This window comes from Lacerta agilis, chromosome 2 (assembly GCF_009819535.1).
Source record: "Lacerta agilis isolate rLacAgi1 chromosome 2, rLacAgi1.pri, whole genome shotgun sequence".
Classification (NCBI taxonomy): Eukaryota; Metazoa; Chordata; class Lepidosauria; order Squamata; family Lacertidae; genus Lacerta; species Lacerta agilis.
This window is the reverse complement of record NC_046313.1, coordinates 17,470,666-17,759,023: the sequence shown is the minus strand read 5'-3', so window position 1 is coordinate 17,759,023 and position 288,358 is coordinate 17,470,666. Positions and strand designations below refer to the sequence as shown.

The following is a 288,358-nucleotide window of genomic DNA, read 5'->3' as shown; positions in this document are numbered from 1 at the left end:
AAACACCACACACTTTTAACGGCATGCGCAGCAGCAGGACGTGGCTAGACTCAGATACTCAAGTAAATGGGATGCCACAGCTGCAATTGCATCTTTTGGCTTCCATCATTGTTCCTTTCCTGGCCACATTCTTTTAAAACACCCACCACATCCCCTGCTGCCATGATTCTCACCACTATTCCTCACTTATATTGTTTCTGGTAAGAGAGGAAACCGTCCTTAAAAGTGCCACGACAGGGCAATATAATGCTTGTAAAAAATAAATAAATGATTGTAGTAGCAATATTTAATTATCACAGCAATCATGGAATTGTTTAGATATACTTTACTGCCGTGCAGAACCACTAGAAAGATACAAATAAGAGTTATATAGTTGTATTAATTTGTGGTGGTGTAAATTTCCTACAGGGACGCGTGTGGCACTGTGGGTTAAACCACAGAGCCTAGGGCTTGCCGATCAGAAGGTCGGCGGTTCGAATCCCCACAACGGGGTGAGCTTCCATTGCTCGGTCCCAGCTCCTGCCCACCTAGCAGTTTGAAAGCACGTCAAAGTGCAATTATAGATAAATAGGTACCGCTCCGGTGGGAAGCGGCTTAGTCATGCTGGCCACATGATCCGGAAGCTGTACGCCGGCTCCCTGGGCCAGTAAAGCGAGAGGAGCGCCACAACCCCAGAGTCGGACACGACTGGTCCCTTTACCTTTAAATGATGAACTTCAGTCTGAGCCATGCACTGTGGAATATTATCTTCCTCTTTTTTTTTTTAAAGGCCATATGAAGAGAAGCAATACAATATGCTGTCATCTACCAGAATAACCGGATTCATAAAAAATGAAACTTTGGTTCAGATCAGACTTAACAAATTGTCAGCCTGGCTAGCTCAGTTGGTTAGACCGTGATGCTGATAACGCCAAAGTTGCAGGTTCGATCCCCTTTTGGGGCAGCTGCATATTCCTGCATTGCAGGGGGTTGGACTAGATGATCCTCAGGGTCCCTTCCAATTCTACAATTCTATGAATACAGTCCAACAAACTACGGTTTAGTGGACCAGGAATGAACCATGTGATGTGTGTAGGCTTCATACTCTTCCCTCCCTTCCCTGCCTACTTTCTCTTCTGCACCTTAACACAGTACAGTGGTATCTCCGGTTACAAACTTAATCCATTCCGGAGGTCCGTTTGTAACCCAAAATCGCTCGTAACATGAGTTGCACTTTTGCTAATGGCGCCTCCTGCTGTTGCCACGCTGCCGGCACGCGACTTCCGCTCACATCCCGGGGCAAAGTTCGCAACAAGGGGCATTTACTTCCGGGTTAGCGGAGCTCGTAACCCGCAGCGTTCGGAAGGAGGATGGTACGTAACACGAGGTTCCACTATACTTCTAAGGTTTGTAAAACCCCTTTCTCCTGTGACAACCAGGAAACTGTTAGATTTAACTAATACTTACAAACCCAGCAATCAAATTATTGTTTGCTGTCCTGGATTAGGGATTGGTTAAAACTCAGGCACAGGCAAACTCTGCCCTCCAGATGTTTTGGGACCACTGGTCCTGTTAGCTAGAGATGATGGGAGTTGTAGTCCCAAAACATCTGGAGGGCAGAGTTTGCCTATGCCTGGTTAAACTTAACACTGTTTCCTGGTTTAGATTTACGGGAGCGGGTAGGATGTTCTGAACACATGAGGAATTCCCTAAAATAGGAGGTGGCCCCAAAACTGAGGGCAAGCAATTCTCCCTGGCTTGCAAAAACAGTGACTGCAGAAAGAGCTGCTATCAAACAATTTTGTAGCATTCTGAATGCACAAAGGGTATTAGGCCATAACTGCTTCCTGGATCAGTCTGAAACCATCCAATCCACATTGTTTCCAACCGTGCCTTGCCAGATGTTTCTGGGAAGCTTAGAAGCAGAAAATCATGTGACTGTCCCACTTCTTCTGAACACAGAGGTCCTATTTCACTACCAAGCCACTGTTTGACCTACCCTCTGTAGATGTATCCAATCCTTTTTTCTTTTTTTTTTTGAAGCCAACCCAATCTGCAGCTTTATCACATTTTCGAAACAAACATGCATTATGGCTCGGCTCGAAAGAATTCTAGGCACATGATGGGACGTTCTTGCCTTTCCTCCCCACTGAAGCTCCTCGCAGCTACCATAATGTAGCTGCTGAGGGTTGAGAAGCCCTTTAGAGCAGGATTGGAAAGTGACATGAAAGGCTGTACTTGGAATGCAAAATTGGGAATCCTTCCACCCATAAGCAGAAGCTGCCACCGAGGTATGAGGTTCTTTGGGTCCTGGGACCTGGTCTCTCTGTTGTTTCCAGGGACAGGAAACCAGATAATGTTGAACCCCCAACTCTGGTCAGCCCCCAACCAGCATGACTCACAGTTAGGATAGATGGGAGTTGTAGCAACATCTAGAAGGCCAAAGTTCCTCCTATCCCATTGTATACAGTACAGCATGCAAAAGGGCTTCCTTTTGTCTGATCTGAAGCTACTGATCATTAACCTAATTGTCTCATGCAAGTAAACTGGTGCTATAGCAAAAGGATATTTGTCTCCATCTAGTCTATGCACATCTTTCATGATATTATGCGTTTCTATTACAGCCGAGGATGTAAAATCCAAGCACCCAACAGCCATTAAAAAAAATCTGGGTTTGGCCATTAGCAGCTGTGGGAGGCAAAATTTCTTCTCCCGTCTGATTCCTAACATTTGCAAAATGAAAATTGCACATTCCGATTATATCCCATGTGTATTTATATACTAGATTCACAAGCTCTAAGGCTGACCGCCGAAGAATTGATGCTTTTGAATTAGGGTGCCGGAGGAGACTCTTGAGAGTCCCATGGACTGCAAGAAGATCAAACCTATCCATTCTGAAGGAAATCAGCCTTGAGTGCTCACTGGAAGGACAGATCCTGAAGCTGAGGCTCCAGTACTTGGGCCACCTCATGAGAAGAGAAGACTCCCTGGAAAAGACCCTGATGTTGGGAAAGATTGAGGGCACAAGGAGAAAGGGACAACAGAAGACGAGATGGTTGGACAGTGTTCTCGAAGCTACCAACATGAGTCTGACCAAACTGCGGGAGGCAGTGGAAGACAGGAGTGCCTGGCGTGTTCTGGTCCATGGGGCACGACTAAATGACTAAACGACAACAACAATAGGGAAGGCAGTCCAGCTCATTGATAATGGCACAGTGCCTTGGGAATCTATTTTAATGATGGGTTGTCAATGCCTATGATAAATAAATAAGAGCAAAAAAATAAAAAAATTTAACCTGTCCTTTTCTGTAATACAACTTTAAGATACCCGTTTTCAAATGGGGTGATCACAAGTGAACAGAGCATTCTACATTTGGGGTGTACCATATATATAAAGAACTGAATTATACAGAATACAGTGGTACCTTGGTTCTCGAACGGCTTAGTTGTCGAACAAATCGGCTCCCGGATGCTGCAAACCTGGAAGTAAGTGTTCTGGTTTGTGAACGTTTTTCGGAAGCCGAACGTCCGACGTGGCTTCTGCTTGAGTGCAGGAAGTTCTTGCAGCCAATCGGAAGCCACGCCTTGGTTTTCGAATGGTTTTGGGAGTCGAACGGACTCCCGGAACGGATTAAGTTTGAAAACCAAGGTACCAATGTATAATCAAAACCGTGTGGTTGTGCACACGCATGCACACACGTAAAGGAAGAATCCGTGCAGGTTTCTGCTCACAGAGTTCTTGCGTCTATTCTGAGAGGCAGTGGTGAAGCAGGCATTCCAAAATCAGTTAGTTATGGTATTTATCCTCTGGAAGAACATACTATCTTTTATGAATAGAGCCTTGTCTCAGATTTGTTCCTTAAAAACTCCATCAGGCTCATCATCTTAAAAATTATACTGCACATCTCCAAGGAAACATTAAAACCAGCATTCAGTCTAAAGAAGAGCATTGCCCAGCTAGCTCTGGTCTGCGGCAGCCACGGCTTATGGGGCGAGTAGAGCAGGCACAGCCAACATGGTGCCCCCCAGATGTTGTTGCATGGCCAGCAGTCAGGGATGGCTCCAACATCTGGCGTGCACCTTGTTGGCTACCACTGCACTAGAGGCTGTTGCACCAAATACACAGCAAGAGGAAGAGTATTCAATGCCCAGTTCCTGAGCTGAACCATTTTAGGGGTGGGTTTGGGGAAGGAGGAACATCAGCAAACAATCCCTTCATGATTTGTCAAAGTAAAAGCAAGCAAGCAAGCGACATTTTCACACTAAGCAAAAGAGTAGCTTCTAGTGGCAGAATGAACAAGCTGATCTGCCAACAAGCCCTGCCTGGGGTGGGGGATAACATAGCAACATCCAGTGGATTTTTTTTTCCTGCTCTCCAGACCAGTTGCCAGAATTCATTGTGCAAAAGCCAGAGCTTTGCTTTGGATTCCAGAATTGTTTTGATTCGAAGCGAGCGGTATGTTTTTCACTCGGCGTGCATGTTCGGCTGGTTGGTAGCCCACATATTTACACCAGAGCCCCCAGCCCAGGTTGTCAGGCTTAGCCCCAGTACTACGGTCGTACCTCGGAAGTCGATCAGCCTTGCGAGACGAACGTTTTGGCTCCCAAACGCCGCAAACCCGGAAGCAAATGTTCCGGTTTGCGAATGTTCTTTGGAACACAAACGTCTGTCGTGGCTTTTGTGGCTTCCGATTGGCTGCAGGAGCTTCCTGCAGCCAATCAGAAGCCGCGCCTTGGTTCCTGAATGTTTTGGAAGTCAAACAGACTTCCGGAATGGATTCCATCCGACTTCCGAGGTACGAGTGTATTCCAAAAGCTGCTGCATGTGAGAGATGCTCCACGGCTGCTTCCCACCATCCACAAGTCCCTCACATGCTCATCTGACCCTCTCCCCAAACCTTCAACTTGTCATCTTGTCCTTCCTCATTCAACATTTTCTTCCAAACAAACAGGAAGTAGCCGTTGAAGAAGAAGAAGAAGAAGAGTTTGGATTTGATATCCCGCTTTTCACTACCCGAAGGAGTCTCAAAGCGGCTAACATTCTCCTTTCCCTTCCTCCCCCACAACAAACACTCTGTGAGGTGAGTGGGGCTGAGAGACTTCAGAGAAGTGTGACTAGCCCAAGGTCACCCAGCAGCTGCATGTGGAGGAGTGGAGACGCGAACCCGGTTCCCCAGATAACAAGTCTACCGCTCTTAACCACTACACCACACTGGCTCTTTGCAACTCCTGGTTGGAAGGAAAGTCAAGTGAGCACACTCGTATATATCATTCCCTTGAACAGTTCTCCAATGAAATTAGCGACGTCTGGAGAGGCATAGCATCCTTCCAGCTGAAAGTTGCTTGGGATGCTGCAAGACACGATCACTGCTAGAAAGGCTATGGCTCCCATTAAGGAGGGCCGAAACCAAATTCTCAAGGCCAAATTAATAATCATATCCAACCCAAGTGCTCCTCGCAAATTGGCCAATGCTTCACATTTCATCATAGGTGATGAATTCACCTGTCTCCATAAAACATGTTAGATTTGAAATCACATTTTTAAGCCACTTGGGTGCAGGAAAAAACCATTAACTATGCTTAAAACCTAACAGATTTTTTAAAAAAGGGAACGGGGAATAACTCATGATTTGGAAGTAATCTTTCAGTTTCATGGCATTCTCAGCAAACCGCTTGGACACTGTAGTTGTTGAACATTTTCAATCGTGAAACTTGCATTCACACACACACACACACACACACACAGTGGAAGCTGTTTAGATTTTTGAAATAAAAACCTAATATTTGGTGTTATTTTGTTGTTGTTTTCTGCAACAAAATACTTAAACAGTAAAAATAAAACAAAACAAAAAAGTTGCGTTTTGATTGTAGAACAAGTCAACATTTTCAACTACCAGTAGACTTTGGACATCCATATGTAACTGAGAATTGTTACTAAAACTTGTTTTTGGTAAGCCAACCTTTTAAGGGGTGAAATGTTCCCCCCCCCAGAAGTATTTTAGAACAAAATATAGTAGTTTCAACAACATAGAAAAGACTTTACAACCCGAGAAAAGTGTCAATGCAGTATTTTGTAAACTAAGAAAATTAAACAAATTAAACAACAACAACAAAGCCTGTGAAACGAATTTAAAATTTCAGATTCAATAGATTCACATTTGCCCAGCACTGGCAAAGCTTTCAAGCCCTAATTATTGATTTTTTTTGGGGGGGGGAAGCAATTTCTATCTTTGGGGCTGATTTTATCCTTCAGAGTATATGTCTGAACTTGGAAGGAATGGCTAATCAAACACACTACACAGATTTTCCATGTAGCTGTAAAAACAATGCCGGAGCCAGTGATTCAAATAGCCACTTTCAACCCCTTTGTGATTATCTCACCGTTATTTATGTGCAAGGGGGATTCGCAGACCAAGAGAGGGGAGACAAATCAAGGAGAGACTGTACCTGTGTGACTCAGATTACATCAAACAAAACAGAGCCCATTAATTGTCCAGGGGAAGTCACTGTGTCCTCCTGCCCTTCAGAATGAACAGCAAAGCTATTGAAGGACCAAATTAAGGATGGGAGAGACATTCCCTCTGTTTAAACACGGAAATGCCCAATCCTACAGAAAGAGGCTCTCTGCGTGTCTCTCCCAGTCTTTAACACAAAATGAGGCGCTGGCACTCATTTATCCATTTATCCCCTCCTTCCAAGGGGCATTTCACCCAAGTGAGGTCATTCACACTGCCAGAGTTCAGCCAATGAGAAATGTTTGTGGTGAGTTCCGAAACTTCATTTTTCTAGAAAAATAGCACTGGCTGTGGTATGTATGGGTAATTCACTTTTGCAATTAAAAACAGAGGGCTTCCATCTCTCCCTCATGCCTCTGGGAACAGTGCTACCTCATAACAATAACAATAACAATAACAATTATTATTATTATTTATTTATACTCCGCCCATCTGGCTGGGTTTCCCCAGCCTCTCTGGGCGGCTCCCAACAGAATATTAACAACAACAACAACAACAACAACAACAAAGAAAAAGTGATAAAACTTCAAACATTAAAAATTTCCCTAAACAGGGCTGCCTTCAGATGTCTTCTAAAAGTCAGGTGGTTGTTTATTTCCTTGACATCTGATAGGAGGGCGTTCCACAGGGTGGGCGCCACCACCAAGTAGGCCCTCTGCCTAGTTCCCTGTAACTTCGCTTCTCGCAGTGAGGGGACCACCAGAAGGTCCTTGGAGCTGGACCTCAGTGTCTGGGCTGAACCATGGGGGTGGAGACACTCCTTCAGGTATACTGGGCCGAGGCCATTTAGGGCTTTAAAGGTCAGCACCAGCACTTTGAATTGTGCTCGGAAATGTACTGGGAGCCAATGCAGGTCCTTTCAGGACCGGTGTTATATGGTCTCATGACATTACATTGATCCCATGGAATGCCAACAGGCTGCTGAAGTAGTCACAGAATCATAGAATTGCAGAGTTGGAAGGAACCATGGCTGCCACCGACCCCCTGAAATGCAGGAATCTTTTCCCCAACATGGGGTTTGAACCCACAATCCTGAGCTTCAGAGTCTGATGCTTTACCAACTGAGCTATCCCAGGTCAATAGCATTTACAGTGGTACCTCGGTTTATGAACTTAATCTGTTCAGGAAGTCTGTTCTTAAACCGAAACCGTTCTTAAACCGAGGCGCGCTTTCCCTAATGAGGCCTCCCGCCACCGGTGCCCTTCCACCATTTGGATTCCGTTCTTAGACCAAGGTTAAGTTCTCAAACCAACCGGGATACTATTTCCAGTTTTGCGGAGTTTGTAAACCGAATACTTCATAAACAGGACTGTTCTTAAACTGAGGTAACATTGTATTTAATGAATTGCCCCCCATATTATAATTCAACCACCCCCCTAAAAAGGGAGGGCGAATGTCCCACGGAAGTGGCGGCAGGGACAGTTAACCCCATTTTACTTAAAACAAGTCTACCCCCCCTCTTTCTCCACGATAGTGGCAGCTGTACATTCAAACAGACGAAACTCCCACCATCCTCTCTATTTGCAAAAATTGCTTTTAAACCACTAATAGATTTCTATTCCGCAGATGGCTGGCTGCGCTTCCAAATTCCCCAGCCGCAGAGTCGTGAAATGTGCTTAAGGTCGGCTCAAATAAATGGGCTTAAGGGAAGTTAACGCTTTAATGGGTCGTGGCCCCACGCTTTCTAAACACCACCCCGCAGTTGTGCGAAGGGGTTGGGCATTGGGGGGGTTCCTGTAAAAGGGTGGCAGGGAAGTTTATGGGGATACCACATAACTAGACGGCCTAGTTTTAAATGCAAAGCAAAAAGCTTTTGCAAAACTTCACTGGCTCTTTGTAGTCATTCCACAAACACCCAGCAGAACAGCCAGTTGGTGGGAGGCAAAGCTTCCTTTGATTCCTGCCTGGGTGTTAACTTCACTGCTACCAGCAAAAAGAAAAGTGAAACCAACTAAAACAACTGCTTTGCCCCTTAAGGGGCTGTGTGTGTGTGTGTGTGTGTGTGTGTACACAAACACACACACATATAGGGATGTGGGTGGCGCTGTGGTTTAAACCACAGAGCCTTGGGCTTGCTGATCAGAAGGTCGGCGGTTCGAATCCCCGCGACGGAGTGAGCTAGTTCCCAGCTCCTGCCCACCTAGCAGTTCGAAAGCACGCCAAAAGTGCAGGCAGATAAATAGGTACCGCTCCTGCGGGAAGGTAAATGGCATTTCCGTGCACTGCTCTGGTTCGCCAGAAGTGGCTTAGTCATGCTGGCTACGTGACCTGGAAGCTGTTCCGGCGGCTCCCTCGGCCAGTAACACAAGATGAGCGCTGCAACCCCAGAGTTGGACACGACTGGACCTAATGGTCAGGGGTCCCTTTACACACACACACACACACACACACGTGTGTGTGTGTGTGTGTGTGTGTGTGGTGGTACCTATTTATCTACTTGCACTTTGACATGCTTTCGAACTGCTAGGTGGGCAGGAGCATTGGCCGAACAACAGGAGCTCACCCCATCGTTCTGATCGGCAAGCCCTAGGCTCTGTGGAAAGCAAATACAAAAAAAAAATATAATTCCAATTATCCAAATGTATAATAAGGCACATTATGATATCATATATCATGATATTACGTATTCAAATTAGGATTCAAAATATATTTGTATTTGTAAATCATAACTGAATCTAAAAAAATTATGCGTGTAAAAACAGTGCAACTTTTTTCTGATCCTAGTTTGTGTCCACTAATTCTGACCGCTCACACATTAACTATTAATTTTAGAAATGTATTTTCAGGGAAATTTACAATTGGAATCCCTGTGCAGAAGCTCAATTTCAAATTTGAAACAGATCATTACTGAAGGCTCCATGAGTCTCCAGGGCTCTTTCTCCTCCAACATGCGCTGGCCCTAAGCGGGCTGCCTTGAATTTTTATGTTATTATTTTTTTAAATGTAGAAATCACCTTTTCACTTTCCTAAAACTCCCAAGTTGTTGTACGAGGTAGAGCACATGCACATGCGTGCACAAACCAAGCAATAACCATTGTATTTTTTAAAAAAGCATTTGAATGTAACTCATAAAATGAGATCAGCAGCGGGATTAAAACTGTAGCAAAATATTAAAAAGCAAAAACAGCAAACAGAAGAAGGGTAAGAGCAACACTATAAAGAAGCGGGATAATGCCATTCAAAATAAACACCAGCTTGACGCCATGGAACAAAGCCAACTGAAATCCTTGGGTAAATTAAAAAGATGGAAGTCCTAAAGTAACATCTGAACCTAAAATTCAAATCTCACTAGGGAGAACGCCTCTCCTCCTAAGGGGTACATGGAGAAGGCCCTCTTTTGCTGCTCTCAGTTCTCTGGAAGACAGAAGACTAGACCACATTTTTACTGGCTCTCGCTTCTGCACCTTAGCAACAGAAAGCATCTTGATCTGCATGCAAAGACAGGCTCTGGTGGATTGAGCAGACAAGACCAAGACTGAATCCAACCGTCAAGAAAGCGGTTACTGCACGTGCTGTAGAGAGAAGTGAGGGGCAGATGGGGCTCGTCCACCTGAGAAGGGAGGACATCTAGGAGAAGGAAAATGCTGATCTTAAACCTCTGCTGCCTTGTGCCTACACTCAAGAAAGGCTTCAGGAGTAAACCCCAAGGAAAAATCTGTATCCTCTGCCTTGTGGGACATCTTTGAGAGAGGAAAAGGCTAAGGAGTAAACAAGGTAAAGGACCCTTGTACAGTTAAATCCAGTCAAAGGCGACTATGGGTTTGTGGCGCTCATCTCGCTTTTCAGGCCAAGGGAGCCGCCGTTTGTCCACAGACAGCTTTCTGGGTCATGTGGCCAGCATGACTAAACCGCTTCTAGCACAACAGGACACCGTGGCAGAAGCCAGAACGCATGGAAACGCCGTTTGCCTTCCCGCCACAGAGGTACCTATTTATCTACTTGCACTGGTGTGCTTTCGAACTGTAGGTTGGCAGGAGCTGGGACAGAGCAGCGGGAGCTCACCCCGTCGTGGAGATTCGAACCACCGACCTTCTGATCGGCAACCCCAAGAGGTTCAGTGGTTTAGAGCACAGCGCCACCCGTGTCCCTAAGAAGTAAAACCCTACACACATCCAGAGTGGAGTTCCTAAAACGCTTGGATTGCACCTTGTACACTTCCTTCCAGCAACTCCTGCAGCCTAGCTCGTGCCAAATGTATTGCTCTGCTTTCCTTCAGGCCACATCAATGAGGCTGAGAATCTTGTCGTCTGGGCAGCCCAGGACCTCCATGCACACTGCCCAGGCTGGTAAGGAGCATCTCTTAATACAATTGGCTGTTGTGAATGAAAATAATTGATAAATTGTGGCAGCTCCTCAAACAACCATCCCCCAAGCAATCACATGTTGTTTGTTGCCAATAAATTCATGAAAAGGCACATTTTAGTCATGGAAGGAAATAAAGGCCAAGAAAGCGGGGGGGGGGGGGATCACATTGCCAGAGAGATTGCTCACTGTAGCCTAATGTTTCTCCTAATTTCTAAATTGCTTATTATATGACCAACCATCTCTCTTCAAAGCAGAATAACCTCGTGGCCACAGTCTCTCTCCAAAAGCCTATGTCTGCTTCCACAAGACCTCTTGTTATATACAATAAATATTTCTACCAAAGTAGCCTCTTGTTGGGTTATCAGCAGAGTTCTAATTACTGCAGTGGTCCAAGCCTTGGGCAATGTCCTTGGTCTAGAAGACACAGAAGTAGCAATCCCCAGCTCTTTTTCCATAACCCCACTCTAACTCAGGGGTAGGCAACCTAAGGCCCTTGGGCCGGATGCAGCCCAATCGCCTTCTCAATCCAGCCCACGGACGGTCCGGGAATCAGCGTGTTTTTACATGAGTAGAATGTGTCCTTTTATTTAAAATGCATCTCTGGCTATTTGTGGGGCCTGCCTGGGGTTTTTACACGAGTAGAATGTGTGCTTTCATTTAAAATGCATCTCTGGGTTATTTGTAGGGCATAGGAATTCGTTCATTTCCACCACCACCACCACCCCCAAAATATAGTCCGGCCCACCACATGGTCTGAGGGGCGGTGGATCGGCCCACGGCTGAAAAAGTTTGCTGACCCCTGCACTAACTGATTTGAGCTACTGCGGTTCATATAACTCCAAGGGAAACAAAAAGTGCAACTATTTTTGAACCACCTCCAAGTTTCTAGTCCTTATGACCAGAAACACCATAGAGAAACGATGGGCAATTTTTGATGGATAACAAAAAGGTATAGCTGTTGCCTCAACCCCCTGCTTGTAGGCTTTCCAATCCCAGAAACAACAGGCTGCTCACTGTTGCAACCAACAGCCGGAAGGCACCAACGCTTTCATCCATGATGTGACCTAAAAGTGGTGAAGTCCATTAAAATAACTTTGCCACTTGGTGTTTCCAAATATAATGGCAGCCCACGTTATAGTCCTATGGGGGTCTAGGGGGTTTCACTAGACAATCCTCAGGGACCCACCTGACTCTACAATTCCATGATTCCTTCAAAATTCGCTGCACTAAAAGGCAACCAAGAAGAATAAAGTAATTAAGAATGTTGTTTTACATTGCCTGTATCTGCAACCCCAACCGAAACCTTGTACACTGGATTTAGAATGGGGTTTTGCGCTTTCTGTCTCCCTGAAATGACAAATCACTGCCTAAGAGCTGGCCTTGCGGAAATATTTCCATTGTTTTTCTATTCTTACAAATTCTGTTAAGATTCTACCACGGCTGAGTCACATTTTCAGGGCAACATTTTCGTACAGGTTATACAAACAGAGGCCAAATACGACGTCTATCAATGGCAGGATGTCGCCTGCCAAACTCACAAAAAAATTACACAAAGCAGCTCAATTTCTTGCAAATAATATGAAAATGAGCTTTGGTCCACTAACTCTCGCAATTTGTTTCCTGTGCTGCCCGTGGGGCTGAGTCAGGGTGTTGGTGGAAGGCAACAGCTATGGAAGGAGACAGGAAAGTTAAAGGAAGCACCCCATTTTTAGAAGTTATATTACTACACTCCAGTAAATTCTGAAGCGATCCATTTGTTTCAGCAGATTATTCCTTCTTTGCAGTCGGCCACCTACAAACACACACACACAGCAGGTTTTTTTTTTCCTATTTACTTCAGTTTTATATTAAATGGAAACAGTGTAACACACCACTCTAATAAATCTGGGATGATGAAGTTCCTACCGGACCTCCTGAAACAATCTGTTAAGAAAATATAAAATAGATGATGCTGCATTACTAAAATAAAACAGCAAAAAAAAAGGAAACTCCTCAATATGTTCTCTGACAAAAACCCGTCATTTGTCTCCATGTTTGGCTTGCTAAGGCTTTAATAAGTGAAACAGCTGCTCCTACAGTTCCTGAGATGGATAGAGAAGTTTGCTCCTCCAGAGAAAGACCACAGTGGGTGGACCACCGACAAATGGAAATAGACTTCAGCCCTCATCACTTAAGCTGCTACTTTGGCAAAACTGAAGCAGAGAGCAAAGGTGGTTGTGTCGGTCTGATGTCGCAACTCGTGCCTCCCAGAAAGGTATGTTTGTACGGTGCTCTATACTTACTAGGTTTGGGGAGAAAGTGTCAGATTGTATAATTACAGCTGTCCAGCAAATATTCGTCTGAACTATATGTCTGTTGTATGGAAGTTAATAATGGGGCAGCGAAAATGAGAGACGGTAACCTGCCCAAGGTCACAGCTGTCCATGGAGGCACAGGTAAATTCTGTGTCCAGGGCAGCTCCATCTGGTACGCAGGCTGAGACCCTACCTGCCCATGGACTGTCTCACCAGAGTGGTGCATGCTCTGGTTATCTCCCGCTTGGACTACTGCAATGCGCTCTACGTGGGACTACCTTTGAAGGTGACTACAACTAATCCAGAATGCGGCAGCTAGACTAGTGATTGCAAGCGGCCGCCGAGACCACGTAACACCGGTCCTGAAAGACCTAAATTGGCTCCCAATATGTTTCCAAGCACAATTCAAAGTGTTGGTGCTGACCTTTAAAGCCCTAAACAGCCTCGGTCCTGTATACCTGAAGGAGCGTCTCCACCCCCATCGTTCCACCCAGACACTGAGGTCCAGCTCCGAGGGCCTTCTGGCGGTTCCCTCCCTGCGAGAAGTGAAGTTACAGGGAACCAGGCAGAGGGCCTTCTCAGTAGTGGCACCCGCCCTGTGAAACGCCCTCCCATCAGATGTAAAGGAAATAAACAACTATCTGACTTTTAGAAGACATCTGAAGGCAGCCCTGTTTGATGTTTTATCATGTTTTTAATATTCTGTTGGGAGCTGTCCAGGGTGGCAGCTCCCAACAGATGGGTGGGGTATAAATAATACATTATTATTATTATTATTATTATTATTATTATTATTATTATTATTACTTTGGATTTGAACTCTGGTCTCCCAGGTCCTAGCCCAACACTCTAGCCACTAAACCACACTAATTCTCATTGTGTACATCCAGTTATTTTTCCTTTAGCTTTTTTTGGGGGGGGGCAAGAGAGTGGATCCCTAAGCTATAGTTTGTTTATCTTATCTGTAAATCTGGCACTGGGCAGGGCTAACCTGCCCCCCCTCCCCAATATTGTATTCAAGTTGGCACCCCTGCCACAGGGCAAGTTTTATTATTCTTGCATCAGTGCTTTCATTAGGCCAGTGGACGATTTGGAAAAGGGCAATGCAACCGAAATTAGTGAAACTTTAGGTTTCGGACTGCTGAACTGTGAGTCATGGAACTACCTTCCTTTCGGCTGCTACGTCTGAACGTATCCTGGAATCTACCGATGCTACCGAAGAGACTTTATGCGCCAATTAATTTTGTTCTGATTCAGAGACTTGTGAGTTACGCTCTCTGCCAAATTGGTGTCTTGGCAATGTGCAATAATAATAATACCGGTAATAATAATTATTATTATTATTTGTACCCCGCCCATCTGGCTGGATTTCCCCATCCACTCTGGGCGGCTTCCAACAGAAATCAAATACAAAAATATCACACATTAAAAACTTCCCTAAAAAGGGCTGCCTTCAGGTTTTTTCTGAATGTCAGGCAGTTGTTTATTTCCTTGACCTGTGATGGGAGGGCATTCCACAGGGCGGGCGCCACTACCGAGAAGGCCCTCTGCCTGGTTCCCTGTAGCTTTGCTTCTTGCAGTGAGGGAACCGCCAGAAGGCCCTCGGTGCAACACATATTTAATAACACAAAATAGCGTTCCTGAGCATTTTATCAGACCGTCACTATTGTGCAATACTTGATAGCATGTAAGAGGTTTTCCCTAACTCCTAGATCATCCCACAGCCTTAATTAAGAAGAAATACTTGGGATTCCCCCCACCACCACCACCACCACCACGACACAGACAATGGCATCAGCTCCGTGTTAATTTAGCCAGGTTTAATTGTTCTGGAATAACTACTGTTCCCTTTCACAACTATTTAAGCATCACCAGGATTGTTAATACAAACGGGTGATGAAGATGTGCTAAAATGAAACTAACGAATGCAAGGGTGGGCTAGAGAATATACCCTTAATCCGATTAAATTGAAGTACTTCAGTTTAAAAGGGTAATAAATCAGGATTTCTTATCCCTCAAATCTCAGCCTATCGTTGCTCTTTTTGAAGAAAATTCCGCTTGGTGGAAATGCAATATTATTCCAGATGTTCCCGCACAAGGCAAACCCATCACAGTTCTGTAACAATGCCGAGGGTTTAGCAGTTTCTGGAATTTATTCCTTTCATTATTGCACTTGCATACTTGAATTTAACCCTGTAGTTAACTTTGAATTTAATAAAGCTTTTTTCTATCTTAGAAATCCTCTGAATTTGAAATCCTATATTCAAAGGAAGCTTGTTCTATGGGGAGGGAAAATTAACATTGAAATCTAACTTACGGTATATGTGGTATATTGTGTTATTTTAAAGCTGTGTAATCTCATTGTTGAACTTCCAAAAACTTTTTGAACTCTGCTACAATTACATTTTAAGGCAGAAGATGAATATGAATTGCTAGCATTTGGATAAATGACATTTTTGGGTTGTTGCTTTTTTAAGCAAAGAAACATTACAGAAATTCTTTAAAGAATTCATTAATCCAATTTACGATTTTCCAGCAGTGAGATTTTTAACGCTGGGCTCAAGAACTATCATCTTCAATGTTGTGAAAATCTGAGATTTTGGATTCTCAGGGCCTATTATCACTTTGGGGCATATTCTACATAACATTCCCCTCACTTTTTTAAAAAAATTATTGAACAAAATAAACCAAAGATAAAGAAATGCTATTATAGCAGTTTGAAAGCAGCATAAGGTTAGACATTATCACTGAACTTGTTATTCCAAAACATTACAATAAATACCCATTTCCCCTAAACCTGTTAGGTTGTTTTTTACATGGTTGTTTTTTAATAACAAGTTAATTTAATTGTCCTCCCTAATATTTCACCAGTGGAAATTGGGATAAAATTTTGTACTTACAACACTTCCACTCACATACAAAGGATCAATGTCCAAAGGCTTCACTCTCTAATAAATAATAATAATAATAATAATAATAATAATAATAATAATGTAATAATAACAACAACAACAACAACATCTTCTCCCTCCCTCCTATTTTCGGGATTCATTTTGCATAAATGTGTGCTGCATCAGCTTCCAAAGTGAGGTGTGTGTTAATCAATTGACTCTCACAGTTTCATTATTATTATTATTATTATTATTATTATTATTATTAATTTACTTCTGCAATTATATAAATTTACATCTGCCTTTTGGTCTTCTAGACATTCCTGGCATCGCTTAGTAGGGAGAAAACCCCACCGAGGCCGAGGAAATCTGCTGAGGGTTTTGCTGCATGTCTTTTAAAAATTAAGTCAGTGTTTTTTTGGCTGCAAATTTAAAGAATTCATACCTTTAAATGTGAGCCGGTCCATTCTTTTTTTCTGGTTCAGAAACACTGTTTTATTGTTCATTCTCATGGGGGAAATAGAAATGTATGCAAAATATGAAGCTGTACGTTTTTTAAAATAAAAAAGGGTGGAGAAAGGAAGGTGAAGGAGAGATGACAAAGGCCACATGAACATAAGAGAGATATGCCAGAGCCACAGAATTTACAATATAGAACTGCCCTTTTGTTTCTGCACGTCATTAGGGAAAGTGACGTTTGGTAGATAAAGGGACCGAAAGTGCTGTCATATCCACCTTTGCTGAAATCATTTTTTAACACATACCCCCCCCCCAAAAAAAAAATCCAAGCATTGATGCAGCTTCAAATAGTGCCATAGGTGCTACTGGCAATGACATGTGTTTCTGGGACAGAATTGCCTAATATATTATTATTATTATTATTATTATTATTATTATTATTATTATTATTATTATTATTTTCATGCTGCCCATCGGGCTGGATTGCCCCAGCCACTCTGGATAGCTTCCAACAAATTAATACATCAATGAGAGTAAAACATCAAACATTAAAAACTTCCCTATACTGTACAGAGCTGCATTCCCTTGGCTGATAAGGGAGCGGGTAGCACTGTGGTCTAAACCGCTGAGCCTCTGGGCTTGCCATTCAGAAGGCTGGCGGTTTGAATCCACACAACGGGTGAGCGCAATGGGAAGGCAAACTAGGGTTGCCATATTTTAAAAAATAATAAAATAAAAACCAGCACACCCCAAAAAGTTGTCGAGCTTTTTTTCAGGAAGACCCCAAAGTTGTTGAGTTGTTGAAAGCATGCACACGAAAGCTCATACCAAGAACAAACTTAGTTGGTCTCTAAGGTGCTACTGGAAGGATTTTATTTTATTTTATTCCAGTTAGTTTTGTTTCAGCTCTTATCGCAGATAAGATACAACCCTTCCCCGTACCCCACCCCACCTTCTGCATCCCGTGAACCAGGCCTGCCAAATATTTACCAATCCTTTCAGAATGTTGGGAATGTCACCTTTGCAGCACAGTAAAACTTCACAGGATTTATGTTTTGGAGGTGGGGAGAAGAGGACGAACTGACCCCCCACCCCAACCCACCCCCGAAGTCTACCATTATGATGTGGCAGCTGTCTGTCCCGGCTTCTGAAGGGAGCCTGCCTCCCTGTTCATTTGCAAAAGCAATGTCATGTTTTGAAGAGAAAACAAAGCACAACTCCTTTATGGACAGCAAAAGGCAAAGAAGATTGCGAGCTTGCTGAATAAAGGCCGCCTGAAGTGCAAATAACAGTGTACCATCTGTTTAAGGGGCAAAACAAAAAAAAAAAAAAAAAAAAACATTCAAGTACAGATGTGAATTGGTAGGGAGGTCATCTTGCCAATCCTATAACTGTCAGGCAACATTTAAGCCAGCCTGCGTGACTTAGAATCACAGAATTGCAGAGTTTCTGCCCAATGTGGGGCTCGAACCCACAACCTTGAAATTAAGAGTCTCGTGCTCTACTGACTGAGCTGTGTCCTATCATGCCAGGTCCTTCACACCAGTCATATACCGAGGCCTGCCAGGTGTTTGTTGCAGACAGCAAATGAGGGAGAGTGATTCGGTCCCTTGAGGGCTATGCTGCAAGGCTGGTGGACTCGAGGGCATCGCAGGGGGGGTGCGGGGTGTGTGGTTCGCCCTGGGTGTCATGCCTGGGAGGTGACAAAATTCCCCCTGGCGGATCGGCATGGTGGTGCTCACACCCCCGGCGGGTGGCGCTTGCACCCTCCAGCGGGTGGTTTTATGCGATCAGCAGTTGGATGTCTTTTAGGGTACCTTCCCTTTAAAAAGGCTCAACAACTCTGACAAAAAAATTATTTGCACTGGGTACCACCTGACCTTGCTACTACGCCTCTTGGTGGACTGCATTTCCCTTTTTGAGTGACAATTTGTGCAGCTCATAAGAACGTAAGATGAGTCAACGTCCCGTCTAGTCTAACCTGCAAGATAGCTCCATTGGTAGACTCTTAATCTCAGGGTCTGGGTTCGAGCCTCACGTTGGGCAAAAAGATTTATGCATTGCAGGAGGTTAGACCATGTGATCCCTTCCAACTCTACACTTCTGTGATTCTATGATAGTCCAGCATCCTCTTCTCACTGTGGACAACCAGATGTCCACGGGAAGCCCACAAGCAGCAGGACACGAGCTCAAGAGCACTGGTTGTGATTCTGCTTGTGATTCCCAGCAGTGGATATACACCTATATATAATACAAACATAGCCATAATGATTAGTAGCTATTGATAATCTTATCCTCCATGGGTCTAATTTAACCTATTTTAATCTTATTGTTTGCACTGCATCCTGTTTTACTGAGGGTCTTCTGGCGGTTCCCTCACTGCGAGAAGCAAAGTTACAGGGAACCAGGCAGAGGGCCTCCTTGGTGGTGGCGCCCACCCTGTGGAACGCCCTCCCAGCCATATGTCAAGGAAATAAACAACTATCTGGCTTTTAGAAGACATCTGAAGGCAGCCCTGTTTAGGGAATTTTTTAATGTTTGATGTTTTATTGTGTTCTTAATATCCTGTTGGAAGCTGCCCAGAGTGGCTGGGGAGGCTCGGCCACATAGGCAGGGTATTATTATTAATAATAATAATAATAATAATAATAATATCTGTAGATCAGGATAAAGCCATTTCATTGATTGGTTATTCCCCGCATTTGGTAACCCTACATAATTTGAGGAATGTGCAAAGTGTCCTGCATATCCCCTAAGCGAGTATTACATGTGCTTGAGAAATAAATTGTGTGAAGTGGGTGGTCATCACAAATACACATTGAGGAAGCTGGAAAAAAATGACATGGAAATTGTTGCTGAACAGCCCTCATCTAGCTAAAGTTTGCTGTGACTGAGTCTACTGAAAGCCGTGGGAAAAGTTAATCAGGAGGACTCATTTAAGTCCCACTGGTTTCAACGGGATTTTAGGGATCGCTAACTTTAGCTAGGTTGTGGCTACTTCACAATACAATTCCCCACGTAAAAAAACTGGCTTGCCCAGGGCTGCTCACAAGATCCAGAAATGAATTCCATGAATCGCCCTTTCCAGGGAAGCTGGAAGATGATTTGTAATCATGCATTGCAGGGGCGTACCCAGGATCAAAACTGGGGGGGTGGGGGAGCCATGGTCATTCAGGTTCAAAAACAGCTTCAAAAAACAGAAAAACTTCCCTCCCCCACAGAAAGCCCCAAATGGCTGAAAAACTCAAGTTTCCCAGGATCCTCAGTCCTCGCAAAGGAACTACTCACCATGCAAGGGAACTCAGTTTCCCAAGCTCCCTTGCAACGATGAATCCCGGCAAATTCAGAAACGGTTCCTCTCTTGCCAGCACGATGTAGCGTGGATACAAAAAGCAGGCAGACGAGGAAGGATGAGAACCCAGGCTAAGACCGTGGTCAGCCCTCGGATTCGCCCCCCTGACACTGCCCCAAGTCTCAGCCTGCATCCCCATTTGACCAAGCAGGGTGTAGGCTAGGATCCGGTCTCTGATAGGCACGCCAGCTCTTTGTTGGCATGAGGGAGGGGGAAACAGCCGGTGCAACACACACACACACACACACACACACACACACACAGTGACCAGCCGTTGAGCTTTTTTTCAGGAAGACAGCTTTTTTTCCCTTTTAGGCTGCCGATAACCATTTATTTATTTTTTGCCCATCATTCATTATACGAACTAGATTTTAAGCTGCTGTCAATGGATGGATAGGTTGCCTTTATTTTATGGTACCGTTCATGGATAAAATGGCGAAACTGAGTATTCAGTTCTGCAAACGCTAAGCATCAGTAAAATATGTGTTTTTCCTACACTAAGGTTGCCTACGTCTAGGAAAAACGGTCATGAGAGGAGGTTACCCTTTGAGACTCAGTTGGGAACTATAAGCATGAAGAAATTAATGCTTATGCATCTATTTGCAAATGCCATGCATTCACACTGCTTCTCTCCATTTCTACCTGGATGCGCATAGCCTCGGGCCAATAATCAGCAGCAGCACCAATCAGATGCTCAGAACGGGACGGGGTGGGGAAGGGCTAGTTTTAGATACTCCATCAAAGGTGATCAGCACTTTCGTCCCGCCTGCAGCACATAAGCACAATTCAACCAGAGCCACTGGCATCGGACACTGTAGAACCACAGAAGGCCAATTTCGCAAGCAACATTCAGCTGCGTAGGCTTTGCATTCCCTGCACCTGCAGTTCCACTGTACAGTGGTACCTTGGTTCTCAAACTTAATCCATTCTGGAAGTCCGTTCCAAGACCAAAGCATTCCAAAACCAAGGCGCTCTTTCCCATAGAAAGTAATGCAAAACGGATTAATCCATTCCAGACTTTTAAAAACAAGCCCCTAAAACAGCATTTTAACATGAATTTTACCATCTAACAAGACCATTGATCCATAAAATGAAAGCAATAATCAATGTAAAGGTAAAAGGTAAACGGACCCCTGACCATTAGGTCTAGTTGCGAACGTCTCTGGGGTTGCGGTGCTCATCTCGCTTTATTGGTTGAGGGAGCCAGCGTACAGCTTCCGGGTCATGTGACCAGCATGACTAAGCCGCTTCTGGCGAACCAGAGCAGTGCACGGAAACGCCATTGTATTGACTTGTTATTTCCTTTATATTTTCCCAATAAAAAGTATTATCGTTTCGTAGTTGTTACCACTTTTCTCCATTGTCTCTTACATATAGTGTCGGTGTATTTTAATTGTATCTATCAACCATACATTGTGTTTTTTCTTTCATTGTTCATTCCCAATAAAGAATTTTAAAGTTTAGTTATGAGTTTCAATTCAGCCTACGCCTGCCCTGCTTATCAGTGAGACCTACTTCTTTGAGTAAATATGCTTAGGATTGTTCCCTTTGTGAAACACTTGACATAGCCAATAGCCTGATTCTCCTGGTTGTTGTTTAGAGAGCCAAGCGGCATTAATTCTGCTACTGGGTCCACATTGCTACTAGGACCGGGTTGCGTAAGGGCTCTAACGTGGGGAGAACTGCAGCATCACAAGGTTATTTGTTTATTTAGATTTCATTCCGGGTCCAATCCAAGGACTCAGGGTTGCATCTTTATCTCAAGAGAAAGAATCCCTTGTTGTATGAGCTAGATGACAGGGATTAATCTGAGATAGGAGGCTGAAGTCTGGAATCTGTTTAACAAGTGGAGAAATGAAAAGGCCGGGCATGTTTGCAAACAAGCGAGGCCTGCAAGGGAAATTTCCTAACGGGTTGGTCTGGGACGCCCAGCTTGCCCAAGAAGGCCAAAGTGGTGTTGCACCACGGGGGGGGGGGGGAAGAGATGCTGTCTGGGATGTTTGTGGCCTCTCCTTCTGCCCTGCAACAACCCCAAAATCCCCAGCTCAACACCAAGTAGGGCCAATACCCCAGTTGTCTAGTCCGAATGCCAACCCAGGAGGATAAAGAACCAGGGGGAAGTTTGGTTAGTGGTTTTATTCCCCACCACCACCACAAGATGCATTTAAAGCAAAGAGAAATGTGGTACATTCAGGATGCACTCTGCACATGCTCGAATGCATCATGCGCTAAGCTGCTTCTTGTCAGAAGGAAAAGATGCCCTGCACAAGCTCCCAGGCACTTGCCCTCCGATGTTGGTTTGCTTGTTTAATAATCACAAAGAGGACAAGGCAACTTAGAAAAATGCAACTGTAGAGCTGGAAGGGACCCGGAGGATCATCTAGTCCAACCCCCTGCAATGCTGGAATATGCAGCTGTCCCATACGAGGATCGAACCCGCAACCTTGGCGTTATCAGCACCATGCTCCAACCAACTGAAATATGCAGTGTTCCACATTCGCCGAGGCATTCAAGCTAAACGGCTGAGGTTCTGGAAACAGAAGACGGCAGCCTCATCAGATGACAGGAAGTCACTCTGAGCATGTGCAGACTGCATTCCCTGGAGGATGACACATTTTGTATTTGAAAGCACCATACTGGGAGGAGGAGAGGAGGATCATCATTCTGTTCTGACGCAGCCAAGTTTCAAAGGGCACCGCCACCCAAAAGCCGCGCTTGCATGAGCTGAAACAGCCCATATATTGGCCACGTCTTGTGTCCTGATCCCCACTCCTCTCGATATTCATGCACTGCGTCAGAGCTTTGTGGCTCTGCTCAGCCAGCTATCTCTGAAGGAGTTTTCTAATCTATCTGAACTGGTGCTGACTGAGTCAAAGGGTTGGCCATTTTTCAGCTGGCCCTCGCAACTTCTGCTTTTAACAGCAACTTGGCGTGCAGACGTCGGTCGCTGATAATGTGTGTCTCCGTGCTGTGAAAAGCTTCCCCTCCCCCTGCTGAGTTCTGCACATCAAGACGCAGTCAAGAGGCACAGTAAAAGGTAAAGGGACCACTGACCATTCAGTCCAGTTGTGGACGACTCTGGGGTTGCGACGTTCGTCTCGCATTACTGACCGAGGGAGCTGGCGTACAGCTTCCGGGGCATGTGGCCAGCATGGCTAAGCCGCTTCTGGCAAACCAGAAGCACAGAAACACCGTTTACCTTCCCGCTGGAGCGGTACCTATTTATCTACTTGCACTTTGACGTGCTTTCGAACTGCTAGGTGGGCAGAAGCAGGGACCGAGCAACGGGAGCTCACCCCGTCACGGGGATTCGAACTGCCGACCTTCTGATCGGCAAGCCCTAGGCTCAGTGGTTTAACCCACAGCGCCACCTGCGTCCCAAGTTGGTAGCCCTGCCAAATAACCACAACTGGGGCTGAGGGCAGGCCCGTCTTACCCATTGAGGCCCATCGTGTTTGACGTAGGCAAAGTTGGACATCCCAAAGATGGAAAAGATGAACATAACTAGGAAGAGCAGGAGACCAATGTTGAACAAGACAGGCAAAGACATCATTAAGGCAAAAAGCAGGGTACGGATCCCTTTGGCTCCTTTGATTAGGCGCAGGATGCGGCCAATACGGGCCAGGCGGATGACTCTGAAGAGAGTAGGTGACACAAAGTTCTGGAGGGCGCCAGGCGAGAGTCCGGGGAACACCGAACAAGCGTGCTGAGTGAGCAAGGGTGAGTGCGCCACTCCTGCTGAGCATCGGCTCGGTTTTTTCCCTTTTAGCTTGCAGGCGCCAAATTCTGCAGGGCGCCAGAATGCTAAAAGGGAAAAAACTGAGCAGACGCTTGGCGGGAGCAGCGCACTCGCCCTCGCTCACTCGGCGCAGGCCTGCACACTCGGTGTGCTGCCTGCCATGGCCACCGTGGCACGAAGCAGACAGCTGAGCCAGGAGGTGCCGCATCCAGCCTCCGCCTCTTCCCTGCCCTCCAGCCACTGCCCGCCTCCTCCAGCCCTAAAAAAATGTCAACTCTGGGAAACGGGGGGCGCCGGAGGGATCTTTGCACCACGGCGCCGGATATGCTTAAGACGGCCCTGGCTTGTGACGTCCTTTACAAAAGACCGTCCTCTACCTGCAGGACTGTTTGGTCCCTGTCTGCTCTTAAAAGAACCACCAGAAGCAAGGAAGCAGAGGACGTCTTTATGTTACCCAACCACGGTTAGCAGCGGAATAAAGAGCAGATTGAGCAGACACATGGGTCACTGCATCACAGCAAGAGACTCATTTCTATTCAGTTATAGTAATTATTACTAATAAAGTGTCATCTGTGCTTACGAACGAGCACGCTCAAATTCCAGACAAATCGGCGTCCTCTTTTTCCCCTGCTCATGCATCAAAGTGCCCATCCTAAATCGCAACCAGCCCCTACCTGCAAAACATCGTCTCAATTAAAGCCTTAGGCAGAAAGGCATTCAGATCAGAAGGTGCAACTTCCACCATCCTAGAGTCATAATATGCTTCATTTTAAATGAAACCCTGGTGATAGGGCTTGATTGACTCCAATGAATTATTTTTTTTAAAAGGCTGCTGCTTCTCCAGAGACCTTGCCGATCTATGCCTGCTGCATAGCTGAGCAGGACTGTCGCCACCATTCCCCTCTGCTTTTGGAGCTCCCCCTTTCAAAAGCATGCAACCTGAGGAAGAGCCCTGTGTGACTCAAAAGCCTGCATCTAGCATGCTGAGATAGGGTTGCCATATTTCAAGAAGTAAAAATCAGGACACATAAGTTGTTGGGCTTTTGGTGGGGGAAATCACCCAAAAACTTGTTGATCATTTTTTTTGGGGGGGGAGAAATTGCCCCCAAAAGGCAAAGAGCGATACTCAAACACCTGGTTCTGTTGGCAAAAACCCAGGCATTTTACCAATTTTTCAACACACACACACACCTCAGACGCAAATTCCGGATATAAGGAAACCCTAAGTAAAGCTATCTCTGCAGAATGGCTCCGCCGTTTACAAGGCAGATATGACTGCTGCGTGCTTGCTGGTGTTATACTGATATTTCTCAGAGATAATATAGAAATCGTGAGGGACATGCCTAGGCAAACCCCTCTTGCATGCAGATCTGGGAAGCCTGGCCGGATCTGTGTTTGCCTCGTAAAGTCCAAAGACATATTAACTGCTACACCAACTTTAACTGGGGCTTGCTTCAATGATATGGAGACGAGAAGCCATTTGGCAGACCTTTTGTCTATGTAGCCCAATGTTCTCCCAACCTGGTGCCCACAAGATAGTGGTGGACCTTGCATTCACATTGTCTCTGACCAGTGTTCAAAATTAGCCAGGTGCCAAGCACATTTTGTCCCAGCTCCTGCCAACCTAGCAGTTCGAAAGCACGTCAAAGTGCAAGTAGATAAATAGGTACCGCTCCAAGCGGGAAGGTAAACGGCGTTTCCGTGCGCTGCTCTGGTTCGCCAGAAGCGGCTTAGTCATGCTGGCCACATGACCCGGAAGCTGTACGCCGGCTCCCTTGGCCAGTAACGCAAGATGAGCGCCACAACCCCAGAGTCGGACACGACTGGACCTAATAGTCAGGGGTCCCTTTACCTTTTTTTATCAGCCACTTGCAAGCAAGTGAAGATGCCCAGGTGCAGAGCCGTCTTAAGGAGATCTGCCGCCCTGGCGCGGCTATCCCTCCGGCGCCCCCGCCTTGCCGCCTCTCCGCCGCCTCCCTCCCGCGCTTGCCGCCCCTTGGGAGGGGGGTGGGCGAGCGGGGGATGAGGGGCGTGGCGCTGGAGTGGCGCGGGGCTCTGCGCGCCCTTCCAGCGCTTCCGGGATGGGAGGCGAGGGCGGCCGGCTCGCGCTCCGCGCGCAGCCGAACGGCGCGGCGCGGCTGGGCAGCTCGCGCTGCATCGGGCGGCCGGGCGGCTGCGCGCAGAGCGCGAGCTGCCCGGCTGCGCCGCGCCATCCGGCTGCGCGCGGGAGCGCGAGCCGGCTGCCCTCGCCTCCCGTCCCGGAAGCGCTGGAAGGGCGGCTGGGCAGCTCGCGCTGCATCGGCTGAGCTGCCCGGCTGCGCGCGGGAGCGCAAGCCGGCTGCCCTCGCCTCCCGTCCCGGAAGCGCTGGAAGGGCGCGCAGAGCTCCTGTGCTCTGCTGGGCAGCCAGAGGGCGTGGCGTGGCCGGCCAGCTCCCTTGCCGGGAGTCAGAGGGCGCTGCCGGCAGGCGCTGCCAGCGGGGCTGGAGGGCGGAGGCGCCCTCCAGGCCATTGCGCCCTGGTGCGCCGCGCCACCAACGCCAATGGATGAGACGGCTCTGCCCAGGTGCCAGGATGCTGCCTGACATCTCCACCATCTGGGGATCCTTGGATCACGGTTATTTTTACACACTAATAACCCATCCTGTAGAATCCTATCAGTTATATTTTATCTGCACAATCAGAAAGAATTTCAGGAACCAAAATACTTTTTCTGTGCAGCCGGAGCAGGAGAAGTGAATAATATTATAGTTAATTGTTGTCGCTTGTCTTCACTTCCCCCACCCCACCGCCCTGCTCACAGTCGCGAAGAATATTCTCACGTTGTGAACGATCCGTGTCACCCTTAAGAAAAAGATGTCGGAAGAGGCCAATATATATGTGGACCGTGGATCGAACAACTTTTCTCCATTAAGTTCTCAAAGCTCTTAATCTAGCGCAAGGTTGTCATTTGAACTAGCCAGATGCTTAACTGAGAATCAATCACAGTCAGCTGAAAAATAAGACATTAGAGCCATCTTAAAGGTAAAAAAGGTGAAGGAGCCCTGGGTGGTTAAGTCCAGTCAAAGGTGACTATGGGGTTGCGTTGCTCATCTGGCTTTCAGGCCAAGGGAGCCAGTGTTTGACCACAGACAGCTTTCTGGGTCATGTGGCCAGCATGACTAAACCTCTTCTGGCGCAGCAGAACACCGGGACGGATACCAGAGCGCATGGAAACTCTGTTGACCTTCCCACCGCAGCGGTGCCTATTTATCTACTTGCGCTGGCGTACTTTCGAACTGCTAGGTTGGCAGGAGCTGGGGCACAGCAATGGGAGCTCACCACCGTCGCGGGGATTCGAACTGCCGACCTTCTGATCGGCAAGCCCAAGAGGCTCAGTGGTTTAGACCACAGCCATTTGGCACCTGGCTTATATATCTGAGTTCCTAAAACTGTCCCTGACCACCGGCCATGCTGGCTGGAGCTGACGGGCCCCGGAGTCCAATGTCACCCAGAGGACACAGTCACTTTCCGGAAAGCAGATCTAGCCTACAATTGCTAGCTGCAGGGTTCAGGATCCCATAGCCCTCTAGTTTGAGCTGAACTCTGTCTCATGTCCAATAGTCGTTCAGAAACACACTCCTCCCTTTCACACTTTGCCGGCTGGCTGCAGAAAATGCTCATTTGACCCCTGTTCAGCTACAACAAGCACTGTTGCTGCAGAGTGTGTGGAACGTGCCCCCCGTTGTATGTCCACAGATTTCCTTTGGCACCTTCCCCCCATGCAAAGCTCGCCTAATAGAAAGAGCCTTCTCTTTTGTCCAAACATTCACAGTCCGCGAAGACAAGTCAGCTTGTGATATAGAACACATGTAAGCCCATGATATAAAAATACTTCTTAAAAAGTATTTTGGCCTTGGCAACTCCAAAATGCCACAAGCAATCAAAGTATACCGAGGAAAACTACACGGCGAACAAAAATAGTTTGACTATCCCCAGAAATCTGAATCAAAAGGAATATTGTGTATGAAATAGAAAGAAACGTCGTGAATCGAAAGATAGGTCAGAACCGTACATTTCAGCCTCCCGTCCTGTAACAGATCTTAAAATGGCTAAACTGGAACAGCAAAACTTCAAAAGGAGGCTACTTTATGAAACTACCGCGCTATAACTTGTGAAGCAGTTCAGTTCTGTCAATTGTGGACAGAATTGTGACAAAGGTTGCTTTTTGTTTGTTTTTAAATCACATACTGCATGTGTCAATAGACATACCGATGCCGGAATACCTATGTTATCCATAGCAACTGGCTTTTGTGAATGACTATTGATAATGACATAAATATCACCTTCTGTCCTTTTCCGCATTTAATTTCCTTCAAACCTTACTCTGTACAACCCCCCTTTCCTGCGACCACATACAGTGGCACCTTGGTTCTCAAACTTCATCCGTTCCGGAAGTCCGTTCCAAAACCAAAGCGTTCCAAAACCAAGGCGCGCTTTCCCATAGAGAGTCATGCAAAATGGATTAATCCGGTCCAGACTTTTAAAAACAACCCCCTAAAACAGCAGTTTAACATGAATGTTACTATCTAACGAGACCACTGTTCCATAAAATGAAAGCAATAAACAATGTACTGCAGTCACACAATCAATCCAACAGTAGCTGAGCTGCGTCCACAAAGCCACAAAAACAACAAAAAAGAGCCACAAAAGCAAAAACACAGAATAAAAAGTAAAAACAGACAGACCTCAGCGTACCACTCAAAACGGAAGTGTGTCACTCAAATCGGAAGCACGTTCGGTTTCCGGAAAAGTTTCACAAACCAGAACACTTACTTCCGGGTTTGCAGTGTTTGGGTTCCAAGTTGTTTGAGTACCAAGGCGTTTGAGAACCGAGGTACCGCTGTACTTGCAAACAAGTATAACCCTACCTGTATCTGATGAAATGGACCATAGTCCACAAAACTCATGCTACATTAAAATGTGTTAAGGTAATGTCCATTTGTAGTGTCTCACTTGCACAAAAACAGACTTACGCTCCCAAAATCTGGTCCAGAGAGTTGGGGGCCACCCTTCACGGCAGATTTTTTTTTTGGGGGGGGGGGGGTCACAAGGGATTGATGAAGGGGAGGGGGATCAACTAGCGCAACATTGGATCTCACCCTTAGTCTTTAAAGTGCCACCAGGTTCACCAGCCTGTTTTAGTTACAACCAATGACTATGACAACAATGACACGGAGAACGTCAAAGCAGAACTTACATACAGTTCGTCGGAAAGAGAATGAAGCCCAACAGCATTAGCAGACAAAAGGCAATGCCTCCCCCCCACCCCCGTAAAGAAAGTGTTTGGCCTGTCTGTCTGAAGTTAAAAAAAAAAAGTTTTTTAAAAAGAAAGAAAGTAAAACCCCCTACCAGAGTCCAGTTAAGAGTCTTGTGTGAAACTGATAGAGGGAGAAATCTGCCATGCAGGGATTCCAACACTGAAGAGCAGCCTGGAGCAAGACAGTGTTATTGATTTCATGTAAGCTGCTCCAGAGAGACTTTTTGGCTGGAGGGGAGAAAAGAAATAATGTTTCAAAGAAATAATTGAGATGGGGGGGGGGGAGAACCCTCTTCTATTCTATGGGAGACGATGATCTGAGGAAGGAGAAATCTTCTGTAATTTTGACCATCGGAGAGTCTCCCGTTAATTGCAGTGGTGGTTATAATTATGTTTGTGTGTACCGGTATGTGTGAGATCTATTGATCTATTGATCATTCATCTACCTAAATGCCCTGATCCAGTGATAGTATGTGCATGAAGTCCTCTCATTCTCAGGGACTTCACTCCAAAGGAATATGTTTATTTTTTCCACAGTGAGGAATCTATATACGCTCCCTGTATTTTTATTTAATAATAAAAATTGGGGGAGGGGGTGTGATCTATACTGGGGAAACAACATATGTGGGAAAGGTATAAACACCAGAGGCTACTTTAAAGTTTAGCATGGGCCACATACGGAGTGAGCACACAACTGCTCCCCTCCTCCACTGCTGGACTCCTGTGGTGACTTCAAGGAAAGGCACTTTTCACATACAAATTATAACTGACTCATAAACTGGAAATGAAAATAAGGCTGCAAACCTAAGCATGCTTAGTTCATTCCATCAAAACCAATGGGACCAGCTTCCGAGAAAAATAGGACTGGAATGAAATGCCATTATTTCTCTTTCAGAAATCTAATAAATAGGCGGAGCAAAACTTCTCCTGACTCTTCTAGAAATGCAAGTTCTGTGCCTATATATATATATATATATGGCACAGAACTTGCATTTCCAGATATATATATATATATATATATATATATATATATATATATATATGCCACTGAAGTTAATACAGTGGTACCTCAGATTACAGACGCTTCAGGTTACAGACGCTTCAGGTTACAGACTCCGCTAAACCGGAAGTAGTACCTCGGGTTAAGAACTTTACCTCAGGATGAGAACAGAAATCGTGCAGCAGCAGCGGGAGGCCCCATTAGCTAAAGTGGTACCTCAGGTTAAGAACAGTTTCAGGTTAAGAACAGACCTCCGGAACGAATTAAGTTCTTAACCCGAGGTACCACTGTAATAATAAAGAGGTGCATAGTTAAATCCTGTTCATGCTTGTTCCAAAGTTAAGCCCCACTGGACTCAAAAGGGTTTACTCCCAAGAAAATGTGCCTCCCTCAGGCTGCAATCCTAGACGTACTTACCTGGGAGAAAGTCAATGGCGCTTACTTCTGAGTTAGGCATGTATAGGATTGCTGTGTTAGTTGCAGATTCCCCCCCCCCAATGCCTGTTTTGGGCCTAAACCCCACACCAGTGGGCCTGCATGTAAACAGGCAGCCAGTGAATGAAACAGAACTCTGGTCTGGTGTCCGTCATGCGCTTAGGAAATTTTCGACTCTGGGTGTCAGGATTCCCTCTCTTCAGATGGTAATGTTCATAAATGACTTGTTTCATATGTGATGGGAGGGGAGGGGGGTGTCTCCTGCTCATTCCACTACCCAATTATTTGTTACTTTCGAAAACCGGAACACTCACTTCCGGGTTCTGATCGTTCGGGAGCCAAAACGTACAAGTTCCAAGGTGTTCTGCAACCAAAGTACGACTGTATTCTGTATTAAATGTATGTACCTCACAGAGTGGTTTGCAGTACCCTTGCCTTGGTGATCCTACTGTTTGGTGCAGATGATTTTAACAGAAACTTAAACACAGGTAATTGTGTGCTGCATCATGCCCTTATTTTGTTGAGGAGTAATAATCATCATCATCATCATCATAATCAATAGCCCAATCCATGGCACATTTCCCTTTTCTGTGACCACAGCATGAACCAAACAGAATTCCTAATGTAATAAACGCTGCCCATTCTTATAGATTTAAAGAGGATTTATAATCCACACTTTGGGAAGTGTTTCAGAAAAGTGTCCCAAGTTCGTGTTGTTTTCTCTCTCTCACACACACACACCCTGCCGCCTTTCTGCACATCTGCGACACTTACGCGTTAAGCAACAAAACTTAATTCAGGGGGAAAGAAAGGAAGAGAAACAGATTTTTAAAGTTGAAATTATTATTATGATTTTTGCTACAAGGCTGTCTGGCTATTTTGGACAGCAGCAAAAGTCCCTGTCATTTTCCTGTATGCCTAGTCCATACAACGGGAAGAGTCTGGGGGGCCTATGAATGGAAATAGTCGACATTTCATACACATTGGAATTTATCCTTGTATAGGCCATATTAGGCGACTCTTTTGCAATAAGTTTGCGGTATGCAGCTCTGCACATTGACACTCTGCGCGAACACACATGATTTCAATCAGATTGATCATGTCGCTAAAGTGTGCCGATAACGGCTTTGAAAATAAGTTTTGGTTGCAGTTTGTAAGATGACTTGCGTGAAATAATTTAAGTCTGGGACATCCTAAGATACAGATTTCCAGACCACTCTGGAACCGAGTAGCTTTAGCTTTGGTATATAAGTCAGATTTTTTTTTTTTAAAAAAAGTAATTCGTTTATTTAAGTAATTTCACACGCTAGTTTCAATCCAGTGATGTCCAAGACAGGCAATCAAACAGGAACAAACCTACATCACTGGGTCTGGACGAAAACATATATTAGCTAGCAAAATAACTGTTTTTAATGTCGTTCCAGCCTTTTAGCTTCTGAAGTAATTCAGTGGGTCTCATTCCAAAGGAATAGCACGATCTTAACCATGTCTACTCAAGTCCTGTTGAATTTTTAGGTGGTTTACTTCAAGGCAAGAGGGTTAGAACTGCAGCCTAAATGCAGCCGACAGCATCTTGCCCTACAGAACTTCTGAGTAAAAATGCATAGAACTGGGCTTCACGCCTGCCGTTCTGTGGCAGTTTACTCAGAATCAAGTCTCATTGACTAAAGTGGGATTTCTCTTCCAAGCATGTATCTGCCACATCTAGCTGCCAGGCACACGGCAATTTTTACAAGCCATTTGGCATTCCTGATCTGGAAAAGGTAATGATAGGCAAGTTATACTGTAAAAGGTTTGTATCTTAGTAGAAGTTACTTGAAACAAACAGTTGCAAAATAATAATAATAATGGAGCTGTTTGGAAGCCAAAAGAAACAGCATAGAAATTGTATCCAAGTCAGTTATCTGAAGAAGTGTGCATGCACACGAAAGCTTATACCAAGAACAAACTTAGTTGGTCTCTAAGGTGCTACTGGACAATTTTTATTATTATTATTTTAAAATATATATTTCGACTGCGTCAGACCAACACTACCTGAATCTAGAGCTTTTGAATCGTTTGGCATAATTTCGTTACAAGAATGTTAAATTCCAGCCTGTGGATCAAAAACTGGCACCTCGATCCTAAAGGCGATGTGTCACTTGGAAATAAATTGCTGTGATTTCAATGGCCTAGTCTTCCAAACGTGTCCACTTAAGGTCACATTGGTGGTCTCTTCATTAAGATGGGACACTCTTAATATCATATCCCAAGCTCCCAGCGGGTTTTAAAAGCCTTTGCAAACTAACTTATTCATATTATTTATTATTTACATTTATTTATAAACTGTTTCCTAGCAAAATAATAATAATAACAACAACAATAAATGGCTCTCTTGAACTGCGTAGGACTTGAAATATATATACATATATTTACCCAAAGATATGTGTGACTGCAATAGATTTAACAGCTGCACACACACACACACACACACACACGGTAAGCGAAGGCCAAACACAAGGACTAGTTTTGAAGAAGCTGTGGAAACATTAATTTTGTTTTATTCGTGAATTGGGGTGCGAATGAATTCATAACACACCGGTTTAAATCTAATTAGCAAAGGCTGGATACAAATTTCATCGGTTGCGTAATCTGAACATGTGAGTTCAGATCTAGGGGGATTGGGCCAGGATTTCCCCCCCCCCCCCATTGCTCATAAAGACATAGGAGAAAATGAAAAAATCATCAAGATTGTTTTAGGATAAATTGCAGGAATTTGAAATATTTAACTGAAGAGGGGGATGGAGTGAGGGAATACTCCCAGGCTGAGGGAATATATATATATATATATATATATATATATATATATATATATGTATATGTATATGTATATGTATATATATGTAATCTGCCAATCTATCTACCTGTTTTTGTACAAAAGAGCAAGCTATAATTTAAGTTACATGTCATGGGACTTTGGATAAGTATACCATAATGGCCACATTAGTTATGGTAAGAACAATTAATCGTGCTGATTTAAAGCTTTTGCTTCAGGGTTTGAATTTGGAGAGACTTTTAAATGCTACTGTCGTACGCACAATTACTTATTCTCTACTGAACTCGGAGAGGCTTACTTCTGCGTAACACACATGGACTCAGGCTTTCTCTTTCCTCCCTAGCAAGGAACTGTTGCCTGTAGCTTCATTTCAGTGAAAAGATTTTCCAGATTGCACCAGATACACAAACATACATAAACGAAACAGCCACCTTCATTATGAATACAGGCCGCATATTTTTTTTAAAAAAGTTGTCTTCATGTTATTAATAGAAATGATAAAAGATAACCTTAAAGAAAAGTAGACAATCTTTAAAATAAGCAATTTAACTATTTTAAGGAGCGGACGTTAGGTTGTTGTTTTTTAAAAAAAATACTTACGTTATACAGTATGTATGTAAGCAAAAAGATATTCATTGTCGCAGGCAGTATATAAAGTTACGATGGCCTAATTTTTCTGGGCGTAAAAGTGCAGATCATCAGCTCATTTGTGCTTTTAGCCAAAAAACTATATGGAAACAACATGTGCAGTAATTAATCTCTATTTTCATATATATATATAGTATATGAAGAAGAGTTTCTTTAAAAGAGAGAGTAAAAAAGCATAGGTAAAGAGATGAAGGCCTTGAACCAGATTTGATTAGCATGACTTGCAGATTGAGGAAACATAAATATATTTCCTCGTGGGCTCGCGAAATCAGTTTCAGCAGAAAACAACGTGGAACTTTCAATTGACAGCGACACCCTGTTGGTTCTGCACTTAATATTTTGAATAGCAAATTACAGGGCAAAAAATAAGTCTGGTCTCTGACCAAGTTTAATTTAATATATATATTTTTTTAAAAAAATTTTTTAAGTGTAACCTCTGAAATGTTGGCATCTGTTCTTATACTTTCTTTGATTTCAGTGTTGGTTTGGAGCTACAGCTACGGCCATTTGCTAAAACTAGAGTCAAAACGAAGGGCAGTGGAAACCCACTGAGCATCAGGCAGCTTAGCTTCCTCACTCAAACCAAAGTGCTGTTAAAAGTGCTCCACGGTGGCTGGATCGTGTCCTTGATCAATATGCCCTGCCCCAAACTGTGTTAGGGTGATTGGAGAAGAAGCACGGCCAAGCCATTGCCAGCTTTGGAGGGGAAGCAAGGGGAGATCTCGTTTGGGGATCTGCATTTGCAAAGAGGCATTAGATCTCTCCCCCCCGCACACACACACCTCTCACCCCGGCCCGTAATATTAGGAACCTCCCCACGTTTAAAACTTTCAGCCGCAGAGGGAAGAGGACCTCAGGTTGGCAGCAGACAAGAGCGCAGACTTGGGAGCCGAGAAATGGGACTTTGTAGGCCAGTTGAAGGCAGAAACTTCTCATCTCGCCCGCAAAGACCCAGCCCCAAACTCCCCATTTCACCCGCCGCTCGATCGTTCACACGTGACGCACCTTCAGGAGGGCTTGAAATCTTTTTGTTGTTGTTCTTTTTTTTTAATGATTGAAAGATAGTCAAGCCAGAAAAACAAATAGGCCAACTCCAGATATTTCGATCAGGAAGTTCTGGAGAACTTGAGTCAAACTCCAGCCGCGCGCAGCTCACTGATGTTCTTGGGGGGGGGGGGTCAACTCTGTTTTCGTTTCGGTTTGTTTCAAACGCGTGCTAATTTTTAACTAGCTATCTCCCTTTTTAGGAAACGCGTTTGGGGCAAAAATTGAATTGGCACGGGCAGCGCTCCAAAGCAGAGCACTATTGCGACAGAGTCAGAGAGGGGGCGTGCGTTGGTGTCCTTTTAATTCTGAAAGGAGGACCTGCGTCCGCGCCAGGTTCGCCGAGCACGCCCCGAGCATTCCGACGAGACACCGGTCCTCGATCGCGTCTCGTCACGTCCCGGTCGTCAGAACGTGCGCACGCTTGGTCGCCCAACCCTTCGCAAGGGACCCGGTCTCCCTAATCGCCGTCTGCTGCGAGGAAAGGGACCGACGGGGCGGTGACAGCAGCGACCGCCTAGTCTCGAAGCGAACGCAGCTGAAAAGTTGACATGCGCACGCAAAACACGCTGGCGGAGTTGCTCTCTTCTCCCTCCACCCCAGCCCTCGCCGCTTACCTTAGGTCCGGGGGGGTGGAAGCAAATGGGTCTCCTGGGCGTCAATAGCATGGCCTTTCAGATCTTCTCGAAACTATGAAACGGACCGCAGAAGGAACTAAGGGAGGGAGGCGCATGGAGGGCGAGGTTCACCACTCGGGAGTAAAAAGAAACAACAGCAGCAAAACCCCAACACCCAGAGCCCATTCCTTCCAAAGACACGCATGCCACATTTCCCACACGTGAAGAAGAGGGCAAGGGAGGAGGAAGCGGGTTGGCGTGTCCAGACGTGGTTTCAAGACGCGGGAGCGCAATTCCAAGCGCGAGCAGAAAGGGAAGGCAGCGAGGCGATCACGTCAAGGAAAGTGGCGTCTGCATCGGTGCAGTAGGTCGAAGAGCTCTCCCTCTCTCTCCCCCGCGCCTCCCCATTCCGATGTCACCGTGCGCGACTCCCAAGTTGGAAGCAAGTATCCCTCGAAAGTTTCCGCGGCGCAAAAAGAGCCCCCACGTGTTCGATGACACATGCAGAGAAGCCCGAGCTGCAGCTGGGCTGGGCAGGGCTGGGCGACAGCAGCAAATCCAGCAGCAGCAGCAGCAGCGACGGCAGCCGCCCAGGAGGAAGGAGGATCGCGGCGTGCCTGGCCTGCCTCCGCCCGCTCCTTCTGGTGCCTGTTTAAGGAAGCGCCCTCGGGTCCCCACCCCCTGCAGGGAGACCGCTCCGATGGTGCAATTCCGCCTGGCACATTTGCAAAAGTGGAGCCGCCGCCCGCCATCCAAAAGAAGGGAGCGCCTCTTTGCGCTCACGCCCTGCGCGCCGCGCTCCATGAGACGCACGGCTGGGTCCTCGCGAGGAATCCGGCGGGACCGTCGCGTCGGAATGCCGCGCTCCCTCGGGCGGAATCTTGACACCACCTTCGTGTTTCCAGTACTGTACAGTATTCCCCGCTCGCTCGCTTCTCGCCCGCCCCCCTTTGCTGCCATCTGAGCATTCAAGAGCAGGGTGATTCTCTCTCCATACACCCTCCCCACCCGCGCTTCGGTCTCGCTGCCTTTCGGCTGCAAGGAAGGGGAGAGGTTGCCTCCTAGTGGTTATAGCTGCGGAGATCTCGGGTTCTCCTCGGAATCGCGTGCCCCGCCCTCTGAGCAGCAGCAAAGTCGATCTATATCGTGCGATTGATTAATGCACCGTGTTTTTAAAGCACAGACAACCACGGGAACCTTAGCGCAATATGACACTTTCCCCCTTCTCTTTTGTTTATGGCGTGCACAAAGGTTGTATATTACTGCATTCTAAAATATCTTCAAAAAGAAGGCGGACTCAAGTGGTGGAGTCTTATTCATCTGGGATTTTGATCGTCAATCAAGCCAACCCAGAATTCATTTATTTTCAGTTACCCCCTCTTCCTATATAAATCATCCCGGACCCAGACTCTGCCTTCATCATCTGAAGCCCTTCTTCATGTGCCTCCTCCACACGTGGTCCAGAGGGTGGCAACACGGGAATGGGCCTACTCTGTAGTGGCACCCCATTTGTTGCATTTATTACTTGCCTTTCAGCAGCAAGGTCCCACAGAGTGTTACAATTCATAATTCAATATTAAAAAATAAAAATAAAACAGATTGCAATGGTAGAGTAGGGTGGCCCCTGAAAACACACATCTCAGGTGTCAATGACCAGGGTCAAGAGGTGTGTTTGTGGGAGCCAGTGTTGATGTGGTCTAAACCACAGGGCCTCTTGGGCTTGCTGATCTGAAGGTCGGCGGTTCGAATCCCCATGACAGAGTGAGCTCCCGTTGCTCTGTCCCAGCTCCTGCCAACCTAGCAGTTTGAAAGCTCTGGCACTTGTCATGGGTCCCGTTGTGCCAGATGCTGTTTAGTCATGCTGGCCACATAACTCGGAAAGCTGTCTGTGGACAAACGCCAGCTCCCTCGGCCTGAAAGCGAGACGAGCGCCACAACCCCATAGTTGCCTTTGACTGAACTGAACCATCCAGGGGTCCTTTACCTTTAACCCCCCCCCCCCACACCACTCTTATTACCCTGGTGCCAGTTGTTTTAATTCTTGCAGTTGTTTTCCATTGATTCCTTCCATTTTCACTGTTGGCCACCTTAAACTGGGGACAGCTCCAATCCGATTAGAAACTGAGTTGAAGTCAGTGCTCAATGGAACCAGTCTGGGAATGCTTTCACCTATTAAAATGCTAACACAAGCAGATGTGATTGCCTAGCCTTGAAATGGAAATAAGGTTTAAAATGACCAGTGGACACATCTATCCGCTTTTATTTGTCACTGCCCCTTCTCTCCAACTCAAATTGTTTTAGATAGATTTCAGCAGCTATACATAGATGAGCCAGGTATTGAAGAAGAAGAAGAAGAAGAAGAAGAAGAAGAAGAAGAAGAAGAAGAAGCCATCAGTTTACATAAGAATATTAGAATGATAGAATCATAGAGTTGGAGGGGACCCTGAGGATCATCTATTCCAACCCCCTGCAATGTAAGAATATGCAACTGGATCAAACCTGCGGCCTTGGTATTATCAGCACCGTGCTCTAACCCAGTGTTTCCCAACCTTGGGCCTCCAGCTGTTTTTGGCCTACAACTCCCATCATCCCTGACCACTGGCCTTGCTAGCTAGGGATGATGGGAGCTGTAGTCCAAAAACAGCTGGAGGCCCAAGGTTGGGGAACACTGCTCTAACCAACTGAGCTGTCCAGCAGGTACAAATTAACATGGTTTGATTCTATTCAGTTAGACCTGAATTGAGACAATGGTTTGCTCTTCCACATTGTGTGTGTGTGTGTGTGTGTGTGTGTGTGTAAGAGAGAGAGAGAGATCTGTTGACTGAAGGGACAACACATCATGCATCTGATATAGTGGCCAATAATCCCTGACACTTTGTGCCACAATAAATTTGATAATAATTTAAGGTGGCACATGACCTATTGGTGTTTTGGGTACAATGGTCAGAAAAACATGGCTGCCCCTCTGAAAGTTTTCATAGCTACTTCTTTACCATGTATAAACCCTTCCTTTAAATAAAACATTATGGGCTACATACTCAAAAGTGTTTTCTGGATTATATATCTTTTAGTGAGCATAATAAGGTGACTTAGTACTTAATATATGTCTGCTGAAGTCCCATTGATGTTAGTTTTTGGAGTGTTTAGAAGCTACTTCTTCACATTTGAACTTAATTTGTTTTTCTTTTCTTTTCTAAACTTGACTACTGTGCTGCCATCTTAGCATGTGAGCTGGCATTTACCGTAATTGGAAATCATTGTGCCTAAGGTGATGCTCAGTGATGCAACAATTCTTCAAACTCCTTTGTTCAATTCATTTTTCATAGTTGTACAGGGTTATTTCTTTCAAACATATTTACAATGAGAGGGGAAAGTATTTGATCCTCTGCTAAATTTGCCTATTTGCCCCCTGACAAAGAAATGACCTTCCATAATTTTAATGGTAGGTTTATTGTAGCTGTGAGAGACAGAATAACAACAGGGAAAACCCCCAGAAACCCAGAAGACAAAAGTCAGAGATTGATGTTTGTTTTGAGAGATTGGAAGCTCCAAGCCCAGGTCAGAGTTCAGTGGAATCTGGAGAACCTACTCTGCAGCCAATGTACTTTAAACTGCCATTTATTCTAGTGGGAGAGATCAAAACATGTAATTTACTCCTCCGTGGAAATGAATGGGACAGACCCTCCAAGTGTCCCTATTTTCCAGGGACAGTCCTGGATTTACAGATGCTGTCCCGGTTCTGATTTGATCCTGGAATGTCCCACTTTTTCTCAGGACGTCCCTATTTTCATCAGATAAATTTTGGAGGGCATGGAGTTGTACGACCCCCCCAAGCCAAGGAGAAAAAGAACTGTACAACCTTTAGAAGACATCTGAAGGCAGCCCTGTATAGCAGGCATAGGCAAACTCAGCCCTCCAGATGTTTTGGGACTACAATTCCCATCATCCCTAGCTAACAGGACCAGTGGTCAGGGATGATGGGAACTGTAGTCTCAAAACATCTGGCTGGCCAAGTTTGCCTATGCCTGCTGTATAGGGAAGTTGTTCAATGTTCAATGTTTTATTATGTTTTTATATCTGTTGGAAGCCACTCAGATGGGCAGGGAATAATAATAATAATAATAATAATAATAATAATAATAATAATTGAATAGGACACCCTTATTTCCAGCAGAGAAATCTTTGCACCCTGTAGGCTGGATAATGCCCACATTGTGTGAATACTTTCCTCTTATTGCCCTTAGCTCAGCCAAGGTTGAGACTTGATAGGCATTGGCTTGAGAATGAAAAAGAGAAGATCTTTTAAACATACACACAGATGGCAAAACTCATTAGGGTGTTTTTCTCCGCATCCCTATGGACATGACCGTGGGGTGCCCAAGAGTCCTACTGCTCTTCTGTAGAGCTACAATTGTTCACAAATGGTGGCGTAGCCTCAGGATTAAGCTGCTTATAAGGATGTGATGGTGCTGGAAGCTTTGCATTCAGCCAACAGCTAATCCAGGGGTCAGCAAACTTTTTCCGCAGGGGACCGGTCCACTGTCCCTTATACCTTGAGGGGGACCGGACTATGTTTTGAAGGGAAAAAAAGAACGAATTTCTATGCCCCTCAAATAACCCAGAGATGCATTTTAAATAAAACTACACATTCTACTCATGTAAATCCTGTTTTGTCTTAGATATATCCAGACAAATAATACTATAGAGTCAGCAAACATTTTCAGCAGGGGCCGGTCCAAATAATACTATAGAGTCAGCAAACATTTTCAGCAGGGGCCAGTCCACTGCCCTCCAACCTTGTGGGGGACCAGACTATATTTTTTTTGGGGGGGGGGAAATATGAATGAATTTCTATGCCCCTCAAATAACCCAGAGGTGCATTTTAAATAAAACTACACATTCTACTCATGTAAAAACACCAGGCAGGCTCCACAAATAACCCAGAAATGCATTTTAAATAAAAGGACACATTCTATTCATGTAAAAACACTGATTCCTGGACCTTCCGCAGGCTGGATTTAGAAGGTGATTGGGCCGGATCCGTCCCCCGGACCTTAGTTTGCCTACCCATGAGCTAACCTATTGGAGATGTACGAATATGCTCCCCATATTCTGCTTGTTGGTGTGGTACATGTGCATATGTGCGATCATTGGAGAAAGGGGAGCATGGAGGAGGTGATGATAGACAGGATTAATTGCACATTCACTTCAGATGCAATCACAACCACAGCAAGTTGTGACACATCCTCACTGTCACGTCTCTAAAAATAAAACCAAAAATATGTCATTCGTGCCAAATTGACAGTCCAAAGGCTAACGCATGAGCAACTTGCTTGACACCCAGGGACAGGGAACAATGGATTAGCCAGCTACTGAAAATAGCAGCTTGACAGGCGTGGACGGGGAACACACCTAAGCCCAGGAATCCGAGGACGGGAGGCTGGCTCTGGTTAGATCTTCACCAGGAACTCCTTTCCCACCTAGATGTCAATGCAGTGTCAAAGGTGGGTTGGCTTGCATGAGTCGGTGGCTGAAATGAGCTTGCAGCAAGGGAAAGGAACCCTGTCTCTTATCTGCACCTTTCGAGTTTGCAAAGATAGTGCAAGTCCATGCCAATTGTTGTAAGAATTTTAAGGTATTTTATTTATATATAATACTTGTTATTAATGTACCAAAACAAATAAGGCCACATGTCTGGAAAACAGCACAGGAAGACAGGCCTCACTTCATTTTTGACTCCCAACTGACCAAGTATTGCTTTGTCTTAGGAACAAAGGGGGGGGGGTTGCCCCTCCAGCTACTCAGCAGCCCTCTGCCTGAGTGATAATCTCTGGCATCCTGATACCTGAGTGCCAGACAAAAGGCTGTGATTAACTTGGCTGGGAAATAGAGAAATGTAAATATCTTTTGTTTCACTTGATGGGTTTTTGGTGGAGGGCAAGAGGAGACATGGGGGCAGGGTCCAAGATGCTCAGATCACTGCTACCAGACCCTCCCAATTTGTGATGTAATTCTAATGTATGGAGGGGTGGTCTTGAGCTGGAGGGGGGCAATTTCAAAAGTCTCCATCCCTGAGATCCACATCACAGGGCAAAGAGAGGTGTGCAGGTCAACCTGGAAGCCTCTCTGGCCTAAATAGTATATTTAGGGCTTTGTTCAGCCGGAACTTGCTGGCGGCAGCTGCTGTGACAGACACCCGCAGGGCTCGAACTTCCGCCTAGAGCACGGCCATCTGTGTGTGTAGAATCTGGAGCACCACGGGGAGGTCTGCTGCCCAAGCACCACCCATCATGAACCCAGGTCAGGATGTAGAGTTTGGGCCACAGCAAGCTGTCCCAATCCGGGGAAGGAGAGCCCACAACCTCCCGAGGGAGACCGTTCCACTTTCAAACAGCTCTTCCTGTCAGAAAGTTCTTCCTGATTTTTAGTCGGAACAGACCTGAGACCTTAGGGCAAAGGATAGGTAACAAACAAATTAACTAACAACAGCAGCAGCAGCAACAATTATTATTATTATTTATTATTTATACCCTGCCCATCTGGCTGGGTTTCCCCAGCCACTCTGGGCAGCTCCCAACAGAATATTAAAAACACAATAAAACCACAAACATTACAAACTTCGCTAAACAGGGCTGCCTTCAGATGTCTTCTAAAAGTCAGGTGGTTGTTTATTTCCTTGACATCTGATAGGAGGGCGTTCCACAGAGTGGGCGCCACCACCAAGAAGGCCCTCTGCCTGGTTCCCTGTAACCTCACTTCTTGCAGTGAGGGAACCGCCAGAAGGCCCTCGGAGCTGGACCTCAGTGTCTGGGCTGAACCATGGGGGTGGAGACACTCCTTCAGGTATACTGGGCCGAGGCCGTTTAGGGCTTTAACACTTTGAATTGTGCTCGGAAATGTACCGGGAGCCAATGTAGGTCCTTTCAGGACTGGTGTTATATGGTCTCATGACATTACATTGATCCCATGGAATGCTGAAGTAGTCACAGAATCATAGAATTGCAGAGTTGGAAGGAACCATGGCGGCCACCGACCCCTTGAAATGCAGGAATCTTTTCCCCAACATGGGGTTTGAACCCACAATCCTGAGCTTCAGAGTCTGATGCTTTACCAACTGAGCTATCCCAGGTCAATAGCTTTTACAGTGGTACCTCGGTTTATGAACTTAATATGTTCAGAAAGTCTGTTCTTAAACCGAAACCGTTGTTAAACCAAGGCGCGCTTTCCCTAATGAGGCCTCCCGCCACCGGTGCCCTTCCACCATTCGGATTCCGTTCAGGGAGGGAACCGCCAGAAGGCCCTCGGAGCTAGACCTCAATGTCCGGGCTGAACGATGGGGGGGGGGTGGAGATGCTCCTTCACGTATAACAAACATGTCTACTCAGAGGTGAGCCTTATTGAATTATGAGGCTTGTGTGGGTAAGCTTCCAGGATATGTGGGTTTAGGATTGCAACCTAACTCCACTTACCTGGGAGTAATGCCCAGCAGGACCTTTTTTTCTGAGCAGATATCATTAGGATTCTGTAACGAACGAACCAACTAACTAACACAAGTGGGGGTGGGGAGTCCCCGGTGTATTTCATTCTGCCCCACTGTGAAGCTATAGGTCTCTCATCCTGAGTTGTGGCTATTCACAGCGATTGCTTCGAAGGGCAGACATGCTCAGCCAGATGCTCTTACGATTGACACATTGGCCATGGTTGACGTGGTCCTGTGTGCTGTTGAAATTATTATAGCTTGAGCAACAATTTACATATACAAATAACGTTGCACAGACGCGAACAGCTGTTGGTGGTGGAAATGCCCTTTATCCCATGGTAATCCCACATCCTGGAGATTAACTCAACATGCTCATGTTATTCACACTCAAATTTTCTCCGTTGGGGATTTGAAGTCTGTGACATCTTTCCCCTGTCGTTATTAGCTTCAGTCTCTCCAAAATCAGCCCTGCGCATTTCATATATTTGGTCATTTGCAAGCGTGACATTGTTAAGTGCTTGGGCAGTGAAAGGGGTTTTAAGTCAATTAAGACTTTAATGAGAAATGTACCCAGATTTAGGAGGTGAAAGTCTGCGCGCGTTTGCCAAAAGATTTGTATAACAGATCTGGGTGTCTGTTGACATATTATGAGAAAGGACTAGCGGCTTGAAGGATTTATCAAGCTCTTTTCTCATGTGCAAAGCAATGCTAAGTCCTTCCCCAGTTCATCATCGTCCCTCTGTGAATCAAAGCCACCCCCATTTTACAGCTTGTGACTTGGCTACTCCAGTGGGTTTGCAGCTGAGAAAAGAGATGAATTTTGGGGGGTTATCCACAACCAGGGGCGTAGCAAGGGGGGCGAGGGGGGCGGGCCGCCCCGGGTTCCATAATGGAGGGGGTGACAAATTAGCAATATTTTTTTTTGAATTTTTTTTTTTTAATGCCTGCTCCGAAGGTCTTATCTTACTATACTAGGGATTATATAGCTATATATGAAATTTCATGCACATCGGTTAATATCTGGACCCTCATCCACCAAAATAGCTGTTCACTTGGCTGTTTTCCTATGTCATGAAGGCTGAAATTTCAGTTCAGAGAACACTTACTGTTCCCAACCCTAACCCTGTGGAAAGCCATCTAATTAGACTTTGAGAGGTTTTTTAGGAGGTAATTTAATTATTGTTTGATTTTATACCAATGTTATGTATCTGGTGTTAGCCACCCTGAGCCCGACTTTGGCCGGGGAGGGCGGGATATAAATAAAAGTTTTTTATTATTATTACTTGTTATTATTCCTTTGTAAGAAAATATGAAATAACGTAAAACCATTTTTGCGGGGTGTGTGTGTGTGTGTGTCAATGGTGGGGTTGACAAGAAATTTTCCGCACTGGGTACCACCTGACCTTCCCATGCCTTGGGGGGGGGGGTTGACAATTTTTTTTTTGCCCCCGGGTACCAATTTACCTAGCTATGCCCCTGTCCACAACAGAGCAAAGGGTGTGTTGTGTGACCTCTCTGTTCATGTAGCGGTGTCCACGGGACTCTCCCCCTATCCCAGTGTCATCCTAGATCTTTCTCCCTTTAAATTTGGGTTTAAAAAAAACACCAAAAAAAAAAACCACAACCTCTGGGCAGTCTAAATTGGAAATACCTCACACTTAGTGGGAAAGGTCCAGAAAAAATACTGGGAACATTCCACATGTTGGTCTGGTTCCACGGCGCACCATTTAATCCAGCAGTTTACACACCTGCCCTATTCTATGCATTATCACATTTTAAGGCATAGGTGAGTCATCTGTGGCCCTCTAGATAACTGTTTCCCGAACTTGGTCTCCAGCTGTTTTGGGACCACAACTCCCATCATCCCTAACTAGCAGGACCAGTAGTCAGGGATGATGGGAACTGTGGTCCGAAAACAGCTGGGGACCCAAGTTTGGGAAACACTACTCTAGATGTTCCTGGACTCCGGCTCCCATAAACGACAGCCAACTTGGTTTATGGTCAGGGATGATGGGAGTTGTAGTTCAAGGACATCTGGAAGGTTACATGTTCTCTATCCCTGGCTGAAGGATACATTCCACCCAGTCAAAAGCCCTGGAGATGAGGAGTATGTGGGGTTTGTGAGCAACACAAGCAGCAGCCCCTATACTGCTTAAGAGTTTGTTTTATTAAGAAGAAGAGTGGGGCACCATTTTTACATAACTTATGGCTGAAATCGTGAACCTTGTTAGTAGGGAGTAAGTTCCGTGGAACTGAATGGAGCTGGGTAAAGGTGTACAGGATTGCACTGTTAATAACTAAATAAAACAGATTAAAAACACAAACTCTTGGTCTTGTCTGGAAGCTGTGGGAGAATGATAGAGGGCAAGAGGGATTCCCTTCTCTTTGCCTCCAGGTGCGGAGGGAAAGAGTAACAGGGTTTGTAAGTGAGTTACTTTGTTGGATGTTGGTTAGCCCATTCGTCCATTTCTAAAATAGGCAACTGATATTGCTAAAACAGGAATTTTTTAAAGATAAACCTCTCAGCTAATGGTAAAGCAGATAGCAGGCAAGTTGTTGTTGTTGTTAATCCTCAGGGTCTCTTCTACTCTACAATCCTATGAGTCTATGTGTCTGTTATAGAATAGGACATCCCTATTTTCATCAGAGAAATGTTGGAAAGTATGCAGTTGGTTGAGTCACCCATGTAAAAACAGTGACTGGGTTATTAAAAGCAAACTCCTACTCAAAAGTTAAGTCCAGACCCCACTGAGTTAAATGGGGCTTTCTCCAAAGGCTGTGTGTATAGTCAAAAATACCACTGAGTTTTTAAAATCGTCTATCTATCTATCTATCTATCTATCTATCTATCATCTATCTATCTATCATCTATCTAATCTATTGCATTAAAAATATAAGAAAATAATTAAAACATTCTGGGGTCAATCCACCCAATGTTAAGGGCGGCCTCGTTTTATTGGTTTAAATGGGAAAATTAAGCATGTACCAAGATCTTTTCACACCGAAATCAACAGAAACTTCAGTGGTGCCCCATGCCTGTTGGTGAGTTGGCCATAAATGAGTTGGAAACTTAGGAAGCTGGCTTATCCTGAGAGAAGCCACTGATCCATGCAGCTCAGAATTGTCCACACAACCTGCTGGGCAGTGGGCAACATATAAATCTTTTAAACAATAAGAGTAGCCTGCATACTCATATACATGATGGCAATTTCCTCAGGAGTTCCAGAACTTTGGCTTGCTGCCAGCCCCACTGATTAACTGGGGGAAGAATTTTGATTTGCAACGAGAGCTTAGCTGATTAGCTGCCCCCACTTAATCGATTCAAGCTTTGTCGGTGGGCCTAAGATTAAGAAATGTGGCATCGCATGATCTCTAGGCCCTTCCCGCAAGCCTGATTCCTGCTGTCTAAGTGTGACAGCAAAAGTGAACCTGCACTGATCCTTCACCTGTCTTTGCCAATCCACCCTGTGGACAGCAGCAGCTGGAGGAGGAGAAAGGGAAGCACTGGCTGAGGGCACAATCTGGCCACAGTCGAGCACTCTTGAGAGCCCATTGATTTAGAAAAAGGGAGAATTAACAGCTCGGCCCCATGTGGTTTTCATTCCTAAGTATGTCCCGTTGCATTCAGTAGACCTTACGCCCAAGTAACGCTGCACAGAATTGAGATCTGGTCTGCACAAGGCGAAGCAGAATGAGGTAGCAGCATACCCTGCAACATTTCTCTGCTGAAAATTGAAACATTGTATTCCATTATTATTATTATTATTATTTATTATCATCAGCGCTTTTTCGTCTTCTTCCAGGGGGTACTCAAAGGTACGCAGTACCGGCACCCCTTAAAAAAATGTTGTTAAAATGTGTGACACTTACTGTAACAACTTCATGGTAAGTACTGGCACCTACCGTATTTTTTGCTCCATAAGACGCACTTTTTTCCTCCTGAAAAGTAAGGGGAAATGTCTGTGCGTCTTATGGGGCGAATGCATGGTCCCTGGAGCCAAGTTGCCCAGGGGCTAAAGGCAGATCCTGCTTTTTCTGTTTTAGAAAGAGGTAAAGGCTAACAAGAGGGAAAGAGAGTGTTGAAAGGAACCAGTTCAACAGCTGATTGTAAGAGATCGGGGAGGGAGATAAGGGAGCTAGCTCCCTTCCTGCCCCGCCCAGGCCCCTTGCACAGTAGTTCCTTTGCGAGGGCTGAGGATCCTGGGAAATTGAGTTTTTCAGCCATTTGGGGCTTTCTATTACTTTTCCTTACTGGCTTACTGGCTTACTGGTCTGTACTGGTTTGTACTGGTGCTTACTGGCTTGTCAGCAATGTTTTTCCCCCTTTGCAAAAGCTGCACAAATCTGAACTGATCCTCAAAAAAGCAGGGCTTTTCCCTTTGCAAAAAAGCTGCAAAACTTTGAGCTGATTCTAAAAACAACAACATGGGTTTTAGAGGAGGAAAACCAGAAAAAAATTTTTTTCTTGTTTCCTCCTTTAAAAACGCGGTGCGCCCAATGGTCCGGAGAGTCCTATGGAGCGAAAAATACAGTAAGTTTGCGTAAGTTAGTAAGTTTGCGTAAGTTAGTATGTTTGCGTAAGTTAGTAAGTTTGCGTAAGTTAGTATGTTTGCGTAAGTTAGTAAGTTTGCGTAAGTTAGTAAGTTTGTGTAAGTTAGTAAGTTTGCGTAAGTTAGTAAGTTTGCGTAAGTTAGTATGTTTGCGTAAGTTTGCGTAAGTTAGTAAGTTTGCGTAAGTTAGTAAGTTTGCGTAAGTTAGTATGTTTGCGTAAGTTAGTAAGTTTGCGTAAGTTAGTATGTTTGCGTAAGTTTGCGTAAGTTAGTAAGTTTGCGTAAGTTAGTAAGTTTGCGTAAGTTAGTATGTTTGCGTAAGTTAGTAAGTTTGCGTAAGTTAGTATGTTTGCGTAAGTTAGTAAGTTTGCGTAAGTTAGTATGTTTGCGTAAGTTAGTAAGTTTGCGTAAGCTAGTAAGTTTGCGTAAGTCAGTATGTTTGTGTAAGTTAGTAAGTTTGCGTAAGTTAGTATGTTTGCGTAAGTTAGTAAGTTTGCGTAAGTTAGTATGTTTGCGTAAGTTAGTAAGTTTGCGTAAGTTAGTATGTTTGCGTAAGTTAGTGAGTTTGAGTAAGTTAGAGTAAGTTAGAGTAAGTTAGTAAGTTTGAGTAAGTTAGAGTAAGTTAGTATGTTTGCGTAAGTTAGTAAGTTTGCGTAAGTTAGTAAGTTAGAGTAAGTTAGCAAGTTTGAGTAAGTTAGTAAGTTTGAGTAAGTTAGAGTAAGTTAGAGTAAGTTTGCGTAAGTTAGTAAGTTTGCGTAAGTAAGTAAGTTAGTAAGTTTGAGTAAGTTAGTAAGTTTGAGTAAGTTAGTAAGTTTGCGTAAGTTTGCATAAGTTTGAGTAAGTTAGTATGTTTGCGTAAGTTAGTAAGTTTGCGTAAGTTTTAGTAAGTTAGTAAGTTTTAGTAAGTTTTAGTAAGTCTAGTAATTTTCTGCTTGAAGAGACCATCGAGGCGCTCTATAATGCCTGCAGCTTGCGGGTGATGTGGGATATGGTAGACCCATTGGATGCCCCTCTCATTGGCCCAGTCCCTCACCTTGTGAACCTTGATCACTTTGGATGTGTAAAGGAGCTCCAAAATGCCTAACTAGCATTTCCAAACCTTTCAGGGTACTCTGCTGAGTCACTCTACTGCATGGGTAGGTCCAAAGATATCCTGAATAGGTGTCTACCATAGTCAAGACATATTGCCATCGTCCACTTTGAGTTAAGGATCCTATATAGTCTACTTGCCAGATCTGTCCTGGACCACTTCCCCTGTACAATTTCCCCATCGGGTTTTCACCAGAGGTAGTTGTTTCACACGAGAGCAGACTTGACAGTTGGCAGCCGCAGTGGCAGCTGCATCCACCAAACAAGGAATACCTCTACTTAGTGCCCATTCCCGTGTAGCTTTGGCACCTAAGTGCCCAGATTTCTCATGAGCCCATCGAGCTAGGATCAACAGCTCTTCGTCCTCCAGCTCTTGATCGGGTCTAGCTGCTCTTATTTTAGCCAAGTGATCTGCTGCTTGGTTATACAAAGCCTCAGGCGTCCCGGATACATGGCTATCCACATGGCCAACATGAACTTGTATTTGTGGAAGCAGCTGATTCAACTGCTCCCAAAGCTCTTGGCCCCATAAAGGCTGGACCTCAGTCGGGATATTGACATGCAATGCCCCTTCCGCCCTAGAAAGGAGGGGGGGTTGCAGTTATCACGAGCCCGACGCGTGCTCTGGGGATGTCCCCATCCCCCAGCACTATTGGCGCGGTGCCCTGCACGACTGGCCAACCGGCGCAGTCGGCTAGGGCGTGCCCACTGCATTTAAGTGGGCACGCGGCCAGAGCTCGTCCTCTTTGCTCGTGCTTCCAGCTGATCCGGTTTTCCCTTCCCACCCTCCCCTTTTTTAGGCTAGGTGCTTCATGACCTTGCTATGGACCTCGGTTGGTCGCCGTTGAGGGGCCTGGTAGGAATTTTCCCACTTGGCAAATTGGCTCCGCCTGGTGGTTTTCGCCTACCTCGTAGCAAATCGTCACAACTTTGGTTTGGCGGTTAGGCATTGGATTATCTCGGGAAGGCTAGGAGGTGGGGGGGGGGAGGTGGCACCATCACCTCCCCCAAATGCTGAAGGGTACTTTGATAAAGGAGTCCGGGCGGCGTGTCCGTGTCCGGAGCCGTGGAAGGTGAGGGCCTAAGGCATGCCCCATTTCGGTGATCACAGGGTGAGCTCCTAGCTGATGTGCAGCAGCAGGGCTCACCCATCTGTGGTTATCCCTTCCCAGACTGCCAGCACGACGGACTGGAGTCGGATATAGTTAGTTAGGTCCAATGCCTAAAGCCAATACCACTCAACATCCGTAACCAATAAAAGTTGTGGCCCTTTCTTGCCCATTTAACCTTATTCACGGTGTCTTGTGTCTTATTTACCACGGGAGGGGTCCGGATATTGACATGCAACCAATTCCCTTTTGAGACAAGGATGAAGTTGCTATCTGGATCAAACATGCCAATCTATGTTGTTTCACTGATTGGAACACCACATGACCTTGTAAGAATGCTAATGAAATACATATTTCACAAACAAATATATTAGTTATATATATAACTCAGTTACAGGTAGGTAGCCGTGTTGGTTTGCCATAGTCAAAACAAAATAAAAAATAAAAAAATAAAAAAATCCTTCCAGTAGCACCTTAGAGACCAACCTAAGTTTGTTCTTGGTATGAGCTTTTGTGTGCATGCATACTTCTTCAGATCCTTATCTGAAGAAGTGTGCATGCACACAAAAGCTCATACCAAGAACAAACTTACTGGTAGTTGGTCTCTAAGGTGCTACTGGAAGGATATATTACTCAGATAGTAGCTAGAGCTGAAATTTGTTGGTGGGGCAGGTTGAAGAAATAGCTTGAACAAATTTAGCAAATTCTGCATGTGATCATGCTTCGGTGACGATCAGATGTGGATGAAAACTCATAATTGGGAGACTTTCAGAGACCCATTTGCAGAATGTCTTGCAAAGTCTTTAAAAAAAGAGTATAAAGCCATTAAGCAAAGACTCAAGTAGATACAACTATTGCTATTATATCTCAAAAGAATGGAAATTGTAGGATTGAGAGTTCATGGATAATGATGCAGTTTAAATGGATTCTGTGTTTCGTAGTTTTAGTTAGTAAGTTTGAGTAAGTTAGTAAGTAAGTAAGTTTTAGAAAGTTAGCAAGTTTTAGTAAGTTAGCAAGTTTGCGTAAGTTAGCAAGTTTGAGTAAGTTAGTAAGTTTGAGTAAGTTAGTAAGTTTGAGTAAGTCTGTGTAAGTTAGTACAGTGTTTTTCAACCTTTTTTGGGCAAAGGCACACTTGTTTCATGAAAAAAATCACGAGGCACACCACCATTAGAAAATGTTAAAAAAATTAACGCTGTGCCTATATTGACTATATATAAAGTAATTTTTCAATTTTTCCCACGGCACACCAGGCAACATCTCGCGGCACACTAGTGTGCTGCGGAACAGTGGTTGAAAAACACTGAGTTAGTAAGTTTGTGTAAGTTAGTAAGTTTGTGTAAGTTAGTAAGTTTGAGTAAGTTTGCGTAAGTTAGTAAGTTTGCGTAAGTTAGTAAGTTTGCGTAAGTTTGTAAGTTTGAGTAAGTTAGTAAGTAAGTTAGTAAGTTTGTGTAAGTTAGTAAGTTTGCGTAAGTTAGTAAGTTTGAGTAAGTTTGCGTAAGTTAGTAAGTTTGCGTAAGTTAGTAAGTTTGCGTAAGTTAGTATGTTTGCGTAAGTTAGTAAGTTTGCGTAAGTTTGTGTAAGTTAGTATGTTTGCGTAAGTTAGTAAGTTTGCGTAAGTTAGTACGTCTGCGTAAGTTAGTAAGTAAGTTAGTAAGTTTGCGTAAGTTTGTAAGTTTGCGTAAGTTAGTAAGTTTGCGTAAGTTAGTAAGTTTGAGTAAGTTAGTAGAGCATCTGCCTTGCATGCAGAAGTTTCCAGGTTCAATCCCCCATTTCTCCAAGTAGGGTTGTGAAAGGTTTTCTGCCTGAAACCCTGGTACTCAAACGTCTTGGCTCCCGAACAGATTGGCTCCCGAACGCTGCAAAGCCGGAAGTAGGTATTCTGGTTTGTGAAAATTTTTCAGAAGCCGAATGTCCGATGTGGCTTCCTCGGCTTCCGATCGAGTGCAGGAAGCTCCTGCAGCCAATCGGAAGCCGCGCCTTGGTTTTCGAATGGTTTCAGAAGTTGTACAGACTCCTGGAACGGATTAAGTTCGAGAACCAAGGTACGACTGTATACAGTAAAGAGCTAGGTGGACCAGTAGTTGGACTCTGTCTTAAGCAGCTTCCCAGTGCAGAATTGTGATACAAGTAGCCCCTTTGGGAAGGCAGCGGGTGAACAGGCGGGCGAGCGAGGGAAGGGGGGGTTTGGGATCTCCTTACAACCGACGCTTTGTTAAGAGCCGTTCTGAGTGGAATTAAAACTGATGCCTTGTTTGAGCTCTGTCGCTACTGTACAGAAGGCAAAAGCATGCTTTGCTTCCTCCCTGATCTTGTGCAAAACCAAGGAGGTCAAATTCCAGAAGTTCCCTGGGCCTCATGTGTCATAAAAGTCAGAGAAACCATGTGCTGAAATCAGAGGCTTATTTCACCCATTTCCAGCACTTGCTCTGCACACAAGGGATTTATGGCAGCAGACGATGATGGATTTTTGTCCTTCTTTCCAATAGGCAAAACAGTCCGGGACTCCCACCTCGTTTTGTAAAAAGAAAAGAAAGAAAAGCTATCCTCTAGGGCAGGCACCCCGAAACTCAGCCCTCCAGATGTTTTGGGACTACAACTCCCATCATCCCTAGCTAACAGGACCAGGGTTCCATTTTTTAAAAAAAGGCAATTTCTGGGAAAGTGCAGAAATTGGATAACTGGCAAGATTAACAGCAAAATTAAGAGAATCTAATGATGAGTGTTTTATAGAATGGATGCCTTTCTCAGACTATTTAAATAAATATTATAGTATGATGAACTTGCGAGCAGGATTTGAGCTATGAGCAACAGAAGTAATTAGGTTACCATATTGTAAAGTTGCAATATTTAATATAATATTACAAATAGGTTGCAGCAGAACAGGAGGAACAACAACTCCATGGAAAGCATGGTGGAAAGTTGATAAAAACAAAGAGAAAAAATGGAATTGTGTTTTGGCTGTATATGTTAGAAATGTTGAAACTTAGTAGAATATAACTGAAAAAAGGGAAAGTATAGAAACTGGGACTGCAAGATTGAACTGAATAGTCTGCTTGCAGTGGAACTCTATGTGGCTATCCATAAGTAAGTCTGACTGAATTCAAGTAATCTTTCTCCTTGGTAGAAGGTCCCAGTATAGAATAATAGTCTTACAGCACAACCCCTAAACATGTTTACTCAGAAGTAAGTCCTATTGAATGAAATGGGGCTTGCTCCCCAGTAAGTGGGGATAGGTTTGTAGTGTAGTGTAGTGTAGAGCCAGTGTGGTGTAGTGGTTAAGAGTGGTAGACTCGTTATCTGGGGAACCGGGTTCATGTCTCCACTCCCCCACATGCAGCTGCTGGGTGACCTTGGGCTAGTCACACTTCTCTGAAGTCTCTCAGCCCCACTCACCTCACAGAGTGTTTGTTGTGGGGGAGGAAGGGAAAGGAGAATGTTAGCCGCTTTGAGACTCCTTCAGGTAGTGAAAAGCGGGATATCAAATCCAAACTCTTCTTCTTCTTCTTCTTCTTCTTCTTCATCTAGCAGTTTGAAAGCACATCAAAGTGCAAGTAGATAAATAGGTACCACTCCGGCAGGAAGGTAAATGGCGTTTCCGTGCACTGCTCTGGTTCGCCATAAGCGGCTTTGTCATGCTGGCCACATGACCCTGAAAAACTGTCTGCGGACAACGTCAGCTCCCTCGGCCAGTAAAGCGAGATGAGTGCTGCAACCCCAGAGTCGTCCGTGACTGGACTTAACTGTCAGGGGTACCTTTACCTTTACTTTTTAAAAAAGAGAATAGGAAAAATTTCACATTCTTTGCTATAATAATAATAATAATAATAATAATAATAATAATAATAATAATAAATACCTAGCCCCCTCTGATTTTAAATCATATTATAAATGATTTTTATTATTTGATAAACTATGGAAGTCTGTTCTTACTTCAGCTCCAGTTGTTTGTTCATGCATAAATCTCAAAAAAAAATATTATGAAACTTTGCACGAGTGCTGTTTGTCCCTGGCTAAAGTACAAAGGATACACTTACTAATTCAAAATGCTGGAGACGTGGGCTGGATTATGCTGGTTTTAAACAAACATTGTATGGCTCACTGCATATTAAGAAACATCAGATAAATGTAATTGAATATGGTAAGATCATTACAGAGCATTTTATCATATTGGGTAATACAAGATCATGTAGATATAGCAAATATGCAATTAGTTGGTAATATGTTGTTATCAGCCAGAATCTTAGCAGCCTCTAAAATGGAAACCTGTTGGCGTTCCTTCTGTGACAGAATGGCTCAGTAAAATACAGTATATGGCTAAAGCAGTAAATTAACAACTATGTCTGACTAGGATTCGTATTGCTATCCTAAATGTACTTACTAGGGAGCAACATGGTGACATTACTTCTGAGTAAACATACACAGCACTACCTTTTTAATCTACGTGGGGGGGGGGAATGTATGTCAAATGGGGTTCTTTTGTTAAAGTTCTGAAAAGCTCGTCTTAAGGGACACAGGGATCTATTTCAATATTTCCACGAATGTTATTGTGTCTGTTTGGCATGTTTTTCTTTATTGTTTGCTGAATGTACACATGCCTCGTGTTTAATGTATTTTAAAATATTTAAATATTTAAGGAAGCACTATAAACAAATTGACAGCTGCATGAGAAACCAAGAATTCAGCATAAAATTGTGTGCGACCCCCTCATCACCTAGTATGTTTTTAAACTATGTTTACTTAATGTTCTTTCTTATACATGGAGATAGCAACTGTAAAGTCCCCCCCCCCCAATAGTTCTGCCTTGACTTCCCACAACGGGGCATGTTTATAAGAGTACGGTAAGTATCCCTGGAAGGTTGACTGGGTATTGTGCACCTTGGAACGATAATTTCTCCCTCACACTTAATTTAATACGGTCATTCTAAATTCTCTAAAATCCTGGATCTGAATGATTTGGGGATATACTTGCTCTAGGCTGGGAGAATTGCCCCCCCCCCATTTTTTTTTTACTCTTTCCACATTCAGTGGTTAGAATGTTGGACTAGGACCTGGGGGTGGGGGTGGGGGCTAAGGTTCAAATCCTCACTCATTCATGAAGCTCACTGGGTAATTGTGCAACATTTGCTCTTAGTTTAACCCACCCCATAGGGTCATTGTGAGGACAAGATGGTGAGAATACCTTGAGATATTTAGGGGAATGATGGTGAAGTCAAAATGCTGCATTAGCAGTCCCCCTGGGGTACAAACTTGGGCAGCGTGGATGGAGGTCCTGGGCTGCCCAGACGGTAAGACCCCCCTCTCAGCCTCACTGATGTGGTCCAAAGGAAAGCAGAGCAATAGGTTTGGTGCTAGCATGGCTGCAGGAGTTGCCAGAAGATATCCTGCAAGGCAGCGGAAGTTTAGGACCAGAGTTTTCCTCCTCTTAGGGTTGGCAGAATGCTCCTGGGAGGGACGGCAGACCCCCAGTACCTCCGAGCGTCTCCCAGTAGGCACGTCTCTGTAATGGCATGTCCCTTCACTCCAGAGTGCCTCTCTGCGACCTTTCTCGTATGAAAAGAGCACACAAGTCTTCTAGCATCACGCAGCAAGAAGAAGGAAACATCCATAGATCTAAACTACATTTTATTTACAATATATACAGAGACTCCATGTTTCACGTCTGTGTTCTCCAAGTTCTGGCAGAACAACCAGCGTACAGCAAAAGTGAAAGTACAGTACAATAACACTCCCAACGGAAGAGATAAGGCAGTCTTCCGTTCCCACACTCTCTCAGACAGACTCATGAGATTTATAGTAATCACACTAGCACAGCATTGGGTACGTAAAATCCCAACAGTTAGATGGGTTCCTTTCCCAAGTTGACATGCCCCATCTACCCCTCACTTCCCTCTACAGAATGTGCAAAAACTGCCTTCTTGACCATTGGACCCACTGTTGGTCTTGTCTGCCCAATCTGCCAGAGCCTGTTTTCACATGCAGGGGAAGTCTCTAACTCACCAAGGGTTTGAAGACCCATTGGCTAACCTCACCTGGTTTAGCCAGCCAGTCGAAGGCATTTCCTAGGGTGGGGCTCCTGTTGCATGCTGACTGCTTCTAGGAGCCACAGGTGAGGGCTGAGTGCAGGGTGGGGACCAAAGGTGGAAAAACTATCCCAGAAGGAGCATGACGTGTGCTCCATCAGAGGTACTACTCCTCTGACAACAAGTAATAAACAGTAGCACTAAAGAATATAATTTTACTTTTCTCAGTTTGCTTTGCTTAAGCCAAAAAAATTCTACAGTGGTACCTTGGAAGCCGAATGCCTTGGCTCCCGAACAAAATGTCTCCTGAACAATCGAAACCTGGAAGTGAGTGTTCTTGTTTTCAAATGATTTTCAGAAGCTGAACATCTAGTGCAGCTTCCCATTGGCTGCAGGAAGCTCCTGCAGCCAATCAGAAGCCGTGCTTTGGTTTTCGAACGGGTCTGGGAGTCGAACGGACTCCCGGTGTGCATTCTGTTCGAGAACTAAGGTACGGCTGTACTATGTTTGCCCAGTAGTGGGCAAGCCTGGAGATGCATGAAGGATTAACCTAAGGTGGCATATAATACTTCAAGTTTCAAATCAAGTGGGCTCTCATCCCCGAAAGCTGATACCGCAATAACAGTGCAGTGAGACAAACTCCCTGATAAGGGAGTACAGCATAACATTGCAGCCTAATACTGCTAATCTTTAAGGTGCCGCAATTCACTGTTGTGTTTGCTGCGATAGATTAACACAGCTGCCCCTCTGGAATTTGAAGCCATTTTCCAGCAAACATTGGATGAAAACAAAACAAAACACCAAAGGCTACCAGGGAGGCTTCTCACGACCTCCAACATTTCTCTGATTAAAATAGGGGCGTCCTATTTCATTTAACAACAACAACAACTTTATTGTTTATCCCCCCCATCTGATTGGGTTGCCCCAGCCAGGGCCGGTGCTAGGGTTTTTTGCGCCCTAGGCGAGATCACCTTCTGGCGCCCTCCCGGCCAATCCCTAGCACCGACCCTGCGTAGAAGCCCAATTTTGGGCTGCTCCCCCCTCCCCTGCCAGCCGCCACTCTGCTGCTGGCGGAGCGGCACCGGGCGGTGGGGGGCAGGCTGGCCAGCGCCCCCTCCATTTTGGCGCACTAGGCAACTGCCTAGTTCGCCTAAAATGGACATGCCAGCCCTGGCCCCCGCCACTGTGGGCAGCTTCCTACATATACGGTAAAACATAATAAAATGTTAAACGGGGGGGGGGGGGGGTTCCTTATACAGGGCAGCCTTCAGGTGTCTTCCAAAGGTTGTATAGTTAACTTATCTCCTTGGCTGGGGGGGGGGGGTGTCGCATAACTCCATACCCTCCAACATTTCTCCAATGAAAACAGGGATGTCCTAAGGAAAAGCGGGACATTCTGGGATCAAATCAGAAACTAGGACGGCTTCTGTAAATCTGGAACTGTCCCTGGAAAACACGGACACTTGGAGGGTCTGGGTTTTGTTATTACTACTACTGGGTTTTTTAAAACAAGAATAACGTTATACAAATAAGTAGATCAAGTTTTCTCATGTCATTTGTGTATCACAAAAATAGCATAATAAATGTGGAAAAATATCTACAACATACGTTTCATTATTAGTGGTCAATGTATAAGTTCTTGGTTCATGGTTTAAACAATTAGGAAGAAGGAGGGGGGAAGGGGAAATGGTGAGTGGGATTGGGGGGGGGATGTAACAATTCATCAAAGAGTACCGGTAGTTCATCCAAGGAACCAGTTACCTCGAAGGGATGGGTTGGTGATGTCAAGCCAAGGCTGGAAATCCATCTGTTGGGGGACACACTAACTCCATACTCCCTGAATCTGAAGTAGTAGAGTAGACTTCAAGGCTACTTCAAGGCCTACTCTGATTCCATGATTTTGTGAAAATCTCAGGGCTGCTTCTAGGACTACATTAACTTTCACCACCTCTCCTGCTGTTGGGCGCCTCTAAGCTTTGAGTTTGCTCAGTGCTCAGTTCTGCAGGCAAAACTGTTGTCCAGTAGCCAACGGTGGAGGAGGAGGAGGGAAAGGCTAGAGTCATTTGACGTGAAATCATAGACAAGTTCTGGGCTTCCGTCCAGAAAGTCTGTGTTGCCTGCTCTTTGGGTCGATCTGTTTGCCTGCTGAGTCACCCTTTTGAACTGCAAGTTTGCATTTTGCGGGGAGAAATGCAGCGCGGGGACAGCCTTTGGCCTAAACATTAGCTTGTAAACAAAAAACGAAAAAAGGAGCTGGTGAGCTTGTGGTCAAACGCAGTCACGGGTGGTGGAGGGGGTGGGAATTCCTTGCTTGGTTAATTTAAATGTGGATATACCGCCACACCTGAAAGGATAAAGCATGTTTCCCGCTGATGTAGCATAAATGCTTCTGGCACAAACACTTTCAGCATTGGCCAATGAAACTGGTCCATGTGTTGGAGAAACATCATGCACCCAGCAATACCATTGAATACAGAGCCAATAGGTGAAGAGATGCTCTTAGGGCAGCACTGGGGAGCGGGAAATATATTGTTACAAACGCTGGGTGCCTCTTACTCCCAGTGTGGTGTAGTGGTTAAGAGCAGTGGACTCGTAATCTGGTGAACCGGGTTCACTTCCCCACTCCTCCACACGCAGCTGCTGGGTGACCTTGGGCTAGTCACACTTCTCTGAAGACTTTCAGGCTCACTCACCTCACAGTGTTTGTTGGGGGGGGGGGAAGGAAGGGAAAATAGATTGTTACCCGCTTTGAGACTCCTTAGGGTAGTGATAAAGCAGGATATCAAATCCAAACTCCTCCTCCTCCTCTTCTTCTCCTTCTCTGCCAAGTGGCAGCAAGAACCCATGGCGTTCCAGGTGCTCACCCAGGGTCTGTGTTCCTTTGGAGAACTGAGACAAGGCAGTGACTGCCATAGCTTTTATAAATATAGTTTATTCACCTATTTACACCTTCAGCCAGACTGCCCAAGATGGATCCCAGTCTTTCCTTCTCCTCCTCCTCCTCCTCTTTTGCTCAAAGACTCCATTTTCCAGTCACTTCAAACACACACCCCATCACCATGGCAACATCCATCTCCCCAGGCCAAAGGATTCCTCTGGAAAGGCCCATCAAAGACCTTTTGTCATTTTAACAGATTTCCTCTTCGCTAGGCCAGCTAGGTTGGTTTGCATAAGCCAGCCCGGGGATTCCCTGCCTGGCACAGCTCTGCAGTTTGTACTTTCCTTTCATCCATGTCCCAATTAATCCAAATCTTAACATTTATTAATTTCTAGGGTTTAGGGGAAGGACGCGGGTTGCACTGTGGTCTAAACCACAGAGCCTAGGGCTTGCCAATCCGACGGTTGGCGGTTCGAATCCCCGTGACAGGGTGAGCTTCCGTTGCTCGGTCCCTGCTCCTGCCAACCTAGCAGTTCGAAAGCACGTCAAAAGTACAAGTAGATAAATAAGTACCGCTCCGGCGGGAAGGTAAACGGCATTTCCGTGCGCTGCTCTGGTTCGCCAGAAGTGGCTAAGTCATGCTGGCCACATGACCTGGAAGCTGTCTGTGGACAAATACCCGGCTCCTTGGCCTATAGTGCGAGATGTGTGCTGCAACCCCAGAGTTGTCCGTGACTAGACCTAACAGTCAGGGGTACCTTTACCTTTAGGGTTTATGGGAATCTTCCCCCCCCCCATCAGTAACATCAAGAAAGTACGAAATGGTGTTTGAAATGTGCAACAAACGGGGGAGGGGGGAGAGACACCATTCGTGCTCTGCTTTAGGCAGAATCAGGCTAATAATAATTAATCTGGCATGTGTCTCATGTCCTAAACATTACTGGGGAGATGGCGTCGGAAGCGGTCGATGCTCAGTCAGAGAGCATGTGGTTGTTAGGCCTTTAAACAACCCTGACAATAGTGTCCACAATTATTTTGTGTCCTCCCCCTCCTTTTTTGGTTCGGATACCGGCAGCCCATGCCTCTCTCTGGAAACCAGTCTTTCAAGTCAAATGGAAAACCCCACCGGGCCCTTGTATCATCTGCAAGAAATGTTACATAACTTCTACGTTTGATCTAAGGGCATGCCACAACATGTGGAAGCGCCCTTCCCTGCCCCCTTCCAATTCATAAGGGAAGAGAAAAGTCAAGGAGGGGGGGGGGAAATCCAGGGTGAAATAACACCTAATTATGTCAAGCAAATCGGTAGGGCTGCCAACTCCCCCCCCCCCCCGCTGAATGGGACTTTAATAGCGACTTGAACCACAGACATTAGCTGGTGGTGGAGCTTGGCTCTGTGCTAGGGGTTCCCAAACATTCTTCCCCAGGGACCATTCAGAAATTGCTGAGGGTCTTTACAAACCACTCTGTGATTCTTCTGCCTGTTGTAGCAATTGTAACATGCTGTGCTAAATGCTGCATGGTGTCAAATTGTATTTTTAAAAATTATTTCTTCTATTGTATTTTATTATACTGTATTGGAAATAAAAGTGACAATAATACAATTTAAAATAAATATAAAAATGTCATGCGAGGGATTATTTATTACTATTATATTATATTATAATATATTATATTGTGAATTTTATTACTATTATATTATAATATATTATATTGTGATTTTATCTTGTGAACCACCCTGAAACCTGTGGGTATAGCGTGGCATGCCAATTTATACCTGTATACCTGAAGGAGTGTCTCTGCCCCATCATTCAAGCTTCTTCTCAGTAGTCTTGCTTGCATTGTGGAACGCCCTCCTATCATATGTCAAAGAAATAAACAACTATCTGACTTTCAGAAGATATCTGAAGGCAGCCCTGTTTAGGGAAGTTTTTAATGTTTGAGATGGTGCTTAACGCGTTTAATTTGATGGAAGCTGCACCGAGTGCCTGGGGCAAACCAGTCAGATGGCCAGCATTTTTTTTTTTTTATTATTATCATCATCATCATCATCATCATCATCATCATCATCCACCCATCTGGCTTGGTTTCCTGGTACAGTAATTCCTGATTCCATTTTTGCAGCATCCATGCAGAGGCCAGTTCTTGGAAACCAATTTTATTTTATTTTTTAAAATCAGGCTAAACAAGGTCTCTTACAACTAACAGTCGCTGGATGGGAGTTCCCATCCCTCCCTTCTCCCACCCCCAAAAAGAGGGTTCCAGGTGAATGCGAGGCGAAAAATTCCGGCTCCCACTTCCTGCCTTGGACCGATTGCGGATCCTAATTTAAGGATGCTCCCCATCGTGCGGGGGCGGGCGGGCGGACGGGGTCCTATTCAGCGAAAACCCGCCCGCCCTCTTAACGCCCTCCTCCTCCTCTGCGCGAGGTTTTCCTCCCCCTTTCAAGAGCGAGCCATCCCCACACATCCAAGGATTTCCCCCACCGCAAATAAATCCATGCGTCACATAGACAAGTGCGCATGACGTCAAGAGGACGGGGGCGCTCTCCCCCCTTCTCTTGACGTCGGGTTTCTTGCAAAAGGATTGCGTCGCATGCATGCACTTTCTGTGCAGGACCGAGCCTGAAGCGGCAGACGCAGCGGTTGAAGTATTATTATTTGTTCTGGTGGGAATGCTGCACGCGGTTGTTGTTTTTTTAAAGAAAAGATCCCGGTGCCACCCGTGTCGGGGAAATCCACGGGGTGGTGGTAGTTGTTTTTATTGCAACGCCCCTCGAGGGAGTTGCATGGCCTCTCTCTCTCCTTTGCTGCGGGAAGAGATCTGTCTGTCTGTCTGCATGTATGTGGTTCCGCGCGTGGGTCTCTCCTCCGCGACGCCACTTCCCATTCCCTCTCCGTCGTGCGTGGGCTGCAGCAAAGGTTCCTAACGTTTGGCTTCCTAACTAGCCTTCCTAACATGCCACGCCGCAGCAATCTCTTGCAGTTGCAGCACTCTTTTGCAGCCCTGCTTTCCCGTGCAATGGAGGGGGGCCTGCAGCACCTTTCGCTCCAAGATCCGCTGGTCTCGCAGGGACAAATCCGACCCGCTCGCGCGCGTGCCTGAGCCCCTCCCCAGGGAGGAGCAGCCAAGGGGGAGAACAGGGTGGCAAAGCCCTTCCCCTCCGCCGCCACTTCAAAAGCGAGAATGGGGGGGGGGGCGGAGGAAATTCAATGGAAGGAAACAGCGAGGCTGGCAAAACAAAAAGCGGCTCGCGAAAGGGACTCCCGTTTCCATCGCCCTCCTTTTGCGAGCCGTGACGCAGTTTAAAGTCCCAGTTACGAGGCACGGACGGGGTTCGAACCCGCGATCTTCGGTTTACGAGACCGACGCCTTACCACTTGGCCACCGCGCCTGACGGGCTAGCAGCAGGGAAAAGCAGCCAGTGGAAGGGAGGTTCCGGGTTCACGTTCTGCCTCCGCGGCCGAACGTTCCCATCCGCCTCGCGCGCCCGGTTCCAGCGTCTGCTGCTGCTGCAAAAAAAGCAAGGATAGGGTCCGTTCGCCTTGCCAAAACGAAAAGGGTTTTGCAAGCGCCGCGCCCGGGCGCCTTCGGCGGGCGAGCTTCGCGGTGTTTATGCACGCGCAGCTCAACACACACACACTCACCCCACGATTTGCAACACTCCTCCCCATTCATTTCCAAGCGCTCGCGGAGGCGCACCAGTTGCTCCAAAATGGGCTGCACGCGAACAGGCCTGCAAAGGGGAGCAGCTCCGGTGCATCTTTCTCTTTCTGCTCCTTTCCCTTCTCATGCAAAAATAAAATAAGTGTGCAATTCATGTTTTAAGGGCAATTAGATGGTATGCAAGCTGCACCCTCCAGGTCTTAGTCAACAAACTGCTGCTTTTTTATTTCTTGTTGGGTTTTTTTGTGCGCTCGGAATTTCGAATCCAGCCAACATCAGACCAAAGTTTCAGGATGGACCCGGCGGGGAAGGAATGGAAATCAGCCATTTTTAAACCCCAGCACCGCTTGGAGGAAGGCAGACTGTTCTGTTTTTTTGCCTCCCGTTGGGAGGAAAGGCTCTGCTCAAACGGGAGACGAAAAGAGGGTGTCCGCGGCTCCTGAAGGGTCTGACGGGCTTGAAAACAAGCGAGTGGAGAAATCGGCTCAGACGCCGGATTAATGGTGCCTGTGCTCCGATTCCTCGTCCGCTCCAGAAGCCATTTTGGCTGGGCTATAGCGCTGCTGCTGGGCTAGGCAAAAAGCAGACACCGCTTCCCAAACTAACGCGAAAATAGAAGGTTAAAGATGGCCTCTGCTTGTAATAGTTAACAGGAGCTTTTGTTCTTTGAACTGAGAAACTTGCCCCCCCACCCTCTGAATTTCTTTAAACATGCTCCCAAACTGAGGGTTTATATATATACAAACTGCTTTATCTGCAGAGTGGCCTTTCCCCTAAGGGAAACGCATTATTTTGGGGGCGGAAAATGGGACTCTGCAAATGGACAGTTGTGATGAGAATCAGCTTGTTCTTAAAAAAAAAAAAGAAAAAGAAAGAAATAGTGACTCAGGATACAGTGCCTCTGAGCACGTGCAGAAACTCTGTTTTCTTTCTAGAAGTGACTGGAATCACAGGATGTTTTTGATTATGCACAGTTGCATATGGTGAAAACAATATTCTCTCCCCAACCCCATCACTCACGGTTTTACATCATACCCCCGTTTTTCTTCCCAGCAGTTCTAGGTACACGTGTGTCTTGTTTTCCCACTTCCCTTTTCATCGTCATTACAGGCTTTGGCTGAAAGAGACTGATTTGCCCCCAAACCACCCTCTGCACTTCATGGTTGAGAATGGATCTGAACTGTGGTCTCCCCGGTGCAGAACTCCACCCCAATTGGCTCCGAGACCCATTTTTAACTCTGGCAGCAGAGCAGAATGCAAATTTCAGGGTGTGCCAGCGTCATTCTGGTTAGCTGCCCTGTGTTGCAATAGGGCTAAAGACGACCATAATAGTCTGACTGTTCTTCATATGAAGGAGATGCCCTGGGAGGTATGCATCATGAGGGCACTTCAGAGGCTGACAGAAGGCCTGGATACCCAGTGGGGGGGGGGGGGGCCCACACGCACACACACTTTACAGAAGACATCCCTCTGTTCAAAGGGCCGCCTGGTCCAAGTCTGGTTTAAAGATAACAAATCAGGAAAATAAAAAATAAAAAAATTCCTTCCGGTAGCACCTTAGAGACCAACTACGGTAAGTTTGTTCTTGGTATGAGCTTTCGTGTGCATGCACACTTCTTCAGATAAACTTAAACGGAAGTCACCAGACCCTTAAATATAGTGAGGGAGTGGGAAGGGTTTCACCTGGCAGTATATTGCAGGTGGTGCTGTGGTCTCAACCACGGAGCCTCTTGGGCTTGCTGATCGGAAGGTCGTTGGTTCGATTTCCCGCGACGGGGTGAGCTCCTGTTGTCCCGTCCCATCTCCTTTTTTTTTTAAATGCTTTTTATTTTCAAATAACAAAACAAAAAACACAAACATACAACAAAATAGAAATAAATACATATTTGTTAACTATAATTATTACATTATAACCTAAACTCCGCCGAGTTTTCAGACTTCCTTCCTTCTCTACTTTAGTTTTCTAACCTTCATCATTCTTACACTTTCCCTCAATTTCATATGTTTATTAACCTCTTCGTACTGCCACTATCCATCGTTATTTTTCTATTACTCTGCAAGTATTTCATCACACCTGTAAGTGATTTACAAATTTTTACAGTCTTTTAAATATTCCAAAAAATTACTCCACTCTAATTGAAACTGCTGATCTTTTAGGTTTCTTATTCTCCCTGTTAATCTCGCTAGTCCCGAATATTCTAATAATTTCTTTCTCCATTCTTCCACCGTTGGCATATCCGTCGATTTCCATTTCTGTGCTAGCAGGATTCTCGCTGCTGTGGTGGGATAAAATAAAAAATCTTCTGGTCTTTCCCGTCCCATCTCCTAGCAGTTTGAAAGCACACCAGTGCAAGTCAATAAATAGGTACCGCCACGGCGGGAAGGTAAACGGCGTTTCCATGCGCTCAGGCTTCCGCCATGGTGTCCCGTTGCGCCAGAAGCGATTTAGTCCCGCTGGCCACATGACCCGGCAAGCTGTCTGTGGACAAACGCCGGCTCCCACAGCCTGAACACAAGATGAGTGCAGCAACCCCAGAGTTGCCTTTGACTGGACTTAACCGTCCAGGGGTCCTTTACCTTTTCAAAAAAATATTGCGGGTGAAACTGCCCCTTCTCTCAAGTCCCTCTGCTACCAGTGGATTGACATTGAAAGCGGCGCTGATAGCAGAGGGACTCAGGAGCGGTGTTGCTTTCACCTGAGGTATACCCCCAGGTAAAGCTGCCATTGCGGTCTGCTCCTCCTACCAGTCCTGGGCGATGTATCAATACATCGCTCGGGCCTGTTACTAAGTTAGGTCCATTAATTTCAACAGGTCTGCACAAACCAAAACTTAGTTTTAGTGGTGCCACTGCCACCACTTCACATATTTCAAATCGTCTCCCAGGGAGGCCTCTTGTTAGATGGTAATGTTTGTTACTTCACTTACCTCAAAATGCTGTAAGCCAGCTCTGCTGCAATGCTTGGGGTGGGTTTTCCCCCCCCTCTCCTCCTGATGAGTGGGGGCCCCTAGGCTTCTGTTCCCCAAAATTCTGCCCCGATAGCACTGGTTTGCTAGGGTGAGCTGACGCAGGCAATGAACAGCTGCGGGAACCAACTCATCTGAGTCTTTGCCTGGGAACTCCAGTTGAAGGGACGTCTAAACATAGAATAAATAATAAAGTCCTCGGCAAATACAAATAACTATCCATTATCTGCCAGTTACACAGCATGGTTGCTTGTGACGCTCATTAAAAAGGCAGGTTTTTTTAAAGCTTTCTAGGTTCCTGCCTAGCTTCCTCACTTTTCTGGTCCCTGTTAAAAGAATTGAGCAAAGATCTTAGAGCACCATCTACTGTCCTCACTTGTTAACGCGATATTAAAACACACACACACACACAGAGAGATGTTAACTTCTAAAATGTCATGCTGCTAGGACTGAAGCTTGCCATTTGGGGGGAAGGAAAAGGTTTTGGGGGGTTGTACTCATTGACTTGGTGATCCCCAGAATCGCATTGATACTTGGCGGAGGATTGTAATGAAGAAGTCATCCATGAACCACAATTTTCAAAACTCAGAAAGGAATCCCTTTCACTTGCTTTCTCACCTTTACAACGTGGCAGAAATATAGTTGTGACCCCCCCCCCCCCAAAAAAGTGGGGCAGGTCAACTATAAGCACCCGTCCATTCCCTGCCCCCCCATCTCTCTCACCGCCAACAAAAACTAATAAATGAATAGAAACAGAACCTACCCATGTGGCGCTGACACAAAAACCTTACACATACACTATGTCAGGGGTCAGGAAACTTTTTCAGCAGGGAGCCGGTCCACTGTCCCTCAGACCTTGTGGGGGGCTGGACTATATTTTGAAGAAGAAAAAACAAATGAGTTTCTATGCCCCACAAATAACCCAGAGATGCATTTTAAATAAAAGCACACGTTCTACTCATGTAAAAACACCAGGCAGGCCCCACAAATAACCCAGAGATGCATTTTAAATAAACACGCTGGTTCCGTGGGCCAGGTTTAGATTGGGCCGGATCCAACCCCCGGGCCTTAGTTTGCCTACCCATGCACCATGTAGAAGAATGAAAGTTTACTATCTTATTTTCTCCTCCCACCTCTTTTCTCCCGTAATTTTATACTGTCTTATAACAGTGTCTCACATCGAATATGAATAATCTGTAGAAGGAACTCCCTGAACTGAAAGCAGAGACGCTGTATGTACTTTTGTAACCCAAGAAAATCTTCAGTAAAAACATTTCCCCCCCCAAAAAATGTGGCAGGTGAAAAGGGGCAACTGCTGCGACATCTTTGCAGCTTCCATCCAGTTCAGAGTGCCTTGCCTGAACTCCAGGATCATGACTCTCGAACTCTGAGCTTGCTGCCAAGCCTAGACTGTTGCCTGCTTGGATAAACATTTCTTACACATAAGAGCCTATGTGTGTGTTGGGCATAAGGCAGGGCAAAGGGCATATCTGACCGTAACAGGACTTTGGGAACAGGCAAATCCCATCAGTTAATAACTTGGGCAGCTATGAAACCCTATTAATATATTTGTGATCTTGCCTGTTTGGCATCCCGAGGAATTCAGTGTGAAGCTAGCTATAATCCCCTAGCTGTAATCTCAAAGCAATGTGCAGTTAACAGAACTTCCAAGCGCCCATATTTTCCAGGGAAAGTCCTGGATTTACATAAGCCATCCTGGTTTCTTATTTGATCCCAGACTGTACCGTTTTTCCTTACGACGTCCTTATTTTCATTGGCAAAATGTTGGAGGGTATGGAGTTATGTGACCCCCCCCTGCCCGAACCAGAAACCTTTAGAAAACATCTGAAGGCAGCCCTGCATAGTGTAGTTTTTAATGTTAAATGCTTTATAATTTTTTAAAATGTATGTTGGAAGCCACCCAGAGAAGCTGAGGCAACTCAGTCAAATAATATTAATTATTATGGAACAGGATGTCCTATTTTCATCGGAAAAAATCTTGGAGCGTATGGATTAATGCGAAATATAAAGAGGTGCGATCTTGCATGGGTAGCCAAATATATTGAGGAGAAGGGGGGATTGGCGCAGCATTTTTCAGCTCATTTGAGGAAATCTTCTAAATGCTAATGTTGCCCATTAAAATAAGAAGTCTGTCCGGCAGGTGACACATTTCACTATTGACTTTATTTCCTCTTAGTGACCTTTAGCATTTTAAACACAAATCTAATCACACTGTAAAAGGGCAGGTTACTTTAGAGGGAGGAAAACATTCACACCGGCTGACCTGCTGGGTGTTGGTAGTTACCCTAATCTCTGCAAAAAAACGAAAAACCACCAACAGCAGCACAGCAATCAATTCTACCTGCCTGATAAGGATATATATTGTTAAGGTGTGTTGCTATTAGTATCGGCTTGTCTTTTAACTATATAGCTTAATGTTTTGATGCTGCTTGTTGGAGCGCTGTTACCTTCAGGGGGAAAGGGTGCAATCCAAATTTATTATCTTGGGAAAAGACATGCAAACATCCAACAGAGCCTTGCAGGTCCAACAGAGCCTTGCAGCCATCTAGTCCATGTTCCTGTTCTCACAGTGGCAAACCAGATAATAATAATAATAATAATAATAATAATAATAATAATAATAATAATAATAATAATAATAATAATAATAATAATTTATTTATACCCCGCCCATCTGGCTAGGTCTCCCCGGCCGCTCTGGGCGGCCTCCAACAAATATTAAAATACAATACAAAGTCACAAATTAAAAACTTCCCTTAACAGGGCTGCCTTCAGTTATTTTCTAAATGGCAGGTAGTTGTTTATCTCTCTGACCCCTGATGGGAGGGCGTTCCACAGGGCGGGCGCCACTACCGAGAAGGCCCTCTGCCTGTTTCCCTGTAGCTTTGCTTCTCGCAGTGAGGGAACCGCCAGAAGGCCCTCGGTGCTGGATCTCAGATGCCTGCAGGAAGCCTACAAGCAGGACCCGAGTTATTGTTATTCCCAGCCGTTGGTTTTCAGAGGCACGTCTCCTCCAATGCCACAATTTTTTGTGTGTGCAAGGCTCCCTCAAATATTTGTTTTACTTCTGTTTATATGTTTTGATACTGCTGTTTGGTTAGTTTTAGGTGGTGTTTTTCTTTTGATGGACGTTGTTTGGAAATAGCATATAGTGTGCACCACATAAGAGGCTTTTAAAACATTAAGCAATTTGGAAATGCTTTAAAATAGAGTGGTACCTTGGTTCCCAAACGCCTTGGTACTCAAGCAACTTGGAACCCAAACACTGCAAACCCGGAAGCAAGTGTTCCGGTTTGCGAACTTTTTTCGGAAGCTGAACGTGCTCCAGTTTGAGTGTTACGCTTCCGATTTGAGTGACACACTTCCGTTTTGAGTGTTACGCTGAGGTCTGTCTGTTTTTGTGGCTCCTTTCGTTTTGTTTTTTTGTGACTGTGTGGAACCCAGTTCAGCTACTGATTGCGTGACTGCAGTACATTGTTTATTGCTTTCATTTTATGGATCAATAGTCTCGTTAGATAGTAAAATTCATGTTAAATGGCTGTTTTAGGGGTTGTTTTTAGAAGTCTGGAACAGATTAATCCATTTTGCGTGACTTTCTATGGGAAAGCGCGCCTTGGTTTTGGAACGCTTTGGTTTTGGAACGGACTTCCGGAACGGATTAAGTTTGAGAACCAAGGTACCACTGTAAAATAAAATGCACTGTTTGTAAAATATAGCCATTGTGGCTCGTAGACCTTGATAGTCACTGAGCACAGCTGAAGAGCGATGCGAAAAGGAAACCCACTAAAATTACTGTATTGGAGAGGAAAAAATGGACAGATTTTTAATTATGGTAAAATCTGTGTTGCTTACCTCAGTGTTTTTCAACCTTTTTTGGGCAAAGGCACACTTGTTTCATGAAAAAAATCACGAGGCACACCACCATTAGAAAATGTTAAAAAATTTAACTCTGTGCCTATATTGACTATATATAAAGTAATTCTCTTGAATTTTTCAATTTTTCCCACGGCACACCAGGCAACATCTCGCGGCACACTAGTGTGCCGCGGAACAGTGGTTGAAAAACACTGGCTTACCTATACTGTATCATGCAGTGATTTCAGCCTGTTTGTAGTTTCTTCCTCCATGGATCTGCAGCTTTTGCTGCATATGCAGTAAGTACCTGTACATTTTTGAAACCACATCCACCCTTTCCACAGGGTGTAGGGATAAAGTGGAGGAGGGAGTGAGGAGACACCCTCTGGCACCATGCCCAATGTCAGTGAGCCCGCTGACTCAGCCTCCCAACTACGGTACATTCGGTGTAAGGTCTAAACAGGACGCCTACATGCACACAGCTGTAGGCTTCTCTGCAAAACCAGGAACCTTACAGCTTTTGATCAAGAGCTTTTCATACAGCTGCTTGTCACAAAACTAAATAAATTTGGCTACAAAGCCAAATCAAAGTGAGGGCAGAAAGCGTTGCTCTCACTCTGAGTAGTCTTAATGGTATAGCTTCTCCGATCTATAGAACTTCGTTAGATGCAAATAAATCAAATCAGAATGAGGGCAATACTCACCACCCTCATTCTGTAAGGTGAGGGGGGGGGGAAGACTTTTTTTTTGCTAGAATGTGGTGCAGGTACGCAATTTCCAGGAGGCAAAGTTTTCCACAAAATGTGTCTCCCATTTTAGCTCACACGTGTTTTACTAACTATAATGAGAGCAAAGGAACTCTTAGCTGTACAGGACCTGCAGAGGTGAGGTAAGGTGAGGTGATGTTCATTGAGAAGTAGGTCGCTGGAAAAGATCTCCGTCGAACCTTATGTCTTTCTCTCTTGAGAGATCTCTTGGAATGCCATTATCTCGTGAACTCGATTTCCCGTGCTCACCATGGGCAAGCTGGGAAGACAGCCCACCCTAACCCAGGCAGGGGGCAGGTCCGGCAAACTCACAGCTTATGGTCTCAGTCCAGAACAAGGTGGGCTCTGAGGCATAGGCAGCAGCAGGAGGTAAGCTCTAGGACAGGCGGCTCCAAACTCGGCCCTCCAGATGTTTCGGGACTACAATTCCCATCATCCCTGACCACCGGTCCTGTTAGCTAGGGATGATGGGAGTTGTAGTCCCAAAACATCTGGAGGGCCGAGTTTGGGGGTGCCTGCTCTAGGAGGCTAAGGCAGGCAAGGGCCCACAGCCAAAGGTTGGGCTTGCTTGCTTGCTTGCTTGGGGAGGAGGTGTGTCATTCTTCAGCTGCCGTAGGCTCAGGACAGGTGAGGGTCACCTGCAGGCTTAAAAGGGAAGCAGGGCTGAGGTGCTGTGTCTGCCCATGTTGATGGCTCTTGGCTTGGATGTTCTTGGATCTCTACAGGACTGTGCTTTGGGTTTGGCTCTGGTCTGTGTTTCCTGACTGCTGGACCTTGGACTTGACATACTGTATACAGTGGAACCTCAACTAACGTACGGCTCTACTTACGTTCGATTCCAGTTACGACCTTCAGTAGGTGCTTCGACTTATGAACTTTCCTTTAGTTGCAACAGAGGCCTTGCCAGCAGCCCGGAGCTCACCCGGCCGGCTGCGGGGCAGTGCTGGGGCCTCCGTCGCTGGGGAGAGGCCTCCGGTTTGCCAGAGCTCATTCCGCCGGCTGCAGAGCAGCGCTGAGGCCTCTGCTGCTGGCGAGAGGGCCCCCATCCCACCCCCAAAGCTGTGGAAGAGGTGCCGCCTGCAAGGGGCACAGCAGGGCGCACTGCAGCCCCAAACCCCACCGAGGAACTAACCTGAGGAAGTCCTGGCCTGGCAAGGAAAAAAAGTGACCCTGGCCGAAGTGAATCAGCTCTTTACTGACCCTTACCCCACCCACCCTCAGTGCATGTAAGAAAAAAAAAATGTTAATTTCTTTCATCTACAATACTGTCTTATTTATTTTATAGTACAGTACGTTGATTATTGCCTTCATTTTATGGATCTATGGTCTCGTTATGACAGTAAAATCCGTGTTAAATTGCTGTTTTAGGGGGCGTTTTTCGTTGTCTAGAACGGATCAATTCACTTTTCCATTGCTTTCTATGGAAAAGTGCGCCTCTACTTATGTACGTTTCTAGTTATGACTGGACCTCCGGAACGGATTATGGTTGTAAGTACAGGTTCCACTATACGCCACCAGATAGAACAAATAAGCCCCTTTTTGGTTGCTGCTTCACACTGTCAACTCATGTTAAGCTTGTGGTTTACTGAGACCCCTAGATCCTTTTCACTTGGTGAAGACAGGTGTCCCCCAGTACCAAACTGGGGTGAGGGATTTTGCGGCGAGGGATTTTGTAAGGTCTTGAAGTAACATTTTCCATAATGTTGATATCCCTTTGCAACTGGGCGAACTGGGCATCCCTGACCACTGGTCCTGGTAGCTAGGGATGATGGGAGTTGTAATCCCCAAACAGCTGGAGACCCAAGTTTGGGAAACAAAGGGCTGGCCTATAGCGCAAGAGCAGAGTCTATGCTTAATGTACCGAAGGGCTCTCATTCATTCCTGTCCTCTGCAGTTAAAAGGTTCAGGTAGCAGGGGATGAGAATGCCTCTTTCTATCTGAGGCTCCAGAAAGCCACAACCACAATGATGGGCTTGGATAGATAATCTGAGCAGGCATAAGGCAACTTCTTATGTTCCACTAAGTGCGGATGGAATTAATGCAGCCATTAATGCTGATGGAGTGGTATTCTTCTGTCAAGGGTGTATTTCCTTGGGAATAATCTGCCTGGGCTACATGCCAGCGGCAGGGAGAGCTGGAGACAAAGTGAGTGCAGAGGAAATGCGGAAGACCATAGTAATTTTGAGGAGTTAGGTGACATGTCTCTTTCCCTTTAACATCCCTGGTGAGTTATAGTATAATTTGTGTTTCACACACCTGTCAGGAGTTTCTTGGGTCTCCTGTGTTGTAAGTTCCGATTGGTTACCCAGTTGCAATGAGTGGGAGACTCTCAGCTGCTCCGCATTAGTCGCACCCGGGATCCTGGGCTGACCATGCAGGAGTGATGCCTGTTAACCAGGTGCACTCAATTACGTCAAAGTTGGCTATAAAAGCTATGGGCGGAAGGAGTTCAGTGAGCTTCTTCACAGATTTAGGTACCCGATGCTGTGAGATGATGGCTGCTGGGATCTCTCTCACTGCTCTACCTGGGACTCCAGGCAGCTGAAGGGGAGATTGTGTAGCTCCTGTCTGGTATGTTTTACCTTGTGTTTTGCATAAAGGTAAAGGGACCCCTGACCATTAGGTCCAGTCGTGTCCGACTCTGGGGTTGCGGCGCTCATCTCGCATTACTGGCCAAGGGAGCCGGCGTACAGCTTCCGGGTCATGTGGCCAGCATGACTAAGCCGCTTCTGGCGAACCAGAGCAGTGCATGGAAACGCCGTTTACCTTCCCGCCGGAGTGCTACCTATTTATCTACTTGCACTTTGCCGTGCTTTCAAACTGCTAGGTGGGCAGGAGCTGGGACCGAGCAACAGGAGCTCACCCTGTCGCGGGGATTCGAACCGCCGACCTTCTGATCAGCAAGCCCTAGGCTCTGTGGTTTAACCCACAGCACCACCCGCGTCCCTGTGTTTTGCATACCTGCTGTTTATTTGTTGGCCTTATGCAAATAAAATATTTCTTTCACCCACTGGTGTGCTAATTGACTCCGGATCCAGAAAGAGCCTTGCCCTTGGCAGAACAGCGAGTGGAGGTTGCAGCAGTAATTTTCTCTCTCTATTTCGGCACCATCCTTCTTAAGAACCATCCCTTGCACCATCCCTCGGCACCATCCTTCTTAAGAACCATCCCTGCGCCATCCCATCTACTTCCTTCTGTGCTACCCCATCTCCTTCGCTCCCCAACTCTTTTCACACATGCAAACACAGAGGTGGAAGAGATTCTCGGAGAGGTGGTTCTGCAGCGTGCCATTACGGGCCACATAATATTAGGCTATGGGCTACAAGCACACATCAAGCTCTCGGGAGCACTTCACATATTATCATTTAGCAATTCTTTCAAGTTAGGTGAGTGTTGTCAACCCCCATATTGCAGGCCAAGGGTGTGGAACAGGATAAGGTTGAGGATAAGCGGCCTGGAATATGAAGCATCTCTGCCGAAGTGTCCACTCCAGTTCATTTGAAACGAGGAAGGTGCAAGCCCTTCTTAGAAGCGAAGGAACAGCATGTTTGCGTAAGCCGTCAATTTAATTTGTTCCAGACTCTTAGAATGGACAAAATAGATGTAACTCATTATACCGTAAATAGCAGCAAACCAGGAAGGATTACAACGTGTGTGTGTGTGTGTTTGTGTGGCAAGCACACACTGCTTTTTCAAAAAGACGAGAGATAATTACTCCTTCCGTTCAACACAACAATTCAGAAATAAGACAGGTCAGCCAAGTTACTTTTAAGTTGCTAAATACTCGGGACAAGAATTAGTGCTTCTAAGAGAAGAGAGAAAGAAAAATCTGTACAAAATGAATCAATTTTTTTTTCTTTTTTTTTACATCCTATTGAGGCACGTGAAATACAAATCCAGTTCTATTTTATATATACACATTTACAATAGATTTGTGGGGGGGGGGGGGAGAGGGCAGGTGCCAGGAGGAATAAGAATGAGCAGAAACAAACAAAAGACCATCAAAATATATAAAAGTCATTGCAAACAGATGATCAAAGAGGGGACGGGGGAAAGTTATCTGTACACAGTCATGACAGGCAAGTTAAAGGCACAAATACTAAAAACTATAGTCATGCAAAACAATTTTTTTCTTTTAAACCCCAACCCTTAACTCGTAAGTACAATCTGTGCAACAAAGCAAAACTAATGGCTCCCACAATAAAAAAGTTTACAGTAATTCTCAGTATATTATCCGTACTGAAACATACTGGAAGTGCAACATAGGTACTGCCTTGTAGCATACTAGCATGTCGAAGCTATTTCCCCCTGTCTTGCTAGCTTCGGATGGGCAGAACGTTAATTTTTACAAGGAAGAGTGAGCAGTGGTAAAAGCCAAGGGATTTACACAGGTGATAGGCGTGGTTATGAGTCCAGTTGGTTGAATGGAGGCATTGCAGCATCCCACCCCCCACCCCCATTCTCCCTTTCCGGCTTGGCCTTTGTGTAAGTGCTTGGCTGCCTTTATGGTCCCTCTCCAGAGTGCGCAAGTGATGTCGTGCCGCTCACATCTTCACGAGAACCAGAATAGAAGTTTGCACAATCTGATGGGATTCCCCAACATCTGTTGGTCTGGAAGCGCAGCAATTTTCACGCGAATGACATGCCTTAAAATTCTTGAAAAGCAAAAGGGGTAGCTCTGCTGGCCCATAATTGAGAACTCACAAATCTGTCGTTGGGCAGTAAACCCTTATCGGGACCAAAAGAATGGTGCACGAATTATCGCCAAACTTTCCAAGTTCTCCAGAACACTTAGCCGATGGAGGAGTTTTGAAGAACTCAAAAGCTTGCTACTCTTTTACAAAATTATGGCTGGACCGAATGAAGACCTACTGCTAAACTCTGGATTTCGGACTTAAATACAGTACTTATTACTGTACTACAATTTGACCTTTGCTGCCCAGGTCCCAAAACTCTGATGCAACGTTGGCTTCCAGCTGTCAAGTTTCCCCATTAATATTTGAAAACTAAAATCTGCATTTTGAATTTTAGAATGCAACATTCATACTTAAAATTCACATTTTGACATTTGTAGTTTATATGCACGCACGCACATTCAAAATACGTTAGTAAGTGTTTTAGTACCAGCTCAACTTGTCCCACTAGACAGAGGAATATCAATGAGCTTGTTTGGCCACACAAATGCATTACACGAATATCTGCTGCCTGAGATGAATAGGGTTGCCGTATTTCAAAAAGTAAAAACCAGGAAACCCTGAAAGACCCCAAATTTTAAAAATCCCACAATTTTTCATGGTCCAGGACAAAGTGCCACCTTTCAAAAATCCCCCCCTGGATGCATGGCAGCCCCAGAGATTAATATTGCTTCCTGGGGTTCCCAACAGCTGTATATTATGCATGCAGAAAAGCTTGCTAGACATCCTGTGTTCCAGAGTTCCAACTTGCATCTGAAATTGTTGCCTTACAACCCTGTGACATCCATAATATTCATACCAAGTCAACAATAGGACTCCCATGGAAATTCCAATATGATGGATGTGTCTCAAACCCCTGGCAGAGACTTCTGCTGGGTTGCAAACTGTTGTTGTACCAGTGGCAACGTTTTGCTGCTCACAGGTGTAGCTATTCTTTGTGCAGTTTACAAGCTCTTAGGTCTTGAAGGTCAGTTGCACCTGGGTTTGGTTGGGGAGATTAAGTCAAGGATTAAGAGTTTGAGAAAAGCAAAAAGCACAGCTTTGGCCAGCTGCATTTGTTAAGTAAATGCAGAATTCCTTCAACACATTAGAGAAAGTCATTCCATTATTTTATTTTTTTGTGGGGACAGGTTCTCCCTCCTCCTCCTCCTCCTCCCCCCTCCTTAACGTTTTTAGTAATGGCAGGACCACAACTGGATAATGGTATGGCCCAGTAGTGATACCCAGGCTTTCAACTGGACTGCATACTTAGGTTTGTAAGTAGATTATACTGACAGGTTCACTGCAAACTGGCTTGTGGATTGCACCACACAATGATAAGCCAAGTGAGCAGGGAGAGCCCCTTGCCATCGTTTTGGATCAGTTGGTTCATGCCAATGATTGGAAAAACGACATAGGCAACTATGGCTTCTCCTTTCTGAGATTAGAAGCAATATGCCGACAACGGAGGCTCTCAGACAGATCCGTTCCTTTGATGTGACAGGGCTGATGTGGGCGTGTGCAATTATATGCAAGGGCTTAATCCGTGCCGATTCACAAGTACAGCCAAGGGGATGGGGACTTGACAGGTTAACATTCAGCCAGCAACTGGAATACTACCTAACAGTGCAATCCTATAAATGCCTACTCAGAAGTAAGTCCAGCTGAATTCAGTGGGGCTTACTCTAAGCTAAGTAGAGGTAGGATTACAGTCTAAGGCAGGCATGGCCAAACTTGGCCCTCCAGCTGTTCTGGGACTACAATTCCCATCATCCCTGACCACTGGTCCTGTTAGCTAGGGATGATGGAAGTTGTAGTCCCAAAACAGCTGGAGGGCCAAGTTTGGCCATGCCTGGCCTAAGGCATCCTATACGGGTGGGGGATGACAAAACACACTAGCCAACCCTACTCTCCCTTGGTAAAAGGGCTGGAACAGATTACAACAGATTATCCAATTACTCCTCCTGCTTTCTGGACTCTACATTTATCAACATTTGCCTTTCAGATGTTTTGTACATACATTAGCACATCTCAAACCTTTTTTTTTTTTGAAAGCTCCCACACAAACAATAATATTCTCTCTTTTTTCAGGTGTCGCCACCCCAAGGATGTGGAACCTGTGGTCTTCCAGAGGCAATGGTCAGAGATGATGCAGCAACATCTGGAAGGTCCAAAGTGCCCCATCCTTGCTGTATCTACTCTTTCAAAATGGCTGCACTAAGGCAAAGGCACTAGAATATAACAAAGACGGTCGGTTTAAGAAATTCAGATAGCCACGTGAAAAACAAACGTACGTATTTCTGTGCAACATCATATACATCAATAGCTATAAACAAACACAACAGCATTGGCACATCACTTACAAAGTTTCATTTAAAGATTGACTCAAATATAAAGTATTTGGGCTGAGGACCCAAATAAGTAATCATCCATCACCTTGTTAGGAATCGCGTATCCTCTAACCCGGGGTTTCCCAAAATTGGGTCTCCAGCTGCTTTTGGACTACAATCCCCATCATCCCTGACCACTGGTCCTGCTGGCTAAGGATGATGGGAGTTGTAGTCCAAAAACAGCTGGAGACCCTGCTCTAACCCAAGCCTGCCCCCAACACATGCTTATCCAAACTACTGTAGTTTATAATATTTCCAGCAATACAGCATTCCCGGTGCTAGAATTAATCTAGCAGTTTCCAACCTGTCGCTTTCTGCCCTAGCCAAAAAATTGGCACTTTCTCTCGGTGTCCTTTCAACTTCTCCTTCTCTGTCTCACAAATCTCAACATGCCTGGTTCTTCCATCTTTTAAAACAAAGCGTAAATGACCCATTGCTCAAACCCGTGCGGAATCAAAACGTTCAGATTCACTCTACCTCCATCCTGTAAAAGCTATGTCAATGAAATCGGCGACCCTGCGCTATCAGAGTCCGATCGCTGGAAACGTTGGGGAATAAGACAGAAGAAATTTTGCAGGCGTTGTTAGAACGAATGACTCGCAAAGGCGAAAGCTTTGGTAACATTCAAATTAATGCACACCTGCACTACTCCGCCATTACTTTTAGCTTCCCTTGAATGGCAATTTAAAAGGTGAAAGGTCAAAAGACAATGCAATACTTAAAACAAACCCCTTTTTGCTGTTCACACATGGTGGCTAATTACTTCTGTTCTTTCCAAGAGCCTTCAAAAGGATATTAACAGGGGTTGCAGTCGATGCTAATGATTTTGTAAATCCCCTTAACACACACCGGGGAGCGGGGAGATGTAGTTTAGCAATCTTTTTTTGCTTTCTGCCCTGACCGCGACTAAAAAGGCAGCAGTGGCATGGCGGAAGTAAAGTTACACATGCCAAATGGAGAGGTGATGTTAGAAGTTCAGCCGGCAGTGCAATTAAAAAGAGCTGGCGTAATTATTATCCCATTATTATTACTCTCTCTGCGGTGGGAACCACCATAAATATCCACTAAGACTTTTAAGAATTTCTTGCTCTGTTGTCACCAATATTACCGTGGCCCATCCTGTTCCTTCTTCCAGTGCTACGGATAATTTCGGTGGCTTCCTGGTTTGATTCTGCTAATACTCCCCTTGGTCTCTCACGATTCCCGTCCCATTCATCCACCTCACCATCTCTTCAATCAACTGCAACTGATCCCTTACATTTACAGGTAGGTAGCCGTGTTGGTCTGCCATAGTCAAAACAAAATAAAAATTTCCTTCCAGTAGCACCTTAGAGACCAACTAAGTTTGTTCTTGGTATGAGCTTTCGTGTGCATGCACACTTCTTCAGATACATTGAAACAGAAGTCACCAGACCCTTAAATATAGTGAGGGAGTGGGGAGGGGTATTACTCAGAGGTTTTCCACACCTATCAGCTGATCACCCATTCCCACCACCCTTCTGAGTAATACCCCTCCCCACTCCCTCACTATATTTAAGGATCTGTTGACGTTTCAGTGTATCTGAAGAAGTGTGCATGCACACGAAAGCTCATACCAAGAACAAACTTAGTTGGTCTCTAAGGTGCTACTGGAAGGAATTTCTTGATTTTGTTTTGATCCCTTACATGTTGGACATGAAATAGGAAGCCGCTGTGTGGAGCACTCTTGTTCAGGGTTCCAGTCAGCCATGCTTTTCCCCAGGAAACTCCCCATTTTCATCCCTGACCGTAAATCAACATTCAGTGCCCTCTGCGCATGCTCAGTCCTCACTTGAGATGCACTGGACATTCTCCTCAGAGTTTGTTTCCTGAAGATCTTTGTAAATGTCTGTAAACTTTGGGGTTCCCTCAAGCCTGCCCCTGCCCCTGCCCCTTGTGTTTAGATGGTGCTGTTTTGCCTTCATAAGGATGGAGACTCAGGTAGCTTGCTATTGGCGTATATGATCACTACATCAAGTGGGAGAAATCTGTAGGCAACCCATTGGCAGGAGTATCATATTCCCTGTAAGGGAGCTACAGAAGCATACATAATTTTGATTGGTTAGCCCATTTCAGAGGAAACCACCGAATCTCCTTTCTGCCCTTTTGCGAAGGGCATCCTGTTTTGTCTTAGATATATCCAGACAAATAATACTATAGAGCAGGGGTCGGCAAATTTTTTCAGCAGGGGGCCGGTCCACTGCCCTCAGAGCTTGTGGGGGGCCGAACTATATTTTGAAAAAATAAATAAATGAACGAATTCCTATGCCCCACAAATAAACCGAGATGCATTTTAAATAAAGGACATATTCTACTCATGTAAAAACACGCTGATTCCCGGACCGTCGCGTGCTGCATTTAGAAGGTGATTGGGCCACATCCAGCCCCCGGGCCTTAGTTTGGGGACCCCTGCTATAGAGTCATATTTTCAGAGGAGACAACCTGGTTTGTTTTCTAGATTACTTCGTATCACTACTCTGGCTGGATTTGTCCTGGATGTTTGGCAAGATTTGCTTGATGTTAAGGAGATTCGATACTGAATAGCTCTGGGATGTAGTTGTAATAAAATCCTTCAGGGGAAAAAAATAGATTACTCTAGGGCACCCCTAAACTTAGGTCTCAGATGCAATGAACCTACAGGGAAGATCATAGGTGGCAATGGAAGGAGGTGAGGGAGTTTTCCAAGGCACCAAAATACCACCCTACTCTTTGAGGTGTGTCAATTACCCCAATGCAGCATTTGGATCATGAGTCTTCTACAGGCGCAGTCAAACACGTTTCCAAGCATTTCTCTTCAGCTGCCTTCCCCAACCCGGTGCCCTCCAAAATGTTGTTTGCCTCCAGTTACCATCATCTTCAGCCAGCATAGCCAGCAGTCAGGGATGATGAGAGGTGTAGTTCAAAACATCTGGGAGGACATCAAATATAGAAAGAAGGCTGCTTCACAAGGCGTAGGGAGAGACGTACGATTTCACATGGGCAAAATAAACACCATGGGGCATGTCGAACGCATGCAGACTGCTAACTCTCAGATAGCTCACCCCCTATTCTGTTTATGAATTGCCTTCCCATCTCTTTCCCAAAAGAAAGGAAGAGATACCGTTGGTTGCCAAATATATGGTTGCCCAAAAAGCTAATGCTTGTTCGGACATGAAATGCGAGACCACAGAAGAATTTTGATAATGATTTCCACAGAACCATTTTATATCTAGGAATCAAAGTGAGGGTTGAGGGTTGAGAGTGTTTTATTGCAAAACACTTTTGCTGGGTATAGATCAGTGGTTTTCAAAATGATTAATACCCAAGAAATTCTGTCTTCCAGTTTATTTTTTGGTAGCTACAGCCTCTAGAAGTCTACACACCCAACTTCCTTTTTAAAAACAAAACACCTCCACCAAGTCTGTTTTTTTTAAATTTGGAACTGTAGGCTGTGGTCAGTTAGGGAATGAATATGCAACAGGTGCTAACAGATATAAGCATCACCAAAGTCTTGCAGATGTTTTTGCACACTATGTATTTTCTGCACTATCAAGTAGGAAAGAGCAGGAAAAACCCATGTGACTGAGTTCCCACCCCACCCCACCCCTCTGAATACATGCGTGTGCCTGATTGTCAAATTCAACAGCAGACATGCCGCTTCCATGCAGCTAATGTGTCATCTGTGAAGCAGCTGTCACAAGGCATCTTTGAGTTGGACAAGCCCAAACTGATACCCACCATGGTCTGGGAACATGGTATCGTTTCGCTACCAATTTCCCCCACAGCCCGAAGGTAAAATTTGTACGGGTTTACTTTGGATATGGAATGGAAAAAAAATGGATGACCACGTGGCAAAGCCGTGGTTTTAAATTACGAATGGAGAACCCCCAGATGTTGTTGCACTCTACCCCACATCGTCCCTCGCCATTGGCCATGCTGACTATGGCTGATGGGAAATGGAATCCAATGACAACTGGAGGGTGCCAGGTTCCCTACCCCAGATTAAATAGTGAAAAAAAGGAAAGGAAAATCCAGAGTGAGCTTGAGAATGCTTTTAGGTGGCACACAATGGAGGCGTAGGTGATCAATCCTGATTTTTCCAGAATCAATAGCACAACTGTCTGCATGTCTGGTGACTCACAAAAAGCTGAGCTCAAGAGCCATCAAGCTGGATAAATGTTGTGTATAAACAAAGGATGTTCCTGAAGTTTCAGAGAATTAAAAAGCAACAACTTTGTTCTTCAGTGAAGCACATGGTTCAATTGCAGCCACGGGTCTTTTCTGCAAGGCTTTGGATGCCTGTTAAAGGAAGCACCTGTAGGTTTGCCCCCCCCCCCATTCCTTAAAATTAATTTGCGCCTTGAATGGCTTTGTAAATAGGCACAAATCAGCAGGGAAAGGTTTGCCCAGATCTAAAGCAGCAACAGCAACAAAATCTCCCGTTCGTGGATTTCTGTTTGCAGAGCATGCAGCCTCACCCCACCCTCGGAAAACTTACTAGCCTCAAGTGGGTGGCCAAGCCCACTTTTTAATACGGCGGCTGCTAAGGCTATGAAAGCACAGTGAGTTTCACGTGACCAAAAAGTCAGCTTGGATTTGTTGCCTGGTGCAGCAAACAGTTTAATCTCCAGTAGCAGCTCTTGATGCAGCCCAGTGATAATTTCGATGCCAAAAAAAGCTTTGCAGGTGTGAAGCTCAGAACAACATTGGCAAAACCCCAGCCCTATTACATGCTTGGACACATGGTTCTGTGTAATACTATCAGCTGCCCTAGAGGATTCATAACCATGTACATGGAGCATTTTTAAAGTGAGAGGAGGCAAATGTGTGTGTCTTTTAAAAAATAAAAATTCTATACTCTTTCCCCTTCTGTATCATACATACATTCTTTTTGACAGCACTGACCTTCCTGTAGCTTAAGTAGCACAACACTGGCGAAAAGGGGAATCAGTCAGTGCTTGTGAATCCAACCTGGGGCTGCTACACATTTCTGGCAAGAGGAAGGAGTGAAAACTGATAAAATATGGAACTCGGCATTGTTTTTTTGGGGGGGGGGATAGGGAGGATTGGCACTAGATATGTTCACATTGTCTTTTTCTCCTTGCATCTAGAGGTAGTGTCATTTGTGTGTGTGTCCAGTATCTAAAAACAGTGCAAATCCAGTTACGTACATGGTTATTTCATCACAATCCCGTAACAGTCTCTTCTCTCTTCCGCCTCCCCCCCACCAGTAGTAGTGAAAGTGCATGGAAAAAAACGGACCGAGCCAAATTATGATTCACAGACAAGGTGTACCATTCCTCATATAAACACGTCCTGTGCATCCACACGAGAGAATGAAATTCATATATATATATATATATATATATATATATATATATATATATGGTGTGTGTGTGTATATATATATATATATTTATATATAGGTTCATTTACAGTAGCAGAGTGATATTTGGATCCAACAGCATCTCATCAGATGCAAGGCTCTACTTGCTTCTCCTTCCATGCTCCAAGTCTTCAGTTTTTTATTTCCAGGATGGATGGGTTGTGGTCTAAGATGGCGAGGATTATCTTGTCCATGTATTGGCGCAGTCTGTAGTTGATCTCTTCCTGTTCTTTGAGGGCTTCCATGAGCTGAAACGAGGAAGGACTACGTCAAAAACCTCCATTGCGACATGACATGAAGACTCCGAGCTACTGAGCGATCAGGCACACTTTGGCCTCCAGCTTATTTTAATGGAGGTTATTTTAATGGACCAGGCAGGGGAGGGGATGGTGTGGAGATTTCCCGGTCTCTCCCCTCCACCCCCACCCCCACCTATCAGTGAATCAAACAGGTCAGGTGGTTAAGTTGAGGCTCATCTTTCCAAACCCAACTCTTGTTTCCCGCATGTATTTTTGCCCGCCAATGAGAACCAAACCAAACCAACCTTTACCTAGCTCTGCCACGGGTTCCTCTCTTTCTTGCTGTGCATTTGAAGAGAAAGGGAGACCACAAAGTAGCAGAAAGGCACACAAGTTTCGAGGGGGGTGGGCATGAACGTAAAGTCAAAAGCCAGCTAGTCAAAAGCCAGATCTGTCCTCTTTCCCAAAGCATCCAAGCCCTAAAGGGCGAAGCGCTTCCCCTTCCAAATGAGGAGCTGCGCCCTCTCCCTCCTCAACCCGAAACCTTTTTGTTGTTTTTTGAAGGGTGGGAGGATGAGGGAAAGTGTCGAGGCTTTTTTCCAGCCGGAACTCTCCGGAACTCAGTTCTGGCACCTCTCAGGTGGACACCATTGCCATTCTAAGAGAACACTACATCTTTTGAGAAGTTGATTCCCGGTTTAACCATGTGTATAGTATGAAGAAGGACACAAATTTAACTACCTGTTCGGATACTTTAACCCAGGCAGCAGACAGACAAGAACAACCATATTAAGTCCAGTTAAAGGTGACTATGGGGTTGCGGCGCTCATCTCGCTTTCAGGCCGAGGGAGCCGGCGTTTGTCTACAGACAGCTTTCCAGGTCATGTGGCCAGCCTGACTAAATCACTTCTGGCGAAACCAGAGCAGTGCATGGAAACGCTGTTTACCTTCCTGCCGCAGCAGTACCTATTTATCTATCTGCACTGGTGTGCTTTCGAACTGCTAGGTTGGCAGGAGCTGGGACAGAGCAATGGGAGCTCACCCCGTCATGGGGATTTGAACCGCTGACCTTCTGATCGGGAAGCCCAAGAGGCTCAGTGGTTTAGACCACAGCGCCACCCATGTCCCGCCACATAGTTTGGAAGACACTGAAATATACAGGAAAGAAAATTCTATCTTGATTTTCTTTCTTTCTTTCTTTCTAAGTACACTATTGCATGTCTGTATCATCTATTGCATTTTACCTTTAGAGACTCTGGGAGTTCATAAGCCTTAGAAATCTCTCGAATCTTCAGCTTTTGATCCCTGTCCCCTTGCAAAAGCTCCTTTACCATAACTCCCTAAATGTCAAATCATATTCTCACTTGAATAAAATACAACTGGAAAAAGTTTAATTTTTTTAAATAAATAAATAAAAAGCTTTGGATTTATCTTTACAGATATTTCAGTTTCTCTTAGAAGTCAAAGCTTAGTTTAGCAAAGGTTTTTCGTGGTACAGAACTATTAATACAGTTGCTCTATATAGCAAAGGAGAAGACAGATCATGGTCCATCGTGGTTATTTCCTAGCAGACCAATTGATGCCTGCTGGTAGCCAGGAATTCTTGCAAGGGCTGCTGGGGCAGGTATTGATACTATTACTGTTACTAATTATAGTTTGCTCTGACCCATCAAAAACTCATTGTGCATTCTTGCTTTATAAATTTAATCCGTACCAATGGACCATAAGGAGTCTAGCAAAAGGCTGTTCCGAGCTGGTGTCAGTTGCTGCTAACTCTGTATTCACATGGGCCAGTGTGTCTGGCTGTTAAACAGAAGGTTGGTGGTTCGAGTCCACCCAGGGGCGGCTGCGGGCAGGATTCCTGCTTTGCAGGGAGTTGGACTAGATGACCCAAGTCAACGATTCTACATCGCCCAGTGACTACAGAGCTGAAAGCAGCACACTCTGCACTCGGGGCCACGAGGAGGCTGTTCCCCCAGGCATCCGGGAAGAATATAACGACAAAGGGGAGACTAAGAAGGCTGCTCCATCTGTTGGCTAGAGAAGGGGCAGCTGCAAGGCTCTTCCTCCCCCTGTCCCCCAAACACTCTGCTCCAACAACCAGTTGACTGCATAAATGAGGGGGAAAGACACTCTGGCCCCATCTATTGGCCAAAGGAATAGGAGTGACCAAATGCTATTCAACCCACGCAGATCATCTGCCTGGACCCCAGCTGGGTATAAATGCCCACTTCTGCTCACCGCTTTGTCGTGGTCTTAAAGACTGATCTCCCTCCTCTACCTTTTCCCACCAATTCCCAGCCCTTGTGTACATTTGTAAGGTCAGGTGGCAGGACCCCCCCCTCCCTTATTAATTTAGGTGAACAGCTCTGGAAGAATTCTGCCCACCTTTCATGATAAGGAGCCGCCCCCTTTTTTTAATTGCACCAACCAATGTTTCAAAGCAAGCCTCCCAACAGAAATCTGGGCAGTGCTTAGAAAACTGGTTTCAAAATTATTTCGGTCTCTTGTCTGCTCGAGATTTTGCAATCCTACCACTAATATCGCTCAGCCCGGACACTGAGGTCCAGCTCCGAGGGCCTTCTGGTGCTTCCCTCTCTGTGAGAAGTGAGGTTACAGGGAAGCAGGCAGAGGGCCTTCTCGGTAGTGGCACCCGCCCTGTGGAACGGCCTCCCATCAGATGTCAAGGAAATAAACAACTATCTGGCTTTTAGAAGATATATGAAGGCAGCCCTGTTTCGGGAAGTTTTGAATGTTTGATGTTTTATCGTGTTTTTAATATTCTGTTGGGAGCCGCCCAGAGTGGCTGGGGAAACCCAGCCAGATGGGTGGGGTATAAATAAATTGTGATGTTGATTAAACAGACAGGTATATGTGTGTGTACACGCGCACACATGCTCTGCCTGCGCCCTCACTTAATCAGCGGCGCAAACTATTTCTTTTCCACACTTTACCTCATCTCTGGAGGCAGAATCGATTTCAGCGGCCAACGACTGGGCTTTTGTTTGTGTCGCAAAAAGGTTCTTGGCTTCGTAAAGACTAAGACTAAGAATCTGCCCGTTAAGGTCATCGTTCTGGTCACGAAGCTTCTGGTTCTCCTATCGAGAGAGGAAGGAGAGGAGAAAGGAAGTAAATTTCGCATCAGGCTGAATAAAGAAAGCATCAGTCAGCATACCATTGTGGATATTTCTGCATTGCGACAATAAAAAAGGTTGCTTTCTCCTGCTCCTCCTGAAAGAGGCATGACGGGTCTTCCTTACTCTCCATCACTCCAGCTGCAACGATACCTCACCTGCTTTAGCCTTTTAATTTCGTGTTCCATTTCCACCTCTCTCGTCTTCGCATTGAATTCGCTCAAGCTGGACGAAGAGCTTCTCCCTCGGCCAGGCCGCTCACATTCTAGCTTGTACAACTGCAAATGTTCCAGCTCCTTCCGCAAATCCTCAATAAGCTGTGTGGGGAGAAGAAAAGGGAAACCGAGGTTACAATTTGTTAAGCCAACGTACAGAATGGAATCTGGCGGTACACAGCCAACTGACAACTTAGGTGAGAAGAAAATGTACCGGACAGGACTAAGCAACAACATACCCAGAAGAGAAAAAAAAAACAAACTCATTTCCTGATTTCCTGCTATAGAGATAATGCATGTGCCTGGATTCAATCAATTCACTTGTCTGAATTGGGCCTGTTTCAAACGGAGCCTTTGGAGGGGAGGTGGTGGCTCACCCATAACTAGGCAGTCAAGCTTTGCCTCTCTTGCAAATGACTATCGCAATCAAATACAGGTGAAACTCGAAAAATTAGAATATCGTGGAAAAGTCCATTTATGTAAGCAATTGTTTTTATTAGCTACTGGAGATATGAGATAGACTCGTGACATGCAAAGTGAGTGAGATATGTCAAGCCTTTGCTTGTTATAATTGTGATGATTATAGCGCACAGCTGATGAAAACCCCAAAGTTGAAATTGTTAATTTGGGGTTCTCATCAGCTGTACGCCATAATCATCACAATTATAACAAATAAAGGCTTGACATATCTCGCTTTGCATGTCATGAGTCTATCTCATATATTAGTTTCACCTTTTAAGTTGAATTACTGAAAGAAATGAACCTTTCCACAATATTCTAATTTTTCGAGTTTCACCTGTAAATTAGTGGGGATGTTCTAGGGCTCACTGTGGACTGCAAGGCCAAAAAGATGCTGGACCAAGCCGCTTCCAAATGGGACCCAGACCTCAAACCTTTGAGTCTGTCCTTCTGAAGCCCAAGTGGCGTTATTAGCTCCAATCCATGAACTGTAAAATCCCTCATAAGATCTTGAAGAACCATGACAGTTTTTTGAAAACTGCTGCTAACCAACAACTGGTTAACTTCTTTCCCCAAGCAATTCTGCTGTGCAATTTCGAAAGGACCTCTGGGGGGAGTGTAGAGAGAAGCAACGCCATGGTGCATCTGCAGTAGCACAACTGGGTGCCTCCCTCTCGCCAGCTGCAACAAAACATGTCTGTCCTGTATCTCTCTCAGCAGATGCTGCAACCTTCCAACAGTTTGACTTCATCCCCAAAGGCACACGCTTCCATTGTCTCCGGAGACAGAAATTGGAGGCCAACCAACCAATTTCGATTTAAAAAGTTCCGGTCTTTACTCTATCAACTGCACATGGGCAATATTAGCCCCGTACCATTAAAAATGGTTACCTACCTCCTGAGTAGCTTCCCTCTCCTTGTTAAATGCCAGCCTGTTCTGTCTCAGTTTGTCCATCATCCTTTTATACAAATCCATCTCATCCTTGAGCCGCAGACTGGTGTCTTCCAATCGGTCTGACATTCGCTGCCTCTCCTGAGGAAAACGAAGAACGAAGTTACAAGCTGCCTACAACCCAAGAGTCACTCTGCATATTCAGAAGAAATATTTTTTTCTTTGGCCTCCTGGAATGGTGTCATTTCAGAGGGGAGAAGACTTGATTCTTTGAATGCCCCCAATGTAAACAAACAAACAAACACCAAATCAAACTAAAAGCCCTCCTTGTGTACAGAAAACTGTTGCGGAAAATGCTAGAAGTTTTCTAGGGCAGAGTTGTTGTTTTTAACACAGGTGAGCATTCAAAAAATGCAATTTCCTACAAATGAAGAGACCGCCTCATTCCATATGAACCTACCCGGACCCTGAGATCATCTTCTGAGGCCCTCCTTCGTGTGCCTCCTCCTCAGGAGGTCCAGAGGGTGGCAACACGAGAACGGGGCCTTCTCTGCAGTGGCTCCCTGCCTGTGGAATGCTCTCCCCAAGGAAGTTCGCCTGGCGCCTTCATTGTACACCTTTAGGCGCCAGGCAAAAATGTTCCTTTTTAACCAGGCCTTTGGTTGAATTGATTGACATCCTTTTAAAATGTGGCTCTTTTTGGGGTGTGTGTGTGTGTGTTATTGGGTTATTGTTTTTATTTTGATTTCATATATTGTGATCTTCTCTGTGAACCGCCCTGAGACCTCCAGGTATAGGGTGGCATAAAAATTCAAACAAACAAACAAAATAAGAGGCACTGTTGACATAGGGCTCTGCCATGCAATTCTTTGAAAGGCATTTATCAGTTCTCAGTTGTCCCCCCCCCTTTATTTGTCCTAGAGGTTTGCATATGGTAGACTGGGATGTAGTGGCATATCACTTTGTGATGTGCAGTAGATGCCAGGGTTTTCCAATTCCCAAATGCTTAATAAGAAGGCTTCTTGATCCACTGAAGCTAATAGGAGCTTTATCCAATGGCAGGTGTGTATGCTGTCATGATATTATTGTTGACAGGAGCATCCTACTCTCGTGTAGGACCCTGGCAGAGACACATGCCCGGCTGGCATGTTCTCTCCCTCCTGGTTGGTCGTTCGGGAGCTCCAAAAGCTTTCGTCTGCCCGAACATCACAGCGACTGATACCAAGAAGCATCAGCACACTTAGGGATCCGCAGAGTCTTCGCAGCATGCGTAAACAGACCTCAGCAACTCAGCGTTTTGGCTAATCTACTTTATTTACATATAAACACACACGGAGCACTGCAACATGGCTCCCCCCCTCTCTCTAGCATCAGACAACAAAGAGAAAGAACAAAGGACAATAGTCCCACTTCACGGAACACAGTAATACAAACATCCTGTCTCCATCACTTCCCATTCTGTGGAATGAAAACATACACCATCAAGTGATAGACAACAATCCCATGACTGCAGACACGGGGAATGAATCTCCAACAATTATATTGGGCGCTTCCAGTTTATAAATACCTTTAGGAATAAAACGACATAAAGGCAAAACTTGTGCTACAGACCCGCCAGGACTTAAGAGGTGACAGACCTACCGCGATTGAAAGTTGAGGTGGCAAAATAAAAATAAAAATCCAAGAGCTCCATTACCTCATCCAGTTTCTCGCTTTGCGATTTCAGCCGCAAAACGGTGGTTTTGAGTTCACAGTTTTCCTCTTCGAGCTGTTGAACCCTGAAATTGAAGAAGAAAAATAATAAATGACTGCACACAAAAACGTTGTCCATCTGTACAGGCACAATGGAAGTATCTTATGCTGCCAACTGGCAACGTACAACTAAACATCAGCTATTGAGGAGTCCGATTTTCAGAGCACAATGCTCAACATCAGGTCTGTTCGTACCAGTTTTTCTAATCAGTATTTTCCTTGGCCCAAGAAATTGTTCTAAAATTCTCTTGCCTGCTTGCCCCCCCACCCCAAATGTGACTTAATACCCATAATATTCTCAGCTATGGTCAGTTTTGTACACGATATCAAGTTAAAGAAGGACACTTTGCTCAGGAGACACTTCATCAAAAATTGATCCACCCAAAGTTTGTTTCCTTCTAAACTAGTAACAAGAAACAGAGTCGCCATTTGTCTATTGTATTCATTTAAATCCTGCTTTTCCATTCCAATGAGTTTCCAACAGACTTAAAATAAAAAACTAAACTAAAAACAGAGTGTACAGTATTACCAAAACCAAATCCAAGCCAGAATACACCAGTAAGGAGCATAAAAACAGGAATAAAAGAGCAATGCCAATGTTCATTAAAAGCCATGGGAAATAAAACAGTTTGCAGCAGATGCCTAATTAGGGCTGTGTGGATGCAGCGATTTTGCAGGAGCCAAATGTGGTATTGAGAATTCAGCTTCCTGAGCTTTTCAGGTTTTGTTTTTGAAAAAGCGTGCAAGTTTCTAGCCCTTATAGCTGAAAAATATGTCTTGAAATATATGAGTTGATCATGCATAGTTCCAGATAGCAACCACAGAGAAGCATCTTGTATTAACAGCAGCTTCTGGAAAGTTTCAGGAAGTTGCAAATACAGTTTTTCTTGGCATGGGATTTTAAATGCCTAGATGCAGAATTTCTCCCCCAGCACAAAAAGATATGTTATATTACAACTAATCCAGAATGCAGGAGCTGGACTGTGACTGGGAGAGGCTGCCAGGACCATACAACAGCAATCCTGAAACACCTACATTGACTCCAGGTATGTTTCTGAGCACAATTCAAAGTGTTTGTGTTGACCTTTAAAGCCCTAAACGGCCTTGGCCCAGTATACCTGAAGGAGCGTCTCCACCACCATCATTCATCAGGTGTCATGGAGATGGGTAACTATACAACCTTTAGAAGACACCTGAAGGCAGTGCTGTATAGGGAAGTTTTTTGATGTTTTGTTATGTTTTTATGTATAATAATGGGCATAATAATAATGGGCATAATAAATAATAATAATAATAACAACAACAACAACAACAACAACAACAACAACAATAATAATAATAAATGGTAGACTCTCCTTCACTGGAGGTTTTTAAACAGGTTGGATGTCCATCTGTCAGGGATTATTTAGCTGTGATTCCTGCACTGCAAAGGGCAGGACTAAGTAACCATTGGAGTCCTTTTCCAACTCCACAATCCTATGATATCCATGTTTCTCCCAGGCATGCATTCTCTAACTGAATACACAAAATCAATTAATGACCACAAAATTTCAGAGTCTTGATACCACAAGCTACTGCATGTAAAAGGTAAAAGGACCCCAAAGGCGACTATGGGGTTACGGCGCTCATCTCGCTTCTCAGGCCGAGGGTGCCGGCGTTTATCCACAGACAGCTTTCCGGCTCATGTGGCCAGCATGACTAAACCGCTTCTGGCGCAATGGAACACTGTGACGGAAACCAGAGCGCATGGAAACGCCGTTTACCTTCCCGTCGCAGCCATACCTATTTATCTACTTGCACTGGCGTGCTTTCGAACTGCTAGGTTGGCAGAGTTGCGACAGAGCAATGGGAGCTCACCCCGTCATGGGGATTCGAACCAACAGCCTTCTGACTGGCAAGCCCTAGAGGCTTGGTGGTTTAGACCACAGCGGCACCCGTGTCCCTGCATGTAAAGAAACCTTGATAGTCCACATTTCAGAAAACAGCTGGTCTTGGGGCTTATGTTCACATCTGCACATTTTGTTCCCTAGGTATTCATCCCTGTTGCAACTTGGAGAAGAAGCCGTTCGTAGAGGCAAGCATGGCTGAGGAAATCCAGCAGGGTAACCATGAATATTACCTTGTGTTCAGCAGTTCGATTTCCGTGCTCTTCTCTTTCTCATACTTGCTGTATGCTTCTCTGTGCCTCTTTATCTCTTCTTCCAGAGTCTGCTCAGCTGACGTCTCTTGGTCTTTCAAGAGTTCTTCGAGTTCGTGAACTCTTAAGCAAAAAAGAAAAAGAAAAAGAAGGGTCGCCCATTTATTTATTTGATTTATATTCCGCCCTTCGTCATAAGATCTCAGGGCGGTTCACAGGATAAAATACAGGATTAAAAACAAATGAATAAGTTAAGAGTACAGCTGTTGACTAAGGGATAGTTTTGCAAAACGGAATGTAACTAGAAGTAAATCAGAATTTGTAAACGCAGTGCCACCAGATGTTAAGGACACATCGAGAATGGTGTGTGGAAAGTCACTTAAACAAACTTTTATTAATTTGGAAATAATTTTTATAATTGTGATAAAATTTGGAAAATTGTTTAATTTTTTTATTTTTATTTTTGCAGAAAACAAAACAGCAAACAGAAGTAAATCCTGCCTGCGATTTCATTTGGTTGTTATATTTTCTCAAACAATAAAAAAGGCTTCAACTCTTCCATAAATTGTCCATTGTGCTGATCATAGCTGTCAACTTTTCCCCTTTTTAAAGGGAAATTCCCTTATTCCGAATAGGATTCCTCACAAGAAAAGGGAAAATTTGACAGCTATGGTGCTGATCTCTTATTCTATTAAAATTATTATTTAATAATAATAATTTATCGTTTATACCCCACCCACCTGGCTGGGTTCCCCCAGCCATTCTGGGCGGCTTCCAACAAACGATTAAAAATATATTAAAATGAAAATAAATACATAAAAATGTAATAAAAAGACATAGTTGCTAATAATACATTGAGTATCACATCTAGTCTGACCCTGAATCTTAGGCCAAAGATACTCCTTTTTTAAAGAGACTTTCCTGCCCACCCTCAAATCACAGCTCTTGCAAATATTCTAAACATCTCTGTTTTGAGGGAAATCCTTTTGAAAGCAAGCAGAGCCAGCAGTTCCAAGTGATCATTATCACTTCCATTGTTGCTGGAGTCTTTATCTGCCTAAGGTTCTCATTATAGCTCTGTGAAGACTGCAGAAAGGAAACAGCAGGCAGTATACTAGATTACCTGTGGACCAGGTGTGTGTTCTCCTGTTTCAATTTGCTCTTCAGGTCACCGTTGGTCATGCTATCATTTTCCAGTTCTGTCACTTTTTTCTCTAAAGAAGTAACCTGTAAAAACAAATGGGGATGTAAGCTTCTGCCCAGCAGTGATGGCCAATCTTGACCATCCAGCTGTTTTGGGACTACAACTCCCCTCATCCCTGGCTAACGGGACCAGTGGTCAGGGATGATGGGAATTATAGTCCCAAAACAGCTGGAGGGCCGAGTTTGGCCATCACTGCTAGTGGGTTTACAGAAAATATAGACTGGAGGAAAGAGCAAGTTAGACCCTTAAAGGTTTATTAGAATCATAGAGCTGGAAGAGACCATGAGGGTCATTTAGTCCAAATCCCTACTATGAAGGAATCTTTTGCCCAATGTGGGGCTCGAACCCACAACCCTGAGATTAAGAGACTCATGCTCTACTGAGTGAGATAATCTTAATGGTTTATAATGGTAACAGCTTGGGAAATGTTGGGAGAGTGTCAGAATGCAGTTTGCTTCTTCCAGCATGCTCTGATCTGCTTGCACCCCATTCAGCACCAATTTGGGTCCCAGAAAGAATTTCACCACTGCTGGGGGCTGGTGGGCCACCAGAAATGTGCCTTATTTGGCCTGCAGGCTGTGAGTTCACTACCCTTGGTGTGGGGGGCATGGGGTTTATTGCTTTGTAGTTTTTTCTATATATTTTTTTACAGTGGAACTTTGGTTTTCAAATGTAATCCGTTCCAGAAGACCACTCGGCTTCCGAAATGTTCAAAAACCGAGGATCAATGGGCTGACTGCAAACTCGATGGAGAAAACTGAAGAAAGCGCCTCGGAAGCCGTTCGGCTTCCAAAAATCGTTCAAAAACGTAAGTATTCACTTCTGGGTTGTCGGTGTTTTGGTTCCGAATTGTTTGGCTTCCGAAGCGTTCAGCAAACCAAGGTTCCACTGTATTAAATTTTCTGTTTTACATTTTGGAACATTCATTTAAGCAACCTTAAAATACCAATGACTTCCTTTCTTCTCTTTCCATGGTTCATTTTGCATAACAAAAATCCCTGCATATTTCACATGAAGGAAACCATTCAGTATTCCGTTATTACATCCAACAAAACCTATTTACACTGTTGAATTTATCTTAATGCTGCCCACATTTTCAAATGTACACAATTCCCCCCCCCCCAGTGTATATTCAATAAACATTTCCCAATCTTCTTTAAACGTATGCTCTTCTTGTTCTCTTATTCTACAGTTTGTATTCTTTGTAGTTTTCCTCTTGTTGTTTTTATTATGTATTTTGTGTTTTTATCTTGTATTTTTACGTTGTGAGCCGCCCTGAGATGAAGGGTGCTATACAAATTTAATAAAAAATAAATAAATAAAATAGAGAGATTATGCTAAGAGCTTGGCACTCTTTCCTCAACCACACTTTGCCTAATTTAAAATTGCTCCCCAGTTTCTGTCTATATCACACTCACACTGCCAGTTACAGGTAGGTAGCCGTGTTGGTCTGCCATAGTCAAAACAAAATAAAAAAATAAAAAAAATCCTTCCAGTAGCACCTTAGAGACCAACTAAGTTTGTTCTTGGTATGAGCTTTTGTGTGCATCTGAAGACGTGTGCGTGCACACAAAAGCTCATACCAAGAACAAACTTAGTTGGTCTCTAAGGTGCTACTGGAAACACTCATACTGCATGAGAGTTCAGGAATGCCTCAGGTCTATAAACTGACAGATCGGGAAAAAAAGCAGCTTTGGCACGTTAGCAAATCCCCAGGGTGGGGAACCTATGGCCCTCCAGATGTTGTTGGACTCCACCTCCCATCAGCCTCAGCCAGAGGTCAGGGATGATGGGAGTTGTGGTGGTTCCCCAACCATTCCACATGACTCCTTTTCACTGGGACAGGATGGGAGAACACCTCACCTTTTCTGTGATATCGTTATCGCACGAGTCTATGCTGTCTCTGAACAAGTCCTCTGTGCTGCCATTGCTGCTGCTGAAGTTGCTGTTATGGAAAAGCTGCCTGGTGGGAAGACAAGAGGACAGCTGCTTTGAACCTTTGAAGTAAGGAAGGGGGCTCTGTGGGCCACTTTAGTGGAGAACCCTCCAATGTCAGTGGTACCTTGGTTCTCAAACTTAATCCGTTCCGGAAGTCCGTTCCAAAACCAAAGCGTTCCAAAACCAAGGCACGCTTTCCCATAGAGAGTCATGCAAAATGGATTAATCCGTTCCAGACTTTTAAAAACAACCCTGAAAACAGCCATTTATCATGAATTTTTTTACTATCTAACAAGACCACTGATCCATAAAATGAAAGCAATAAACAATGTACTGCATTTTGTGACTGTTCCAGTCACAAAAACAAAACAAATGGAGCCGCCAAAACAAAAATGCAAAATAAATAGCAAAAAACAGACAGACCTCAGCGTAACACTCAAAACGGAAGGGTGGCACTCAAACTGGAGCACGTTCAGCTTCCAAAAAAAGTTCGCAAACCAGAACACTTACTTCCAGGCTTGCAGTGTTTGGATTCCAACTTGTTTGAGTACCAAGGCGTTTGAGAACCAGGGTAGCACTGTATTTAAGGGGGGCAGGGTGTTCATTGTAAACAGCCAAGTCTCAGGTAGAAATGTGCGCTGCTTCTTACCTGCCAAAAGCCGTGCTTGTTATTTTTCTGTTTGGGCTGGAAGAAACAAAAAAGAAACAACACAGGATGCATTAAGGTTAACCCAAAGCTGCAGTTTTCTGCATTATGGCAGCCCGAATGCGCAAGAGTCTCGGGACATACCCAAGGCTGCAATCCTAAAAATATTTACTAGCCAACAAGTCGCACTGAACTCAGTGGGACGGGCTTTTGGGCCACCGCGCTCAGGGCGGTTCTGCTGCGTGGTTGGTCTCACTGTCCCCTGCCACTGAAAGAGTGGTCACCGCTGCTACGAGGAAAAGCACAAGCCATGGGCAGGTCCATTTTTCAAATGGGATGCCACAAATCTTTATGGGAGATTGGTAGTGTGTAATGTAATTATTACATCCTTTGCCAGTGGCTTGTGCGCACACCCACCCACGCCTTATTAAACTCAATTTCAAAGTAGCCATGCATAGGACTGCACAATAAAGCTTTAGTGCAGAGGTTTTCAAACTTTTTGAGTCAATGGCTCCCCCTTGACATTCTTTCTGCGGTACCCCTGTGGGGCTCAGGAGCCTGATTATGTCACCCCTTGCCTGCAGATCTGGCAGCCTCTCACCCTTTTTTGAGCACCCTCCCTTGTAGAGTGTTCCCTCAGCCTCCTCTCCCCTCTCCTTGGGAGTCCTCTGGGCAGCCGCTACTGCAGCCCCGGTCTCTGAGCTGCCCCAAAGAGAGATGCCTCCTCACACTGCCCCACAGGGGCCTGGGAAGCCTCCCCCCCTGGCCAGCCCCAGAGGCACTATTCACCTGGGGAGGTTGTAGCCAGGGCTGCTGCAACAGACAGCTGTGCAAGCCTTTGGGAGGGAGAAACGCGAGAGGGCTTCAGAGGAGGGAGGGAACGAAAGAGGGACAGAGGCCAGGGTTGCCTGCGGCACCCCTGACCATCATTCAAGGCACCCCAGGGCACACTGGTTGAAAGCCACTGCCTTAGTATATTTATCAGCAAGAGCAAATTTCAGTTGTCTGGTTTGCCACTTAAAGGCACACTAAGTTTATTTCTAGAAGTTGCTGTGAAATAGGGAATGGAAGCAAAATCAATCCCAGATGCCCTTTCCTCCTATACCTTAGCGAACAAAATTTATCCTATACTTCTTTCAGAATTTCACAATGACACAGATATAGAGGTCTCAGTAATGTGCAACTTTATTTAATCAATGAATTAAGTCAACTAAAAGGCAATCCTGTGCAGGTCTACTCAGAAGCAAGCCCTACTGACCTATTCAGTGTGTACAGAATTGCAGCCCGCAACCATAATGAAACCATATTCTTCCTCATTTACTACTAAAGTTAATATAACATCACTATCAGTGCCCAGGGTGGCTTGAGGCCTCTTGAAATGTTCCTGCAAGTCCACTGTGTTTACTCACCTGTTTGCTTTCAGGTTTTTCAGCCGGGCTTCCAAGTCATTCAGCAGGTTGATTTTTTTACAGCACTGCGTGCAGTAGACATCCAGCAGCTCGCTATTGTAAATATGCCTCATTTTTCTTGGTGTCTGGCCGGCACTGTTGGCAGAAAGGCAAAGAGGTGTTAAAATATTTGATCTATACCAGGGTTTCCCAAACTTGGATCTCCAGCTGCTGTTGGGAGTACAACTCCCATCTTCCCTAGCTAGCAGGGCCAGTGGTCTGGAATGATGGGAATTGTAGTCCAAAAACAGCTAGAAACCCAAGTTTGGGAAACCTCAATCTACACACATTCCAATCCTTCTCCTTCTCTTGACTGTTGACTTTTGACCAGGATAGATTATGGATATATAGCCATTACTGGTGCACATGGTTCAGTCAATTAAGGCTACAATCCTATACCCATTCACCTGGAAGGAAGGCCATTGAACTTACTCCTTTGCACCACGGTAGACTTCTAGAGGATTGTGCTCAGTCATGACCCAGTGAGCTGAGTTACAAGACCTGCCATCCTCTGGTAACAACTCACTGATCCTTCAACATCTACATGAAGGTGGCAAGAGGAATAAGAGGCCTTGGCCGATGGCACCCCACTTCCATAGGTGAAATTCAACATTGGACAATGTTGACAGCCTGGCTTGATGGATAGGATTGCCTCTACACTTAGGTAAACAAGTATGGGGAGGGCTTGGCCTAGGTTCCTCTGGCCTTACTGAAACACCACCAGTTTCTACTTTTCTCTTATAATATGTTATCATATGCATAGTTGTTAACTCAGGGATTCATGCATGCCATGTGGATGAAAGGCCTCTACAGCAGCCTTCCCCCTCCTAATGCCGTCAAGATGTTGTTCTATATTGTTCAATGGCAATGGAGTCCAGAACATCTAGAGAACACAGGCTTGGAGAAAGCTGCTCTAGAAAACACTGGATTGGGGAAATATGCTTCCTGATCACATAAACCACCTGATATTTAAACAAGCATCATGATTTAGTACAGCTAGGGCTGCCATACGTCTGGAATTTCATGGACATAGCTAGGATTCATCTGTCAAAACTGCCGCCTGGGTGGAATTTTTGAAAATTCCAGCCCATATCGAAAATGTTTAAAACTTCATATTTATTTATTTATTTGAGATTTTGAAAAAACAACAACAGAAACAACAACTTTGCCCACAAAAAAACCACAACAAAAACTCAATAACTTTTCCAAAAAAAAGTCAACAACATTTGTGTCTGGATTTTCACTTTTTGAAATATGGCAACCCTAGTACAGAATTATTTTGCTATCCGGGCTTCCTAAATTCTTTTCCAATAGCGTCTTCAGCAATGATATTAAAAACCCCCAGCATGCACACAAAAATTGAAGGAACCAAAAGTTCCCACCAAAGAAGAATGGTGATGGAATATGCAGAACTGGCAAAGTTAACAACCAAACTAAGAGAACCTAAAGATGCAGGTTTTTTGGACGAATGGAAGCCTTTCCCGGACTATTTAAAGAAATATTGTTATATGATGGATATGTGAGCAGGATTTAAACTACGAGCAACAGAAGAACTTAAAAGATTATAGTAATGTTGTTAAGATATAAGAGACAGGGTGCAGCAAAGAGAGAGAAATGAAAACACCATGGGGAAGGAGGTGGGAAATAGACAAAAAGAACAAAGGAAAAACGTTTTGCTATGTATTGAAATGTATGTGTTAATTTTTTTGAAAACTTAATAAAAAGTGTGATAAAAAAACAGCATACACAAGGAAACCTTTGTAAATCTGAGATTACATGGTGCGCCATTGTTGTGTATTGATTCAAGGGTTATAATATCTGTATTACTATTGTCTGTATTCACATTAGGGGAAAGTAACTGCCTTCCTGTTCCAGAAGGAACAGCTACTATTGGTTCATTCAAGTTGCTGCATTTGGATCCTCGGTCTTATTGGTTTCCACTTTGTGATTGCTTGAGATTGTTCCCTCCAAAATGTATCCTTTCTAGCCAGTCTTTCTGTCCCTATAAATGTAGCATCCCTCTCCTCAGTTCCCCAGTCTTGTTTGTCTGAATAAAGAGTGTTACATGAAGAAGCTGTCTCCTGCCTGCTATGTCAGAGCTGAAATCACTTGCTGAATCATGATCCCCATGTTACAACTGCCATGCCTCCATAAATTTGTCTTAGGGTTTGGAAAAGACAGTTGCAAGGTTCTCTCCAAAACAAAAAACAAAGGAGAAAGCAGAGGTGAAAGCTGGATTTTATACTCATGAAAAATGAAGCAACCGCACACACAAAAAATGTCTCTGGGATATATTAAGTAGGCAGTTTCTCTAACCCCCAAGAAGGGGGCAACGGGCAGACGGAAAGATGTGGTTTAAGGGACACAAATTACCAACCTGGAAGAAACAGATGAGCCAAGGTCCGAGTAGGCATTTGTTCGGCTCTCGTCGTCGGGGCAAGGGCTGCTGGGAGTGTAGTCCACATCGTCGCCTTCTCCGTAGTCTTCAAACTGTTCTTCGTTACTGATCAAGGAGGCAGTGGAATAGGTGGAGAGGTCAGATGCCGCGGAAGGGTTGAGGGGGCTGGACCTCAGGGCGAGAAAAGGAACGTCAGAACACATGCAAAGAGGCAGTTCTAATGGGACGCCTTCCGTATTCAAGACCAAATGGTGCCTTTAGGTCACGCCCATTGCCCACTTTGAGAAAACAGGGATAAATGGGGCAGAGAAGTGTTCAGACAGCCACCCTAAGGTTTATGGGGAAATCCAGTTTGGGGCCGTAAGTGGGGAAGGGGAAGGACAGAACTCCACCCCCAGGTTTTGGACAACACGCAATTATTCCACAGGATTGTCTTCACTCCTTTTCTATGACTCTTTCATTGTATTTGTGTGTTTTTGAAACATGTAATAAAAATAATCTTGCAGAGAAATTATTCCACAAGAGCCCCTATTTCTCTCATCGGTTCACCCGTTTTACGCTACCTTTTGTTCTGTACATCTTGTTGATGTAGATGCATGCATATAATAAACCCCTTCGGGGAGGGGGGAATTATTGGGTTGTTCTTGGTTTTATTTTCATTATGTATTTTGTGTTTGTATATTGTGATTTTATGTTGAGAACCGCCATGAGATCTGTGAGTATAGGGCGATATAGTAGTAGTGGTTGCAGGGCCGGCTTACCCATAGGCGCTAGGGGTGCGGGGCACCCGGGCGCCGGGCTCTCAGGGGCGCCGGGCCGAGATTCCGGGGCCGAGATTTGGAGTCCGGGGATTGAAGAGCCAGGCCAGCCAACAGCCGCTGCTGAACGGAGCAGAGCCCGGCAGAGCGCCTCAGGCTTTTATGCTGTGGGCACTGAGGCAGCTGGCCGGCTCCGCCCAGTGCTGTCAAGTATCCCGTTTTCCCCGGGATTCTCCCTTATTTTAAGCAGTTTTCCATTGCTCTCCCTTATTTTTTATTTCCCTTAAATTTCCCGTTTTTAATGGAAGCAGCTCCTCCCCTGCTGGTCAGGGACTGGGTGGGAAGACCTCGCCTACTTGGAGAGAAAAGCCTCAGCGTTCCTTGGTTTTGGAACGCTTTGGTTTTGGAATGGACTTCCGGAACAAATTAAGCATGGGTAGGCAAACTAAGGCTCGCAGGCTGGATCCGGCCCAATCACCTTCCAAATCCAGCCCGCGGACGGTCCGGGAATCAGCGTGTTTTTACATGAGTAGAATGTGTCCTTTTATTTAAAATGCATCTCTGGGTTATTTGTGGGGCATAGGAATTTCTTTTCTTTTTTTCCAAAATATAGTCTGGCCCACCACAAGGTCTGAGGGACAAGTGGAGCGGCCCCCTGCTGAAAAAGTTTGCTGACCCCTGGGATTAAGTTTGAGAACCAAGGTGTTATGTATTGAAGTTCTCACCCTAGGCCACTAGGGGTGTGTGTATATAGTTCATTCTGCTGCAGTTTTCACTCAGGTCCGCATATGCAAAAGAGGGATTGTAAAGTGACGTTCAGGGATTGGTTAACTACAGAAAGTTGTTACTGTTGCTTTGTAGCCGAGTTCTATATAAGCAGGCTGCTGAGGCCTTCAGCTCACTTCTGTTCCAGCCTGAGAATAAACAAGAGCTGCTTGGAAATCACTGTGTCGTCTGCTGTGTCCACCCACAACTTAACACAAGGTACCACTGTATAGGAAAGGCAATATAGGAAACACTCAAGAGTTTTCTACTCACTTATCTCCAGGCAGGAAGAGGCCACCCAGCATGCCATCCTTCTCCTCACTCCGACACACATCCGACGCCTCTGAGCTGTGGGCGCTTTCAATGGCACTGTCCATGTCGGACTCATGGTGGACTTCCTGCTGAGCCAGGGTCATGTTGTCTTCATCGGGAAAGAGATCCGATTCACTGTACGCACCTTCACTGTCCAAATAGCTGCCGTCTTGAATTTCAGGACCCTGGGACAGAGGGAAAGAGAGCCTTTAGGGTCGGAGGAAGATTAAAAAACAAACAAACACCTTGATGATGGATGTGATGGGGAGAAGTGAGTACAGCCCTTTCCCGTTAAGTCTGCTAGCAGCCCCGGTCGGCTGGGCAGGCCTGATGCTGAGCTCCAGCTCCCTTTGAAAACTGTAATGTTGACTTTGCCTCGGACAGCTGAGCGGGTTCAAACAGGTTGCCCAGAAGCTGAGCAAAGCTTGCCAAATTAGACCTAAGCAAACTAATTTAAATTCCATCTGCTGTATACCCTTTGCCAGACAGCAGAGCTTGGCCTTGGAGCTTCAAAATCGGGAGCCCAGATCTCTGTCTTTTCCAGTGTTGGAAAGTATACAGTAATGGATGACAGTCATATCAAAGAGTGGAATTCAGCCCCACTGAATTCAACATGACTTATTCCCAGGTTAAGTGGGTATGGTATAAAATCGCACCTGGAGTCCCAAGTAAAATAATATAGTACGCTAAATAGGAAAAGCAGCTGTAAGCACTTGTAACACAGTACAAAGCTAACATACAAGCCTGCAGTTTTAAGTTCCACATGCTCCAGTGAAGCACAATGTCCACTTTTGACCTAGTGCTTTTCCCCTGCAACTTCAAATCTGATAAGAAGAATGACTGTACCTTAAGTTTCAAAATTTACCAAACAAGTACGTACCAGAAAGACAAGTTCTTATCTACTAGTTTTTCCCTAGAAGATAAGTCAACAAAATCAACAGGGGGAGTTTGGAATCAGAAATACTGAAGTAAGCAAAATGCCATGGGGAAGAACACGTTTTTTATTCACCCGTTGAGCACTAAAATCTTACTCAAAGCTTTCTGTCAGAGAAGAGTCCTCTGCGCTCGGGGGTAATTCTCCTTTCCGTGTCTGTGTGGTGTAAACACGGGCGATTACAGACCTCTGAATTCAAGTTTCTATAACGCAAATTTTGACCCATTGAGTCTATGACACCGATTGACAGGCTGCACTTTTAAAACTTGCGCAACACCTTGTTGCTGTACTAGTGATAGGTCTTGCCCAATCCTATGAGTGGCTGCTCATGAGACCATTAGACAAACTAGGAACACAGTATGCCCTCCTTGCAAGATGGTTAACTTCCAGACGAAGTGAAGAAACCACAATATAAAAGTAGGCCAATTGCAGGAAGTTACTGAGATGGTTTTACATAAACACATACCCTCCAACTTTTTTCGATGAAAATAGGGACACCCTAAGGAAAGGTGGGACATTCTGAGATCAAATCAGAAACCGGGACAGCTTCTGTAAATTTGGAACTGTCCTTGGAAAATAGGGACACTTAGGGGGTCTGTAAACATTTTATTGGAAGTGCTACGTGTCTGCTAGCATCAGGCATGGAAAAACCTTTAAGCCAGCAAAACTTTCCAGGAGCCAGATTGAAGAGAAGGAGAAGTGGAAAGCTGATAACTACAGTTGTGTAGTGGGAGCAGGACCGGTGCTAGGGCTTCTTGCGCCCTAGGCGAACCACCTTCTGGTGCCCCCCCCCAAAGCCTGCTTTAGCAGGAGGTGGGGGTGGTGGAGAGGCAAGCAGCAGTTTCTCCGCTGTAGCGGAGAAGCTGCTGCTCGCCCGTCCTGCCGCCCGCCCCCCACCAAAGCCTGCTTTAGCGGGAGGTGGGGGGTGGTGTAGGGGGCAAGCAGCACCTCTCCGCTACAGTGGAGAAGCTACTGCTAGCCCGTCCCACCCAAGCCTGGCCAGCGCCCCCTCCATTTTGGCGCCCTAGGCAATTGCCTAGCTCGCCTAAATGGATGCACTGGCCCTGGGTGGGAGGTTGGCACGAGCAGACACCTTATCGCAGAAGTAAGCAGAATCAAAGCTTATGAGGTCTACTTTGGTTCCCCCTCCCCCAGAACCTCAAGGTCTACCATCAGGGGCAAAGTGCAAAACAGAATTAAGTGCACCTTAGCCCAAGAATTTGCTTTCAGTACATTGGACGCTCGGGTTGCGAACGTGATCCGTGTGGGAGGCACGTTCGCAACCTGCAGCGTTTGCAACCCACAGCGCTGCTTCTGCACACACACGGGCCGCGATTCGGTGCTTCTGCACATGCGTGAAGCACGATTTAGCGCTTCTGCGCATGCGCGAGTGCTGGAACCCGGAAGTAACCTGTTCCGGTACTTCTGGGTTTGGCGTGAGTGCAACCTGGAAAAACATAACCTGCAACATTCGCAACATGAGGTATGATTGTACTAGAACTGAGCTCGCAGTCCTTTCACACAAAAATCTATTCCTTCTCCCCCCTGCCCACACACACAAAATCTTTGTTAATGCAAACAATCAATTGAAAACGCCTCATAATATCTGTAAAAAACACAACAACACTGTGAGATGAAGAGGCCAATATAACAGCAATTCAAGTTGGCTGTTAATATAAAAATTAACAGATCGTGACTTCTCTGGAGAAAATAAAATCAGCAAAAACATTTATTTCAACTAGCGTGTCCTTTGGGGGAGGCTTTCTACAAAACAGGGCTAAGTAAGTCTTTTTTAGAAAACGCATTTCATTGGCAATTACGCACACAGAGAAAACATGAGGTAGGACCATCTGATAACAACTCCTATTCCGAGGCCTGTTTATTTTGCTAATAACCATTTTCAATTAGTCACTCTAAAATAGACCTGTTAGCAACCAGGCACGTAGCAACATCTCCAGAGTCTAGGGTGCTTATTAAAAATTCTCAGAAGCTAGTAAGGTTTCGTTTCAACTCATTCCAGGAGGGATAGTTTGAGGTCACAGTATAAAAGCACACCTTAGTGCCAAATATTTGGTAGATGTGACAAAACTGAAGGTCGCAATTGAACGCAAAGTTGAGCGTGCTTCAACGGGCTTTGACACAATTAACTCTCAGTGTGTATGACAATACCCTCCAACATTTCTCCAATGAAAATAGGGACATTCAACTGGCTTTGATACAATGGTACTGTACCTTGGTTCTCAAACTTAATCCCTTCCGGAAGTCCGTTCCAAAACCAAGGCGTGCTTTCCCATAGAAAGTAATGCCAAATGGATTAATCCATTCCAGACTTTTAACCCCCAAAACAACAATTCAACATGAATTTTACTATCCAATGAGACCATTGATCCATAAAATGAAAGCAATAAACAATGTACTGCAGTCACACAATCAATCAATCAGTAGCTGAACTGGGTCCCACACAGTCACAAAAACAAAACAGAGCCACAAAAATGCAAAATAAATAGCAAAAACAGACAGACCTCAGCGTAACACTCCAAACAGAAGTGTGGCACTCAAAAATGAGCACGTTCAACACTTACTTCCGGTTTGCAGTTTTTGGGTTCCAAGTTGTTTGAGTACAAGTTGTTTGAGAACCGAGGTACCACTGTATTTTTAAATTACATTTCTATCCTAACTTTCCTCAAAGGAGCTCGATGTGACGGACACAGCTCTCCCTCACCTCATTTAACCACCACAACGACCTTATGAGGTAGGTTAGGCTGAGAGGCAGTGATTGGCTCGAGGTCAGCCAGTGAGCTTCATGGCTGAGGAAGGATATGAGCTCTGGCTTCCCAGCAGTGGCGGAGGAAGCCGCTTGGTCACCCGGGGCGGTAAACCAGGGGCCCCTGTGGCGTGCATGTGCAGCATAGCTGCATACGCCGCTTGTGCCATGTGCCGTACGCAGTGACGCATGTGTTGTGCGTACCACGCATGGCACTTGCGTCGCTATGTGTAGCACGCTGCGCATGCATGCCGTGCCGCTCCATAGTGGCGGCGGCAGGCGGACCCCGAGCAAGCCGCGGAGCGAGGCAGCCTCACCCTCATGGCAGATTAGGTTAATGGACTATGCAGAATTGGATAAGATGACAGGAAGAATTCAAAACTGGTGGGACCAGGAATTCCTGAAGGATTGGACTAAATTTGAGAAATATTTGAAAGACAATTGTAAACAACAAATTACGCCAATAGGTTTACAAGAAGTTTTGTAAGGTTAATTTTAGGAAATATTACGGAGATAATTCTAGAAGGTAACAATTAATTACTGTGATAAAAAGTAATAGTGAAGTTGGAAATACAAGAAGAAATTAGGAAATTTGAAAATCTTGAGAAGTGGTTGATGGAAGTAAAAAATATGTATAAGAGATGAATACTATTGGATGTTTAAACGAATGTATGTAAAATTTAATTAAAAATGATTAAAAAAAGAAAGAATAACATAAGGACCTGATGCCCTGGTGGAGCTTTGCCACCTGAAACAGTCGCCCCACCTTGCCTCATGGTTGGGCCAGCCCTGAATAAATACTACACCAGGATCTTCTGTCCCTATGGATCTTGCCACCTGAGGCAGTCACCCCATCTTACCTCATGGGTAGCATGCTCAGAACATTCTAAAAATTACAATCAACTATCCTTTACCCTCTCTGTTATGCTATTTGCTTCTGTTTTGTTTATGGTGAGATATTTATTTATCTCTTTGTCTTTGTAATATGTTGCGTTATAGAAGTATGGCAACTAATCCTCATTGTACGTTAGCTCAAATGGATTTGAGTGCAGTAAGATATGTTACAATGTTGTGTTTCCCAGAATCGTTTAAAATGTGTAGAGAAGTGCGAAGAAAGAGCTGTCCCGATTCCAGAATTAGAATTTTGGACACTGAGGATTTGTCCTAGTCTGGTGCAGGCGACGTATTTAGTTTTGTAAGTTGTGCGATTTGTACTGCTACTGTATTGTGACGGTCATTGGCTATAAACAATAAAACTTACTAGATTCCGAAATTCAGCCCTGTATAAATACATCTCGCCGTTGCAACCGCAAGCCCGTCCTATATGAATTGCCTGCATCTGTTCACATCTAACACTGTAAGATGGACAAAATAATGCTAGGTGCTGAAAACCTCCACTGACGCTATTCAAGTCCAGAGGCTGGAGCAGAAGAAAAATAAATAAATTCGGGGGGAAGGACGTCACTTTAAAGAGCCGTAATCTAGAGGCGCCCCTGAAAATAAACTCATTTGTGCTCTCACTGCTCCTCACACTAGAGACATGATTCGGGCAGAAGGCGAAAGGGGAAAACACATGAAAAGCAGCTTTGTGCTCCAGTGAGTATCCACTGTGTTGTTGTTTTTCTGGGGAGGTAAAAGCCAAAGAAAAACTGGCCTGGAATATGGAAAAAGGGCCAGGAGCTGCAGACGTGTTTGCATTTACACTACCTGTCATTTAAATGTGTCAGTTTGCAGAAGAGCTAGGCTGCTTAACATGAGAGGACCCATTCAAAGCACTGATTTATTTATTTATTTTAAATCAGAAAACCTGGTAGCTTTTTGCTGTGAATTCATTTTGAATGCGCTCTCCAAAGGATGGTCAGTAGAAGAAAACAGCAACGCTAAAGTGGAGCTGACCAAAGCTGACAACATGTAAATCCCATGTATGAAGTTACAGGTAGGTAGCCGTGTTGGTCTGCTATAGTCAAAACAAAATAAAAAATAAAAAAATTCCTTCCAGTAGCACCTTAGAGACCAACTAAGTTTGTTCTTGGTATGAGCTTTCGTGTGCATGCACACTTCTTCAGATACCTTGTATGAAGGAAGATTTAATATTTCTATGGCACCTTTGCTGTCAAAAGCCTTTTAGACATACGAGTACAATGCAAACTCAAGACGTACCCAAATCAGTGCTCTTTTTCTAGAAAAGGAGGTACTCACCATGAACACCTCCCTTGTTCTCTTACAATGGCAGTGGATCTTAGCTCAATTAGGCAAAACAGTTCAGACCCTGGCACCACCAGTTAACAGGGCCAGGCAGCAGACAATGGAAAATACAAACTACCGTATTTTTCGCTCCATAAGACACACTTTTTTTTCTTCCTAAAAAGTATGGGGAAAATATCTGTGCGTCTTATGGAGCGAATGCTGGTCCCTGGAGCTGAATTGCGCAGGGGCCAAAAGAGGATCAGGCCTTTTATTTTACAAAGAGAAAAGGGGGGGTTGAAAGGACCCCGCTCAGCAGCTGATCAACAAGAGATCGGGAGAGAGATAAGTCCTGGCTCCCTTTCAGCCCCGCCCTCCATTGTTGAATGTGCTGCAGAGGGAGGTTGTTTGTTTCCCCAGTGACATTAGATTATCTGTCTGGAAACTGTAGAAAAGGCTCCCTTTCCTTTAGAAGCTGCAGAAATGTGAGTTGAACCCCATAAAAAATGGAGCTTTTCCTCTTTGCTTTTCCCCCTTTGCAAAAGGAGCTTTGCTTTTCCCCCTTTGCAAAAAAAGCTGCAAAACTTTTAGCTGATCCTCAAAAAACCAGGGCTTTCCCCTTTGCAAAAAAGCTACAAAACTTTTAGTTGATCCTCAAAAAAACAGAGCTTTTAGAGGAGGAAAACCAGAAAAAAATTGTTTCCTCCTCTAAAAACGAGGTGCGCCCAGACTTTGGGGGATTGAGTGTGAAAACTGTAGAGCCTGCAACTGCAAGACACACAGAACCGATAGCCTCAGTATTTTCCTAAAGGTTTGCAGAAGTGCAAAGAAATAGGGGAAAGGAAAGGTAGAGACACCCCCCCCCCCCGTTATGTACTGAGCTTGGATCATAGAACAACAGGCAGGTAGGATCCTAGAATGCAACAACTGATTGGCCTGCAGGAGCAGCCCAATCAGGCTCCAGGAGGGGAGCAGAGTCAGCCAATCACACGGGACCCATTGTGTAAATAATGTATATAAAGCCTGAGGTTTGGGAGGAAATTCATTCACTGTTACGAGCTGAAATAAAGAGCCCGAAATCACTACGTGACTCCGAGTATATTTCACCACCCCCTCAAAACAACCTGACCCAACGAGGTTGAGACTGTTCACCGGGCACAGAATGCTAATTGTTGGGGAGTGGGGGTGGTGGAATGGAGTATCCTGGGAAAGGGGGTGGCTGGAGGAATAGAACCCTAAGCAAGAGGACTCTTCCACTTTGCCACATTTTTGTTGCAGATCCTATTTGTACAGGTGACTCCTAACTTACATGGGGGTTACGTTCCCACAACAGAACTGGCTGGATTTATAGTACAGCTACCACTCCTGAATTCAATAGGGTATTGTTGCCTGGATAGTGAAGGGGAATCAACACACAGGTATCTTGTGTGCCTACAAATACATATTCACTCAAGAGGCATTTACACACACAGCCCAATTAGCGATTTCTCAAAACCCAGGGGACAGAGGTGAAGACTGGAGAACTCTAGGGTATGTTGACACACTTGAACACTCTTTAAAAGCACCTCCAAGTATCTTGTCAGAAGGCAATAATTAGAACAGCGCTAACGCCAAGTCCCTGAAAATAAAGAGAAAGTAATGAAATATTCCTGTTCTCCCAGGCAGAAAGAAAAGACAGAAGCACCTTACAACATTTTTATCAGGTTGCTGAAAATGGGACTGATATACACTAAAATGATGATACTTCAAGTGAAGAAAAGGAGAAAATATTTTGCAAACTGGCTTGCTCATCTGCCATACTGGACCCTATTTTCCACCTGATCCCTTACGCGCCAAACCTTGATCTTGCAAGAAACAAAACGAAACAAAACCTTCACACCTGGATATATATTTGGAAATGAGTCACCATGCACCTCTCTCAACTCAAGAGTCACATGCTAGTAGCGGTGGGCGGGGCCAGAGGCAAAAGTAGGCAGGGCAATGGATGCAACACTTATCGCTTTACATTCCCAGCCATGGAAAAGGCATCCACAACAAACACTCGCTTCAGGCAAGCAAGAGGTGTTGCCACCGTTCAAAGACTAATACCAGCCAGGCAATAACATGGTTACAAAAGTTGGGTGCCACCCCCACTCTCTGCTGTGAAATAGCAAGATCTCTGGGGGTTCCAAGCACTCACTCGGGAGCTGTGTTCCTTTGGAGAATTGAGACATGGCGGAGACTGCTGTACCTTTAAGAAATATTGTTTATTCACCTATCTGCACCTTCAGTCCAGACACATCAAATGCCACAATTTAATTGGGAGATCACAAATACTAATATAAAGATAAAGGGACCCCTGACCATTAGGTCCAGTCGTGTCCGACTCAGGGGTTGCGGTGCTCATCTCGCTTTACTGGCCGAGGGAGCCGGCGTACAGCTTCTGGGTCATGTGGCCAGCATGACTAAGCCGCTTCTGGCGAACCAGAGCAGCGCACGGAAACGCCGTTTACCTTCCCACTGGAGCGGTACCTATTTATCTACTTGCACTTTGACATGCTTTCGAACTGCAAAGGTTGGCAGGAGCAGGGACCGAGCAACGGGAGCTCACCCCGTCACGGGGATATGAACCGCCGACCTTCTGATCGGCAAGCCCTAGGCTCTGTAGTTTAAGCCACAGCGCCACCCAATTTTCCCAGAGGCTGCTCTAGGCTGCACAGCATTTGGAGACGCAGTAACTCGTGCGCAGGAGGCCAAAGACTGCAAAGGTAAGAGAGGGGGGGAAAGGAGGGGGCAAGCGGGCAGTCAAGGAAGGGGTCAGCAGCAGGGAGGGAGGGAGCGACAGAGATGGGGGTGGCAGGGGGTGCCCCCATTTTTTCTCACAAAATGTTGGAGCAGGGCTTTTTTTCCAGCCAGAACTCACCGGAACCCAGTTCCAGAATCTCTCAGGTGGGCGCCATTGTAAGAGAACAAGGGAGGCGTTCATGGTGAGTTCCGGCACCTCTTTTTTTGTTGAAGAGGACAAGTGAACAGGAAGGTGCGGCAGTTGTCAAGGGGCTCCAGAGGTTTGCTGAGGTCCTCCTAATAGCCAACTCAGGACTACAGTCCTGCCTGATCACATGCAGATGCAAAACACAATGAAGGGCACCAACCAGTCTTCTTCCCTACCTAAAATTTCACCCCTGGTATATCCTCTTTGAATCGTAAACACAATAACTCACACTTAGCATGCTTTAACACCCACACCAAACCTGTTGTATTTTTCCTTCCAGCATGCAGCAGAAGTAACCTTAGTAACAGCCACGGAAAAAGCACCCTAAGTGCTGGAAAACAACCATCACCATGGCACAGAACAAATCTTACCACTGTGGTAGAAATGTGAGCCTAAAAATACCCCTATTTCAAGGAGATCAAGCCTTACCAGTACCAAGCTTTGGGTAGCATTTGCACTATAAGATCTTGGCTCCAACCTGCATTGAGCTGAAGCACTTTGAGGAAGTGCATTTCTGAGAAGCCTCAAGGTTGAAGAAGTGGATACAGAGTTACAACATATCTGCTTGTGGAAGGAACATATCGGTAGTAGAAACAACAACAGACAGTCACGGTATCTGTACCTCAGATAAAATTCAAAACCGTGTATATCACTGGATGGAAATGTATTAATATGGAACTAAACTGACAATATCATCATACAAAAAGCATTCATAGATATTTCCTCAAAGCCTATATATGCTTTAAAACATCAAAGTGCTGATACAAAGTGCAATATAATGTTCAATATAATGTTAAAGATGGTTATGCAAAAGTCTATAAGACGCATGGGTCCATCCTCCCAATGTTGGAGAAGGTTACACAAAGTCACTCAAACATATGGGTATGTCCTCCCGACGGGTGGCCAGCTTCAAAACTTCCCGTTTCACCAGCAGTTTCTTCAAGGTCTGGACTTTACCATCAAATCAGAACTAGGATATTAAACATAGCTAAGCTATTCAAAGTGCCTCAGACTCCCATCATTCCAATATACCTAATGCGGACTCAAACCTGCACACTACACGAAAGCTCATACCACCAAGAACAAACTTAGTTGGTCTCTAAGGTGCTACTGGAAGGAATTTTTTTTTATTTTGTTTTGACTATGGCAGACGAACACGGCTACCTACCTGTAACTGGGGAAAAAACAGTTCAGCTTTTTGGGGTGGCACATTTTCAAGGAAAAGAGGCCCTTGTAGATAGATGGCAGTCAAGGCACCACATCCAGCGGTACAACACTACATGATCATTCATATTTCATCACCTGTTTTTTAAAACCAAGAGTAAGCTGCCTTTAAGGAGATACAAATTATTTGGGATATTTTTCTGCCTCCACACAAAGGATATTGCGGAAAGATGGGTTGCCAATACTCAGAGGGGCCTTAAAATGTAACGCAATTAACCCACTCGCAAAAACAATTAACATCTCATTTACAAGCTTCAAGTTCATGCTTGTAAAAGCCTCCTTTTTTTGTCTTTCTTGTGACACCACAGATAAGTGTGGAAATCGACAAAAGCATGCTAAGCAGGGAAGAGGGACCTTCTAGGTTAAAAGGGAAGGAGTGCCAATTTAAAACAAAACTAAAAATGAAAGAGAAGTTCTCTGCTAAGTATAAATTAGGAGAACTCTGACTAACACAGGCTCCAGCTTAAAAACCAAAAGAGACTGGCGGGTGTTTCCAAAATGTGATAAGATAGAAGGTCATATGTCCAAAGAGGGTGGTTTGTTATAAGCAGCAGAAATTAAATAACTTGATGGCAAAGCTGCCCAAGCTGCCCGCACTTCTGTCTTGATCTGCCACGCCGTTCAGCCTAGAATATGTATTTCACGATTAAAAGCTTCCCTAAAGCACATATCCTCTCTTGGGAAGTCTTGCTGCTTCCAAATGATTTGCTTAGTAATAATGATCCACACTCAATGTTTCCAATGTTCCATGATCAGGAGTGCAGGACGGGAAGAATTAGTTACTCCAACAACTGTTCACCGAGATCCTTTTAACTCTTTGAGATAAAGAATATGCATCGGAAAGAGGCTTTAAAAATGAAGTTTAAGGCTGCAGTGCAGTAACCAGTCAGTCAAATTGATTGGAAGCATTTTGATTGACAGCGTTTTTTTCAGGTCTACCCCATGTAAGAAGAAAAGAGTAAGAACGTCCCATGTGAAAGGTCTGTTGAAACAAATGTGTATCTCGTAGCAAAGCAACAGAAACACACTTTCCCCTTTAGCACTATTCATGCACGTATATCCTATTAGTTAAAACCTCATGCAATGAACCAACTCGATTTTTGCTAATTGGGTGTCATAGTGTAACACTATGCATGAGCCTCTGTCCTGCACCCCCACCCCCAGGAAAGGAGCGGTACCCAGACCAACTGCAAACCTTTGCTATCATCTTCCGGTTTGCTCCTGCAGCCAATCGGAAGCCGCGCCTGGTTTTGGGAGTCAAATGGACTTCCAAAAGAGATTAAGTTCGAGAACCAAGGTTCCACTGTACAGTTAACATTGATTTTTTAATGGCAGGTATGTTGTGTGGGACGTGGGTGGCGCTGTGGGTTAAAAACCACAGAGCCATGGGCTTGCCGATCAGAAGGTCGGTGGTTCGAATCCCCGCGACGGGGTGAGCTCCCGTTGCTCGGTCCCAGCTCCTGCCCACCTAGCAGTTCGAAAGCACGTCAAAGTGCAAGTAGATAAATAGGTACCGCTCCGGCGGGAAGGTAAACGGTGTTTCTGTGCGCTGCTCTGTTTCGCCAGAAGCGGCTTTGTCATGCTGGCCACATGACCCGGAAGCTCCCTCGGCCAGTAACGCGAGATGAGCGCCGCAACCCCAGAGTCAGACACGACTGGACCTAATGGTCAGGGGTCCCTTTACCTTTACGTTGTGTTTATTTTTTCATAAATGTTATATTAGATGATATATTGATATACTGTAGACACTCCCCCCCCCCCGTTTTCCTTCCGTTACGGTATTATGTGTGTATTGCTGTAGGTCACTTTGAAACCTTCAGGAAACATGCATCCAGTAAATTTAATTAATTAGTAAAAGCTCAGTTGCAAGCTCCACAAAGTTCAATGGGGCTTCCCCTGTTGACTGTGGGAGTTTGGGACTGCAGTCAGTTACTGTTGTGATTTTTATTTTAAGTGATGCCTTAAATTTGTCTTGCGCTTACCAAACACATGAAGATTTCTGCAAATAGCTCTCACACTGATAAACTTTAGCAGCCTGCCATGCTGCGCTTCTGAGAGACCAATTGCAAAGGCTTCCCTTAATACCAGAGCAGAACAAGGCTATCCTTTTCAAAACAAAGGCTGCCATTTCCAAATTTAAAACAGCCAGACAGCTAAAGATGGCTCAATGTTTGGACAGAAAACTGTTTAGATCATACTTAGCTCTGCAGTGACCCATGTCAAATTATGTAACTGAGTCAATATTCTATCGGGAGTCAGGACTGTGCATTGTTATTCAGAAAATGGGGTTGGGGTGGGGGAGTCGATTCCACCGGTTAATTTAGCTGCTAATTAGCACGATGAATGAATGGGCAATTTAACATTATAGCACATTTCAGTTGCTGTTAGAAGGAGCAATGCATTATGTCCTCCGCTCTCAAACGAGAAAAAAACATAAAGAAAACATTACGGTAAACAAAGACGATTATAGCTTGTCAGGAAACAGGAGCTCTCTTTGCGCCACAACAAAGAGACAGAGCAAATAAATAGATATCTTGAATAGTTCAGGGAAACAAACAGAAAGAAGTCGAAAAGCACATGCAAAAGATTGCTTACACCTGGCAAGGTAAATTGGTATACCTGGGGCCATTTTTTTTTGTCACACCCCCCCCCCCGAGGCCCTCAGTCGGGCTCAGGGTGGCTAACATCAGATACATAACATTGGTATAAAATCAAACAATAATTAAATTACTTCCTAAAAACATCTCAAAATCAAATTAAAGTCTAATTAGATGGCTTTCCACAGGGTTAGGGTTGGGAACAGTAAGTGCTCCACTGAACTGAAATTTCAGCCTTCACGACATAGGAAAACAGCCAAGTAAACAGCTATTTTGGTGGAGGAGGCTCAAGATATTCATATATGGCTATATAATCCCTAGTATAGTAAGATAAGACCTTCGGAGCAGGCGGTTTGTTTTTTTTAAAACAGTTTTTAATGAACCGCCCTAGTAGGGCAGTAATTGTTCCTTGATAATTTGTCACCCACTCCATTATGGAAACTGGGGCGGACTGCCCCCTATGCCCCCCTTGCTACGTCCCTGCACCTGGTGCCAAGTTGTGAGCAACTAGAAGCCATGCAACTAGTTGGATTTGCTACAGTTGGTTGTGGTAGCACATGCAACTGCTCTGAAATCCAATGCATGCTTTCCAGTGAGGCCACATCTTGTGACTTGTACTGTACGGTTAAGAACATATGGTGATCACACGCCAGGAAGTTGCAATGGAAGTAAACTTAACTGAGTGTGTCTACTACTCGGCCCCTATAGAGACATAATGCTTAGCCATGGATTGTTTCCTTTAAGTGTGGCTGAAACATGTCACAGTAGCTAAGCCACAGCTAAAGATTGGCTGCAAAGCAGGATATAAAACCATGGTTTGAAATGATCTGACCAAACCATGGTTGGCATTAACCATGGTTCAGGGTTTCTGTCTCCTCAGGCTCTTTGGTTGCAATTTGACAAGAAGGTAGTATTACTGAGTGCTGCCTTCCTGGACGTGACTTCTGGCGAACACAGTCACCACAGCAAAAGTGCAACATGATTTATGTCTCCGTGGCACAGCATCTGCCTTGCTAGCAGAAGCTCCCAGGTTCAACCCTCAGCATCTCCAAGTAGGAGTTGTGGGACCCTGTCAGTCAGTGTAGACAATACTGAGCTTGATGACTATGGGTCCGATTTGAGAAAAGGCATTTTTCAAAGTTCCTATTGCACTGCAAATTGGGGATCCTAACCAGGATTGAGGCTGCAATATACAAGGTGTGACCAGAAAGTTCGGTGAATGGTCACAGAAATCAGACAACAAGAAATATTCGAACATACAGGCCTTATGAGAGAGCCAGCATGGTGTAGTGGTTAAGAGCAGTAGACTCATAATCTGGTGAACCAGATTCGCATCTCCACTCCTCCACATGCTGCTGCTGGGTAACCTTGGGCTAGTCACACTTTGAAGTCTCTCAGCCCCACTCACCCCACAGAGTGTTTGTTGTGGGGGAGGAAGGGAAAGGAGAATGTTAGCCGCTTTGAGTCTCCTTCGGGTAGTGATAAAGCAGGATATCAAATCCAAACTCCTCCTCCTCCTCCTCCTCCTCCTCCTCCTCCTTCGCCTTCAAAGTAGGCCCCCTCTGATACAATGCACCATTGACAACGTTTGTAGAACTGTTGGAAACTTCTGGAGAAGTCCTCTTTTTGTACTGCTTTCAGTTCCCTCATCACAGCAGCTTGGACGTGTGCAATGTTGGGAAATCTGTGCCCTTTCAGGGCAGATTTCAGTTCTGGAAAAAGAAAGAAATCCAGTGGGGCCAGATTGGGAGAATAATGGAGGGTGGGACAACTCAGTAACCTCAGTAACGATTTCACGCAGAATATGCAATTCTTCCGCCATCATTTGGATGGACAAACGCCGATTCTGCATCAATAACTCACAAACTCTGTCGACATATGCCGCTGTTCTGCCAGTCGACGGTCTGCCAGACTGAGGGTCATCTTTGATGGTTTGCCGCCCTTCATGGAAATGCTTAAACCACTCATACGCTGTCTTTCGAGTTACAGCTTCATCTCTGTATACAATTGTGAGCATTTTGTGGGTCGATTGTATGTTCAAACATTTCTCGCTGTCTGATTTCTGTGACCATTCACTGAACATTCTGGTCACACCTTGTTACTATTCACATTCACCTGTGAATAAGTCTCACTGAACTCAGTGGGACTGTCTTCTGAGTAGATATGCCTAGGGTTGCACTGCAAGGCAACAAACCATGGTTAAAACTACTCATAGGTAAGTATGCTGTCTGCATACTTCAAATATGCATAATTATTGGAGCAAACAACAGGGCAAGAGCATTTCACCACAAGATTCTCTCTGTTCAAAAGTGGGATACAATGATTTGTTGGGGAATTTTTGTTACTTTGCACAAGCTTGTTCTACCACTATTTTGGACTTTCTTGAAATATGTATCCACTATGATACTTCTCTCAGGTGTCTCATAGCTCTAGTAATTGTGAATGTTGAATCAAGGGTCAGTGTTGGCGTAACACCAGCAGTTAAATTATAAGTGACCAAAGAAGACAGCTGCAGTGATGTGGAGAGTTAGATTTAAAGAGATCCAAGTCTTTCTCCGTCTTAGAATCATAGAGTTGGAAGAGACCACAGGGGCCATCCAGTCCAACCCCCTGCCAAGCAGGAAACACCATCAAAGCATTCCTGACAGATGGCTGTCAAGCCTCTGCTTAAAGACCTCCAAAGAAGGAGACTCCACCACACTCCTTGGCAGCAAATTGCACTGTCAAACAGCTCTTACTGTCAGGAAGTTCTTCCTAATGCTTAGGTGGAATCTTCTTTCTTGTAGTTTGAATCCATTGCCCCGTGTCCGCTTCTCTGGAGCAGCAGAAAACAACCTTTCACCCTCCTCTATATAATATATCTCTCTGTGGTCTCTGCTGCTCAAACTCTTTCTCCAAGCCTGGATCCAGTGTCATAAATCAGCACAGCTGGGACAGAAGACCCTGAAAGCAAGTGAAGTCAAAGGTTTTGGTTCCCTTCAATTGGATATAAAGACTCAGATCCCACTATACATGATTCAGGCAGAAATGTTTCCGAACATAGGTTGCCACCCTCACGTCTAATTTGATCTGTCATGACTATAAGAGCAGATATACAGGAAAGATCACATAAGGGGAGAGACTGAAGCAGTCAGAGAAATATCTGCAATTCAACTGACCTCCCAGGTCTTACCTCAGCTTAATAATTAGCTCAACTAACTTTTTGCCCCGGGTACCAATTTACCTTGCTACGCCCCTGCCTTTTGCGAATCTTTGCACTTTTGTCCATTTGCTGTATTTATTTTTCCCAATTTGATTTTCCCCAGATGGTGATTTTCTTGAATCAAAATGAGAGTACCCCTAAACACTTTTTTTTGGGGGGGGGGAGAACTGCATATGTCACTAGAGAAGGTAAAAACTCGCTGCGGTCATGGTGAGCCAATCTGATCTGGCAGAATGTGAGCGAAGGTTGTTAATTCTAGACCCCAAATCTGAGCAACAGTGGCACAAGCAAGCGAAAAACCAAAAAACAAAACAAAAGCCTCCTGAGCCTCTCTAGGGGAAAGTACTGCAATTCCACCTTCAACAATAGGCCCAGGTTTTTTGCAAAAAGAAGAAAAAAGAGCAGAAACATAACACGCTCGCAGCCTCTCGCGAAATGTGATATTTCCACTAAAAAAGAGAGAGGAAGACGGGGGGAACAAAAGTGTCTCATTTCAACGCTCAATCTCTGATGTGTTTCGTTTGAATTGCGAGTGCAACAGGAAGCTGAACCACAGACATGGGGTTAACATCTAACAACTACTGCCAAGGTAGGAAGTTCCCAAGGTACCTGAGCAGCAACAGATAACCTTTCATTCATCAACACCATTGATTCTTCAAGCCTCCTCGTTCCGGAGAATCCATCTCCTACTGAGTTTCATGCAAGGTATCTCTGCACAACACAGAGGATTCTGGGACCAGTGGAGCACCCTGGCTGCCGATACAAATGCTGGTCACCTGTGATGGGCTCGATTCATTAGATTTATGTCCTGCTTGTTAACTAGTGACTTACAACATACACAAAATGCCAATAGATAAAGGCAGGAACCACACACTCAAACAACCACATGAGTCACTGCCAGATCTTCTTGTCAGTAGTAATGGAAGGTCCTTGGGGTTGTTTTTTCCCCCGGTGGGAGTGGTGAGAGGCAAGTTGGTGCACAGTTCTGCCTGTTCCTTCTCACAAGGCAGTTGATGGCTGGTTGTCCTGTGATGGGCAGGGAGCAGTCTCGCTCAGCTTTCCCCAACCTGGTGCCTTCCTAGTTTTGGTGGACTATAACTCACCTTATCGCAGACCATTGGTCATGGTGGCAGGCACTATGGGGAACTGTAGTCTAACAACACCTGGAGAGCACCAGGCTAAGAAAGTCTATGTTAGCTGAAGCAAGTAAAGGTAAGGGTAAAGGGACCCCTGACCATTAGGTCCAGTCGCGGATGACTCTGGGGTTGCGGCGCTCATCTTGCTTTACTGGTCCAGGGAGCTGGCATACAGCTTCCGGGTCAAGTGACCAGCATGACTAAGCTGCTTCTGGCGAACCAGAGCAATGCACGGAAACGCCGTTTACCTTCCCGCCGGAGTGGTACCTATTTATCTACTTGCACTTTGACGTGCTTTTGGACTGCTAGGTTGGCAGGAACTGGGACCGAGCAACGGGAGCTCACCCCATCACAGGGATTTGAACCGCTGACCTTCTGATCGGCAAGCCCTAGGCTCTGTGGTTTAACCCACAGTGCCACCCATGTCCCTACAGCTGAAGCAAGTACCTGGTGTTAAATTTCACCTCTCCCCCTTGCTCCCATCATCAACCATGGGCAGTGTTAGAAACTCTGATATATAAGCTAATCGCCAAATACCGCCTTAAAACTTTTTTACGGCTGCCACCATGGAATGTCTAGGCGCCATTTCCTCCCAATGAAGTTCATTTCCATTTCTACGCCCCTTTATATTTTAAAGGGGGGGAAATCTCAAAGCGGTTGACAACACATTAAAACAGTCCCAGCAAAGGAAGAATGGATACAAAAACTTATGCAACAGGCAGAAATGGCGAGACCTACCGGAAGAATAAGAAATCAAGATAAGAAACTTTTTATAAAAGAATTGAAATGGTTTATTGAATATTTACAGATAAATTGTAAACAGATAAAAACAATGGCAGGATTACTGTAATAACCTGCAGCTACATAAGAGAGAGAGAGAGAGAGAGAGAGAGAGAGAGAGAGATAAATGAGTAAGTTAAGTTAATTTGGATATGCAGAAGATATTAAAAATAAATTTAAGGGACCACAGAAAGAGGAGGAAGGAAGTCAAGTTTTAAAATATCAAAATGAATGTAAAATCAATGAAATATATATATTTGAAAAGTATAAATACTTTTTTTTTTAAAGACAACACATTAAAACATCCAGTCAAACCATCTGGAATAAAGGAAATTCAAGCTTCAAGAGAAAAATGTCAGATCCTTCTCTATGGGACATTTCTGCTTTTCCTATATTGATTTACCAACTTAATTTACATAGCTGCCCCATAGCATTAGGACTCCAGGAAGCCAGGGTGGTATATTGGTTAGAGTGTCAGACTTGCTTAAGAAAGCTGGAGGGGCTAGCACAGGGGTCAGCAAACTTTTTCAGCAGGGGGCCAGTCCACTGTCCCTCAGACCTTGTGGGGGGCCGGACTATATTTTGGGATGAAAAAATGAACGAATTCCTATGCCCCACAAATAACCCAAAGATGCATTTTAAATAAAAGCACACATTCTACTCATGTAAAAACACCAGGCAGGCCCCACAAATAACCCAGAGATGCAGTTTAAATAAAAGGACACATTCTACTCATGTAAAAGCACGCTTGGGCCGGAATGAGAAGGCGATTGGGCCAGATCCATCCCCTGGACCTTAGCTACCCATGGGCTAGCAGGATGGAGATGTCCATCACCAACCTGGCAACCAGAGTTCTCCACATGGTTGCACCAGTCACAAAACGTGCCTGGCTAATTTTGGACACTGCTCATGGGGAACAGAGTTTAAATTCTCGGGGCATACCCAGTGGCAGGACACTAGACAGAAAGATCAAGAATGGCTGGGTGTTGGTTTCTTCAAGGGAACATGTCTGCCATCACTTATCTTCCAAATGGGGAACCCCAACCTCTCAACGAATCCAGGAGGTACCCTGAAATACAATTCAAAAACCTATTCCAAACTAGTCTACCCCATGTACGCCATGCCAACATTGTTTTAAGACTGCAGTGTCTAGTGGCAGCACTCGTGGATTATACAGAAGAAGAGCTAAAGGCATCTAACACTTTTTTGTGTTGGGACAGCTTAGTGAACAGCAGGAGATTCACTGAACATGCCCAACAGGCAGTTGCAGCCACTAGCTCAACTCAGGATAGAAGCTTCTTATAACTTTTTTTTTTGCAAATATTTATAAACCACCACTTCCTAAAAAAAATGTAAAGACATAATATATCAGACAATTATAAAACAAATGGCCAACAATGAATCAAACTTTCCATTTTTAGGAGCAGTCGCAAAAAAGTGCTCAACCACAAGTTGGCCAGACTTTTCAAATTCTCTCCGCTACTAGCAAAAAAAAACCCAAAACCTTTTAAAGTGGAAGCATATAGAATTGCTGAGAAACTCTGCCTTCTCAAGTATACCCATATGGCGGCAACTGCAAAACACAGACCTGGCCAGATCAGCCAAATGGTAAACCTGATGTTAAAATTTTGCAGTCCTCAGCTTGCGGAAACAGATGTTTTGGGAATAAGCACAGCAAATAAAATTTCACACCTTGCTTGTTTGTGCAGTGTACTACAATCTCACTTAGCTGTCCTGCGGTTGCCATCCACTTTGATGCATTGTTTGCACATTTCGGGAGTCAAAAGATTTTCTGCTCAAAGGAGCCATGACAAACCACTCCTGTCATGATATAAAGATGCAGACCCACCATAAAAAGCCGCTGAAATACACTGGGCTATCATGTTTAGTTTGGAGACCCAGATTCACAGGGAAATCCCTAGTGATGTTGGTCTCTCTCTATCTCAGAGCTACTGTGACAAGCAAATGAGTCAGGAATTTATGGAGGGTTTTTTTTTTTGTATTGCAACAGAAATGATTTACCATGACGTAGAAGAGAATACTGGGGTCTATCTGGCAACTATCCAGATTACCACTAAACATGCAAATAAGAACAAGAAGTCTTTCATTTTTCATTGGGAAAGACTTAATCAACAAAACACTCATTACGGGATGCCTAGCACAAATGTAACCACTGGTAGCAACATACCATAACACCCTGAGCTCAACAACCTGCCCGCAAATCACAGAATCATTGAGTTGGAAGGGACCACGAGGGTCATCCAGTCCAACCCCCAGCAATGCAGCAGTCTTTTGCCCAATGTGCGGCTCGAACCCGCAACCCTGAGTCTCATGCTCCACCAACTGAGCTATCTAGTCACATTGCATTTTAACCAGATGTTGTCAGGACTCCCAACTCCCATCAACCCCGGACAGAATGGTGGATGGCCAGGGATGATGGGATTTGTTGTCCCAGCAACCTCCGGTGGGCACCACGTTGCTTATAGCCTCGTCTAAGCTTTTCGGTGGTGCACCCCGATTCGCAGCTCGTGAAAGATCTCCTCAAAACTGGGCAGTAAGACGCTTGCGTAATCAAAGGCGCATCACAGGAAGCCAGCGATCTGATTTTCATTTCCCGATTCCCTGCGTCAGAATCAGTCCCCAAAACATGGGCGTACCGAAGGGGGGGCAGGAGGGGGCAGCTGCCCCCCCCTAGAAGCCAGCTGCCCCCCCCAGAAGCAAAAATGATCGGCGCCGGGCAAGAGGAGCCGCATCCCGGGCTGCCCGGCGCGTCCATTTAGGCTGAGGAAGAAGCGGGGCAGGAGGAGAGGAGCGGAGAAGAAGGAGGCTGCTGTCCCTGCCGCCCAAGTTCCTCCCTTTGCCCCCCCCCCCTTGCCCAAGGCAGCTCCTGTCCCGGAGGCAAGGAGGAGCGCGCTCACAGCGGCGGGCTGGCTTTTGCCCCTGCGTCAGGCTTTGCTCTTCCCTCTCACGCCTCCCTCCCTCCCTCCCTCCCGCTGTTCTGGGAATATTAACACGTTTGGAGGGCTTGCCTGTTCCTGGCGTTGTGTTGTCTGTCATTCCTTCACCCCAACTCCTCTGGTTCGCCCCTTTTAAAGTTACTTTACTGCTCTGAAGTTGGTGTTTCCCTCTGTCCCCCTTTTTCTGAGTTGTTTAAAATCCCTGCTTTTCTACCGCTAGCAAAAATATCTCCTGGGTTGGTGTTTCGCAGCGTCCTTTTACCTGCCGCTAGCAATTACTGTTGTTCAGCCCCTCCCTGCCTTTTGCTGTGTTAAAACCACCTTGTTGTTAAGACCCTCCTTGTTGTGGCTTCTCCCCGTTCCTTAGTTGCTGTTTTGCCCAGCAGCATTTAACCCTTTGTTTTCCACTTTCCTGCCTTCAAGTCTTTATCAAGTTTGCATTCAAGTCTGGTGACTTCTTTTTCAGTGTATCTGAAGAAGTGTGCATGCACACGAAAGCTCATACCAAGAACAAACTTAATTGGTCTCTAAGGTGCTACTGGAAGGAATTTTTTAATTTTTTAAAATGAATTTCTCAATGCATTTAAAAATGTTACTTTCCTGGGAAGGATTTCCCAGGTGGGCTGGCGATGATAATAAATACTCATATTGTGAAAATAATAAAAGGTGGGCTGGCGATGATAATAAATACTCATATTGTGAAACTGTACAGCCGGAGACCATTTCAGGCAATTGCCAACTCATAGATCCTTTTGGACCTGGAAAAAGGCAAAACGGGTGGAACAGTGGCGGGGCAGGAACAAGGCATAACAGGGAAGAACGGGGTTTGCAAGATATAAAAAACGACTTCAAAATTCCTGTCCATGAACCTCAGCATTGACCAAGATGCTACATAGTGACCTTCATAGGATTCTGTGGCTGAAGGGGCCAGAGAAGGGTTAAAAAGGCAATGCATTGGGGGAAACACCCCCCTCCCAACAACCTGGAATCAAAGAGGGAGGGGAAGGAGGGAAGTAAAGCTCCATCTCATCCCTCCCAGCCCAGGTCCATGCCAGGTGGGGGAAACAAGAGAAGACTAGATGAGCAAACTTGGCTTTGTTGGAAGAGGGTGCCAACCTCTGTCGCATCCCCCCTTGGCAGAGTGGAACCCACTCCCCAGTCAGCCAGGTAGGGAAGGGGGAATTGGGTAAGGCGGGTAGAGGGGCAAATGGCCCTAAGGATGGCTGGAGTGCCCCCCCCCACCAGCTAGGCTGGGAATAACTGGTTGTTTCATTTTTTCTAATTCCCAACATTCCAGCTATTTATTTAATCTGCAAATAAAGCAGGGGGCGGAGTCATAGCTCTGTGGCAGAGCATCTGCTTTGATGCAGAAGGTCCCAGGTTCAATCTCTAGCATCTCCAGTTAGGGCTGGGAAGTGGGAAAGACTCCTGAAGAGCCACTGCCAGTCAGTGTGGGCAATACTGAGCTAGATGGACCAAGAGTTTGATTTTGCATAATGTGGCTCCCAATGTATCTATGTCTTAAGGGGAGGGTCATCCCCTTAAGTGGTTAGAACACCTTGCACCCAAATTTTCCTCCCTGGCATCTGCATGTACGGCTAAGAATCTCCCCTGCCTGAAACACTGGAGAGCTGCTGCCAGTCAGTGTATGCAGTACTGAGCTAGATGGTTTGACTTGGGGAAAAGTACCTTTCCAGTAACACAGTCCATATTTGTTTGTTTGTTTGCTTGCTTGTTTTCTTTATTTACTACATTTATACTCCTCCATTTCCCCCAAGGTGTCCAAGGAAGTAAACATGATTTTCTTTTCATCTTTGTAACAACTTGGCAAGGTTGGCAAGGTTGAGAGAGGACAACTGGTCCAAGGTCATGCAATGAGCTTCTTGGCTGAGTGGGGATTTGAACCTGGGCCTCCCTCAGGTCCAACCTAGCCCAACATTCTTAACTGCTATACTTCCCTGGCTCTCTTATTTGCTTAATCCATTTTTTTTTCATGCTCCTGCCAACCTAGCGGTTCGAAAACACGTCAAAGTGCAAGTAGTTAAATAGGTAAACAGTGTTTCTGTGCACTGCTCTGGTTCGCCAGAAGCGGCTTAGTCATGCTGGCCACATGACCCGGAAGCTGTCTGCGGACAAACACTGGCTCCCTCGGCCTATAGAGCGAGATGAGCGCCACAACCCCATAGTCGCCATTGACTGGACTTAATCTGTCCAGGGGTACTTTACCTTTTACCTTTTACTTCAAAAATACAAGGAAGACACTTAATTTTCCAGTAAGTGAGGAAGAAGAATACCAAGCAAACTTGAGCAAATGCTACTGGCTCACTTGGGCTTCCTATGGACAGAGGACTCCAAAAAGTTTGAGAAATTATGAAGCCAACCCCTGACAAATCTGTTTCCAAAATGTTTATGTAAACATCAGATACTGTAATTCTGGAATGAAGCTAGAAGCTACTCATAAAAGGTAGTTTAAACCAGGAATGGGTAACCTTTTCCATGAAGGGCCATTTCTCAGGGGTGGCATACTAGTGGTGGGCAGGACAGGTGCAAAAAATGGGTGGGGCCCCTCCTTTTCTGCCAGTTTAACAAGGGACACATGACCTGAGGAAATGAAATATTACTTTTATAGAGGGATAACTTAACCAGAGTTGTATCACTGGCCTACCTAGCTCCATAGTGTCTACACTGACTGACAACAGCCCTCTGGGATTTTTATGCAGTCCTATTCCAGCATACCTGGATATGTCAGGGACCGAACCAGGGACCTTCCGCATGTCAAGCAGATGTTCAGCCGCTGACGCCAGTTCTAGAGTAGACCACACATTTAAAGCACGTGACTTCCTCTAGACAATCCTGGGAACTGTAGCTCTGTGAGTGGGAAGCTACAGTTTCCAGGATTCTCTGGGTGAAATCATGTGCTTTAAATGTGTGTTGAATGTATCATGTGGGAAATGGGAGGGGCCCTCCGGAGGGATCTTTGTACTCCGGCGCCGGATATGCTTAAGATGCCCCTGCACCTAACCTTACTACGCCTCTGGTTATTGCCCCCTGCATCACGGGAGTCCTGGGCCCATGTCATGCCACCCCGCCAGCCAAAAGGTCGACAACTCTGGGAAAACGGGGGGGGGGGGGCGACCATGGCTTGCCCCCCCCCTAGTTTTGATCCTGGGTACGCCCCTGCCCCAAAACAATATCTTACAGAGGGTATTGACGCTGGATCCATGCTTGCGGCTCTCACAAGCCCGACATTCATGGAGGGGGGGGTAGAGAGAGAGAGAGAGAGAGAGACAAGAGAACATAATGCACCAAGCTGGCGAGGCTGATGCGCCGGGTTGCTCGATCGTCTGCCTCCGTCCTTTCCCAGGGAATCCGGCGGAACAGCAGCAGCAGCCCCGCGCACCGCAACGCGCAACCTGGAAAGGTCACGGATCCGGCGCCCTCGAGCGCCCACCCACGCCGCCTCCCGACTGCCCTTCCACAGAGGAGCGAGCCAGCCAGCCTTGCCCGCTCTCCCAGGACCTAAAAATAAAAACAACGTGAAATCTGCGGGAATTATATGGATAATCTACTTGCCTGCTTGCTGCAGTGGAAGGGCTCCCACCCCGCGCTAGAGTGCGAAAAAAGAAGGAAAAAAAGAAGTAGCCGCTGCCAGACCTAACAAAGAAAGATCTCGCTCTCGCTCTCTCTTCTGCTAGAATTTCGCTTTGATGGTATCTCGAGGTTCCCGGGGAGGAACGAGGGTTGAGGAAGGAGAGAGGAGGGGGGCGGGCAAGGAAGCGATTCCGCCGATCGCCCACTCCTCCCTTCCTTCCGAGGAGAAGAAAACGGGGTTGCGGGGAGGGGGGCAAGAGAGAGAGAGAGAGAGAGAGAAAGGAGGGGTGACATTAGGAAGAAGCAGGTTCCTTACAGCCAACTGCTTTCCAAGCAGTGGGCCAACCGGACTGGAGGCGCACCCCAGGCTTTGCACCCCTTGCAAAGAAATAAGCCCCCCCGCAATTGTTAGACCTCCCAAAAAAAACTTATTAGCCCCTTTGCAAGGAAAGATCTTTCCTTGCATCCAGTTCCCGGTCCACCCGTCCAGCGTCTCTTTGCAGCAGCATCCAATTTATTTCCTTCCTTTTCCCCTCCATCCTTTCCCCTTACCTGGCACAGCAGCGGATCCAGGCGATGCCTGCGCTAACCCCCAGCCGCCGGGAAGAGGAAGGAGCCGTCGGCCGTAGCTGGGCGAGAGAGCAAGACCAGCCTCTCTCTCTCTCTCTCTCTCTTTCTCCTGCTCCTCCTCCTTCGCCGCTCGCTCGCTCACCCCGCGCTCAGGAGCCAGCCAAACCCTCCGCCTCCCACCTTGGGCAACAGTTGGCAGTTGGCGCGGAAGCCACGCCTCCTCCGCAGGCTGTTGCTAAGCGCCCCGGGCCGCCTCATTGTATCCTTTCGGCGGCATCAAAATGGGGCGGGGGCGCGCGAAGATTCCAAAAGGGGAAGTGGGCGGCGCCAAGAGTTTTTAGAGGTAGCCGCTAGCTAGCTTCCATCAGGGGTCTGTGGCGCGCAAGCAATGGGGATGATGGTGCGGGGTGGGGGCTGTGGTTGGGAATGCGTGGCAAAGAGCAGGAAACTACGCCCGCCGAGGAAACTTGCGTTTCGTTGGGGGGGGGGGTGAAGTTCCCGCATTCGAGCATACGAGCCCGGGCAGCCTCAGCGGAACGTGCTTCTGAGCAAATGGACTTAGGGTCGCGCTTGTCACTGATCCTTTCGGTTTGTGTTGCGGGTACACACGAGCAGAGAGCTAGGAGTTTGCAACTTAAGGGTTTGCCTTCACCCAGCTGTTATTAACGTCTGAAACCATCTGGCCGGGTGCCAACTTGAATAAAAGTCCGACCCGCATAATTGAGCACATGACATGGTGCACACGCGCCGTTTGAATGGCAGTGCCCATCAACTTTGGAAGCCCTGGCCCCCTCAAATATTTTATTGGGGGTGGAGGGAGAAAGACCCCTTGGTGCTTTGAGCCCACCCAGGGATGGCTGTGGGCAGGATTCCTGCATTGCTGAGGGTTGGACTAGATGACCCTCAGGGTCCCTTCCAACTCTACAATTCATATATGCGTGCATGTGCGTGTATGTTTGTTGTGAACCTGAGGGTTTGCATGCAGAAGCTAGCTCCTAGGTGCAATGCCCAACATTTCCAAGTAGGATGGGAAAGTCCAAAATTCCTCAAGAGCTGCTGCCAGTCAGTGTAAATAGACAGTGTTGAAATAGACCAATACAGCAGTCTGATTTGGTATAAAGCTGTCCCCATTTCCCCCCCCCCCCCCCAATGCCATGCCTGTACTGGAGAGAGTAAGATTAAAACAAAAATAAAATGCTTCGTGAGACAGGGAAATCAATATTCTACTTCTGTTGCTACAATGTTCTCTGCAGGATACAGAGAAAAGTACTTACCCCCCCCCCCCAGGAGAAGTATTTAGTATGAATCTGCAGATAGCATAATTAAAGTTACTTAAGGATATGGAGGAAGAAATTCCAGCTGTGATTCCATGCACACTTACTTTAAAAGAAGTGCCTCCCCCCCCCAAAAAAAAATCCCCAACGCCACTTTTTCCAGTAACACATTTAGGATGGATGAACTTTGAAGTCCAGATACGTTGCCCATCTATAGATAGATGTAGTGGAATGCAACCCTAGGCAGAGAAAGCACTCCAATAACCTCCTGTACTGCAATGAGGAATCCAGATTCTGCATGCAGAATATTATGGCCATGCAAGCAATGATCCCAGCAATGATCCCAGTAGTAATGTATGGAAGTGAGAGCTGGACCATAAAGAAGGCTGATCGCCGAAGAATTGATGCTTTTGAATTATGGTGCTGGGGGAGACTTTTGAGAGTCCCATGGACTGCAAAAAGATCAAACTTATCCATCCTTAAAGAAATCAGCCCTGAGTGCTCACTGGAAGGGCAGATCCTGAAGTTGAGGCTCCAGTACTTTGGCCACCTCATGAGAAGAGAAGACTCCCTGGAAAAGACCCTGATGTTGGGAAAGATGGAGGGCACAAGGAGAAGGGGACGGCAGAGGATGAGATGGTTGGACAGTGTTCTCGAAGTGAGTGGCATGAGTTTGGCCAAACTGCGGGAGGCAGTGAAAGAAAGGGGTGCCTGGCGTGCTCTGGTCCATGGGGTCACGAAGAGTCGGACACGACTGAACGACTGAACAACAACAACAAGCAATGATCATGCTCATTTTCCTATGCAGGCATAATAGTAAGACTTCTAACTTCCTTTAGAAGGTCCCCCGTTTTGGTGTCTGGAACGGTGGACTAGTAAGACATTATATTAAAAAAGGAGGTTTGTACAGATATATCATGCTATGTGCAGCAGTCTCCGTGTATTTTCTCAATGCAGATGTAAGATTTCCTGCTGCAACGGTGCGATCTCCTTTAGAAACTGAATTTTCAGGCTTCCACCTGAAAACAACTCAGCCATGGCTTTGCATGGATAGGCGTTCTCTAAGGCAGAGCTTCCCAAACTTTTCATGTTGGTGCCACACTTTTTGGATGTGCATCATTTCGTGACGCAGAAATTCGGTTTTACTAGCAAATTGGAGGTTTAAATAACCCCTTTCCAGCCCCGGGAGAAGCATGGGGGAAGTTTGTGCGTCACACCTACACACTGCAGCTGACACACTAACGGGTTGTGACACACAGTTTGGAAAGCTCTGCTCTAAGGACCTGCATCCTAGCTGCCATTTCCATCTCAACTTTGGCCTCTGCATTACCCACTCCTCTAGGGAACGAGCCCTATCTGCATTCTCAATCATGCAATAAGGCAGGAAAACTTGCACTAACTTCTCTTATTGATGATGGTGGTTAGCGTTTTTCAATAAAAAAATGAAATACCGGTAGTATGTCAAAACAATAACAATAACTAGAAACTGTTTCTCATGCATGTTTCACGGCTAACTGACATTTTCTTTCTCCCTCCCTCCACTGGTCCACGCACGGAAATTCAGATACATCAAGTGTGCATGAAACAGGCATAACAATCAGGAATTTTGCCAATAATGAATTGCTGGGAGCCTTGAAAATGATGGATGTTCAGTGAAAAGCATGCCAAAGCCTATAGAAAGAATCTGGGATCTTTTGCTCTTGTATAAATCTTAACTGATGGGTCATTTTTTTTCTGTTACTGCTCCAAAGAGATTGGTATCGTTGACCATGAAAAAGATCTTGGGATGATTGCCAGAAGTGAGCTATAGTCAGTCTTGCTGCTAAAGTCATGCATATACAGTCGTACCTTGGAAGTCAAACGGAATCCATTCCGGAAGTCCGTTCAACTTCCAAAACGTTCAGAAACCAAAGCATGGCTTCTGATTGGCTGCAGGAAGCTCCTGCAGGCAATCAGAAGCCGTGGAATCCCTGTCGGACATTCGGCTTCCAAAAGAACGTTTGAAAACCGGAACAATCACTCCCAGGTTTCGATCATTCGGGAGCCGATTTGGTCAAGAGCCAAGGCGTTCAATATCCAAGGTACGACTGTACACAGTTCCTTTAACAGAATGTTTGAATTTCCTTCCTCAAAAATATTCAAGTAATGCTAACTGTGAACTTAGTGACACTTGTTCATTAAGGATAAGAACCATCTCTGCATGTATCATCTTCCAATATCAGCACAAGTGATTATATTTGCACTGCAAATGCCACACCCTCCAATAAGTTATAGTGGAAAACATTTGAGACAGCAATAAAGGTGTACAATACCATCTGTGAATTAACTTCAATAAATTCTCCCTAATGTAAACTGAGACTGATCAAAAGAGTCACACACCCCATATATTTTATTCTAATCTTTTGTTTGAATTTCACTCTCCAAACCCATATTGCTTTAAGGCTTGCCGTGGAATTCAGAGTTGCTCCTAACATCTTACAGAAAGAAAGAAAGGTATAAATCCAAACACTCTTCACGGCTGTCATATTACAGCGCTTCTGCTTTCAGAAATTGCTTTCAGCAACTTCCTTTTTTGGTAACATCTTGAAAACCGGCATGTTGTTGTGCAAACCAGTATTTCGTTGTTTTACAAATATATACTAGCAAACAAAAGGGAGGGGAGAGAATAAAGAAGTGAGACTTATTTGGGAAAGTATCCAATTTTTACACAAGCATTTCCCTGAATGTGGCCACCTTGTTACGATGTCCATGTCAAACAACTGGGTTCATATATATATATATATATATATATATATATATATATATATATATATATATATATATATATATCAAGCTGAGGTAGCTGTAGACTTCACTGTAGTCTGGAAAATCAAAAGAACACAGAATGTTAGGCTATAGCTGACAGATTTCTTAAATAAGTTTTATGTCCTCTTTATGCAGAAATGCTCATTCTTTAATGAGGAATATGTCAGTCACCCATTAAAACAAACAAACAGACCTGTGGCACATGCATTCTGAAGTTATCACAATAGAAAAAGTGTGGTTTGGTCTTTTGTTTTTCTCTGGTCTGGCCAATACATTTTCATGAATATTTGCTGCTTTTAAAAGGTACACGAAAGTGTGTGTGAATCTATATTGGAAAGGGATACATAAACATAGGAAGCAGATGACTGGCTAATATAGTCACATGGCCACAACAATGGCTGCATTTTAATGTTAAAAGTCATAGTTTATCATGACAGGAAGAATTCTAGCCTCCCCCTGTGGTCACATTTATCGTGCAGCTATGGAAGCTCTCGTTTCCATTTTTGATTAACTACTGTTTGTTGTTTCATCTGAACCCAACATACTTTGGTTAACCTTATCTATGGTTTCTTAGAAACAAGCAACGTTTCAAATGTTGGTTTATGAAACTGGCTTTGTTTCCGACACACAATACCTAAGATTAATCCCAGTTTAGTGTTGCGTCTGGCCACTAACTTCTGCTTCACTGTAAACGAAGGTTTGTATCTTCTGCTCTTGATGGAAGGTTTGTGTGAGAGTCAGGAGCGGGATGCGAGGGTTATTCCATCACGACAAACAATGCAGCCCCTGCCTTTGCAACCACAAGCCTGAGAAACTAGGGCTGTTTATAAATAATGTGAGATTCTCTAGATGCTGAGAAGGCCACAGAAAGGTAATCTTGAATTTATACGTTGTATAAATTTGCATTAAGGGTAATAGAACAGGGAGTTGGGTATATGTTTAGCCTGGAAAAGAGGAGACTGAGAGGAGATAGGATAGCCATCTTCAAATATCTCAAGGACTGTCACTTGGAAGATGGAGCAGCTTATTTTCTCCTGCTCTGGAGGGTTGGACCCGAACCCATGGATTCAACATTCAAGAGAGGAGATTCCAACTAAACTTCAGGAAGAACTTCTGACAGTAAGAGCTGTTCAGCAGTTCTGGACTCCCCTTCCTTGGAAGTTTTTGAGCAGAACTTGGAGGGCCATTTGTCAAGGATTCTTTAGTTGAGATTCCTGCATTGCAGGAAGTTGGACTAGATGATCCTTGGGGTCCCTTCCAACTCTACAATTCTGCGTTTTAGTATTTCTATGAATCTGTTTCTTTTTCATGTCGATTGGACACAACAGTAGACTGTCATATGCAACAGATTTCAAAGCACACCTAAAACTCCTTTAAAAAAAACTGATTTTGTCTTAAAGGCTAGATAAGAAAGCAATCATTGCTCAGCAAATGTCGTTTATAAAAATGAGTGTGTGATAAATAAAAAGAACCCGTCAGGCACATTTTTCATAATTACCCTGTAGATTTCAGCGTGAAATGTCTCCAGTTACTCTTGATCATCCAGCATTATTTTGAGACCTGACAGTTTATGCATTTAATGGAATTCCAACTTGTGCTGGGTTAGCAAATATACTGGCAATCAATGTTTAATAATAGCTTTACTGAATTAGTAAGCCAGAGTTGTATGATTCATTGCAAGGCAAAAAAAAATTTTTTTTAATTGGTATCTTGTTGATAGAAATTTACCAAAGTTACAACAAACTGTGTCTCTTCAACGGATCCAGCCCAGTCTGTAGAGTGTTATATGGATTTAAATAAGCTATGAGTACTGTCAGATGTATTCCCCCTGCGCTTTCGGTAAAGCTTTGTGTTTTACTTCTTCATATTAATTAAGTAACCGTATGTGATTTTTCACATTGACGCAAATGCAGAAGGACACCACTTTCACTCAAATGAAGACATTATGCAAAAAATTAATGCACTGGCAATTCCCAATGCAGAGGTGTTAAACCTCAGATGGTTGTTTCCTACACTGCATGCACAAAGTTTTGCTCACCCAACAAGACTTTCCTTTCCTCTCCTTGTGTGCCCTCAAAATCTGCTATGGGGTGTACCGTAACTCTTTGAAGCAGATTTTGGGGGGTACATATGGACCAGAAGGAGAAGTTGCATTGCGACAGTCTGCTGTGTTAGTGGAACAGCAGCGTTGGCTGTGATCCAGAGGTAGGATTTTTGAGCAATGTATACATAAAATGATTGCTTCAAGTTCGAATTCTCCCAGGTAGTTTTTGATGTATGAAAATGACTATTGTACTAGTTTCCTTTCCACAATGTGGCAGACAGTCCTTGAGCCATGCCTGGCTTTGGGAAGAAGGTGCGAGGGATTCAGGGGGATCGTAGAGCCCTCCTACCTCCTTCCCAAACCTGGGCAAGTGCTAACTACCAGTAGGCTTTGGGAATGAGACGGAGGGAGGACTCTAGGATCCTCACCCCTCCTTCCCACAACCAGGCAATTGTTTACTGGGCACCCTCTCTGCTCAGTGTCCATTTTAGGGGAACCGGTCACTCTGCCCTAAAACCATCTCTGCTGGACTCCTCTGGTCCAGTGTACAGTGGTACCTCAGTTTAAGAACAGCCCTGTTTACAAACTATTCGGTTTACGAACTCCGCAAAACTGGAAGCAATGTCCCGGCTTGCAAACTTTACCTCGGTCTAAGAACGGAAGCCGAACGGTGGAAGGGCACCGGCGGTGGGAGACCTTATTAGGGAAAACACGCCTCGGACTAAGAACAGTTTCGGTTTAAGAACGGACTTCTGTTACAGATTAAGTTTGAAAACCGAGGTACCACTGTAGATGTCTATGTGGAACAACTTGTCATGAAATTCTACTCAATATTGAGCCAGAGCAAATTCCAATGTATAGTTAGCAGAGTAAAAACTTAAACACGTTGCAGGATTCCCCCCCAAAATAAGACCAGAGGCAATTGTATTTCATCCAGCAGAGCTTTACTGCTACCGAAGGCAAATGAGCATAATGGTCACAAATCCCATACATTCAGGACTGGCCCTGTCCCTAAGAAATCCAGTTGCAGCAGACTTAACTTCAACTTACAATAACTTACAATAAGACTAAACCTTAACACTATACATAGAACACCAGGACATTCTATACAAGATCTCAAAATAGCTGTCTTATTAAAAAGGAATTTCAGAAATAGACTGGAAAGAGAATTTGCTGAATTGCAAATTATTACCAAACTTAAAACCATGGAGAGACATTGGATTCTTATCTCATTATACATGACAAAGCTATTTTTAGTCATCTCACCCCTTGCTTTTTCCTGTAAGACCAATTGCAGTCGTTAACAGTCGTCAACAGGTTTACCACACCCATCAGCCAATCACCCATTCCCACCGCCCTTCTGAGTAATACCCCTCCCAACCTTCTCACTATATATAAGGGTCTGGTGACTTCTGTTTCAGTGTATCTGAAGATGTGTGCATGGTTAGGAAGTCTTGGAGAAAGGGTAAACAACATAATGCCCTGAAGATGTTGCTACGCTACAGTTCCTATCTGCCCTTGGAATGATGGGAATTGCAGCTGAAGAACATCTAAAAAGAAAAAAGAAGAAAAGAGAAGTGTGCATGCACAAGAAAGCTCATACCAAGAACAAACTTAGTTGGTCTCTAAGGTGCTACTTGAAGGAATTTTTTTATTTTTTATTTTGTTTCGACTACGGCAGACCAACATGGCTACCTAACTGTAACTAGAAGAGATAACAGAACCAGTTTAAGCCAGCGGTACTCAGCTTCTCTGAAGGTATAACCCAAACATCATGAACGTTCTGCTAAGGGACCGCCTCTCCTGGTATGTCCCAGGTAGGACCTTAAGGTCCTCAAATAATAATTTGTTGGAGGTCCCGAGCCACAAGGATGCTAGGTTGGCTTCAACTAGGGCCAGGGCCTTCTCAGTACTGGCCCCGACTTGGTGGAACAGTCTGGCACAAGAGACCAGGGCCCTGCGGGATTTGGCATCTTTCCGCAGGGCCTGCAAGACGGAGCTGTTCCACCTACCCTTTGGGTTGGTTTCAGTTTAACCCTGATGTTTCGTTCTTTTGGTGTGATTGGTGGGCTACTTAAAAATGAGGCTGCAGTTTAGATTTAATTTTAAATTGTATTTTAATCTGTATTTTAATTAATTGTTTTATGTTTTTGTTGTGATTTTATTGGTGTTAGCCGCCCTGAACCCAGTTTAGCGGGGAAGGGCGGGGTATAAATAAAAATTTGTTGTTGTTGTTGTTGTTTCTTTCACACAGAGAAGCTTCCAGAACCCTCTTGAATTAAGTAGAATAGGAAAGATCTCGACACATCAGATCAATACTTTCTGCACTAAGAAATGCAAACTGACACAACTAAGGTAAAAGATCTTCCACATAATATTTTATTTCATCTTTATACTTGGAACCACATTTTAAATTTCTGGATTTTTTTATTTGGATTACAGTCAAAAACCACCCCAGAAAATATTGTACCAGCATCACTGAATTGTGGCTCCCTCATAAATACACCATTGTGGGTTTAAAGACAAAACAAAACACATTGGTATGCGTGGATCTGATTCATCAAACTTCTGTAGTGGCTTCTTGGTTGAATTAAGATTTTCAAAGCCCCTTTCCCCTGAAATCCATACAGAAGCAATAAATTATTCTTCCAAAGCAAATCAGGCCTTTAGTTCCAGGCTACGTAAGTTATCAGCGAGAAACAAGAGCTGCAGTGTGAGGAACAGATACTAATTAACAACAGAGATGATGTAGAAGCTGAAGCCACAGTGATCTGATGAAATAATATGGAAACTTGTTTATGCCTCAAGGCTCTTTAACCAACTTCTTTATTGTGGGATTTCTCGGATTACTTAGCACTGATAAGTATGAAGCAATGATATATAATAAAACAATATGAGATAATATGAAAGATTCTCATAGGGGTTTTTTTTCCCCATAGGAGGGATCTGCATTCATTAAAAGGAACTTTCCTTCGAATTCTGCCACAGAAGCGTGTTCATTGGGATGCAAAGTTTATTTTACTGTTTGAGCAACCTAGAGGATTGATTTTTTTAAAAAAATTATTGAAGGCAACGTGGAAGTTCACACCCACTGATATCTTAGAATTATAAACTAGCAGTGTTGGAAGAGACCCCAAGTCGGGGTCCAATTGCCTGCAGTGCAGGAATCTCAGCTAAAGCATACCTGACAGATGGCCAGCCAACCTTTGTTCAAAAACCTAAAATGAAGGAGAGTCCACCACCTTCCATTCCACTGTTGAACAGCTCCTACTGTCAGAAAGCTCTTCCTAATGTTTAGCCAGAATCTCCTTACTTGTAGTTTGAATCTAGTGGTTCAGGTAAACCATTGGTTTGGTACCAGCATTTAAAATTAGGAGTAAGATGTAGAAAGGGCCAAGGATGTGAAAGGCTCATAGAGAATATTAAAAACACAATAAATCATCAAACATTAAAAACTTCCCTAAACAGGGCTGCCTTCAGATGTCTTCTAAAAGTCAGATATTTGTTTATTTCCTTGGCATCTGATGGGAGGGTGTTCCACAGGGCAGGTGCCACTACCAAGAAGGCCCTCTGCCTTGGTGCCACTCCCAGTCACCACTCTAGCTGCTGCATTCTGGATTAGTTGTAGTTTCCGGGTCACCTTCAAAAGTAGCCCCGCGTAGAGCGCATTGCAGTAGTCCAAGCAGGAGATAACTAGAGCATGCACCATTCTGGAGAGACACACTCCAGGTAGGGTCTCAGCCTGCGTACTAGATTGAGCTGGAAGACAGCTGCCCTGGACACAGAACTGACCTGCGCTTCCATGGACAGCTGTGAGTCCAAAATGACTCCCAGGCTGCACACCTGGTCCTTCAGGGGCACAGTTACCCTATTCAGGACCAGGGAATCCTCCATACCCACCCACCCCCTGTCCCCCAAGAACAGTACTGCTCTCTTGTAAGGATTCAACCTCAATCTGTTAGCTGCCATCCATCCTCCAACTGCCTCCAGGCACTCACACAGGACATTCACCGCCTTCACTTGGAGTTAAAGAGTGGGTTTTTCTTGAGAAAGAAGCCAGGCAAGGGGGAAACCGCCCGTGCTTTCTAGGCAGAGAACAAGCAGAATTGTGGATGAGCCCCGACAGCTTGCTGGCGCATCATAGCGGCAAACAAGTGTGCACTGTGTGAGCCACAGATCTCTAGTTTCAAATCTCCTGTGCAATTGATGGAAATCATGGAAATGAATGGAGACACCATGGGCTTCAAGACAGTCACTGAGCCCAGGACATCTGGTCCATCCTTCTGTCAGGTTGTGGTGCCTGACGGAGTCGCGCAGGGTTCATGCGGGCCACAGGGAAGAGAATAGGACATGGCTGTTGTTGAATGCTATGGTCCTATTGTTTGCAGGAGGAAGGGGGTCATTAGGGAGACAAGCTGCTATTCAAGCGGGACAATGGCGTTTTTGTTTTTTTAACAGGAGATGTCATTGGAGTGAAACAAGGACCACCTCCTTGAAGCAACTCCAAGGCTTACACAGTACAAACCCTTTTATGAGACATATTTGTGCGACTTGACGCAGTAAGGGCAGACTTTTGAAAATCTGTTTTGAATGCGCAGAGATTGTTTATATGGAGCCAGTTCAGTCGTCCCCCACCCCACCCCAGTGTTAAATCAGTGTGGTGTGGTTAAAGCATTGGGTGACTTCATCTCCACACCTCCTCGTGTAAGAATGTGATTTGAAAAGCAATGTGTGCGGAGGTAATGATTTTGCTGCGTTTCAAGCCACTCGTCCAAGTCGAAAACAAACCTCAAACACTTCAAGGTCAAGTCTCTTTTTGTTACTTAGCTCCCCTACTTCATCTCCCACAACTTCTGCTTTGTGTGGCATCTCACCTGAGGAAGAGTTCTGCAAAACTCCGAAGCTTGAAACGTTTCAGACGGTCCTAATAAGGTGATTACTGGCTGTGAATTTTGGAGTAGTATTCATAATGCTTTGTAAAAATACGACACCCCGATTCTGTGCTGAAACGTTATCATAGAGTCGGAAGGGACCATGAGGGTCATTTAGTCCAACCACTTGCAATGCAGGAATATTTTGCCCAAACATGGGGCTGGAACCCCCGACCTTGAGGTTGAGAGTCTCATGCTCTACTGACTGAGCTAATTGAGTCATGGCTCGATTATGTGGCTTTCTTTGGCTGTTGCAGCAGAGGAAGACATTTGTTGTGCAATAGCTCTTCCTGCTCCTTTGCAAAGAAGGGCAGAGGAGGCCTGGTCATTTCTGCTATTCTTTGCAAAGAAGACCTACATCTACTCTGCTTTTCCCCACTTTGTAGTACTAAAGGAGTTAAATGGGTATAATACACACACACACACACACACCAATTTATCAGTATTTAAAATATTATAATACATGTAATTTTTTATTACAAATGCATAATTAAGTTTATAAAGCAGTTGGTTTTCAGCCAAAAGCGCAACTCTGCAGAACTGCCAAGCAAATGGGCATCGGGAATGCTCCTGCCAAGCCTACAGCAAGACTCGCTCCATCCATTCCTACCACTGTTACATCTGAGAACTAACAAATAATGGTTATATTCGGACAGTATTAGTAAACCTCCCTAAAACGAATTCATTTATTTGTCTAAATGGATATATCCCTCCTTAACGTACAAGCCACGATGCAAAACAAGTTTGGCAGGATCCAGAATAAGTGCTACAATGTATCAAAGAAAGTTTCCCAACATCTGAGATTCTGCTATGTGGGGATTTCAATGGGAGAATTGGACGGGGGGAGGGGGCAATGACGAAATGAATAAAGGACAGTATTAACATCGCAGATAGATCCTTGCAAGATAAGATTATTAACAAAGAGGGTCTAAAGCTATATTCCCTCGCATACCCACTGTTATCCTGCCACAAAGAGAACTTTGCACTGTACTCCTATTGTACTCCTTGCACTGGTGTGCTTTAGAACTGCTAGGTTGGCAGGACCTGGGACGGAGCAATGGGAGCTCACTCCGCCATGGGGATTCGAACCGCCGACCTTCCAACCAGCAAACCCAAGAGGCTCAGTGGTTTAGACCACAGCGCCACCCGCGCCCCATGGTGGAGATAATACTACCTCAAGGACCACCTCTCCCCGTATAAACCGACCCGGACTCTGCAGTCAACCTCTGACACCCTTCTTGATGTGTCTCCTCCACAAGAGGTCCAGAGGGTGGCAACATGAGAACAGGCCTTTTCTGCAGCAGCTCCCTATTTGTGGAGTGTTCTCCCCAGGGAGGTTCGCCTGGTGCCTTCATTGAAGTCCAGTCAAAGACAACTATGGGGTTGCGGCACTCATCTCGCTTTCAGGCCGAGGGAGCTGGAGTTTGTCTACAGACAGCTTTCCGGGTCATGTGGCCAGCATGACTAAAGTGCTTCTGGTGCAATGGGACACTGTGATGGAAACCAGAGCTCAGGGAAATGCTGTTTACCTTCCTGCCATAGCGGTACCTGTTTATCTACTTGCACTGGTGTGCTTTCAAACTGCTAGGTTGGCAGGAGCTGGGACAGAGCAACAGGAGCTCACCCCATTGCGGGGATTTGAACCACTGAAGTTCTGATCAACAAGCCCAAGAGGCTCAGTGGCTTAGACCACAGAGCCACCCTTCTGGTCCCTGGATCAGACCTTATGACTTATTGTGATAGCATCAGTCAAGCCAGGGTCCAGTACACTTATTAGCCCAATTGAAACAGTCAACTTTGCAGTCAGTTTTGTGGCAACACTGAAGGGCAACTGTCCACTACATAAAGATAAAAACAAAACTCACCAGTTTTAAAGATAAAAACACACACCAATACTATGGGCTTCATTTAAGTGTTCTGCCTCAGGCAGGTTTTTTTGTTTTTTGTTTTGCAAACAACAGGTGATGTTAGCAATTGAGATGTACCACATATTTGTTAACTCATTTCTGGCACTGAGTATTTCCACACAAGATCACGTATACACTGAACCAATAGGACGGACAAACTTTTAAGACCTAAAAACAAGTATATTAAATACACTGGCTCTCCCACCTCCCCAGTCTTTCACAGTTTGCTTGCTGGACCTTGAGTCGCTTCCAACTTTATAAATCTACTAGCTGACCCGGCCACGCGTTGCTGTGGCTGCTTTAGTGTAATGGGAAAGGAAGATGCAGTATAAAAGAAAAACTGATGCCTTACCATAGGTCTTTGCATTGAAGTTGAGGTTGTTTTGGTTTTCTTTTCTTGCTCGTTATTGTTTATGTGTATATAACTCATTATTAGTATTGTTGTATTTTCTGATTCCTTTTTTTAATTGTTTGTCTGTCTTGGTTTGATGTTGTTGATGTGCATTGGAGGGCAGTATATTTGTTTGTACAGTATCAGGTTAGGCCGCCCGAACCCGGAAATGGTGGAGGGAACGTTTGCAGCCGGCCTGACTGTGCCGTTGCTTCTCTGTGTACCTGCCGCTTTTATCAGCAGGCTATCTCGGTGTTAGCGGGTGGCTTAGCTTTCCTACCGATCCGCCCGCCCTCCCAAAAGGCGGACGGGACGTTTCCGGGTGGCGTGGCTATGGCGCGGCTTCTCTCTATAGCTGCTGCAGGCGGTATCTAAAAGCCACCAAGGCCAAACTCCGTCTTTGCGTGTGGGCTGCCTTTTGTGGGCGGCATGCCTGTTGATTGGATGGTGGCAGTGACGTCGGGGGGGGGGAGGGATCAGCAACGGGTGTTGTGTGCTGTGCTATTTAATGTCCACTGGAGGGTGCTGTTTTTTGCACAAATTCATGGATTTACCTGGGAAAGGTGTGATATTTTTACAATCTAGGTACCTAAGATCCTTCCCATACAGCCAAGGCATGTTGTGTCCAAATCTGACGCCAATCGGTCAAGTGGTTACGGAGAAAGGCAAAAACAAACAAACATGCAGCTTGAAGGAATTTATATATAGAGATGATTTTTTTTATTTATTTTGCAATTCAAAAAGCTTTTGCTTGGCTTTTATTGGTTTTGTTTTTATTAGTGCTGTAAAAGCTTCCATGGACCAAAAGCAGACACATCATCTTAGGCTAGACAAACATCACCCTGGGGAATCCTTGGGGCTCATCTCTTGAAAGCATGGGATCTCTCGTTTGTCAGTTTTAATAAAAAGCAACTAAAAAAATAAGCGTGTGCCATGTGCTCTCAATAAAGGCGAGACCAGATCAATCAATGGCGAACACAATCTGCTCAGTTTGCCACCCGCAGCAAAAATCTATATAACACATGACCTCACTCGAGGGCTCCCTTCTCCATGTCGCTTTTCACGACACAATGAAGCCACTATGCTCAAAGCGCATCTTGTACATCTGGCCACTTCGCAGTCACATGTTTCCCTCCATCCAGAATAAGGCTGGAAAATATCGTATTTACTTAGGACTTAAAGCCCCCACTGAAATCAGCGTTGAAACGCATCGGACTGCACAAGCAAATCCACACAACTAAGTTTACTACAGGGAATGCAAACTGGTGGTTTCTGCCTAGAAGTCATGCTTCAAATAGTAACGCCAGCCCAATGCATTTTGCTGCCAGATGTCTCCCCCCCAACAAATTAGGACCAACACTTTACAATCCTTACGGCTGCATCAGACAGTGATTCCCTTCGCTCTCTATGCTACTCCAGGCTATGGTGTTACTGGAAACAGGTTGCCAGGATCTCCTTCTGCTTCTCTCTGCTTCCATTTGCTTAAAGAGGTTGAGAAGTGATGAGGCTGAGAAAGGGATTCAGTTATTTACAAGCAGGGTTGCCATATTTCAACAAGTAAAAACCAGGACGCTCCAAAAGTTGAGCTTTTTTATAGGGAAACCCCAAAGTTGTGGAGCTTTTTTCAGACAAACCTTAAAGTTGTGGAGCATTTTTAAACGAAAACGCCCAAAAAATGCCTTCTGGAAATCCCCCCCCCCCAGACATCACTTCCAACTTTAAAATCCTGCTAGAGTTCAGGAAAATCCAGACGTGTGGCAGCCCTATTTACAAGGATGTTAGAAAACAACTGGTAGAATAATCGTTCAATTTAAACACATTAGGAAGGAGGTTTTGTGTTGCGCAAACACATTTAATTCTAGAATCAATGGTGATGGAGTACTTTTTTCTACATAGTCCACAATCTATATATAGTGCATATTTGTGCCCTCGAAAAAGCGCTTCATTGCAAAAATAAAAGCTCATTGCTGATTATTTCTGCATTATCCCATGGTGTGTCCAAGCATGGGCAGCCCTGGCAATTTGAGTACCGTATTTTTCGCTCCATGGGGCACACCAGACCATAGGGCGCACCTCGTTTTTAGACAGAGGAGGAAACAAGAAAAAAATATTTTTCTGCTTTTCCTCCTCTAAAAGCCCTGGGTTTTTTGAGGATCAGCTCAAAGTTTTGCAGCTTTTTTTGCAAAGGGAAAAGCCCTGTTTTTTGAGGATCAGCTCAAAGTTTTGCAGCTTTTTTGCAAAGGGAAAAGCCCTGTTTTTTTGAGGATCAGCTCAAAGTTTTGCAGCTTTTTTGCAAAGGGAAAAGCCCTGTTTTTTTGAGGATCAGCTCAAGGTTTTGCAGCTTTTTTGCAAAGGGAAAAGCCCTGTTCTTTTGAGGATCAGCTCAGCTTTTTGCAGCTTTTTTGCAAAGGGGAAAAAGCAAAGCTTCTTTTGCAAAGGGGGAAAAGCAAAGAGGAAAAGCCCCGTTTTTATGGGGTTCAACTCACATTTCTGCAGCTTCTTAAGGAAAGGGAGCCGTTTCTACAGTTTACAGACAGATAATCTAATCAGCCAGTCACATGTTGCTGGGGAAACAAACAACCTCCCTCTGCAGCACATTCAACAATAGAGGCCTGGGTAAGGGGGTGGGGCTTACATTTTAAATAAATAAATAAAAGGACACATTCTACTCATGTAATAACATGCTGATTCCCAGACCATCCGCAGGCCGGATTTAGAAGGTGATTGGGCTGGATCTGGCCCCTGGGCCTTAGTTTGCCTACCCATGTGTTAGAACATGATGCTGATAACACCAAAGTGAAAGTTCAATCCTCGTATGGGACAGCTGCATTTTTCTGAATGGGGGGGGGGGGGCTGGACTAGACTATTCTCAGGGTCCTTTCCAATGCTACAATTCTATAATTCAATGAAGACAGCTCTGACTGCAGTAAAAAGGGGGTTTCTTCCCCCCACCCCTTCTCTTTTCAACATTTCTTTCCTGTAAAAGAAAAGCTGACTTCACCACCTGAATGAAATAACACTTATCTAAAGGTAAAGGGACCCCTGACCATTAGGTCCAGACGTGTCCAACTCTGGGGTTGCGGCGCTCATCTCGCGTTACTGGCTGAGGGAGCCGGCGTACAGCTTCTGGGTCATGTGGCCAGCATGACTAAGCTGCTTCTGGCGAACCAGAGCAGCGCACGGAAACGCCATTTACCTTCCCGCTGGAGCGGTACCTATTTATCTACTTGCACTTTGATGTGCTTTCGAACTGCTAGGTGGGCAGGAGCTGGGACCGAGCAATGGGAGCTCACCCCATCGCTGGGATTCAAACCGCCAACCTTCTGATCAGCAAGCCCTAAGCTCAGTGGTTTAACCCACAGAGCCACCCGCATCCCACAACACTTATCTACTCAGATCCATTTATGGCAGCATTGTTGTTGTTGTTGTTGGTACCCAGTAAGTGAAAACAGGTCAATATCCACCACTAAAACTGATGGACAGTCCCAAAGGTCTCCTCTGCAACCCATGTACGTGTCATTTGAAATTTCAACAGTTGATGTCCACTATTTCAAGAAAATGAATCCAACATTTTCCTCCCGATAACATTTCCCACTATGATATGGAAGACTGAACCAAAGGATATATTTTTCAATCACTTACAACAAAGAGTTTGGGCCATTTTGTGCAAACACATCACTGGTGCTGTTTTAAATGACGAAATTGCTTCTTGACAAAAGGCACTGCCACATCTATACTTAATGAAGGAAGCAATGTATAATTTATCACATTATGTGAACTCTGTAATAAAATTTCAAAATGTAAGCGCCAGTCCTCCTTTACGATTTCCTAGAGATAACTCTCATAATGTATACAAATAATGTTAAAAGTGCCAAGACCAAAAGGGGTAATATAAATTTGCATGCAGTCCTTTTAAAAAAAATGGAAGAAATTGATTTGCTGAGAATTCAGGAAGGGGGAGAGAGAGAGAGAGAGAGAGAGAGAGAGAGAGAGAGAGAGAGAGATTATGCAGCCAGGACCAGATACCACTGTGTTGGAGATTACTGTTTTGGTGATAAAAACATGGAGTCACTACTGTAATGATGCCTCACATGAATCAGTGGTCTGGAAAAACATGGCAGTTCTTATGCGCTTGATGGTTTTTGATCAAATTTACATTGATATCACAGATTGAAAAGATCTGCTTCATCATTTGCTATGACTGTAGTGGAAGAGATCTGAACGGCATCACTTGACACAATACTCTCTGCCTCCCATTTCAGGTGTTGCCGATTACATTGTCCATCTCCCAGTGAACACTCCATGGAGAAATGCAATTTAAATTGGTGGGACACAAATTGCCAGGAGCGAGTCAGCAGTAAACCACCCCGAGCAAGTTGGAGTTGAGTAAAGTCTTTATTAGCAAAACAGGATCTGCATGGGGCTGTCAGGCCTAATGAGCAAAGCAACTAATCTCTGGTAGGTCTTGCCCCCCCCCCCATGAAGCAGTTGCTGAGACTAAAGACCCTCACCTCCTGACAGCCATCTCCTCCTCTCCAGGGGTTCTCCCCCCAAGCAATCCATGCCCCCCAAGTGTGTTAAAAAGAAGTGACATCATCATCATCATCATCATCGATTAAATGTATATACCACTCTTCATCTGAAGATCCCAGGGTGGTTCACAAGATAAAAACCCAGGATAAAAGCCCAAATTAATAGTTAAAATGAAACATGCAAAAACGTTTAAAAGGCTAAAGTACCTTAATCAGCCAAAGGCCTGGCTGAAGAGGAATGTTCTCACCTGGTGCCTAAAGATGTACAATGAAGGCACCAGGCGAACCTCCCTGGGGAGAACATTCCACAAATGGGGAGCTGCTGCTGCAGAAAAGGCCCTGTTCTCATGTTGCCACCTTCTGGACCTCTTGTGGAGGAGACACATGAAGAAGTGTCAGAGGATTACTGCAGTGTCCGGGTGGTTTATAAGGGGAGAGGTGGTCCTTGAGGTAGTATTACCCCAAGGGGAGAGACTTCATCAGGCAAGGCCTTCTTCCACCTGCCTTGCCCCACCCTCCAGTCCCTGCTTCTCAATTTGTATTGTATTATTTTATGCTCTGTGGCTTGCCATTGTTTTATTGATTGCAGTTTAGAAATTATTTATTGCAAATGTTAAGGGTGGAATTCTGTTTAATTTTTATATGCTGATATTATTATTCTATACTGTTCTAATGATTGTTGAGTGTTACTTTATTTGATGTGGGTTGCGTATTTTAAAGTTATGTTTTATTATCACATTTTTGTATTGCATCAGATTGTACATTCTTGCATTAGGTGTACATTCTTTGTTTCTTCAGCTTGTAAACCGCTTTGGGTATTGTAAGATAGAAAGATGGTATACAAATTAAAAGTGATGTTGTTGTTGATGATGATATCTCCACCACCACCTGGTCGATTTAGGGGAGCATGGTTCTTGCCAGGTGCTGACCTGCTCACATTCCTGGCCCTCCTCTTTTAGACTGCGTGTTAAATGCACAAAGCACAGCTGCTCTGGAAATGTTCTGCTCTTCCCATATTTCAAGCTATTCGCCAGTGTGGTGTAGTGGTTAGGAGCAGTAGACTCGTAATTTGGTGAACCGGGTTCTCGTCTCCGCTCCTCCACATGCAGCTGCTGGGTGACCTTGGGCTAGTCATACTTCTTTGAAGTTTCTCAGCCCCACTCACCTCACAGAGTGTTTGTTGTGGGGGAGGAAGGGAAAGGAGATTGGGGGGGGGCAGTGCAGAAGGACTGGAACTTAGGCCTACCCCTAACAATAAACTAAAAGGGACCATAGGAGTCTTGTAAACATAATTCTACCTGGAGACACTGCAGTGTACTCTTTGACCAGGACAGTCACTTATTCATTCATCTCTGTGTCTGCATATTCTTCGAGTATTGGTGCTTAAGAAGGGGTAAGACTGTTGCCTCTGTATACAGTGGTGTAGTGGTTAAGAGTGGTAGGCTCGTAATCTGGGGAACTGGGTTCGCGTCTCCGCTCCTCCACATGCAGCTGCTGGGTGACCTTGGGCTAGTCACACTTCTCTGCCTTGCTAGCAGAAGCTCCCAGGTTCAACCCTCAGGATCTCCAGGTAGGAGTTGTGGGAGACTGTGGTCTGAAACCCTGTCAGTCAGTGTAGACCAGGCATAGGGAACCTTCGGCTCTCCAGATGTTTTGGCCTACAACTCCCATGATCCCTAGCTAACAGGACCAGTGGTCAGGGATGATGGGAATTGTAGTCCGAAACATCTGGAGAGCCGAAGGTTCCCTATGCCTGGTGTAGACAATACTGAGCTTGATGACTATGGGTCCGACTTGGGAAAAGGCAGTTTTCAAAGTTCCTATTGCACTGCAAATTGGGGATCCTAACCAGGATTGAGGCTGCAATATACAAGGTGTGACCAGAAAATTCGGTGAATGGTCACAGAAATCAGACAACAAGAAACATTCGAACATACAGGCCTTATGAGAGAGCCAGTGTGGTGTAGTGGTTAAGGGCGGTAGACTCATAATCTGGTGAACCAGGTTCGCGTCTCCACTCCTCCACATGCAGCTGCTGGGTGACCTTGGGTTAGTCACACTTCTCTGAAGTCTCTCAGCCCCACTCACCTCGCAAAGTGTTTGTTGTGGGGGAGGAAGGGAAAGGAGAATGTTAGCTGCTTTGAGACTCCTTCGGGTAGTGATAAAGCGGGATATCAAATCCAAACTCCTCCTCCTCCTCCTCCTCCTCCTCCTCCTCCTTCTTCTTCATTCAAGACCACCATTCGCATCTGACACCTTTCAGCCCCCCCACCCCAAAATGCCCTTGCTTTGTACATAATGCTTCTAAAACATCAGTGGAGTTTGGGTATGCATGCACATTAACTGCTGCAAACCCAAATTGCTTTCAAAATGAGCTAATTGTCTGTGTTTAACTGGCAATGAGCATGATTTAAAGCCTTTGAGTTTTATTAGTCTCTCTAGACTACTGATGCTTACATACCACTGTAGAGAGACTTTGTTCTTTTTACATGGCTACAGCGATCTCCCAAGTGGAAGGAAACAACTGGAATAACTTTCCAAGATTTGACAATATTGCTGCTTTTTTTTTTTTTTAAACGAGGCACTACTATATAATAGATAAAGGAATGTATAGGAATGCTCTCTCCTTTCTTTGTGCTTTTGGGGTGCATTTTGGTCCTCTTAATACCACTCATTAGCATTCATTTGCAACTTTATGTGCTCCAAGGAAGAAGAGTTGCAGGCATCACTCTTAAATTACAGTGGATAGCTTTGCTAGAATCCAGCTCAGCTAATTAAAAAAAGAAAGAAAAGAAAACCCAGCTGAGCTAAGGTGGAAGATGTTTCAGAAAGTTTGCCAAATTAGCTGGGATCTGGATTTCCAAATAACACAAAATGAAATTTAAACTGGTGCCATAAAACCACTTTGTATCAAAATTATAAACCAATGCAAACACAACCTTAAAATGCTCGTCTCAATAGAGCTAAAAGGTTTTGCCCTATGATCTTATTCAATGGTCTCTGGTAAATATACGTATCATATATAACACAGACACACAGGGAGAGGTGAAGTATTTGGAATTCACATATAATTTGAATGAATAGAGGAAAATATGAACGTAAACCAAAACAACACCTGCACATACAAAGAAATGTTTTTTGCTGTTGTACGATGTTGTAAAACAGAAAAAAAACTAGAACAATGTTTGTGTATGTGAAACACCTCACCAATTAGGTGTTATTACATTTTTTAAAAAAAATTCTGTATTTGTATTATGGTATTACTGCTGTTATAAGGTGTCATAAATAAATTCAATGTTCATGAGTGCAAAAGAGAGCCAGTGTGGTGTCGGGGTTTGGTTGCTGGAGCTCCTCGTGCACGGCCTTAGACTGGTTATGCACGAGGTACCAGTTGCGGGGAAAGCGGCCAGCGTTCCGCGTGCTTTTGAGCACGGTCGCCGGCCAAGCCTCACAGTCTGAAGGATGATGAGTAAGCCAATTGAAGACTCTGGTGGAGTGTGAGTTCCTAATCGCCTTCTTTAATGAACAGTTGCCTCGTGAAAATAAATATATACCCTGACTCTGAATAGGCGGATCAGATTAAAGAAATTAAAAATTTTACTTTACTCCCCCCTTAAACCCCAAAGGAAGACGGACACCGGTTGTATCTTTAGTGGCTTCGGCAGAACCCGCGTAGGCTCGTCCCCTAAGCTAAATTCCCCTAAGCTTAAAGACCCTGCGCGCCCAATCTTCCGCGAGGCTAACTAAATAAACTAAAACCGAAATATCTTCCGCGGGCCTAACCCTAGGCTAACCTAAAGAAAACCTAACTAAGGCTAAACCGAATGATCTTCCGCGATCTAACTTTAACTAAAGAAAAACCCATCCAACCCGTCCAGCCCGCTCCTAGCCCCTTAAACTAAACTTGACTTCAACTAAAACCCAACTAAAAGAACATGAACGAACTCCTCTGCCTAAGCGGGGTGCCTCTGCCTTTTATTAGGGAACAAACGTGACATCATCATTAGTACTTTAACCAATAAAATCACTGTTGCTGCCCTCCAAAAAGGCGGGAAGCAAGTTTAACGCTCATTAACAACTTTGAACATGACCGGATCTACAAAATAAAGGCGGATTAATCTCATAAGTGAACCACACTATTCATTCATGCTTTCACTTTCGCTTTTACGCGCAATTATACCAAAAGTAGACCTCGAAAAACTTATAAAATAACCAAATAAATATGAATCCATGGCGGATCCGTGAAACGTATTCCGACATATCATCTTTCTTTTTTTGTTTTAAATTAAATTATTTTTGATTTAGTTATATAAAAAAGGAAGGTTAGAGATATCATAAGCATTTATCTGACATAAACATTACCATTTGCTTTGATATAAACCTTGACATGAAAAGGCAAAGCGTCAACAGTGCCGACAGTGTCCACATTAAGACTGTGATATAAACACTAGCAACACCATCAACATCCACCCTTTTCATAGGAGGAAATACTTGTATAATAATGTAGCAATAAAGTCATGAAAATAACAAACCACTAGCCGAACATAAAAAGTGATCGATCCGATACACTGTAAACCTTTTAGGCATATATAAATACTTCAATATGTAGTGTAACACAACAAATCGTCTTATAAGCATGTATACTTTCGCGTGCAGCGTAAAACAACAAATTACTCCCCAAACACAAGAGAGGACCTGGTACAGGTCCAAAATTAAAAATAACGGATAACGACTGCCCAAACATAAGAGAGGTCCCGATCCGGGACCCAAAATTAAAGTATAACTAGAGCTGGGGCTACATGGCCTACCCAGACCCCTCCCCCATTTTTTTAAATTTTTTATTTGGAAACTAAGGAGAAATGGATAAGGAAACATAAAAGGTGTGTGGCACTGAGGCTACAGAATCGAGGGAACTTTCAGGAAGACAGATTCTGGACTTACCACAGCGACCACAGGTAACGGGGAACTAGGGTCCGAATCCAGAAAGGGGATTTAAGGCACCTAAGTACAAGTGGTTTGCGCCACTAGAGGGGATTTAAGCTACCTATATAAAGGTGTCTCAGCCAGGATGAGGATTTAAACCATCTACGCAAGGGTTTCCAGCGAAACGAAATTGGAATTAAACCAGCTACATAAGGGTCTCCCATTAACAGCAGGAAACAGAGTGAAGGGAAAAGCTGGGAACCTGGTTTACTGCCAAAAGGTAGCATATAGAGGGGGAATCTTTAAAGTAAATAGGGGTACCAAAAGGGTAGGATGCCACCAGACTTGACATATATATCTTGAACAAATCCGAGAATGACCAATTCTTTGACCAAAAGGCATATAAATGTTACCACATTTTGAACTATAACTTTTGCAAGCACAACGTGGAGATTTAGGATCATTGAAAATAAACATATATGTATAAACATATCTATGACTAGAACTGCACAAAGATGATGCTTTGACCTTACATAAACATTTCCATATCATCAAAATTGTGACGCTCTAAATGGAAACCATTTCAGAAAAGCTTTGCATATATAAACATCCATATCATTAATTATCAAGCTATAAGGAAAACACATGTAACATGCGAGGCGGATATTTCAAGAAGCATACAAAGGTAAATATGCAATTTTTACAAGTACAATATAAAGTACAAGACAGGTTTAGAACTGCAAAATGGTGTTGGAGAGGAGGATGAAGACGATGAATGAGTTGCCGGTCGTCTTCTTCTCCGACTACACACGACCATGTAGAAGAAATAGTCCTGGAACTCAGGAAAAGTTCATGGAGCTCAGGAAAGTACTGAAACATCGAGCTCTGAAGAAACAACGATACCTGTAGAAGAAAGGAGGTTAAGCAAGCAAATCAAGGTGATCTGCTAGTGAATGCAGGTATGAGAATAACTGGAACAAATCTAGGCAGCCAGGAACCAAGGGGCTGCCCAGAGGCAAACAAAAGGCATAGGTTGAGGATAGTTGAAGAGTTGCTGCATTTGACAGGAAGTTGAGAAGTTAGCGAATAGCTAACAACCAGAGTTAGACATCACGGCTTGTGATGAAAAGGGAGTATCGAATTTCACGCAAAGTTTGACCAGCGTGTTTCTTGAGTGAAGAATGGAGTTGAGCACACAAACAGGTGTGGGAAATAGGGGTTCTTTCCGCAGAAGTAGGGACAGTCCTCCGCTGAGAAGATTAAGCAACAAGGGGTTGTCGTTGAAGATGCAGGCTGGCAAGTACCACGCAGGGTTACATGACTTGATCTTCAGGTGAAGAGTTCCTTGCGGAAGACAGTACTTCTGAGCACAAGGAGGAACTGCCTGAAGAGCCTGTAGTAGAGTTCTTGGTTGATGCAAGAAAAGATACTCCAGAAGAATACCTGGGGAGATGCGGAGCATATTTGCAACCAGGTAGAGAGCAACAGAAAGCAGGTGAAAAGGGTTTGCGGTTTTGGTTGGAAACAGGTATGCTGCAAGAAGTGATGGCAGCAATCTGTAGGCACGGTGAGTACCATTCAAAACCAGCCAACAGAATGCCCATGCAAAAGACAGCACGGAACATAGCAAGGAGCGTCCCATGGCTGACGATTGGATCACTGAGACAAAGGAAAGTTTCAACGGCGTGAGAGTGCTTGAAGATGCTGCTGAACAGAACTTGTAGAAAGGAGAATTCACCTTACCAAGCAGTGAAATTCTCCAGGAGAACTTTGCAATAGGTTTTCTGCAAGGGACAGTTTGAAGACTATCAAGGGAACACTCTAAAGTCAATGACTGTGGAGCTTTATCCATGAGGTACTGATGGAGAATAAAGAGTTGCATGTGATTCCGGTGTAGCAGCTCTTTGATTAGGGCCTCTGCTGCAGCGAGCTTTTCTGACGTCAGCGCCCATTGGTCGACCCATACAGGGGGTCCTTCCTTCCATGTAAGTGGAAGAGCATGTACTGGCGCTGATGCAAAGGCCCACATCAAAAATGTGTATGGACAACAGTTCTTGCTTTAGACAATAAGTCTCTACCCCAAAGGGTGATAGGCACATCCATAACAAGTGGACGGAGCTGCACCATGGAGCCTGAGTCTGACTGGAAGGTAATCGGATGCACGCTCTGGTGGGCGGGTTCGAAACCTCCGACTCCGAAGACTTCCTGGGTGACAGTCGTTGCCCACTGGTCAGGCCAATCCTTTCTGGCGATCACTGTGACATCTGCGCCTGTATCAAGAAGACCCTTGATCTTTCGTCCACCCATTTCTAAGACGAGATGAGGGCGTTCTTCTGTAATCTTGATTAGCGCCATTGCTGTCTGAGGAGGCAAAGAGTCTACAGGAGCTGTAGGTGTAGAAGTAAGCAAATAGAGTCTGGCAATTTCCAAACCTTTTGTTAGGACACAAGGAACAGTTGAAAATCCTGGAATCAGCAACTGCGATGAATCTGTGATTCGAACTAGGCCTGCAGTCAGTGTGACTGTGGCAGGGAGGCGATCCATCCTAGGCAGGATAAGGCAAATCGAAGTGTCTGGGAATGGACCACGAATGGATGTTGGCAATTGCTGAGCAAACCATGGATTTGAAAAGTAACAGTCCTCTGTTAAGAAGAGTGGTATACCTGGGACAGAAGATTCTTCTTGTTCTTCGTTGGCAGTGTTTGAAGATATCCTTTTGGCTTCGGGTTTTTTGCACTGCTGAAGTTGGCAACTCTGAAGCTGCTTGGCGTTGAGTTGGCAAACTTGGGGTTCTTCCGTTGGTAAGAGTTGCTGATGCTGTTGAATCTGCTGGCATTCAGTCAGTTGTGCATCAGACTGGCAGGATGGAACTTCTTCTTTGACACAAGACAGTTGAAGTGGTTGTCCATGATAATTGTTTGATTGTGGCTGACTGAGCTTAAAAGCTGGAGGTGACACAAAGGTGTGGACATTGTTAACTGGAGTGATGCTTAAGCTTCCACAAGAGGGAGCTGTCTCACTCACTTGCATTCTTTGGCCACATGGAAAGTGATCATCAGCTGGGTTGCAACTTGAACACTGCTGTTTCATCAAGGGCAAATGTCCTTCAATGACAGATTGACCTTGACTCAAAGGTGAGTAAAGCTCAGGTGCTGCAAGGTTGACCTCAGTAGGATGTCTTCTCAACGTTGAAGGCAATTCTGCGATCAGAGGCTTGACTGTGATTGCTTGCTGCGAAGCAGGATCAACATTAGCAGGAACTGAAGGGCGGTCAGCAGAAGGTGAACTGAATGCTGTGTTCTCTACTGGAATCCTTTGAATAGGTAAGGCAGATGATGAAACCTCTGGAACCTGAATGCTTGATGAGGTCACATCTTTTCTCTGGACATCTGAAGAGTGGATATCTCTCTGGATCACTCTTTTTCCCTGATGACCTGGATAAGGAGTAGCGTTGTTCACCTTTCTGGGATGGTTGACCTTCATGATGTTCTTGAACTTGCACCCTATTGTTTTACCGGGGCCGGGGCGCGGCCCGCAGAACCGTTTCCCTGAATTGGAGATGAGGTAGGTGATGTGTTTTGTGGATTCAAGCGACAATCATTCGCCCAATGAAATCCTTTCTGACAGATGGGACATCTCTCTGGCGGCTTGGCAGCAGGCCTTGGCGTTGTTGCGCACTGCGACCGGAAATGCCCATCGCCTCCACACCCATAGCACTTCTTGACTGGCGTAGAGCTGTCTTGACGTGGCATCTGTACTGCAGCTGCCAAGAGCTGTGCTTTGTAGGAGTGGGTACCGACATTCTGGCAGACGCGTAGCATCTCAGTCAATGTGGCATCTGGACGAGCTGCAACTGCTGTTAGGGCATTCTTGCAGTCATCATTGGCATTTTCAAAGGCAAGTTGTTTTGTCAGCATGTTTCTGGCATGACGATCTTCTATCTGGCGTTCCACTGCAACAATCAGGCGATCCACGAAGTCCCCATAAGGTTCTTTTGGACCTTGCCTAACTGCAGCGAATCCTGATACTGAGCTAGCATCTGTGCGATTGGGTAGTCTGCGCCAAGCTTTGACTACAATGTCTGCTATGGTGACAAGTGCAGCATCAGGTATGGCTAGCTGTTGATTGAGATTGGAGTAATGTCCTGATCCTGTGAGCATATCTTCTGTGGCAAGTGGCGTTGCACGTCTGGCTGCTACTTCTTTCCACTCTTGCAGGCACAGAAGAGCATCTGTAGGCGACAGGAAGGTGCGAAGTATCAGCTTCCAATCAGATGGCAGAAGTCTACTAGTGGACAGTCCTTCAAGTAAACTTCTAGTATAAGGAGCTTGAAGTCCATTTTCGCGTATGGCTTTTCGCAGTTCACGTAGTGTCTCGAAAGGAATAGCTTGATATCTTGCAGGTTGTCCTCCATTAGCACGAATCACTGGAAAGATGTGCATTGGATCAGCACTAAAGTCTATTTGTCCCAAAGCTGCTTCCAAAGCTTGGGTTCTGCAGATGGGCTGCATTGCTGTAGGGTCTGTAGGTGGCATCAGTGAGTTTAAATCTTCTTGATGCTTTCCAAATGATGAGCCACTAGATGGTGCTAAAGAGTCTTTGACATCTGGATGCCTTGAAGATGGCTGACTATGAAGACAAGATGGCTGACTTGAAGTTGGATGAAGACAAGATGGCTGACTTGAAGTTGGATGAAGACAAGATGGCTGACTTGAAGTTGGAGCATAAGGTTGTTGGCTCTGTACTGCAAGTCCTGGCATCTGGATCATCATTGTTTGGCTTTGCTCTTGTCTTGGAATCTGCATTGGCATTGGAGGTGCTGAAGGGTTGGTAAATTGCTGTTGTGCTGCTTGCATTGAGGCTTGGATTGCTGTTGATTGGAAATCAGCTTGCTGCAAAACTGGAGCTGCTGGCTTGAGCGCGGCCTGCAGGGCAGCAGGGTTTGCTGGCAAAAAGGCTGCTTGCTGCTGCTGCTGCTGGATCGCTGGCAAAAGCGCGGCTTGCGATGGAGGAAGCGGGACCGTTGCTTGGAGCGAGGTCCGCGGCTGCTGCTGACTTGAAATCGCTGGCTGGTAAAAGGCCTGCGATGACTGCTGAGCGACTGGCGGTGGGGCAGTCCGCGGCGGGGCTTGAAAGGCCGACGGCGTCTGCTGCACCGGCACAGGCTGCAATGAATCTGGCAACGACAAATTGGACAAGGGCGAGTGCGTGTACGACAACGGGGCCTGAACTGGCTGCTGCGAGGGGGCCGAAAATGGCACAACCGCAAGCGGCAGCACAGGGGCACTATTAAAAGCAGTATTTCCCAAATTCACTGTTCCATTAAGCAAAACATTTCTTGGAGCGATTTGTTGAAAGCAGTTTCTTACTTTGCTCCATACTAATTGTACAGGAATTCCGATTTTCGGGTTGGCCATAAATTCTAACCCGATCCTTTCCCATGAGGCTAAATCTTTCGTTCCCTCCTTAGGGACCCAGGGACAAATTTCCCCAATGGTTTTAACTAAAAGCTCTACTTCTGATTCAGAGACAGGATGACCATTTCTTTTCAAAAGGTACAATAAATCTTCACAAAATTTTACTTGAGCAGTTGAGAGTGAGGAGCCCATTTTTTAAACACTTTTCCAAAACTTTTCCTCCCCCACCCGTAGGCTTCTACTAGGGGACACCGGTTCTACCCGTAGGCTTTAACCGAAAAACCCTGGCACCCGTAGGCTTTAGCCAGAAAACCTCCGCCCCCACCCGTGGGCTTCTACTAGGGGCTACCGGCCCTACCCGTAGGCTTTGACCGAAAAACCTGGCACCCGTAGGCTTTTGCCAGAAAAACTTTCCCTCCCACCCGTAGGCTTTTGGGAGACACCGGCCCTACCCGTAGGCTTTGACCGAAAACCCTGGCACCCGTAGGCTTTTGCCAGAAAAACTTTCCCTCCCACCCGTAGGCTTTTGGGAGACACCGGCCCTACCCGTAGGCTTACACTAAACTCCTTGCCGCTCTACCCGGGGACCCCTTGGGGCAAAATATACGCGCGCGACTTCTATTTACACTACTTTGGGCAAGCGGTGGATTCGCGCTACTGCAGCGAAATCCTGGATAAACCGGGCCGTTATACCTCACCTCTCAATGTCTGTTTCCGAGCCACTTCCGATATGTTGCCTTTAACCGGAGTCTTCGTGGAAGCGATTTTTGACTACGCTTTGCCTCACACGGGGCACCACTTGTCGGGGTTTGGTTGCTGGAGCTCCTCGTGCACGGCCTTAGACTGGTTATGCACGAGGTACCAGTTGCGGGGAAAGCGGCCAGCGTTCCGCGTGCTTTTGAGCACGGTCGCCGGCCAAGCCTCACAGTCTGAAGGATGATGAGTAAGCCAATTGAAGACTCTGGTGGAGTGTGAGTTCCTAATCGCCTTCTTTAATGAACAGTTGCCTCGTGAAAATAAATATATACCCTGACTCTGAATAGGCGGATCAGATTAAAGAAATTAAAAATTTTACTTTACTCCCCCCTTAAACCCCAAAGGAAGACGGACACCGGTTGTATCTTTAGTGGCTTCGGCAGAACCCGCGTAGGCTCGTCCCCTAAGCTAAATTCCCCTAAGCTTAAAGACCCTGCGCGCCCAATCTTCCGCGAGGCTAACTAAATAAACTAAAACCGAAATATCTTCCGCGGGCCTAACCCTAGGCTAACCTAAAGAAAACCTAACTAAGGCTAAACCGAATGATCTTCCGCGATCTAACTTTAACTAAAGAAAAACCCATCCAACCCGTCCAGCCCGCTCCTAGCCCCTTAAACTAAACTTGACTTCAACTAAAACCCAACTAAAAGAACATGAACGAACTCCTCTGCCTAAGCGGGGTGCCTCTGCCTTTTATTAGGGAACAAACGTGACATCATCATTAGTACTTTAACCAATAAAATCACTGTTGCTGCCCTCCAAAAAGGCGGGAAGCAAGTTTAACGCTCATTAACAACTTTGAACATGACCGGATCTACAAAATAAAGGCGGATTAATCTCATAAGTGAACCACACTATTCATTCATGCTTTCACTTTCGCTTTTACGCGCAATTATACCAAAAGTAGACCTCGAAAAACTTATAAAATAACCAAATAAATATGAATCCATGGCGGATCCGTGAAACGTATTCCGACAGTGTGGTGTAGTGGTTAAGAGTGGCAGACTTGTAATCTGGGGAACCGGGTTCGCGTCTCCGCTCCTCCACATGCAGCTGCTGGGTGACCTTGGGCTAGTCACACTTCTTTGAAGTCTCTCAGCCCCACTCACCTCACAGAGTGTTTGTTGTGGGGGAGGAAGGGAAAGGAGAATGTTAGCCGCTTTGAGACTCCTTCAGGTAGTGATAAAGTGGGATATCAAATCCAAACCTTTCTTCTTCTTCTTCTTCTTCTTCTTCTTCTTCTTCTTCTTCTTCTTCTTCTTCTTCTTCTACCTTATGTATATAAATCACTTGTCTGAAATAGTATAGGAGAGCAATCTGGAAGCCATCTTAACTCTTAAAGACCCCAAACATTTCCTCTCCCTATGGTTCTTTTCACTTGCAAATCCTACACATCCTGTCTTAAGGGCATATTTTGTGTATGAATAGGGTAGGCCTGTGACCTGGATTCAAAAACGAAGGTATTTACTATCTCAAAAGAATAGATCAGACAGGCCAGTTAATGCATTCGGTGACCATTTGACATAGGGCTGCCATTGGTCCAGAGTTTCCTGGACATATACAGGATTCGTCCGTCGGAAATAGCGACCAGGCGGAATTTCCGAAAATTGGTAAAAATGTCAGGGAAAAGCATGGCAACCATGTTGGAAGTGTTTATTTTTTTTTGGGGGGGGTGCAATTTCCTTTAAAAAATGCTCAACAACTTCATTTTTATTTTATTTTTAGATTTTGGAAAAAGAACTCAACAACTTCTGTGTCCAGATTTTCACTTTTGGAGTGATGGCAACCCTATTTGACCATTATCAGGTATCTTGTTAGACAGGAGACAAGCAACACTCTCAAATTTCGATTGTAGACTCTCTTTTGGCAAATCTTGGCCTGTAATGCAAATCTTGCACAGCCGCTGCCGGTCAGTGTAGACCAGTGGTGTCCAATTTTTTTCCAAAGAGGGCCAGATCTGATGAAGTAAAAGGCCGTGAGGGCCAACCAAAACAACCAAATGGCCAACCAAAGTTGTTAACCATTTTTAGGATTGAAGTTGTTGAGGTGTTTTTTTTTAGGAAATAAACTGCCACAGAGGCCACATTAAACCGGCCGGCGGGCCGGATTAGGCCCCCAAAATGGACTTTGGACATGCCTGGTGTAGATAATCCTGTGCCCAGAGAGACACATGGACAGTTTTCCATGATCCCAGTACGCTTAGCTGCCTGCCAGACACAGGCCTCAGAATTTGCAAATATGTGCAGGGAGGAAATCAGGAGTAGCAAATGCTATGATGTATCAAGGTGACCGAGATAGTCTGGCAGATGGGCAAAAGCAAGCATATGCTACCTAAGGTGGGTACACAAGCAAGCCTGGGGGATGGAGGATGGACCCAGCTGTTATGTTATCTAAGCCAAACAACATGAAGGCCACAGTATAACCTGAAGACATATTGGCAGAGTGTCTCGCATGTGTCTGCCATAAATAGTGTTATTACGAATAAGGAACGTGTACAGAGGAGGGCAACCAAGATGATCAAGGGTTTGGAAACCAAGCCTTATGAGGAACGGTCGAAGGAGCAGAACATGTTTATAGAATCATAGAGTTGGAAGAGACCACAGGGGCCATCCAGTCCAACCCCCTGCCAAGCAGGAAACACCATCGAAGCATTCCTGACAGATGGCTGTCAAGCCTCTGCTTAAAGACCTCCAAAGAAGGAGACTCCACCACACTCCTTGGCAGCAAATTCCACTGTCGAACAGCTCTTACTGTCAGGAAGATCTTCCTAATGTTTAGGTGGAATCTTCTTTCTTGTAGTTTGAATCCATTGCTCCGTGTCCGCTTCTCTGGAGCAGCAGAAAACAACCTTTCTCCCTCCTCTATATGACATCCTTTTATATATTTGAACATGGCTGGAAAAGAGGAGAGATGATTGCAACATACTGCTAATACTGGAGGAAAGGCGTGGCTTGATTTAATCACGGTTGTGGCCATCTTGCAAAATGCTGAAAAGCATGGAGGACCTTTGGAATACCACCCTGCCAAGCAATGTCCATATACTTTCAGCTGCTAATTTCCGAAGATCAGAGCCCACTACCAGAGATGGGGAACAACACCTAGCTGGCCACTTTTCCCCCCAACCCGAGCTAGGCAGAAAACAATTTCACATAAAATTAACCCAAGCAGGTCCAGTTATACGCTATCTCATACAGAACGCAGATTATTGTATGTTGTACAGTATTATATATTATAGTATGATTCCATTTCTAGTTTAAATGTTACTTTAGAAACATTTACAGGGCAATTGTGCCTTAGCCTCCGGGTCTTCTTTAGATGGTTCATGCACTTTCTGTACATACTAGAGTCCCTGTGTGAGATAAGAGGCTTTGCTGCTAGAAGAACAGGGGAATTGAACGTGGACTGGAACTTGTTGCAATCAGTTTCAAGGTCATGATCCCACTTGGAATTAATTTATTTCTTCTGGAGGTGTCTTCTTCTTTGGCGATTACTCGTAGCCGAGTAAGATTGTCTTCCATGAACATGGTCTTAATAGTGCGTCCGTAAGTGACTGTGGAGGCCGGTTCTAGATCCACACGCCCTTCCACAATGCGGACAAAGGTTTCTGGGCGGGAGTTGATCACGGTGAGTATTTGCCAAATGTGCCTTCCTCTTAGCACGTTTCTCCTTTTCATCCTGAGTTTGAGCATATTCAAAGCCCATGACACCTTTGGTAAAGGCTGTTCTCCAATTGGAGCACTCGCAGGCCAGTGTTTCCCAGTTGTCAGTTGTTTATACTACATTTTTTTAGATTTGCCTTGAGAGAGTCTTTAAACCTCTTTTGTTGACCACCAGCATTACGTTTTCCATTCTTAAGTTCGGAATAGAGTAGTTGCTTTGGAAGACGATAATCAGGCATCCGTGCGATATGACCAGTCCAACGAAGTTGATGTTGAAGAATTATTGCTTTGATACTGGTGATCTTTGCTTCTTCCAGAACACTGGAATTAGGATTCTGGCTAAGTAATGCCATGCAGGTTCGATCCCCGTATGGAACAGCTGCATATTCCTGCATCGCAGGAGGTTGGACTAGATGATCCTCGGCGTCTTTTCCAACTGTATGATTCTATGCCAGTGTAAGTTGGCTATAGGTGCTTATTTTGCATATGTTACCATAACTACAGAGCTGGAGCTCTAGCAAAGAATAGTTTAGGAGCCTAATGCTTCCAAAGCTATCCCCAACTGTATAGAAAACCTTTAACCTTTTAAAATAATAATAATAATAATAATAATAATAATAATAATAATAATAATAATGAAAACCAACAGGCAGACAAAAATTACACAGCAGTAAGTAAAGCCAGCAAGCTAGTATAAGTAAGTGCTAGCTTGTCACGCAGGGAAAAAGAGGTTTCAGCAACAATAGCCTGATGTACTCCTTGGTCTTACATTGTTCCATGTGTAAAGGAATTCATGTTATCCAACTGTATCCATATGGCCAGATCAGCTTGTGTGTTGTGTATCTACTTGCTTCTGCTGTGTGGGCTTGAAGTCGAGCCTGACCTCTGCTTCACCCTGTTTTGTGCAACACAATATGCCCCACGGAGGCCTGGCCAGAAGCAGTTTCTGGGCTCAGAAGCCAGCAGGCACTAGAATGATGGCCAATTCCTTTTGTAGAGGAAACAAAGGACACCCACTCCTCTTCCAATCTGCATAGCCGCGTCATATCCAATTTGCACCAGGCTAATTTCACTTTACATAACAGCGGATCTGCCGACCAAGATTACCAGGAAGCACATATAATATACCCCCATGCAAAAAAAAAAGTGTAAATAACAGAGGGGGGTTACATATCATAAAAGGCTGCTTTTCAAATGCCAACAATAATTGCAAAAACACTCGCTCAAGATGTTTGTCACGATGACCAGTGCAATCCTTCCATTTCAAAGCGGGACCAGAGCTTTTGTACCTTTAACAGGTACATAGGAGAAGAGACTGTCTTAAACACACAAAAAATTCCCCTGCACAAGAAAGTGGAATTGTGTCTTGCAAATCTGTCTTGCAAAAATAACACACAGGATTTTTGTCATTGGGTGCATCTGTTTCCCCTGTACTTTGATTAACAAGCTGCAATGGGCCGAGCAATGTTTTATGATTACTCACAAAAGACAACTTGGAATAGTCCTTACCACAAGAACAATTCATTGAATGGAACCCACACACCTTTGGCAATCACTCATAGATGAGTAAGATTGTCTTCCATAAACACGGTCTTAATAGTGCGTCCGTAAGTGACTGTGGAGGCCAATTCTGGATCCACACATCCTTCCACAGTGGGGACACTGGTTTCCGGGTGGGAGTTCATCATGGTGAGTGTTTGACAAGCGTGCCTTCCTCTTAGCACGTTTCTCTCTTTCGTTGACCACCAGCATTTCGCTTTCCATTTTTAAGTTCGGAATAGAGTAGTTGCTTTGGAAGACGATAATCAGGCATCCACTCAACATGACCAATCCAACGAAGTTGATGATGAAGAATCATTTCTTCAACACTGGTGATCTTTGCTTCTTCCAGTACAGTGGCATTAGTTCACCTGTCTTCCCAGGTGATGTGTAAAATTTTTTGGAGACACCGTTGATGGAATCTTTCTAGGAGTTGGAGATGGTGTTTATAAGTGGTCCATGTTTCACAAGAATACTGTAAGGTTGGTAGTACAATAGCTTTGTAAACAAGCATTTTGGTTTCCCTGTGATGCATACACACTAAAAGCAATGCCCATCAACTTTGGCCCCCCTGTCAAATATTTTATCGGGGTCCTGAAGGCACCTCTGCCCCTAGGAGTTGGCTCCTATGCTCAACCCATTAGTACTGGCTTTGCACATGGGGGCAGTAAGCATGTAGCAAGTGATGCACAAGGTGCAAGAATTGTTGCCCCATGGCTGATTCCCCAACTAACCCACTCAACACACCGTCATAACACTTGTGAATTGGAACCCCCATCAGTGAAAGCAGCCTTTTACTTCAAAAGTCTGATTTTTATTAGCCCATGAGCACAAAATGCTATGGCATTTCTCCCCTCCGTTTTAAACTCTAGGACAAAATAAATAAATAAAATACCCAAGTTTAAATGGAAAACCATGTGCTGACTCTATAAACTGCAGAGGGTGTGTGTGTGTGTGTGCGTGCACATTTAAGTGGAGAAGTTTGACCTTCACTAAATCCATAGCTGTCAAGTTTTGGATTTGAAAATAAGGGATCAGCAGCCTCACCTATCCTGGGGACAGTCACATGGCAGCGGTGGGCGGAGCCAGAAGCAAAAGTGGGCGGCACTGGTGTGAACGCGCGCAGTAGGCTTGCTGTATTTTGGAAACGCTGCCCGTGGGCTACGACGCCTGTAAGCGCGGGAAATGGCTCCCGCTTGCTTTGAGGCTGCAAGGAGGCGAGGTCTTCCCAGTCCCTGGCCAGCAGGGGGAGGGAGAGGAACTGCTTCTTTTGAAAAAACGGGAAATTAAAGGGATATAAAAAATAAGGGATAGCAGCGGGAAACTGCTTGAAATAAGGGAGATTCCCGGGGAAAACGGGATACTTGATAGCACTGTAAATCTAGAAGCAACAGAGATTACCACTTCCTGATCCTGATGATTAGGCAACGGGCTTCCTTTACTTGTAAGTAGTGATCTCCAGTGTAGAAGCAAGCAGACAAAGAGAGAGGAAGAAGCAAGCAAGCACTACCCTTCGGAGACATTTTTTCCCCAAGCTGAAACAATCAGTGGCCTAATTAGGTGGTGTTATCACACTGGAGAAAGGAAAAAGGGGCAGGGAAAGAAATAGAGGAAACAGAGGGTGGGGGAGAGAGAAAGAGAAAGAGAAAGAGAAAGAGAAAGAGAGAGAGAGAGAGAGAGAGAGAGAGAGAGAGAGAGAGAGAGACCTACATATTCATCAGGCTAGTTCCAATTGGAGTTAGCTAAGGGCAGGGAGTTATTTAGCAGGCATGAGCGTGCTCACTGAGGCGTGGAGGCCAAGGAAAAGAGAGAGAGAGAGAGCTTGCCGGATCAAATAATTCCTCTCGGAACATATTTTGAAAGGCTAAAGCCAAGGGGGTCTGGTGGATAAAGTTGAAGCTCCAAAGCAAGGCCCTCCAGATGTTGTTGGACTGCAACTCCCATCAGCCCCGGCCAACATGGCCAACTGTCAGGGAAGAGCCAACGGAGATAAACACAGGGAAATTCAGGGAGAATGAAAGGAAGTACTTCACATAGTGCGTTGATTTATTCCTTTGTGGTGCTTCCCTTCTTTTCCCACCCACTGGAATATAATTTGGCCAACTGCAAACGGGATGGCTGTCCATCCGCTATACTGCTGGAGCCCTGGATGGTTAAGTCCAGTCAAAGGCGACTATGGGGTTGCAGCGCTCATCTCGCTTTCAGGCCGAGGGAGCCGGCGTTTGTCCACAGACAGCTTTCCAGGTCATGTGGCCAGCATGACTAAACTGCTCCTGGCTCAACAGAACACTGTGACGGAAACCAGAGTGCACGGAAATGCCGTTTACCTTCCCGCTGCAGCAGTACCTATTTATCTACTTGTGCTGGCATGCTTTCAAACTACTAGCCTGGCAGGAGCTGGGACAGAGCAACGGGAGCTCACCCCATCATGCGGATTTGAACCACCAACCTACCGATTGGCAACCCTGTCTGACACGCATGTATGTGCATACACACACACAAACACACGCCTGAAGATACAAATGTCCAGGAGAGGCATCTCTCCACAAGCAAATTGAATGATAAATTCTTTCTGCATTGTTGGCCCAGTAATAGACAGTACCTAAGGTGGAAGCAAGATGTGGCATGTGCAATTCATATCACTCACCTGGATAATGTTAATATATGTTAAAATATTCCTTCCTGAAGCAGAGGAATGTGACGGAATGGGCTGATGTAAGCCCAAGGGGAAAACAAATCTTCAGTTTATTCACTTTTAAAAGCAGTTTAATAAGCAAGTGCCTATTTGGGTGGAAGCAGCACAAAATGTGCCCCTTTTTTAGTTTGATTTTTTTTTTAAAAAAAGGAATCATGAATCTCTTCCAAAAATGTTTGAAAGCGCCATAACAGGCGGTGCAATTATCCCTCCTAATGGAGAAGTGTTGAATTGGGTGATTTTCAAAGACAAAGATGACATTTCAAATGCTAAGTCCCCTGTGGCTTTTTACCATAAATCAAATGCCATTTCTAACTTGGATATTTTTAAATATTAGGGCCCTCCTTTTATTCATCTGCCATTAAATTAACTTTTAAAAAGGATTCTCAAGAAACGTGCATGCAGTGGTGCACTTAGGTCAATTTTAGACTGGACTTAGAGGTCTTATTCACCCCATTTTAGATCGCAATGGGTATTCCTTCACGTATAGCAAAATGCCATGAAGAGTGGGGAACTTCCTGCTCCTTCTACTAAATGTGGCCCTGGGCATCTGCTCCTAAGTCTTGTCCTGATGGTACCTCTGTGTGCATATATTATTCTTGTTCAGAGGCTGAGCAGTTCCTTGTTCAGCCAACCAGCCCAGCATTGGAACATTCATGCACCTTTTTAAAAATAGGCAGTGGGTGGAGAGATACTTGGCAAACACCAGCAAGTCTAACTCATGAAGCACAAACACATTTATCAGTTCATCACATCTATACCTTAGCCTTGTGTGAGAGCCAGTGTGGTGTAGTGGTTAAGAGCGGTAGACCCGTAATCTGGTGAGCCGGGTTCGCGTCTCCGCTCCTCCACATGCAGCTGCTGGGTGACCTTGGGCTAGTCACACTTCTTTGAAGTCTCTCAGCCCCACTCACCCCACAGAGTGTTTGTTGTGGGGGAGGAAGGGAAAGGAGAATGTTAGCCGCTTTGAGACTCCTTTGGGTAGTGATAAAGTGGGATATCAAATCCAAACTCTTCTAATATGGGGCGTGATCCACCTGGAACTTATCTTACTGTGCCTGAGCCCCACTGAAATGAATAGGAGCTGGGCAAGAGCATAGCAGAGCTCTCGCATAGCCCCCCATTTATTTCACTTTGGGCAGGAAAGCTTCCCAATGGGCTGTGCTCCTCCACTAAGGACACTGTGCCTCTTATGTTTTGGCTCTTAATGGCATCCAAAATCTGCCCCCTGGAAGCCTTGTCTCCATGGGTAGGGATAGAAGTCTGTCAGTTCTGGTTCTCTCAGTTTCTCCTTTCCTCAGACTTAAACTTAGTTCTTCATATTTTGCAGCAATTCTTTTTTTAATCCCCATGAAAATTCAGCAACGTTTAAGTGGGAATTTCTCCTAATAGACACACTTTCATGTGCAGTTTTGACTAATGCACACATTTTGGCAAACACCTTTCCCTAATATAATGCATTTCCATGTTCTTTTCACTAATACATTCATTTTTATGCACGCCTTCTTTTAATATGTGCATTTTTGTATCCAAGTTTGGATGGAAAACTGCATCGCAAAATTCGGATATATGTGAATTTTGAAGGATTGCTGCGTTTCACTTTGCCCATTGCTTTGGAAAGTGCACGTCTGATAAATTTGGCTTTAAATACATACTGAATCAAAATTCTCCTCCATTCCTGCTCATGAGAGAGTAGTTTCTGTGCTCATCATTGCTTAGCAATACCGATCTTGCCCTCTCTGCTTGGAAACAAAACCCTACCTTGTGTTACATCAGTTATTTTTATACTTTTATAAAATTATACTTGTTTTTAACACATACCTATAATAATAGCACTAAAAATGCTTGGCATTTATGTACTGTTTTAGACTATTCATAGAACGCTTTCCATGCAGCAATCCCAGTATTCCCTCCATATACTTCTGCAAAGTAAGTCAATATTAAATCAGTACTGTCTGCATTTGCTTTATGATCAGGTGCTCACTCCCACAGAGCCAGAACAGTGTCAGCAGAGGTCTCAAGCATTCATCCGTTGTCAAAGGCATGGAAGGAGTTAGATGGGGGAAAATTCCAGAAGCAACTAATCATTCAGGAGAAGAACACTGTGATTGGTTCTCATCCTGGTGCTCTGATTGGATGAGAGCACTTTATCTCCAGTGTCAACTCAGGTTCAGAAGGAACTGGATGCTCTGTCTACGACCCGCGACTCAGGAGCCAAGATTACTTTATCGCAAACTGCTTGGCATCGTCTCTCTACTCCTGCCCTCTCTTACTTCCTTCAGTCTGTCCTGAACCACCCTCCCCGAACCCCCACTCCCCCTTGATTTCACCTGTTATATTCACATTCATTTCACCCCTCATTGATTCAAGATATGTTATGTGATTAACCTTATCTAGCAACCAACCTCTGGACAACAAACGGGGAGGGATCCCTGCTTGTCTCCTAGGCCCCTGACACTGAAATCAATGGCTTAATCAGACACTTGCAAAGGAGGGAACAGGAAAGAATCCCAATGGCCTATTCTATTAGATATAAATATTCCCAACCATCTCTGCTGCCCAGCTGAGACAGAGCTATATTCTAATCACACTTACACAGATGTGACCTTATTGATCCTTGGGTAATTTATGACTGTACAGGAGAGCACAGTTGGGACTCTCTGCGTCGCTAGCTGCCAGAGGTGACAATCTCCCTACTAGCTATTTCAAGCATGAGGCTGGCAGAAGTCTTCCATAGATCATCGTGGGCCAATGTAGCATCCTTGCCAGTGGCGGACTTTGGGCTTTCAAATTTCAGCAACGCCCTGTGTGAGGCCAAAATTCGGGGGTGGGGGCACCCCCTGCAGCACCCTCTCAGCTCAGCACCCAGTGCGGTTGAACCAGTCGCACTCCTCAAAATCGACCTCTGTTCTTGACCCCCAATGATTATGCTCTCTGAGGCAGCTGAATTCTGCTTTTCGCATAGGGAACCTGTGGGAAGATTGCACCCAGCGTAGTGGCAGCTTGGTTTGCCTATATATCCTATCTCTGTGATGGCTTTATAGAAGAGAGCTAGATGCATTCCAACCTGCTGGTATGACTGTGTAAGGGGATGTGGGTGGCTCTGTGGTCTAAACCACTGAGCCTCTTGGGCTTGCTGATTGGAAGGTTGGCGGTTTGAGTCCCTGTGACGGGGTGAGCTCCCGTTGCTCTGTCCCAGCTCCTGCCAACCTTGCAGTTCAAAAGCATGACAGTGCAAGTAGATAAATAGGTACCACTGTGGCGGGAAGGTAAATGGCGTTTCCGTGTGTTCTGGTTTCCGTGTGCTCTGTGGTGTAGTGGTTAAGAGTGGTAGACTCGTAATCTGGGGAACTGGGTTCGTGTCTCCACTCCTCCACATGCAGCTGCTGGGTGACCTTGGGCTAGTCACACTTCTCTGAAGTCTCTCAGCCCCACTCACCTCACAGAGTGTTTGCTGTGGGAGAGGGAGGGAAAGGAGAATGTTGGCCGCTTTGAGACTCCTTTGGGTAGTGAAAAGCGGAATATCAAATCCAAACTCTTCTTCTTCTTCGGACATGCACAGACATGATTTCTGGCATTGCGCTGCACATGTCCGGCCCACGGACACTCTCTGTGGGCTTGATCCAGCCCATGGCTGGATAACGTTGCCGACGCCTGGGTTAAAGTGAGGCCCACTCAATTCCATATGGCTACAGTCTTTCTGTTGCATGCCTGCCCATTCCACAACAGAGCCTTCTGTATCCACAGCTCCTTGAAAACCCTGCAGATTTTGCAGCTGCTTGCGAAAGGACACTTGAATCTGATCCCCACATCAGCTGTGTGAAATGTTTCCCCCAGAGTATTCAGCACTAAAACATGCATACTCCTGCTAGGCAAAAACAACATCTATATTTCAAGGTGTCAACGAGGCATTGTTTCCCTCCGGCTCCAAGCACTGCAGAATTACCATGTTGCTCGTTTCCTTATTAAGAAACCAGTTTCCGAATAAAGCAAAACTGGCACCTAGTCACCAGCCAGCTGGCGAGTTCATGTAATCCTCTCGCTGAGGAACACCATCGTGTTAATTTTTCCTGGCACTTTCGCCATGTACTTCATTGATTACCCCATGTGTGGAATAAGGGCTGCTTCATCGTCTTCCTCATCTAAGCCCTGATTCAAGAAAGGCAGAGTAAAAAGCATATTGGCTTTTTAAAGGTCAGAAGTAGAAAGAGTGGACAGGTGTAGCACCTGAAGATAAAGAACCAGTGCAGGCAATTGCTCACGTCCCAGAGGGGCATTCACTTTTGCTGTAGCAGGAGAAACCTTTCATTTCAGGAGGAGCCGGACAAGCAACAAATTACAAACGTCTCAAAGGGGTTCAGATGTCATTGACAAGGCTGGGTGTAAATGCTTAGCAAACCACATTCACCATGAAGTGGCTGGGAGGGATCAGAACAAATGGCAAATTTTCTTTCTTTCTTTTAATGTACATCTGGCGGCGTAAAAATTTTTACAGATCAATTTTATTTGTTGAGACATGAAGAAGAAAAGGGGGAGAGAGGTGGAGGGGGGAGAGGTGAGTGGGGGTGGGGTGGGGTGGCAATGTTTCTATTTTACCTAATATATGTGGGGTTTTGTGTCAGCGTCGCTTGTGGAGGTTCTCTGCTATTCACTTGCGTTCCTTTGGTGGTGAGAGAGGTTGGGGTTGGCCCAGGGTGTGGTTGTTCATTCATGGTTGGCTGTGGTGGTCTTTGTTTTCCTGTGTGAGTGGGGTGGGTGGTTGTTTTGGATCAGGTTAGCCATATTGAATCATATGCTGTTGGTGAATTTTTGTCATTGTCTTGTTGGGCTGTGTGTGTGATGAAGGGGGGCCATACCGGGGTGAAGGCATCTTCTTTTATTTGTCCCCGTGTCAGTTTCAGTTTATTGGTTAATTTTTCTAGTAGGGCTGTTTCCCATACTATTTTGTACCATGCTTACTCCTGACAGGTCTCTCCAGTGTCTGGTTATGAACTGGCAATTTTTCTAAGCCTAGAGCAAGCATTGGGAACATTTTTGTGCCGGGAGTCACGTTTCCTCTGAGATCATCTGCTGAGGGCCATATGTGGGCTGGGCCAGAGTCAAAAGTGGGTGGAGCTTGCAGCATTAAAGAGTTGTGTAAGAGGCACTCTCTTTCCCTCTGTCACCTGATCTTTCTTTCTTACTTTCTTTCTCACACAGGGCATGGAAGGGGAAGCGATTACCTGAGGTGTGTTCTGGGGGTGCAAAAGCCCACTGCATCGGGGAGGGGCACATTAAAACAAAGTTGGGAGCTACATTTCATTTCATTTCACATTTCATTTTTCACAGACAGTTTTCCGGGTCATGTGGCCAGCATGACTAAACCGCTTCTGGCGCAACGGGACACCATGACAGAAACCAGAGTGCACGGAAACGCCGTTTACCTACCTGTCGCAGCAGTGTCTATTTATCTAATTGCACTGGCCTGCTTTCGAACTGCTAGGTTGGCAGGAGCTGGGACAGAGCAATGGGAGCTCACCACCATTGCGGGGATTCAAACAACCGACCTTCTGATCAGCAAGCCCAAAAGGCTCCGTGGTTTAGAACACAGCGCCACCCATGTCCCTAAATTGGCCTGTGGGGTGGGATGGAGTAGGAGATGCCCCAGAGCTGTGCACAAGGGGAGGAGAAGGGAGATGGTTCCACCAGGCAAGAAGAAATGCTTGACTGGTGGAACAACCACCTTAGCGCTACACTGAATTGCTATCTACCTATTTATTTCACAACATTTAGATGCTTGTCAGAAAAACCTCCAAGCAGTTTGCATAAAACAATTCTTCACATGGCCGTGCACACATAAATCTATCTAAAACGAAAAGGAATCATGACAGCTTAGACGACTCTGCCAGTACACAGAGAATACCTATGCAAGCTTAAATCCCCCTGGCTGCAACAAAACCTTCAGCACGCATACCAATGCTCTCAATGCTGTCCTTATTTTGTACTTTGCCCTTCAGCTCGAAGGCCAACTGCTGGCTCCACTGGGAAAACTGTTAGAGACTAAAGAAGTTCTGCATTGCAGATACAAATACAAAAATATGAAACCAGAACCATAACACCAACCCAGAACAACCTAGAGGTGTAAAGTCACCCAAACCGTACATAAACAAGTGACTCTGGATTCCCTAAACTACACCTACAGTAGACATAAGCTTTGGGAAGTGCTAGTGTTCAGTCACACACACTGGGTGCAGAGCCTCAGAGGCACCGTAGAAGGTGCTGCAACCATGATGAAGGCAAGAGGAGGAGGCGTACCAAATTTTTGACATCGCACAGGGAGCCGCTGGAATTTGAGACCCCAAGGTCTGCCACTGCCTGTAGAAATTAATTTCTAAAAAGGCAGAATGCAACAGGGTTTAGAATCCACTCCTTCTGATCCAGACACACTTCCTGCAAAGTTCAAGGGGTTGGCCGCTGCTACCCAGAGGTGTGAGAAACAACAACATTTAGGTGTCGAGAAACACCTTTTCACAAATTACTCCAAGTATTGCAAGGCTGCAGCCACCAGAATTAAAACAGATCTAAAGGCTAACAGATTTACAGCTGTACAAGGGGTAGGCAAGGTTTACCGGCCAGGGGCCAGATGACTCCCATGGAGATCGTCTGTGGGCCAGACTGGCGCACTGCGATGCCGGAAATCGCGTCTGTGCATGTCTGCGGTGCCGGAAATCGCTTAGGGCCTCATACTCTTGGGGGCCCCCAAAAAATTTAAAGAAAAAAAAAACCTGGATGTACATTTCCAAAATATAAAATAAAAAACAAATAAAATAAAACCTACATGCAGCAACAGTGTTTCGTGTTGTGTAGGCTCCTATGATGTAAGTAATGGGCCTGCTAGCCTGCTCCCTAAAATATCACTGGTTCACTCATTTCTATATATAGATACCTATTAGGTCCATAAATTACCATATAGCATATATTCAACACAAAAAACAGCGACAATTTGTTGTTGACAAAGGACAGCTGGACATATAAAGGGCCCCATTACCTTCAGTAGCTTAGGACCTCATGAAACCTAAATCCAGCCCTGGTGTGTGTACACACACACGCTCACACACACACACACCATTTTTATGGGGTGCACGTGATGCATCTCCCCTGGTTTTTCTGGCAGCGTGCAAGCAGCCACCCTCACAACCTGGACACTGGAAACGGAGGGGAATGATATGCCATCAGACTGGATGAGGAGGCGAACGGGCCAACAAGTTCCACAGACAGTGACCTGGCTAGTTTGGAACAGCATCCAATATGGATGCAGCACACAAGCAAGCGGGGCCTAGAGGAAATTGGCTGCTGTCCCCGAATCGTTTACTTTCAATAAGGCTGCTCTTGGGCAAGCAGCTTCAGGAATACAAAAGAAGCCAGCAGGCACTCGGGCTCCATATCATCTCGCGGCGAGTTTGCTAATGGTCGGCTGAAAACAAAAGCCCATTTTCTCCACCGTTTCGCTGCACGACAGGCCAAGACGACGAGGGCTTCTGCACAAGCTGCTCAGCTTAAATCAGATGGTTGGTGGGGGGACGTCTTTTTCATTTTTAAAAAATGCTTTTCTTCTTAAAAAAAACAAAAACAAAAAACCCCAACCGCAAAGCTGTGCCCAACTCAGCAGATTGATCACTTTCTTCGCTGCATGCGGAAGCCCTATTGCTCACCACAGTGCTTGTTTCCTTTTAATTAAAACAGCAGTGCCAAGTAATCAGCTGGGTCTGTCAATGGCACCGACACTGCTGAATGTATGGCATTAAGCGAAAATAAAAGCCGCTGAATGATCCTTTCCTTCTCTCCTCCCCCCCCTCCCTCTCCAGCAGCTGCAGCTAGGTTAGCAAACGCAACCCTGGAAAAGTGATAGCAAGGAAAAGGCTGGGAACTGCCACAAAAATTGGCGTCTCAATGCAGAGGACGCGGGCATGACTGGAATCCTGATCAGCTGGAACTGAAGGAGGAATTCCAGCCAAAGAAATAAGATGATGAGGATGGAGAAATGACGAACAGGGAGGAATTAATAAGTCTCTGCAGATGCTGCTTATAGCTGTCAACTTTTCCCCCTTTTTAGGGGAAATTCCCTTATTCCGAATAGGATTCCTCGCAAGAAAAGGGAAAAGTTGACAGCTATGATGCTGCTGTGGATTTTAAACAGAGATGTTCACCAATGCAGGGTTAGGAGTTGAACTGATGCTTGACCTTCAGGTCAGCTCCAGGATTGTAGGACTTGGGTTGTGTTCACACATGCAAAAATATTTGGGTTGAGGTGGGACTCCTGTTAGAGTGGTACCTCTGGTTGCGAACAGGATCCATTCCGGAGCCCCGTTCGCAACATGAACAGAGTGCAACCTGAAGCGCTGAGTTTGCGCATGTGCGCGGCGCGATTCGGCGCTTCTGCGCCGAACCCAGAAGTAACCCGTTCTGGTACTTCCAGGTTCGGCGCATTTGTAACCCGTGCCGAACGCAACCCGCAGCAAATGCAACCAGAGGTATGACTGTATTTGCAAATGTTTTCAGAAATGTAAAAAAAAAAAAACATGCGTTGTATCCAGCCAAGTTCTACTGAGAGTACACCTCCTTAAATCAGTTAGTCATGCCCATTAACTTTAAAAGGTCTACTCTGAGTAGGACTAGCATTAGCTACAAGCCCATCTCCACTTTTTTAATGAGGTTTTTTTTTGTGTCCTTTGCAAAACGATTAATGTATTCATTTGCATTGTCCTTACTTGCCCTCACTCTAAATGGACTTCACATCCTCGGTGATATCGTTACATAGCCAAATCTAAATGACTGCATAGCAATAAGGAAATGACAATGCAGGATGGCTGAATGGATAGGAGTCACAAGCAACTGTTACAAATGTACAAGATGCTGTTAGAATGGAATACCAAGGATGAAGAAGTTAAATCAGTAATGGTACAATGGGCAAGGGATTTTGGATATACTGTAATATACAACTCTCTGCATGGGAGAAGTTATGGAAAGAGGATATGAAATTTACCAGCATGTAGTACATTGAAAGAGAATTACACCCTTGTGAAAATTAATTGAAACAAAGCATGTTTTCTATCTTACTCATAATCCGCTACTCAAAACAAACATGAAAAGTCAGTTGATCATTATGGGGTCAGAAGCCTGCAGCCAGTGTGGTGTAGTGGTTAAGAGCAGCAGACTTGTAATCTGGTGAACCGGGTTCGCATCTCCGCTCCTCCACGTGCAGCTGCTGGGTGACCTTGGACTAGTCACACTTCTCTGAAGTCTCTCAGCCCCACTCACCTCACAGAGTGTTTGTTGTGGGGGAGGAAGGGAAAGGAGAATGTTAGCCGCTTTGAGACTCCTTCGGGTAGTGATAAAGCGGGATATCAAATCCAAACTCTTCTTCAATAGAAGGAATGATTGCCACAATATATTGAGGTTCTACGAAAGACAGTTATTCCAGAGCTAGAAAAGAGGAATCCCGGCGGTACTGGGATATTGCAGCAGGACCTAGCCCCCTGTCACACATCAAAAGTGGTGAAGAAATTCACGACAGAGCAGCAAATACAGGTACTTGATTGGCCAGGGAATTCCACGGACGTAAATCCCATTGAGAATTTGTAGGCTATATGCAAAAGTCGCCTCCATGCTGTAGACTGTACAACTATGGAGAAGCTCATTCAGGCTCTGATTCAAGTGTGGTAAAGGGATCCAAAAATCAACCGTGACTGTTCGAAACTAGTAGACTCCATGCCAAACCGTGTTAAAATGCTGCTTAAAAATAGCGGAGTTCATATCCATTACTAATGTATGTAGATGTGAGTTTTGTACATGTATATGTGAGTTTTGTACAATAAACTACATTGTTTGTTTCAATTAATTTGCACAAGGGTGTATATAAAGATGATGTATAGATGATATTTAACTCCCAGCAAATTAGTGAAAATGTATAAGACTTAAATATGTGCTTGAAGTGTAAAGGAAAAGCGGGCACCTTTTACCATATGCAGCAGACCTGTAAAAAGATAAAAGCATACTGGGAATTGATTTATAATGAACTAAAGAAAATGTTTTAAATAACTTTTGTTAAAAAACCAGAAGCTTTTTAATTAGGAATTACAGGTGCAGAAATACTGGGGGTGGGGGGTGGGGGGTGGGGAACGGCTGTTTGTGGACCTGACAACGGCAGCACAGATCCTCATAGCCTGGAGATGGAAGAAAGAGAAGACCCCGACAAGAGAAGAATGGATGATAAAATTAACAGACTATGCTGAAATGGCTAAAATGACTGGGGGGGGGGGAATCAGGATGTTAAAAACCTTGGTAAAGACTGGGAAAACCTTATTACATATTCATATTTATTTTTCATCTTTCATCTTGTTTTTTTATTACATATGTGAGAGAACACTGTAAACGGTTAAAGACATTAGCATTAAAAACATTTCAATAACACTTGCAATGTGAAAGAGAACTATAGATGAAGTTGAGTTTTTTGAGAATCTATAGAGGACAGTATGATATGCAGTAGAACGGGATTATTGGTGGACTCCACGGAGGGGAGGTAGGAAGTCTGAGAATTCTATATTTTATGGTGATATTTTACGTTTGAAACTAAAATGTAAAACCAATTAGAAAAATTATTTTTAAAAAGGATAGGTGTCACAACCCAGCCAGATGGGTGGGTGTAAATACCATCATCATCACTTCTTCTAATTCAGGAAACATTACCATCACTCTCAGTTGACTTCAGTGATGTCATCATATAGTTTAATCTGATTGGCTAAGCAGCCCATGGGCACCATTTTCAGCCCCATTCCCTTCTGGGTGCCTCATCCCAGTAATGATTGGAAAGAAGCAGAAATCCCAGTTAAGGAAGAATGGATACAAAAATTGATGGAATGTGCAGAAATGGTGAAACTTACTGGAAGAATAAGAAATCAAGAGAACAGACTTTTTATAAAAGAATGGAAATGGTTTATTGAATATTTACAGATAAATTGCAAACAGATAAAATCACTGGCAGGATTATTGTAATAACCTGCCGTTTTATAAGAGCATATATTTAAAGATGAATAAATGAGCAAATTCAGTTAATTTGGATATGCAGAAGATATTAAAAACAAATTTAAGGAACCGCTGAAAGAGGGGGGTGGAAGTCAAGTTTTGAAATGTCAAAATGAATGCAAAATTAGTGACATGTGTAAAATTAGTGAAATGTATAAACTTGAAATAAAGAAAGAACCACAGTCAGTCACTGTAGGCAATACTGAGCTAGATGTATCAACGGGACTGATTCAGTATAAGACAAGATTCCTAAACAGCATGACCAGGACAACATCCACACCATACATTTGAAAACATTGCTTCCCCCAGAGAAATAGTTTCCCTGAGTTACAATTCCCAGCACTCCTAACAAACTATAGTTCACGGTGTTGTAGTGTGGGGATAGTGATTCAGCAAGTGATTTCAGCTCTCTGACATAGCAGGCAGGAGATAGCTTCTTTATGTAACACTCTCTATTCAGGCAAACAAGACTGGGCAACTGAGGAGAGGGAAGCTACATTTATAGGAACAGAAGACTGGCTAGAAAGGATACATTTTGGAGGGAACAATCTCAAGCAATCACAAAGCTGCCTTTTGGTGGGAACCAATAATATTGAGGATCCAAATGCAGCAACTTGAATGAACCAACAGTAGCTGTTCCTTCTGGAACAGCAAGGCAGTTACTTTCCCCTAATGTGAATAGAGACAATAGTAATACAGATATGATAACCTTTGAATCAATACACAACACATGGGAGTCTTCAAGTTTGGATGTGACCAAGCAGGCAATTCTATTCTCACTGAAGGTGATCAGAGATGAAATCCAAGCTCCTTCCTTGACTCATATCAACCTCTTCTGTCAAGCCTAGCAGGACAATTGCAGCAGCCCCTTTACAGAATAGTTTGGAGAGACTCCAGCATCTCAGCTCCACTAAGCTGCCATCCCCATATTCTGCTATCCCAGGAGATTTCAGTCCCTCAAAACACAGATGGGTATGAGCTCGTTTTAATTTGAAAGCTGCCTTCTATGAGAAACGATGTAATCTCCTGCCTCTATCGACATGCCTCTGTGGGACAATATGTACAGACATGAAGGAAGATCTCTCCCAACAGGCAGGGAAATAAAATGGGGCCTTCACTGCTTCTTTCTTTTAATAATTTCTCAGCAATATCACACAAATGGGTTTGGGTTTTGTTTTGTTCTTGCAATGTAGGCAGCCTCAAAGGAAGAAATGACAAGGGTGAGAATATCAAAACCCACAGTCGGAATTAATTTTTATTTTAAAAGAGCGCTGAGTTTCTTATCTGCCTTGCGACATTACAGTATTCGTCATGCACTGAAATCCGAGGGAGCTTTCATTTGTCCTATGGGGAACACACACAGCACAAAATGAAAGTCTACTGCAGTGATTGGTGGTGTACGCAAGAAATCTGAGATGAATTATAGTGTTTTCCAGCGGAAAACGTCTTTGGATTACAACTTCCATTTTCATATATGCAGCAAGACAGGGACTTTGTTGGTTGTTTAAGTTCCACCCTTCAAATGTCAGAATAAGCATTTCTGCAACTGCTTTCTGTTAATTCCTATGGAACCTTTTTAATCTGCAGTATTAATTGCATTCCATATAACACCAGTCCTGAAAGAACTACATTGGCCCCCAGTACGTTTCCGAGCACAATTCAAAGTGTTGGTACTGACCTTTAAAGCCCGAAACAGCCTCGTCCCAATATACCTGAAAGAGCATCTCAACTCCATCGTTCAGCCCGGACACTGAGGTCCAGCTCCGAGGGCCTTCTGACAGTTCTCTCACTGCGAGAACTGAGATTACAGGGAACCAGACAGAGGGCCTTCTCGGTAGAGGTGCCTGCCCTGTGGAACGCCCTCCCATCAGATGTCAAGGAAATAAACAACTATCAGACTTTTAGAAGACATCTGAAGGCAACCCTGTTTAGGGAAGTTTTTAATGTTTTATAGTGCTTTTAATATTCTGTTGGGAGCCGCCCAGAGTGGCTGGGGAAACCCGGCCAGATGCGTGGGGTATAAAAAAATAAATTAGTAGTAGTAGTAGTAGTAGTAGTAACAATAATTCAGCTTTACAGCAACCTTCTGAGGTTACCCCTTTTTATGACTGAAGAACTGAAGCTGAGAGCGAGCTGCCTAATGACACACAATGGACATAGCAGAGGCAGGACATGATCCAACTTCTTGGTCTAACTTCCTAGCCACTGGATCCACATTGATAATTATGGGAGGGAGATCTCCAGTTGCCATCTGCACCATAAAGCAATTCCATGCCCAGGAATTTCCCATTCTGGATGTGTAGCTTCCCCCTCGCTAGAAAAGCATGTGCCCATAAATACTAACATTCAAACGTGATTGTTACAAGGAAAGCATTATGTCACATAGATGTGAAATGTGGGAAGCCTACAGTCGTTTGCCCACTTATCTGGGAGGAAACCTCATCGAACTTAATGGGACTCCCTTCTGAACAGGCTTGCATAGGATTGCACGGTCACTGTCTCTTTGAATCAGAATGGCATGGTGAGAAACAATTGCAGGGCAGCCATCAGATAAGTCAGTTATTGGAGGAGCCACAGCTCAGCAACACAGAACATGTTCTACAAGCAAAAGGTCTCAGGTTCAATTCCTGCTGTTTTCACAAGCATCTCTTGTGCAGCAGAGCTAGGAATAATATCTGCCCCAGATACTGGAGAGCTTTTGGAAGTACTGGACCAATTATTGTGTTCAAATAGTCTGAAATAAACAGCACATATTTGTGGCATAAAGCAGTTAAGATTAAGAAAGGCAGAATCTGAATTTTGCACCCTTGTCCGAGATATTTTGCTTCACTGTCATTGTTTCAAAATGACATTTCCTTCTTGGGTGCCCGTGATGTATTTCATCAGTATAATTAATCTCTCTTCCACTCCCTCTATTAAAAAAAAAATATTTAAAAAATACACACAAAGAGATGATTCTCCAAGCTGCTTTCTTCCATCTGAGAGCTCATCTCTGAAGGCACACTAATTGGGCCACTTTAAATGGACAAAAGACATCATGTCTATAAGGGAAAGTAGGTCATTGGCTCTCAGTCCAAGTCCTTCTTGATGACTTGATCCATATGTGTGATGTCACCTCCCTGTTAGAATGCATTGAGATGAAATTCAGTTGAACACGCTGCAATAATTTTGAGCCAGCAGGTCAAGGAGCAGCAAAAAAAATAATCCACCCCAAAATGCCGTTGGAGAGAAACAATATCTAAATATTACAGGCAATACCATCGTAAAACATGTTGACAAGATAACCCCATTAAATTAGCAGGCTTGGGCGTACCAAGAGTTCTGGCAACAGATCGAAATATCGCAAAACATTTGGGCACAGAATCTGTTCCATAACTCAATATTCGGTTTTTATGTTGCCATGTTAGTTGGACTCTGACTGTGTGATGTTACCTATAAATATGTTGGGAGATGAAGTTTGGATTTGATATCCCGCTTTTCACTACCTGAAGGAGTCTCAAAGCGGCTCACATTCTCCTTTCCCTTCCTCCCCCACAACAAACACTCTGTGAGGTGAGTGGGGCTGAGAGACTTCAAAGAAGTGTGACTAGCCCAAGGTCACCCAGCAGCTGCATGTGGAGGAGCGGAGACGCGAACCCAGTTCCCCAGATTACGAGTCCACCGCTCTGAACCACTACACCACACTGGCTCTCAGTGATAATCTGAACATGCTCGCCATGCACTTAAAACAACAACAGTTCCACCATGGCTGAATTTGGGCACCTCGTAGCAGTCACATATCACTAGAAGAAAGTGCACAAAATGTTTAATTCGATATTGAGGGGTTTGTCCTTATTTTTAAAAGAACCATGGCTGAATTTGGGCACCTCGTAGCAGTCACATATCACTAGAAGTAAGTGCACAAAATATTTAATTCGATATTGAGGCGTTTGTCCTTATTTTTAAAAGAACATAATGTTTGATTTATCAGCTCAGGTCTCACTTATTATGCATGTTTATTTTGTGTAATTGTAATTCTTAACTGGATTTCGTTGACTTGAACTTTTTACATTTCTTTGCCATTTTAACCCCATTGCTTAGAATTCTCTGACCCCAAAATCCCCTTGACTTACATATGAATTACCTGTCAGCTTAGGATAACTATTCATGCACCCCGTGAAGTGGACTTTAGACAACGAAGACACATGCCACAATAAATCCGTTGGTCTCCACAGTGCTGCAATTCTGTTGTTTCCCCTGCAGCTGGCTAATACAGCTAGCTCTTAAGACATCAACCATTAACATGAACATCGCAAAGAGAGGCAGACGACGATTCCCTCTTAATGGAGCAGGGACACCTTTTCCACCAGCTGAGAAATTAGCCTCAGATCCTTAATGGATGTTTAAGAGTTCTAATGCCCGGGCAGATCTGTACATCCTGTCAATGCAGACGATGCCTTCTCCAAAACGCCTGAGGATTGCTTACAATATGCTTAGCTTTCTGATTCAGTGCTCCTGACCCAATTAGGCTTCAGAATCCCCCTTAAATGCTCAAAACATCCTCTCAAGGATATAGTAAAGAAGTAGGCCAGGGAGAGGGAGGGGGGATTCAAATCGCATTCGCCTCTGGAGCAAGATTTTCAAAGCAGCCTGGAGGATTCGAAAGCCGTGGGCAATTGGGAAACTGAATACCGCCATCTCCTTGCTTGAGCTTCAAGTAAATGCACTCGCAAAATGAAGGAAGTACAAGGAGGACAAACTGGATTTCCTTTCACTAGCCGCCCTTATGGGTATGTAGAAAGCAGAGGAAAAAATCTTCTTCTTTGGCAATCACTCGTAGTCGAGTAAGATTGTCTTCCATAAACATGGTTTTAAAAGTGAGTCCGTAAGTGTCTGTGGAGGCCAATTCGGGATCCACACATCCTTCCACAGTGGGGACATAGGTTTCCGGGTGGGAGTTGATCATGGTGAGGGTTGGCCAAGCATGCCTTCCTCTTAGCACGTTTCTCCCTTTCATCCTGAGTTCGAGCATCTTCAAAGCCCATGACACCTTTGGTAAAGGCTGTTCTCCAACTGGAGCGCTCGCAGGCCAGTGTTTCCCAGTTGTCAGTGTTTATACTACATTTTTTTAGATTTGCCCAGAGAGAGTCTTTAAACTTCTTTTGTTGACCACCAGCATTACGCTTTCCATTTTTAAGTTCGGAATAGAGTAGTTGCTTTGGAAAGATGATAATCAGGCATCCACACAACATGACCAGTCCAACAAAGTTGATGTTAAAGAATCATTGCTTTGACACTGGTGATCTTTGCTTCTTTCAGTACACTGGCATTAGTTCGCCTGTCTTCCCAAGTGACGTGTAAGTCTTTTCGGAGACACTGTTGATGGAATCTTTCCAGGAGTTGGAGATGGCGTTTATAAGTGGTCCACATTTCACAGGCATACAGTGAGGTTGCTAGTACAATAGCTTTGTAAACAAGCATTTTTGGTTTCCCTGCAAATTTCCTAGTCTTCAAACACTCTGTACTTCAATCAGGAGGAAAAAATACCAAAAGACGGAGTATTGCATCCACTTAGTTGCCATTGCATGTGTTCCTCATCTGATCTCCTGAATTGCCAGGTTGTACCTGGTAGGCTGAGTGAGTCAGAGGGGTGAGCTGTGAGGGCTCAAAAGAGGCAATAATAACCTTTTGGTATCAATTCACCCAGTTGTACACCTTCCCCCCCTCCAATTTTATTTCACATTATGACCAGCCTCTGGCAAGGGAGAATGCATAAGGCATGTGATGAGGATAATAAGCCCGTAGGAATGGTGAATACAATGAACTATGCAAAGGGTTAATGCTGTAGCATAGAATCTTGTGATGTCATAGATAGATAGATAGATAGATAGATAGATAGAAGAGTTTGGATTTGATATCCCGCTTTTCACTACCCAAAGGAGTCTAGAAGAAGAAGAAGAAGAAGAAGAAGAAGAAGAAGAAGAAGAAGAAGAAGAGGAGGAGTTTGGATTTGATACCCCGCTTTATCACTACCCGAAGGAGTCTCAAAGCGGCTAACAATCTCCTTTCCCTTCCTCCCCCACAACAAACACTCTGTGAGGTGAGTGGGGCTGAGAGACTTCAGAGAAGTGTGACTAGCCCAAGGTCACCCAGCAGCTGCATGTGGAGGAGCGGAGACGTGAACCCGGTTCCCCAGATTACGAGTCTACCGCTCTTAACCACTACACCACATAGAGGCAGGTTCTTTTCAGTTATCAACTGTGTGTGAGCTTCAATTGTGAGAGCAGCAAGTATGTTATGTGTTCTGCTGCTGCCTGCCTCAAGAGCCACTCTGTGAGTATCAGTCAGTCTCAGATGCAAATTCATGTAAATATGTTCCAGTAATGTAAGTATCTCCTGCATCTCTTGTAAATTTGATCTGACGGGAGAAAGTACGGCAAGTAAAAGTCCTATGTTATTTGTATACTCTAGAAGCTAGGTGTTGCGTGGTTCTTCAAGGAGAAAGGGGAACTATTAAAAAGGGCCAAACAACGCGGGGAACTTCCGCACAACTCTGTAAAGCGGGCATGTCGAACAGGTAGATCGTGATCTACCGGTAGATTGCAGGGGTGTCTCAGGTAGATCATGGAATGAAGTGTAGTGATCACCTTTGAACAACCCTCCCCACCCCACCCCAAAAGCTCAAAGCTCAACAACTCCTGGCAATGACAATGGGTAGATCACAGCCGATCTTTTTATACTGTGAGTAGATCGCAGCCTCTTGGGGGTTGGACGTGCCTGCTGTAAAGTATAATTACCAGAAAACCAAGGCAGGTGGGCACCTTGTGCTGGTGTGGGAGCTTACAGGGAGAGGGAATTGCTGGTTTGATATCTGCTGTGCTACAGGACCCCCAGTGTATATGGTCGAAGGTTGGTATTTCAGTTATCATCCCAGGAGCAAACATCTCTCAGCCAGGTACTTGGCTGTATTTTGAAGTCTCAGGCAGGCAGCAGCAGTAACAACAACAGAAACCTAGGACAATTTATATCCAGCTCCTAAATGGGCTATCATATATGTATGTCAGCTTGATGGCTCACAAGTTGCAGAAGCCTGAACACACTCCGTGTGATGCTGCCGTGAATCTTTCTAGGATCTCAAATCGACGGCAACACATTTCTTCCCATTCTGCTGCTTGCACACACAAGCGTTCTTCTCAGAACCTCCCCATTTGGCTTTCGCTTTCCTCAGATGGAAAACTTTTCCCTTGCACAATTCTTCTTCCACACAGTATTTCTGCATCCTTATTAAGCAAAGGTCAAACCGTTTGTATCACGTTTTAATTCTTAATTGAAATTTCACAGCAGCTGTCAATGGAGTTGCAGGAATCCCTCGAGGGCAATGCCTACAATGGTTTTTCAGGTGCTATTTTGTCCTGCTACTTTTTCATTACCCCCCAGTGACCCCAGCCCAATTGAATGCTTGAATAAGAATAGCTCTCTCCACTCCACTAGCTGAAATCCTCTTAGTGTGCAAGGAGGGCAGAAATCTTTTTGGATTGTGTGCAGAGCTGCACTTTCTCCCCAAAGTGGAAGGAAATAACCTCCCATCGGGTTTTCGCAGTTGCTTTTGCCTAAGACTGTGTACACCCTTAAAACACCTTATTTATCCCAAAGAATCCTGGAAACTGTAGTTTTCTGCCCCACACACCCAGAGAGAGCTATAGATCCTAGCACCCTTAACACACTACAGTTCCCAGGATTCCTTGGGGGAAATTAAGGTGCTTTAAATGTATGGTATGTGTTTCGTCGAAGTCAAGAATGGGGAACCTGTGGGCTTTCCAGATATTCTTGGACTCCGAAATCCTATCAGCCCTAGCCGGTATAAAGTAAGGGATATCTAAGGGCAACAACAGTGTGCGAGAAGAACTATTATTTGTGGCATCAATTGCACTTAAGCTTCAGAGAGCTAGAAAATCAATATGGTTCAGCTTCTCTAATTGAAAGCCATCAGATCTTGGCTTTCGACTCATTTCATCCTTCTTCCAAAAAAAGGTGATCCACAGCACTCTGAACTGTTCTCAATTGGTTTATCTATGGAGGTCTGAAGGAATGCTCTACTACGACAGCCAGGGACGTTTCTTAAAATTAAAATGAAATTCCTTAAAATGAAATTCCTTAGAACAAAAAGCAGGTTGGGACCACTGTGCTACCAGCCTGTATTGCTGCCGTCAGCACAAGGGCCAGCCTGGCGTGTGCACCTGACAGAGACACTATTCTGTGTGCGGCAGTGATGGCCTTACCTACTCCAGCAGTTGCCATCTGTGGAGAGTCAGCTTGTGAGCCCAGAGCCGTGGCAATGTCAGGGACCGTGCTGAGGGGGAATGGTGGGAGCCACCCCCTGCCCCTGCTCCTGAATCTTCCCCGGAGCAGGAGGACAGTATAGATTTGGAACAGTGGTTTGCAGAGGGGCATAGTTCAAAAGGCAGAAGCTGGGAAATACTGGACAGGGAACAGTTAGGAGACAAAACACTGGAAGAGAGAGAGTCAACAGATTCACTGTCTCTGGATAGCATTCCTCTGCACAGCCCAAGGTCAAGAAGAGCTCAGAAAGTCTCAGAACAGAAAGCACAGAGGCTTCAAGATCAGATTACAAAACGTAGGAGTGACGTAGATTAATAGGGACGGAAGGGGGTGTGGTCCTTAATTGGGAGCACCGCCATTTCTAGGAGATGTGTTCTTTGTTCTCTCACTGTGATTATTAAAGTTTCTAACTGGTAAGACGTTCCTTTCTTTTATCTTCTTATCTACTGCCATGGGGGAGAGGAAGCCGATTCCCCAAAGCCTGATAGGCGAGCGCCCTGCTGAGCAGTGCAGCACGGGGCCTTGTGAGCAAGTACCATCCATTGAGACACCCCAAAAAAGACTTATGGAATGTGCCCAGGGCTCAGATTTACCCGAGTTGTGAGGTCATTGGCATTCCAACCCCAGTGCTTACTTGGAACAAGATAATAAAAGGCCAATATGTCACCCAAAGAATGGAGCTTCTCCCAAGAGATCGGGACAACTTAGCCTCCCAGACTTGCGGTGGTCCGGAGAAACATGAAGTGACTGGTTGGGTGTTGCTATCCCCTTTGAGCAAGAATGATGCTGGGGAATACGAGTGCCATGCACTGAACTCTAAAGGAGAGGCAACAGCTTCTTCAAGAATCACTGTCGTTAATTCATAACATGCAATGCCCACAAAAAGGGAGATAGTGCTGAACTGTGAAATCTGAAGGTTCTGTATTGCATATGAAAATTCTATATTGCATAAGAAGAAGTAGAGGCTATCTCATCCCTGCCAGGTTTATGTTACAGCACCGTAATCTCGTGGGAAACTGCTGGGTTTATTTTCCCTTCATGCCACCTCTATAGTTATCCATCCCTTGTATAATTTTTGCTTTAAAATCAATAAAGTATTTTACAATGGGGAAAAATAAAGCAAGTCAGAGAAGCACTATCAGAAAAGCACCACAGTTTATGAGACGGCTTCACATCAGTTCCATTCTAAAAGGGAATGAAAATATATCTTGATATATATTTTTTATTTGTCTGTCTATGGAAATAGATATATGGAAAGAAATGGTTCCTAAAGAAGAAGAATGATACTTCCTTGAGTAATTGACCTACCAGGAACTAGAAAGCCTAATATACTAATATCAGCTCTATGGGTGGTTTATGATCCTTCCCCGAGTGTCATTCCCCTCTGAAATCATCTACAACAAACAACTCCGGATTACAGGTGGGTAGCCGTGTTGGTCTGCCATAGTCAAAACAAAATAAAATAAAAAATTCTTTCCAGTAGCACCTTAGAGACCAACTAAGTTTGTTCTTGTTATGAGCTTTCGTGTGCATGCACACTTCTTCAGATACACTGAAACAGAAGTCACCAGACCCTTAAATATAGTGAGGGAGTGGGGAGGGGTATGACTCAGAAGGGTGGTGGGAATGGGTGATCAGCTGATAGGTGTGGAAAACCTGTTGACGACTCTTAACGGCTGCAATTTGGTCTTACAGGGAAAGGCAAGGGGTGAGATGGCTAAAGATAGCTTTGTCATGTATAATGAGATAAGAATCCAATGTCTTTGTTCAGACCAGGTTTCTCCATGGTTTTAAGTTTGGTGATTAGTTGCAATTCAGCCACTTCTCTTTCCAGTCTATTTCTGAAATTTATTTGTATTAAGACAGCTACTTTGTGATCTTTTATACAATGTCCTGGGAGATTGAAGTGTTCTCCTACTGGTTTCTCTGTCTTGTGATTCCTGATATCAGATTTATGTCCATTTATCCTTTGGCGTAGGGTTTGGCCTGTTTGGCCTCCGGATTGTAAGCTCCTCTGTGTGCAACTCTTTTTTTTTTTACTGGGACATGATTGTAAAAAACCAACCAACCAACCGAGTTGGGTGGGAGAGGGGTAAATGGTCATTTGAACCTACCTTACCATTTTAATCTGATGGGAAAGAAAACCCATTCAAGTGCCATCTATCAAGGATGCTTTAGCTGAGATTCCTGTATTGCAGGGGGTTGGGCTAGATGACCCATGGGGTCCCTTCCAACTCTGCAACTCTATGATTCTAAGGTAAAGCTCGGTGCTATTGGTGCAAGAGGAGTCAATATGGTAGTTATATCCCCTCTCCCCCCTGTTCGAACTGTACTAAATGCACTTTGGAGAATTATTACATTGCAGACAGACACCGCCAATTAGTACACCGGCAATATCTGGGTCACATTAGGAAAGGCAGGGGGCATGCACATCGCCCATAGGATATGCTTCAAGTTGCACGACGTTGCAACTGTTACTCCCAAATCTGTGGCAGCTTGGAAGATGCTCTTGGAAAATTAATGCGGAGGTTGGGAAGAATTCCTATCAGGTGCCAGTTAAGAGATCTTACATGTGCAATCGCAGAAAATTAGAAGGTTACTTAGGCCACCTCATGAGAAGAGAAGACTCCCTGGGAAAGACCCTGATGTTGGGAAAGATGGAGGGCACAAGGAGAAGGGGACGACAGAGGATGAGATGGTTGGACAGTGTTCTCGAAGCGACTAGCATGAGTTTGGCCAAACTGCGGGAGGCAGTGGAGGATAGGGGTGCCTGGCGTGCTCTGGTCCATGGGGTCACGAAGAGTCGGACACGACTGAACGACTGAACAACAACACGTACTCAAAAGTGCAGCACTGTGTTTGGCCTGTAGGGGCAGCACAGCAAAGTAAGAAATACGAGATAAAATAGTCCACCGGGAGGTCTATTCCGCTCCCATACAAAGACAGTACCTACTTCACTGAAAACAGACAATTTTTTAAACACAAGATCACTTTGCATAAACTCACCGCGACTCTTTTCTCTTTTTGCCTTTGTAACGAGACTCAGGAGCTCTTTTGCTCAATTTACTGTTGTATTTAAACCCCGAGGAGGTTGAGAATTTTTATGCATGCTTTTTATTTACTAAGAAAGGGAGGGCATTGGTTCTTGGCATGTGGCTGTAGAAATTCAGCATGTAATTCAGCTGACTGTCAGGTGAACGCGGGAAATTTCCATTTAAATTAGTCCCTAGTAGGTGGTACATTATTCTTCTGCCACGCTGGGTAATTGTCCACTTGGGGATTTCTTGGAAATTGTAGGGAATATGCTTTCGAGATGCTGTATGCGCACGTTTGCGCATGGAGGGTGGGTGGGTGGAGAGACAGCGAAGATGAATTGCTGAAAGCCTTGCACTTTGTAGGAACAATAAGCTCAGAGTCAGAGAAGGAAATATGTGGCCCGTCTATTAGCACTGTGTTATACTTTTATAATAGGATTATAGCTATAAATGATAGCAACATGTTCATTCCCAATGCAACCTTGCTCCTATAATCACATCTGAAACAAAGCAGAATGGAGCTTTTCTTCCCTGCAGAGACATGGAAAGTCACTGCAGGAGTCTCTAAGTGTCTCCCTGCTTCCTCCCAGGCCGGCAGGGCAAGCACCCCATGAGGTGCCTTCTTGTCACCCTCCCAGACATGGAGCCCGGGGCATACCTCCCTCCCACCTTGCGACACCACTGTACCCAAGGCAGCATGGACTTTGAAGACGCTCGAACTCAGGACGGAAGAGTTTGGCAAAAGAGAAAGTTTGGCAAACCCTCACTGTGATCAGCTCCTGCCCGGAAACCTATGTCCCCACTGTGGAAGGACGTGTGGATCCAGAATTGGCATCCACATCCACCTACGGACACACCCGTAAAACAGTGTTCATGGAAGACGATCTTACTCGGCTGCGAGTGATAGAAGAAGAAGAAGAAGAAGAAGAAGAAGAAGAAGAAGAAGAAGAAGGGGCATAATAAATATAATGCTGATAGTGGCAGAGAGGGGGTAGTAAATATGATGATGATGATGAAAAGGATGAAATAGATTTCTCACTGGATATCCTTGACTGATCCCTTTTCCTTTTAAACCTCCATGCAGAGGGATTCTGCACAGTCTCCCTTGGTAAGCTATTTCACTGCTGAATTTCTCATCCTCCGGATTAGTAACATCAGTCTGCTGGAAGGAAATGCAGACCCCCTTTTTTGTGCCTAGCGATTACAAACAGATGCTGAGCTGATTGCTTTTGACTATGCATGGCGGGCAAAGGAAGGAAGTGGGGAACTTTCATCTTCAGATGCGATACATAAAATGCCACACATCTGGAGATATAACCAAAGCCAGAACGGAACAGTGAATTATTATTATTTTTAAGTGAGTGGGAGAGAATAAAGAGCATTATTTACATAACATGCTTGTATCCCACCATTTCTGCAAGGAAGGAGCCCACACCAGAGCTCACCACAGGCTGACATGTTTTGAACTCACAGCACCCTTGCGAGATGGACAGACATTTTGCCCCTCTCCCCCCGTCAACAGGAAACCCTCCCGCAACAGGTCTTCCTCCCCTCAAGAAAACACCATTAGGGCTAGTGCTGGCACAGCACTTAAAATAATGATCGATGTTTCCTGCCATGTGAAATGTCTGTTAATGTAGGTTCGCTGTCACTGTTGCTGTGCCCCTTGTCCAGTAAGCATCTTTCAGATGACTTATTTCAACCGACAGCAGAAGCTAAAAGGTAAGGAGTGATCCCAGAGTGAGAGAGGAGAAATCCCTAAACTCCTCTTCTCCCTTCCCAGCTGTTTCTGCTTTTCTTAAAGTCCCCAGATGGCTGCCCAAAATGGAATGTGGCTCTTGGTCCATCTCTAGGATAAAGGATTCAAGAACCCATGAGGCAGGCCATTTGTGTGCTCTCCTAATGTTAAAGGTAAAGGGACCCCTGACCATTAGGTCCAGTCGTGGACAACTCTGGGGTTGCGGCACTCATCTCGCCCTATAGGCCAAGGGAGCTGGCATTTGTCCCGGGTCATGTGGCCAGCAAGACTAAGCCGCTTCTGGCATAGGTATCTGAAGAATAGGTATCTGGCATAGGTATCTGAAGAAATGTGCATGCACACGAAAGCTCATACCAAGAACAAACTTAGTTGGTCTCTAAGGTGCTACTGGAAGGAATTTTTTATTTTGTTTTGACAAAATACAAGAAATGTGAGGGATAAGACTGAAATATCACCCCTTTCCAATGCATGTCTAAGTAGGGCAGAGATTTGTGCTGGCTTTTTAGATGGAAGAGCCATAGCTTGCAAAAGGCCCCAGGTAAAGGCAAAGGGGGACATGGGTGGGGCTGTGGTCTAAACCACCGAGACTCTTGGGCTTGCCGATCAGAAGGTCGGCGGTTCGAATTCCCACGACGGGGTGAGCTCCCATTGCTCGGTCCCTGCTCCTGCCAACCTAGCAGTTTGAAAGCACGCCAAAAAATGAAAGTAGATAAATAGGTACCGCTCCAGCAGGAAGGTAAACGGCATTTCTGTGCGCTCTGGTTTCGGTGTTCCATTGTGCCAGAAGTGGCTTAGTCATGCTGGCCACATGAACCGGAAAAACTGTCTGAGGACAAATGCCGGCTCCCTCGGCCTGTAAAGCGAGATGAGTGCTGAAACCCCAGAATAGTCTGCGACTGGACTTAACTTTCAGAGGTCTTTTACCTTTTTTTAAAAAAGGTAAAGGACCCCCGGGCAGTTAGGTCCAGTCAAAGGCTGGGGCGCTCACCTCGCTTTCAGGCTGAAGGAGCCGGCATTTGTCCACAGGCAGCTTTCCGGGTCATGTGGTCAGCATGACTAAACCACTTCTGGTCCAACAGGACACCGTGACAGAAACCAGATCGCACGGAAACGCCGTTTACCTTCCTGTCGCAGCAGTACCTATCTATCTACTTGCACTGGCGTGCTTTCAAACTGCTAGGATGGCAGGAACTGGGACCGAGCAACGGGAGCTCACCCCGTCGCAGGGATTCAAACCGCCGACCTTCCAATTGGCAAGCCCAAGAGGCTCAGTGGTTTAGACCACAGCCCCACCTGCAACCTGGCATGCCCAGGTAGAGCTGGGATTGTTACCTGCCGGAAATCCCGGAGAGCTGCTGCCAGTCATAGTAGGCAGTTTTGATCTAGAATGATGGACCCGGTGGCCTGTCTCAATATAAGGCAGTTTCCTCTCCGCTACTTCTGATTCCAGTTGAGACTTACGATGCTAACCTGTTTGGGTTATAATAAAAATCAGCCCTTCACTTCCCTGCTCTTCTTGAAGCTGCTGGTTTGCGTAGAAACCGAGCCACAACCATTACCCCAGCCTTGTTTTTTTTTCTTTTTGACCTGGTCTGGGTGTCAGCAGAAGATGGCCAACTGACCCTTTCGGCAAGATCTGAGAGAGGGGAGGAGAAGGGAAAGACTGGAGCCTCAGTAGGGAATTCACTAATTGCTCCAGCAAATATTTTCTAAGCCACAGATCAGCTGGTGTGCTGGGCTCCATCCCAGAAGCCAACCCAATTTATTTGTCATGTTTCAACACTCCCTCGCCCCCCCTTGTTCATGCTGCGTATTTAATCACTTGGCAGGTATGCAGAAACTGCTCCAGACTCTGCTGACACCTTTTGAAATACAATTAGCTCCTTACCTTGCTAAGGAGGCAGACTGACAGCTAAGAAGGGGGTGGGGGGAGAGAGCAAGAGAGATAGAGGGTGTGCAAGGGTACAAACAAGGGTGGGGGTGGGGGTAAATGTGAATGAAGGAACAAGGAGCCAATAGCATTCAGCGCCGGAGTCGCATGAGAATCTTAACCAATGAGCAGGACCATTGTATCTAACTTCATTAACCCCAAGGTTCTGAATCCACCCCCCACAAACAGATTCCAGAGTTCAGTGCTAGTTTTGTGCCATTTTTTGCCATGAGCCCTGCGTTTCATGCCCCCACCACCCAACTAACTAATTGACACGACAATTCAGGGTCACGAATTAATAAATAAAATAAAAATAAAATAAAATCCAGCCTTGTCCAATAGACTCCAAACAGGTGACAAAGCTTTGTGCTAGTTTCGTGTGCTGCAAACCCCATGTTTTGTGCTGCTCCCCCCCCAGCTGAATAATTGACACTCAAACTGGAGTCACAAGTAGATGGCCAAAACCCCAACCTTGTCTGATTGCTCCCAAACCAGGGCCAGATGAAGCTACTGTATCTCCCCTCCGTACAATGCAGTGCAACTTTTTTTTCCATTTATTAAGATGGAGGAAGAGGCTAGTCCATTAGGTAAACTGAGTCACTGCCCCACCAAATTCTCTCTGTTCTTTGACAACCGCCATCTGCCTGCCTTCTTACGAATGGTCCAGGGTGGCTGTGCCGCAGGTCACAACCAGCTGGTAGAGGGCAACGGCTGGCAGGGCAAAAATGGTGTGTGGAGGCATTGCTCACCTGGTGTCCCCAGTGAAGGTCATTGTTGGTGGAGAACGGAGGAGGTTGACAGCAGCTGGAGCTGATCTCCCCACTGCCTCAACCCTGCAGCAATCCCTCTCGCTTACCAGCCTCTGCTGTTGGGAAGACTGCTGGCAAGTGAAAATTTCCTCCTAGCCTTGCCACTGTATTGCCTTTCCTTTGGCTTTGTAATCACGCAACTCACCATGCCGGAAGAAGACCATTTTGATACGTATTTGAACTCCTTTTCTATTATTTGCACCCATGGCAGAGTGCGGAATTTAATATGTACACATAAATTACCGCTCCCCACTGAAATCAATAAGAAAGAAGCTTGTTTGGGGTTAATGTTTGGACAAGACTGAGATGAATAAAGGGGAGAGACAAGTTGTTGACGTTGTTTTTTCAGTTCACAGAACACTAACTACCCACAGATCTCAGTTTAAAATAAGGAAAATACATAATCCATATGCATAAATATACAATAAACTTGGTTTATAGTTAGAATGTTCCAAATAGATAAATATGCAATTTCCACAACACCAGAACTTTATAACTAAGATCAGAGAGAATTACTAAGCAAACCCCAATGCAAAACACACTGGGTAGAACTGAATGATGTGCTCTTCCAATCATTCCATCTGCACATGCATTGCAGCTTGCCAGACTGAACTACCCCCTCCTCCTAAACAAAAGCTGTTTTTTGGGGGGTCCCCCAAGCCAATTTGTGGTGTGGGGCTGCATGGGGGGGATCCCCTTTACACAAGTGTAAGTACTTGCCCAGGGCTTCTGCTGATGGGATTGGTTGGGTGAAACCCACCCTCTAGCTTGCGTTCAACTAAGTCCTACTTAGAGGAGACTCGCTGAACATTAATGAACCCAAGTTCATCACGTTTATTAAGTTCAACGGGTCTACTGTGAGCAGGACTAGCATTGCCTCCCACCCACCAACCCAATCTCACGCTTTCCACCCATTCACACAACCGCTATCACCATCTAATGCAATGTTTGTACCAGCCAATCCCGCATGCTCAGGCCACCGGCATTCAGCAACGCCACATCCCAGGTATGCTTGCTACAGCCTCGTATCCTTCTAACAAAGGATCGTTGCAATGCATGCACAAATATCAGGTTCACCAGTTCTTTTTCTGCAGCACGAATGGGCTCAGGGCTCACACCCACTGTCTTATCAAATGCTCCCTATCCAATATACAGTGAACAATCAGTGTCATGCTGAACATCAAATATACAATGTGTTGTAAGAATTTTAAGGTATTTTATTTATATATATTGTTATTAATGTACCAAAACAAATAAGGCCACATGTCTGAAAAAACAGCACAGGAAGACAGGCCTCACTCCATTCTGACTCCCAACTGGCCAAGTATTTCTTTGTCCCCTCCAGCTACTCAGCAGCCCTCTGCCTGAGTGATAATCTCTGGCATCCTGATACCTGAGTGCCAGACAAAAGGGTGTGATTAACTTGGCTGGGAAATAGGGAAATGTAAATATCTTTTGTTTCACTTGATGGGTTTTTGGTGGAGGGCAAGAGGAGACATGGGGGCAGGGTCCAAGATGTTCAGATCACTGCTACCAGACCCTCCCAATTTGTGATGTAATTCTAATGTATGGAGGGGTGGTCTTGAGCTGGAGGGGGGCAATTTCAAAAGTCTACATAGGAGCTTGCGCGCCTTTGTTGGGGGTCTTTTGCTTGCAAGACACCCTGCTGCAGCAGTTTCTAATAAAGGGCTATCGCCTTGCTTTGGGAGATTCTGTATCGTCTCTATTTATTCATAAGTGCTCTTGAGAGGAGGGGAGCCCTACTAAGGCTCTCCCCCGGGTTTGTGGACTCCCTTCTGGGGTTGAACCTAATTTTTATAACAAATGCCTGCTAATTATTTGCTTCAACTCTTTTTGACACAACGTCTTCATGGGTTCCATGTTCTGCCATGGCCCTTCCCGTTGCATTGGCAAGAATCTGGGGAGAGGACAAGTTTTGGATGTGGAAAACACAGACACACCAATGAGATCAACTGGAGGAAAACAGGAGCTGTGGGTATCTGTGCAATTGCCTGCTGACTGGGAACCTAAGTTGCACATTGTTTAAGCAACCACCCTGCTATTCAACATTAAATTAGCACCAACACTCTGCTAGGGCACATTACAAGGCGCTCTCATTGTTGTTGACAGAACTGAATCCCTTGGGATGCTTAAAATAACATCTCTTCCTCCCTTGTGTTCTTCTGGGGTGGAGAGTTTGGCACCCCAAGACTGAACAGCAGCAGCTGCTCATTAAAGGGAATACGGGAAGCTGGAGGGAGCCAAGAGAAGAGAACAGACAGGTGCCTTACTTTGCCAAACACTGACACTCTGTGGCCATTTCTCAGCATCACAGCCATAAGCTTAGGCTTTCAACAACAACAAAAAACCCAGAACAAGCGTTCACAGGACGGCTGATTGAACACAGCTAAGTTTTGATCAGAGCAGAATCACTGAAATCATCACCCACTTAGTAATGTTCATTAATTTTAGTCGGGCCTCCTCCGAGTCAGACTTAGTCAAATACCACCCAAGAGAACCATGTCGTGTGGCACGAAGCAGGGTTTGGATTGCTCTGCTGGTTCTCCTGGGCGGAGAAACTGAAACAAAGCTCACGTACAAGTAAAGTGGTACCATGGTTCTCGAACTCAATCCGTTCTGGAAGTCCATTTGACTTCTGAAACGTTCAAAAACCAAGGCGTGGCTTCTGATGGGCTGATTGGCCCCAGAAACAACGCCGACAGCTGAAGCACTCTCGGGTTTGCGATATTCGGGAGCGGATTTGTTCGCCGACTGAGCCGTTCGGGAACCAAGGTACCACTGTAACTGGTTTGCTCATCCATTCCTCTCCCCTCTCCTCTTTCTTCTCCCTCGCTCGTCTCTTCAGCTCTTTAGATTTAGAGTGTCAGCTCTGTCTTATTTTGCTGTCTTACTCTGTACAGCATAATGCAAGTAGTTGATGTTGCTATATTAATTAATTGTGTGTGGGGGGGAACATTGGTGTTTGAGTTAATCCGTAATACCTCACGTCTGTTTTCTTTAACTGCGGTCCCTTAAAAAAACTGAATGGAAAATATATGCATTGTTTAATAATGCTATGAACACAGGGAAGAAAGGAAACAACAGCCTGCTTGCTTGAGGCTTCGGCCTGTAGAGGGCGCCGTGCAGCCATTGTCTCCCTTGGCAAACTGGGAAGAATCAGGGAGGAACAGGCAGCCTTGTAACATAGAAAGCTGCCATATACAAAGCAACGATATTTAGCTCAGTATTGCCTGCACTGACTGGCAGCAGCTGTGCAGGGTTTCAGGCAGGCAACTTCTGCACACAGAGGAGATGAATGCTCTAGCACTGAGCTGCAGTTCATATCCAAAAACTCAGCTGTTGGGCCAACACTCTGTCCTCATAACTAACATTGCCCAAAATATATTTGGCTGTGTATATTACTACTACCTGATCTGTTCCCAAACTACTTTCAGGTTAGGGAATATGAGGGAAGGTTGCCACTTCCATCCTTGTGTTGTTACCTTTAATGGACAGGCTGCAGTGCCTTTAATAACTAGCTACATAACAGCCAGAAAGGCAACAGCTAAAGCTGCCTCTCTGTACGGGAATCATTTTAGTTCTTGCATTTCTGCCTTGTAAAGTGGAATTAAAGGGGGGCAACCATAGCCGTTCTGTTGCAGATATTAAATATTGCGCAGTTTGAAGCGAGTGGAAGCATAAGAACTGACTCCTTCGGAAATGAAGGATCGTCTAGATCAGAGGTTTTCTACTTTTTTTGACTCCACGGCTCCCTTGACCGACTGCATTCCTTCTGCAGCACCCCTGTGGGGCTCAGGAGCCCAGTTACGTCACCCCTTGCCTGCAGAGCTGAAAGCCTCTCACCCTTTTTCGAACACTCCTTTGTGGAGTGTTCCCTCAGCCTCCTCTCCTCTCCTTGGGAGTCCGCCAGGCGGCAGCCGTCACCACCCTTGGTCCACCCCAAAGAGAAGCGACTCCTCACACTGCCCCACAGGAGCCCGGGAAGAGGATGCCCCCAGTTTAGTGGCGCAATGGAGACTGGCCAAAGGTGAATGTGTGGCCAGCACCTTACCTTGGGAGGCAGCAGAGGCAGCAGCTGGGCCTGCATGGCAGAAAGTTTCCCCCTTCAGCACCAGACACTCAGCTCCCAGGCAGGCCTTGCACACAGCAAGTACAGTGGTACCTCGGGTTACAGACGCTTCAGGTTACAGACTCCACTAACCCAGAAATAGTACCTCGGATTAAGAACTTTACTTCAGGATGAGAAAAGAAATCACGCAGCGGCAGCAGGTGGCCCCATTAGCTAAAGTGTTACCTCAGCTTAAGAACAGTTTCAGGTTAAGAACGGACCTCCAGAACGAATTAAGTTCTTAACCCGAGGTACCACTGTACAGTGCAGAGGCAATTGTATTTCATCCAGCAGAGCTTTACTGCTGCTGAGGGCAAATGAGCATAATGGGGACGCAAATCCCATACATTCAGGATTGGCACTGTCCATAAGAAAACCAGCTGCAGCAGATTTAACTTAAGAGTTTGGATTTGATATCCTGCTTTTCACTACCTGAAGGAGTCTCAAAGCGGCTAACATTCTCCTTTCCCTTCCTCCCCCACAACAAACACTCTGTGAGGTGAGTGGGGCTGAGAGACTTCAGAGAAGTGTGACTAGCCCAAGGTCACCCAGCAGCTGCATGTGGAGGAGCGGAGACGCGAACCCGGTTCACCAGATTACGAGTCTAAACCTTAACACTAAGCGTACAGAAGACCACACCAGAAGGAAGAGAGACAGAAAGAGAAAGAGTGAAACCCAGGCTCCTTCTGGCCTTGTTTTTATAGTCGGCATGGAACTTGACAGAAGAGACAACAAAACCACTTTAAGCTCAGCTTCTCAAGGAATAACCCAAACATCATGAAGCTTCTGCTTGTTTCTTTCACGCAGAGAAGCTTCCAGAACCCCCTTGAATTAAGTAGAATAGGAAAGATCTCCGCACATCGGATCAATACTTTCTGCACTAAGAAATGCAAACTGACACAGACTTCTGCTTGGAGTGTGTGTGTGTGTGTGTGTGTGTGTGTGTGTGTGTGTAGAATCTTAGTTAATTGAGTACTTTCAATGTTTTCTACTAAATTTGTGGATGGGGGGGGGGTAGCTGCCTCCCTGCCCCACTCCCCTTGGCTACCCTGCACCGCAACGGTGCAGTCATACTAATAACTGCTGCTGCCACCTTTACTTTTACCACAAAGGGAGGGGGGCAGGGCAGGATCATCTCTACGTGATGTGTCTCTGTGCAGTAGAGCAAAGGATTGCGCCTTTTGTCAGCCGCTCTCAGCAAATAGAAAGGAATAAGTGCATGGCACAAAGCCCAGGAATTATTGATTTCTGTTTCATTGAGGATGAGCACAAGGAAACCTAGAAAATAGACCCCCCTGGCAGAGGCAAGATCGTTGGGAATGCTACAATGCTCCTCTGTGTATGTGCATATCGAGACCAATTAAAACCCCCAAAGACAGTGCTAAATATATATTTTTTACTGACGTGAGCAGGCACAGCGTGAATCCTTTCATCGCCACCCAAGAAGCAGAATGCACGCAAGGCACTAGGACACGGTAACAACAATCCAAAGAATAATTGCTTTTAAAAGGGAAAGCTAGGAGATTTCTAGCAGGCTCCATATCTCAGACACACTTTGTCTTGCATTTAGTAAGAAGTAAAGTCAAACCACTGCAGTCTTAAGAGGTATTTTCCATCAGATAACCCTCTGGGTTGCACCTTCACATTCCCCCCCCCCCAATTCTGAGCACTGGGACAAATCCTATTACAAGTTGAGTCCTGTTTCAGGATGCTCAGTGCCTTCACAAACAGGCAGTCAGTGGAAAGTTCAGCGGTTTTCTGTAGGGGCCCAAACACAACATGCTGCCATGCCAGAATTTTGCAACCTATTCAAAGAACTGTGGCTGGACAGCTCATCACATGCTGAATTCCTTCTGGCAATGGAGGTCAGCTCACCTGGCTGGAGCTTTACAGTCAGGTGCAGCAGGAGAGATAGGTAGGTCTGGCTGGCATAGGCAAGGCCTTCCACACTTCCTCCTCCTGCCCCCACCTCTCCTGTTCCACTGTCTCCCAGGACCAGGAGAGGATTGAAGGAGGAGGGGCAGAAACAGGTATTAGTAGTAGTAGTAGTAATAATAATAATAATAATAATAATAATAATAATAATAATAATAATACGATGTTGTTGCTGCTGCTGCTGTTGTTGTCAGATCCTTGTGGTGGTTACTCACGAGTAACGAGGCAGACCTCCGACCTGTCTTTTATCAGGTTTTATTAGTGCAAACTATTTACAGTGCAGAGCAACAAAGTTCGTGTCCATCTCAGTCACTAGCAGAATCTGGGAGCGGCCCCTTCCGGCTACGTCCCCAACATAAGAATTTCGGAACCCCGAGTCTCCTCCTCCCCTCCTTGCGTTTCATCCCTCTGCGCAATTGGGGTGACGGAAATGTCGTATACCTCCCTCCTGGTCAGCCAGACGAGATGAGGTGCTGGGGCTCTCCGCAGTGTCTCCAGCCCCTTCCCCCCACCAGGCTGCCCATTTTGCTCTGCTCCCCACTAGAGGCGTTGCTGCTTCCCTTGCTGGAAGAGGTACTGCTGTCCAGGTGGTATCGGGGCTCTCTGTATTCTGACAGAGCCTCAGCCCCCCCCCCCACTGGCCGATGGCAGTTCCCTGACAATCATTATTATTATTTATACCCCACCCATCTGGCTGGGTTTCCCAACAGAATATTAAAAACACGATAAAACATCAAACATTAAAAACCTCCCTAAAGAGGGCTGCCTTCAGATGCCTTCTTAAAGTCAGATAGTTGTTTATTTCCACAGGGTGGGCGCCACTACCGAGAAGGCCCTCTGCCAGATTCCCTGTAACCTCGCAGGGAGGGAACCGCCAGAAGGCCCTCGGTGCTGGACCTCAGTCTCCGGACTGAGCGATGGGGGTGGAGACGCTCCTTCAGGTATACTGGGCCGAGGTTGCAAGCAAGCACATGAAGACGGTGTCTGCTTGGGTGGGGGAGATACATAAGCCGAGGTCGGGGCCTCTCTGTTGTGGCAACTGCCTCATTGGGTGCACACCTAGGAGTAGTTGAGAGACATAGAACTGATGGACATGCCTCCCCTTAACTTGTAAGGGTGCTTTTGACAATAAAGAGTTAATTCCTCACTCTGGACATTCCTTGTCTGACAGCGCCTTGACATGGGAAACTGGTAATAAAGCCCATTGGTGTTTGAGGGCAAAGAAGGAGGGGGACGAATCAAGTCTGCCTGCTGCATCTCCCTGAGCAGCTGGTCAATCTGGTGTGTATTAGGCTTGGAGCTGTTATAAGAATTTAATGTTTCAAATATATAAATTAAATGTTCATAAATGTAGAAGGCCAACACATACATAAGTATATAAACTATGTGTCTGAAATAGTACAGGAGAGCAATCCTGAAGCCATTTTGACTCTCCCAATGACCTCAAATATTCCACATTGTCTTTTGCTTACAAATCCTGTCTTAAGGGCATATTTGTGTATGAATAGGGTGAGCCTGTGACCTGGACTCAGGAACTAAAGTATTAACCATCACAAAAGAATGGCCAGGCTGCCCAGGTAAAACAATCAGTGACCATTATTAGGTATCCTGGCAAACAGGATTTCTGCTGGAGACCACCTCCTTCTGTGATGTATGTATGATGTTTTTTTGGGGGGGTGGTCTTGGGCTACAGGGTGGGCAATTTCAAAAAGTCTATATTTGCACACCATTGTTCTGGGTTCCTCCTCCCTCCCTGCGTGTGGGGAGTGAGGACCCTGTTGCAACAGTTTTAATAAAGATCAGGCTTACTAGCCGCTTTGCTTCTCAATATACTCTATACGGGCTCTTGGATACCCCATAAGGGAAAAGGGGCAGTTTTTTCTTACAACAGAGCCATAGCACCTATTTGTACCAGTGGTTCCTGATGCAGTCAGAGACCTGCAGCAAGAGGGAATGCTATGCTTCAGCTTCATTTTAGAAGAATAAATATGTTTGAGAGGACCACAAATCTCTGTTCCCAATGGACACGCATTCTGAAAGTTTCTCTTCCTTGTCCACTGAACCACATCCCTTTATTGCAGATGAAATACCTAACTTGCTGTATTCACAACCACTGCTTCGACTGAGAACCTGCACACCCCCAACCGGCATGCATCAAAACAGTGGGGGAAACAATCCATTCATTGACAGGTTATCTTGCTTGTAAATGCAAAAGGATTATGGATGTATGTACGAGGAGTATTCGCTTGAGTGTGTGCCCCATTCAGTAAACTTCACCTGGTGTTGTCTTGAACCACACCATCCATCTGTCAGGTGCCACCAATAACTGAAGCAGAACTTTCCACCTGCAAACATCTGGTTTTGGGAAAAGCTCACTCAGCTAGAATCTAGTTTATGATCAGCAATGAAACAAGATGTGCACATCCATCATACTTCCACTGAGTCAATGGTTGCGGTCTCATTGTCATTTCTGGTGCAACCTACTAGACTACGACAACAGAGAACCTCCTCCAAACCAAGAGACCTTCAAGTCAGAAAAGCTACGCAAAACATTATAACTACTTTCATATCCCAAATGTGAAACCACCACGACCTTGTTGGGCAGCCTACATCTCAAACTCTGTTTCCATCAACAAAGAATTTTCAGTTTTGCAGTCTCCCAGTTGCTCAAAGGTGTTCCCAACCCTGTGCGCCTTGATCTGCATGGAAAGAACACTTCTTGTCCCCAGAGATAAGTCTCAGAGCCCAGAAATACACCGAGTACTCGGGGCCATTGAAACGCCCTCAAATTTTCAGATAAATTGCTTGGCTCCCCCAATGCCTTCACCTTGAGCTGATGACTGCCATATCCACAATCTTGCAAATACAGCTGGGTAACGTGAACAGAAAGAGGCCTTGTGCAAAGTGGAAGAAATTGCTGGAATGCTCGACTTCCCACCCTCCGCCGACCTATTCCACGGGGAGGTTTTAAAAACAGAGACTCCTTTTACCTGGTAGTAATAATCCACATACTCCGTCTCGTAGCGCCGAGGTCCGAGGCCCTCAGCAGACAATGCATCCTTCAGTAACTCTTCACAGCCTAAAAATAAGGAGAAGATGTTCAGAACTGCATTCCTTCCAATAGTTTAGGATAGAAACACGTGTGCATGCCTCGGCTAGAGGGAAGGTGAAGAGGCATTTGGGATATTGCAAATATTAATTATTAGTAGCAGGGGCGTTGCGCCATTTGCAAGCACGCGGGGTGGGTTAAGGGTGCGGAGGGTGCCCTCCATCCTCCATGCTCCCCGTACCTGACTGCCATGTTGTTCCCAGTGTTCTTTTTGGGAATGAATGTCTCTCTCCAACATAGCCTTTGGGGCTAGTGAAGATGAGTAGTAGCAATAGCACAAGCTGTTGTTCCTGCTGCTACAGAGGTGCTGAGTTCCACCCGGAATTGGGGGGGGAGGGTGCTCGTCGCATGCAAATGACATCACACATGTGATGTTGCACATGTCAGGAGGAGGCTGCGGGGTCCGCCCAGGTCCACCACCACTGCAGAAAGGCCAGATGAGGCTCAGCCCCTCAAGATTTGGGGGGGGGTCCTCAACCCCGCCCCCACATACGTTGTTGTTGTTGTTTATTGAATTTATATACCACCCTATACCCAGAGGCAGTTCACAGAAAAGATCAATGTAAAAATTACAATACATATAATCAAAATAAAAACAACCCAATAACAACCCTCCCAAAAAGAACCACATTTTAAAGAATGTTCATAAGGTCAGCCAAAAGGTGAAAGGACCCCTGACCATTAGGTCCAGTTGCAGACGACTCTGGGGTTGCGGCGCTCATCTCGCTTTACTGGCCGACGGAGCTGGCGTACAGCTTCCAGGTCATGTGGCCAGCGTGACTAAGCCGAAACCAGAGCAGCGCATGGAAATGCCGTTTACCTTCCCGCCGGAGTGGTACCTATTTATCTACTTGCACTCTGACGTGCTTTCGAACTGCTAGGTGGGCAGGAGCTGGGACTGAGCAACGGGAGCTCACCCCGTTGCGGGGATTCAAACCGCCGACCTTCTGATCAGCAAGCCCTAGGCTCTGTGGTTTAACCCACAGCTCCACCCACGTCCCTAGTGTAAGTATAGTATAACTCTGTCCAAGTGAAGTCTGGGAGAAAACTCTGTAGACTGTATGTTTGACTCAGAACTGGTAACTTGACATGCACCACTCTCCTTTCTGCCGCAAATTCTGCTGCGCGTCTTACTGTCTCCTCTTGCCGCTGTGATACCACCACTCCTCTGCCTCCCTCACTTCCTTGGCTTTCATCCATCTTTTGTATTAGAATGTTTGAGCTGTCTTTCATTTCAAACGACTTCATTCGCTCGCTGCTCTCTAATCTTTCATCTCTGCTTCAGCTGTACAGTTCCGTCCTGCCCCCTCTCCTTGTTAGACAGAAGCAAACCCTCCACACGCCTCTGTCCAGCTCCCTCGGCCCTTATCTGCTGCTTCTCTGTCTGCATTCATTTCACTTCTTAATTCTTTACCTCTTTCTTAGGCTTTTCCTAGATAAGATTTCCATTCACATTTGACATCTTTTTGTTCGGCTGTTTAACCATCCCTTCCATTCCCCTTTCTTTGAATATCAAGTGTTTAAGATTGTGCTGTTTTGCTAATTTTTAAATGCCTAGCAGTAGGTGAGATATAAATAAAATACATAGAGATAAAATAGCGACCGTGGTTGTAGCAGCAGCAGTAGCAACATAGGCGCCTGTGTCTTGGAGCAGTGTCTTGCCTCGGTAATGGAACGGATGAGAGCCAACAAACTGAAGCTCAATCCAAATAAGGCTGAGGCACTGTTAGTAGGTGGTTCCCTAGACCAGATGGGTGGGAGGTCACCTGGTCTTGATGGGGTTACACTTCCTCTGAAGTAGCAGGTTCATAGCTTAGGGGTACTCCTGGATCCTTTGCTGTCGCTCGAGGTGAACAGGGCAGTGGCGGAGGAAGGCTCCGCGATACCCGGGGCGGCAAAGGAAACACCCCGGGGCGGGGCGTCGTGATGCCACATTGTGACGTCACGACGCCCCGCCCCCAGGCATTTCCGGGAGTGCCGCCGCCGCTTCTGCAGCCCCCTTTTAAGCTGAAGAGCCCCCTTTTAAGCTCTGCAGCTCAAAAGGAGGCCGTGGAAGCGGCGGTCCGACGACAGAGTGCGCCTGCGCGAAATGTCGCACAGGCGCACTCTGTCGTCGGGCCGTGCGCTGCCGCTCCCAGGGTGACGGAGGGAGTGGCAGCGCATGGGAGTGGTGGGAGGGGCTGCCGCTTGTCACCCCCACGCGCCGCCGTTCACTCCATTGCCCCAGGAGCAGCAGCACTGCACACACTGTGCACTGCTGCTCCCGGGGGGACGGAGCGAGCGGCAGCACATGGGGGTGACAAGCGGCTGCCCCTCCCGCCACTCCCCACACATGGCCGGTCACCCCGGGAGCAGCAGCGCTGCACGGACGGGGTGCTCCCTCGGCCGTGCGCTGTTGCTCCTGGGGTGACGGAGAGAGCGGCAGCGCGTGGGAATGGCGGGAGGGGCTGCCGCTTGTCACCCCCACGTGCCGCCGCTCGCTCCATCGCCCCAGGAGCAACAACGCACGGCTGAGGGAGCACCCCGGGAGCAGCAGCGCTGCTGCTCCCGGGGTGACCGGCGGTGCGTGGGGAGTGGCAGGAGGGGCCGCCGCTTGTCACCCCCACCCTCCCCTGTCACCCGGGGCATGCCGCCCCCACCGCACACCCCTAGTGAAGCCACCTGGAACAGGGCACTCTCTCTCCTAACTCTCTCTCCTGCTTGGACTACTGCAATGCACTCTACGTTTGATGTTCTATTGTGTTTTTAATATTCTGTTGGGATCTGCCCAGAGTGGCTGGGGAGGCCCGGCCAGATGGGTGGGGTATAAATAATGATCATCATCATCTTCCTCTTCTTCTTCTTCTCAGGATTCTGGGCATTTCCCAGGATTCTTTGCAGGGAAGGCATGACTGTTTAACGTGCCGAATGGAGCTTTCCCCAGCCTTTCCTGGAGAGGCCAGGGATTGGACCTGGGAGTTTTTGCATGCAAAGCATTACTCCTCCACTGAGCCAGACTTTACAAGAGGCATTGCCTCTGGGAGGTAGTTAACGCTCTCTCTGCTACTGCTAACAAGCATGTTAGAAGCTCAGGGTCGTGGTTTCTTCTTCTTCTTTTTAATCCATGTCTGTGTTTCTATTCTAAGGACCCAAGTACAAAAATGGAACGAAGGTGCCCCATTCCCAAGTCCACCAGAAAGACCAATTACTCTTTTTCCCCAGCACTGAGCTGTGCAAAAGGGCACCAAGGAGGTAGGTTGCTTTGAAAACCAGTTAGCAACAACCCCCACTGTTCAAACTGTGAAAATCTCTGTCTCTTCTGAAACCAATGAAGCCCAGGAAGGCTGCAATTGCTTTTTGGCAAAGGTATGTGGTGTTACGGGACGCGGGTGGCACTGTGGTCTAAACCACAGAGCGTAGGGCTTGCCGATCAGAAGGTTGGCGGTTCAAATCCATCTGTTTATTTACCTATTCCACACAATCTCATGCGAAATGAAATATGGTAAACATTTTCACAAAACTAAAGCAAGGACCCAGGTGGCGCTGTGGGTTAAACCACAGAGCCTAGGGGTTGCCGATCAGAAGGTTGGTGGTTTGAATCCCCGCAACAGGGTGAGCTCCTGTTGCTCAGTCCCTGCTCCTGCCAACCTAGCAGTTTGAAAGCACGTCAAAGTGCAAGTAGATAAATAGGTACCGCTCCGGCGGGAAGGTAAACAGCGTTTCCGTGCGCTGCTCTGGTTCGCCAGAAGCGGCTTAGTCATGCTGGCCACCTGACCCGGAAGCTGTACGCTGGCTCCCTGGGCCAGTAAAGCGAGATGAGTGCCACGACCCCAAAGTTGTCCATGACTGGACCTAATGGTCAGGGGTCCCTTTACCTTTACCTACCGGCATGTGGTGTCATAGATTTGGGAGGGGGACCCCCTCCTAAATACTAGAAATTAATAAATGATAGGATTTGGGGTTATTTGGGGTGTAAAGGGAGAACTACAAGCTGCATAGGAATTCCTGAAACAGCCTATGCCAAAAAAAAAAAAAAAACTTGGCAATTAAAAGGGCCATTAAAAAACAATACAGGGAAATACAAGAGAACTGTCCTTCCCTTGCCCGGAGGTGTGAGCAGAGACTGAGGGTTTGGAAGGTTTCCAGGGTAACTGAGTGTGAGGTGATAGGAAAAGAGTCTGTTAGGAAGGTGTGCTGGGAAGAAGAAGGGGAGAAAGAAGACTGAAATCCATCTTGAGCAGGCTGGCTGCTTGTAGTGTACAAATACCTCTTGAAATGATCGTGCTGTAAGATCTGGACTCCCTCCATGCAGGCTGCAAGTAAAAGACCCCTGGATGGTTAAGTCCAGTCAAAGGCGACTATGGGGTTTACACAGCTCATCTCGCTTTCAGGCCAAGGGAGCCGGCGTTTGTCTACAGACAGCTTTCCAGGTCATGGGGCCAGCATAACTAAACCACTTCTGCCACAACGGAACACCGTGATGGAAGCCAGAGCGCATGGAAACGCCAGTTACCTTCCCACCACAGCGGTACCTATTGATCTACTTGCACTGGTGTGCTTTCGAACTGCTAAGTTGGCAGGAGCTGGGACGGAGCAATGGGAGCTCATCCCATTGCAGGGATTCGAACCGCTGACCTTCTGATCAGCAAGCCCAAGAGGCTCAGTGGTTTAGACCACAGCACAAGTGAGAAGAAGACGAAGACGAAGACGAAGACGAAGACGAAGAAGAAGAAGAAGAAGAGATTGGATTTGATATCCCGCTTTTCACTACCCGAAGGAATCTCAAAGCAGCTAACATTCTCCTTTCCCTTCCTCCCCCACAACAAACACTCTGTGAGGTGAGTGGGGCTGAGAGATTTCAGAGAAGTGTGACTAGCCCAAGGTCACCCAGCAGCTGCATGTGGAGGAGCGGAGACGCGAACCCGGTTCCCCAGATTACGAGTCTACTCTTAACCACTACACCACACTGGCGAATAAGCCATATTTCTTAAAGCTACAGCAGTCTCTGCCATGTCTCAGATCTCCAAAGGAATACAGACCCCGGCTGCGTACCCGGAACCCCATGGGATCTTGCTACCAGTCGGCAGAGATAGGGGGCAGCACCCAACTTTTGTAACAGGCTTTTGGACTGTGACATCCTGTCCCGCTATTCCCCATTGCAAAGCAGGGGAGTCACAAATAACAAGCAGCATGGAGTTGTCAGGAGAAGTGAAAATCACGCCAAATTATGCAGATTATTCACTGCAGGTTTCAAAGCAGAGGTGGGGGGAGAGAGGAGGAGGAAGGGGGGCTTTAGGGGAGAATTATAGACTATGCACATGGAGCTGTTTAGGAAGGAGAACGTCTCTTGACAAATGGAAGGAGCTTTGATGGTATAATAACACTGGTTGTAGGGGGCCCTTCTGTGTGTCTGCCTCTTTATTTTTGGCATACAGGACAAGAAATGAGGAAGCAGATGCCAAATGCATTTTATGATCCATTCTGAGGAGCCTCTTCCAGGCAGTGAAGGCCCCACCTCTTCTAATGTTAAGTGATGGTTGTGAGGAAGCCTGCTAGTAAGGGCATTAATTTGTTTCTTTTCAACAGCTGCATGCAAGAATACAGTCATACCTTGGGTTACGATAGCTGCGGGTTGCGTTCCTCATGGGTTACGAACACGCCGAACCTGGAAGTACCGGAATTGGTTACTTCCGGGTTCGGTGCGTTCCGCATGAACAAAAGCGCTAAATCGCGTCGCGCACATGCGCAGATTTGGCGCTTCATGTTACGTGTTGCACATGTTGCGGACGGGGCTCTGGAACGGATCCCGTTCGCAACCAGAGGTACCACTGTATATAAATAGTTGGGTCGGAAAGAACCGAGATTGACAGCAATGTTTTCCATAGCGGGGTGCCAAAATCTCTAGAAAGAGGCAGCTTTAGAAATCATGGGATGAGACGATTCCGTCAAACAGCAAGGCATTTTCCTTTCCTAAGGACAATTCAACCATTGCATCTCCCCTGAGCTGGTGAGGTTAGATGTCAGAGCCGACCACCTGGCCCTGAATGCATCCTGAAACTGGTTTGACTAAGGTGGCTTGTAGCAATAGTGTTGCTCCAGGATTCCACCCTAGCCAGAATTGGTTGGTTCTGCCTGTCATTGACTCTGGCTGCACCTACTGTGGACTTCCTTGCCTTCTGCCCCAAAGGACCAATACTCAGTTTTAGACACATTTACTGTCAGTTTGCATTTCCTAGTGCAGAAAGTATTGATCTGATGTGTAGAGATCTTTCCTGTTCTGCCTAATTCAGGAGGGTCCTGGAAGCTTCTCTGTGTGAAAGAAACAAGCAGAAGGTTCATGATGTTTGGGTTATTCCTTCAGAGAAGCTGAGTACAGCTAAATAATAATAATAATAATAATGATGATGATAATAATAATAATAATAATAATAATAATAATAATAATTTGTTATTTATACCCCGCTCACCCGGCTGGGTTTTCCCAGCCACTCTGGGTGGCTCCCAACAGATTAAAAACAAAATAAAACATCATGGCTTAAACTGGTTCTCTTATCTCTTCTGTCAAGGTCATGCTGACTATAAAAGTAAGGCCAGAAGGAGCCTGGGTTTCACTTTTCTCTATCTATTTTCCCTCTGGTGTGGTCTTCTGTACATAGTATGCTTAGTGTTAAGGTTTAGACATATTATAAGTTATTGTAAATTTAAGTTAAGTCTGCTGCAACTGGATTTCTTATGGACGGTGCCAATCCTGAATGTGTTGGATTTGTGACCATTATGGTCATTTGCCTTCAGTAGCAGTAAAGCTCTGCTGGATGAAATAGAATTGCCTCTGGTCTGTTTTGGGGGAATCCTGCAACATGTTTAAGTTGTTATTCTGCTAACTATACATTGGAATCTAATCTGGATCAATGTTGAGTAGAATTTCAGTTACATTTACACCCTCCATCAAAGCAGCTCAGAAGCTTTTATTGAAGAGTAGTAGTATAGCTGAGAGCTGGACCATAAAGAAGTCTGATCGCCGAAGAATTGATGCTTTTGAATTATGGTGCTGGAGGAGACTCTTGAGAGTCCCATGGACTGCAAAAAGATCAAACTTATCCATCCTTAAAGAAATCAGGCCTGAGTGCTCACTGGAAGGACAGATCCTGAAGTTGAGGCTCCAGTACTTTGGCCACCTAATGAGAAGAGAAGACTCCCTGGAAAAGACCCTGATGCTGGGAAAGATGGAGGGCACAAGGAGAAGGGGACGACAGAGGATGAGATGGTTGGACAGTGTTCTCGAAGCGACTGGCATGAGTTTGGCCAAACTGCGGGAGGCAGTGGAGGATAGGGGTGCCTGGCGTGCTCTGGCCCATGGGGTCACGAAGAGTCGGACACGACTGAAGGAATGAACAACAACAGTATAGCTTGTTCTTGAATTCTGATTGCAGGTTTCACATAGGCATCTGGTTGGCCACTAGGAGAAAAGGGTGCTGCACTAGATGGGTCTGATCCAGCAGGCTCTTCTCATGTTCTTCTGTTTTTAACTGCAGATTCACTTAGTCACATAAATAGAAGGTTTTCAAGGCTGAAACTCCAGAGACGCACAAACCATTATGGATGTGTGGACCACTGTGGACTGCTTACAGAGATAGCATTTCCTCGACTATTGGTGATTTCCCCAAAGAACCCCAACAGGAGGAAGCTTGTATAAGTGCAAAATAGCAGGCTGTTAAGCTAGTTTCGCAACCAACAGCTCTTCATTTTAGACAGTAATTATCACAATGTATTTCTAGGTGTTTTTCTCTTTTTTTCTGTACAGGGGTCCTTTCCGTGGACTTGTTGCAGAAGGCCATTTAATTTTCTGTTTGTACCCTTTAGATGTTAATGACAAAATCTCATTTGTCACCAAGCTACCTGGTGCCACTGCGTCTCAGGAGAGTCTTTAAAGCCTAAATGAGCTTCACACACAATGCCAAGCTTACCATGCGAGACAAGGGGGCGCATTCGTTAAAGTGAGTTATTGGGAAATGAAGGGAGGCAAGCAATCACACGGTAAGCAGGATGCTTTGCCAACTGGTGTCACAGAGGGCATCTGTGGCTGTAATTCATCACAGAGACAGTATTACCAGCCATTGCTCATATCCTTCTATTCAGAACACAACCTTGCAGCAGCAGCAGCAACAACAGCAACAAAGCGGCCCCTTCATTCAAAGGCTGACAAAGGCAATGGATGCTTAACTACAACAATTCATCACACTCCTGCTTAGAAGAAAGAAGAGGACATTGGACAGACAAAGACTTCACCAATGTGCTCATAATGCCATCAGGAAGTGCCAGTCGCAAAATGGCTGCCATGGAGGCATGGTCTAACACAAAATGGCTGCCAGGGTGGGAGGGCATAGCATAACACAGTCGCTGCTGCTTTTCCATTCCCACCCATAGCTATCAACTTTTCCCTTTTCTTGCGAGGAATCCTATTCAGAATAAGGGAATTTCCCACCCTATTCCATGACCTAACACTTGTCTTTTTGCAGCTTGTGTGTGTGTGTGTGTGTGTGTGTCATATCCTCCAACATTTCTCCAATGAAAACAGAGACATCCTATTCCATAATAATAATAATAATTTTATTTCTACCCTGCCAATCTGACTGGGTTCCCCCACCCACTCTGGGCAGCTTCCCACGTTTATAAAAACACCACAAAACATTAAACATCACAAAACATCCCTATACAGGGCTGCCTTCAGTTGTCTTCTAAAAGTTGTATAGTTATTTATCTCATTGGCTCGGGGGGTCGCATAACTCCATACCCTCCAACATTTCTCTGATGAAAATAGGGACATCCTAAATAGAAGCGGGACATTCCTGGTTCAAATCAGAAACCGGAATGGCTTCTGTAAATCCGGGACTGTCCCTGGAATAGAGGGACACTGAGAGGGTCTGCTATCTATTGTGCCCTTCTTTCATGAAGTTCAGTAGGTCTGCACTAGCGGCGAGCAATGGTGATCCCAGGCAGTCTCCTTTCTAGTTACTAGTTCAGCCTTATGAGATGAACATAAGCAGCAACCTGCAGGAACAGACCAAAGCTCCATCGAGCTCAGCATTCCTGCTTCCCTAAGTGGCCATCCAGTTGCCCTCTCCCTCTCAGCTCCACCTCTCTTTAAATTCAGAACCAGTGAGGGCGGTGAATGTCCTGTGTGAGTGTCAGGAGGCGGTTGGATGGCGGCTAACAGATTGAGGTTGAATCCTGACAAGACAGAAGTACTGTTCTTGGGGGACAGGGGGCGGGCTGGTGTGGAGGACTCCTTGGTCCTGAATGGGGTAACTGCACCCCTGAAGGACCAGATGCGCAACCTGAGAATCATTTTGGACTCACAGCTGTCCATGGAGGTGCAGGTCAGTTCTGTGTCCAGGGCAGCTGTCTACCAGCACCATTTGATATGCTGGCTGAGACCCTACCTGCCCGCAGACTGCTTCACTAGAGTGGCGCATGCTCTGGTTATCTCCCGCTTGGGCTACTGCAATGCACTCTACGTGGGGCTACCTTTGAAGGTGACCCGGAAACTACAACTAATCCAGATTGCGGCAGCTAGACTGGTGACTGCGAGTGGCCCCCGAGGCCATATAACACTGGTCATGAAAGACCTACACTGGCTCCAAGTATGTTTCCAAGCACAATTAAAAGTGTTGGAGCCCTGTATACCTGAAGCAGCATCTCCACCCCCCATCGCTCAGCCCAGACACTGAGGTCCAGCTCCGAGGGCCTTCTGGCCATTCCCTCCCCATGAGAAGTGAGGTTACAGGGAACCAGGCAGAGGGCCTTCTCGGTAGTGGCGCCTGCCCTGTGGAACGCCCTCACATCAGATGTCAAGGAAATAAACAACTACCTGACTTTTAGAAGACATCTGGCAGCCCTGTTCAAGGAATTTTTTTTAATGTTTTACGTTCTATCATGTTTTTAATATTCTCTTGGGAGCTGCCCAGAGTGGCTGGGGAGTCCCAGCCAGATGGGTCGGGTATAAGTAATAAATTGTTGTTGTTGTTGTTGTTGTTGTTGTTGTTGTTGTTGTTGTTGTTGTTGTCAACTCTCAGGACTCTGGACATTTCCCAGGGAAATTTTTGATATTCGGTTGGGAAGCCGCCCAGAGTGGCTGGGGAAACCTAGCCAGATGGGTGGGGTATAAATGAATTATTATTATTATTATTATTATTATTATTAGGACATGGGAAGCTTGGAATATGGTCAGACCCTGAACCATCCAGCCCAGCAATGTTTCCACTGACTGCCAGTGGCTCTACAAGATTTCAGGCTAGACTCTCTGCTGGCCCCTAACCGAAGACACCAGCAATTGAGCCTGAGAGGATCGACCAATGAGCTACAGACTCTTCCAAGACCATTAACTGGGCATGATGCTGCTTATCCATGAGCATCACGTCGGCTGCTGCTTTATATTTTACAGGCCCCCTGGGAAGTTCACATGGGGAGCACAATACAGACGGGTGAATGCATTAACCCAGGCTCGCTTCTGACACGTATACATATGTTTCCCTAATGCAGACATACACTTGGCTGCCAGCCTAGAAAATGCCAATGTGTGGAATTAATGCATCACCGTGAGACAGGAAGGAAGGGTCTTGACTGTCTACCTGATTGTACTTTGAGATGCGCAGTGCTAGGAGTTATCGAGCCTGGAGGAGGAAAAGAGAGAATGTTTTTCTCCATGTAGGGAGAAACGCCAGTGCAGATTCTTCCAGATGGGCACCCGTGCGTACACAAGGCCGCACCATGTTCTTCCAGGGAAATGGGGGGAACCAAGGGCAGAAAAATCTGTGACAGGTTTATAGGGTTGATATCTCAGTTGCTAGAGCACGAGACTCTTAATCTCAGGGTCAAGGGTTTAAACCCCACGTTGAGCGAAAGATTCCTGCATTTCAGGGGGTTGGATTATATTGTCATTGTGGTCCAATTCTTTGATTCCTATGATTCCAGGTTTCTGGCCCAGGATGCTTTTAGGTGTCCCAGTATTGAAAAGTACGACGGCTCCTGTAATTTCACTCTCCAGAAAGCAGTGTTACAGAAAGCCAATTACACAGTTGACTGGAACTGTTTTCTTCAGGGTGTATAATTGTTTAGGACTTTGCTAGGATGTAACAACAAACGGAGGCCATGTTCATTATTAATTTGCTTTTCTACCCACAGGTGATCAGGCATTTGCCATTCAGCATCAGCACTCTTTGTTCAATGCCTTGGGGCCAATCCCTGCATTTTTTTTGGGGGGGGGTACAAATCCAAAGGCAAAACTCAGCATGGGTGGAAGTCATGGATATTTAATCCACACAGGTGCCAAGCAGGGAACGGCATGGTTGTTCTGCTTTGCACATGAAAAAGTTGCACGCACGGCAAGAGAATGAAATACTCCCCTCTCTTGCCAGCATGGTACGACCAGAACCTGAGAGGCCTGGGTTCAAATCCCCACTTGGCCATAACTCTCACTGGGAGCCCTTGGGCCAGTCACCATCTCTTTGCCTGACCTACCTCACAGGGGTGAAATGGGATGTGGGAGAAGTGTGTACTCCACTGTGACCTCCTTGGAGGAAAGGTAAAGGTAAAGGGATCCCTGACCATTAAGCCCAGTCGCGGACAACTCTAGGGTTGCGGTGCTCATCTTGCTTTACTGGCCGAGGGAGCCGGCGTACAGCTTCCGGGTCATGTGGCTAGCATGACTAAGCTGCTTCTGGCGAACCAGTGCAACGCACGGAAACGCCGTTTACCTTCCCACTGGAGCAGTACCTATTTATCTACTTGCACTTTGATGTGCTTTCGAACTGCTAGGTTGGCAGGAGCTGGGACCGAACAACGGGAGCTCACCCCGTCGCGGGGATTAGAACCGCCGACCTTCTGATCGGCAAGCCCTAGGCTCTGTGGTTTAACCCACAGCGCCACCTGTGTCATTGCTTTAGTTTTGTGTAAATGTTTACCATATTTCATTTCGCGTGAGATTGTGTGGAGTAGGTAAATAAACAGATGGAGACAACTGACCCGTATTGTGGTCAAAAATGCATCAAATCATAACAGAAAGGAAGACAGTTCTTTGTATTTCACCGAGAGGGACCTGGAGAGGGGACTTTTAAACACGGCCACTAGGGGGAGTTCCTCATTCATTTAAACTGAGAAAGGAAAGCCAGAGGAGATGCAATTCCAAAACCCTTAATAGGACAGGTAGGAAGCTACGTAACACCAGCTCAAGACCATTGGTCCATTTGGCTCAGTGTTGTGGAATTGGCTGGCCGTGATGCTTCGCAGACCTGCTTGGAGATGTTGGGGATTGAACCTGCATGCAAAGTGGATTCTTTATTGCTGAGCTCTAGCCGTTCTTTAAAACGTTTGGCAAGGGAAACCCTGTTGCCAACCAAAACATCACAAAATTGCATGCAAGGTTTCGAGCTCTTCAGAACTGTTCAGCAGGCTAGACAGGAATCAAAGCAAGGACAGATAACTGGACAGATGGTGAAGCCGTGAAGGTTCCAGCCTCTAGATGTAATATAAAAGGTAAAGGACTCCTGGATGGTTAAGTTCAGTCAAAGGCGACTGTGGGGTTGCAGCGCTCATCTCGCTTTCAGGCCGAGGGAGCCGGCGTTTGTCCGCAGACAGCTTTCTGGGTCATGTGGCCAGCAGGACTAAACCACTTCTGGTGCAACAGAACACTGTGACGGAAACCAGAGTGCAACGAAATGCTGTTTGCCTTCCCACTGCAGCGGTACCTATTTATCTACTTGCACTGGAATACTTATAATTATTATTTTTTAAATTATTTTTAAAAAGGAATACTTTCAAACTGCTAGGTTGGCAGGAGCTGGGACAGAGCAACGGGAGCTCACTCCATCACAGGGATTCGAACCACCAACATTCTGATCGGCAAGCCCAAGAGGCTCAGTGGTTTAGTGGTTTCCGCCCTGTGGAACACCCTCCCATCACAGGTCAGGGAAATAAACAACTACCTGACATTCAGAAAAAACCTGAAGGCAGCCCTTTTTAGGGAAGTTTTTAATGTTTGATATTTTTGTATTTGATTTCTGTTGGAAGCCGCCCAGAGTGGCTGGGGAAATCCAGCCAGATGGGCAGGGTATAAATAATAAATATTATTATTATTATTATTATAGACCACAGCGCTACCAGCAGCAGCAGTGTGTGTGTGTGTGTGTGTTGGTGAGATAGACCCCGTGCCCAGAAACAGACAGACAATTGGTGCAGTTCTGGACCAGTTGAAGTTTGACAATGTTTCCTAGGCAATGGTGATGCTTCTGCGGCCCTGTGCCAGCCTGCCAGCTGTAACATCAGCTGCATCAAGAAATCCCAGAGATGCCACTGTTCTTCCGTTGGGAAAGAGAGGGGCAAATCAATACTACTTGGGCCTTCTGCTGAGTAACAGGGGTGCATCCAACAGAGTGACTTGTTTTCTTTACCCCACAAGTCATTTTAGCCCCTCTTAAGGCACGCAAGCATTTACTCAAAGTTGTAAAATGCAAAGTCACCAGCAATAAACACACAATAAACGCAGCAGTTCTCAGGTCGCCCTCAATTGATTCTGGACGCTAATAACTTTGCAATCAGGGGTGGCCTTTTCCGCTAGGTAGGAACTCAGCAGCAGCGCCATTGATTCTGAAGTTCAGGGAACGCTCTGCCAAACGGGCATAGATCATTCGTTTTAGCAGCTTATGCTGCGGGCACACAGGGTTGCACGGAGCAAAGCTGAACCATTTGTGGAAGGACTTCCGCTTGCGCAACAGAACTCCCCCTCCTTCCCCTCTTACCCATCAAATCTGTTCCTGGGCTTCTCTCAACCCCCCTGGAGCAGATTTATGGGAGGCAAAGAATGACGCCTACCTTTGATGGCGAACACTCCGTGGCAGAAATCTTTGAAGTTGATCTTGCCTAGATCATTAGGATCCAAGTATTTGGCAAATTTTTCCACCTACAATAAATAAAATAAAATAAATAAAGTGTTAGAGAATGGGCAGCACTTACAACAGCTTTGCACATCCTAAGGATGATTTAACTCCTGTCTTGTTGTCACCCGAAAAGGAGGATTCTAGAGGGAACAGAATGCGAATTCAAGACATTTTAACCCAGCATCATTTGTTCATGCCAGAATGCTTTGCCGCTTACTTAATGAAGTGGCTCTGAGAGAAATGAATGAACGGAGAGAATGAAACATTATGGCTGATGTTGGGAGTGGTCTAGATATGTTTGATCTGTGGGAGATGCACTTGGTTAAAATGAAAGCCTCAGGGCAGCTGCACCAACTCTATGGGGCTGAGATCTCTACAGACACACACACCCCATGCCCGCTGGGACGGGGCTCAGCCCTCCCAATCTTGAGGGGGCAGAGGAGGCCTGGCAGGAAGTCGCCCTGGGCTGCGCGGCATCAGGAGATGCTGAGTGTGAATGTCGCATTGGGAGAAGACGTGGTCAGCCTCAAAGGTAAAATTTGCATTCATTGCTCTGCCCCACTTTTGCCTTGGTCACCACCCAGGAAACATTCCTCGAGAGAGAGAATGCAGCCCTCAGGATGAAAAGGTGCAAGTTAGGAGCATGACGATAACGTTGAGAGGGGGCCGCAAGTCCTGCGAACAAACAGCTCCACCTGCAGATACTGGACCATACAGCCTTTGCTGTGAAGCTTCTTTTGGGGAGGGGCCTCTGTCTAGGCCCTGTGTCATTACTGAAAGGCCCACATCTTGTGATACGGGACTAAAGGAGAGTGTGCAAAGGAGGGCCAGTGGGAAATTTCCGCTGGAAACAGGGGATCCTCAGCTGAAAATAGTAATGAGAACACTACAAGTTGGAATGGCATGGAACTGCCTCCCACCCCCGAGTTTCTGAAAGGAAGAAACGTGGGCACGAACATTTCACCACAGAGCGAGAAGCCAAGCTTAAGGCATAGGCAGCTGCTGAATACAGGCATGACCTAGATTCTCAGTTTTCCAGTTTTAAAAATGTGAGCAAAACCACAACCAACCCTCAGATAAAGCAATGAGGAGGAGTGCTTTGCACATTCGTTTTCCCGGAGTCTTAATCTGGACAGGGGATGGAGATACTGCTCAAGTCTGGTACGGTCATTGGGCATGATGCCCTTTCTGATGACTTATGGTAAACCCCTTCAGCAAAAATATCGAAGAAATGGGATGTTTTCAATCCCTGCGGCAGACATGTTTAGCATTTGATGGGAGGCAGTTATGATCATCTAGCTACACGGCTGAGTAAGACACACACTGCAGCAGTGCGTTGCAATTATGCTGTTAGATACGAATAGTGCCAGAGGCACGAGATGAGCAATGCTTTCTTTCCTGGATCAGACCATTGCAATGTCCAATGGGAAGGGAGGAATAATTAGTGTCGCTTTGCACAGACAAGGTTGCATTTTATGTGGGACACACACACACACACCCGCAAAGCTCCTGAGCAGGATAGCTTGCATTTGGCACAAACGTGAACAGTGGTCAATGCAAGCCCTGCTGTAACTTCAATGCAAACCCTTCGGTAACTTCACAGATAAGAATTAATGAGAAGTTGGTTTATTTATAGTCCTTTGATTACAGCATCATGTTGCAAGCACAAATACACAGCTCTCCTCAAGGAGGGCAGTTGGCGACTCTAAATCCTCCTTCTGACTTTCGCAGCATTTTAGGCGCAAACAGGAAGTTCCCCCCTCCCTCTGACTCCTTTGCTCTCTGATACAGTCGGACCTCCCAGTCCGTATTGTGGGGGGGGGGGAGTCACCCACACTCTCAAGCGACGTCTTGGCTAGCTGCCCCCTCCTTTCTGGTTCCCTTGTCATTACCTCAAATCTGGGTAACTCTTCCCTATGCTGTTCAGCTTCTCTCTCTCTCTCTCTCTCTCTCTCTCTGCTTCTGGACACGCTTCTCTTCCCCCTCCAGCTCTCCATCGGAGAGAAGCTGGTCTGCCGTAGAATGCATTCCCCAGTCCTCGTCTTCAGACCATTCCCTGACACCTGAACATGACACTAATATTTAGCTCATACTCCTTCAGAATGTGACACAGCATGTGCCTCTGTGTGTGAAATTTATGGTATTTAGCCTCATAAAAAGGTAAAGGGACCCCTGACCATTAGGTCCAGTCGTGTCCAACTCTGGGGTTACGGCGCTCATCTTGCGTTACTGGCCGAGGGAGCCGGCGTACAGCTTCCGGGTCATGTGGCCAGCATGACTAAGCCGCTTCTGGCGAACCAGAGCAGCGCACAGAAACGCCGTTTACCTTCCCGTCGGAGCGGTACCTATTTATCTACTTGCACTTTGATGTGCTTTTGAACTGCTAGTTGGGCAGGAGCTGGGACCGAGCAACGGGAGCTCACCCTGTTGCGGGGATTCAAACCGCCAACCTTCTGATCGGCAAGCCCTAGGCACTGTGGTTTAATCCACAGCGCCACCTGCATCCCAATAAGCCTCATAGCAGAACACAATCACAATTCAGCACCATGGACAGCTATTGGTTTAAAGGAATTTGTCAGGTTATGCACCAAGTGCAAGCATTCTGTACCAGCGACACAGACCCTTAGCAATCTGTCCTGCTTGTGAGTTTCCACGCTGCTCATGGGAGGTTCAGATCCACCCTTCCTACTCTCCAATGAACCTTCCTTAAGAGAAATTATGTGCTGTCTCTTCCAAGTTCTGTGCTGATATTGCTTGGCTTATGCATACATTTCTAAAATTCCATACATTGTCCTCACCTGGTTGCTACTGTTTCCACATGGCATCATATACGGTACCCATACACAAATACATGAGAGACCTTCATGCCACTTTGCCTTATTGAAATATGAAGCTTTTCAATAGAAGTTCTCACATTCTGCTTGAAGTCCCCGAGGGTGGACATGGAAGTGGGCAACCGAATTCCACTTGCATCAGATCAAACCAGATACTAAACAAATTAATTTCCTTCCAAACTGGAAATAGTTATGCAGCTTCAAAGCCAATCTGGCACCTCCTGTTGCCCCAAATGAGCTTCTCATGAGATACCCCCCTCCCAAATACCTTCTTTCCTTTGCCTTCAAGACTTATCAGATGGTGTCAGTAGTGTCAGTGGCATGGATTGATTGGAGAGGTAGAAAGACGGAGGTTTGCCCTTTTCCATGTCCCTCCCCTCCATGGGCATACATGCGTCATAGCAGACTGCCAGGAGGAAAGCCCCAGAAGCTCATGGGAAATGTAGTTTCCCCAAGGGCTGTGCAGCTGCTCTGTCTGTATACTGCTCCCACAACTACTAGTGGGTATTGGGGGATCAGAGAGGGCTGGTGGAAAGGGTAGGAGGAAATCTGGCAGATCTTATCTGCTCCAGATTTGTACTCCAACACAGAAAAGAATGTTGGGCTTCATAAAACCTAACACTCCTTCAATAAGGGTTATTATGAGCTCCTGCACCCAAAGCTCATATCCAAACCTGAGCTTGGGGATGTTGGCTTCCTCTCTAGATGAATGTGTATGCGTGAAACAAACCTCAGTTCAGAAAAGGATGAGGGCCAATCTTCAACTGCCCCTAGGCGCTTGCAGAACACAACATCTAACCATCGTCAGGTCAACCTGAAGGCCACATTCTCAGCTAAACTAAACCCTCCTCCTCAAACCCAGCAGAATGGCGACCAGTAGCTGTGGATGGAGTAAGGAGAGATGTACCCTTGAACTGATCCCTAAGTACGCCCTCTGGAGGGCCAGTGAACTTGGCTACCTTTCGCCTGTGAGCAAACTAAAGACAAATCAGAAACCACCCAGAAGACTTCGTGCTACGGGTGTAGCATACAAATGCTGCTGCAGACAAATAAAAATGAGAAAAGTATAAGAATGAATGGAGACAAACTTTCTTAGTGTCCTGGTTTTCCAGTGTTCAGACGGCTTATGTTAGTGAGTTATAGACATGGGTGTGCGGCAACAAAAGCAGTAAATCTCCCGTGTGCAGGAAACAGCAGCAAATTGAGCTGCAGAAGCAGCACGTCCCTTCAGATTTATGCTCAAGCTAGTTCTACTCAAACCTGGAGGGGAGCCCAAGCTGGCTGACTTTGATCTCTCTTCTACAGGACTTCAGCTCGCTAGGTCCCCTGTCTGCGATACTGTTCCCATTTTTCACCTGCCTAAACATATGCAGGCAGAGAGAGAGAGAGAGAGAGAGAGAGAGAGAGAGAGCTTTGTGTCTATCACACCAACGGTCTTCCAGGACTCCCCTATTGGACCATTAAGTCTGGTGTATAAAAATTATCTATCTGCACTGCTGCTTAAAGCTACCTTCATCAACCTGGTACCCTCCAGATGTTTTGGACTATGATGCCCAGTGCCGGATTTATGTATAAGCTAAACAAGATATAGCTTAGGGCCCCACTCTCTTGGCCCCCCCCCAAAACTGGATGTACATTTCCAAAATATAAGATAAAAAAGAAATAAAATAAAACCTACATACAGCAACAGTGTTTTGTGTTGTGTAGGCTCCTATGATGTAAGTAATGGGCCCCGCCTGCTAGCCTGCTCCCTAAAATATCATTGGTTTGCCCGTTTCTATATATAGGGTGCCTACATTCTGCTATTTATAATTATTAGTAGTTTGCATCATATATTTACGCCTATTCTTATTTCATGTTATAGCAAGTTTCTAGAGACTAGATTATGAGTCTTTATAAATTGTGTTTCTAAAGGAACTTTTGTTATTGCCAAATGCCAATGTGTTTGCGTTATTAAGTTTGTTATGAGTAAAAAAAATCATTTTAAGTTAGAGCTTAATAATTATTTCACTATTAATATACGTCTTCTTAATTGTATTTCACTATTAATATACTTCTTCTTAATTGTATTTCAGTTCAACAATTACTTTGATAAAATACATATTTTGTTATGTGCAAATGGCTTTAGATACCTATTAGGTCCATAAATGACCATATAGCATATATTCAACAACAACGACAAAAACAGTGACAATTAGTTGTTGACAAAGGGCAGCTGGGCATATAACGGGCCCCATTACCTTCAGTAGCTTAGGGCCCTGATGATGCCCATCAGCCTGACCTGACTTGAGCTGATGGGAGTTGTAGTCCCAAACATCAGGTTGTCTTCAAGTTACAAGCAGAAGCTCCAGCTCTGGGCTTGACAACCCAATGCTTGGCCTCAGCAGCAAACTCCAGGCCCCACCCCAGCTTCCTGTTAGTCCACCAGCCTTCTGGACTGTTGCCTCCCTGACAGCTTATCCTTGTGCCTGCAGGGTTTTCTTTCAGAGCACAGATTGGCTGTGTCCTTGTGCCACAACTTCTCCATAGGGTTTCCTTCCGCTTTTCCTCCTCCCAATGTTGAATGTATGTGACGGCGTGCTTCTGGCAAGTAGCTGGAAGTAGATTTTTTTTGGGGGGTCCCTCATAAAAGAGGAGGCTGGTGGCACCCAAGGCAACACTTGCTGGTGTGGGAGTACTGCTGACAGCCAACCCAAACAAATTTGAAAGCACTACAGGGCAAAAGCTTCAGCAGTTTGTTCCCTTCAGTGAGTGACTCGGCCTCTGCATCGTTGCTGCTAAGAAATGCTAGGCAGATTGCTTATTCAAGAAGAAGAAGAAGAAGAAGAAGAAGAAGAAGAAGAAGAAGAAGAAGAAGAAGAAGAAGAAGAAGAGTTTGGATTTGCTATCCTGCTTTATCACTACCTGAAGGAGTCCCAAAGCGGCTAACATTCCCCTTTCCCTTCCTCCCCCAAAACAAACACTCTGTGAGGTGAGTGGGGCTGAGAGACTTCAGAGAAGTGTGACTAGCCCAAGGTCACCCAGCAGCTGCATGTGGAGGAGCAGAGACGTGAACCCGGTTCACCAGATTACAAGTCTACCGCTCTTAACCACTACACCACACTGGCTCAAGAGGAGGAAGAGAAACTGGGTTTAGGAAAAGGGAAGCGGGGAATGATGTACCAGTGGTATTCGACTCCTAGTAAGTTAGCAAAAATGTATAAAACAAGTACAAATACCTGCTGGAAATGTAAAGAAAAAGAAGGTACCTTTTATCATATGTGGTGGTCGTGTAAGGTAATAAAAGCTTTCTGGGAAATGATGTACAATGAACTGGAAAAAAATGTTTAAAATAAGTGTTTGTTTTTTATTAGGAATTGTTGGTACCAACATTCCAAAGGAGCAGAAAAGATTCTTTATGTACGCGACAACAGTCGCACGGATGGAAAGAAGAAAGAATCCCTACCAGAGAGGAATGGCAGACTAAGCTGTTAGATTATGCCGAAATGGCAAAACTGACTGGAAAGCTCAGGAACCAAGAAGACAAAAATTTCAAGAAAGAATGGGATTTTTTAAAAATAATTTATTTAGGAGACCACTGTAAGCAGATAAAAACATTAGTAGGAAAGAGAGGAAGGGAAGCCATTGATATTTTTAAGGTTGTTTAAGTGAATATTTTAAAATGTAAAACAGAAATTTAATTTAAAAATTAAACTAAAAATCAATCAATCAAATGAATGGATGGATGGATGGATGGATGGATGTTCGCCTTGGGAATGTAACAGTTTGGCTGCATAACCATAGGAACATAAGGAGAGCCTGCAGGATCAGGCCAGTGGCACATCTAGCCTAGCACCCTGATCTCACAGTGGCCAACCAGATGCCTGTGGGAAACCCCATTTGGAAGGAATGGCACAAGTAGAATCCATGTTACTATCTCTGAATTGAGTCGCTGCCAATATTATGCCATTTGCTGAGTTACAGACCCCATTTACACCTCACTTTTCTACAACTCAAACAACGCGGGTCACAAAACGCTCGACGACAACGACACGGCAGTAGAAGTGAATCATAACTTCCGTTATCTGTTTGGAGTCCGTTGCATCACCCATCCTTTCTCTCTGCTTTGGAAAGAAATCGCAGCTTTGCCTTCCTTTCCCCGCTCAGCGGAGCACACTAGCGACAATTAATCAGACTTCTCTGTAATAGCAAAGGGCTATGGCTCTACCAGTGTTATTTATGGTCCTGTAAAAGGTTAAGGACATCACTTGAGTAATCAGGATGCACGACACAGAACTCCTTTTGTTCCCTAAGATATATAACGTACTTGAACATGCAATAAGAAGCAGCTGCCAGCTAGCAAGCAGCCTTCTCAAGCTTCTGGCACAAGGAAAATCAAACAACAAAAGCAGACTTTTCACATATATTAAGACGCTGGAAACTTTCTCCATCTACTCTGTGCTTGGGAGATTTTCACACCCCATCAGAACTGTGCGTGAATAATCGTGGCACATCCACTTAAAAGGATTTCAGGTAGCAAGATCAGGGAAGACCTCTGCCTAAGGCAGTGTTTCCCAAACTTGGGTCTCCAGCTGCTTTTGGACTACAATTCCCATCATCCTTGACCATTGGTCTTGCTGGCTAGGGATGATGGGAGTTGTAGTCCAAAAGCAGCTGGAGACCCAAGTTTGGGAAACACTAGCCTATGACTTGCATCATCCCTGAGCCATGCTAGCTGGAACTGATGGGAGTTGAAGTGCCAAGAACATCTGAAGGACTTCCCAAGTTCCCCATCCATGTTCTAAGTCAGGCACCCCCAAACTCAGCCCTCCAGATGTTTTGGGACTACAACTCCCATCATCCCTAGCTAACAGGACCAGTGGTCAGGGATGATGGGAATTGTAGTCCCAAAACATCTGGAGAGCTGAGTTTGGGGGTGCCTGTTCTAAGTCCGCAGAGAGCGGCTGCCTATCAGAGTGGCCTAAGATGCAGCCACAGCCACAGCCTGACACAATGAGTGATTGACTCATTACTGCCCTCTTCAGACCTTCTTCATGTATACATATAGCAAACCTATAGAGGAGGTGGGAACAAGATAGCACTTGCTGGCCCTACTACACACAAAGAGAGAGAGAGAGAGAGAGAGAGAGAGAGAGATTCATAGAAGCAGAAGTCTGAAAATGCAGGGAGAAAGTTGCAAACAATTCTTTGGTCAGGTTGTTTGTTTTGGTTGCAATTTTCAATGGAGCCCAGCGACAGAAGCTCACAGCTGTATTGACGCAGCAATGGATATTGAAATTTTGCGCTCCCTAACAATTTTGCACCCGGGGCAACTGCCCCTGTGGTACCCCCAACACTGGTGGGGTAGGGGTGGAGGCCACCCAGTAAGTTTGGTAGCTGGGGCGAGAGTTGAAGCAAGGACTGCCCAGCTCAACACTCAGATCCTTTGACTATCAAAGCGAAGCGAAGTAATAACTGATGCAGCAGAACTATCACAGGTCACTGATCAAAGGCTGACAGCGAGGCATGCAAGAAGAAGATAATTTATTGTGATCTTCAGCTATGTCTGAAGAAGGGAACAATATGCTTTGGTTAGCCTCAGCTCAACCCGCTTTTGGTAGGGGGGGTTGGGTGGGTGGGAGATACATTTCTCTGCACCGTCCTGCATATCGCTGCAATCTTGAGGCTAGCCGAGCTTTTAAGGGACGGCTATTGAGAGGCATCTGTTTGGCCAAGCTTCCCAGTGGCTCCTTTCCTCTCCGTTCAATTAATAGCAGAGAGTGGTAGATTTTGTTAACAAGCCGGCAGGAGGCCTGTAATTGATTTTGTGTAGATCTAAAGATGAAGAAGCGGACGACAAGTCAAAGGCCAAAAGAGAAGCTCGCAGTGCCTTTGGGGAGCAGTTACAAAAACAGAATTACATGGACGGCTCATCAAAGAGGATTGTGGGGGAGTCAGTGGAGGAGCCCCCCACTGAAGCCCAAAGATCCTTAAAACAAAACAAAAGATTTTGGAAGGGAGATGAAAAAAGAAATATACATCAAGGGCGCCGATGGGAATAGATCTTGGCTATAAACTGCAAGTGGTAGCAGGCCTCTCTGATGGGTTAGGAAATGGAGCTGTGGGCAGGATCCGGCAGGAAGGGACAGAGAGACACTCTTAACCCAAGAGCTGGAGCTGTTGTCTCTCATTTCAGGGCTCTGCATCAAGTGTGAACACACTGTGACCTTCCAAACGTTGCTGAACAGCCCCAGTCATTCCTAGAACAGGCAGAACTGGCTCTGTGGGGGATGAAATAAATGGATTAGGGAACCCCGTAAGAAGAGATGCACGCCAATAAACCTTAAGAAGCCTCCTCTGGAGTAATTGCTGTGCCTCTTACAGAATGCGAAAGCAGAAAATAAATAAATCTCGGCTTGGCTTGTGGGTAGTGCATTTTGAGATCAGCAGTTCAAAAGTTAACCTCAGATATGCTGATGATACTACCTTGATGGCAGAAAGTGAGGAGGAATTAAAGAACCTTTTAATGAGGGTGAAAGAGGAGAGCGCAAAATATGGTCTGAAGCTCAACATCAAAAAAACTAAGATCATGGCCACTGGTCCCATCACCTCCTGGCAAATAGAAGGGGAAGAAATGGAGGCAGTGAGAGATTTCACTTTCTTGGGTTCCATGATCACTGCAGATGGTGACAGCAGTCACGAAATTAGAAGACGCCTGCTTCTTGGGAGAAAAGCAATGACAAACCTAGACAGCATCTTAAAAAGCAGAGACATCACCTTGCCGACAAAGGTCCGTATAGTTAAAGCTATGGTTTTCCCAGTAGTAATGTACGGAAGTGAGAGCTGGACCATAAAGAAGGCTGATCGCCGAAGAATTGATGCTTTTGAATTATGGTGCTGGAGGAGACTCTTGAGAGTCCCATGGACTGCAAGAAGATCAAACCTATCCATTCTCAAAGAAATCAGCCCTGAGTGCTCACTAGAGGGACAGATCTTGAAGTTGAGGCTCCAGTACTTTGGCCACCTCATGAGAAGAGAAGACTCCCTAGAAAAGACCCTGATGTTGGGAAAGATGGAGGGCACAAGGAGAAGGGGACGACAGAGGATGAGATGGTTGGACAGTGTTCTCGAAACTACTAACATGAGTTTGGCCAAACTGCGAGAGGCAGTGAAGGATAGGCGTGCCTGGCGTGCTCTGGTCCATGGGGTCACGAAGAGTCAGACACGACTGAACGACTGAACAACAACAACAAAGTTCAAAAGTTTCCCTGAGAGACCAGAGGGATGTGGGTGGAGAAGATGCCGTGACACAGAGAGGGACGGGGTATAATACTAGAATTCAAGGCTGCCTAGTGAAGCTGATGGACAGGAGACATAGGAGCGACGAAAGGATGTACACCATGACACGGCGTGTAATAACTGGTAGAATTCACAGCCATATAGCCACTTAGATGGCTTCAAAAGAATTAGAGAAGTGCATGGATGACAGTATGATTCTGAAAACCAGGTGGTGGAGAGAAAGATGGGAAGACCATCACCTTCATATATCTATCCTCTTGGTGGGCTCCTCAGCTACACAGAGAACACAGCAAGCTGCCCTACAGTGATCATCTCATTGATCCATCAAGTTCCCTCCTGTCTACATTCTCAAGGAGTGACTGCAGGACTTCAGATAAGGGTCTTCTCCAACCCTACCTGATGCTGGGAATTTGAACCTGGAACTTTCTTCATGCAGAGAAAGAGTATGCGTGTTGTGGAAATCTCTCTCTCTCTCTCTCTCTCTCTCTCTCTCTCTCTCTCTCTCACACACACACACACACACACAGAAAAACAGACACACACATCCAAATCACAAGAATACCATGGGGGACTTGTCAAAAGCCTTACTGAAATCAAGATACACTACATCCACAGCGTTCCCCTGATCCAACAAGCTTGTAACTCTATCAAAAAAGAAATGAGATTTATCTGGCACAAATTGTTTTTGGGAAACCCATGCTGGGTCCTACTAATCACAGCATCCTTTCCTAAGGGCTCACAAACTGACCTGTTCTAGGACCTCTCCTGGTATCGGCATCAAGCTGAGTGGTCAGTAGTAACCTGGGCCTTCTCCCCTCCCCCTTTTGGATGATGGGGGCAACATTGTCCAGTGTCCAGGCTGAATGATGGGGGTGGAGACGCTCCTTCAGGTGTACTGGACCGAGGGCGATTACACTTTTTGGATGTTATATGTCTCCTATGCATCTAATGTTTATTTCACTTCATGAATCTTGGCTATTGGTCCCTTTCTCTCTCTCTTTTGACCCTTGCGTCTTTTCTCACTGTCTGTTTTACACCTTCCCACTCTGTAGGCATCTATGAACCATGCTCCTAACAGTTTTAGCAGACGGAAGGAAGTCAGACAAATATCACAGCTAAGAAGGTCAAACTATCCCTTGGGCGGTTCCATTAGCATTTCTTAGGAGAGAATCTTGCACATATAGTTTGCTTGCACCTAGCTGGAATTTTCTCTGTAGCATGAAATCAAAGACATAGAACTCTCCCCAGGATGGAGTTTGAAAGACTCTTACATGATTTATAAGAGCCACTGCAGAGCAATGCCATCTTCATTTGATTAGAGTATCCCTCTCGGTGCAGAGAGCTCACGTTGCTGAGAATGCCGAAGACGGTAACAAAATTCAGCTAGACTAGAAAAAAACCAGGCCTGCGGCTGCTGGATATGTGTGCCTATCTAATTTGTATTGAAATATATTCCATCTTCGCAATCTTTACTTAGAATCTACAAGACTGAAACTCTTCCCTTGACTTCAGTTATGTCCGAGATACTTTTGAAGGGGACAGTTCAAATAGCTAAATATCCCATATTGATTATGAATGCCTTAATTGCTTTCTAAGCTTGTTTATTTGTGTATCATTCACAGCATTTGTGCATTAATATATTTTCTGTATTTTTGTAATATTAAGAGAGACAAAGGAATGTGCCTAATGTTGCTTCTTCAACTATTTCTGGGAAATCAGCCAAAACTAGCCAGCAGCTTCAAGGTTTAGATAACGGTGCACTGTCTGGAATTAAAACAATGGCCTGTTAATACAGAAATAGCACCTTGGCTGTTACCATAGAAACATCACGGGGGGCCCTTTTAAGGAATGTGCCGTTAATATTAATTGTGGTTAGCCTTTAATGGGCTTAAGAGCTGGTCTTGTTGATTGATCATACTGGAGGCATCAGGCTTGTTGGAGTTGTGTATCCTTACATGTATTGGTATGTATTGATTTATATTTGTGTATTGTTCCTATGGGTCTTTGGGAGAGGGGCAGCTCTGAGTTGTGTGAGCAAGGGGGGGCTCTCAGCCTTGGACGGGATGTATGCGCTTTCTGAGCAGACAGGAGGAATGCAGCTGGAGTTGGCTCCTGTTTCCTGTATTAATATTATATTCAGTCCATTAAGATGTAAGGTATTTCCTAGTTAGTAGACTCATCCCCCTGCATGGGTAATATTGATTTATGCTTTTGTATTTTGTCGGGGTATGGGTGCTGGAGCTCCTCGTGCACGGCCTTGGACTGGTTATGCACGAGGTACCAGTTGCGGGGAAAGCGGCCAGCGTTCCGCGTGCTTTTGAGCACGGTCGCCGGCCAAGCCTCACAGTCTGAAGGATGATGAGTAAGCCAATTGAAGACTCTGGTGGTGTGTGAGTTCCTAATTGCCTTCTTTAAAGAAAAGTTGCCTCGTGAAATAAAATATGTACCCTGACTCTGAATAGACGGACCAATTTGCAGAAAATTAAAAATTTTACTTTACTCCCCCGTTAACCCCAAAGGAAGACAGACACCGGTTGTATCTTTAGTGGCTTCGGCAGAACCCGCGTAGGCTCGTCCCCTAAGCTAAGTTCTCCTAAGCTTAAAGACCCTGCGCGCCCAATCTTCCGCGAGGCTAACTAAATAAACTAAAACCGAAATATCTTCCGCGGGCCTAACCCTAGGCTAACCTATAAGAAAACCTAACTAAAACTAAAACCGAATAATCTTCCGCGATCTAACTCTAACTAAAGAAAAACCCATCCAACCCATCCAGCCCGCTCCTGATCCCTTAAAACTAAACTTGACTTCAACTAAAGCCCAACTAAAAGAACATAAGAAGAACGTGCGGACTCGTGCTACTCCTCCTGCCTAAGCGGGGTGCCTCTGCCTTTTATTAGGGAACAAACGTGACATCATCATTAGTACTTTAACCAATAAAATCACTGTTGCTGCCCTCCAAAAAGGCGGGAAGCAAGTTTAACGCTCATTAACAACTTTGAACATGACCGGATCTACAAAATAAAGGCGGATTAATCTCATAAGTGAACCACACTATTCATTCATGCTTTCACTTTCGCTTTTACGCGCAATTATACCAAAAGTAGACCTCGAAAAACTTATAAAATAACCAAATAAATATGAATCCATGGCGGATCCGTGAAACGTATTCCGACATATCATCTTTCTTTTTTTGTTTTAAATTAAATTATTTTTGATTTAGTTATATAAAAAGAAGGTCAGAGATATCATAAGCATCTATCCGACACAAACACCACCACTTGCCTCGACATAGACCTTGACATGAAAAGGCGAACGTTGACAGTGTCCACACCAAAGTCTACATCAAAACCGCGATAATGCCTGCGTCAGACAAACGCCCATGACACCAGCAGAACCATCAACATACATCCCTTTCATAGGAGGAAATACTTGTACAATAATGTAGCAATAAAGTCATGAAAATAACAAACCACTAGCCAAACATAAAAAGTGATCGATCCGATACACTGTAAACCTTTTAGGCATATATAAATACTTCAATACGTAGTGTAACACAACAAATCACCTCATAAGCATATATATTTTCGCGTGCAGCGTAAAACAACAAATTACTCCCCAAACACAAGAGAGGACCTGATGCAGGTCCAAAATTAAAAATAACGGATAACGACTGCCCAAACATAAGAGAGGTCCCGATCCGGGACCCAAAGTAAAATATAACTAGAGCTGGGGCTACATAGCCTACCCAGACCCCTCCCCCATTTTTTTTAATTTTTTATTTGGAAAACTGAGGAAAAATGGATAAGGTAACGGAAAAGGGTTGTGGCTCTGAGGCTACAGAATCGAGGGAACTTTAAATTCTGGACTTACCACAGCGACCACAGGTAACGGGGAACTAGGGTCCGATTCCAGAGAGGGGATTTAAGGCACCTAAGTACAAGTGGTTTTCGCCACAAGAGGGGATTTAAGCTACCTACATAAAGGTGTCCCAGCCAGGATGAGGATTTAAGCCATCTACGCAAGGGTTTCCAGCGAAACGAAATGGGATTTAAACCAGCTACATAAGGGTCTCCCATTAACAGCAGGAAACAAGGTGAAGGGAAAAGCTGGGAACCTGGTTTACTGCCAAAAGGTAGCATATAGAGGGGGAATCTTTAAAGTAAATAGGGGTACCAAAAGGGTAGGACGCCACCAGACTTGACATATATATCTTGAACAAATCCGAGAATGACCAATTCTTTGACCAAAGGAAATCATTTCAAATAAGGCATATAAATGTTACCACATTTTGAACTACAACTTTTGCAAGCACAACGTGGAGATTTAGGATTACTGAAATAAAAGATATATGCATGAATATGTCTATGACTAGAACTGCACAAAGACAATGCTTTGACCTTACATAAACATTTCCATATCATCAAAATTGTGACACTCTAAATGGAAACCATTGCAGAAAAGTTTCATACATCCATATCATGAATTATCAAGCTATAAGGAAAACACATGTAACATGCGAGGCGGATATTTCAAGAAGCATACAAATGTAAATATGCAATTTTTTACAAGTACAAAATAAAGTACAAGACAGGTTTAGAACTGCAAAATGGTGTTGGAGAGGAGGATGAAGACGATGAATGAGTTGCCGGTCGTCTTCTTCTCCGACTACACATGACCATGTAGAAGAAATAGTCCTGGAACTCAGGAAAAGTTCATGGAGCTCAGGAAAGTACTGAAACATCGAGCTCTGAAGAAACAACGATACCTGTAGAAGAAAGGAGGTTAAGCAAGCAAATCAAGGTGATCTGCTAGTGAATGCAGGTATGAGAGTAACTGGAACAAATCCAGGCAGCCAGGAACCAGAGGCTGCCCAGAGGCAAACAAAAGGCCTAGGCAGTAGGAGGGTAAGGCAAACTGCCCAGAACTCAACTGGTGCTGTTTGTTGAGCACTTTTGAAGAGTTGCTGCATTTGACAACAAGTTGAGAAGTTAGCGAGAAGCTAACAACCAGGGTTAGACATCACGGTTTGCGATGAAAAGGGAGCATCGGATTTCACGCAAGGTTTGACCAGCGTGTTTTCTAGAGAGGAATAAATGTTGAACGCACAAACAGGCGTGAGAGGTAAGGGTTTTTTCCACAGAAGCAAGGACAGTCCTCCGCCGAGAGGATTAAGCAACAAGGGGTTGTCGTTGAAGATGCAGGCTGGCAAGTACCACGCAGGGCTACCTGACTTGACCTTTAGATGAAGAATTCCTTGCGGAAGACAGTACTTCTGAGCACAAGGAGGAACCGCTTGAAGAGCCTGTAGTAGAGTTTTTGGTTGATGCAGGAAAAGATACTCCAGAAGAATACCTGGGGAGATGCGGAGCATATTTGCAATCAGGTAGAGAGCAACAGAAAGCAGGTGAAAAGGGTTTGCGGTTTTGGTTGGAAACAGGTATGCTGCAAGAAGTGATGGCAGCAATTTGTAGGCACGGTGAGTACCATTCAAAACCAGCCAACAGAATGCCCATGCGAAAGACAGCGCTGAACATAGCAAGGAACGTCCCATGGTTGGCGACTGGATCACCGAAGCAAAGGAAAGTCTCAACGGCGTGAGAGCGCTTGAAGATGCTGCTGAACGGAACCTGTAGACAGGAGAATTCACCTTACCAAGCAGTGAAACTTTCCAGGAGAACTTTGCAACAGGCTTACTGCAAAGGACAGTTTTAAGACTATCAAGGGAACGCTCTAAGGTTAATGACTGTGGAGCTTTATCCATGAGGTACTGACGGAGAGTAAGGGGTTGGATGCGATCCTGGTGTAGCAGCTCTTTGATTAGGGCCTCTGCTGCAGCGAGCTTTTCTGACGTCAGCGCCCATTGGTCGACCCATACAGGGGGTCCTTCCTTCCATGTGAGTGGAAGAGCATGTACTGGCGCTGATGCAAAGGCCCACATCAAAAATGTGTATGGACAACAGTTCTTGCTTTAGACAATAAGTCTCTACCCCAAAGGGTGATAGGCACATCCATAACAAGTGGACGGAGCTGCACCATGGAGCCTGAGTCTGACTGGAAGGTAATCGGATGCACGCTCTGGTGGGCGGGTTCGAAACCTCCGACTCCGAAGACTTCCTGGGTGACAGTCGTTGCCCACTGGTCAGGCCAATCCTTTCTGGCGATCACTGTGACATCTGCGCCTGTATCAAGAAGACCCTTGATCTTTCGTCCACCCATTTCCAAGACGAGATGAGGGCGTTCTTCTGTAATCTTGATTAGCGCCATTGCTGTCTGAGGAGGCAAAGAGTCTACAGGAGCTGTAGGCGTAGAAGTAAGCAAATAGAGTCTGGCAATTTCCAAACCTTTTGTTAGGACACAAGGAACAGTTGAAAATCCTGGAATCAGCAACTGCGATGAATCTGTGATTCGAACTAGGCCTGCAGTCAGTGTGACTGTGGCAGGGAGGCGATCCATCCTAGGCAAAATAAGGCAAATTGAAGTGTCTGGGAATGGACCACGAATGGATGTTGGCAATTGCTGAGCAAACCATGGATTTGAAAAGTAACAGTCCTCTGTTAAGAAGAGTGGTATACCTGGGACAGAAGAAGCTTCTTGTTCTTCATTGGCAGTGTCTGAAGACATCTTTTTGGCTTCGGGTTTTTTGCACTGCTGAAGTTGGCAACTCTGAAGCTGCTTGGCGTTGAGTTGGCAAACTTGAGGTTCTTCCGTTGGTAAGAGTTGCTGACGCTGTTGAACCTGCTGGCATTCAGTCAGTCGTGCATCAAACTGACAGGATGGAGCTTCTTCTTTGACACAAGACAGTTGAAGTTGTTGTCCATGATAATTATTTGGTTGTGGCGGGCTAAGCTTGAAAGCTGGAGGTGACACAAAGGTGTGGACATTGTTAACTGGAGTGATGTTTAAGCTTCCACAAGAGGGAGCTGTCTCACTCGTTTGCATTCTTTGGCCACATGGAAAGTGATCATCAGCTGGGTTGCTACCTGGATATTGCTGTTTCATCAAGGGCAAATGTCCTTCAATGACAGATTGACCTTGACTCAAAGGTGAGTAAAGCTCAGGTGCTGCGAGGTTGACTTCAGTAGGATGTTTTCTCAACGTTGAAGGCAATTCTGCGATCAGAGACTTGACTGTGATTGCTTGTTGTGAAGCGGGGGTTACATCAGCAGGAACTGAAGGGCGGTTAGCAGAAGGTGAACTGAATGCTGTGTCCTCTACTGGAACCTTTTGAATAGGTAAGGCAGATGATGAAACCTCTGGAACCTGAATGTTTGATGAGGTCACATCTTTTCTCTGGATATCTGAAGAGTAGATATCTCTCTGGATCACTCTTTTTTCCTGATGACCTGGATAAGGAGTAGCGTTGTTCATCTTTCTGGGATGGTTGACCTTCATGATGTTCTTGAGCTTGCACCCTATTGTTTTACCGGGGCCGGGGCGCGGCCCGCAGAACCGTTTCCCTGAACTGGAGATGAGGTAGGTGATGTATTTTGTGGATTCAAACGACAATCGTTCGCCCAATGAAATCCTTTTTGACAGATGGGACATCTCTCTGGTGGCTTGGCAGAAGGCCTTGGCGTTGTTGTGCACTGCGACCGGAAATGCCCATCGCCTCCACACCCATAGCACTTCTTGACTGGCGTAGAGCTGTCTTGACGTGGCATCTGTACCGCAGCTGCCAAGAGTTGTGCTTTGTAGGAGTGGGTACCAACATTCTGGCAGACGCGTAGCATCTCAGTCAATGTGGCATCTGGACGAGCTGCAACTGCTGTTAGGGCATTCTTGCAGTCATCATTGGCATTTTCAAAGGCGAGTTGTTTTGTCAGCATGTTTCTGGCATGACGATCTTCTATCTGGCGTTCCACTGCAACAATCAGGCGATCCACGAAGTCCCCATAAGGCTCTTTTGGACCTTGCCTAACTGCAGCGAATCCTGATACCGAGCTGGCATCTGTGCGATTGGGTAATCTGCGCCAAGCTTTGACCACGATGTCTGCTATGGTGATGAGTGCAGCATCAGGTATGGCTAGCTGTTGATTGAGATTGGAGTAATGTCCTGACCCTGTGAGCATATCTTCTGTGGCGAGTGGCGTTGCACGTCTGGCTGCTACTTCTTTCCACTCTTGCAGGCACAGAAGAGCATCTGTAGGCGACAGGAAGGTGCGAAGTATCAGCTTCCAATCAGATGGCAGAAGTCTACTAGTGGACAGTCCTTCAAGTAAACTTCTAGTATAAGGAGCTTGAAGTCCATTTTCGCGTATGGCTTTTCGCAGTTCACGCAGTGTTTCAAAAGGAATGGCTTGATATCTTGCAGGTTGTCCTCCATTGGCACGAATCACTGGAAAGATGTGCATTGGATCAGCACTAAAGTCTATTTGTCCCAAAGCTGCTTCCAAAGCTTGAGTTCTGCAGATGGGTTGCATTGCTGTTGGATCTGTAGGTGGCATCAGTGAGTTTAAATCTTCTTGATGCTTTCCAAATGATGAGCCACTAGATGGCGCTAAAGAGTCTTTGACATCTGGATGCCTTGAAGATGGCTGACTATGAAGACAAGATGGCTGACTTGAAGTTGGATGAAGACAAGATGGCTGACTTGAAGTTGGATGAAGACAAGATGGCTGACTTGGAGTTGGAGCATAAGATTGTTGGATGAAGACAAGATGGCTGACTTGAAGTTGGATGAAGACAAGATGGCTGACTTGGAGTTGGAGCATAAGGTTGTTGGCTCTGTACTGCAAGTCCTGGCATCTGGATCATCATTGTTTGGCTTTGTTCTTGTCTTGGAATCTGCATTGACATTGGAGGTGCTGAAGGGTTGGTAAATTGCTGTTGTGCTGCTTGCATTGAAGCTTGGATTGCTGTTGATTGGAAATCAGCTTGCTGCAAAACTGGAGCTGCTGGCTTGAGCGCGGCCTGCAGGGCAGCAGGGTTTGCTGGCAAAAAGGCTGCTTGCTGCTGCTGCTGCTGGATCGCTGGCAAAAGCGCGGCTTGCGATGGAGGAAGCGGGACCGTTGCTTGGAGCGAGGTCCGCGGCTGCTGCTGACTCGAGATCGCTGGCTGGTAAAAGGCCTGCGATGATTGCTGAGCGACTGGCGGTGGGGCAGTCCGCGGCGGGGCTTGAAAGGCCGACGGCGTCTGCTGCACCGGCACAGGCGGCAATGAATCTGGCAACGACAAATTGGACAAGGGCGAGTGCGTGTACGACAACGGGGCCTGAACTGGCTGCTGCGAGGGGGCCGAAAATGGCACAACCGCAAGCGGCAGCACAGGGGCACTATTAAAAGCAGTATTTCCTAAATTCACTGTTCCATTAAGCAAAACATTTCTTGGAGCGATTTGTTGAAAGCAGTTTCTTACTTTGCTCCATACTAATTGTACAGGAATTCCGATTTTCGGGTTGGCCATAAATTCTAACCCGATCCTTTCCCATGAAGCTAAATCTTTCGTTCCCTCCTTAGGGACCCAAGGGCAAATTTCCCCAATAGTTTTAACTAAAAGCTCTACTTCTGATTCAGAGACAGGGTGACCATTTCTTTTCAAAAGGTACAATAAATCTTCACAAAATTTAACTTGAGCAGTTGAGAGTGAGGAGCCCATTTTTAGCACTTTTCCAAAACTTTTCCTCCCCCACCCGTAGGCTTCTACTAGGGGACACCGGTCCTACCCGTAGGCTTTGACCGAAAAACCTGGCACCCGTAGGCTTTTGCCAGAAAACCTCCACCCCCACCCGTGGGCTTCTACTAGGGGCTACCGGCCCTACCCGTAGGCTTTGACCGAAAAACCTGGCACCCGTAGGCTTTAGCCAGAAAACCTTTCCCTCCCACCCGTAGGCTTTTTCGGGAGACACCGGCCCTACCCGTAGGCTTTGACCGAAAACCCTGGCACCCGTAGGCTTTTGCCAGAAAACCTTTCCCACCCGTAGGCTTTAGGGAAGACCTTACCCTGCCCGTAGGCTTACACTAAACTCCTTGCCGCTCTACCCGGGGACCCCTTGGGGCAAAATATACACGCGCAATTTCTATTTACACTACTTTGGGCAAGCGGTGGATTCGCGCTACTGCAGCGAAATCCTGGATGAACCGGGCCGTTATACCTCACCTCTCAACTTCTGTTTCCGAGCCACTTCCGATATGTTGCCTTTAACCGGAGTCTTCGTGGAAGCGATTTTCAACTACGCTTTGCCTCACACGGGGCACCACTTGTCGGGGTATGGGTGCTGGAGCTCCTCGTGCACGGCCTTGGACTGGTTATGCACGAGGTACCAGTTGCGGGGAAAGCGGCCAGCGTTCCGCGTGCTTTTGAGCACGGTCGCCGGCCAAGCCTCACAGTCTGAAGGATGATGAGTAAGCCAATTGAAGACTCTGGTGGTGTGTGAGTTCCTAATTGCCTTCTTTAAAGAAAAGTTGCCTCGTGAAATAAAATATGTACCCTGACTCTGAATAGACGGACCAATTTGCAGAAAATTAAAAATTTTACTTTACTCCCCCGTTAACCCCAAAGGAAGACAGACACCGGTTGTATCTTTAGTGGCTTCGGCAGAACCCGCGTAGGCTCGTCCCCTAAGCTAAGTTCTCCTAAGCTTAAAGACCCTGCGCGCCCAATCTTCCGCGAGGCTAACTAAATAAACTAAAACCGAAATATCTTCCGCGGGCCTAACCCTAGGCTAACCTATAAGAAAACCTAACTAAAACTAAAACCGAATAATCTTCCGCGATCTAACTCTAACTAAAGAAAAACCCATCCAACCCATCCAGCCCGCTCCTGATCCCTTAAAACTAAACTTGACTTCAACTAAAGCCCAACTAAAAGAACATAAGAAGAACGTGCGGACTCGTGCTACTCCTCCTGCCTAAGCGGGGGCTACTCCTCCTGCCTAAGTTATGCTTTCTTGCTGATTAGGCACACACACATGCCTTATGAATAGGTTCAACCTTCAGCATACAATAGGGGACTGTTGTTGCTTATGTTGCTATATTTCTGGGAAGCCTGCCAAGTATATTCAAAGCTCGCCAGGTACACATTCCCAAACTGGGGAGAGCGAGCTGGGAAGACTAGGGAGGTTACCCTCCTAGGGAACATGTGAACCTTGAGCCAATTTTCGGTTTCTATTTTTGGTTTCTGTATTGTCTTTATAAGGAATACGCGCCAGTCTCTCAGTGCTCAGTCCAACTTTTGGATTGTGCCTTTTGCTTTGCATATGCAACTCAAAATAAATCCTGTTGAACCCTGCATGGTGTTTTGCCTCTTCGTGTTCCTGAATCCACCATTCAAGAGCTCAAGAGCCCATTATGGTCTTACACTTTTACAAGATGAGATATGTAGGGGAGGGAAGGGGTACTCTTTGATTTGTTGGAATGCTTTAACACAGCAAAAGTTTGCTTATTTTCAAACTGTTCTTTGGCTCCAAATCAACCTTTAAAATTGCTTTATTTTAAAAATGCTACAAATATAAAACTAACCTCAAAGCAGGGCTGTCTTAAGCATATGTGGTGCAGGAGTGCAAAAACCCACCCGGTGGGGGCCCCCCCAGGTTGCCCAGAGTTGTCAACCTTTTCTTGGGGGGGCAGCATGCTCTAGGCCGGCCGTTGAGGCTCGCAGGCAGGGCAGAGGAACGTGAGGCGGTGGCGCTAGGCCGGACACCTCATCGGGTGGGCAGCATGCTCTGGACAGGCCTCTCCATGGCCCTACGCCAATCCCAGGCCCGCAGGAGGGCAGACCCGGCCGGCCGGCCACCTCAGCCCCTTGCTGCCATGCTTGTGCCCGAATTCGCGACAGAGAGCCACCCGCAGCAGAAGAACCCACTGTGGCGCTCTGACAAGTGGGCTCTTCCTCAGACTCCTACTCTCGGGCCCCAGCCTGGCGCCCCTGAGAGCCCCGCACCCCTAACACCAATGGTTTAGACGGCCCTGCCTCAAAGAGTCATTCACCAGACATTTTCCAGTTTAGAATTCCGCCCTACGGTACCCTCCATTTCTCCAATGAAAATAGAGATGTCCTAAGGAAAAGCAGGACATTCCGGTCCCCAGTCAGCATAGCCATAGGTCAGGGACTGGAATGTCCCACTTTTCCTTAGGACATCCCTATTTTCATTGGAGAAATATTGGAGGGTATGGAATAGAACGTCCCTATTTTCATTGGAGAAATGTTGGCGGGTATGAGATGGTGACTGCAACTTAATGGCTGATTCTGTGACTTGAAAGGCTGCAGCCCAGCAAGAATAAGGTAAACAGCTGCTACTAATACCACCCTTCTAATCTAGACTGAAAGCTCTATGAGTATGGTCCAGTTATGGAGTCACCCAGCAGAGTCACCTTCCTCCCCGCAATGGGATGAGCAGCGAGGCCATCGCTTTGACTTAAGCCACCCCCCCCTTCTTAAAAGAGGAATCCCTGCAGAGAACAGAATACCAGGAAAGCTAAAAATAAATTTGGAAAAACGCCTCTGATGAGGATATGAGGTGAAATTTGCCTCTCTCTCTCTCTCTCTCTCTCTCTCTCTCTCTCTCTCTCTTTCTCACTAAATCACTTGTTCATTTGCACACTATAATAGGCAGCAGTGATATACCACCACAGCTCTTTTGTGCTAACACGAGGGGGAGGGGGGAGAAACTAAGCTTTGGAGGGAGCAAGGAAAACACCAAATGCAGCAGCAGCAGCAGCAACAACAACAATTCTGCTTGCAGCCTCCCACCCCTGCCAGGGGTGTCAAGAGCAAGAGGATGCAAGCAGGAGGGCCAAGCAGGGAACAAAGCAATATTCCCCTTCGCCTCTCAGGTTTTGGGCCACACATGATTCTTCCTTCATTGCCCGCCTATATTTTTGGCTAAACTCCTTGCTCTGCACCAAAGGTGGGGGACGTCAGGGCCAGGATTCAATTGTGGCCTCCCTCGCTTGTGCATTTGGCCCCTTGAGGGGCCCAGGAAAAGCTCCTCACTAGATTGAGGGCACAAGGAGAAGGGGACGACAGAGGGCGAGATGGTTGGACAGTGTTCTCGAAGCTACCAACACGAGTCTGACCAAACTGCGGGAGGCAGTGGAAGACAGGAGTGCCTGGCGTGCTCTGGTCCATGGGGTCACGATTTACATTATAGCACTGTCTAAATGCGCGTCTATATCTATAAACTAGCATATGCAATTTTTAGGCCAATGTATTCCCGTTTCTTTGCCTTCTTATTTGTTGTGCAAGTGGCCACCATAATTTTAGGTCTGGCCCCACAGGACACCCCCGCTTGTTTGCTTTCATCTGAAGCAAGTAGCTCCATTTCCATGAAAACAGCTCAGAAATAGAACTGATATTCTTTTTTTTCTTTTTTTAAACATCTCCCTGCCCTTCTCAGACAGTCACGAAACAAATCCCAGATAGGATGACCTAAGAAAGACCCTCAATCAGGAGGGGGAATTTTTTTCAGCTTCTTGATGACAGCCACCGACACAGAAACACGTCCTTTAAATGCACAATCTTCCACTTAGCTCAAGGAGGAGACACTTAACCTTTCAGAGCCTGCAGCAAGGACATGTAATCTTCACCTCGCCGCTATCGGAAGGCCATCCAAAAGGAAACAGGCAGTAAACACCACCAGTTTTGACGGGGATAATTGCCAGACACAAAATGGATCTGACACGTGAGGGACAACTGTTGATGCCACCAACTTTCAAGGAATGGAAGTGAATTAGCGTGCTGTGTCAATTTGGCTTGAGGCTTTGCTCTGCCAACCAGCTCAGCCATTAATACACTCGCTTTTGCCTCCAAATTTATAGAATGTCCAAATGCAACTAAAGTGCTGAGGGTGGTACAGCAGCGACACAGTACTGTTTATTTCCTGTGGCTTGACTATGTTGAGGTTCCTTTATTTGCTGTTAAGGAAAGTCTGGCACACGTGCTTCCCTTATTTTGCACCCGCAGGCCATAGAATCATAGAGTTGGAAGAGACCACAAGGGCCATCCAGTCCAACCCCCTGCCAAGCAGGAAACACCATCAAAGCATTCCTGACAGATGGCTGTCAAGCCTCCGCTTAAAGACCTCCAAAGAAGGAGACTCCACCACACTCCTTGGCAGCAAATTCCCCTGTCGAACAGCTCTTACTGTCAGGAAGTTCTTCCTAATGTTTAGGTGGAATCTTCTTTCTTGTGATTAGTATTTGAAGGTCACTGTGACCTGGCAACCAGCCAAGTAGATCACTTTGACCTGGCAACCGGCCGAGGGTGTGGTCATTCTTGGGTATATTTAGAGGGGACTGTGGTGGTCTTGTAGCAAGGTTAAAGCTTACTGGGAAATGATATAGAGTGGTACCTCAGGTTAAGAATGTAATTCGTTCCAGAGGTCCGTTCTTAACCCAAAACTGTTCTTAACCTGAGGTACCAGTTTAGCTAATGGGGCCTCCCGCTGCTGCGTGATTTCTGTTCTCATCCTGAAGCAAAGTTCTTAACCCGAGGTACTATTTCTGGGTTAGCGAAGTCTGTAACCTGAATCATCTGTAACCTGAAGAGTCTGTAACCCAAGGTACCACTGTATAATGAATGGAAAAGGGTGTTCAAAATAACCATTGTAAAAAAACAAACCCAGAAGCTTTCCTTTTGGTAATTATAGCAACAGAACTACCTAAATTGTATAGAAATTTATTTATGTATGCTGCTGCAGTGGCAAGGAAGCTACTTGGCCAAAAATGGAAAGACCCAGCAAAGGAAGAATGGATAGAAAAATTTATGGAATATGCAGAAATGGCAAAACTTACCGGAAGAAATCAAGGTAAGAAACTTTTTATAAAAGAATGGAAATGATTTATTGAATTTTTGCAGATAAATTGCAAGCAGATAAAAACATTGGCAGGATTAACCTGCAGTTTCATAAGAGTATATATTTAAAATAGATAATTACGTGAGTAAATTAAATGAATTTGGATATGCAGAAGACATTAAAAAATAAATTTAAGGAACCGCAGAAAGAGGGGGAAGGAAGTCAAACTTCGAAATGTTAAAATGATTGTAAAATTAATGAAATGCATAAACCTGAAAAGTATAAATAAAAACTTAAAGAAATGAAAACAATCTACTGCATCCACCTGCCTGTTCGTTTCAGAAACCCATTTCTCTGTGCCTTCTGATAAATTAATGCCAGCTCACTGCCAGCATGTAGCCTCCTTTACGCTGCATGTTTACAAGCTCTTGCTGGAGAGAATTTGGGAACGCAGAAATAATGGCATTACCGCTGCAAGGCTAAAACAAGTGCTCTCACTTCGTTTCGCCAAGTTCCACTCTATCAAACAAATAAAGGAGGGAGAAATGAGAGACAGGAAGCAATCAGATTCCTGTACAAGTACAGCCATGCAAAGACCTTCAAGGTGCGCTTCGTGGATAGGATTGCCAGCTATGGTGGTGGTGTCGTCTCCTCTGCTTTTGATTATAGCCCAGCGTGCAGGAATTTAGCAGGGAGAGCTTTTCCTGGCAAGGAGATTAAGAGAAAGGGAAAGTGACACCTGCTTAATGCCTCTGTGTGCCAGGCTACAATTAAAGGCATGTTGAGCAGGGCCAGCGTAAAAAGGAGGCAGAGCTGGCAACCCTTTTCTTGGCAACTGTAAAAAGAACAGAATACACACACACACACACACACACACACACACACACACAATATTTAGTGGCCCAAGGCTCAAAGACACTTTGCATGTAACACTAAGCCATCATTCAGCACTAAGAGCACAAGATAGAATACCGTATTTTTCGCTCCATAGGGCGCACCACGTTTTTAGAGGAGGAAACCCAGAATTTTTTCCCCCTGGTTTTCCTCCTCTAAAAGCCCTGTTTTTTTCTGAGGATCAGCTAAAAGTTTAGCAACTTTTTTTGCAAAAGGGAAAACCCTGTTTTTTTTGAGGATCAGCTAAAAATTTTGCAGCTTTTTTTGCAAAGGGAAAAACCCTGGTTTTTTGAGGATCAGCTAAAAGTTTTGCAGCTTTTTTGCAAAGGGGGAAAAGCAAAGCTCCTTTTGCAAAGGGGGAAAAGCAAAGAGGAAAAGCCCCATTTTTATGTGGTTCAACTCACATTTCTGTAGCTTCTAAAGGAAAGGGAGCCTTTTCTACAGTTTCCAGACAGATAATCTAATCAGCCAGTCACATGTCACTGGGGAAACAAGCAACCTCCCTCTGCAGCACATTCAACAAAGGAGGGCATGGCAAGAGGGCGGGGCTGAAAGGGAGCCGGGGACTCTTATCTCTCTCCCGATCTCTTGCTGAGTGGGGTCCTTTCAACACCCCCTTTCCTCTGTAAAATAAAAGGCATGATCCTCTTTTGGCCCCTGGGCAATTCAGCTCCAGGGACCACCATTTGCTCCATAAGACGCACAGGTATTTCCCCTTACTTTTTAGGAGGAAAAAAGTGCGTGTTATGGAGCGAAAAATACGGTAATCTTGTGCGAAGCCTAGGGCTTCTGTGGTTGCCCCCTTCTGCCCAGCCAAAAGGACTTTGTCTACATTTAGCTACTTTTTCAAAGAATCCTGGCTCTGGCCATAAAACAAGGGTAGAGAAAACTGACAGCATCTCTTCCATACCTATAAGATAGGAAGCTTGCATGACATTTGGTTGCGTTCAAGGGATGTTGGCAGCAGTACTCTTTTTCTAGAAAAAGAGGTGCCAAAACTCACCATGAACACCTCCCTTGCAGCAGCGTAGCTAGCCACTCGGGTGCCTGGTGCGGGGGCGTGTCCTGCAGCCGGGGGCGGGGCGATCCATGCCGTGGGGGTTGGGCAAGCTGCCCATGGGGGGGGAGCCTCTCCGACGCTTGGAGCCTCTCTGCCACCTCCCCCTCAGCTGTAGGGTGGCTGAGGGAGAGGCAGTAGGCAGACATAAGTCCCAAGCTGCGGTTTCAGGCAGCGTGAAACCTGCAGGTGCCTAAGCCACCACATCACTCCTAAAAAGTTTCGTGAGCCCAATTTTAAAAAAACAAAACATAAACCTCAATTTGTCACCCCCTTTCAGTGATGACACCCGGGGCGGACCGCACCTCCCCGCACCCCCTTTCTCCGCCAATGCTCCCTTGTTCTCTTAGAACGGCAATGGCGCTCACCTGAGAGGTGCCGGAGCTGAGTTTTGGTGAGTTCCAGCTGAAAAAAAGCCCTGCTTGGCAGAATGAATTGCGTGTTGAGGTCCTCAAGCCACCCCCTAAGAATTAGACACAGAGACAATGAATTTTGTTTGGGTTTTCGGTGAGTGGTACAAATTCGGTGAGTGGTTGCTTAGGCATTGGTTCAGACTATCTGTCCAACCGGGACAGCTGCTGACCTCCAGTCAGCGTCGGGAGAATGCCAGCTGGGGAGAGTTAAGGAGGCTGGGGACAGAACCTCCCTCTCCCCAGCGGTCCCAGGGGCTCTGGCTATGGCCCTAACCCCAACCGGGGGTTCGGACAAAGCATAAGAGCCGCCGGATTCCTTTAACGGAATTCCCTGTACCATCATCATCATCATGATTGCGGAGGTGGGGCATCACCCTTCCAGCAATCCAAAACATAACCAATGCCTAGCCGCCAACCTTACAAGTTGTGACAAATTGCTACTGCAGTAGGCGAAAACCAAATGGCAACAGCCAATCAGCCAGATGGAAAAATTCCTACTGGGCCCCTGCCACAAAGCAGACGACCCCATGACAGGCAGTTGCAAGGTCAAAGCAGAGGCCTATGAAAACAGGGGGGGCGGGCAGGTGGGTTTGATCCGAAGCTCGAAGCCAAGAGAGGGATCACCCTGCGTGCAGAGGATTATCAAGGACGCTGGCCTGTCCATCACAAATTGTTACATCTAACTTTGCCCAGTAACTCCACCTGACCCAATCCCAGCTAAGGCCAGCGTCCAGCCACTCCCCACAGGACAATTTAAGTGTCTTGCCAGGCCCCGACCGCAACACGTGCTCTTACTCAAGGTAGAACCCGATTTCCCTGATGTTTGCAAAGAGGTACAGATGCTACCACAAGTCGTGTTAATGCTTTTATCGCAGTGCCAGAGTTCCTTACACTTGGCTTTCTGGGTGTAAAGCAGAAATCATCTTGTGACCTTGTGCGGCAAGTAATTTGCTTTCAGAATGCAAGGCAAAATGCATCGTTTCTTATAATTCAAAACTGGACTTTTGGACTCAGAGTTGACAGACGGAGTCAGATCTCACGGCTGGACCAACCTGACAACTGTGACTCTGACATACTGACAGCTGAATCATACAGATAGCTCCACTGGTAGAGCATGAGACCCCTTAATCTCAGGGTTGTGGTTTCAAGCCCCACGTTGGCCTTGCAGAGGGCTGGACTAGATGAACCTTCCAATGCTACAATTCTATGATTCTATGATATAGCCATTTCTGAGTATACAAAAGGATACCCTCAAGAACCAACTGGACCCTGTGCTAACAAGAACCAACTAACACAAGAAAACAGGGGAAACCGAGGCTCAATTAAAGCTAGAGCTCAGATTTTCTTACATTGGATCACCTATCATTTCCCAAAATAGATCATCTCCAGAGGAAAGAATGTCAGAAGGTCCTATCGACTTAAAAGGGAGCTCCACACTGCTTGTTTTTCATTCCGATGTTAAGTTAAGCCGCCTATGCACTCATCTGCAGATGTTTGCCAGAGCTGACTCTCAACTTGTTAATGATTAAAGAGACTGCAGTGCCATTCGGAAGGCATAATGGAGAGCAAACACTGAATTACATAATGCCATAAAGCTACTCTGTCTGCTGAAAAAGGAAGTAACCTAGGCAAGATTCTTCATACAAGATGCAAAAATGCAACTTTAACAACCGGAATCTGTATCTCTCCATTAGCTCAGATCAGAGAGAAACAAACACCTGCCAAGATTTGTAATAATGCGCAAAAGATGAGCTAGATTTTCGTTTTTGAAGTAGCAGAACTGATACACTGCTAAGCATGTTGAAGCACACTCTAATCTCTTAGATGGCAACGCTCCAACACCTTGAAGCCAAAATCCATGACACCATCTTCCCGGATGCCATCTTCCCCCCCTTTTTTATTGCGAGAGCGCAGCAGCCATTTTGGTTGCCCTGATCTCACGTGAATTCACACCACAGTTTCTCCCGCATGGTTTTCACGTTTTGGAGATTGCGGCCCTGACAAAAAGTGCTTTTTCCAGGGGGAAATCACAGCATGAGATCACAGCAACCAAATAGGCCACCCTTCTCTCGCAATAAAAAAAATGGGATGTCCCCGTTTTTCCGGGACACTTGCGGGGTGTGTACTCTCAGCACCTTTAACAAACAACAGCAACCTAGAATTCTCGGGAGGAAGCCATGACTGTTTAAAGTATTACCTCAGGGACTTAAATATATGATGTGAAAGTGGCCTTGCTGCAGTGTGTTTCAGCGCCATGAACCAGCCCATCTCGGAGGGGTACAATTAGATAGTCGAACTGCTTTCAACCCCAGCATAATTCCCAAGCACAGCAAATACAGGCTGTAAAACAGGGAACCAGCTAAGGGTGGGAAAAGCCAAGCAGAGACAGGGACCAACCCTTCGTTCATCCCTATTATCAAAGCTTTTTGGCCCTCACTCTTCTGTTATTTTCCCACCAGTGGCATAACCATTATGGGAGTCACAAAAAGGTAGGGCCACTTGAGCTCTTTCACATAATTATTATCCGTCGCCTCATCTGAAGGACGCCTGTGAGAGTCCCCTGCAGTTTGAGCTGTGATTATCTTGTTCTCCCCTGACAAGGTGACATTAAGGAAGCCGTTCCTCTTTCGATTACAATCAAACATTGAAATCCCACTTCCCCAAACACTAAAAAAAACACCTCACAAAAATCTGCAGCTTTACATATTTATTTGGCACCACTTTTCATAAGCTCACTCGTAAGTTATTGTCTCAATTAAGGCTCATTGTCGATTCATGCCAGGTTCCTGTGTTATTAAACACACACACACCAAACCAAAATAGATTTCAAACCAGACTAAGGATAATCGTCTGGAGGTCCGGGATAGATATGCCATGAGTTGTTCCATGTTTGTGGTGCGTGGGGCCAGCCTAAGTAAGACCTATGGCTGCCTGAGGGGAAGGACAAAATGGCGCCTGCCCCCAATTCATGAACTGATGCTGACTGGGTTGGCATTCGAAGCTTCATCATTGGCAACAGAATGTCTTCCCTGCACCTGAGGGAAGTTAGCTAGTTTAGGGACTGTACAACGGGCATGTGCCAATGCCAAACGCAGCTTGGGGAAACTTTGGAGGAATGGCTAGAGGGCCTGCTCCTCAGCATTTGCCACCTGAGGCAATTGCCATACACTGCCTAATGTTAGAGTCGGCCCTGAGGCAGGGGGTTTCAGAGGGGGAGAAAGTCAATAAAAGCCAGTCTCCTGGGGAGAGGGGAAATCACAGCACATATTTCCCTTGCATGTCAAGTCTTGGCTATTTCCCACATTCAAAATCAATGGCAGACTAGGCAGCTAACTGAATACTAATTTGGTTAACTGTCTTCCTTTCTGTTCCTTCATGATGTGGATGGGTTGTCCAGCTTTGTAAATAGCATAAAATAAAGGGCAGTGTCTCTCTTTCTCTCTGTGTGTGCATTCATTGACGTGAAAAACAAATTCTCTCATTTTATTTTGTTTTATAAATACAGCCAACTACAGTGGTACCTCGGGTTACAAACACTTCAGGTTACAGACTCTGCTAACCCAGAAATAGTACCTCGGGTTAAGAACTTTACCTCAGGATGAGAACAGAAATTGTGTAGCAGCAGCAGGAGGCCCCATTAGCTAAAGTGGTACCTCAGGTTAAGAACAGTTTCAGGTTAAGAACGGACCTCCAGAATGAATTAAGTTCGTAACCAGAGGTACCACTGTATTTCAAAGTTGGAGCGCAAAAGCGGAAGTTGCCATGATAGGATACTCTATGCTTCCGCAGAGGGCTCCCTCACTCAAAATTATGTACATTCTAGTTCTTCAGGTTAGCAAATGTGTTGCTTCCTTCCCCCTAAGGAGCATCACCTGACCAGCTCTGACCTATTGGAGTAAAGGGACCTTTCTTGACCACTCTTACAATTCTGTCCTTTGGCCAGAGTTGAGTGACAAGGCATGCGTGACATTCCAGCTATACATGACACGTCTCAGGTCACTAGTTCAGATACACTACAGGGTTGTGTCTGGGCACCAAGGGAATCTGCAAATGGACTGGTGGATGTGACAACTCTGACAGCTCAAAATTGCCAAGTTTCTGCTCTTGAATCCAACAGTTCACCAGTTCAAAAGACTGGCAGCCAAAACATTCCAGTTCATCCTTGGGGTTATATTCTCATTCCAGTTCTTAGTTAGAGGTGAGCCATTGTGCACTCTGAAGTATAATTTTGGCACAGAGAGGACCTCGGTAAAAAGGGGTTTGGCAGCCCCTTGTGCCAGAGAGCAAGACATGGCACACTTTGCTCCCAAACCTCATCAGCCACAAAAAAGCCATGCTGTTTCAGAGGAAGCTTAAGGGCATGAGGACACTGAGCTGCTGTCATGTTTTATATCGGTTGGAGTGAAATGCGTTGGTGCATAGTCCAACTTTGGTGTGTTCTTCAAAAAGGGAAAGCAGAATGCAATTCTCTCTCTCCCATCCCCTCCTCCCTCATATGCATATTCTCTACATCACTCAGCGAAACAGCAGCAATGCCTTCAGAGTTTTAACTGTTCAGAGCCAAATTCTCCTCATAGGCCAACATAAATGAGAATAAACACAACTGCGTTCTGTAAACCAGCCCTGTGAGATCACAAAGTGTGGGGAGATGATATTTCACAGTTTAATCACCCTGATTACTCCATGCAGCTTTAATGATGAAGGCAGGTGACTCATCAATAACTTGGCATAGAGGACTATATATTATACAGAGGTTCTAGAAATCTACGTGGCTGTGAGCAAGGTGCAGAGCACAAAATATGGCACCAGAAAGGCTCAATCCACCTTTCTGACCAAACTCCCAGGAGTATGAGGCTTGGAGCAGCAAGTTCATTTTCCCCTGCTGTGTTTCAAATTGCATTTGCACCAGAGAGCCAGTGTGGTGTAGTGGTTAAGAGCGGTAGACTCGTAATCTGGTGAACCGGGTTCGCGTCTCCACTCCTCCACATGCAGCTGCTGGGTGACCTTGGGCTAGTCACACTTCTTTGAAGTCTCTCAGCCCCACTCACCTCACAGAGTGTTTGTTGTGGGGGAGGAAGGGAAAGGAGAATGTTAGCCGCTTTGAGACTCCTTCGGGTAGTGATAAAGCTGGATATCAAATCCAAACTCTTCTTCAGAGAGGGTATGAGGATGCCGTCCCCCAATATGTGCAATGCAATGCAACGTAATAAAAACATATTAAAACAACACCAGAAATAAGTTGCCTGAAGTTACTTATTACTTGCCAGAGGCAACCGATTTATTTATAGACCTAAATCAAGCCCTGTGTGGCTCCAAGGCTATGTACGCCATTTACTCTATTTTTAAACGTCCTTCGCACACGCATTGTCTGGCCTCCACTTGGTAAAAATCAAAATGACAACAGGGATAATAAACTAGATAAATGTGAACGAGTCTGATACTGTATTAAACCTCTTAATGAAGCTCCATTGGATGCCAGCGAATACCGCTGGCTGTCAGTGTTGGAGAAGGGGTGGGGGTGGGGGTTAGGACTAAAAATACAAGCAATAAATTGTTCCCTGTTGAAACCAAGCGGATGATCAATGTTCAGACAACACCAGTTCAGAGATTTCCCAGACAACCGCAAAGCTGTAATGTAATCCCTAAAGCAGGCGACATTCAATGTTAACTGTGATGAAATCAATAGAAAAGAACGAGAGAGAATGTTTGTTTTCCACTTCTGAATTTGGTGAGCGGGCATCTTCCGTATCTGTTACAAGTAAACATATGGGGTTATGCAAGAAAAGCTACAAGACGAAGATATGTTAATTGTGTTCATGCAATTCATGTTCAAATATCACAGAGAGAGAGAGAGAGAGAGAGAGAGAGAGAGAGAGAGAGAGACGGGCTGGGGAATATATCATCCAAAACTGGTTTGATATCAGTTTCATAATTTGTGACCTGACAATATACTGTGAATCGTGATATTTGTGTGAGTGCTACTTTGCAAAAATCACAACGTGAGAAAAACAGCGAAGCCAGCCAATGCTTCTCTCGATTCCTGCAGCAGCTCTTAACCCTGCCGGCTCAGCTCCCCCTGCCCCATGTATCCCGATTAACCCTCAAAAAGGTGCCTAATGTTGATGATTTGCAATATGTCCATTTGAACGGGATGAGTCGATCAAATTGGTTCAGAAGGCAGCTGATGAATTGACTGTGTATTCTTCAATCTAGTTGATGGGCCAAATGAACACAGCCATCACAACTCTGGAATGCCGGGTTTTGCAATACCCTTCACTGTGTGCATTAAAAAGGCTATGCACAGTTAAAGTTCTGTCTCAGATCGCTGAAACATATTTCTGAATATTTATCACAGCCCTAAGATGGATGTAGCGCATTCACATATTCATACAGCTGAGATGCATTAATTTGCACAAACACTGTGACCTAGATCTCCAGCCCTTGAAAAAAACTTTTCTCTCTCTTTTTTTCTTTAAGTAGAAAATAAAATAAATTAGCTGCGGAGATTGTAATGCTTAAGCAGCAAGCATCCATTGTTGCTTTCAGAAGGCAGAAGGAATGTGCATCAGTGTCAGGAAAAGCCTGCTCCACCCCTGAGTCTCTTTCTGGGAAGCTGTTAAGATTGTTTGTGTTGTCGGCTGCGGGGTGACCCATTTAACGAAGATTTCAGAAGGCTCCCCAGCAGTTCGCAGTTCCTCTTTATGCAAAGCTGTGGTGTGATAGGCAGCAGATATTCCTGAAATTGCACTTATAGGAAATTAATAGGATTTTTTTAAAAATAAAAAAGATCTGCCAAGATCAGAATGCACAGCCAGTTCAAAAAATTTGGAGCTTAATTAACATTGCAATCCTACCTGTGTCTACTCTGACGCAGGTGCTGTTGAGCTCAATGAGGTTTATACCAGGCAAGTGGGGTATAGGGTCCCAGTTTAATATGGGAGCAAGATATCCTTGCCAGATGGATTGATAAGGGATACGTGTTCTCACAAATGGCACGTAATGCCGTAAATTTGTGTGTCAACTGCTCTGTTTCAAATGGCAGACAAAGGACTTCAGGATCAAATGCTCCCTTCCTCGAGCATGCTCACACATAAGAAAACTAGCATGTAAGGCAGAATGGGGGAAAGAACTCATATTCCTGATATGCTACTTTTCTATGTGCAAGGAAATCTTTTAATAATAACCTAAGGTGTATTGAAAAGGTTAAGACTCCCTTACCTACAGTCTGAGGTCTAAACCACAGGGGTGTTCATTTCATCAGGAAAATCATAGTGAGGACTGTGCCATTCTAGTCTGTCTAAATACCCCATCTCCGCTGCTATTTCCCCCCCAGGCCTGAACAAACAGGAGGCTCTGGTGAAAATTTAGACTAGGGATAAACACAGCGAAAGAAAAAGCTAGACCTCTCAATATACACTACAGCTTCATAGGAATGATATTCACCAGGAATCAGAGCAAAGGAAGAAAGGGTTAAACTCTCCTGCCCCTTCGCTGTGCTAATCCTGATAAATGTTGGGGTGCTATTTGCACCCAAATGTGCATGTTTGGCTCTGAATTTGAGTGTTTCTGTGTTGTTTCCCCACCCCTCTTTGTATAATGTCTATTATAGATTGTAAACCTGCGGGCAGGAAGTGTGCAATCGCCATCTTTGTACGCCTCACTAAATATTGAAACACATGCATCTGCAGGGTGGCAGTACCCATTTCCGCATGTCCCATGCCTCTTGGTAGATATCTCAAAGTAGGGTTGGAAAGGAAAGGTCCACAAGTCTCAATTGGCCCACCAGCCTTCAATACTAGCACCTCTTCCTTTTTAGTCTCAAGAAATACTGACCATTATTCTACATCCATCCCAAAACCGAGAAATTGACAGCACTGCAAGCTAGGAGAAGGTGCTGGAGGGCTCCCTAGGCACAGCGCAGAATCTCAAGGCTCTGGTGCGCACTGCAGAACTCCACGTGTACAGAAGAATCAATGCCCATCCCACAAGTGGAATCACAGTGTGCCAGGCAGAGCACTTCCCTTGGCACTTGTAGGGTTCTGGACTGTGCAGAAAATGTCCAACATTAGATGGTTAACCTATCAAGTTCCTCAAGTTCCTCCTTGGTTCTCAAACTTAATCCGTTCCAGAAGTCCGTTCCAAAACCAAAGCATTTCAAAACCAAGGCACGCTTTCCCACAGAAAGTAATGCAAAACAGATTATTCCATTCCAGACTTTTAAAAACACCCCCTAAAACTATCTAACGAGACCATCAATCCATAAAATGAAAGCAATAAACAATGTACTGTACTATAAAATAAAGAAGACAGTATTGTAGATGATAAAAATAAAAATTATTTTTTTCTTTACCTGCACTGATGATAGTCATTGTTTGGATGGGGGGGGGAGGGCTTTTATCCATTACCACAGTCACACAATCAATCAATCAATCAATCAATCAATCAATCATAAAATGAAGAACAAGCCACACAAACAAAAACGCAAAATAAATAGCAAAAACAAAAGCACAAATATAAGCTCCAAATATCACCTCAGAACACTGCAGTCAAAAATGGAGAGCTTTGATTACAAGGGGGGGGGACATGCAAATTAGCAGTGCAACAGTGAACAGGGGAGGGAAAAGGCTTTGATTACAATGGGAGAGGATCCAAATTACCAGCTCAACAGTGAAAACGGAAGCTTAGGAGCACGTTTGGCTTCCGAAGCTAAGTTCGCAAACTGGAACACTTACCTCCAGGTTTGCAGCGTTTAAGTTCCAAGTTGTTTGGGAACTAAGCTGTTCAAAAAAAGAGGTACCATTGTACTAGTCACAATGTCTATACTCTACCTCCATCATCAGAGGCAGCAACACTTCTGAATATTAGGGACGGATCTACACTCATGGTTTATAACGTTAAGGAAGCATTAAGGAATGATAATAATATGTTGTTAAAATGTGACTCCATTGCTGCAGAGCAACCAGGACCCTGCAGTTAGGGAAACTCTGTTGTTACTGACAAAACAAGGTAGGAACGTTTTAAATCAATCAATCAATCAATCAATCGTTATACTCCGCCCATCTGGCTGGGCCTCCCCAGCCATGCTGGGCGATTTCCAACAGAATATTGATGATGATGATGATGATGATGATGATGTGACAAAACATCAAACATTAAAAACTTCCCTAAACAGGGCTGCCTTCAAATGTCTCCTACAAGTCTGATAGTTGTTTATTTCCTTCACATCTGATGTGAAGGCCCTCTGCCTGGTTCCCTGTAACCTCACTTCTTGCAGGGAGGAAACCATCAGAAGGCCCTCAGAGCTGCACCTCAGTGTCTGGGCTGAACAATGGGAGTGGAAACGCTCCTTCAGGTATGCTGGGCCGAGGCTGTTTAGGGCTTTAAAGGTCAGCACCAACACTTTGAATTTACCAGTATGCCCTGTGATGTTTTAGAATGATATTTCTAATATCGTTCTAATAACGTTTAAAAGGTCAGTGTAGATCCAGCCCAGTTGCTGGAAGCCACAGCAAGGGAGAGTGCTCTGGTGCTTGGATGCTGCCTGCGGGTTTTTCCACAGACATCTGGGGGCCTCTGTGAAAAGAGGATGTTGGGCTGGATGAGCCATTGGCCTGATCCAGCAGGCTTCTCATCTGTTCTAATGTATCTGATGTGCTCAGGGTTTTTATATGATCAGTGCCAAAGATCAAACTGTGAAGCTGTATTCTTTGCCTTGGAAGATCTTGCTCCCCTCATAGAATACTTCACCCTATTACAACAACAAGAAATGTTTGGGATAGCTCAGTTGGTAGAGCATGCGAATCTCAGGGTTGTGGGTTCGAGCCCCACATTGGGCAAAATATTCCTGCATTGTCAGGGGTTGGACTAAATGACCCTCAGGGTCCCTTCCAACTCTACAATTCTATGAAAACACTGATTGTGTGATTCTTTGCCTACTGTAAATTGCTATGAAGATGCTCTCTCTCCTTCACTCCCCCACCCCAAAAGGGCAAATTGCAGTGAAACAGCAGCATATGGAAAAGTTCCATTAATATCACACATTTCTAAACAACAGGAGACATTAATACAGAGAGAGAGGAGGGGGGAAAACCAGCAGCCTCCTTCAGCAAATACCAGGAGCAATTTGTAGTCGTGTTATTGTGTATTGTATCAACTCAATTGAGCAGGGCCTCTGCTGGAACGGCAGCATAAATCATTCACATTTATTTCCATTTAGGAGGACTCCGATAAAGTCAATGCCTCCGGCTGAAGGGAACTAATGTGATCCACAAATTACTGTGCTGAGGACTGAGGGAGAAGGGAATTAAGCCGGCCAGGTTAAAAATAAACAACAGCCATTCACTCATGACAAAGCTAGTTGGTAATGCCAGTACACTTGTCAGCAATGACAAGCTACAGCTTAATTGCTGACAAAATGCAACTTCCATGCAGATGCAAACTTCAGCTTCAGGACAAGTACCACAATCCCCTTCCCCTCCAATAATAACTGCTGCTATTGCTTTGTGGATTTATTTATTTTAAAAAATAAAATAAAATAAAATAAGAAACAACAAAAATTGACCAAGGAAGTCTTGATCTTTTTTAAAAACAACAACAACAGACTATCCTGAAAAACCAGACATCATTGCAGAGTATGGCAAACTTTTACACAGATAATATTAATGCATCTGTGAAGTACTCCCTGGTACAAATCCATGAGGACATATGTGCAAAAATGATTTTCTCTAAACTTGCTTTCCATGCAACATCTCTTATCCAGCGAATCTCATCTCTCTGGGACATCTGGTCCTCAGATCACACACATATAGTGAACATCCAAGAGCTCTGCTTTACCATGGTGATGTGTGGACAGATGAGGTGCACTTTCCTCCAATCAGAGGTGTTTATGTGCGATGAAGGCCAGAAGATGACAGACACACACACACACACACACCAGGCCAGGTACAAAGGAGAAGGGAAATGTACGTGTTGAAGTTGTATAGAACAGTGATATTCAATCCCCTTATGTTGCTGGACTTCAAAACCCCCAACCAGCTTAGACAGGAATAATGGGAGTAGATGTTAGGAGCCCAGGCTGCTGTCTTGATAACACAGCACATGAGTTGTAATTAGCTAGAAGATTTATTGCAAAACAAACAATTAGCCTCAGACACTCTGTCGGAGCTTCCATACCTTACGATTCAGTTGACCCTTCTGAGGAGTTCTTCCTGCTTCTGCAGAATATCCTGAACCTATGACTTTTACGCCTAATACCTTCCCCATATGTCAACTCCTTGGACTCACAGGATTAATTGCCTCCTCTTCAGGTGAGAAAATCCTCTCCTTCCTGCTTTCCGAGCCTGCCTGTCCTTCTTGAGCGAGTTGGCTTCTCTCCATCCCGCCCTCTGCTAGCATCTTATCTGCATTCCTTTCAATGTCAGGGGGACGGGGAGTAGACAGCTGACATGCTCCCAGCTGTCTGAGAGAAATTTAAGCTTTCCTGCTGCTGGCTGCTTCCTAACTCATGCTGTGCCTCTCTACTTGGGGCAGATGTGTTCATGACAGTAGAAATCTAACAGCATCTGGAGGGTTCAAGCTTGAAGAACAATGCTATGGAAGAAGTGCTTCTCTCTCACCACTTAAATGATGCATTGTTGGTTTGGAGCTGCTCACATGGTAATCTAGGGTAACCTGGTGGAAAAAAATTGGACCGGGCTCCTGTGGTAGTTGTGCAGAAGAGAGGATTTCAGCATGAGAAACCACACCTCCTGAAACGCCCCTTTTTATCACCTGGCCACCCTATAAATTGCTGTGTGTGGAGCCCCTTCCTGCTGGAAGCCATCCATCATCCCTGGTTGTGACATGGCTGCTGCACCTTCCCTTTGGATTGCGGTCTATGAGTTCTGGAAAGAAAGGCAAGCCAGAGAGCCATCCCTAGTCTTTCTTCAGTTTAGTGTCATCCCTGCAGAGTGTGGACAAATAGCCTTTTAAGTCCATGGCTAAATGCAATCTTCCCTCCATAATAATCAGTTACTTAAAAGAAAGAAGGGGGGGAGAGAGAGACTTTCTGCACTTGTAATTGCCCAAATAAAGAGAGCAAATGTGTGCGGATTAAAAAGGATTTGTCATTTTGGATTAACAGGGATCAAGCCGCTGCTCCTTCGATGTAACAGGTTTCCACCAGATATGGTGAGCACTGTTTGATCTTTCTGTTCCACATGCAGGATATACTGTTTACCTTGAAGTGTAGCCCTGTTGGTTTGTAGAAAGAAACCCAGGCAAGTACCTTCCTTTAAGGCCAACCCAGCAGAGCTTTCAAAGGCCAGCTTTAGCCCCTGGACTCTCCAGATAAAGATGGATCAGGTAGCTGGAGATGTTGAAGACCTTAAACAGCTACTGAAAGTCAGGACGGCCAGAATTGAGACAGGTGTGCCATTGGCACACCCTCCTGCATGGGCAATCTATGCAGAAGATAATTGTATTTCAAGGAGATAGTGCTCTAACATGGTCACTTTCCTCAGGGCCGTCTTTACCCAGGGGTGCAGGGGGTGTGGGGCACCCAGGCGCCGAATTCTGGGTGGGTGGGTGTGCCTAAACTCTTAACTATCTACCTGCTATGAAATAATAAATAATTTTGACCAAGCTAGAAAAACAAAATACATATATACCTAGGTATTACTGAAATGTATACCTACTGTTTCACTAAAGGACTTTCGACTTTGTGCGCTCATTTACCAAAGACAAACGGCGGCACTTGTCAGACTCGAGGAGTATAAGTGTATTGTAAATAAATGAGCAATTTAAAAAAGTTTGTTTCTTTTTCCTCCCTTCTTTCATAAACAAGAGATAAGGCGTAAGCGTGGTGTCTGACATAAGCATAATAAAAGTTAATTTGGGGGCTAAACTAAATTTGGGGGTGCTGGGCAGATATTTGCACCCCAGCGGCACATATGCTAAAGATGTGGGAATGTTAAGGGGTGTGGGGGAGGATATATTGTTTAAGATATCCTGTCCCAACTCGTGTTTACAAGTTCTATAATATCTGCAGAGTTAACATTCCCTTTTTAGCACACACACAGCGGATAGCTTGAGTCATTAGAAATATTATCCTGGTGTCTTCCCCTTTTAATCCCTCTCTTAATAAGACACTACACAGTCTTCAGTAAAGTATAAAACGTTTACTCACAAGAAGTCATCTGTTCACACAAAGGATCCCAGAGGCAGACTTAAAAGCTACTAAACATGTGGTGACTATCTCCTTATGGGAGAAAGTCCCCCTTTTCTTCTCTTGGCCTAGAGCCAAGGGTGCATCTTAGTAATGCTGCTGTTAAGATGGCAATGAGAGAGAGAAGACTGACAGGGGCAAAGCAACTGCTTATACAGTGGTACCTCGGGTTACATACTAAATTGGTTCCAGGTCGCTGTACGTAACCCAGAAAATTTGGTTTGCGCATGCGCAAACCGGAAAAACCGCTTCTGCATATGCGCAGACCATGAAAACACTTCTGCGCATGCGCGAATTGCGCACGCTTCAGGTTGCGCTTCCGGGTTAGTGGAGTCCGTAACTCGAAAAGTACCCAACCCGAAACTTATGTAACCCGAGGTACGACTGTATACATTTCTTAAGGCCTAGGTCATTCCCACTCCCAACGTGATTGGCTGTCTAAACTTCCAAGCTGCGAATCATAACTCAGAATTTAAGAACCAATGGCAGAGGCCCAAATCCTGAAATGTTCTGTGACTGGATATCCTGTATCAAATCAGAACACAGTTGCTCAGAGTCCAGACTCAAGCTCAGGCAAACACAGATCACTGAATACATAGCAATCACCATTTGGACTGAGGCTACATTAAGCCTATGACAACGAGGGGTAAAAAAAATTTAATAAGCCACCATAAATACAAAACCTAAGAGAGAGTGGCTTCTTGGCTTCAACTGCTTCCCTTTGGATTCCAATACATTTTCCCATTTAACTGGGCCAAGATAATAAGCTTTCCTGGCATTTAACAACCAGCAAGCCTGCCAAAGTACTACATGAAATGAATACATCTTTGTTTGATCTGTGGCCCTGTTGAAAATGCCCCAAACCACTCCTAAAATACATCAAGAAACCAATTAATCCATGTTATGGGCAACACGCTCAAGGTGACATACTAAATACATTTATGCATCCCTCTTCAAAAAGAAAAGTAGAAAGCAGAGTTGTTTACATTCTCAACCAATTGCACTTGCTCTCACTACTACCTCAAATTTAGAGATGGAAAACCAAGGCCAATAAGTAATAATCTGTCCTAATCCATGGCACAGATGGAAACTGAAACCTGGTATCCCAGTCTGAAGTCCAACACTATTGCCTCTACAGTGGACACTCGGGTTGCGAACGCGATCCGTGTGGGAGGCGCGTTTCCAACCCGCGCCGCTGCGTCTGTGCACACGCGTGATGCAATTCGGCGGTTCTGCGCATGCGCGACTGCCGAAACCTGTAAGTAACCCATTCCAGTACTTCCGGGTTCGGCAGGTCCCTATCCCAAAAATGCACAACCCGGGGTATGATATTAGTTTTGTCAAGTTATTCTCACCCCATCTCTCCCCATTAGAAATTCCTGGGTAAAAAACCCCCACACACATCCAAATCCTAGGACGCTCTTCCGGGCGTAACTAGATGAAACAGGCATTTAGCTCTTTGATGTGTAAACAGGGAAAACAACAATATTTTCTTTTTAAAAAAAAAAAATTCCCCTCATTTTACATACCTTTTAACAAAGAAAAAATAACTGTACACAAAACCACCTAAATTTCTTTCAGCTTCCCTCCCTTCCTTTCTGCAGTTACATAATTTATATCTTTCTTCCACTGCATATCAAATTTATATTTAAATACTAATATCTCAATCTCATTATTATTCTTTTTAATTATCTCTAACTGCACCAGTCAACCCTGCTAATGTTTTAAGTTGTTTACAGTGTAACTTCAAATACCCAATATATTTTCTCCACTCATAAAAATGAATGTCATATAGTCATAAAAAGTCTCTCTTTTTGATTTCTTATTCTTCCGGTAAGCTTTGCCATTTCTGCATATTCCATCAATTGTAATTGCCAGTTCTCTTTTGTTGGAGCTGTTTCTTGTTTCCACCTTTGAGTATATACCATATGAGCTGCTGTAGTAGCGTACATGAATAGTTCCCGCCCCTGCTCTAAACAACCTTGTTTTCCAAGGCTGCGCACAATCACCCTAAGTTTAAAGCACATCATTTCCCTGAAGAATTGTGGGAACTGCATTTTCTTAAGGGGCTGGGAATTGTAGTTTGTGAGAGGTAAACCACAGTTTCCAGGATTATTTGAGGAAAATAATGTGCTATCAGTATATGCAGCCTAAGAGACAAATCTGCGAATAAGCATGCAAGGATACAAACTGAGAGCTGCTTACAGCTTCATCTCAACAACAGGAGGCTAAGTACGAAAGACTCCTTTATTTCAAAGTGCCATATCAATTTTGGCAGGAAATGATGTTTTCATCTTTTTCTGATAGATCACAATGTCTAAAATAAGGATGGAGGTATGTAGAAGCATTGGCTGGCTTTATGGTTTTCCCCACATTGTGATTTTTGCATAGCACATGCGCGCACACATCCTGATTTGCAATATATTGCCAGGTCCAAAACTATGGAACCGATATCACAATATAGACTTCAAAACAGTTTTGGATGATATATGTCAATATATCGCCTGTAGTCCTAATATTGGGACACGGGCGGTGCTGTGGTCTAAACCACAGAGCCTAGGGCTTGCCGATCAGAAGGTCGGCGGTTCGAATCCCCGCAACGGGGTGAGCTTCTGTTGCTCGGTCCCAGCTCCTGCCAACCTAGCAGTTCAAAAGCACGTCAAACTGCAAGTAGATAAATAGGGACCGCTCCAGCGGGAAAGTAAACAGCGTTTCCGTGCGCTGCTCTGGTTTCGCCAGAAGCGGCTTAGTCATGCTGGCCACATGACCTGGAAAAACTGTCTGCGGACAAATGCTGGCTCCCTCGGCCAATAAAGTGAGATGAGTGTGACTGTGGAGGCTAATTCTGGATCCACAAGTCCTTCCACAGTGGAGACTTAAGTTTCCAGGCGGGAGTTGATCACGGTGAGGTTTTGCCAAACATGCCTTCCTTTTAGCACATTTCTCCCTTGCGTCCTGAGTTTGAGCGTCTTCAAAGTCCATGACGCCTTGGGTAAAGGCTGTTCTCCAATTGGGGCACTCGCAGGCCAAAGTTTCCCAGTTGTCGGTGTTTATACTACATTTTTTTGAGATTTGCCTTCAGAGAGTCTTTAAACCTCTTTTGTTGACCACCAGCATTACGTTTTCCATTTTTAAGTTTGGAATAGAGTACAAAATAAAGTTTGGAATAGAGTACAAAATAAAAAATAAAAAAAATCCTTCCAGTAGCACCTTAGAGACCAACTAAGTTTGTTCTTGGTATGCTGTAACTGGACCTATATACACAGTTACTGAAGGTAACTCCCACTGAGCACAGGATTGCTGTCATTTAAACGGGGGGGGGGGTTAATCCTGAAAACAATGAAAGATTTTCTCTGCTTATTCTCAAGTGAGGGCCTTTAATTAGATTCTGAACAGAAGGTAATAGAGATGGATGTTACTGTGCTTTCTATTTACAGTCACACTGCCTTTGTAAAATCATGCATTATGTGGCTGGCAATTGTGTCTAACATGTCCTGTTATCATTCATCCCTCTAATCACTCCCTCCTTCTCCACTTAATTGAGTCAACTAAGCTTTTTTTAAAACACACACACAAATATATCATCGCCCTGCTAGTAGGGATGTAAAATCTAAAGCTACCCTGCTCAGGGAGCAGCACTCTGTACTGCTCAGAAGGGATGGCATATTGCCTTGAATGGAATGCAAGTTCACTTCCAACAATCTGCTCAACAAAGCTTAAGTGGGCAAAAAGCCTCCAATAAGTGCAGAAAGACTCCCTGGAAAAGACCCTGATGTTGGGAAAGATGGAGGGCACAAGGAGAAGGAGACGACAGAGGACGAGATGGTTGGACAGTGTTCTTGAAGCCACCAACATGAGTCTGGCCAAACTGCGGGAGGCAATGGAAGACAGGAGTGCCTGGCGTGCTCTGGTCCATGTGGTCACGAAGAGTCGGACACGACTAAACGACTAAACAACAACAAAGTGCAAAAAAGGCTCCTTTAGGCACAGAATTCTGGGAATCTATAAGGAACTTTAAAAGCAAACCCAGAGAGTGAGAATAGAGGTTTGGCGGGGGGCAGGATGAGGAATGCACCACAGGGCATCACAATTACGATGTACAGAGGTACCTTGGTTCTCAAACTTAATCCGGTCCAGAACTCCGTTCCAAAACCAAAACGTTCCAAAACCAAGGCACGCTTTTCCATAGAAAGTAATGTGAAACAGATTAATCTGTTCCAGACTTTTAAAAACAACCCCTATAACAGCAATTTAACACGAATTTTACTATCTAACGAGACCATTGATCCATAAAATGAAAGCAATAATCAATGTACTATACTATAAAATAAATAAGACAGGGTTGTAGATGATAAAAATTAAAATTATTATTTTTTCCTTACCTGCACTGATGATAGTCATTGTTTGGATGGGGGGCTTTTATCCATTTCCGCAGTCACACCATCAGTCAGTATCTGAACTGGGTTCCACACAGCCACAAAAACAAATTAACTGAAAAAGCCTCAAAAACAAAAACGCAAAATAAATAGCAAAAACAAAAGCGCCAAACTTCATCCATTTCGGAAGTCCGTTTGACTTCTGAAATGTTTGGAAACTGAGGCACAGCTTCTGTTTGGTGCAGGCGCCCCGGAAACAATAGCCAACAATCACATCAGACGTTTGGCTTCCAAAAAACGTTTGGAACACTTACTTCTGGGTTTTCAGCATTTGAGAACCAAGGCATTTGAGAACCAAGGTTCCACTGTAGTAAACTGAGCAGAACATAGAGGTCGGGGGTGGGGGGGCCTGAATTTTGGCTTTGCAAAGGGTGCCGTTGAAATTTGATAAACCAAATTCCTCCCCCGGAAATGTCTTCACCCAAGTCATCAGCATGAAATTGTTCAACTTTGCATCAAGCTCTTAATATTAACACACACAAAAGTCTGCAGCTTCATAAAGGAGTAACTAACTGGCTAACCACTGGTGTAAGACAATATATTCTCCTTTCCAGTGCTTTTTTTTCTGGGGGTTCTCAAGGCTACACAGTACCGGCCCCTTTTTTTCTAGAAGATCAGCACTGGTTAAAAGTACTTCATGGTGATTAGGTAAGGGTAAAGGGACCCCTGACCATTAGGTCCAGTCGCGGACAACTCTGGAGTTGCGGCGCTCATCTCGCTTTACTGGCCGAGGAAGCCGGCGTACAGCTTCCGGGTCATGTGGCTAGCATGACTAAGCTGCTTCTGGCGAACCAGTGCAACGCACGGAAATGCCGTTTACCTTCCCACCAGAGCAGTACCTATTTATCTACTTGCACTTTGATGTGCTTTCGAACTGCTAGGTTGGCAGGAGCTGGGACCGAGCAACGGGAGCTCACCCCGTCGTGGGGATTCGAACCGCCGACCTTCCGATCGGCAAGCCCTAGGCTCTGTGGTTTAACCCACAGCACCACCCACTTCCCATGGTGATTATTAGCCCGCCTTCCCCCCTTGAAGAAAGGCACTGCTCCTTTCCCATGTTTTCTCTCTCTGCACTTTGATTTGACTCGTCATTCTGCTCGGCTGCATTATATTTTAATGAGCCGTGTATTTTTATTAGATGTTGCCTTGATTGTTTTACACACAACATTAGATGCTCTGCTGCTTCTTTCAGAGCCAGGAAATGGGATACACTTTATAAACAATGGGTCAATATGCAGAGCAAACCTTACGTCTGCTCAGAAGCAGGGCCTTCCAAGGTCAATAAGACTTCCTCCACAGTGATGATGTAGGACTGAAGCCATGGCAATCCTGCAGTGGAAAAGGGGCAAGACCTTTTTCTGTTGGAAAGCTGTTTCTTGCGGAAGTCCCTCCTTAAGATAACTCCACACATATGTTCAGAAGACAAGTAAAAACTTACGCATTCAGGGAAAGAACTCTCTACTCTTTCCTCCCCACCTCCACCGCAATGCTGATGCTATATTGCCTAGAAATGAGAATGGATTCCTTTAAACTATTTGAAATTATTACAAAACAAAAGGCACTCCCATCATGCGATAAAGCGAGTCAGCCAACAAAGAGTCACGAATTCACTTTACTAAATATAGAAACAGATGCGTGTGTTTTTTTTTAAAAAAAGAAATCTCTTTTATTCTTCTACAGTGTTGGCTGCTGACAGATCAGCTATGCAAAGCTGATGACACAGCTCGGAGATAAAAAAAAAGGCCTCTCCTACCAGCCACCATCTTCCCAGCAACTTTAATTGTACAACACGGCACACAATTCATTGTAGCTGATCTACATAATACGCCTTCCAGAGCTTAATGACACTGAGGAGAAAGAAAACTCCACATGCAGGAGAAATCTGAATATCAACAGGAATAAAATTTCTGAAGATTGCCCGGACATAAATGGCAATTGGTATGTTTGAAAAGCGAAAATTGTCAGGCACAAAGGGGGGGAAAAACCAACCTATAAAATATGCAACCGATTATGCAAAGGAACAGATGTCTAAGCGCACAAATTTCATGCTCTGTCTCCAAAAGAATACAAAATGGAAGGCTTCCCTGGATCTAGGAGGAAGTGTCTTTTACAAAGATATGTCGGGACTGTTTTCGCCTTTATCATTATGTGCCAAGGCAAAACATAGGAGTTACAGGAAGGCAGATGCTTGAGAGAGATGTAAAAAATGGCAGAAGAAGAAGAGTTTGGATTTGATATCCCGCTTTTCACTACCCGAAGGAGTCTCAAAGCGGCTAACATTCTCCTTTCCCTTCCTCCCCCACAACAAACACTCTGTGAGGTGAGTGGGGCTGAGAGACTTCAGAGAAGTGTGACTAGCCCAAGGTCACCCAGCAGCTGCATGTGGAGGAGTGGAGACACGAACCCAGTTCCCCAGATAACGAGTCTACTGCTCTTAACCACTACACCACACTTGGAACAGAAACCAAAGATCATTCAAAGCTTTCCCTTCTCAGTGGCTCTGACATTGGTTTACTATCAGACTCGTGCATGCAGTTTCTGGGGTAGTACCTAGTTTTTAGCTCCATGAATGGACACCTTTCAACGCTTGCCTCCTAGGCATTTTTTGCACGCTGGTCCAATAGCAAACTGAAGCTCACAAGTGCATATTCACTAGGAAGTACTTTGACATCATGGGAACAAATGGGAATTGTGCAAAAAGTATTCTAGAGGAACACAGAAAGTTTCCTTTGCACTGATTGAGTAGGACTATTTGTCTATCTATTCACTGAATCACAGAATTGTAGAGTTGGAAGGGACCCCAAGGGTCATCTAGTCCAACCCCCTGCGATGCTGGAATCTCTGTTAAATCATCTGTGACAAGTGACCATCCAACCTCTGCTTAAAACCCCCAAGGAGTCCACAACGGTCTGTTCCACTGTCAAACAGCTCTTACTGTCAGAAAGTTCTTCCTGATGTTTAGTCGGAATCTCCTTTCTTGTGACTTGAAGCCATTATTTTGAGTCCTACCCTCCAGAGCAGGAGAAAACAAGCTTGTTCCCTCTTCCAGATAAATAAAAAATTATTATTATTATTATTATTATTATTATTATTATTATTAGGATATGCAGAAAATATTAAAAATAATTTTAAGGAACCACAGAAAGAGGGGGAAGGAAGTTTTAAAATGTCAAAATGACTGTAAAATCTATGATGATGTTGATGATTTATTAGGTATACCCCACCCATCTGGCTGAGTTTCCCCAGCCACTCTGGGCGGCTTCCAACACAATATTAAAAATACAATAAAACATCAGACATTGAAAACTTTCCTAAACATGAAATGTATATACCTGAAAAGCATAAATAACATTTAAAAAATAAAATTAAAACTAATTAAATGGTGTTCTAAAAGTATATTTAGAAATGCATAGCAAAGGAATAGGTTTTAGGAGTTAAATGGAAGCCCCCCCCCCCGCCACCGCCTTTTCCTTTCATGTTAAAATGATTACATAAGCACAGAATGTATAACTTCTAAGAGACTAGATTAGATGCCTTGGGGATTCATAAATGAATATATACACACCGGCTAATTACCAATCAAAAAGTCACACACACAAGAGAGGCAAACTAGTACTCACATTTTGCATGTGCACAGAGACAGGGATCTCCTAACACACCATTCGTGTCTCCAAACAATTGTTAATTTTATGGGAGTGCAAAGAAACCATGTCAACAATCACCCATGTAAGGGTGGAATCCAGGGCCAGATTTAGGTTTGATGAGGCCCTAAGCTACTGAAGGTAATGGGGCCCTTTATATGTCCTGCTGCCCTTTGTCAACAACAAATTGTTGCTGTCTTTTGTGTTGAATATATGCTCTATGGGAATTTATGGACCTCATAGGTATCTCAAGCTATTTACACATGTTGCCATGCAATCAGTCCATGCAGAATGTAGGCACCCTATATACAGAAAGGAGCAAACCAGTGATCTTTTAGGGAGCAGGCTAGCAGGCGGGGCCCATGACTTACATCATAGGAGCCTACACAACAAAAAACACAGTTCCTGTATGTAGGTTTTATTTTATTTGTTTTTTATCTTATATTTTGGAAGTGTACATTCAGGTTTTTTTCCTTTAAATTTTTTGGGGGGCCCCAAGAGAATGGGGCCCTAAGCTATAGCTTGTTTAAATCCGGCAGTGGTGGAACCACTACACTAAATGGGGGGAGCCCATCCATAACCACCAAATTATCATTTAGAATATGTATTTTGACTAAGTTAACTCGTTATCATTTAGAATATGTATTTTGACTAAGTTAACTCGCTTCTGGCGAACCAGAGCAGCGCACGGAAACGCCATTTACCTTCCTGCTGGAGCGGTACCTATTTATCTACTTGCACGTTTTGGGGTGCTTTCGAATTGCTAGGTGGGCAGGAGCTGGGACCTAACAATGGGAGCTCACCCTGTTGCGGGGATTTGAACCGCTGACCTTCTGATCGGCAAGCCCTAGGCTCTGTGGTTTAACCCACAGAGCCACCCGTGTCTCATTTGAAACCATTGCTTGGCGCAGAGGAGGCAAGTACTGTAGTTAAAACAGTACCTTCAGCACTGGCCCTGTGGACAGCTCCGGTTAATCTATAGGCAGGTATGATGTGGCATTCCATCTCTCCCCCCCCCCCCCCAATAATCTTGAGCTTTGCTTTTTAATCTGAAAACTAACTCTGGAAGTTTCAGCCAAGAGCAGAAAAGCAGAGAGAACGGAGACAGGGAGGGGGCTGGGGGAAAGGAGGGCTTGCTAACCCCTTCCCTTCCCATCATTTGGTCTCTCAAAATTGCCCCTAGAATCATAGAAATGTAGAGTTGAAAAGAGCCCTTCTCCCCAGTGCTTTTCTTCTTGGGGGGGGGGGAGGTGTTGGTGCTGCGTACCCCCAGAAAAAAAAACACTGCTTCTCACTGCAGCTGAATTTCCTCCATAGTGGTCCACAATTTGGGGGGAGGGGCACTAGCACTTCGTGGCCCTACAAAAACACTTTAGCCTCTTGTCTCTCACTTCCCTGGGACCAAAACTTGGAATATAAAGGAGAGCTGGCCATTTGTTTCAAGCAGGGGGAAGGTTGGTGTGGAAGCAGCTTAGGAAGAAAAAAGCAGTTTGGGGAGATATCTCTTTAATCAGAAATGTCACCAATGCTGTTTCAACTTCCACGCACCCCATCTCCTCTCTTTTGAAAGTATGTGTGCCCAAACTACATTTGTAGTTTGGGGGAGTCTGCAGGGACCACACTCTGCGAGGCAAAATAATAATAATAGAGAAAATCAGGAACAGATCCTCTGGTTTGCAAACAATGATGTACATTAAGCAGCATTTTCTGTCTCCAATAGCCTATCAATTAAAGTCAAAGGTATATCCGGGGGGCCACTCCACAGACCAAAGTAAGGACCTGCTTTGCTTGCAGAAGATGTAGACCCAATGCAATCTGCTCTGAAGAAGAAGAGTTTGGATTTGATATCCCGCTTTTCACTACCCAAAGGAGTCTCAAAGCGGCTAACACTTTCCTTTCCCTTTCTCCCCCACAACAAACACTCTGTGAGATGAGTGGGGCTGAGAGACTTCAAAGAAGTGTGACTAGCCCAAGGTCACCCAGCAGCTGCATGTGGAGGAGCGGAGACGCGAACCCAGTTCACCAGATTACGAGTATACCACTCTTAACCACTACACCACACTGGCTCTCACTGTCTGGACCCTCTCCCCCCCCCCCCAGCAGCAATCATAGGACAAAGTCTCCTCTCCTTTCCTCAGGAACAACCCTAAATTGCTGCCACCAACTTTATGCGCAGACACAGCTGCCAGGGTCATCAGTTTTCAGGCTTGGCAGTTGCCCGAGCCATTTGCAATGGACACAAACCACACCAGGAACCTCAGCAGGGACCGTACAGTAAAGCCGTAATAGGTCTTATAGCACAGCGTCATAATAGTGCAACATCAAAGGATATCAACGCAGCCTTTTGAAAGGTTACGGCCTTATCTGTCCTCATGACAATTACATTATCAGGCCTCCCTGAAGAACAGGATTGCTAAAGTGCACATCAGAGAATAAGCATTTACCGTATATACTCGAGTATAAGTCGACCCAAATATAAGCCGAGGCACCTAATTTCCCTACAAAAATGTGGGAAAGCTTATTGACTCAAGTATAAGCCGGTTCACCTTTGCCACTGTGGTAGAGGAGGAACGAGCAGCCCAAAGCATTCCTTTGGGCTGCTCCTTCCTCTTCCTCCTTTGCTGCTGTGGAGCTCACCCCGTCGCAGGGTTTCGAACCGCCATTCTTCTGATCAGCAAGCCCTAGGGCTCTGTGGTTTAACCCACAGCGCAATGTTCCCTTGTGTTATACAGAGAAGGCTGGGATCCTGTCCTGTTTAAGCAGGAGCCAGGGAAAGTGAGCACCTGTGGGGTTTTAATACTTCCTTAACTGATAGGCTTTCTGCCTTCTGGGGTCTAAAGTTTGCATTTATGCGAGCAGTTCAGGAATGGAACAAGCTGCCTGGGGAGAGTAAAGAACCACCGTTCTTGTACACTTCTTAAGGAATGGTTGACTTGAGTATAAGCCGAGGGCAGCTTTTAAAGCACAAAAAGTGTGCTGAAAAACTAGGCTTATACTCAAGTATATATGGTAACTTTAAAATCACTGATAAAGTGAGAAGCAGGGTTGCAGCCACTCCTGGCTCCTTCTCCTCTGCTCTTTCCTTTTTTTCTTTTTAGCCTGTCCTTGCCCAGGTGAACCCAGGTGGCGCTGTGGGTTAAACCACAAAGTCTAGGGCTTGCCGATCAGAAGGTCGGTGGTTCGAATCCCTGTGACGGGGTGAGCTCCCGTTGTTCGGTCCCAGCTCCTGCCCACCTAGCAGTTCGAAAGCACGTCAAAGTACAAGTAGATAAATAGGGACCGCTCCGGCGGGAAGGTAAATGGCGTTTCTGTGCGCTGCTCTGGTTCACCAGAAAGCAGCTTTTTCATGCTGGCCACATGACCCGGAAGCTGTCTGCGGACAAACGCCGGCTCCCTTGGCCTATAAGAGCAAGATGAGCGCCGCAACCCCAGAGTCGGACACGACTGGACCTAATGGTCAGGGGTCCCTTTACCTTTACCTTTACCTTTACTTGCCCACCTGAGGTAGCAGAACAGAACTCTACTCCTGCCCCTATTGCAGGCACAGGCAGGGGGATGAAAAGGAACAGAGGAATTGAGAAGATGATGAACCTTCCAAAACTTGAAGCGTGGGGTGTACCAAAAAATAAATTATAATTTGGCAGAACATTTGGATAATATGATTTGCATATGTATAATTTGGTATATCTAATATGATTTGATTGAATTGTTAATTTGGAAATTTTAATAGAAATGATTTATAAAAAAAAAGAAAAGGAACAGAGGAGGAGGGTTACAGGTGGGTAGCCGTGCTGGTCTGCCATAGTCGAAACAAAATAGAAAATTCTTTCCAGTAGCACCTTAGAGACCAACTGAGTTTGTTCTTGGTATGAGCTTTCGTGTGCATGCACAGGTATCTGAAGAAGTGTGCATGCACACGAAAGCTCATACCAAGAACAAACTCAGTTGGTCTCTAAGGTGCTACTGGAAAGAATTTTCTATTTTGTTTAGAGGAGGAGGGGAAATTGTAATTTCTAGCCTCCTTAGATATGTGTTTAAAGAGGGAAAAGTTTGTTTTCCTTGCTGCAACCTGGCAACCCTACAGAGGATTGCTGTGCTGTGAGTGCTAGTATGAAAATCTCCTGCCTTTCGTGACTTCCAAAGGAAGAGGAATCTGGAGCAGGTATTTGCTCAATAACTTGAAAATGCTCATTCTTCCTTAACAAATTCATCAGAAATCAACAGTGGACTGACTTCTGTCTGCTTGGGCAGAGTGATGGGTTCGTTGCAAGTCTCCCTGCACCACTGAAGCCCAAAGGTAGGCCAGCATTGTGCCCCCGTTATGATAGCACATGTCATGGCAACTCATGAACAAAACACATAGTTTGAGTGCCAAAGGTCCCAGATTCAATTCCTGGGATCCTAAAAGGCATGGGGCTCATAGGCCAGTGCCTATTTGGTACAGTGGTACCTCGGGTTACATACTTAATTCGTTCCGGAGGTCCGTTCTTAACCTGAAACTGTTCTTAACCTGAAGCACCACTTTAGCTAATGGGGCCTCCCGCTGCCGCTGCGCCAACCAGAGCACAATTTCTGTTCTTATCCTGAAGCAAAGTTCTTAACCTGAAGCGTTATTTCTGGGTTTGTAACCCGAAGCGTATGTAACCCGAGGTACCACAGTAATCCGCCACTGCTGAAGTCACTCCTCTAGGTGTGGATAGTCATCACAGACTGACTTCATCAAATCTAGGATTCATTTCATTCCATTATGGCCTTTTGTTCCCAGCAAGTGAGTACATATGGGAGCACATAATTTATTCCCAGAGGGTGAGGTTGAAACATTCTGGATATCATTGCCCAATCTGTCTAGATCATGCCTTCGCTTTAGGTGGCAGGCTACAATGTCCTCATGTCAAATTACGGCACATTGCTTATCCATGCTAATCAACTTAACTACTAAAGGTTTTCCCCCAGAAAGCAAATGTGAAGAGCTGGAAAAGATTCCACCTATTGAATTTCTCTTGCCAGAGGGGTCCTCTCTCACACACACAAACAAACAAACAAACAAACACACAAACAAACAAACAAACACGCCTCCACCACAAATCCTGTTAACAATACACAATTGTAAAGCTGAAGGCACAAAGCAAATGTACACTCTTGGTAAATAATATCACGCAGCACAGGATAAAGAAAATCAGAAGTAACACATCGCACAGATAATAATAATAAGATAGCCATATCCAGTCCAAAGTACCGTATATATATATACATAACACAGCACTTACAGTTTGAAAGGGACACGGGTGGCACTGTGGTCTAAACCACTGAGCCTCTTGGGCTTGTCGATCAGAAGGTCGGCAGTTCGAATCCCCACGATGGGATGAGCTCCCGTTGCTCGGTCCCAGCTCCTGCCAACCTAACAGTTTTAAAAGCACGCCCAAAAGTGCAAGTAGATAAATAGGCACCGTTGTGGCAGGAAAGTAAACGGTGTTTCCATGCGATGCTCTGGTTTCGGTGTTCCATTGTGCCAGAAGCGGCTTAGTCATGCAGGCCACATGACCCAGAGAAAACTGTCCGTGGACAAACGCCGGCTCCCTCGGCCTGTAAAGCGAGATGAGCACCGCAACCCCAGAGTCATCTTGGGCATGACCAGAGCCCTTTGGATATGCTACCACTACAAGGCTGCTGTTGAGAAACCTGTCTCTTTGGTCTAAAGGAGAATAACATGGGCTACTGTGATCAAACTCTGTGATCAACATCTCTATCGAATACTACTCTAGGCCACATTCACACCAGGCATTTAAGGCACTATGATGCCTTCTCAGAGAACTCTGAGAAGTGTAGCTCTGGGAGGGGCTCTGAGATGAAAGGCTGCTATTTAGTCTCCGGGGACCATGAGTGGAAGGGTGCTGTTGTCCTCGTGCCCTGGCTGTGGGCTACTTATAGGCCTCCAGTGGGCCATTGTAAGAACAGGAGCTCCTAAAGCTCCACATCTCCCCACAAGCACGTATGTGTATTATTGTATTTACTTTTCAGCTGTTTCCATTTCCCAAGGCATCCAGTCTACATGTTCCACCAGAAAGAAATTAACTAATCTTATTTTCAGATAGCGCCTTACACTTCTTGCTGTGTTGAATCCCTTCCCGAGTCTATGCAACCTTTGCTGATCCCCCCCCCCCAGTTAAACAGAGCTGTTACAATGTAAAGCTTTCCCACAGCAGAACACCAGCTCCAGAAATCCCACTATCTCCCTAAGCAGATATGAAATGAATACGGCAAGGACAACCGATACACGAGGAAAAGAAGATTTGTTGCAGCACACGTTAAATTTGGCAGGGATTTGTTCTGTTTCAGCTGCAAAGATTGATAGAGTTAGCCAGAGGATTGGAATAAGAGACTACCAAACTCCACGGGAACCGATTCATCAACACAGAAGCTAGGCATTATATAACACCTGTATGCATGCACGCACGGTCTGCCAGACATGTTTTAGGGTCCCAATTGGCTGTTCTGCACCAGCCAAGAGAGGCAAATGAGGATGCCTTGAAATGTTGCAGATGAAATGCTCAGAGCACACAAACACCCCACGCAGTACAATAACTACTTTCCCCTGGATTCCGATATCAGGAACTTCTTAATTCTTCTCGGTTCCAGTTCAAGAGTTGCCTGCAGCAATCAGTTGGCTGCCGCCTTTTCTCTGTAAGCCTCTCATTAAAGAAAGTCCCAGCTGGTTGTGTACCCTCCCTGTGACTTCATAACATGCACTCCATCTTATTTCTCTGGCTCTTGAGGGACCAATTAGGGACACAGGAAGCTGCCATACTGAGTCAGATCATTGGTCCATTTGGCTCAGTCTACACACACTGACTGGTAGCAGATCTCCAGGGAGTCTCTCCCAGTCCTGCCTGGAGATACCAGAGATGGAACCCATGACCTTCTGCATACAAAGCAGATGTTCCACCACTGAGCTACAGCCCTGGCCCTAATGCTAAGTGACCACTTGAGCTGTGCAATATACAACTTTTATGAGGGAGAAAGAAAGTCTTGGGTAACCAGTGTCATAGAGTATACGTCAGGGGTGAGGAACTGGACCCACCAAGTGAGCTGGGTTTTCCCCCTCCTCCACTCCCTGTGGACCAAGTTTGAAAGTAGGTGGGGCCATCTACCTGTCCATTGCATGACATCATGCACCTCAATGAGCGTCTCCACTCCCATCGTTCAGCCTGGATACTGAGGTCCAGCTCCGAGGGCCTTCTGGCGGTTCCTTCACTGCAAGAAGTGAGGTTACAGGGAACCAGGCAGAGGGCCTTCTCGGTAGTGGCGCCTGCTCTGTGGAACATCCTCCCATCAGATGTCAAGGAAATAAACAACTGTCTGACTTTTAGAAGACATCTGAAGACAGTCCTGTTCAGGGAAGTTTTTAATGTTTGAACTTTTATCGTGTTTTTAATATCCTGTTGGGAGCTGCCCAGAGTGGCTGGGGAGGCCCGGTCAGATGGGTGGGGTATAAGTAATAGTTTGTTTGTTTGTTTGTTTGTTTGTTTATGCATAGGTGAAATGTGAGCCACAGTTCTGATAAAGACTACTTTACTGACATTGAAGACTCTGGACCCTGAATCTGGTTCCCTGCCGACCTCCATCAGAAATACAGTAAATAACAGGGCCTTTTCACCTGTGGCACCCATGACACGAAATAGCCTCCCAGTCTGAAGGAAGCTCCTCCTGGCTCCTTTGCTGCTCATTGTTTAGACAGGAACCAAAGGCGGTTTGATTTCAGCCAATTTTTGTAGCTTACCAACCTGCAGATGTTTTATGCTGCTACTGCTTTTAAAATGTTTTTTAAAAAACATCAACATTAGTTTTTATTGATATTTTGCTCTTTTTCGTATGTGCTCTGCTTTTTGTTGATACCTTGATTTATTATCGTGTCTTGTTTTACTTTAGATTGAAACCGCCTTGAATATTTTGATTGCAAATCACCTTTAACATTTTAAATGTCAATTTATCACAATAATATCTTTAAATGCTGCGATAAAAGAGAATTTCAGACAGTGCCATTTTCCTCACCTTTGTACCATGAAGCAAACCATGTTTCCAATTTCTAGAAGCTACTAGGAACCTTGTTTTTCTCTTGCATTAGTCAACTCTGCCAAACACAGAGAACGCATCGGCCCTTTTAAAAATGACCAGCGTTGGCCTTTTCCCTTCTTCACCTCATCTACGCAGGCAGGAAAAATCATAAATACTTTCCACTTTAGGTCATCTGCAAACAGGAGCCCTGACTGAAACCAAATTTCAGGAACTCCTTCATTCCATTTGCTGCACACACTACACTGAATTATTATGTTTTAAGCAAGCAGCTCAGTTTCATTAGGTGCATGAATTATCAGTGGTTTTGCTACAATTTCTAGCGTCCTTTGGCACATTACAGGTTAAGTTATTCCACTTTCTATTCCATAAAGGGTTGAACTTTTAATCCTCTTAGGCTCAGATCGGCTGCCTCCTTTGCAGAGCTTAAAATATCTACACCCAACGCATAACAGGTACACTCATCCCAGAATGTACACTGGGGTTGCTGCTGTACCATCTTAGAGTTGCAAATTAGAATCTCCTAAAATGCCTTTCCCCCTGCATCAGTACAGTGGTACCTCGTCTTACAAACTTAATCCGTTCCAGAAGTCCATTCCTAAACTGAAACCATTCTTAAACCATGGCACACTTTCCCTAATGAGGCCTCCCGCCACCGGTGCCCTTCCACTGCTCGGATTCTGTTCTTAGACCGAGGTAAAGTGAAGAAGAAGAAGAAGAAGAAGAAGAAGAGGAGGAGGAGGAGGAGGAGGAGGAGGAGTTTGGATTTGATATCCCGCTTTATCACTACCCAAAGGAGTCTCAAAGCGACAAACAGTCTCCTTTCCCTTCCCCCCCCCCACAACAAACACTCTGTGAGGTGAGTGCGGCTGAGAGACTTCAGAAAAGTGTGACTAGCCCAAGGTCATCCAGCAGCTGCATGTGGAGGAGCGGGGAAGCGAACCCGGTTCACCAGATTACGAGTCTACCACTCTTAACCACTACACCAAACAGGACTGTTCTTAAATCGAGGTACCACTGTAATGGGAGAGGATGGGATGAGAGGCACCTTCAGGACTTTTTCTCTTCTATGCAACTCTTCAAAGGGAATCTAGTCTATCAGGCCTCACTCCTCTGCAGTCTTCCACTAAATGTTCAGTGCTCATCATCAAGAGGGCAACCTTCTATCACCCTGGCTCCCATCCATATTTAAATTGCACTGTTATTTACATCATGACAGCCCAATCCATGGGTAGACAAACTAAGGCCCGGGGGCCAGATCCGGCCCAATCACCTTCTAAATCCAGCCTGCAGGCAGCCCGGGAATCAGCGTGTTTTTACACAAATAGAATGTGTGCTTTTATTTAAAATGCATCTCTGGGTTATTTGTGGGGCCTGCCTGGTGTTTTTACATGAGTAGAATGTGTGCTTTTATTTAAAATGCATCTCTGGGTTATTTGTGGGGCATAGGAATTCATTCATTTTTTCTTCTTCAGAATATAGCCTGGCCCCCTGCAAGGTCTGAGGGACAGTGGACTGGCCCCCGGCTGAAAAAGTATGCTGACCCCTGGCCTAATCAAAGGACTTGCTGAGGAAAGGGCAAAAAATATTACCAATGCAATGCCAAAATCAAAACCAATGAAGCAACTCAGGACAGCACAACTGCATTTGTGTAGCTACACTAACCAAGGCTGGTTGTTGTTGTTGTTGTTGTTGTTGTTGTTGTTGTTAATTAAATTGGTACACCGCCTTATACCCGTAGGTCTTAGGGTAGTTCACAGGATAAAAATCACAATATAAAAACACAAAATACATAATCAAAATAAGAAATAGAACAACCCAAAACGCCCCCACCCAAACACATTTTTGAAGGCCATTGAATGTCAATCAACCAAAGGCCTGGGGGCAGACATAGGCAAACTCGGCCCTCTAAATGTTTTGGGACTACAACTCCCATGATCCCTAGCTAACAGGACCAGTGGTCAGGGATGATGGGAATTGTAGTCTCAAAACATCTGGAGGGCCGAGTTTGCCTATGCCTGCCTGAGAGGAATGTTTTTGCCTGGCACCTAAAGGTGTATAATGAAGGCACCAGGCAAACCTTGCGGGGGAGAGCATTCCACAGATGGGGAGCCACTGCAGAAAAGGCCTGTTTAGAGCTCCCATATCTTTAAGAATTATTTTTAAATATCTATATTTTATTACGGCGATTTCAGGTAAAAGAAATAAAGTGATACGAAAAAAGAAGAAGGAAAAGTGAGAGGGAGAATGACAACGCTACATATAAAAACGAAAATATACCCCAAAAAAGCAATATAGAATATTCCCATACATTCTTGCATAAATTGGTATAGTGTTGTTGTCCTAGTGCTTATGTAAATGCTAACAGCCTACTACATTTTGTACAAACTCATTCCAAATGTTATCATATTTATCCTTACAGAGTCTGTGCCTGTAAGCAGTCCGTTCATAAATTGCCAGTGATGTCATATCATCAGTCCATTGACTGAAGGGTATCCTATCTTTATCTTTCCAGTTCCTCAATATCAATCTCCATTTCCGTTGTCCTGTTGATAATTTCCATAATAATTCAATAAAACATTCTCCGCTGAAAGGTAATCTTTAAGAATTACAGTATGTAGAGTTGGAAAAAAATGTCAAATGCAGTATTTTTCACCTGCTGCCCGGATCTCTCAAGGACTGCCTACTCCTATGAAAACCTGTCCCATTATTCACATCATCTCTGGTGGTCCTATTCCTAATGCCTCCACAATTCAAGACCCCATAGGGCATCACAAGAAAGAGTACTATCTTGTGAGTCACTCTTGATTAGTGGCAAAAAGCTCACCTGGCTCCTTCCTTGTAGGCATCAGACCAAAAACCTTACAATTTTGTGAAACTTTTGTGGCTACACATTAATTGTTTCGGTTCCCTGTAGTTTAAGCATCACTTTTATTTTTAAATCTGTTGATGCTGATATTGTTACTTGCACCCTGTTGCTATGTCCAAAGCTGGCTTAAATAAATACGTGTGTATTTATAATTGTTGTAAGTCACCTCGCGGTTCTTTCTGATGGGAAGATGGCATATATATGAATAAATGAAAGCTGCACCTGCTAAAACCTATTTGTCTCCATTAGAGGTGGTGAACCTGTGGCCCTCCAGATGTTTTTGGACTACAAATCCCATCATCCACAGCCAGCATGGACAAATAGTCAGGGGTGGTGGGAGTTGTAGTCCAACAACATATATAAGTTTCCCCCCCAAAAAGATGATTAAGCTGTTTGTATATGTAAGGACAGCAGCTAGGATTCTTCATGCACAAAAATGGGAGGAAGAAGAAGTTCCCACCAAAGAAGAATGGATAAGCAATGTGATGGACAATGCAGAATAGGCAAAGTTAACAGTCAAAATAAGAGAACCTAATGATGATTGTTTTGTAGAACAATAGAAGCTTTTTTTGGATTACTTAAAGAAATACCATAATATGATGAACTCGTGAGCAGGATTTGAACTATGAGCAACAGAAGGAATTAGAGATTATAGTATTGTTGTTATGGTATAAGAGATAGAAGATAGGGAGCAGCAAACGGGGAGAACTAAAAAAAACCATGGGAAATGGGGTGGGAAGTCTACAAAACAAAAGAAAACATTACTATGTATAGAAGTGTGTATGTTAAACTTTTGCAAATTTAATCATATATATAGATATAAAATAGAAGGCTGAACGTTCACCTGATCTGAGATTAAGTGTCTTCGGGTCCGGCAAGGAAATTAAAACATGCCTAAGGCACGCATAGGCAAACTCGGCCCTCCAGATGTTTTGGGACTACAACTCCAACCATCCCTAGCTAAGAGGACCAGTGGTCAGGGATGATGGGAATTGTAGTCTCAAAACATCTGGAGAGCCGAGTTTGCCTATGCCTGGCCTAAGGTGACATTGGTGCCTTTGAAACTACTATCACTCAAGGGAGTCAATGGGCATTTTAAGTAAAAAATGATGTCATAGATAAATGGTGAGGAACCTGTGGCCTTCCAGATGTTGTTGGACCACAACTCCCATCGTTCCTTACCATTGACAATGCTGGTTTGGGTTGATGGGAACTGGAATCCAACAACATCTCTGGAAGGCTACAGGTTCCCGGCCTGTGGCATAGATCGTAAACAAACCAGCAAACCAAAAACACCTTTGACACTCAAACCAGTTTTGATGTCCAGCAGTTCCGTCCAGCTCCAAAGTAAGTTATGATCTTCAAACCAATTACGATTCTCAAACCCAGTTGTTTTAGAACTGTTGATTGCTTCAACATAATGGTTTGGGGGCTTTGAAGCTCAAGGGTCTTCTGTTTCTGTACAATACAATACATTCATTGGATGCCTTGGTAAAGCTACCAACCTTATTGACACTCCGTATCAGAGCAAAGGGAAAACAAAGACGAACCAAGTTCAAACACTTTGATCAAGCACAAAAGCCCTCTCTCCGTATTCACACCAAAAGAAATTGTCAGCAAGACCAATACCAAAAACTTCCAACATTCCCCCTTTGTGGGATGCCTGTAGGCTGTTTCAGAGAAAGAAACTGTGTTCTAGTCCTGTTCAGCAATCACGCAAATAGTTTGAAGAGCTTTGCCCTACAGATATTGACATTCTTTGCATAATCACCCAATGAAACAAGTCAACTGCTAGTGAGATCAGGCAATTAAAAAAGGAGAAAACCAACAGCAGGTAAGAACTATACTAATGGCCAGGGGAGCAGGGATGGGTAAGAAAAAAGGTTGCTGTTGTTGTTTTTAGTCTAGTAGGCTACGGGAAGTATATTGGGAAGATGAGAAAAAAGTCTGTCCAAAATCTGTAACGCAGAAGATGTGACTAAGGAGCAAACATGTGATGGTCCACAAGCAAGGGGGTGGGGAAGGCAATTCTCACAACGGGGGTTCAGTTTTCATTGCAATAACTGCTTTTAAAATGCTGTGCCCATCATCTCCCTGCCTAAGGATATTGGTGAAATGTTGCAACTACATGCAGGATTCAGGGCCATTAAATTTATCTCAAGTCATTTGGAAGCATAGAGCTATGAAACCAGGGGTGGCCAATGTGGCCTTCGTAAGACGTCACACCGCTCCACAGATTTCCATGCAAGTACATTCCGTTCTGTGACACAGGGATATACCTCCAGTCCTGACTAGGGCACTTGGTGCTTCCATGGGGTTCAGTGCCAAATACATGCCTCTATCTCCGTTTTATGGTGTTCCAGTGTTGCTCTCTCCAACACACCGGTCTTCTGCGTGGGGCATCTGTAGGAGTCTCTGATCCCCCCCCCCCAAGATGAAGGGTGCTCCCTTAGTGCGTATTTCCTAAAGTACGGGCCATGAAGATAGAAGCCAGCACAAAGGCCCACCGGCTTACTTAAACATATGGCAACCACAGCAATGAGGGGAAAGGCCCTCTGCACATGCTCAGAGGCATGCCATTATTCCACGCCAATTCCAAGACCAATGCACACCATTTCTGAAATCCTGAGACCCCGCCTGTACTGTAAGAGATGCGTATCATTCTAATAGAATCTGGGGGTTGTGGGTGAGGGAGCAATCTCAGAAATAGGGCTTAGTGAGATTTGGGGAGCCCCAAGGATGATCCATAATAAGGCTGGCTCCCCCAAGGAAAAGCAGTTCTTAAATATCCGGCGGGAACGGAGGTCCCCCCACCCACCAAGCTGCCGGTCGCCTTACCTCATCCCCCTGGCCAAACTGCAGCCCCAGGGCGACAAAGTGCTCCACCCGGATGAAGCCGTCGGCGTCCTCATCGCACACATCGAAGACCTCCTTGAGCTTCCGCAGGAACTGCATCAGGTTCGGTGGCTCCCCGAGGCCATTGGGCTCCATGGCGCCCTTTGGGGATTAGCTGGACGCCGCCGCGGGCGAGAGACTCTCCCAGTCCATCACCGCAGGAGGAGAAGCGGCGGTGGCGGCGGAGGCAGCGGCGGCGGCGGCAGCAGCCATGATCTCGGCAGGCGAGCGGCACCTGCTCTTCTCTCGCCTTCAGCCTGATCAGCTTCTGAATGACATCAGCAAAGGGAGGAGAAAGGCGCGCGGGAGGCGGCGGAGTGGGGGAGGCGGAGGGAGGAACAATGGCGAGAGGAGGAGGAGGAGGCAGGGCGCGAGGGGACCAGCTCGCGAGGGACGAAGAGGATGCACATCAAAGAAGATGCCCGCGGCCGCCCAGGGGATGCGAGCGCTGGGTACCACCAGGGGGCAAGCCTGCCGGTCCGGCGCATGCCACCTCTCCTCAACTCTTCTCTCTCTCTCTTTCTCTCTCTCTTACACACACACACACACGTACGCGCTCAATCTTCCGTTTTCACGTTTCTAAGACGCCGGATTCGTTTACACGAAGAGCTACCGCCGCCAAACTCGGCACCGACCTGAGCCGTCGGCATACATTGAAAAACGAGAAGCGAATGTACCAGATCACATTCCAGGGGGTTGGTTCCCTCCCTTGACATCTTTGCACTGCTCTGTTATATATACCCACAATCGGTTTCCTGCAGTTTAGATCCCCCTCCGCCGCTTTTCAACAGCTGTTTTTTGGCAAACGGTGAGGATTGTATTCTGCGTTAGTGACGGGGGAGGTGGACGGAGTCAAGGGTGCTAATCTGGGTTAATTGACGTGGTCTTCAAAGGTGAGGTTGGGTAGGTGACATTAAGAAAATATCTCCCCACCCCACCCCCAGCATAGAAGCCAACTCCTAGGAGCCGAGGCCCCTTCAGACCCCCCCAATAAAATAATGCCCCCCCCCAAAAAAGTTGATGGGCATTGCCATTCAAATGGTGTGCATGTGCTACATAATGTGATCGATTATATGGAGTGGGGCTCATCTGGGCCCCCTCAATATTTTATTCAAGTTGGGACCCCTGACTTTCCAGTGTTTAATCACCTGGGTACAGCTGCTGGAAAGAATTTTTTATTTTGTTCTACCTAACAGGGTTGTTGTGAAGATGAAATGGAGACAGGGTGAATCATGCACATTGCCTTGAGCTCCTTGGTGGAATGGTGATTTAAAAAAAAAATGATTAAATGTTATGGAGTGAATAGACTTTGCAAGCTTGCTGGGTTTATACCCAGCATGTCATGCTTAATTTAAACCAAGATTCAGCAATTGGCCTCACCCAGGACGTCAGGTGCTAAATTATTAGGACCCCAATCTCCTGACTAACCATGGAGTAAATTCCATTGACATCTGTAGAGCTCATTTTCCTAGTGGGACAGTGATAACTGCTACATTGAATATGATCGTGTGAAATAGTCCTCAGACATGAGTTGTTACCTATTCTGGAAAGGGAAGAGTGAACGACCATTGCTCACTTGCAGGTGGCAATTCCTTTAGGTGCATTCACATCAAAAATTGCCCCATTCACTAGCATTTCAGAATGAGAAAATACCAAAAAAAACAACAACCCCCACCTTCAAACCAAAAACCTTGAGCTCGAATAATATTTCACACAAAAACGGCTTTCAAATTTGGGTCCCATGTTTTGCATGTTTACAATTTTCATGGTATGAGCTTTCGTGTGCATGCACACTTCTTCAGTGTATCTGAAGAAGTGTGCATGCACACGAAAGCTCATACCAAGAACAAACACAGTTGGTCTCTAAGGTGCTACTGAAAAGAATTTTCTATTTTGTTTCGACTATGGGCAGACCAACACGGCTACCCACCTGTAACTACAATTTTCATATTTTCTTTTTAACTATTTGATTTTAAGGGGCATGGTGGTGGTAGCTAGGGGGGGGGGGAGAGAACATACAGTATATTTATAGGTAACAGTAATTAGTAATAATTAGCCAAATTCAGCCTCTTGCACTCTGTTAGGAAAACATATACAGGTGTGGGTTCCACGCACTCCACTAGTAAACACCTTGTTACACATCCCTAAATCAAATCTTGCACAGCTGGGAGGCATATAAATTAGGTAGGATCCAGAGATCAACAGCTCAGGTATCCGGGAGAACTAATGTATTAGCTGTGAAGAGCTGGGTACTAGAAAAAAAGAGACTCTCGCTGCTGCTAGATTTCCAGCCGTGTAAATCTTGATTACAGCCTTCGAAGCAAGTGCTGGGATTCTTGTGAAATCCAGGTACCGTACTTGAGGACTTGGACTCTTGCCAGGATTTCTGCAGCTTGATAGCTGGGCCCTGCCTGTTAATGAGTTCACACTGTGCCATTACAGATGTTTGTTTTTTTTTTTACATTTCCTACCATTTTTATGAGTGATGCTTTGAAGAGCATTACTGGACTTCAACTTCCAGAGGCATTTTCAATTCTTCTTCTTTTGCTGGAGATGTTAATATTGACACTTGCAGTTGGAATCAAAGGGCACCTCGTTAAGTACCGTACTTTTCCATGTATAAGACTAAGGTTTTTTTTTCTTTAAAAATTATGCTAAAAAGTCGGGGTCGTCTTATACATGCATAGTGCATGGTGCAAATTTCTTAAATTTGAGTCCCCCCAAATAGGGGGCGTCTTATACACAGAAAAATACGGCACTTGATTCTACCAGCAAAACGATTCCATTCCAACTTTTCCGCTAGAAATTCTGGATTGAAAGGAGGATGTGGGGTCTAATTTCTGCTTCATCGTGCTACCTTCTGCAATGTTATCCAATTGTGGTGCTGCTCCCCCCCCTTTTTGCTGCCGGTTTTAATGTTTTAATGTTCAATTCAAAACATATACAGGTGGGTGTGCGTATCTGAAGAAGTGTGCATGCACACGAAAGCTCATACCAAGAACAAACTCAGCTGGTCTCTAAGGTGCTACTGGAAAGAATTTTCTATTTTGTTTCAAAACATATATTAAGCCTTATCTATAAGACTTTTTTTTTTAAAGTTGCATAGGAATATCAGAATCTGCCTTACACTCAGTCAGACCACTGGCCCATCTAGCTTAATATTACCTACACCGACTCACAGCAACTATCAAAGATTTTAGATAAGGCTGGGAGAGACACTTATCTTAAGAAACAGGAAACTGGACCTGGAAGCTTTTCCATCTAAAACTGATGCTCTGCCACTGCTGGGTGGCAAGGCGTAGGCATGGTTTTCAGGGACAGCATAAAATAACATTGAAAACACCTTACGCAGAGTCGCACTCTTGGCCCATCTAACTCAGGGTTGTCCAACCGGTTGATCGCGGTTGACAAGTCTATCCCCGGATGACCTGCTGTAGTGTTGCATTCTTCTGTTAGAGGCTGAGTTGTTGGTGAGCAATTTATTGCAATTCTGCAGCCTTACTGTTAAAAATGCTCCAAAAGCTGCGAAACCCCCCTTTTAAAAAAGCTCGACAACTCTGGACTCCGCCCCCCCCCCAAAATGGGTAGATCACTGCCAGTCCCCCCCCCCCGGAGTATCATAGAATCATAGAGTTGGAAGAGACCACAAGGGTCATCCAGTCCAACCCCCTGCCAAGCAGGAAACACCATCAAAACATTCCTGACAGATGGCTGTCAAGCCTCCGCTTAAAGACCTCCAAAGAAGGAGACTCCACCACACTCCTTGGTAGCAAATTCCACTGCCGAACAGCTCTCACTGTCAGGAAGTTCTTCCTAATGTTTAGGTGGAATCTTCTTTCTTGTAGTTTGAATCCATTGCCCCGTGTCCGCTTCTCTGGAGCAGCAGAAAACAACCTTTCACCCTCCTCTATATGACATCCTTTGATATATTTGAACATGGCTATCATATCACCCCTTAACCTTCTCTTCTCCAGGCTAAACATACCCAGCTCCCTAAGCCGTTCCTCATAAGGCATCGTTTCCAGGCCTTGGACCATTTTGGTTGCCCTCCTCTGGACACGTTCCAGTTTGTCAGTATCCTTCTTGAACTGTGGTGCCCAGAACTGGACACAGTATTCCAGGTGAGGTCTGACCAGAGCAGAATATAGTGGTACTATTACTATCACAGTCTCTTGGGAGTTGGACGTCCCTGATAACTCAACCAGGGATCAATGGAACCTTTTGCATGCAAAGCACAGACCATCCCATTGAACTGCATTACCACTTCAATGGGGGGGGGGGAGGGAATGCTCCTGGGTGTTTTTTGTTTACTGGGCTTGCCTATGCCATATGATGTCAGTTGTGGTGGGACAGGTTGCAAAGGGACAATCAGACACTGCAAAGGGCGCTCCAAATCGCTCCATGGCAAGCAGGGTTTTCATCAAGTGCCTTTTAAATTTGGCACCAAATACAGGTCCCATTGCGATGGGCTTGCACAGATGATCCCTGCTGAAAGGGAGGGCTTGGAGCCACCGCTGAATCCAACCCACGCCTGCGAAGGAACTTCCCCCTTTGTTCTTTTCTTTCTGAAAATCATTTTTATTTGATTTTACAATACAAAATTATAAAGAAAAATTAAAATACATATCCATAAGCAGAGATTCCTTTGAATCTCAGGACTTCCCCACCCCCTCCCCGGAGTCCCATTTTAAACGTTTCATGCTGTATCTTCTTCAATCTCTAAGTATTGTATAACAGTCCATATTTTCCATGGTAATTGTTACACCACAAGTGGAATCAAAATCCTGCCAATGTTTCCACCTGCTCACAGTGGTCTCTTAAGTGACTTATAATCCCCCCATTCTTTTGTAAAGTTTTTGTCCTCTTGGTTCCTGAGTTTTCCAGTCAGTTTTGCTATTTCGGCATAGTCCATCAGCTTGGTTTGCCATTCTTCTCCGTTTGGGACTTTGTCTTCTTTCCATCTCTGGGCTAATAACACCTGGGCAGCTGTTGTTGCATACATAGAGAGTCTTTTCTGGTCTTTTGGGATGCTGGTACCTGTAATTCCTAATAAAAATGCTTCTGGTTTGTTTGTTTTTTAACAAAAGTTATTTTTAACATTTTTTTTTTCCAATTCATTGTAGATCATCTCCCAGAAACCTTTTACCACCCCACACACCCACCACATATGCTAAAAGGTACCTTCTTTTTCTTTACATTTAACTTTCCCCCTTTTCTCCATCCTGCTTTTCTCCATCCTGCCCAGCGAGGTCTACTGGGGAGATTTTCCAGGCAGTGGTGATGATATCACTGCCACTGCTCCCTGCATGAAGATGAAGGAAGGAAGCTTTAAAATTTACACACAGAAAAAAAATGCTCGAGTCTCATTAAAGTGCAGGCCAAGGGACAGAGTGCTGGACTTGAATATAAGAGTCTGGAATTCAGATTCCAGGTTTGTGTCTTGGGTTCACGGTTTGTTTGTTTGTTTGTTTGTTTGTTTGTTTGGCAAGCAGCAGTCTCCTTATTTGCATCTTCAGGACAGAAAGGAGCCTGCCAGGTTTGGTTTGTTCCTTGCTGCCTCTCTCCTTGTGACTGGTGGCTGAAATATACCCCCCATGCAACATGGGAGGGGGTGAATGGGTTTGGGAATAGCAACAGGTTCCAAGTAACACCATCCCTATGTTCTGCAGATTTCTGCTGTTTTGTGTATGATGCAGGCAAGTAAACGGAAACCTTCCATTTTTCTGATTTGTTCCTCAGGGGCTTTTAGCTCCTGTTCCCTTCCAGCTCTACAGCTCTGTGATTCTAAAACCACATGCTCTTGCTACAGATCACAAGGCACTGAGCAGCCGCAGTCTGACAGCTGCCCATCAAATGTCTGTGCACACTAATGAGATCTGGGAGAGGCAAAGGATGAAGAATCTGGATGGTGCTGTAGGACTTGTCACTGGGAAGCAACTGAGAATCCCCATTTGCGATGTGACAGCTTTCAGAGGGGGTGAGGGGTGTGAGAATGAAGGGGGTTGGGGAGGAAAGAGAGGAAATGGACCTGAAACCAGAAATGATCCAGAGTAAAAGCCAGCTATTTTGTAAAGACAGTGTTAGAAGTTTTCAGTTAAGTCCTCAACCTATTATTACTGCATTTGCTTCCTTTAGGTTGGGCGTCGTTTAAAGCTTTGTTCAAAATTTGCCATTTAGGTTTTCAAACCTTCTTTGTAAATGCAGTATTTGAACTGTTTCAGTCGAGTTTTCAACCCTATATTACTGCTCTTCGCTTCCTTTAAGATCGGGCTCTGTTTAAAAATTTACATAGCTCGTTTTGAATTTGTGCAATCTAGGTTTTCTAACCTTTTTTTGTAAATACAGTATTATTTTGACCCATGAGCTTGTTTGGATTTTTGAGTGAGTGCCATGGGAGCCACATCCCGCTCTGATCCATGTGTAAAGTTAGATCCCATAGAAATCTGAGCTTTGAAAAGCACATAGAGCTGAAAGAGGAAGTGGGGAAGAGAGTCGGTTTTTTCCAACTTCCTCCTTTAGCCCTGTGAACTTTTCCAGAGAGAGAAAGGCAACTGGCCTCGCCACCCCACAAGCAAGGGGGCAGGGAGAGGGCGGTTCAAGGGCTTCCTGGACCCCAAAGGAAGACATCTTGCGAAAACAGTCAGAAGGTAATCAGCTGGCTTCCTTCAAACGCGCTACAAAAAGGAATCAAAATGAGAGAGCAATTATTGACAGCAGAACAACAAACTTTATTTGCGTAGCCTACAGGCCATTGCATTAAAAAAGACACATATTACATACTGGTAAAAAGCCCTATATAAACCAATAAAATGAGCTGAATCAGAATTTCATGAGTCAGACTTTGGACCAAACTGAACGCAATTAGCATCGATAAAAGACTATTGCTATTGATAAACTGTCTTTACAAAGATACCAAGTTCTATGTAAGAACATCACTCAATGGGCAAACAAGGGGTCAAACAAGGTTGCATCTTAGCCCCGGCCCTATTTATACATCAATGATATGATTAACTGTTTAACAGCCCTGGAGTTCCACGCCCCCAAATTGGCCGAAAAACCAGTCTCAGCGCTCCTGTACGTGGATGACGCGGTTCTCTCACGAACTAAAACTGGCCTCAAAAGATTGATGAGGGAATTTTCGGCTTATTGCAGGAGAGAACAATTGGTGGTGAACAGCCAGAAAACTAAGGTTATGGTGTTCGCTAGGAGACACAGAACACACAGATGGATAATGGATGATCAGATAATAGAGCAGGTCAAGGTCTTCAAATACCTGGGAATCGCCTTCCAGTCGACAGGGTCATGGGTGGCACATCAAAAATATGTCAGAGAAGAAGCATCCCAAAGGTTCTGTCGCGCTTCTTCTATATGAAGAAGCCCTAGAGGTATTCCAAGCAAAATCTCTGGCACAATTGACAGCAGGTGGTGCAAATAGCAAGCTTTGCTTCCTAGGGTTCCTCTGTGGCAGAGTTGAGGAACCTCAAATCCAGAGCACCTCCAGGGTTCCCTACCTAGCCTTCAAGACTCTGCCTCCCATCCCACTTGTGGGAATACATTTTTAAGGTGCTCCTGCACCTGTTTGTTTTTGTTTATTTTAAGGTAACCTTCCGCGCTAGGAAGGAAGGGCAAAGGATCCAGCAGAGAGTTTGCTGCATGGATCTCTCCGCATTTGGGCAAAGCACGCCAATTTAGCCAATGTAACGGTCGGTTGATAGTTTCCCACCCAGAAACTAGCTTAGAGACAAGGTTGTGATTGGTTCTTGTAAATGTTGTGACAATTTTTGATTTCTTAATAAATAGCCTCCGCTCTCTGTAGCGTGTGTGGAGAATGCGCGAGACAAGCTAGAGAGAACATCAGTGCGAGACAAGCCAGAGAGAAACCGAAAGCAAAACCAGCCGCACAGAGCAGTTGAGAGCTTCTTCACCATTGACTGCAGTCTCTTAGTTTTTATTTCTTTTATTTCAAAAGCGTTTATTTGGCCTTCTAAGTTTTGGCCGCTACCTAGCTTAGCCTATCTTTCTATCCGGAGACCTCCGGAATCTCCGGAACCTTCAGATACCTGCAGAAAACCTTTGGAAACCTTCAGTAACCTTCAGAACTCACGACAACTACCTTCAGATCATAGCCAGCGGACCCTTTCACGACGCAGTGGGAGCAGGAACTCCGGGATTACTGGTCGTCCCATCTGCTGGCTATCCCCACACCCACTCCCTTCACTGGCCTTGCTCTGCACCTTCCTCTGGTGATTGTTGCCTGGCCGGAATGTGTCACTCAACATGATAATGCCTCTTGCTTGCTTGGAGGGAGAATGGAGAGTGGTATTCAGAAACATGGCTCGTAGCTATCAGTAGCAAAGAAGTCACCATCTATGGATCAGAGGGGGGTTATATCAGCAGGCTTGTGGGAACCTCACAGTTTGTAGAAGTATGAGATATAGAAGCAGCAATCTTGGGGGGAACTCCAGACAGCCCAGTGAGAGGGTGTACATACTCGGTGTCTATGGAATACTGACAAAACCTGGGAAGCGAAGGTGTTGGAAAATGAGGGAAGTGGAAGGCAGAATGGTATGGTGTCACCGAAATTGTTTTTCTTCTTCTGTGAAATGGTTTTTATTGGTTTTACAAATACAAGTACAAATAAACACAGACGAGTAAAACATATCTATATAAAGAGATTCTCTGAATCTTGAGACTTCACCCCATCCCCTCCTTGGGGTCTCATTTTAAACATCTACAACTGCACATTCATCCGCACTCAAATTTTTATATCAAACCATATTGTCCGTAGTTCCAGTTACAGGTAGGTAGCCGTGTTGGTCTGCCATAGTCAAATAAAATAAAATAAAATAAAATAAAATAAAATAAAATAAAATAAAATAAATTCCTTCCAGTAGCACCTTAGAGACCAACTAAGTTTGTTCTTGGTATGAGCTTTCATGTGCATGCACACTTCTTCAGATCCCTGAAGAAGATACCTGAAGAAGTGTGCATGCACACAAAAGCTCATACCAAGAACAAATTTAGTTGGTCTCTAAGGTGCTACTGGAAGGAATTTTTTATTTTATTTTATTTCATATTGTCCATAGTAATTTTTACACTACAAGTGAATCAAAATCTTGCTCTTGTTTCCATCTGCTTATAGTGGTCTCCTAAGTAATTTATAATTTCCCCCTGTTCTTTTATAAAGTTTTTGTCCTCTTGGTTTCTGAGTTTTCCAGTCAGCTTTGCCGTCTTGGCGTAGTGGTCCATCAGCTTGGTTTGCCATTCTTCTCTGGTAGGGACTTTGTCTTCTTTCCACCTCTGGCCTGGTGTCACTGAAATAGTGAAGAGGGAGCACCACACTGCAACATTTTGTTGCAGGCCCTACTTGTTCATAACCTTATGCAATAACCCCTTCCCATTTTGTGAATGGGGATTAATGGCAGCACAGCACCAAAATCTGAGGGAATGGTTTTCCAGGGAACAACTGCATACGCATCCATGAAGTAGGGTGGCCATGTTTCAGAAAGTGAAAATCCAGCACACAAAAGTCGTTGAGCTTAGACTTCTTTTTAGCTGCAGGCTTGTCTCTCACAACTGCACACAAATTTCTGCTGCAAACCAGCAGGACAGAAACAGATATATGATGTGCCTGCTGCCGTATTAGTCACTACCAGAAATACCCTCTGCTCAGATCATGTGCTCTGTGGAACAGCTAGCGTAGGGATTGTTAAGGAAGGAGAATCGCCTTCTCTGCTCCTGAAATATCACTTTTGATGGGCTTGTCATTTTGGCTTGTTAAAGGTTAGTGATTGAGGAGGAGACATTTCACGGCGAGGCCCTGCGGTATCCACAGAGCTAGCAGGATTCTGCCAGTTGTCAGATGTTTTCCCCTATCAATGCCATCCCTCCTTATTTAGCTGGTGTCACAACTCCTTGTGTAGCAAATGCATCACCCAAAGGCTGGTGACCTTATCATCTGCGATTTCCATCGCCTTCCAACGTACAGTAGCAACATCTCTTAATACATTTGCAGGCTGTGTTCACCCTAGGAACACACATCTCACGTTCTCCTATAGATATATTAACAGCAGGTGTCCAGTTTTTTCATGTTTTCCTGGTTCCTAGTTAAGAGCTATCACATCTCACCTTCAAGAAGCTTCTCTGAAGGTCGTTTTCAGGTGGCATTGGACTCCAGTTTGTCTAGCCAAAATCAATACATCCGTGTGTGTGTGTGTGTGTGTGTGTGTGTGTGTGTGTGTGTGTCCTTTGTTGGAGAGGTTGTGAGAACCTTGGAACATATTTTCATGCTTAATGGGGATGTAAGATTATCTATATATTCTGGACCAGGGTCTTCAATATTATCTCCAAAAATTTTAACCAACCTCTCTCGCCAAACCTAGCCTTTATTCTGCTTTCACTAAACCCAGATTCTAATCCTACTTTCCAACATAAAGATTTAATTTTTTTTTCTGATAGCCGCATGTCTCGTGATAACCATATCACTAGAAACCCCAGGAAGGTAGCCTACCACCTCCTCCTCCCCCCCCCCCCCCGCCTCCGCCTCCTCTTCGTCTACTTCTTCTACTTCTTCTGCTTCTTCTTCTTCCTCGTCTTCGTCTTCGACTTCTTCTTCTTCTACTTTATACCCCGCCCATCTATCTGGGCCTCTCCAGCCACTCTGGACGGCTCCCAACAGAATATTTAAAACATGATAAAACATCAAGCATTAAAAACTTCCCTAAACAGGGCTGCCTTCAGATGTCTTCTAAAAGTCAGATAGTTGTTTATTTCCTTGACATCTGATGGGAGGGCGTTCCACAGGGCAGGTGCCACTTCCGAGAAGTCCTTACCTCTTGAGATATGGTTCCATAATATTTGGGATATAGCTAGTTCAGAACGACTAACTGGGCTTAGAAGAGTTGCAAAAGAGGTTTTATAAGGAAAATGCCTTTGATGAAACCCAGTCTCTCTTTTCATACATAACGGAAAAAGAAAGTGAAGCTCTCCCAACCAGCCGCACAAACCTGTCTGTGGAGAACCTATGGACTGCCAATGTTTTAAGACTGTGTAAAATTAAGCTTAATGCTATGATCTTTTCTCTGTGGAGACTGTATTGTATAATAAAGTTTTTTTCTCTCTCCAATGTTTTCTTGAATCCATTTGCTTTCCCCACATCAGCACAACGAACCTTTGGCCTTGGTTACAGGTGGGTAGCCGTGTTGGTCTGCCATAGTCAAAACAAAATCGAAAATTCTTTCTAGTAGCACCTTAGAGACCAACTGAGTTTGTTCCTGGTATGAGCTTTCGTGTGCATGCACACTTCTTCAGAAGAAGTGTGCATGCACACGAAAGCTCATACCAGGAACAAACTCAGTTGGTCTCTAAGGTGCTACTAGAAAGAATTTTCGATTTTGCTTTGGCCTTGGGGCATTTTAATTAAGGACTGGGGAGGTACGGTAGCCTTCCAGGCAGGGTTAGTTTTGTTTTGACCGCCTTGTGCCGTGCATTCAGAATTTCCCTGATGACCAATGTGTTTGTGCTCCTCCATACCGCCCCAGTTGGTTTCCAGGAACCTGGATCTCAACAAATATAAGGGCCTGGGAAGCTGACTCATACCAAAGTCATAGCATTAGGTCTATCAAAATCAGCATTGCCTGCAATTGACAGGCAGCTGCTCTCCAGCATTTCAGGAACAGAAAAATATTTTCGGCAGGTGCACGTGAGGCAATGAGAGGGGTGACAGAGCTTCAGGGAAAATAGCAAGTGACAGTTTTCTTCTTCTTTTGTCCTCTAGTGCAATATAAAAGGGGGACAATGTGCATCTTCCTCCACTTGTACAAGACAGCTCATACATCTCATCACATGGGAGATCTGCAATTTCCCCTTTGGCCATTGCACTTGCAGCATGAAGAGCAGAAACTCTGGGACTCACATATAAGAAACCTCTTCTAGCTGCATTCTGTCCTGGCTCTTCGTCTCTCAGTGTCTCAGTCTCCTGCACCCAAATCTACCAACTTGATTTCATTATTTCCCCTTCCTTCCACCAGCCACATGCTTGCTTTCAGCTCAGTGTGGGGCAACGGTTAGTCTTTAAACAGTCTGTGTCTACCTGCCCACAGACTGTCTCTCCAGAGTGGTGCATGCTCTAGTTATCTCCCACTTGGATCACTGCAATGCGCTCTACGTGGGGCTACCCTTGAAGGTGACCCAGAAACTACAACTAATCCAGAATGCGGCAGCTAGACTGATGACTGGGAGTGGCTGCCAAGACTACACAACACCGGTCCTGAAAGATGTACATTGGCTCCCAGTATGTTTCCGAGCACAATTCAAAGTGTTGACGCTGACCTTTAAAGCCCTGAATGGCTTCAGCCCAGTGTACCTGAAGGAGTGTCTCCACCCCCATCGTTCATCCCGGACACTGAGGTCCAGCTCCGAGGGCCTTCTGGCGGTTCCCTCACTGCGAGAAGTGAGGTTACAGGGAACCAGGCAGAGGGCCTTCTCGGTAGTGGCACCGGCCCTGTGGAACACCGTCCCATCAGATGTCAAGTAAAGAAGCAACTATCTGACTTTTAGAAGACATCTGAGGGCAGCCTGGTTTAGGGAAGTTTTTAATACAGTATTTGATGTTTTATTGTGTTTTTAATATTCTGTTGGGAGTTGCCCAGAGTGGCTGGGGAAACCCAGTCAGATGGGTGGGACATAAATAATAAATTATTATTATTAAATATTAGCATTTCAAGCACTAAACAACTTAGGCCCAAATATCTGAAAGACTGCCTCCTTTTCCACAGTCGCACTTGGGTGTTAAGACTGGCAGCAGGGCCTCTCAGGGAAGTTCCATCATCCTCAGAATTTTGGGGGTGACAGCTTCTAAAAGTTGTGGAATTCCCTCCCCATCAAACTTGGCACCTTCCTGGTCTAGTTTCTATGATAGGCTGAAGTCAGACCTCTTTACCCTAGCCATTGTCCCCCGATATCGATTAGGAACCACCCTATTTTTGTGACGTTCAGCTGTTTCAAATTGCTTTTAATATTGCTTTTTTAAAGCGCTGCAACCTGTCTTTAGACCTTATGAAGGGTGGGTAACAGCTTGAAAATAAAACAAAACAAAATAAAAAAATAAAATATTTGGATCAGGCTTCCAATCTGCACTTGCCATGAAGCTCATAGGCAGTGTTCGAAATTAGCCAGATGCCAGGCGCATTTTGCACCTGGCCATCAGCCACTTGCGACCAAGTGAAGATGCCTGGGTGTCAGGATGGCACCTGACATCTCCACCATCTGCAGGTTTATTCCTGGGGATCCTTGGAGCTGAACTGTTTTCACACACTAATTCCACACCCTGTCGAATTCTATCAGTTCTATTTTATCTGCACAATCTGAATGAATTTCAGGAACCAAAATGGATTTTTGTGTGTGTGTGCGCAGCCTGAGCAGGAGCAGTGAATGACTTTAGAGTTAACTGCAGTAGCTTGTTTTCATTTGCACTTACCCCTCTTCCACATTCACAGTTGTGAGGAACCACATTTGTGGATGAAGCACATACCTTGCCACGTGTGTGTCATCGCACATTCTGGCCTGCGACCCTCTTTCATAACTGCATAAATTGTTAACACTATGCAGACTATAGTGGGATATTTAAAGTCTCCTCACTCCACCTGGTGGCTCAGAAGTCCACAGCAACGTTATGAGTAACCAGACAACACGGCCAGGAATCTGTGGCAATTAATGAAGGTACAG

The 288,358-nt window shown here is 45.3% G+C and overlaps 1 protein-coding gene and 1 non-coding gene across 4 annotated transcripts; both read right to left on the bottom strand.

Moving 5' to 3' along the window:
- Positions 1-61,837: 61,837 nt before the first annotated feature.
- Positions 61,838-61,909, bottom strand: TRNAT-CGU. Its single transcript has one exon. It is a non-coding gene; the product is annotated as a tRNA-Thr (tRNA).
- A 20,348-nt stretch (positions 61,910-82,257) lies between these two features.
- On the bottom strand, positions 82,258-274,809 carry RAB11FIP4 (RAB11 family interacting protein 4). Of its 3 annotated transcripts, none has more exons than XM_033138744.1 (16): positions 274,577-274,809; positions 212,247-212,334; positions 198,283-198,371; positions 100,494-100,717; positions 98,677-98,802; positions 96,261-96,395; positions 94,855-94,890; positions 94,131-94,230; positions 92,187-92,290; positions 91,046-91,186; positions 88,871-88,952; positions 87,178-87,315; positions 85,768-85,926; positions 85,430-85,573; positions 83,720-83,815; positions 82,258-82,484 (listed from the first exon to the last, which is right to left on the bottom strand). In XM_033138744.1, exons 1-16 carry the CDS (start codon positions 274,727-274,729, stop codon positions 82,368-82,370), a joined length of 1,932 nt encoding a protein of 643 aa, XP_032994635.1. In that variant the 5' UTR covers positions 274,730-274,809; the 3' UTR covers positions 82,258-82,367. The 3 variants fall into 3 exon arrangements, with proteins under 3 accessions (XP_032994635.1, XP_032994634.1, XP_032994636.1); XM_033138743.1 differs by having other exon boundaries at positions 98,677-98,868; positions 274,577-274,808; XM_033138745.1 differs by lacking the exon at positions 83,720-83,815 and having other exon boundaries at positions 98,677-98,868; positions 274,577-274,801.
- Between the last annotated feature and the right edge of the window lie 13,549 nt (positions 274,810-288,358).

Excerpts from the sequence above, each read along its gene's own strand:
- RAB11FIP4 (XM_033138743.1), bottom strand. The coding sequence starts at position 274,729 with ATGGAGCCCAATGGCCTCGGGGAGCCACCGAACCTGATGCAGTTCCTG. Across the intron at positions 94,231-94,854 it reads ACAAGCACGGCTTTTGGCAG|GCAGCTTTTCCATAACAGCA; the intron begins GTAAGAAGCAGC and ends TCTTCCCACCAG. Across the intron at positions 91,187-92,186 it reads AACACACACCTGGTCCACAG|AGTTCACGAACTCGAAGAAC; the intron begins GTAATCTAGTAT and ends TTTTTGCTTAAG.